The sequence below is a fragment of the Mus caroli genome, unplaced genomic scaffold, assembly GCF_978045245.1.
Source record: "Mus caroli unplaced genomic scaffold, Mus_caroli_1 scaffold_13, whole genome shotgun sequence".
NCBI lineage: Eukaryota > Metazoa > Chordata > Mammalia > Rodentia > Muridae > Mus > Mus caroli.
This window is the reverse complement of record NW_028227268.1, coordinates 67,461,463-67,748,156: the sequence shown is the minus strand read 5'-3', so window position 1 is coordinate 67,748,156 and position 286,694 is coordinate 67,461,463. Positions and strand designations below refer to the sequence as shown.

Sequence of the window (286,694 nt, the reverse complement as noted above, 5' to 3'; positions counted from 1 at the left end):
AAGAGAACGTTCAAAGCAGACCTGGCTTCCATTCAGTGTGACGAGAGCTGAGGCCTGTTCCCATAGCTAGAATTCTGGGCTAGAACGTTACAGTCCCTTACTCAGCCATCATGTTGTTTTCTGGACAATAAATGAAACTGGAGATCACCATTGCTCTGGTTTACTTTCCTTTGCTATGATGAAACACTCACAAGAAACAAGATGGGGGAGGAAAGGGTTTATTTCAGCTTACCCTTGCGGTCACAGTTCATCCTGAGAGAAGCCAGGGGAGGAACTGAAGCAGAAACCACAGAGGAATGCTACCTTTTTACTCACTCAGAGACCCACGCTCAGCCAGATTTCTTTTATAGCCCAGGCCAACCTGCCTAGGGATGATGCCGCCCACAGTGGGCTGGGCCCTATTACATCAATTAATAATCAAGACAATGCCCCACAGACATGCCAACAGGACAACCCGATGTAGGCAATGCTTCACTTGAGATTCCCTCTTTCTGGGTGACTCTAGGCTGTGTCAGGTTGACAATAAAAACCAATCAGGTCAACCGCATTAGACAATGAAAAGCAGATCCAGAAAAGCAACTGTCACATGGTTTCTCTCTCAGGCACAGAATGGTGAGAAGAGAGGGAGGAGGAGGACCAGTGGCAACAAGAGAGCAATGGAGCCCCAACAAATCCTGCATGCTTCCTCTTGTATACAGGATGTGCACATGCAGAAGTATGTGTGTCTGATAGGGAGGCAGGAGAGAACTGTTTGTGGGAGAGGGGAGAGACCATGGCAGTTGGGTGCTTAAGAGCAAAGTACAAAGATCTTCCTCTGTGAAAATGCCACAATGAAACCCCATTGTTTGGGACCTGGGCCAAGGGCGCAGTGGCTAAAACACTTGCTGTGGAAATGTGAGGACCGGAGTTCAGATCCCCAGGATCGATGTACTTATCAGGCATGTGTAGCAATTCACCAGTAAATCCAGACTCCGGAAGTAGAGACAGGATCCCCAGAGCAAGTTAGCTCTTGAGACTGACCATGTTGGCAAGTTCTGGGTGTGACTGAGAGACCTGCTTCAATGATAAGGTGGAAGGCTGATGAATAATGGCTCCAAGCATCAACGTCAGCCTACATGTACATGCACACATGTGCACGAGTGTGTGCATACACACACACACACACATGCAAATACATGTGCATATATACATGCCTACCACACACATATGAAAATGGGGGAATAATGAGGCTTTTGGCTATTTCCAGGCTCTAGGTGAGAATTCATCCAATCATCTGCTGCAACTATGGTCGGTCATGATTTCAGGGACAGGTCACTAGTATAGAATGTCACAAGAGAGTCTCTGAAGTCTCTTCCCCAGGATATCTAAGTCTAATAGACAGAGGGCCCAAGGGTTTCCAGTATGGGGCCCCTGTGATCACCTTGGCAGGAGGCCACACTGGACAGTAATCGATTTGGTTGCCTGTCACCTAGTCCCCAAATCTGATATGATTACACATTAACCAGAGGAGGATGGCAGGATACCCCCACAAGCCCTTTGACTAGTCATGTGCAGAGTGGCAGTCAACTGTCTTTCTTGGGGCCCCCTCTGGTTCAGATGGGGCTCTGGCATGAATAGGTCAGGGAAGGAGGTATGAGGGTAGGGGTAGACTGCAGAACTGTGCTGTCACAGACCTTTCTGGTGGATCTCTAGCTTAAGGTCCTATGCACTGAGAAAATGGGACTCTGTGTGTACCAGAGTGCACTGAACTTTCTCATTCCTAAACTCCTGACCATAGCATCCCTCTTTCTCCAAAGATTATCCTGTTTCTCTGGACACCACTACAATAGCTTATCTAAATCTCAGAAAAGCTTTAATTACCTGCCCAAGGTCAGTGATGTAGATGAAACCGATAGGCAAGCTTTGGTCTGTTCGAGCCCTTGTCCTCCTAACCTCTGGTCTCCACTGCCTGTGTCTTTCTCTGTCCCAGGGTCTTCTGCCGACCTTCCCAGGTGGTCCTTTATGTTGCATGAGCCTTGACTTTGACTCTTGATCACCTTGTCTTGAGCTCCTTGGGGATGGATGAGTGTGTGATAATGCTTTTCAATCCAGGCTACACAATGGTACCCACTGGGAGAGCTCTTAGCACTCCTGATGCCTACGTCTTCCCCCAGCATAACCACAGTTGTGGGGAAGGGGTATAGGCATCTGTGCTTCCTTGTGCCAGGTCCTCCACATACCCTTGCTGGAACTCTGTGTCTCTATGCAAGTGAGGCCAAGGTTGAACTTGAACAAGATCTTTAACAACTGGTTCACATGAGTGTCTAACCCACCATATGCAGCCCAGGATAGTTGTAAATTCAGCCAACACAAAATCAAACACCAGCTTAAAATATTAATAGATAATTTTATAAACTTTTGTGAAACTTGATTCTGTGGTTCTTGGGTGTGAACTTATGTAGATGACACCACTGTGTTGCAATATCAAAAGAAGGAAGCCCTAGCAGGGACTTCTCAAGACAGACCCAGGGAGGAGCCACCCTGTGTTCTCCCACCTCCTTGAGAAAGCTACCCTGTCTCTCATAGACCAGGGAGCTCTCCCTCCCTCCCTACTTCCTTTTTCCCTCCCTCCCTCTCTCCCTCCCTCCCTCCCTCTTTCCCTTTCAGGCTGCCCCTTTGACAGGACACAGCCACATCCCCCATATGAGCAGTGATGGGAATTTCAGTAAATTGATGAGTAGGAAGTAACTATTTTTAAGTTTAACACACTGAACACCTTTGATTCCTTCTAGGCCAGGCCAATGGCTAGCAAAAGTTCATTCAGGGCAATTAAGACACAAGCCAGAGGCAGTATGATTTAGAGCAGTGGTCCTCAACCTCCCCAATGTTGCGGCCCTTTGATACAGTTCCTCGTGTTGTGGTGACCCCCAACCATAACATTATTTTTGTTGTTACTTCGTAACTGTAATTTTGTTAATGTTACAGATTGTAATATAAATCATTGATATCCAGGATATCCGATCGACAACCCCTCGACCCACAGGTTAAGAAACCCTGATTTAGATGTACTTGCCGGTTCACTGTCCAAAATCCTGGCTTCCTTGGGACTGAGGGGTCTCTCCAAATGTGAAACCTTCAGTAAAGGAGACAGCCAAGGACATCCACTCTCTTTGGTCATTCCAGGTGAGACAGCTGCTACCTTTGAAGATGGCTTTATTGGGGACAGTTGTCTAACAGACTGGTCACACTGGGCAAAGAGTTTGATGACCATGAAATTTGGGCTGTGTCTTCTTAGGATGGGCTCCCTCTTGGCCTAATGAGAAGCAAATGGAACTAGGAGACAGGTGCAGTGCAAAGACCCTGTCAGTCTGTGGACCCACAGACAGAACAAGGTCCCAGGGATGACTGTAAAAGGGACCTGATGCCTTTAAGGAGGATGAAGTCACTGGAGACCAGACCACCTGGCCATAGGAGGGCTGCAGGCAAGAGGGAGAAACAGAAGGTAGAAGGCAGGTGGGCTGTGGGGGCCGAGCCTGGGAGTCCAGCTCTCCCTCAGACAGATGGGCCCCAGCAGGAGTGGGAACGGCCAGCCTTGGCATTGTGTGGGGTACCCGGGAATGTAATCAAACACTCAGCAGACCCGCTGGCCATGGGCATCTGGGCACCAGCTCATCCTCACCCCCCCCCAGCCAGCAAGACTGACAGGCTCCTGTCGGGAGAAGCGTCCAGTCTCGAAGCCAGACCTGTGGGCATGAGCTCATTTTCCACCAATCCCATCCTTGGTCCTTCTGCCCCAGGCTGGTGTAGTGGGTGGGGCCCCTACTGCTGAGTGCTGCTGGAGCCGGGCTGTCGGGCTGTTAGCCCTAGCTTTGCTTGGGTCACTCCACCTAGAAGCCTGGGAGCTAGCAAGCCACTCTGAGAGCCTGAAACAGGACCTATGATCTGCTTCCTATTCCTGCACCCCACCTCCTCGCCCTTCCTTATTCTTAGGACTCTGAGGTGATCCTGACTTAAAGCACTGGAGATCCTGGTACCATGAGCAATCTCCTCATGGTCTCCTATTTCTCTCCATCACATAGTATCAACAGCATTGGTGACGTCACTGGTAACTAAGACCTGTTACCATTCCTTAAGAACTAAGCATCAGGGTGTGGGGATGGCTCCGTGGGTGAAGGGCTTTCCACATAAGCATGGAGACCTGAGTCCGGATCTCCAGAGTCTATGTGAAAGCACATGTGGTAACCTTTGATTGAAATAACAGCACTCCTATGGTAGACAGAGACAAAGGAACTCAGAGAAGGCTATGAGCCAACAAAACTGGTGTGCTCAGCAACAATTAACAAAAGACCCTGTCGCAAACAGGGCAAAAGATGAGGACAGACACTGAGACTGTCCTTAGGTCTACACACACACACCATGGCATTCACACAGACACACACACAGACACACACACAGACACACACATAGACACACATAGACACACACACACACCATGGCATTCACACAGACACACACACACACTCAAAGATTTAAAAAATAAAAAGAACTAAGCACCACTATGTTCGATTCACAAGTTGACCCCCAAAGTCCCCAGTGAGGGGAGCCACCGTCACTTTCATTCTGCAGGACTTGAGATTCAGACAGGTAAGGTGGCATTTAGTCTAGGCTCTGCCCCCACAGTTGCCTGGCAACAGCCAGGTGTGCCTGACTTATTATAAAAGAGGCTGCTTGCTCCCCTCCTCTCTTTTTCTCTCTCTCCCCTGCTCTTGCTTCCTTTCCCTCTTCCCTCTCTCTCCCCATTTCCCTTCTCCCCTCTCTCCATGTGCTCATGGCCAGCCTCTATCCCCCCACTTCTCTGTCTCTACTCCCTCCACTCCACTCCCCATGCCCTGAATAGGTGTGGCTGGTCCCTCAGGGGGAAGGGATGCCTGAGCATGGGCCTGCAGAGGTACCCCCTTCCTCCACACCTGACTGCACCTCCACCAGACATATTCCCTCGCTCTTTATTTTTATAAAACACAACAGTAGTAGTTTGCCTAAGGTCAGTGTAGCTTCTAGCAGCAAAGTCAGACCTTAAACTCTTCGTTTAGTTCCAAACTCTTACATTATGCTCCAACCAAATCACATGCAGGACTCACCTGCATACTAATTAAGCAATCATCAATCAATTCATTAATCCACATATCGTGGTACTCGGGATTAAACCCAGGGCCTTACAGATGCTAGGGTGAATCTGCTTACTGAATTGCATCCCCAGACCCCAGAACCTGTATTCTGTGTGTCTGTGCATGTATTTGTGTGTATGAACATGTGCAGGGAAGTGAGCATGCCTACACATGTTTGTGAAGCCCAAGATCAGTGCCAAGTGTCTTCGTAGTCTCTCACTGCACCTAGGGCTTGCTGACTAGGCTAGGCTGTCTGGTCGTTGGGCTCTGGATCTACCTGTCTCTGCCTTCACAGCACTGGGAGGACAGATGTGCACTACCCTGCTCTGTATGTGGTTGCTGGGAGTCCCAACTCAAGTCCCGATGCTTACACAATAAGCACTTTGCAGCCCTACTTAAAGCTGTAGAGCTTTAAGATGGCCCTATCCTTGTGTCTGTCCCACTCTATCAAGCCCCTGTGTCTTCTGATGCACTGCCACACTCATTCTGTGACTATGATGGCCCACTCTTCACAGATTCAGTCTAGCACCCCTTCATGTGCTCATTGTCCGCACCAGGTGTCCACCTGAACCGTAATCCCCCAGCCTCAACAGCTTCGAGGCTCCCAAGGCTACCTGCTTAGCACCACCCCCAATCTCCAGCACCTAGGGGCAGCTGTGGTATTTCTTGCCAATCTGTAGCATAAACTGGTCCCAGAGAGAGTTTGGTTGTGGAAGCTTCACCCCTTGATGAGCTTGTAGAGAGATAACTGAGAGAAAAGTGGACTTTGCTGCTCTGTGGGACAAGGCCCCTCTTCTAGCTGTCAGATGCAGGCATAATTGAAATCCTTACCTTTTATTTTTAAGATTTATTTATTTATTTCATGTATGTGAGTACACTATAGCTGTCTTCAGATGGCCATCAGATCCCATTACAGATGGTTGTGAGCCACCGTGTGGTTGCTGGGAATTGAACTCAGGACCTCTGGAAGAGCAGTCAGTGCTCTTAACCACTGAGCCATCTCTCCAGCCCCTGTGGTCCTTATCTTACAACAGTTGCCATGAAGGTCAAGAGAGGTAAATCTCTAAGCATCACCCCTGAGGCAAAAAACAACAACAACACAAAATCAACAAGACAAAGCAGATGGTCCTTTTCTGAAATCTGTTCCTGTCTGGCGTGTAATCTGCTGATGGCTTCCATAGCTCTTTACACAGTGCTGAGAAACTGCATCAGGTGAGAATTTACAGGTCCGAGATGACTCTGCAGGCTTCATATCTTTTCCTTGTAGGACATGGCCCTTCAGATTAGGAAAGTGAGACGTGCAAAGATTCCCTGGCCTCAGAGCCTCTTTCAATTGCTTGGTCCCTGCTGGTCACACCAAATTCAGCAAGGCAGAGTCGCTGAGTGTTGGCAGTCTGTCCTCTGTCCCCCTGAGGATCTGGGACCACTGCTCAGCATCCTGAGCTCTATTTGCAGGCCAGCCGTAGGCCTGACAGCAGGGAAATTCAGTAGCCCAGAGTGTTCTACCTTCACAGTTTGTAGGGCTCAGCACAGTGTGTATATTTTGGTGGAAAATGTATTAAAATGCACATTCCCAATCCTTATCCCTACCAAGAAGGGCCCCACTTGTGTGTATATGTGAGTGTGCACGTGTGTGAGTGTTTATGTGAATGCATGTGCTTGTGGAGGCCAAAAGTCAACCTCTATTGACACTCTGCAGATGCAGTGAGGGTTTCTCACAGATACCTGCAATTTGGCCAGGCTGGCCGGCCAGTGAGACCCAGGGGTCTGCCTGTCACTGCCTCCCCAGAGATGGGATTACAAGTCCATGCTGTTACACCCACTTTTGTTTCTTTTATTTTTTTCGAGATTATAATAAAATTGTATCATTTTTCCCCTTCCATTTCCTCCCTCCAAATCCATCTATTCTCTCTTTCAAATTCATGGTCTCTTTTTTAAATTAATTTTTGTTACATACATACATACATGCACATACATATACATATACATATACATATACATATACATATACATATACATATACATATACATATACATATACATATACATATACATATACATATACATATATATATACACACTCCTAAATATATAAATGCAACCTGTTCAATCTGTATAATGTTACTTAAATGTATGTCTTTAGGGCTGTCCATTTGGTGTTGGATAACCAACTGGTGTGCTCTTCCCTGGGGAAGACTTTTTCTACCAATCTTAGCATTCCTTGATTGCCCATAGTTCTTTGTCTAGGGCTGAGTCCTGGAAGGCTTTCTCCCACCCACTGGCATGTCTACTGGTATCACCCTTTGTGATGGCTATTCCTGGTTGTCAGCTTGACTGCATCTTTAATGAACTACAATCCAGAAATGGAGGGTACACCTGTGTTCCAGATCTTGAGGCTGGAAGACACAGGCTTCTGACCCGGATCTTGGCATGGGATGACACATGCTTTTAATCCAAATCTTGAGGCATAGTGGCCATGAAAAGTTTAGGACCAGGCAAGATAGTACATACCTTTAGTCCCAGGAGACTGAAGCAAACAGATCTCTGAGTTCAAGGCCAGCCCAGACAGAGCAAGTTATAAATCCAGGCATGGTGGTACACACCTCTAATCTGGACCATACCTTCTGCTGGAGGCCATTATAAGGATAATGGAAGAAGGAAGCATCCCTCTTCTTCGTTAGCTTGTGCTTACTTGCCAGCCTATGTTAGAACCTACTTCAGCTTATATAGAAGACCAGCTGAAACACCTACCACGTGGCACTGAGCAGCTACTAGATTTTTGGACTTGGCATTCACAGATATCCATTGTTGGGTTAGTTGGACTGCAGACTGTAAGCCATTTCAATAAATTTCCTTAATATAGAGAGACATTCCATAAGTACTGTGACTCTAGAGAACCCTGACTAATACATCCTTGTTTCATGTCATGTTCGGGCAGTGATGTTGGTGAGACATTATGGGTGTAGCTTTTGACATTACTAGGAGATATCTCTCACATCAAACTTCTTGACCTTTTTTGGATTTTACAATCTTTCCACTGGGGCAAATGATCCCTGAGCCTTAGGTTGTATTATAGACATATCTGTTGGGACTGGATGCCCAGCTTCGTGATAAAGGTTCTGAGGACCAAATTCAGGTCCTCATTATTACACAGCCCATAGATTCTGCAAGTGTGTGTGTGTGTGTGTGTGTGTGTGTGTGTGTGTGTGTGTGAATGTGTTAATGTGTATGTGGTATGTGTGTGTATGACTGCATATGGTATGTGTATATGTGTGTATGTGACTGCATGTGGTGTATGTGGTATGCGTATGTATGTGACTGTATGTGATATGTGTGTATGTGAGTGTGTGGTATGCATGTATGTGTATGATGTGCATGGTATATGTGTATGTGACTGTATATAGTATGTGTGTGTGTGTGTGTGTATGTGTGGTGTGTGTGTGTATGTATGTGACTGTATGTGGTATGTGTGTATGTGTGGTATGTGTGTATATGAGTGTGTGGTATGTATGTGTGTGTGTGGTATGTGTGGTATGTGTGTATATGTGAGTGTGTGTGTGGTGTGTGTATATGGTGTATGTGGTATGTGTGTGTGTATGGTGTGTGTGTGTGTGGTACATACATGTGTGGACCTGTATGTGCAAAAGTGTACACTAGAGGTTAATATACAATATTATCCTCCGTTGCTCTCCACTTCATCTTGGGTTCTGGGAATCGAACTCAGATCCTCATGTGCACTGCAAGCACTTTGCCCACTGAGCCATCTCCCCAACCCCTGGATTCTGCATTTTTATGTGAATTTCTGAAAGGGTTCAAAGCCAAGTCAGCTGATTCCTCCCATGGTGCTAATGAGGAAGTCGTGGTGAAGAGGGGAACTGGCCTGGCCCAAGGCCACTCAGCTATAGGCCCTGCCCCAGCTGGAAAGCCAAGTAGGGCTCAGGAGGCAAACCACACAGCAGTGGGGAATTCCAGGAAGGGGCACCTGAGAACTACAGAGCAAAGGAACACTAAAGACAGAGTCACCTCCCACATCCCTCCTTTCATCCCACTGCGCTTTGTCTCCACCCACCCCGCCTTCCAGCTCCACTTTCTGAGCTACTTTCCTTCTCTTTTCAGTCTGGGAGAAGGGACACCATCTTAGAGCCAGACCCATCGTTACAGGCCAGTCTCTCACACTGCCATGCTATACAATCCTAGGCAATTTCTTACCCTCTCTGACCCTCAGCTAACTCCGGTAGAATGAGGGATTGGGCTAGGGAGCTTTCTTCAAAGTACAGTTCTTGACTCATCTCCACAGAAGACAGACAGACAGACAGTGGTTCTATGACTTTAATCCCAACACTCAGGAAGCAGAGACGGCGGGTCTCTAAGAGTTCGAGGCGACCCTGGTCTACATAGTAAGTTCTGGGCTAGCTAGGGCTACTTAGTGAGACCTGTCTCGGAAACAACCAGAATGAGTGCTTCACCATCTCCAGGAGGCCTGCTTAGTACATCAGCACTGCTCAGTGTGTAGCCCTTCAGTCTGCAACCGTCATCCCTCATCCAAGTTCAACTGATGGCTGCCTGACAGTCTAGAGACTTGACTCAGCTCTCCTGCAGACTATTTGGGGACCCCTGTCAATGCCTCCTGCCCAGAGGCAGACATAGTTTAAATGACCCTTCCATGGCCCTGCACCCTAAGCTTGCCAACTCCTCAACGGCTCCCAGATACAAGTCCCTCAAATTGCCTGAGGATTTTGAGCTAAGCCCTCAGCTTCCAGCATGCTTCAGCAGGGATCCTTCTGGAACCCGGGGTGAGATACAGGATTCTTGCTGCTCCACCCTCCTGGCTGCTGCCCAGATGGAGGCTTCCCTGTTGTCTACACGGGTGTCCCAGGCTGTGGGGCTGTGGGGCTGTGGGGTTGTAGGGTTGTGCAAACAGAGCTGAGCTGTCACCCTAAGGTGCTCAGAGCAACTGCTCTCAGCCCAGGCCGAAAGCTTTATAAAGGTTTGCTGTCTGCTCAGCCCCAGAGAGTGTGGATGAATGTCATGCAGCGGAGGCATCAAAGCATCCCTAGGTTATGTCAATAGAGAGTGAGGTTGAAAGTTGATGCCTCAAACATTCATCCCTTCCCCAGGAGTTCTCCACGGCTGGAGAGACAGGCTTAGAATGTGTAAGCATTCCACATGGGGAAACCGAGGCTTGACAACATGCTCTCAAACATGTGTGGAGTCCAGGTCACAGTCAGAGGGGTGCTAAGAACAATCATGCAATCAGCTCAGCTAGGCACTCTCCTGCCCCACGCTGCTGCAGGGAACATAGGCAAGCTGGTTATATTGTGGCAGGCCTCTGAACTGCAGTGTAGCACAGTGTCCTTCACCAAATCCCAGCAAGTGCCAACTGTAATCTTGGATTTCACAGCCTCCAGAACTTTAAACCATAGAAAACTCCTTTCCTTATAAGCTCTTCCTTAGTCCTGGATATTTTATTCTTCCAAAAACAGACAAATAAAACACCAGGATATTATGCACAGGGCTTTTCTGAGCAGATGGCTTTAAGGGATAAGGAGACAGGACAGACAGGCAGATCAGAGAGGGACTTTCCAGTTGAAAGGATGCATCTGGGACCGAGTCATTCCCAAAACCCTGTGCTTCACGCTTTGCTCTGAACAAACAGAATAACAATGAGAATTTTGCTGTGACATGTGCTGCAGCAGAAAGAGAGGCTTGGTGTCCCTGCTGTTGTAGACAGAGGCCCAGGGTCCCTCCTGCTCTAGACAGCGATTTGGTGTGTTTGTGGCACTGTCCCTGGAGAGGAGACAGAGGCAGGTGAATCTTGCTCACGTTTGAACCTCAGCACCTGGCAGGGACTGCAGGACTTGAACTGGAGAGGAGAGCCTAAGAGGGATTACGCTTAAGTACACCACTGAACCTAAGTGAGATGCCAACTGGTTCCCCAAAAGCAGGGCAGGCTCCCCAACCCTCATAATTGCTCCATTTAATTCATTATGGGATTATCTCTGAGACTAGGGGAGGAGGCAGGGAGTACCACCTGGGAGTCCTGGCACTTGCACAATCCCCTGAGGCTGAAGGGACACCTCAGGACCCCAAACAGGGCAGAAACAACCCAAGTTTCCAGTCCTGAGCCTGCCTCTGGGTGGCTGTGACTCTGAGCAGCCCCATGCATCTCTCTGTGTGATGGATGACAGAGAACAAGCTGAAATGGTCGAGTGAGGCTGCTGCACAGGGACCTTGTTTCTGCAGAGGGGCTGCCCTGGGAAAGAGCCACCAGCAACAAATGGAGTGGGAGAGCAACTAGGGTTCGGGCTCTCTCTAGCTACAAGGCTGGCCCTCTGACGAGAAGGGAGTGTGTGTGGTGTTAGTGGCAAATGAATCAGAGCCCTCCCACATTGTAGGGATCACACAGGATATCAGAAAGCAGTCCAGAAGACCTTAGTATGCCCCCCACCTCCCTGTTCCCAGACTCTCCACTTCGCCCAGGAAAGCACTTACAGACTTTCCAAAATGTGAGTGGGGCCACCAGTGCTGGCAGCTGATCTCCTTTGCATCTTCTTTATGCAGATCTTCTTTAACCATGGTGCATGGAGAGGACAGATGTGTGCTGGGGATGCAGCACAGGAGGTAGAGTGCTTACCCAGCATGCACAGGGCCCTTGGTTTGATCTCCAGCATCATGTAAACTGGGTGTGGTGGCATATACCTGATATCCCAGCTCGGGGGCGGGGGGGGGGGTGGAGGAAAGAGGATCAGGAGTTCAAGGTTATCTTCAGCTATATATGGAACTGGAGGCCAGCCTGGGCTACATGATGAGCTCCTCCTGTTTCCTGAAAAGAGGGAAGGGGGAAGAGAGTAAAGAACAGATGTTCTTATTAGATCAATGCTGGAAGGCTCTGTAGCACTAGTACTGAGTACCTTTGCTATTCCCAGTTATTCACAGAGAGTGCTCATCAGGGAAGACTCAGCCATGCTCAGCTATTCCTACCATTACTGAGATTTTGTTGTTGTTTGAGACAGGGTCTCACTAGGTAGACCAGGTTGGCCTTGAACTCAAAGAGATTCACCTGCCTCTGCCTCCCCAATGCTAGGATTAAAAGTGTGTGCCACCACATCCACCTCATGATTGAGATTTTAATATTATGAAGAGTTTACTATTAAGAGGTTTGGGGGCAGGACTGGTGGTCCTCGTGACCTTCAAGCCCTGCTAGTTCAGTCTCTGTATCTCTCTCTGTCTCTCTATCTTTCTCTGTCTCTGTTTCTCTCTCCCTTTGTCTCTCTATCTCTGACTCTCTTCCTCTCTCTATCCATCTCTGTCTCTCTCCCTCTCTGTCTCTGTGTATATGTGTGTCCCTGACTGCCTGTGTGTCTCTTTGTGTGTCTCTCTCTGTTTCTCTCTGTGTGTCTGTCTCTCTGTCTCTGTCTCCATCTCTGTGTCTCTTCCTGTCTCTGTGTGCTTGTGTCTCTCTGTCTGTCTGTCTCTCTCTGTCTCTCTTTCTCTCCCTCTCTCTCTCTCTCTCTCTCCATCCCTGTCTCTCTCTTCCTCTCTGTCTCTCTCTGTGTTTGTGTCTCTTTCTCCCCCCCACAACCCCCCTGAGGTAGCATAATCTTTTTTTTTTTTTTTTTGGTTTTTTCAAGACAGGGTTTCTCTGTGTAGCCCTGGCTGTCCTGGCACTCACTTTGTAGACCAGGCTGGCCTTGAACTCAGAAATCCGCCTGCCTCTGCCTCCCAAGTGCTGGGATTAAAGGCATGCGCCACCACTGCCCGGCGAGGTAGCATAATCTTAGTGGGCAGCTTCCCAATACCCCAGCATGTCATTTGCTCATTCATAGGAAATGAGAAACAGGGTGAGCAGGAGAAACGTAAGGTTTGTTCAGTTTAAAAGATTGCCCTTGGACTAGAGATGAAGACCCACCTAGCAACTAAAGGAGTTGTTGCTGGGCAGGTGCTGGCTGTGTCCCAGGCATCCTACAGGAGTTCTCATTTCACCCTGACAACACCCTCCACAGCATGAGCCCAATGTTTTGATTGAGAAAACTGCTGTCTATCAAGATCAGTGAGGTTTTTTAATGTGTGTGTGTGTGTGTGTGTGTGTGTGTGTGTGTGTGTGTGTGTGCCTTCATGTGTGGCATGTGTAAGGCCAATCTTGACTATCATTCCTCAAAGTACTAGTTAACATTTTTTTTGAGACAGTGCCTCACTGATTGGGCTAACTGGCTAGCCAATGAGCTCCAGGGATCTATCTGCCTGTCTTTGCCTCTTCAGTGCTAGGATTTCACACCACCAGACCTGACACCACCACCACTACCACCACCACCACCACCACCATCATCATCATCATCACAATGTAGTTCCAGGACAGCTTGGGCTACGTGGAGAAATCCTGTCTGGAAAAACCAAAAAATTAAAATGTATTGTGAGTGCATAGGGTGAGCGAAGGATTGGGGACCACTTCAGCCAGCCATAGCTGTGATGTGGTAGCCATCAAACTGCTTGTAGGAGTTAGTCATCTTTTTATCACGTGGGTTCTGGGGCAGAACTCAGGTTATCAGGCTTGGCAGCAGGCCTTTATCTGCCAGATCATCTCACCTGGAACTTCTTTTGCAGGTTCTGAACATCAAACCCAGGGCTTCAAGCTTTCAAGGCAAGTGCTATATCATCCGAACCATCTCCCCAGCCCTAAGGTCAATGAATCTGTCCAAGGCACCGCAGCTAAGGCAATATAGAGCCAGGACTCACTGAAGCCCTGGGGTCATCAGAGCCCTACTCTCTTAACTGTGATGCCCCTGAATGTTCAACAGCTTTGTTGGTGTATAATTTATACACTGTAAAGTCTGCCTATTAAAGTGAGTGACTCAGTGGCTTTCTTGTTACTCAGAGCCATGGGACCATTTTAGAACAACTAATTTTAGAACCCTTCCATCAGCATTCATCTCCACTACATAACCTCCATCCCCAACCCCGACCCTAGGTGAGCACTAATCCACTTTCTCTACAGCTTTGCTATTGGAGAAGCACCCTGTCTGCTCTTTGTGCCTAGCTCCTCAATTAGCTTAACAGGGTCCCGCTGATCCTTTTCTATTCGTGTACACAGTTGTGCCAGGGCACTTCCTGAAGAGGACTAGTCTCTCCCACTGAGTCGTCCTGACATCTTGTCAAAATCAGACTGTAAATCTAAGTGTTCACTCCTGGGCTTCTGGTTGCATCCCAGGGACTGTTTGCTCTCTTGATGTCAGCACTGCCCTGTCTAGGTTACCATACCACTGTAGTGAGCTTTGGAATCAGGAGCATGGCCTCGACTTGGTTCTTTTTCTGGGATTACTTTTTCTGGATGTAGTGGCTCATACCTGTGCCCCTGGAACTAGGGCGGTAGAAGCCGGAGGACCAGAAGTTCAAGATTATTATCCTTGACTACATAACAAATGGGAGACTGATAAAGATCACACAAGACTCTCTCTCTCTCTCTCTCTCCCCCCCCCCCCACACACACACACCAACAACAATCAAAAACAAAAACAAAAACAAAGAATAAGAAGAAGCTGGGCATGGTAGCCTTTAATCCCAGTCCTTGGGAGGCAAAGACAAGTGAATCTCTATGAGTTTGAGGCTAGCCTGGTCTCTAAAGAGTTCCAGGCTAGCCAAAACTACAGAGTGAAACCCTGTATCAGATTTAAAAAAAAAAAAAAAAGGAAAAGAAATTGATTTAACTTTCTTGGGGCCCTTTACATTTCCATATGAATTATAAAATTAGCTTGTCAAATGCTGCCAGATCTGCTGGCTTTCCAAGTGCTCTCATAAAATAAGGTGTTAGAGGGTGGTACTGACTCCCTTCTTCCCCCCCCCACCCCTCCTCCCTCCCTTCCTCTGTGTTCTGGTTTGTTTTCTGTTGCTGTGATAAAACACTCTAACCAAAAGCAGTTTAGGGGAGGAAAAGATGCATGCGGCTGTCACTCCCAGATCACAGTCCTCATCAGGGGAGTCAGGGCAGGAACTCAGGCAGGAGCAGAGGAGGGAGGTCGGCTTGCTATTCCATGCCTGACCTCTGACCAGGGAACTCAAGCCAACGATGTGTAGCAGGAACCTCAGAGGATGCTGCTGGCTGGCCTCCCGAATCAGCTAACAATCAAGATAATCCTCCACAGACCTGTCCACAGAGCCATCTGATCTAGACGGTTCCTCAGTTGAGGCTCTCAGGTGAGTTCTAGTTTGTAAAACTTTGATGCTTAAAGCTGACTAGGACAATCCTTCTATACTTTTCTCTCTTCATCCTCCTCTTCTTTCTTCTCTTCCTCTTCCACCCTCTCCCCTCTGCCTTTAAAGGCATTTTATGGGGGGAGGGAAGGGCATCCAATCTCTAAAATTACAAAGGATTTTCATCTATCTGTAAAATTGGAAAGTGTTTTAGAAGTTCCTGGAAAGGAGCCAGATTTCAGGATGAAGCAGTGCGCACAGATTAGAATGGATTGCCAAGGGTGCCCTTGCATCTGAGCTACTGTAGATACACCACATAGCATCTAAACAGCTGAGAGGGGGAGGGTTGTTCAGGATGGATAACCTATTGGTTATACAAAGAGCTTGCCCTGTTTGCATAAAAGATTTAGGAGACTTGAAGTCACCTCCAGTAATGGCAGCCAGGCTCAGGTACCACTTGTACACAGGTACCACTTGTCAAAGCCAGGAAACTGAGGGATTTGGAGTACAGCCCATGTCTAGTGCATGGCTAAAACTAATTTTAATGAACAAATTATTTGGCCTTTAGCATCTCTCAATGCTTACCATGGTCTCTTGAGGTCACCTCATAATTGCTTGTTTAATTGCCCAACACAACACTGTCTGAGAGCCATACATGCGATTTTACACTTGCAGGAGCCATATTTAAAAGATAAGAAAGGTATCTAGCATGGTAATGCATGCCTGTAATCCCAACATTGAGAAAGGAACAGAAGGAAGATAAGAAGTTCAAGGTCAGCCTCAACTACATAGATAGTTTGAGGTCAGCCTGGGCTCTATGAGACCTTGTCTCAAGAAAAAAAAAAAATTAATTTGATGCTGGAGAGATGACTCCGTGGTTAAGGGCACATACCACTCTTTCAGTGGACTAAAGTTCAGTTCCCAACACTCATGTCAGATGCCTCATAACCACTTGTAGCCTCAGCTCCTGGAGACCCAACAGCTCTGACCTCTGCAAGCACCTGCACTCCTATGCACAGAACACTCCTCCCAAAACACAAACATACACACACCACCTAAAAATAAAACTTAAAAAACAATTATCATTTTTAACAAACTTTACTATAAAAATGTTACAAATAAATAAAAACATAAAATACCCCAAATAACCAGATTATACCAGTCTACAACTCAATGAACTTCTAAGCTGTTAGCACACACATTCGGAATAGAAGCTGCGGAGCTTCACGTTGAATTTTACATTTTCAGTGTTCAATATATTTTTATGTTCTTATCTACAATGAAATCCATGACAGAGTTAGAACTAGAAAAGCAATTACTTAGTGAATATCCTTTTTCCTAATCGTGCCCATTGTCTGGATTCAGGGCTAGAAAAGCAACTAATTAGCAAGTATCCTTTTCTCCAACAGTATCTATTGTCTGTACTCTGTGCTAAAAAAGTAACTAATTAGCAAGTATCCTTTTCTCTAACAGTACCCATTGTCTGGAATGGGGGTGGGGGCACTAGAAAAGTAACTAATTAGCAAGTATTCTTTTTCCCACTCTTACCCATTGTCTGCATTCAGTGCTTTCCCCTCCCTCGGTATCCTTTCTCCTTCTGTTTTCTTCATGGTACACTGCACCTAAATTTGGTGGATTTACATTTAGTGGAGTGATGCATTTGTTTACATAGATGCATAGAGTATTGGCTAGATTCCACATACAAGAGAGAACATGCAGTTTATTTTTTCTGAGATCATGTAATCTTGGTGGATATTGTACATTCTAAGCCAAATTTTAACTAATTATTATAATATATTTACATATACATAATTAACTAAAGAAAAAATCAACAAAAAAAGTCAAATCTGGTGGCACAGTCCTTTAATCCCAACACTGATGAGCCATAGGCAGGGAGATCGCTGAAAGTTCAAGGCCAGCCTGGGCTACATAAGGTATTATTGTAGGCTAGCTAGGGTACAAGGTGAGAGAGGGTCTATAAATAAGTAAACAAACAAAAAAAAGCAAAAGTGAAATTATTTTTGCTTGAGAAACCCACTTTTATTATTTTCAAATTATCATTGGTATTTAAATATTCACTGGTGAGACATTTTCCATTTTGTTTCTTCATATCTTGAGAAGCCGGTGTGCCTCAATATCTTTCAAGCATATCTGACGTCTAAAGCTAAATCCCTGTCAGCCCTACTTGATCCATAATTTAGATGTCATAAAATTCCAAAAGGTAGTTTTGCTGCTGCTCATATTAAGCAGACTTAAAAATGAGCCAGTATGCATTTGAAAACGTTAAAATTAAGCGGGCTATGGTTGAATAAACCTTTAATCCCAGCATTCAGGAGGCAGAGGCAGGTAGATCTCTGATCTCAAGGACAGCCTGCCTGTTCTACAGAGTTCTAGGACAGCCTGGGCTTCACAGAGAAATCTTGTCTAGAAAAACCAAACCAGGGGCCTGAGAGATGGCTCAGTGGTTAAGAGCACTGACTGCTCTTCCAAAGGTCCTGAGTTCAAATCCCAGCAACCACATGGTGGCTCACAACCATCAGTACAGCTGCAGTGTACTCATATAAACATAAGAATATTTATCTTAATTAATTTAATAAATCTTAAAAAAAAGAAAAGAAAAAAGAAAAGCAAAAACAAAAACAAACCAAAATAAAACATAAAAATGAGGACTGGGGCATTGCTCAGTTCCTTAGAGTGCTTGCTTAGTATGCCAGAAGCCCTGGGTCCCATGCTTGGCACTGAATAAACCAGGTTATCCCAGCACTAGAACGGGAGGCAAGAAGATCAGAAGTTCAATGTCATCCTGAGCTACATAAGTTGAGGCTATGTGAGACCCTGTCTTTAAAGCATCATCATCAACAACAACAATAATCTAAATTTTAAATTAGCCAGGATCAGGTAAACTTTACATTTTAGTTCTTTGATTGTCCTTGTCACATTTCTAATGCTTGACAGCTGCAAGCACAGAGTGGCCATGGTGTGGGTCATGCCAACACTCTGTCACGCTGTGTCGTGAGGCTAGGGACTATGTTGACTTGTTCATTGCTATGTGCAGGCATGGGTGATACTGAATGTTTATTTCCTAGCAAATGGGGGTGAACTGCTGAACACATCACACCAATAAATAAATGGATAGCTCCTGTCGTCCCAGTTTGGTGACTGGAAAGGCTCAGGTTCCAGATAGTGAGATAAGTAGGCCAAACAACCACAGTGAAGCTGGGCAAGGAGGGGATGCCAAGACAGGTCTGACTCATTCCAAAATCTATTGGCTGCAAGAAATGTATGTGGGTTTAGGAAAGGAGAGCTGAAGCCAGGGCTGCAGAGCCAGGCTCTCCAGGGCATCCACAGTGGCATGCCAGGCCCCCTACGAGCTTCCCCCTGGCCCAGCTCCAGGGTGTGCCAGAAGCCCAGTGGACAGAAGGCTGGTAGGCCAGGTGACTCCATGGACACAGTGATAGCCAGCCACACTAAGCAAAGGGCAAAGCCAGAGATACGGAAATCAGGTTTGGCCCGCAAAGACAGAGCCCTCATTTGTCTTGAAATCTTCAGGGTTGACCTTGTATCTGGTCACAAGCCCTGGGAGCAAGAAGCCAACACGAAATTCTATCTCCAGTCACGAACTGTCAGAGGTGGGGATTGTAGGGAGGGATGGCCTCATCCACAATGCTTGTCCTGTAGATTATGTGAGGCTCAGCAAAGGCCAGATCCCAGAAAGCTACACAGGAGAGGCCACGTGTCAAGTTTTCCTGTTGCTGGTGACACCAAGACTTCCCTTCTCTAAAATGTCACCAAGGAGCCAGCAAGTGGTTCCATGGGTAAAGGGACATGTCACCAACCTGACAACCTGAGTTCGATTCCTGGGATCCTAATGATGAAGGGAAAGAAGCCACTCCCCCAGGTTTTCCTCCCACCACCACATGCACACTGTGAGTTGAGTGCCCTCCCGTAAATAAGTAAATAAATAAATGTAATTTAAATTAAAAAATAAGTAAATAAAATAGTACCAGGTCAGAGTTTTTGAACAACTTTTGATAGTCCTCTGTACCCTTACATGCCTGGGGGATGTGGCCTCGGTGCCCCAGGGACATTGCTTCGCATATTAATTCTCTCGTTGTTGATTGAAAACATGCTCCTAGTTCTTAGAGCTTCAGCTCTAGGGGAACTCCCCGTTGGCCCATTCTTTCTACCTCACGAGCATCAAAGGTAAAAGCAGAAGGGTGTGTGTGTGTGTGTGTGTGTGTGTGAGAGAGAGAGAGAGAGAGAGAGAGAGCTAGAAAGACAGAGAGAGATTACAGAGGAGAGGGGAAAATATTTGCTCCAAGGTGTCCCACAGTGTTCTACATAGTAAGGCTGCAGCTGTGGACTAGAGGTTAGCCTGCACATGGCGGGAACATACATGGGGGGAGGTGTAGGGGGAGCAGGGCAACGATTCGTCCTTCCGGTCCCTACGCATTGAGCTGGGGTTGATGGGATTTCTGACCGTGATAAGTGTATATGGGGCTGTCATGGAAGAGTGCCAGAAGGGTATGAGAGTCCACAGAGCTGAAAGGATGCCGTTTCTGGATGTCAGTGTGATTTTGATAAGTGCAGGAAACAGGGGTTGAGCTTCCAGAGGAAGCGGCATTTGATGGGATGTGTAGTCCGAGGGGCTTTTGATGGGTGGGTGACGCCATGAGCAAAGGCTCAGGGGTAGGAGGAGTGTAGCTGATTGCGAATTCCTCATGGGGTTGCATCTCATGATTGAGGCTGGTCCTGAGTGGGTGCCAGGTGTGTCTGCTCCCGTCTGCCCCAGGGGATTCTGGGTCTTGAGACTCTCCTCTCTCAGACTCACCCTGGCCTGAAGTTTGCTGGTGTGCACAGCACTTTGCTGTCCCACAGGGCGGGGTGGGGTTAGGGATGGCCTCATGTGTCAGCAGAGGGAGTTGGAGCTCATCAAGGGATCTTTTCTGAGGCAACACAGCTAGAAAGTCCCTGAGGTTTGATCCCTCTGACCCCAGAGCTGCCATTTCTATCCAGGATGGCCTAAATCGATGTTCTGTAACACATAGTCTAGGCTCATGCTTTAGACACCGCCACAGTCTGGCCTGGTGTTGGCTTGCCTGAGACTCTTGAATGAGGGCTGATGACAGGCAAGTGCACTCAAATACCACAGGGCACATTTGCTGCCCATGGCTCCAGTCACCTGCTTGGCCTTCCTCTCTTCTACCTTCCGTTCTTTCATCTCTTCTTTCCTGCTTTCCCTCCCCTCTCCTTTACTCTTTTCTCCCCACCCATCCCAGGTACAGTGGCTATACCTAGGGGCTCACAGAACACACACTATCAGTCCAACCTCCACCACCTTTAGGCCTCCTTGGCAAGCATCACGTTGGCCCCTGCAGGCCACCCTCAGATGAAGTACCACTGTGGAAGAAAGGTCCCAGGCATGGCCTGGGAAAGTGACAGAGATAGGGGCACTAAACTAGAAACTGAGATGCAGGAGGCTGAGACTATGACCCAGAAATGAAGGTAACTGGCTTGAATGGCTTGATGCTTGAATGGCAGAGACTCTCCAACTCTAGGGGGAACATAGTGGAGAAGTGGGGTCCAGTAGCTTTAGTGTGTGGGGAGGGGTCTTGGTTATGGACAGCCTGGGGTTGCTCTTGATACTTATAACTCATAGTCCTGATACTTCAGTCCAGACACACAGCCCACACCTGACTCACTTCCTGGTCCTTACCTGAGAGTGACCTCCTGCTCACCACCAGCACCCCCATCCCTACCTCATGCTGTGTCCCGACTTGCGCAAACCACAGGCCTCTGTTCTGGGCTGAGAAAGGTTGAGTAAGTCAGGGATGGCACTCAGGGCCCTGGCGAAACCAGGAAGAGGGAGAGGGGGCACAAAGGGGTGACTTAGGCAGGGGTTGCTCAGGGTGCTTCCTGTCTCCTACTGGAGGGGAGGTTGATTGACAGACCTGACTTTCTCAAGCTCTGCCCTTGCCCCCTCCCCTGTTTTCTCTGACAAAAGCTCATTCGTATGTCTGTCTCCTACTTTTTTCCTTTTTGTCTCTGTCTCTCTGCCTACTCTGTCTCTCTCACTTTAATTTGTTGTTGTTGTTTGAGACAGAGGCTCATGTAGCCCAGGCTAGCCTCAACCTCCCTATGTAGTTGAGGCTGATCTGATTTCTGAGTGCAGTAATTCCATATATGTCACCAAATCCTAGTTATGTAATACTCTGGATGGAACCCGGGCTTGGCAGGCACTCTCTCCATAGAGCCATACCCATAGTCCCATAAGTCCGTCTTTAATGACCATATGACCATTATAAAGCTGTCCTGACTGATAGGAGAGGCCTCAAATCTGCTATAGTTAGAAAGTGTGTCCCCAAGTTCATGTACTAGAATGAAGAGAGCATACACACACTCCCAACTGCTCAAGTTCCAGGCTGGCCTGATGCTGTCTGACTTGTCATTTCACAAGAAATCCCTCACTGGACACCAGTGCCACACTCTCAGATTTCCTTAGCCTGTGAAACCAGAGGAAAAAATAACCTTTTATTCTGTATAAATTGCCTGGCCTTTGGTATTTTGTTATAGCAACAGAAGCTGACCTATAACAAGCTGTCAAAAACATTAAGGCCATCTTCCCTGCACTAAAAAGCCTTTTTTTTTTTCCTTTTGGTGTGTTTTATCTTCCCTCATTGATGGTGTTTGGTGTCTTTTATTTCAGGGACACTTCTGTCTCTTTCATTTATGACAGTGACTGTTGAGTTACTGAGACTGTGTTGTATATGAAATGAACATGTCACTTCTGGCAGGATGGCTTTCTGTGAGTAAAATACACCATGGGGTGTGTTGTGGCCACTAGGAAACAATGGTGTCTGCAGCACACTCAGTGGTGTGGTCTTGACTAAAGGCTGCCTGCGGCTCAGTTTTCCAGCCCCTTCCTTTTGGTGTTATCATACAGTAATGAGCCTTCCCCTAGCAAGGCTTGCTACAGTAAACATAATTAGTGTCTTCTTTGCTATTGTTCCCACCTGAATCTTGGGTCAATGACATCACCACATTCCATATAAGCAAAAAAAGTTCCTCTCTCCAAGAGTAATGGACGCTCCAGACCCCCAGAGGAAGTTTGGGGGTTACTTATTTATTTGATTGATTGCTGGATGGATTTATCTACTTATTTATTTCTTTATATTTGTTTGTTGGTTGGTTGGTTGGTTGGTTGGTTTCTTTGAGACAGGGTCACTCTATGTCACCCTGGCTATCCTAGAACTCACTGTGTAGACCAGGCTGTCCTAGAACCCAGAGATCCACCTGCCTCTGCCCCGAGAGTGCTGGGATTAAAGATGTGCACCACCGTACCTGACACATTTTTTTTCGAACTGTAAATTACAGATCCTCCAGGGCTGGCGAGATGGCTCAGCAGGTAAGAGCACTGACCGTTCTTCCAAAGGTCCTGAGTTCAGGTCCCAGCAACCACATGGGACCAGCTCACAACAATGAGATCTGATGCCCTCTTCTGGTGCATCTGAGGTCAGATACAGTGTACTTATGTATGGTAATAAATAAATCTTTGGGTCAGAGCAAGCAGGGTCTGAGAGAGCAGAGTTGACTGGAGTGAGCGGGGCCAACTAGACTGAGCAGAGGTCCTAAAAATTCAATTCCCAGCAACCACATGAATGCTCACAACCATCAGTACAGCTACAGTGTACTCACATACAGGGAATAAATCTTTAAAAAAAAAAACAAAAGAATCATCCCGCTCCATTTCCTCCAGTAGGTGTTGGGGTCCAGGAGTCCCACAAACCACACAAATGTTGATCTCAGTCTGACAGTGATGGTTTATTGAAAGCACACCCTAAGACTGATCAATCAGGGCTGTAGCTCAGAATTCAGGGGCTGAGGCTACAACCCTGAACATCTCTCAGAGCTGGCTTATAAAGGAAAAAAACCACAATGAGCTCGTGTGCAGGAAGTGCTGCCCTGTGGTCAGCTCTGATTCAAGCTATTTTGGCTAGCTAGACAGAATGGTTCTAACTGACCATTATTCTGATTGGTTCTAAGTGGAACTTACAGTTATTGAAGTTATTAAGATTAACAAACCTCAGAACATACAGAACATAACAGGGTTATTGGTCAGCATGACCCTACTCTGAGTCAAGTTATTTTTCTGCATCAATAACTGGCAGGCATGTTACAGCAACAATATGAAATAGCTGGCAGGCATGGAACAAAATGGCTACGGCTATGCTAGGGAGGTGAGGGGGCTTGGCCTCAATAGTAGGAATTTACTTTTATCAACTACAAGAAACACTCGGCAGACAGCTATGGGAGTCATCAGTGACTCTGTTGTAATGTCTGGACTTAGCCGCTGTAATTCCTTCTGCTTCTGCCACATGATCACAATGTGGCTACTAGAGCTCCAGACATTTCTTCTTACTTTCCAGGCAGGAAGCAGGAGACAGGATGCAGGATGATGCTGGCTGTGTGTATGTTCCCACTTGATTCTCCCTAGGTGTCATAGGGTAGAACCAAGTAACATGGCCCTCACAAGATACAAGATGCCTAAGAAATATAAGGACGAAATGAAGATATCTTGATTGGCATGGCTCGTTATCACATGCCTTTTGGGACTCGCCTGTCTTTTCCTGGTTCCAATCTCCATCTATAGTCCTGTTAGTTGGGCCAGGAGCTAAAACCACTTTGTGATCCAGAGTTGCAGTTTGGGTCTGGACATCCCGCAGAGGCACAAGTGCTAAAGGATTGGTCACAAGTTGAACTGTATGGTGGGGTTGGGAGGGGATGTGCTTTGGAGGAATGATGTAGTAGAGGAAGTTGGGTCACTGGGTATGTGCTCTTGAAAAGGGTATGGTGCCCACCTCTCCCTCTGTCTCTGCTTTATGCCCCCACCTTTTCCACTGTGCAGTTCTCATCCCAGGCTCAGAGACAGTCAGCTAACAAGCCTGAAGCCTCTCAGACTATAAACCAAAACAAAGTTGAGTTTCTTAAAGTTTGTTCATCTGAAGTCAGTTGTTTTTGGTCTTTTGTTTGTTTGGTTTCTCTCTTTCTTTGTTTTTGTTTTTGTTTTTTGTTTGTTTGTTTCAAGACAAGGTTTCTCTGTGTAACAAGCCTGTTTTGGACTCACTTGATAGACCAGGCTGGTCTTGAACTCACAGAGATCCACCTGCCTCTGCTGGGACCAAAGGCATGTACCACTATGCTCGACCGTTGTTTTGTTTTATAATCAGGGTCTTGCTGTGTAACTCTGACTGGCCTAGAACTTGCTATGTAGACCTGGATGTTCTTGAACTCACAGAAATCCACCTGCCTCTGTCTCATGAGTACTGGGATTAAAGGAGTACACCATGCCCTGCCTCTCTCTCTCTCTCTTTTTTTTCTAATTAAAAGTGACATAATCCCAAATCAGAGTAGCTTATACATAAATGAAAACATTGATTAAGTATTAGCTAGAATAAAAAACAATGAAAGAAATGAATATTCCTTGAAAAATCCAAAAGCCATTTGGCTTTAGTCTCAGTGTAGGGCCAGATGGGCAGAACTGCAGGCTGGAGACTGCCTTCTACATACATTGAAGCTAGTTCCCCTGACAATCCCTGGAACTCTGTGTGCACCTTTCCAACAAGCTTGTGTCTGTAGAAAGGAGAACAGGTAGTTTCGCCCACTCGAGGAGCCAAAGTCCCAGGACAGACAGAGATTGGCTGTGATAGGAACCCAGGCCACTTCCAGCCAATCTCAGCAACTCCATAAAATTCAGTGGTCTGGTTGGCTCCAGATCTCATACCTAACTCTGGGACAGAGATGGGGTCAACTGTCCCCCAGCCACTGATTTCCCTTAAAGGCTAGTATAGACAGGACCCTCAGGGAACCTGGCTAAGCCAGAAGGACAGGGATTGGAGGGAGAGCCATGTAAAAGGCTTCGACTTTTCTTGTGTGTGTGTGTGTGTGTGTGTGTGTGTGTGTGTGTAAAACTGTGTGTGTGCATGTGGAGGCTAGAGGACAAAACTGAGTGCTTTGCTCTATTTCTTCCCGTCATTAGTTAGCTAGTTAGTTAGTTAGTTAGTTAGTTAGTTAGTTAGTTAGTTGAGTCAGGGTCTCCTGCTGATCCTGGAGCTCACTGATTCTCTCTGACCCATCAGCAAGCTCCAGGGACTGCCCGTGTCTGTCTCCTTGGTGTGGGGATTACAGATGCATGCCACCAGGTTTCCTTCTCATGCAGGGTCAGAATTCAGGGCATCACACTTGGACAGCAAACACTCCGCCTGCCGAGCTGTCTCCCCAGCACCAAGCTTGGCATTCCTAAGAACCTTTGTTGCCTGCAGACATCTCTGAGATAGGAAAGGCGGGGATTCTGGTCCTGCACTGCAATGGATAATCTGTTACAAAGAGGTGAAGAGTGACCCCATAACCATGCTGCTCACAGGCACCTGAGACTCTGACATCCTGCTCTCCATTTCCTCTACACTGTGCCCAAGTGCACAGACAGCTGGTCCACCCGGAGATGGTCCAGGAGCCACAGACTGATCTAGATTGCAGGATTAGTGATGCTTCATGGCTTCCAAGGTGCTTTATAAAGGAAGCCCCTTTGAGAGCTTTGTATCACACAAGGAAGGAGCCCCCAGAAACAGCTACAGCATTGAGAAGGAAGAGGGGGATGCTACGGGGTGACTGAAGGATGTCAGCTGAGGAAGGGCCAGGCAGAACGAGAGCAACTGTGAGTTCTCCAGCACTTTCTATATGCTCTGCCTGCAACACACCATGGGGAAAAGGCTATTCACATTGCAAACATTCAGAAGGCTTGAGCAACCTGTCCAGGGCCACACAGCTACTAAGGAGAGGAATGGGGCTTGAAGCTGTGCCTGCTTCAAAGGCTGAGCCCTGAGCTGAAGTGATCTCTCTCTCTCTCTATCAGCCAGATCTCTCTGCCGACCACTATCCGAGGCTCCGGGGAACTACTCATCTGGAGTGCCTGGACTTAGCAGACAAAACCCAGGATAAATCCCAGAATGGCAGTTCCACCCAGCCAGCCCCCTTTTCTTGCTTCGCTGGCACCTGGCACCATGCCCCCTTACTCAAGTATTACCTGTTTGTGACAACTTCAACCCAAGAACTGTCCTCAAACCCTGCAGCTCAGCCCAGGGGAGAAGAAAGTCTCGGTTAAACCTCAGTTGTGAAACCTGCATTCAAGTCTGTGCCTGACTTGCTGGGGGAAGCTGGGAAACATTTCCACTTCCGAGCCTCAGTTTCTCCCTTCTGCCCCATAAGTGCCTTGGACTCTGCTCTCCAGACTGGTCTCCAGCTCCTGCAAGTCTATGCTCTCAGGGTCCAGGCTTTCTCCATTGCCTTAGCTTCAGATTTCTGCCAGGGGCAGCGCGAGGGCAAGTTACTACAGTCCTGAATCTATGTGCCAGAGAGGCATGGCTCCCAGCCCAGTGCCAGGCTTGCCTAACTCCAGTAAGCAGAGCAGATCCCAGAGAACAAAGGGAGGAGAGGACTCCAGAAGGAGAGGACCTGGTGACTAGTCCTTCTATGCTCAGTGACTTTAACCCCTTCTGTACTAATCCCAAACAGCAGGGGCCTGAGCAGAAGATGTCTGAACTGCCCTAGCCATTGTAACCCTCCTGAACTACCCTGGCTCCCACAGTGGGCTTCCTCCCACAGGAGCCCCAGGGAGCAGCCTCAGCTGCAGACTCCATTTGTCTTTCCGAGACCCCCTTGCCCCTTTCTCAAAATGTCAGAAACAGAAAGGAAGATTGTCCACTGCAGCATTTGCCTGTTAGGAAGCTCAGGCCAAGATGAGAACATGTTTAGCTCCGTTGAAAAATCCTTGACTAGTACGGTTCCAGGCACACAGGAGAGCAGGCTTGTGGGATGGCAGGAGACAAGGCCCCTTGCTTAGCGCGCTCCTTCCTCTAGTCTGTATTGCCTCTGGGGGCGTTGTAAACACCTTTCCATCCCCAAATTAGAAGCAGGCTGTTGAGGCTTGCCCACAGATTCCTCACTTGAACCTGGAGTGACTCATTTTCTCAGAAGTATGGGATCAAACCCACCGAGGCTACTAAAACTTTACTATGAGGCCCCAGTGCCCCAGGGCTGACTTTCTTATTAGCCATGGATCTGGGAGCAGTTAGTGTCAGGGGCCAGGCTGGGCCAAAGAGTGCAGGAGTCAAGTTCCTTCCCTGAGAAGTTTCTGCTGTGGCACTTCTCCTCTGAGGCGTACTGGGGACCCAAGGAGGCAGGGATATCTCTTTTTTTGAACCAATCTGAATCACAAACCAAACGAAAGAGTGCTCCCAAGCAAAGGAAGCCAGGGTTACTGAATTAAGTCTCTGTGACTCTCAGAAATATCTCTTTTCCTGACATTTCCCAAAGCACACCTGTTTGTGTGTGCATGTGCAAGTGTGTACGTGTATGTGTGTGTGTGCACACTCATGTATATATGCATGTGGTGTGTGTGTGTGTGTGTGTGTGTGTGCCAGAGGTCCACACCAGGTCTCCTCTATTGCTTGGCATGCTATTTTTTGAGATGGGGTCTCCCACTAAATCTAGCTCATCTGTCTGGTTAGGCTGTCCAGATGGCACCCCCAGGGAGCCTCCTGTCTCTGCCTCCCTGGCTGTAGGATTACAGGTGCTTGCCACCATGCCCAGCTTTTTAATATATGTGCTGTGGGGGAATCTGAACTCATTTGCAGCAGGCACTTTGCCCATGCCCTGCTTAACATGGTCAGTGAATTTCAAACACTTGCTTTGCAAAAGCAGCTACCCAGCCCTGTTGTTGGGGAACCTGGGCTCCCGCAACAGGGACAGGTGCAGGGGTGCAGTCATCAGAGGGCCCAGTGATCTGAGGACAGCAGGGGTGAGGTGGGAAGGCTGTCTCCGTCCTGGGTTGGTTACCCGTAGAACTGGTCGGTCCCTCTGGAGCATGTGAACTCACAGATGCCTCTTGACACAGCCCTGGGCCGACCTGCAAGTTCTCTGAGGGAGACAGTAGCTCCATGGATCGTTCTAGATATCTTCTGAGGGCTACTCTGACATTGTTCTTGGCCCAGAGAATATAGGGAAGGAGAAAGTCACTTGTTCCCTTCCGTGAGAAAACAGAAAATGCCCTATCCTGTTTCAGGGGTTGCAGAGATGCCGAAACTGAGCTCTGACAAATGAACCCTTCTTCTTCAGGGGTCATGTCAGGAAGCCAAGCCCACTTCACTGTCCGTCACACGTGTGCCATAGGCTTCCATGCCCTGTCTTCTCACATGAGCTCCTGGGGTCCACCAGCCTAGATCCTCTGGACTTTCCCTCCAAACTGCCCTTCCAGCCCCTCTGCCTGCAAACAGCTGCTGCCTCTCCCTGGGAGATCATCGTCCCTGCTGTCTGCTCTCCAGGGAGACTGCAAAGGGACTTAACTAAGTCAGGGGCCTAAAGCTCTCCCTTTATTCCTGTGGCCCTGCATGAGAACTGCATACTCTCTCCAGAGCTCTGCCCCCAACATCTCCATTATCTGTCCCTGCCTCTTGCAACAGGCTCTCTACCAATGCCTCTTACCGGAGGCTCACACCCCCACACGTATTCCTGGCTCTCTGTCCAAACCTGGCCTTAGCCTGAGTTGCGTCCCCTCTTAAGCAGCTTGTTCTTGTCACTCAGATGTCAGCATCCACTCCCTTCCCCCATCACAGTGCCTTAAGGGTCACTTTGTGGCACTTCTCCATAGTGGAAATTTACAGTGTGCATTTGCCCTGCCCATCTCAGAGCCGGTGCTAGCTTTGAACTCACTAAGGAACAGTGATGACCCTGAATCTCTTAGCCTCCTGCCTCTATTTCCTTCTGAAATTACAGGTGTGAACTGTCATGTCTGGTTTGTGTCTGTGCTGAGGATCGAACCCAGAGTCTTGTGCACACTAGGCAAGAACACCCTTAAACCCCATTTCTCACTCTCTGCATAATACCTGGAACTCTGGACTCAGAGAGGTCTCTAGGTACCTCTGCGGCCTTGTTATGTGATTGTCCACAACACTCCGGTAACATATCCACTTGGAGAGGAGGGTGGAGTTTGGATGAATCTACTCATTTATTTGATAGCTAGCAAAGTAGAGAACTAATGAGGGATTAGAACCTTCTGGAAGTAACATAGTCTGTGCATGACAGAATCAGACACATTGGGAGAGTCAGAGAAACAACCTGTGCCAAGAGAGTCGAAGGCAGCCTCTCCCTAGGAAAGCAGCAGGCAGTAGACAAGAGAGACCAGAACGCAGATGGAAGCAGAAAGGGCCTGAGATGAGCCCGTCAGGCGTATGCTTAAGATTCTATTCCCTTGAACTAGAGCCCAGATTTACTTTGCCCATTTGTGTGGGGTTCTCACAGAGCAGAGATTTGGGGAGTCGCACTGGGCACACATGCTCCCTGCAGGGGGAGGATCCTGAAGTTGAACAAGTCCCACAGAGCACGCCGCCAGGACATGAAAGGTGTTTTCTGCAGCCGAAGCCTGTTCACGCTTTGCCGTCCAGTAGGAACTGCAACCAGAGCCTAAGAGCAGCACAATCCAGCTGCCCCTGCTTCTGACCGGGGGCCAAATTGTTGCACAGTTAGTTACCCGTGCCATGGGCTTTGGACCAATTAAATGAGCAAAGGGGGTGGTTAACAAGGAGTAAACAGTCCGAAGGCCTCTGGTAATTACTCTGGGGCTCTGTGCTAATACACCTAAGCCAGGAGGTGGGGTTGGGGCAAAAACAAACATGGGGTCTTCTGGCCTTTGCTCCCTCCGTGTGGTTGGTCCCACTTGAGTGTCATCTGCTCAGCCCGCCCTGTTCCATACTCTTAGATCACTCTCTGCTGACTTTCTTTCTTTCTTTTTCTTTCTCTCTTTTTCTACTCCCTCTTCTACTCAGTCTTTTAAAGTGGCTTGTTGCTGTTGTTTTGTTTTTTTTGTTTTTTTGTTTTTTTAAAGTACATGTATGCCAGGTTCTAAATGCCAGGATTGTAGCAGGGAAAAGTGCCGCTCCTATGGTACTGACATTCTGAAGTTCAAGAATCAACAGGTAGATCCATAACTCCTCAGTGCATCAGGCTGTGCCGGGGACACTAACCAGGGTCAGGAGAGCAGAGAAAGCGTTTCAGACAAGGTGACGGTTGAGCAGAGATTCTCTGAAGGCTGAAGTACCAGTGTGAACACCTGGGAAACCCCTTGCTAAGCAAAGGACATCAGGAGTAAAGTCCCTGAGGTAGGGAGGAGGGAGGAGGGAGGGAGGGAAGAGGGAGGAGAGAAGAGGGAGTGAGGGAAGAGGGAGGAGGGAGGAGGGAAGAGGAAGAAGGGAAGAGGGAAGAGGGAGGAGGGAGGAGAGAAGAGGGAGTGAGGGAAGACAGGGAGGGAGGAGGGAAGAGGGAGGAGGGAGGAGAGAAGAGGGAGGAGGGATTAGAGCAGTGTAGACCAAGAGGAGAGCCATGCTTTAGGACATGGGGGAAGGGGGAGTTACACGGCCACAGCAGAGAGCAGAGGACACCAAAGGCTTCAGGAGAGACAAGTGCTCTCTGTTTTTCTATGTATTTTACCTCATTTGATCCTTGGAGCAGGTGCTGAAAGGGCAAGAGGTTAGATTTCTTTTTCCACTTGTCAGCTGAGGATCTGAACTTCTAGAATGTCCCATAGTTCAGCCAGGATCACGCAGGAATGCCCCGATTCAGGGGCAGAAATCTGTAGCCTGCAGTCTCCTTTCACGTCAGTTGAGAGGCCTGTTCCCTCTCACACTGTGCCTCTGCCAGTTTCCAGAACAAGATCCACTCTCAGGCAAGTTTCTGGATGAGTGACATAGTTCAAAGCCAAGCCAAGGGCAGTCAAGCTGCCAAGTGGGAGACGGAATGCTCTTGGTGAGCCCTTAAATTGAGTAAATACAGCCCCTGAGGGCTCTAGTCATTTAACTGACTCCGAGTGGCAACTTTGTCAGGACATTAAAAAGAGGCAGGCAGGCATGCGATGAACACCTGTAATCCTAATGCAGGAGAGGCTGAGTCAGGGGGCTTGTGAGTTCCAGGTCACCTGGGCTACAGAGTGAGACCCTGTCTCAAAAACAAATGAAAGTGCAAGCATTTAAACCCAGAAGAGGGAGGCATATCTATGTGAATTTATGGCCAGCCTGGTCTACATGGTAAATTTCAGGCCAGCCAGGGTTATATGATGAGACTCTGCCTTAAAATAAAGCAAAGCAAAGCACTCAGGTACCGCGGGGCACATCCCAGTGCTCAGGATATGGAAGCGGGCGTATCAGATGTTCAAGAGCATCCTCGGCTACATCGTAAGATTAAGGTCAGCTAGATGAGACCTGTCTCAACCAAACATACAAGCAGTCGAAAGGCAGAGTCTTGTACATGTCACATTGTAACTTAAAAGTTTAGGATGGGACTGGTGAGATGGCTCAGTGGTTAAGAGCACTGACTGCTCTTCCCAAGGTCCTGAGTTCAATTCCCAGCAACCACATGGTGGCTCACAACCATCTGTAATGGGATCTGACCCCCTCTTCTGGTGTATCTGAAGACAGCTACAGTGTACTTAGATATAACAATAAATAAATCTTTGGGCCTGAGTGAGCAAAGGTCCTGAGTTCAATTCCCAGCAACCACATAATGGCTTACAACCATCTGTACAGTTACAGTATACTCATACACATAAAATAAATAAAAAATTTTTTAAAAGATTGAAAAATTAGTTTAGGATGAAGTCTTTCTAAAACACATGCATTTGGGATCCCTTCCCAAAGGGCTCCAAACCAAAGAGAACAATCGGCAAGTTCATATGAAAGATGAAATCGGGAATGCCATCAGAAGACCGATTCTCCTATATGCTTCTAGAACATTCTGCAAAACGTTTTATGACATTGTCTCCAGATCTGCCATGCTATGGCACTGGACTCACGCATGCTTGCAGAATTCCTCCTGCTGTGGCTACCTGTCGCCTTCCATATTCAACTCTCATCATTACCCCCAGCAAATAGAAGTCACCAGATGAACTGTCACAAAGTTGGGAGGAATGCTTATGAACTTATATTTCTTGCGAGTGCTCACATGTAGCCCAGGCTGGTCTCTATGTGGTTGAGGATAACCTTAAATTTCTCATTCTTCTGTTTCCATGCTCAAAGACCACGGGCATGAACCAGCATATTCTTTTGGTACCAGCACTGGAGCTAAAGCCAGGGCCTTGGGTCTGCTAGGCAGTGACTCCATCAGGGGCTTCTTCTGTGAAAGGAAATTCTCAATGTCAGTCTCTGGCCTCCACAAGCACAGGTGAACACACAAATACACCACATGCACATGTGCCGCGCACACACACACGCAGAGACAGACTATATAGACCATCTAATATAGATTGGCATCTCAGACATTGTAGTCACTCTCAGAATCACAGATCAAAAGAGCCACACCTTCACTCTCAGGGAGACATAGAAAGAACCCGGAGAAGGATTTAAGATTGAATCCCATGTGTCAATCACAATTACAGATGCGCTGAGTCGTGGGCCATGGTGTGTGACAGAACTTCTCCTGTGACCCATCAGTAAGGCACATAGAAAACCTGTCTTAAAAATCCAAAACAGAAGGGAATGGGGGGCAGGGGTCACAAGATAGTCCAGACATTTAAGGTGCTTGCTGCCAAACCTGATAGCCTGAGTTCAATCTCCAGGACCCACACGGTGGGGAAAAAAAAAAAAAAAAAAGAGTGCCTGAGAATTGTCCTCTGACTACATGTGCATTCCTCTCTGTTGTCTGTTATCTGTCTGCCTATCCATCTATACCTCTATCTCTATCTGTCTCTTTCTCGCCTCTGTGTGTGTGTGTGTGTGTGAGAGAGAGAGAGAGAGAGAGAGAGAGAGAGAGGGAGAGATTGTTAGAGAAAAAATAAAAAGGGAAGAAAAGGAAGACGTGGGGGGGTGGAGAGTGGGCAGTAGAGAACTGAATAGCAAAGGTTAAATCAACACAATCTGTGGAGTTGGGGTGCTTGTCTACCAGAGCCCTGGTTCAGCTTAGCTTTTAAAATTATGACAATGAATCTGAATGCCGGGGAGCTCTAGCAGCCTGGTGACTCTGCAGTGTCACATGATAAACTCCTCCAAGAACCTGAGCCCGCAGTGGTTCAGGAATGGTCGCCATGGTGCATCTTCATCTTGGAAGGCCTACGAGAAAGCTGAAAACTGGAGAAGGTAAATGGAGGCCGAGAGGAAGCAGTAGAGATTGAGGCAGCATGTAGGACCAAGGCCATTGTGCAGAGTGTCTCTGACCAGCCACTGGTGTCAAAGGAAACGAGGTGGGTCTTCCTGACACTGACTGGGGATGTCAGCAGCAGACCTCACTTGACAGAAATGAACCTGCTAGCACAGATATGTGAACACCTGACCCAGAGTCGCCCAGCATTTAGGGCTTCCCCCAATCCAGTTCCCAAGCCAGGTACACTGAAAGTGCCCCTCTGGAACTAACAGACTCACACACCAATTCCACCGAGCAGACCCCTGCAGAGAGAGTGGTGTGGAAAGGCAGTCACCCCTCAGGAACTGCCCTCCTAGGTCAGGAAAAAGGGGGATGGGGAGACGTGATCAGGCCTGCAGCCTCTGCCTGGGGGTTCCCCACGCTGCCCATCCCAGAACAAAGCAGGATAAATGAGAGCAAATTACAAGGGTTCTGCGCATGGAAGAGCTTTGATGGCCTCAGGGCAAGGGCTGGATGGGACTTGGTGCTGCCCAGCTCTCTGTCCTCTTGTGCAACCCATTCACCAGGAACAAGCTGGCACAGGATGAAGCCGAGGGAAGCATCCATCATTGTGTGATCCCCACTGGGGCTCTGGCAGAGATCCCCTCTTCCACATGCTCAGAGATTCCCAGCCATTCCAAGACTTGGGACTTGAAGAATCTTTGAGGCTCCAGCACAGCCCCCTAATCGCTGCCTTCTCTGTCCATCATCCCTGCTCCATTGATCCCTCTCTACAGAGGGTGGACAGATAGAGCAAGAATCACAGCTGGTTCAACACTCAGCCTAGTGCTGGTTTGAGGCAGGGCTGAAGACCTCAATCTTTGTGACAAGTCCTGGGGATAGGAACCATCAAGGCTCTTCTGTCAGTAGCTTAGAGCAGTAGCTAAAGTCAATGGTGGGGCAGCACCTGGCTATGAGAAACCCAGGTGCTCAGTCAAAGCCCAGGTTGCTTTAGGACATGTATAGCTGTGTTTACTGTCCCCAGGACCCTTCCATGTGTGATCCATGAAGTGGCCACAGGCTAGCAGGGATAGGAAGGAGTCCAGAAAGGAGGCACATTTACTGCCACGATGATTGGAGATGGTGGGAGCTGCCTAACTCGGCACTGGTAAAGAGCAGGTTAACAGAGGAGCATAGCTCGGGACTTACAAAATAATTGGGGTCTAAGCTGGCGAATCTCTGTGAGTTCAAGGCCAGCCTGGGCTACTGAGTTCAAGGACAGCTAGGGATACACAGAGAAACCCTGTCTCAAAGGAAAAAAAAAAAAAAAGAGTGGTGTCTAAGTGTCCTAGTGCATGCCTGCAAACCAGCTCATGTGAGGTAGAGGCAGGAGGATCAGGAGTTTAAGATAAGCCTCAGCTACATAAGGCCAGCCTGAGCTAAGAGTGTGCTGTCTCAAAAGGAGAAGAGAAGAAAAAAGGAGAGAAGAAAGGAGGAAAGGAAGCGGGGAGAGAGAAAGGAAGGAAGAGAAAGGGGGAAAGAGAGGGGAGGAAGGAAGAGAGAGGGGACAGGGCTCAGGGTAAAGGTGCTTGCTGCTAACTCTGACCTGAGATCTCTCCCGAGGACTCACAAGGTGGAAAGAGAAAAATGACTCCTGCAGAATGTCTTCTGACCGCCACACGTGAGCTGTGACCCACAAACTTCCCTATAGATAAGCAAACAAATAAACCGATAAATAAATGTTTCTTTAATAAAGGCAGACTTGTGCTCGCTTCGGCAGCACATATACTAAAATTGGAACGATACAGAGAAGATTAGCATGGTCCCTGCTCAAGGATGACACGCAAATTCGTGAAGCGTTCCATATTTAAAAAAAAAAAAAAAGGCAGACTACAGAAAAACCGCTTGCTGCACGCGCATGCGCACAGTGGAGAGCAGGTCGCAGGCAGGAAGGAGGAGAGCCAGCGTTGGACTGAGGTCCCAGCCCATCAGAGCCTTTAATTTCCTCCACATTCCGTTGAGGTTGTAACTTGTATTAAATCCATTTTGTTGACGGAAAAACTAAGCCACAGAAAGGTTAAGTGGCTTTCTCTGAGTCATACGGCTAAGTAACAGCAGAACTGAGTTTGTGTGATTCCAGGGCCCAAGTATCAAACCACTGTTTTATACTGGAGGTGGGGGTAGGGTCTCATGTAGACCAGGCTGAAATCACACAATTACCGACATGAACCATCATGCCTAACCCCACTGTATTACTTTGTAAACATGTTTATATACACGGTTCATTTAATCCTCTCAACTCCTTTTAGTGAAAGAGCTGAGCTTTTTTCCCAAGTGGGGGTGGAAGTAGGACATGTGTGCAGTAAGTGCAGTACCCATGGAGGCCAGAAGGGGGCAGTAGACTCCCTGGATCTAGAGTTACAGGTGATTGTGAGCGTCCTGATGTGGGTGCTGGGAACTAAGTTTGGGTTCTCTGCAAGCTTAGTACTTATCCTTAACCGCTGACTTGACTTTTCTTTTCTCTTTTCTTTTCTTTTCTTTTCTCTTCTCTTCTCTTCTCTTCTCTTCTTTTCTTTTTTCAAAGGAAGCAAGATAATTTATTTGGAGCTAAGTAATGGTAGAGACTAAAGTAAGCCCCAAGATTGACAACAGATCACACAGATGAAGATACTCGGAGACCATTTTTTGTTTCATTGTCTGCTTACTTTGTTTTGTTTTGTTTGTTGTTGTTTTGTTTTTGAGACAGGGTTTCTCTTTGTAGCCCTGGGTGTCCTAGAACTCTCTCTGTAGACCAGGCTGGCCTCGAACTCAGAGAGATACACCTGCCTCTGCCACCCATGATTAAAGGTGTGTACTACCCCCACCTGGTATAGGAACCTTTTTTTTTTTTTTAAAGTACAACCTCACTATGTAGCCTAGGCTAGCCTAGAATTTTAATCTTCCTGTCTCTGCCTCCCATATGCTGGGATTAGGGGGCATGTATAGGTGTCACGAAACTAAACTTAGAAAAAAATTATTTCCCCCCTTTGTGAATAAGGATGGGAGACCCAGAGAAGCTGCTGCTTGTCCAAGGTTACACCACCGAAGCATGGCTGGCCGAGAAGATTCCTGGAAAGAAAGTACAGATGTTGAAATCTGGAGTTTTGATTCCCCACCCCCACCCCCCCCACACACACACACCTCCAAGAGAATCTTCTAAAAACCAGGGATGGAAAACAGCCCCATGGACTTCTTGTCTTCTCATTTATCTGGGTCTTGTCTGTTTGTTTGGAGAGGTTCGTCCATTGGTTTTACTTTTTGTTTTGAGACAGGGGCTTACTTTGTAGCTCAGACTTATCTTGACCTTGTGACCATCCCCCTTCTGAGCCTCCCAAATGCTAGGATTATGGGCGTGGGCCATTGTTCCTCCCAGTTTCAGGCCTCCCCACTTTGCTGCTGGGCTTTCCCAAAGCTGCGTTGGGACTGGTCAGTCAGATGGCAGAGGCTGAATGCCCTGGCAGGGAAGGCTTCCCAGGTCTGTGTCCCATCCAGCAAGACTAACTCTCTTCTACAGCCCCCAAAGTGCACTCGATAGCTCAGAGTTCAAGTCTAGGCTCCTCCAGAGACCAAGAGGCTCAGGCTAGTCCCTGCCTTTCTCACCAACCTTACCTCACATCCCTCCAGAAAGTCACCACCCTGAGGTATACCATGAAATGACAAGCCCAAGGATGCCCAACCCTAAGCTGTGTCCTCAGTTTCCCCAAAAGATTACCCCACGAAGATTGATGTGGATCATCTCTGAGACCCATTCCAAGGCTCACCTAGCTATAGGGAGGTAGGTTGGACAGCAGAGACAGCTCTGGGGAAATGTCTGAGATTAGAGGGCGCTCACATACACCTCTCAAAGCCACAGGGCTTCCAGCTCTCACAACCTCCAACCCATCATGAATCTCTCCCCACTGTGTCCAACCTCAGGTCAGCAGTAAGTTTGCGCACTGAACAGGGCAAAAGGAAAGAGCCTCACAGGGTTTTGTAATAACTTTAAAAAGTAGGCCAAGCATGGTGGCGCACGCCTTTGCTCCCAGCACGTGGGAGGCCTCAGAGGCAGGCATGATCTCTGTGAGTTCAAGGCCAGCCTGGTCTACAGAGCAAGTTCTGGGACAGCCTGAGATACAGAGAAACACTCAACAGGAAGGAAGGAAGGAAGGAAGGAAGGAAGGAAGGAAGGAAGGAAGGAAGGAAGGAAGGAGGGAGGGAGGGAGGGAGGGAGGGAGGGAGGGAGGGAGGGAAGGAGGGAGGGAAGGAAGGAAGGAAGGAAGGAAGGAAGGAAGGAAGGGAGGGAGGGAGGGAGGGAGGGAGGGAGGGAGGGAGGGAGGGAGGGAGGAAGGAAGGAAGGAAGGAAGGAAGGAAGGAAGGAAGGAAGGAAGGAAGGAAGGAAGGAAGGAAGGAAGGAAAGGAGGGAGGGAGGGAGGGAAGACAGACTATAAAATATAAAGCCTGTTTCATGCTAACCCAGTGTCTACCTCGAAAAGACCACTCATGAGACTGGACTTGTCACTCCTCACACATCTCCTAAGACATCTTCAGTGACTACACACTTCCTCATGTGGTAATAAGGGGCCTGGGTATCTTGGGTTTGATTCCTAGCCCTGGACCAAGGGTCAACCATGACTGTCTACTTAACAAGTAAACTGAAAGTGTGAGGAGAGAAAGAAAAGCCGTTCGCCTGCCCCACCACCACCGCTCAGCAACAGGGCGTCAGCCTCCTGATGAACTAACTCATCTCTCTAGAGGAGGATTTGACAAGCCATGGGTTGTGCCAACACTCAGGTTAAAGGCACAAGCTGAGATCCTGGAATTTGAAATAGGACAACACACAGGTAGATTGTTTTCCTGGCTGCACAAGTCAGGCCCTGTGGGTGGCATTGTGGCATCTGGTTCCTGGGCTAGCTCTAGCCGGGCTTCCTATAGGAGTCTGAAGAAGGCATCCTCAAGGAAGACTTTAGGACAGGTCATGTGTTCTTGATTGGCATCCGGAAGCCAGGCACACCTTCCTGAGGAACAGAGCTGAGCTCTGCCTCATCCTGCCCAGCCCAGGGTGTGGGGTGGAAAGCAAGGCCAGGTGGGTTCCCGAAGGCAGAGGAAAATGTTCCCTCTACTTTCAGAGGGAGATATGAAAATCAGTAAGCAACGTCACCGAACACCAATTGTCTGTATCTTTGAATCATCTCTCTTACATCATTAAAAAACCCCAGCATACTATAATACAAACCAATCTTGGTCTGAAACTGAAAATACATAGTCCTTAAATCTGACCCTCTCTCAAGGTGATATTCAGTAAGCCCCTCTGCCTGCCTCCCCGGGGCCTCAGTTTCTGAACCTGTGTAGAAGGCGGGGTTTCCTTCTCTTTCTGAACTTGGCCCCTGTCAAGCGGTGCCATGATGAGGAATCTGAGTGGCAGGTGCCTTTGCTGTTTGTCATTCCTCCATTTTCCACGCTTCGTAGCTTCGTAAAGTTTTTCTAGAACTTTCTTTTTTTTTTTTTTTTTGGTTTTTCGAGACAGGGTTTTTCTGTGTAGCCCTGGCTGTCCTGGAACTCACTCTGTAGACCAGGCTGGCCTCGAACTCAGAAATCTGCCTGCCTCTGCCTCCCGAGTGCTGGGATTAAAGGCGTGCGCCACCACGCCCGGCTTTTCTAGAACTTTCTAAATTGTGGGCGCTAGGTTAGTTAGCCTTGATGGCCATCTTTGCTGTATTCAGAATTGGCACGTCTGAGATGGTATTGCCAGAAAGATCTAACTGAGGAAGGAAGACAGCCATTGAGTGTGAGCGACACCAGCCCATGGGCTGGGGTCCTGGACTGAATCAAATGGGGAAGGTAAGCTACACGCCAGCACTCACCTCTGCCCTTCCCAGCCCTCGTGCTAGGATCCCCATGACTCTCCTGCTGTATGAGTCATACATTCACACTCTGAGCCCAAACTAACCTTTCCTTCCTTAAACTGCTTCTTGTCAGGTATTTTGTGACAACAACCACAAAAACAAAGTAACTAATGCAGGTACCACAGGGGCTTGGCCACCATCTTTACTGATACAGTGTTTCTCCTTGGGAGAAAAGCATTCACCAGGGTCACCATCTTGGCTCCATGGCAGGAAGGAAGCCTCAGGGGGTTCCAATTCTTGTGTGACAGGACAAAGGGACCCTACCCACTAGCTGTCACCCAGTGGGTCACCCTGTAATTCTGTGATTTCATAAGCTTTAGGTGTCTCAAATCAGAGATGGCCAATCTCACAGACTCTCTGGTGTATAGTCACCTCCCTGCAGAGCCAGGGTCCTTTCTATTGCTGTGATAAAACACTTGAGGAGTCTGGGGCTTGTGTGCTTTACAAATGGCAATCATGTCCTTTGCTGAGTGAAACCAAGACAGAAACTCAAGTGGAACAAAGAGCCCGGAGGCAGGAGTTGGAGCAGGGGCCATGGAGGCCTGCTGCCTACTGGCTTGCTCTCCATGGCTTGCTCAGTCTGCTCTCTCGCATTCTCTCTCGCATTCTCTCTCTCTCTCTCTCTCTCTCTCTCTCTCTCTCTCTCTCTCTCTCTCTCTCTCTCTCTCTCTCTCTCTAATTTTCCGAGACAGAGTTTCTCTGTGTAACCTTAGCTGTCCTGGAACTCACTCTGTAGACCAGGCTAGCCTCAAACTTGAGAGAGATCTGGCTGCCTCTGCCTCCTGAGTGCCAGGATTAAAAGGCATGAGCCACCACTACCTGGCTCAGTCTACTTACGTATACCACCCAGGACTACTTGCCCAGGAGTGGCACCAACCACAATGAACTGGGTCCTTCCACTATCGCTCATCAAGAGAATGCCCCCTGAGTGAAACCTTGCCTAAAGGACAATCTAATGTGGGCACTTGTTCGTTGAGGTTCCCTCTTTTCAAGTGAGTAAGACAGTTTCCCCCCCCCCCCAACCCCAGGAAAAGCGCATATCGACATTTGAAGTGTTTTATTCTCTAAGCATATCTCTCTCTCTCTCTCTCTCTCTCTCTCTCTCTCTCTCTCTCTCAACCCTTGATTGAACCCTTGCATTTAAAAAAATCTCTATTAAAATGTTTTTAACCACTTCCAACTCTACTCCACACTGGCTTGACCTGAAATTCATTTCTGTCGAAGCCAAGGATCTGATTGTCTGAGTCAATGTTCCTAAAATACTAAGTGCCGCAGATGACAGTATGGAACTGTGTGTCCCACGCAGTCAGCCCCCAACAGATGCAAAGACTGTCAACGGTTGTTACTGGATGCTCTGCAGTGCATGCTGGGATCTCGGCCCCCGAGAAGACACTTCCGAGGGTTTCCACCACAGGATTCAGAGCCATTCTGGGTCCAGACCAATTCCTCTGCTCCAGCTGAGTGACTGACAGCCAGCTCTGGGGCTGGAGGCTGAGTGCTGGAAGAGATCCCAGGCTAGGCGTGTCAGAACTCAAATGCCTAGAGACTTGATGGCTCCCTGTGAGCTACTGGGACTGCAGCTGCTTGAACCACCCCACCCCCAAGGCTCCCGCCAGGAGTAAAAGCCCAGGCTCACACAGCTTCTCTAGGCTGCATCTGAAGACAGTCCCCTCTATGACACCTCTCCAAGTGGCTCCCCCTGAATACCCCAAAGCTCATTCCTCCTCTAAGGGTTCTAGAGAAGCCCTTCCATGTGTCTAATGACATCTTCCCACCACAGATCCTGATCCGTTCTTTAGGGTGAACACGAGAAAGTCACTCCTCGGAAAGTCACCAGGCATGGTGGGGCAGATGGCTAGAATCCACATCATCATTCATGAGGCAGAGGCAGCAGGATTAGAAGTTTGGCTACATAGCAAGTTTGAGGCCAGTCTAGGCTACGTGAGATCTCATTTCAAAAGCAAAAACTCAAAACAAAGAAAAGCCACCCCCCACCCCCTCCACTATGGTTTAGAACTAAATCTTCCCACTACCCCAAGGCAATGCGCTAAGGCCTGGGTGCCAGCTCCTATGCCTTGGGAAAGTACTTGGGTTTGTCCTGAGGACTCCAAGCTCCACAAGCCCTCAGGGTCCACCCACTTACAGGCTAGTGCATCTTGTAATGGGCTATGGGAAAGTACTGGAGACTTAGAAGGGGGCCTGGTCAATATAGTGGATCCACGGAGCATGCTCTCAGGACTCTCTCTCTCTCTCTCTCTCTCTCTCTCTCTCTCTTTCTCTCTCCCTTTCTCCTTCCTGGCAGACTTCGTCCATCACATGCTTCCACAGTGCTGTTTTCTCTGTCTCTGTCTCTCTCTGTCTCTCTGTCTCTCTGTCTCTCTGTCTCTCTGTCTCTCTGTCTCTCTGTCTCTCTGTCTCTCTGTCTCTCTGTCTCTCTGTCTCTCTCTCTCTCTCTCTCTCTGTCTCTCTCTGTCTCTCTCTCTCTCGTTCTCCCTCTCTCCTTCCTGGCAGTCACATGCTTCCACAGTGATGCTCTCTCTGTCTCTATCTGTCTCTGTCTGTCTCTCTCTCTCTCTGTCTCTCTCTCTCTCTCTCTCTCTCTCTCTCTCTCACACACACACACACACACACACACACACACACACATTTGGTTACAGATGCCACAGACCCAAGTAACTTCAGGATGAAAACTTCAACTCCAATAAACCTTTCCTCCTTTGGCATTTTGTCACAGTGGTGGAAAGATGACGGACATACCCTTGAGATCTTTCATGATCAGGTCTTCTTCCTCCCTTGTATCAGTCATAATAATGGCCACCAGTGGACTGCAGTGACTGAATACAGGCATTCTGCGTGCCAAATTTCATATAATCCTCACAACAGTCCATGACCCAGGGATTGATTCCCTTAAGGAAGGAAGAATGTACTTGGGCCATGGTTTAAGGGGATACTATCTACCATGGTGGGGAAGGTATGGTGGCAGCAGATGCTCATGGCTATGGTAGTGGTCCCTTTCTCACATCTCCATAGATCAAGAAGCAGAGAGAGACTGACCAACAGACTCACAGGGGCTTGGTACAAAGGTGCTGCACAATCGACCCAGTAGAACTCCTGACACCAGAAGCCAGTCTAACAAGTCCAATGACTAAAGCCCACAGACCACAGGTGAGCACGGATGTGAAAGAAGTGTATGGGGAAGCAGGAGGAAAGTGGGGGAGAGCAGGGGAGGGTGTCCTCTAGATCTAAGATGCTGTTGTATGGGGAGTGAGCACACAAGAGAGAAGACATGGGGTGTCGTGGCTCTTCTCTTTCCAGGCTCAATGATCTTGTACACAAGGAAGAACCCAGCAGGTCTTGTGCAGAACAAGTAAAAACTGGGTCTGGAGAGATGGCTCAATGGTTAAGAGCACTGACTGCTCTTCCAGAGGTCCTGAGTTCAATTGCTAGGAATTGATGCACTCTTCTGGTGTATGTCTGAAGACAGCTACAGTGTACTCATATAAACAAAAATAAATAAATAAATAAATAAATAAATAAATAAATAAATAAATAAATAAAACTTTTTTTACAAAGTAAAAACTGCACCTCAAACCAGTGAGATGGCTCAGCAGGTAAAGACATTTGCTGGATAAACCTGCAGACCTGAGTTGGATACCTGGGGCCCACACAGTGGTGGAAGAACCAAACAGATTCAACAGAGCTGTCCTCTGAGTGTATGCACTCCAAGTAAAACACAGGTACACAGACATGCACGCATGAGTGCATGCTTGAATACACGCACATAAAATTTAAGAAAAAAAGAACTGTGGTTCTTAGACCCCGGTTACTGTCTAATTTTAGACATTGGTTGATATGGAGTCACATTGGACAGAGCGAATTTTACTCGGTGTGCTTTGGAATTTGAGTACCCACAGAATGTAAGGAGCCAGGTGTGGGTGGTGTGTGCCTGTAATCCCAGCACTTAGAAACCAAGGCAAGAGGATTTTGAGTTCAAGGGTAACTAAAGTCTCCTTAGAGACAGACAAAATAAATGGGATTTGGGGTGATAGGGATCAAGCCTGGGGCATTGTGGGTACTTGTCAAATACTCTGCCATTTGAGCCCCATCCCAGCCCTAGATTATGACTTTTAAGGGAAAGCATGCAGTCGTGGTCTCCTTTAACCTTCTACAACCCCTACCTTGGATTTCTGCCAATGCAGCTGATCCGGCTGTCCCAGATAAGTCTGGATTGTTTTAGTTAAGTTTTCTACTGCTGTGACCGAGGAAGGGATAAGTCCTTTACCATCACAGTGGGGAAGCAGGGCACCATGACAGGCAGTCATGGTGTCCAGAGCAACAAGCCGAGAGTTCACATTTTAAACCACCAGCAGGAAGCTGAGAGCACAAGCTCCAATTGATGCAAGTCTTTGAGCTCTCAGAGTCTGCCCCAGTGACACACTTCTTCCAACAAGGTACTAGAAAGTACCTGTCCTAAGCTTGGAGAAGCTTCTAGGCTCTAACCAGGGAGACAGGAAGGGAAAATACTGTGCACCCCAGAGGTACCTGCAGCAGGCCAGCTGCCCGGTTCTGCAGGCTTCTCCCCTCCTTCCTTGTGGCTGCAGAGGAAAAGACAAGCCTGAGGGGGGAAGGGGCAGCGCACAAGTGACCTACTAAGTTCCTTGCAGGGGTTGCCAGGCCTGACTCCAGGGAGTAGGGTGTGTGACCAGCTCCAGGCTTACACTTGGATCTCTGAGTCCAGCTGTACTCACCAGTTTCCAGATCATTCCAGCTGGTCACACACTTTAGGTAGCCTGGGGTCACCCACACCCAACTTCGGGAGGACAAGAGGAGTGGGCAGGTGCTCAGCCCGTGTAACCCATCCCTGGCCCGCCTCTGATGCACACTGTGACCACCTCAGGGGTAGGGATCAGGGTGGCCCAGGGCAGTCGGGAGAGTAGCCCTCACCCCACTGCTTCCCAAATGCCATCTGTACCAGTGCCCGGTGCTGCTTTTCCGATACACCCCAGCCACCTGCGGGACTGGTTACAGCCGCACACACAGCTCTTTGTTTGCTGTCTTGTTTGTTTGGTGGTGTGCAAACAGGTCTTGTAGTTGAGGTTAGAGATTAGCCCAAGGCAAAGTGAGATGGGCAGAGGCGGAAAGAGACGGGGAGCAGGCCTGTGCTTCCCTCCCACTCTGCTACCCAAGCAGAGACCCCCAAGATCCCGGTTGCAACACCACCAGCCTTCATTCACCTCCAGGAATTTCCTACCTCTAGAGCTACTTCCATACGAAACCAGTCTCTCCTGCGGTGGGGGTAGGGGTAAGCTTTGGATGACCTTAGTTGGTCTTTGTTTGTTCTCAACAGTCTCAAGGATCCCAGGCTGGCCTTGAACTCACTTTGTAGCAGAGGATGACCTGGAAGTTTTGATCCTCCTGCCTCCACTTCCCAAGTGCTGAGATTCCCAGTGTGCACCACCATGACTGGTTTATGTGGACCTGGAGGGAACGCAGGGTTTCCTGCACACTAGACAGGTGCTTTATCAGCTGAGCTACATTGCCAGCCTGGATCTTGAACTCCTGATCATTCTGTCTCCACCTCCCAGAGCAGAGATGTCAGCCATTTGCTGTAACCCCATCCGGTTAGTCATTGATGAATAAAGGGCAGGTATTTTGAACGTTTCCAGGGTTGTATGGGTGAAGGAACGTCTCTTTCCTCTGAACCTCCTGGAGGTTCTTGCTTCTTGGCCCACACATACCTGTAACTCCAGCTTCTAGGAACTGTGTGTTCCTTTCTTGCCTCTTCATACAGAGATGTGGACCTTCCTATACATGCACGCATGTGAGTTTGTGTGCACGGAGAGACAAACAGGTACAGAGATTAATAATTATCAAAAAAGACATTTAAGGAAATGGAGAAATGTGTCAGTTAAGAGTGTTTGCTAAGCCGGGCGTGGTGGCGCACGCCTTTAATCCCAGCACTCGGGAGGCAGAGGCAGGCGGATTTCTGAGTTCGAGGCCAGCCTGGTCTACAAAGTGAGTGCCAGGACAGCCAGGGCTACACAGAGAAACCCTGTCTCGAAAAACCAAAAAAAAAAAAAAAAAAAAAGAGTGTTTGCTAGCTGGGCGGTGGTGGCGCACGCCTTTAATCCCAGCCCTTGGGAGGCAGAGGCAGGCAGATTTCTGAGTTCGAGGCCAGCCTGGCCTACAGAGTGAGTTCCAGGTGAGCCAGGGCTATACAGAGAAACCCTGTCTTGAAAAAAACAAACAAACAGAGTGTTTGCTGCTCTTCCGGAGAACCTGAGTTCAGCTCTGAACAACCAAGTGGGATGACTCACTATAACTGCCTGTGACTTCATCTCCCGCAATCCAGTGCCTTCTCCTGGCCTCTGCAGGCACCGGGCACTCACATGGTGCACAGACATATGCAGACAAGACACCCATAACACATGAAACAAAAATTTAAAAAAATAAATAAATTAAGCTTAAAAAAAAAACAAAACAAACAAAACCACAGTGAGACGACTCCTGCCGGCTCAGTGTTGTGGTCATGGCAACCACTATGAGCCTGTGGGAGGGGGCCACCACTCCGAGCAAACAGTATCCTCTGGGATTGTATGAAGTGTAGCAGCTCTGATCTCCTCCCCAAACAACACTTGCCTTCCAGCTCTGAGAACTCAGAGTGGAAATTGTCTTGCTCAGCATCTTTGGTGATCTGGCTGGTGGGTCACCTCTGAGCAGCCCCAGGGGATCTCTGGCCCCTTCAGTAACCGCTGAGCCCAGTAAACACTCCCTTCTCCACAGGTCTTTCATCCCAAGAGGCCTAGCCAAATGCAGGCAGACGCTCCCTCACTCTCCTCCCTAAGCCTTTAAGTAGCTCGCAGCCCCATCTTCTCAAGCCCTTTGGAAGGAGCTGGGCAGATTAAACTGACAGAGTCTGCATCCAGGTGCAGAGGAATCCAGGGCCTCTCAGGTTTCTTGGCAGAAGGAGAGAGAGCATGCAGAGACTCCTTCAGAACAAGTGAAACTAATTCCTTCCAGGGGCAGAAAAAGGCAGGCTTTTTTGGCAAAGGACTTGATAAGATGTTATCTCAGACACCACATGGGCACCCCGGGAGGGAGGCCAGGACTTGTTCAGCATGTGGGAAGATGGCTAGGGGCCTTGGAGGAGGGACTGGGGCAGGTTCAGGTGGAGGGCTGTTCTACAGCAGCCTCCTGCCTTTCCACTCTTTCCTTGGGAAGGAGAGGGGCATAAAGGGAAGGAGGAAGGAAAGGAAAAAAAGCCCGTGTGAGCTCCTCCCCCTTTCCAGGACAGATACAAAGACCTCTGGGCACCAGCCAGCCTATCTGAGTCCAAGGTTGCCCAGCTCAGTGGTCTTGTTGCCCAAGTAAAAGCACCAGAATTTGGATTCCCAGAATCCCCACAAATGCCAGGCAGACATGGAGACCCACCTGTCCAAGACACACCACCATCTCCAGAGCAAGCTGGCTAGCAAGACTCTCCGTAGCCTCAAATTGTGGGATTGACTCAAAGACTCTGCCTAGAAGAACAAGCTGGAAGAGAGATCAAGGAGCATCCTTGACGTCACTCTCTCAAGCCTCCACACATACACGGCGTACACGCACAAGTACCCATACGTATGTGAACATGCATGCGTATCACACGCAATACACATGAAGAAAGAAACGAAGAAGAAGCGGCAGAGATGGATGGGTGATTCCTTTCCCCGGGAGGAAGATGGCTTCTCAGACACCTGAAGAGGAAGTAGAAATTGGCATATTTGAAAGACAACTTGGCGTTGTCTGCCGAGGATGGAGCACTTGCCTGCTCTTTGACCAGCAACTCCATTTGCAGGGATCCATCCGGAGGAAAGCCTGCTCTATGTGGAAATGTGTGTGTACGCTGCTCTCTGCAACCTGCTCTACAGCACGGGGCATTTGTGGCAACCAGTAGGGACAGCTTTAAATGTTTGTGTCACACAGTAAAGTCCCCACAAAGAAGGAGACACACAAAAGCCACCACTTAAGAGATGTGACGGGTCACATTTTAAAGCAAATACACCACCCAGGTGTGATGTTTCATAGCTGTGATCTCAGAACTCAGGGGGCTGAAGCAGGGGAATTGCAGCAAGTTTGAGGCCAGCCTGGGTACATAGTAGAGTTCCACGGCAGCCTGGGTTATAGAATAAGACAAACAAAGGGCTGGGTTAGGGCTCAATTGATGGAGTGTTTGTCCAGCATGTAACAACAGTGCCCAAAATAACATAAACCAGGCATGATGGGACACGACAGTAATCCCAGTACTCAGAAGGTGGAGGCAGGAGGATCAGAAGTTCAGGGTCATCAACACAGAGTTCAAGGTCAGCCTGGGCTACAAGACATTCTGTCTTAAAACAGAAGGGTCAGTGTCGGGTGTGGTGGCGCATGCCTTTAATCCCAGCACTTGGGAGGCAGAGGCAGGCAGATTTCTGAGTTTGAGGCCAGCCTGGTCTATAGAGTGAGTTCCAGGACAGCCAGTGCTACACACAGAGAAACCCTGTCTCAAAAAAACAAGAAAGAAAGAAAGAAAGAAAGAAAGAAAGAAAGAAAGAAAGAAAGAAAGAAAGAAAGAAAGAAAGAAAGGAAGGAAGGAAGGAAGGAAGGAAGGAAGGAAGGAAGGAAGGAAGGAAGGAAGGAAGGAAGGAAACCAGAAGGGTCACTGGATAAAGGCACATGCCAGCAAGTCCTGGATTTGATCCCCAGGACATACATGGTACAAGGATAAAACTGACCCCCTCAAGTTTTTCTCTGATCTACACACACACACACACACACACACACACACACACACACACACATACACACACTGAGTGGGTATTTGAAATATCTGCAAGTTTCCCTAACAGTGGCTTCTGTTTGCTTCCTTTCTTGAATATGCTCCATTCTACTGTGTAATATAAATGTACAGTGTAAGTAAGGATGGATGGATAGATAGATAGATGGATTGTTGCTTACATCATTTTATTCTTTTTTTTTTTTTTTTTTTTTTTTTTCGAGACAGGGTTTCTCTGTGTAGTCGTGGCTGTCCTGGAACTCACTCTGTAGCCCAGGCTGGCCTCGAACTCAGAAATCCGCCTGCCTCTGCCTCCCAAGTGCTGGGATTAAAGGCGTGCGCCACCACGCCCGGCCCATTTTATTCTTTTTTAAAGATTTATTTATTTTATGTATATGAGTACACTGTAGTTGTGAGCCTTCGTGTGGTTGTTGGGAATTGAATTTTAGGACCTCTACTCACTCCGACCAACCCCACTCACTCCAGTTGGCCCTGCTCAACCCAAAGATTTATTTATTATTATATATAAGTACACTGTAGCTGTGTTCAGACACACCAGAAGAGGGTGCCAGATCTCATTATGGGTGATTGTGAGCTACCACGTGGTTGCTGGGATTTGAACTCAGGACCTTCAGAAGAGCAGTCAGTGCTCTTACCTGCTGAGCCATCTCGCCAGCCCACGTCATTTTATTCTTATCATGTAATATTAGTACATTACCTAAAATATATACAAGAAATAGTGAATGTCAATTTGTTCACAGCCATCTGCACAGTGTGGGGTTTTCTGTCCAGTAGCTCTCCCTTTGTGAGGTATTTTCAATACTGAAAGAAAATCTGAGGCTGGGAATTGGAGGTGGCTTGGCTGTCATCATGTGATCTTCCTCTTCATGCCTGCATTTGCGTCAGAGGTGAGGCTCCAGGCTTCTCCCATTGCACCTGGGCAAGCTATGGTCTCTTCTGAGGTCGGCAGCCAGGCTCCAGCTCGAGGCCACAGCCTCCTCTTCAGCTATCCTTTAGCTGAGAGCTGGAGGTGTGGCCTGTTCCCCCAGGGTCCAGGGATCTCTGTGATTCTCTCTAGGGGGGATTCTGACAGTGTCATGAAGTGTGGGTAGTAAGCTGTGTCACACCTCTTCTTTCTGAGACTCAGTTTCTTCACCCGTGTAGCAGTGTACTGAGCGATGCCACAGTGCCAATGATTCCCACAAGGTTCTAAAAGGCCACAGTTCATGCTGCTACTCACCCTGAGCTGAGCATCTGCGAAGTCCATTCCTGAGGACAGCCTGCCCCCTTCTGGTTTCTCGTGGTAGTGCTCAGTAAGCTTGGCAATTAAGACTGCCAATAGTGACTGCACTACCCTCTGGGACCTTCTAGGAAGCTGTGGCAGAGTCTGTAGAAACTAGAAGGCCTTCAAAAGACTAGTCAGTCCAGCTCTCTCGGGGTCTCACCGCCTGCATACCTCTATGGCTCTTTGTTTAACTTTTTTCTTTTTTTCCTTTGCTATGCTATAGAATCAAGTCTTTGCACTTGTGAAGCAAGTACCTTTACCCATAGGACTCCATACCCAGCTGCTGCTGTGTGACTTTTCCTGAAAAAACACCTTTCAAAGGTCTATTTACTCAAGCTAGGGAATTAACAATAGACAAAATGGCTCCACCCAAGTCCAGCTTAGTTGGGGTCACATGGGTAACGGAAAAACAACCGCATCCCTAAAGAGCCCATCTTGCCATGAGTGACAGCTCACAACAGCAGCATCCCTGAAGCTGTATGCCTAAGTTGCAGGCAGCTCCTCAAGTGTCTTCTCCAGTAGCTGTTCTTTGCTGCTATAACCTTGAGGAAGGGTCTCTGAGTCTTGTACTTTTCAGTTTCCTGGGCATTATTGTAAGTGTTTCTGCCTGGGTGGGAGGGTATTCTGGGACTCAGAAGCCTAGGAGCCACGCAGCTCTGAGGGGAGAAAGTATTCCAGTGGAAGAGCATCCTGAGACTCGGGGCGGGGGGAGGGGGGAAGGAGGGAGTGTCCAGGAACCATACAGCTGTGAGGGGGACATTGTCCCAAGGGAAGGGCATCCTGAGACATGGGAGCTCAGGAGCCACACGGCTCTGAGGACGCCTCCTCAGCAGAGGCGTTGCAGCTCCCAGAGGATGCTGTCCCCAGCTGAGCTCAGGAACTTCAGCCGCTATTCTTTGCATCTTCTCAGTCACTCCAGGCAATAAATCTCATGAAAGAGACTTATTGACGGGTCCAGTGTGTGGAGGGACAAACCCAGGAACGGCTGCCCTCTGCTCACGGAAATGGGCAGCAAAAATTGGACAAAGAACAGTGCTTTTATAGAATTTCTTAGGGGTGAAGCTTTTCAAGGCAGAGATTTCCAGAGTGAGGATTGGTGGGATTTCAAGTCATGAGCTTGAGGAGTTCAAGGATTGGTGGGTTTTCCTGTTCAGGGATTTGTTGGTTTCCTGTTCAGGGATTAATGGGTTAGCTGTTCAGGGATTGGTGGGTTTCCTGCTCAGGGATTGGTGGCTTTTTTCACCCGCTTTTCCCTGAATCGGGGCCATGGGTTAAGGGTGGAAAGTCCTTCCAGGCTGCATTTGGCTTTTGCTGAGGCACCATCTCTGTGGAGCTGCTGGGGGGGTGGGGATGGGGGGCTGGAGAGGAGGTGCTGCTACTGTAGACAGCTCCTGTGGGACGGATCCTGCACTAGTATTTCACCAAGGCTGTAGGCTGAAGCAGGAAAGGGTAGCCACTGTGGACAGATCCTGTGATGGCTGCAGGCTGAGGAAATGACGCAGTGCCGCCATTTTGACAGTAGTGACCATTTCTGACAGCTCCTACAGGGGCTCACCATGGCCAAGACTCGGGCAGAGAAGGAGGGACCACCACGCTGCTTTAGGGACTATAATTGTAAGTTTCGTTAGGTTCCGAAAAAGAATGTTGGAGGAAGTAGCCACAAGACCCAGCTCTTTTTCAGTATCTTCTCCTATTGCTGTGATAAAATATGCTGATAAAACCAAAGTAAGTAAGAAAAGGTTTCTCTTGGCTCATAGTTACAGTCCATTATGGCAGAGAAGTCAGCAGGGGCCTAAAGGGACTAGTCACATTTTATCCCCAGTCAGGAAGAAGAGAGCAGTGAATGTCTATCCTTTACAGGATCCTAGCCTAGGGAATGGTGCCACCCATTACTGTTGAGTATCTTAGTTTAGGTTAATATTGCTATGACAGAACCATGACCAAAGCAAGTTGGGGAGGAAAGGGTTTTGGTTTACACTTCTACATCACTGTTTATCATTTAAGTTCCTGCTCATCAAAACAGGAACTCAAAGTCAGAGCAGGAACCTAGTGGCAGAAACTGATGCAGAGGTCACAGAATTCGCTGGCTTGCTCCTCGTGGCATGTTCAGCCTGCTTTCTTAAAGAATCTAGGACCACCAGCCCAAGGATAACACTACCCACAGTGAGTGTACTGGGACCTCCCCCATCAATCACTAATTGATAAAGTGCCCTACAGCTGGATCTTATGGAGGTATTTGTTTCATTTGAGGTTCTCTCATTTCAAATGACTCTAGCTTATGTCAAGTTGGCATAAAACTATCCTGGACAGTGAGTCTTCACATCTCTTTAACCTAATCAAGAGAATCCCATGGATGTGCCCAGAGCCCTGTCTCTCAAGTGATTCTAGACCTGAAGTTGACAACTGAGATTGGCCACTGGGTCTCCTATGTAGCCCTGGCTGGATTTGAACTCACAATCCTGCTTCCTGAGTGCTGAGACTTCACTGTGCAGTGCTGTGCCCATCAAAGAGTAATATAGTAAGATAGCATTTTGTTTTGTTTTGATGCTGTTGCTTAGCAATCCCAGGCCCCTTCTCTAAATGAGCACTCTACTATTGGGCTAACCCCCTAGCCCTTCTTGAGTGGCTTCCAAACAAACAAGTGAGCTAAACTTTGTATTCAACTCTCTTTTAAAAGCATTAACCAAATTCCTTGGGCTTAGTTTGCTGTGGATTTTTACCTTGCATTTAAGATGCACTGGGGTTCAGCAACCTTGTAGTCAAAGGACACTTGAACTTCACTTTGTGCTAAGTTTCACCAGGAACCATATGCCCATCCCCCCACTCAAGACTGACAATGACCCTTTTATACCCGTTAGACTTGTCCTTAGCCCCTTGGACTTTTCTGTTGTGGCAGGGGTGAGAAGGGTTCCTCATTGTTGCTATGCATTCAGAATCACCTGGGTTGCAGGGCCAACTCAGATATAAATTCAGTGGCTGAGCTTAGAGTGTTGCTACAATTACCACAAAAACACACAGTTTAGTGTGACCCTCAGGAACCAACAAGCCATTTTTTTAGTAGACATCCTAGCAAATGAGAGGCAGCTGCACTTGTTCTTGTTGGTTTTTAAGTATTTGTTGTTCATTGGAAAATTGAATCAGTAATCTAGTGATCTTACCTGGAGGGTTTTGCTTCTCTGAAATTCATATTCCACATAAGGAAAATGAGGGGGCCAGATTGGACCTCCCTAAGGTTTTAAATAAATTCTAAGTCCCTAGGAACCCGTCTTTCTCTCTAGCACCACCAGGGGGCACTCTCTCCTCGATGCCTCTTGGCCTGGTGACTGGCTGGGTCCCACTGGATCTGTGTGCACAGCTGGAAATCAGGTTGTAAAGGCTAGCTGGATCCAACTATGCCTAGAAACACCTATCCAAGTAGAGAATGGCAGATCACAGAGTCCCTGTATACAAGACTCTGTCTGGTATCCACTGACCATTAAGTAGAAGAGAGGCTTCCCACCCACAGCTGGCTGGATGACACATTTCCAGTCCTGCCCAGGACCCTTTGAGTACACGCCTATTCTTCTGTTTCAATTTGGACATATTGAACACTTATAGTCCTGCAGCAGGAACTACCGCAGACACTGCACATCTGGTACAGACTGAGAAGCCCCTGAGTTCCTTCCCAAAGCACATGTGACCTTGGGGAAGAAATGTGATGGGCAGGAGAAAGGAGACAGGTCAAGACTGTGGAGTGTAGCCAATGGTGGTGGTGGTGGAGACAAAGATGAGGATGATGGTGGTAATTTGTTGGCTTTTTCTGTACCCTGCCCATAGACTGAAAGACAGAAACATTACTGCCAGAATTGTCACAGGTGGGCCATGAGATTGGACTGTTGGCAGAGACTCTATTCGGTTACACTGTGTCTGGAAGGGAGGGAGGAAAGGAAAAAGGAGGGGGGGGCAGAGGGAGGAGTCCTTTTCTGGTTCCTTTGACCCTGGTACCTCCCATCTCAGGTCTGGTTACCTACTCCCTAGGAAATGCTTGATTCATTCGTTCGTTAATGGTGACCCAAAGACCTACACTTCCCGTAAGGGTGGGACAGCCACCATTTTAACTCCAAGATGATTTTAGGAAAGTTCTTTGGTTGGCTCTATGTCTAATTACTTGTAATGTGATCTTCCTTTGAACTGTCAGGGGCAAGGTCTGATTTCTTTGTGTGTAAGAAGCATGGGACACATCCACTCAAGCGAGGCATTGTTTCTCATTGTATCTTTATTGTGGTTATCTTTAAGGTCTAGCTCTAGGGTTGACCTTAAAGTCTGGTGTGTGTGTGTGTGTGTGTGTGTGTGTTCTGTTATTTTTAAAATAGGATTTCATGTAGCCCAGGTGTCTTAGTTAGGGTTTCTATTGTTATGACAAACACCATGACCAAAAAACGAGTTAGAGAGGAAAGGGTTTATGTGGCTTATACTTCCATATCACTGTCCATCATTGACGGAAATCAGGACAGGAACTTAAGCAGGGCCAGAACCTGAAGGCAGGAACTGATGCAGAGGCTATAGAAGGGTGCTGCTTACTGGCTTGCTTTCCCTTGTTTAGCCTTTCTTATAGGACCCAGAACCAACCCAAGGATGAACTACCCACGCAGTGGGCTGTGCCCTCCCCCACCAATCACTAATTAAGAAAACACTTTACAGCTGGACCTTATGAAGGCATCTTCTCAGCTGCGGTTCCTTGTTCGTATGTCAAGTTATCAGAAGACTAGCCAGCACACCAGGCTTTCAACTCATCACCTGTAGACAAGAATAAACCTAAACTTCTGATCTCCTACTTTACCTCCTAGAGACTAAAACTATAGTTTTGTGCCATCATGCCCAGTTTATTTTGATTTTGGATTTAAAGTCAGAGCTTAATACATACTAACTAAGTACTCTATCAACTCAGCCACAGTCATGATCTAGGCTGCAGGAAGCTGGTCTTCTGGCGAGGGTGAGGATACAATTTCCTTTGGATATTAAAGGGCTTTAGTGAAGGGGTTGTTTTATTTGGTTTAGTTTTCAAGACAGGGCCTTGTTATGGAAACATGGATGGCCTAGGATTCACAATGTAACCCAAGCTGCCCTCAAATGTGAGATCTTCCTGCTCCTGCCCCCCAAGTGCTGGGACTACGGGTGTGTCTTAAGTAGTTTGCTTTAAAGCGGCAGTTTTTGACCTGTGAGTTGTGACCCTTTGCGGATCGAGTGACCCCTTTCACAAGGGTCACATATTAGATATCCTGCATATAAGATACTTACATGATGGTTTGTAACAGCAGCAAAATTAGAATTAAGTAGCAACGAAAATAACTTTATGTTTGGGAGTCACCACAACATGCGGAATTGCATTAAAGGGTCACAGCATCAGGAAGACTGAGAACTGTTGCGTGTAGGTTTTTTTGTTTTTGTTTTTTGTTTTTTCTTTTTCTTTTTGCTTTTTTGAGACAGGGTTTCTCTGTATAGCCCTGGCTGTCCTAGAACTCACTCTGTAGATCAGGCTGGCCTCGAACTCAGAAATCCGCCTGCCTCTGCCTCCCAAGTGCTGGGATTAAAGGCATGTGCCACCACTGCCTGGCTTGCGTGTAGTTTTATGCTCTATCTGCCTTTAGCTCCGGGAAGTGACCGTACTACCAGCCCCTACCTGGCTTCCCTTAAATTCTCGGACAAAAGACATACACAAACAGTTTGTTCCTTTTCAACTTGCCTTAGGACACAATTGCTGGGCGTTACTATCTCTCGCCTTTAGTAATATTTTTATCTCCACTCCTCCCACATGCTCTAAACTTCAGTGGCTAGTCCCACCTAGGCCCCGCGAAACATCCCTAACCACCCGCCTGTAGTAGTGGCCACGGGCCCCAGCTCGTCCTGGGACCTCACATGGCTGCTGTCGTCTCTCTCCAAAGCATGACAAAAAAGCCTCCTCCTCTCCTTCCTTGCATCTTCTTTTCCAATTGGGACCTGGAAGTCCCGCCTACCTTCTGCCCAATTGGCCCAGGGCTATCTTTACTGACAGATAGAGAACCAATTGGAGAACAGGACCTTAGCATCAGACCCGCCCCTATAGAGAATCACTGCTTTAAAGAAATTGGAGGACAGAGCCAGGAGGGCAGGGAAGCATCACCTCTGACTACTGATGGTTCTGTTAACTCCGTTGGCAGGTGACTGGCTTTACAGTGGGCTGCAGTGCACCTCAACCCAGACTTGATTTTTAATTCTTCCATGCTGACTTTTCTTGAAAATTCTGAAGACTTGATATAGAAGACATTCACATTTGGAGATGAGAGGCCTGCTAAGTTCCAGCCCCTCCCTGCCCTTCACCGCCTTCAAACTGTAGCCAAGTCATCTAAGCCCCAGAGCTCATTTCTTGAGATCTGAGCTTTGGGGGTCAGTGCTGTGTGTTCCACAGATGATCTGACCCCGGCTGACTAAGGGGCAAGATTGCATCAACCACGAAGGGACCAAGTTCTTGTTCCCCACCTTGACAGAGGGAACAGGTTCACAGTTTCCACACCTGCACCCAGTCTTCGTTTCCTTCGCACACCATTCTGTCTGGAACTGTTCCGTTGCGTGATTCTGCCTCGTTCAAGGGACATCTTGTACCACTGGAGGCACCCAACAAACAGCTGATGAATGCAACACCATAGGGATTTCCTTTTTTTTTCTTTTTAAGATTTTTTTTTTATATGTAAGTACACTGTAACTGCCTTCAGACACACCAGAAGAGGGCATTCAATCTCATTACAGATGGTTGTGAGCCACCATGTGGTTGCTGAGATTTGAACTCAGGACTTCCGGAAGAGCAGACAGTGTTCTTAACCGCTGAGCCCTCTCTCCAGCCCCCTGTAGGAATTTCCTAAACCCTCTGATTGCCCAGATTCCCAGAGACCATCAATATACTGGGCATGCACACATAAGATCAGAACAAAACTTCCCAGATCCTCCCTGCCCTGCCCCTAACATCACACTGGTATGTCTGAGGGGCACAAGTTTCATAAAGTGTTCTGTGGACTTTTAAGGATTAATAATAATAATAATAAAAGTGTTATTATTATTATTATTGTATCAATCACCAAGGAGCCAAGACCTTGCTCCTCCACCTTGCCAGAGGTGGTATTATTATTATTATTATTATTATTGAGGCAGGGTCTCAGTATGCAGTCTTAGCTGGCCTATAACTATATAAACCATGCTGCTCTCAAACTCACAGACTGCTGCTCATGACTGCCTCCCAATTACCAAGGTTAAAGGTGTGCACCACTACACTCAGCTCCCTAGAATTTTGTGTGAAGAAAATGTCTTGATTTGGGGTGAACACAGCTTGATTCTCAGACACTTGAAAGGTGGCTGGAATGATTAAGGAACTAATACACACACACACACACAGAGGATGGGGGTGTGTGTAGTCTTGTGTAGTCCAGGCTGGCCTCCAGCTCACTTGTAGCTAAGGATGACTTTGGACATTTGACTGTCCTGCCTCCACCTCGTTGGGGCTGGGATTTCAAACATTCACCGCCACAGCCAGCTTAGGTTGCGCTGACAATCGAACCTGGGCTTCGTTCATACTGGATAAGCACTTTACCAACTGAGCTACATCTCAGCCCAGGAACTGGCTTCTTCATGTGTTAAATTAGTGCTCACAGGAGCCATAGCTTCCCTGTCTGAGCGTGTGAATATGTGTGTGTGTATAAAAGCACAGTGGAGTGTTTGCTTCTGTGCACAAGTATGGCCATGTTTGTGCACACCTGAAAACGAAGCACCTGAGAGTAAGACACACATACCATCACCGGGACGGGAAGGCCGTTTCTAAGTTGTTACTTTTTATTTTGAAAGACTTGTCAAGCTCTTCACATCGCTGTGAGAGTTTGCATGGTTAATGAGAAGCAGCTTTTTCATGAAATGCTTGGAGGGGAACAATTTCTCAGCCTGTGAGATCTGACCATTCCGTTGGCTTGGAAGTTTCTCTTGATTAGTAGAAGGTTTCAAGTGGCAGGGGGTGGGGAGAGGTGAGGGGGGAACATGCTAGAAACTTTATGACAGCCATCTAGATGTGAAAAAAAATCAAACCAATTCACCAGTCTCACTTTCTCTACGTTACAACCTTTTCTGTCTTCCTCTTGAGTCTCACTTTCCTGAAACAGCCTCCCAGTGCCTAGAGCTCCCGGCAAGAGCCTGAAAGCCCATTAGCAGTTGAGTACGAGAATCGAGAATCCCGAGTGATGTTCTGACCCACCAATGGCTCCTGTGGCTCACCAAAATTAAAACCAACAGCCAAACATGGAAAGAAATGCCCAAAGAGTCGGGGAGACAGCAAGGTCCCGGGCTGCTGGGAGTCTGTCATGTGTGCCACAGCTCTGGATTATTCTGTCTTTCCTTGACCTAGGCTACTAAGACTTGCCACCTGGGTTCTGACTGGTGGGTCCTCAGGTCTCACAGCATCTTTACCCAAATTTTGTACCTGTGTCTGTAACTTCCTTCTGCCTACCTCATCCACCAGGGGAAGACCCCAGGAAGCCCACATCCCCCCAAATGAAATAAGCACAGAGTCTGGGTGAGTGTTAAGAATCAAGTGCAAAATAGAAATGAAAGCTGGAGATATCTTGTGCTTGTGGACGGTGAGCTTATGCAACTCCGTTTCCAACACAGCCAGTGAGACACTGGGTAGTGCAGGGGACCAGGAGGATGTGGATGGGCCATGGCCTCAGAGTTCTGTGGGAAAATGCTGTGACTTGGGTTCTAGTTTCTTTCTTACTTTGTTTGTTTTTTTTTTTAGCACCGTTAATGTATTCAGTTAAATCTGTGTTAGCACCTTATCCCCAGGCGGAACAGCCAACCATCCAAACATTTTAAACAAGGGGGTAATGGGAGGGGGGACACATCAGAGGGAGAGAGTTCAGGACTGCAGCAGGAGGCGTGAACTTAGATCACCAGATCCTTGTTGATGTCCTCTGCAAAGGAAGAAGGGGCGTGGTTAAAATAAGGCTCTACCACTTGGAAACAGGAGGGGGCTGGTCGGGAAGAGAAGGGGGGCAGTGGGAGTGGGAGCAGGAGAGGGAAATGGACCGCGAAGATGATCAAATATATCAGGTACATGAGTGAAGATGTCGTGATGAAATCCATGATTGTGAATCATCAACATATGCTAATACAACAGAGGCTGGGTGTCCATCCTAGGGTCTGTTAGATTCACTTCCATCCCAAAACTCAGGGGTCAGTGACCAGTCAAGGGCACTGGGAAGTGCCTGAATGGGACCTTGATCTCCCTGACTCTGGCCTATTTCCATCTCTTGCGCTGGTTGCCAAGTCACACTTCCTGTTTCCTCTCACCAGGCAGCCAGTTCCCAAAATAATGCTTATATGGAATGAGGAGTAATATTTGAGGTCCAGTTAAAGAGACCTTTAGGGCACAAAGTCAGAGAGAGCAGAGATAAGTTAAATAGGCAAAGGAGACAGACAGGACAGACAAATAGCAGGCAAAGCCACCAGGAGGGCAAGGGACAACATCCCATCCCTCAAGGACACTTCTTCCCATCCTTAAGCCCAAACACTCACGCTCCTTGATGCCAAAGCAGCCGGCCCATTCCTCCAGGGCAATGTACTTGTCGTTGTCTAGGTCACAGGTCTCAAAGAAACGTGTGGTGCAATGTTCCATGGGGATGAGGGGAGCGCGCAGTGGGGCCAGCTCAGTGTGGGACAGGTACCTGGCAGGGAAGAGTAGGGAAGGGTGTGAGCGTGGGAGAACACACAGCCCAGTATGGGAAGACCAGTGGTAGGAGCCCAGGGCTGGGATCCTGGCTTTACCCACAGCTCTGCCATGGTCCTGCAGGAGAGACCCATGACACCACCACACGACCCTACTCTGGGCCTCAGTTTCCTAGCCCATCTGACAGGGGAAGTAAGTGAAGTTGTTCCAGTTCTGAGTCTATAGGCTCCATTGTAAGGGTAACTTGGATGAGTGTTGGGGACATAGAAACAATATATTCGGCACCTCAGTTATGGCACGTCAAAGTCTGTGAGATTGCAATATAGATTGTTGTTCTTTTCTTTTCTTTCTTTCTTTCTTTCTTTTTTTTTTTTTTTTTGGTTTTTCGAGACAGGGTTTCTCTGTGTAGCCCTGACTGTCCTGGAACTCACTCTGTAGACCAGGTTGCCCTCGAACTCAGAAATCCACCTGCCTCTGCCTCCCAAATGCTGGGATTAAAGGCGTGAGCCACCACCGCCTGACTTCTTTTCTCTTTTCTTTTCTTTTCTTTTCTTTTCTTTTCTTTTCTTTTCTTTTCTTTTCTTTTCTTTTCTTTTCTTTTCCTTTCCTTTCCTTTCCTTTCCTTTCCTTTCCTTTCCTTTCCTTTCCTTTCCTTTCCTTTCCTTTCCTTTCCTTTCTTTGTTGTTGTTTTCAAGACAGGGTTTCTCTAAGTAAGCTAGGCTGGCCTCAAACTCAGAGACCTGCCTGCTTCGGCCTCCCAGGTGCTGGGATTAAAGGCATGCACCACCCCCTCCTGACCACACTATAGATTTTTGATGTTCACACACTGATATAACTGCAGGAGCCTAAAACGGGGTCTTAAAAGACCCATCAGTCCTCTAATAGGGCAGGGATATAGCTCATCAGTAGGGCACCTGCCTAGAATCCCCCTTGAGAATCCACCAGTAAAGGGTTGGGGGACATAGTTCAGTGGTAGAGTACTGGACTAGAATCCTCCAGTAAGGCACTGGAATGTGGTGTGGTTCAGTGATAGAGCACTTCCTAGAATTCCCTAGCGAGAGGTTCTATCCCCAGTGCTAAAAATAAGTGAACAACAAAATCTGGTGATGGCTCTGACTTCCGGGAGGGGCTGAACCAGGCCTGGCTGGGTGGTAAGATGGGAAGGGTACACCATGCAATGAGTGACTTCAGGGTCACCCTCCCTCTGTCCTCTGTGTGCTCCTGCTGGCCTCAGACTCTCAGCATGATCTTTTGCTTCTTTTCCTTTTCTCTCCTCAGAATCCCAATTAGTTGTCCCCAGAACACAATTACCCACAAGGGACTTCAGGGGACACTCTGACTCCAATGTTCCTCACAGCCTCCTGCTCACAGGAGGCGTCATACAGAATCTGAGCTGGCCAGGACCTTCATGGTCCTGTGAGAAAACAGACTGGGGCCACTGCAAGGCCACCTCCAGCTCTGACCAAGAGGAGACTGGAGAGTTTTTCCCAGCCATCCATCCCTGGCAAGCCATCTCGAACTTTCTCGAGGCCACTTGGCACATGGGATCCGGATGTCCCCCAGGACTCTCCCTTCCATACCCCAGTGTCACTCAATTGGATCCCAGCCACTGCAAGAGCTTGGGAGAGGAGCAGCTGAGAGCTTCCCAGAGACTAGGAGAGCCAGGCACTGGGAGGGAATTGGGGGTGGGGGTTGGTCAGCACACAACCGGACATAGAGTGATGAGCATCTCAGAGAGAAGCCTTTCTGGCCTAATATCTCTCTCCCAATTATGCCAGGGAGGTGGTCCTGCCTGTCCCCTGAGTAACCACCTGTTTCTAATATTCAAAGCGAAGAGCAGCAACGGCCCCGGGAAGGAGTGAGTGAGTTGCCTCTTTGGGACCTGAACAGGGAGGACCTCTTACTCTCATGGCTGCAAAGGGAAGCCAGAAGTGACAGAGGAGTAGGTACTCAGTGTCAGCTTAGGTACTGCTCTTCAAACTCTCTGAAGTCTTCACAATGCCCAGACCACAGGCCAAGAGCACCCAGGTCAGGAATATGTAATGTGGAAGCCGTTGAAATTTTTAGGAACTTCTGGGGCCAGGTGGGCTCCATGGAACTGAACCTCAGGAAGAATCTGGGACATGGCCGTTGTGGTGGCTGCCCTATTCGGCTGAAGGACCACACGCAAGCATGAACAAGGATGAGCAAGGCCTTGGCTCTGGGTCACATTGGAGGCTGTTCCTGGACTCTTTTTCTCTGCCCACATGGGCCCCCTGCCCCTGCCTTCATAGGCCTGGGAAGAATTCTTTGTACTGCTGCTGACGACTGCTTCCTCTGACATTACATGTCTCAGGGCTTACTTCCTCCCAAGCCTTCATCTTCCCTCAGGATGCTCGAACCATCTGCTCCAGCCCTAACCTGACCGTGGAGTCTTGGGCCGAGAAGCAGCAAAGGTTGCCCCCTCGAATGCCCTACCAGCCCCAGTCCAGGACAGAGCTGAGCCTATGGTCCTGAGGACTCTGACTCTTACCCATCAATAGGGTGCTGATCCAGCTGGCCAAACTGCCAGTGGACAGGGAAGATGTACATATTGTAGTTCTTCTCAAAGTCTCGGGCCAGCAGCTCCACGGGGTGGTCTCCAGCCTCCAGCCGCTTCTCGTTCTCATGGATCTTCTTCACCTGTAGGGGCGGGGTCAGCAGGTGACCAAGGGTCCATCCCCCTCTACCACATAACAAGAGACCAGCCAAGACCAGAGCTCACAGTGAGGCTAGGAGAGAGGTGCTGGTGTTAGCAGCTTATCTACACACAGATGGGGAAACCATAGTACCACCTGCCCCAAGCTCCCACTGCCTATGGAGGCTTTAGAAGAGGTTGAGAACTCAACACTAGGTCTCTGCCTTGAGGCTAAATATGCTCCCTAAAAGAGAAGGCCTGTTGGCTCAGGAGGAGAGGGAATAGGGTAATGCTCTTGATCTGTCTACTACAGACCTCCTCAGAGCCTCCAAAGGTGGCTGGAAGTTTTTGTCCTGGTGTCAAGGGTGAAGGCGCCCTGCAAAGTGGGGCATAGGCCACCTTGGGGCCAGGTTCTAGAGATCAGCCCCAGATCTCCATCAGCAAACTCCAGGGAGATCAATAGCAGGCACAGCAGTCCAAGCTGGGAAGAGGCCACTTACACGCAGCTTCTGCTTCTCAGTGAGGAGGTTGTTGCCCTCATCTCTCTCGTACAAGGTGACCAGGACATTTTTGAGCCAGTCACGCATACGCAGAGGGAATTCGGTCAGTTCGGAATCCAGGCAGGGGGCGATGTCTAGGACACAAGAGGCAAGATTAATCAACCTAGACCTGCCAGAGGGCAGACTCGCTACCTGACTACTCTCTCCTTCTTGTCTTACAGCCCATGAGAACTCTACTGAGCACCCCTGGCCTTGGTGCCTCTCTCTGTCTCTCTGATCCAGACTCTTTCCAGAGTCATAAGTAAAAAAGTCTGCACGGGGAAGCTCAAGACCTTGCTGCTTCCTGGCTTGCACCCAACCTGCTAAGGGGTTCTATCACCCACCCAGATGCTCTCGTGCCTCTCTAGGCGATGGCCAGGATTTGATCCCAGCAGAACTGGAGGCCAACCTCTAGGAGGTGTTAGAAACAACCTGCATCCATAGGTCCAACACAGCAGCAGTGGGGAGAAGGCTTAAACATGCAAACCCCTAAACCGTTTTAGAGACCATAACCCCATCCTTGTCTTTGGAACGTAGCACCCCAGAATGTCACACCTGGAGATCTCTTCCAAGCTCTCCTGTCATTGGTCTTAACAACGGGCAAAAGGAGGCTCTTGCTTACAGCCAGAATATCAGAGCATCAGCTTTGGATGCAGGGGTGGATACCTGGGGGATCAGATGGCTGCTCATCCTTGGCTTTGAGCCCAAGGAAAGCTCTTCTGAGCCCAGTACTACCGTCATCTGGGAGTGGAGATCTTCACACGGAGCTGGACTGGGGAGGTGGGTAGCCCCAGGAGCAGCAAGAGCCACTTGCTAAGAGCTCCTTAGAACATGCCTCACCTCATAACCCAAGACTCCTCACTGACTTCCTCTACCCTGTCTTCTCTAAGGCTCTCTAAATCTCTGCCTCCCCTTGGACATCCCAACCCCAACATTAAGAGCTCAGGGCTAACTCACCACCCTCACTTTCTACAGCTGAAAACCTCAGGCTGGGAAGGGACTCTCCTTTGTTTTAGTTCGGTTCAGTATGCATGCGGATGGGATGCAGGCCCCTGGGCACACCAGGCAATCACTCCACCACTTAGCTATAGCCCCAGCCCATGGGGAAGGATGTTCTTATGTGGAACATGCTACAGATATACAGCTCATGTCTCACAGGCAGTGAGTATGGCTTGGGAGACTCAGATGAGGAGGAGGCCACAGTGTCAGCAGAATTTACAGCTTGGGTCACTAGCAATGGGCCAGTCAGAGCCCCTGGCTTCCCTCTTCAAATTTCCCAGGCTTCTAGAAAAGGGGAAGGAGGAATAAAATGGAATAAGAAGCTAAGGATCTCTGCCAATAGAGGAATAGAGCCTGAAGAAAATGGCAGGTATGCCCCCAGTGTTTAATTTTATTTATCCATTTATTTTGGATATATATATATACATATATATGCATATATATATGTATATATATATGTATATATATATATATGTAGTGTGTGTGTGTGTGTGTGCTCACAGTCATGTGCATGCATGCATACACACATGTGTGGAGGCCAGAGGTCAATCACAGATATCACTCCTCAAGGGTCACCCAACTTATTTTTTGAGACATGCTCTTTTGTTGGCCTGGTGCTCACAGATCAGGCTAGGATAACTTGCCAATGAGCCCCAGGAATGTCCCAGGCTCCACCTCCTTAGCACTGGGGCTACAAGTGTGTGCTACCACACTTAGCCTTTTTACACAAGTACTTTGCCTAGTGAGTCATCTCCTGAGCTCTAGAAATGTCTGTTAGCATTCTGTCTAAGCTCCGCCCCACAGTTACCTGGCAACAGCCAGGTAGGCCGACCCACTATAAAAGGGGTTACTTGCCCCCTCCTCCCTCTCTTTATCTTTTGCTCTTGCTCTTGCCTTCTTGCTCCCTCTCTCTCCCCATTCCCCCCACACACAACGTGCTCATGGCTGGCCTCTACTCCTCTCTCTCTCTCTCTCTCTCTCTCTCTCTCTCTCTCTCTCTCTCTCTCTCTCTCTCTGACTCTACTACCCTCTCAAATCCCCTCCCCATTCCCTGAATAAACTCTATTTTATACTATACTGCCATGTGGTTGGTCCCTCAGGGGAAAGGGATGCCTCAGCATGGGCCCCACTGAGGCACTCCCTTCCCCCACACCTGACTACACATCCATAGAACATATCCATCCCTCCTCTCTTCATCTTTGTATAACCACATCAATGTCCCTATTTGAAAAGCATTCTAATTCAAAATATTAAAAATATTCTGCAGGCCCCGGTCACACACTGTTTTTGTTCTACAGTGCTGAAGTATGAATCATTTGAGTTAGCCTTATGAAGGAGCATCCTCATCAGAAAAAAAAAGAAAGAAAGGAAGATGGTTTGGTTGTTTTGATGCTAGTGGTAGGCTCTTGCAATCTTCTCTGAAATGTGCTTCCATGATGGCTAAGACTTCCCAGGAGAGAAGAAAGCCTGAATTAGTTTTATGAATGGGTTTACTGAGGCTCATGGAAGGGATGGGATTTACCCAGGATCACAGAGCTGGCACTGCAGGGCACAGAACCATCTCCCTGAGAAGGAGGCTGAAAGGCATGAAGACACTCACATTTGCATGGTCCGATGTAGTCCAGGTGGAGCTTGTGGCCCTTCTTGGTGCCCTCCAGGGTGCACTTGGTGGCAAAGAAGTGGCAGGAAGAGTCGAAGGTCTTGTTGTCATTGCTGCATACCTGTGAGTCAAGCACAGGGCACCTCCTTTATTCCCACAGCCTGACCCGGGATCCCTGTCATTGCCATTTCAGATGTGGGGACAAGGGAACACAGTGAGAACAGCCAAGGTCTCACACATATGGTGGATTAGAGATTGGGGCACAAAAGCTCACTCTAGATGCTGCTGTTCCACCATAGGAGGGCCATGGGTGATTTTGGAGCAGAGGTACATCTGAGTCAGGGCTAAGGCACAAAAGATACTTCAAGAACAGTGAGAGACAAGGGAAAAGACACCTGTGCATGGAAAAAAGTACACAGCATGCCAGGAGCCATTATCCTTCTGAAACACACAGTGGGGCAGGTGGGATGGCTCAGACAGTAAGGACACTGAAGCTAGGCATGGTGGCACACACCTTTGATCCCAGCCCTCAAGAGGCAGAGGCAGGTGGATCTCTGTGACTTCAAGGCCATCCTGGTCTACAAAGCAAGTTCTAGGCCAGCCAGGGTAGCACAGAGAAGCCCTGTCTCATAAAACCAAACCAAACCAAACCAAACCAAACCAAACCAAAACAAAACAAAACAAAACAAAACAAAACAAAACAAAACAAAACAAAACAAAAACCAAAAAAACCCAACAACAACAACAAAAAAAAACAAAACAAAAAAAAACCCTGCCTCCAAACTTATGGCATACACACATGTGGACACATACATACATGAATGAAGGAAGGGGAAGAAAGAGAAATAAGGAAGGAAGAGAGGAAGGAGGAAGGAGGAAGGGAGGAAAGGAAGAATGCAGCATAAGTTGGCTCTGGCTTGATGCTGATGACAGTTCCCTAGTTGACAAGGACGCTCACTGATCATGGGCTGCTTACAGAGGATACTGTAGGCAGAGTACCCATGTCCCCCAGTGGGAGTCTAGAAGTACTCCACACTCAGCAGAAGGCAGCTATAGCATCAGTCCCTGGTGAAGACATTTTTGCAGTGCCAAAGCTGAATAGCTTTGTGTGTGCTAGGTAGGTGTTCTATTGATGATCAAAATCCTTATTCCTTTACTATTTTATTTTAGAACACTCTCACTCTATTGGCCAGGCTGACCTTGAACACACTGTGTAGCAGAGCCAAGCCCTGAACTTTCAACTTTCCTCTTACTCCAACCTTTCTGTACCAAGGGTGATAGGTCTGAACCACCAGGGTTTGCCCAAATAAAACTGAAAGGCCAATAAGGTAGCTCAGCAGGTAAAGGTACCATATAGTACCTAACTCCAGAGGGTTCCTCTAAGCAGAAATATCACCGCCCCATATTTGGAGCTGGTATGAAAGACCCCTGTGTAATTCTCCTAGAGGAAGACTCTCCTGGATGTTTCAGCCTCTCCCTGCTTCCCCTGCTATGTGACTATCCAGAATATGGACTTGGGTGAAATGCAGCTGGACCAATTGACTCATTGAGTCCTGCTGGAAAACCTCGGTCATAGAAGAGCAAAACAGAGAGGCTGGGGTTAACTGAGATCAGGAGTACAGGTAGGAGCAGCCTTTGATTGGGGAAGGACCTGACCTGCAAGTGTGGAGTCTTACACATTGCTGCAGGGGAGACTGCAGCATCAAAGAGCAGTGGGATGGGGAAGAAGAGAGAAGAGTTAAAAGTGAAGCTAATATGTAAAGCCCAGTGGCAAGGGTTGTCTTGGGGAGATATTGAAAAATGTGGGCTGGGTAGTAGTGGCATATGTCTTTAATCCCAGCACTTGGGAAGCAGAGGCAGGCAGATCTTTCAGTTCAAAGCCAACCTGGTCTACAGAGACAGAAAAAGGAAGAAAAGAGAAATGCAGAACTAGATTGGAAGAACTAGAAAGAGATTTGTTGCCCTAAGCCAGATGGTGGACAGCACAATGGTTGGCACAGGTGAGTATTCGAAAAATATTTGTTTAAGTGGATAGATAGATGAGTATGTGGATGGATGGGTGGGTGGGTGGATGAATGATGGATGAATGAGTGGGTGGGTAGATGGATGGAAGAGTGGGTGGGTGGGTGAGTAGATGAATGGATGGATGGATGAGTGGGTGGGTGGATGGATGGATGAGTGGATGACTGTGTGGGTGGGTGAGTAGATGAATGGATGGATGGATGAGTGGGGTGAGAAGATGGTTGGTTAAATGGATGGATGAGTGGGTGACTGTGTGGGTGGGTGGATAGATGGGTAGGTAGATGGATGAGTGGGGTGAGAAGATGGTTGGTTAAATGGGTGGGTGGGTGGATAGATGAATGAGTGAACAGATGAATGAGTGGATGGGTAGAGAGGCAGATGGGTGGGTGGATGGATGGGTGAACTGATGGATGGCTAAGTGGTAGATAGATTCATGGGTGGATTTATGGTTGTGTGGGTAGATGAATTCATAGAATGGGTGCATGGCTGGGTGCATGTATATATCCTGAATGTATGGATGGGTGGATGAATGTATGGTAGGTGCACACATGTTGGAGATAGAATGGAGACATTTGAGAAATAACCCTGGGTCCATGTCACATACCTGGCATCCTCTAACAAATGGAATAGCAGCACTATGAGTTCAGGATTCTCTCTCCGTCTTTGGTTGTGAGGGACTAAGACTTGGAGACACTCAGTGCTTTAACTAAAATCTCACAGCTCTCAAGTGATGGAGATGAGGTTGCTAGTCAGTCTTCAAGCAGATCCCAGAGCCCCATGTGGGCCCAATGCTTAGCTAACTACCAAGGTATTGAAGGGCTAGTGAGATGGCTTAACAGGTGAAGGTGCCTGTCACCAAACCAGCTGACCTGAGTTGGAATCCTGGTCTCCTCATGGTGGAAAGAGAGAACCAACCAAGCAAGTCCTCTGATGTCCACATGCATGCATGCCACACACACACTCATACAAAATATATAAAGTGTAAAAAAATATAATAATAGAAGTATGAACTGGAGTGCATTCCTCCTGAGATTATGAGGCACTCAGTGATCATGTTCAACACAGAGCCTGGAACCTGGTGGTACAAGTAAACTCTTTTTAAAATTCTCAATGGCGGCTAGAGGGGTGGGGCCAGGCAGGCTCTTGCCTGTGACTCAGCTCCACTTTCCTGTTGTGACTGGTCCCAGGGAGGGGACCTTCTGAGAATGGAGCTTCTCCCTCATGTCCGGAGATTTCTTAACAGACATTGTGCTTTGCTGGGCCCAGGCCCCAGCTCTTACCTTCTCAAACTCGCCAATGGGAGCAGGGCAGCTGGTGGGGTCCTGGCACACACACATGGGGGTATTGCTCTCGTCCAGCTCACACACCTTGCCATGTTTGCAATGATGGTTCTGGCAGGGGTCTGGGGAACAGAACACAATGTCAGCTCACCAGGCTGGCACGTGCTTCCACACCACACAGATGGGACTTTGGGGCTGGCAGCCTCTAGGTGAACTCCACTCTCAGAACCAGAGTTTCAGGCAACCCTGATCCTCCATGCTGAACCACGGGGTTTAGGGGAGCAGTTTGCTTAGTCTGGGGATTCAGTCAGGAAGGTCGAGACTAGAAACTTCTCAGAGGGTTGGAACCTCTGTCTGGACTCAGAGACCTGGGGTACATACAGATCCCCCAGTGACTGACACAATAACCAACTCCTCAGTTCTCTGTTGAGCAACCGCAGTGCTGGATTTCTGGATTCAATGTATTTTCAAGAGTGACTTAAAAGATAGAGCTATTGGCACGGATTCAACTGAGCTGTGAGATCCAACGGAGTAGAATCAGGTGTCCACAAAGGAACAGGAAGAAGAACCCACAGTAGACAATGGGCCCAGCTCTGACAGGAAACAAAGGCTGGGCATGGAAGAGGAAAGGGATATGACTCAAGACCCCAGGCCCAGCCTCTGCTCCAGCAAACCCTCCCCATTCTCCCCAGACATCCTTAACTGTCCCCTTGAGAGCTCAAGTGGATGCTGGGGATTCGAACTCCGTCTTCATGGTTGTACAGCAAGTGACCTTACCCATTGAGCCATTTCCTTGGGGCCCCCATCTGCACCAATGTCTTGTTAAGAAGCCCTGGTTCAAAGGGTTCAGACCTTGTTTGAATCTCATGGACTTCCAAAGTCCATGGCTTTGGACACAGATGCCTCAGTCTGAGAGCTAAAGCCCTGAGTCACTGTCTCTCTACTTGAGGTATTAGAATTTACGTCAGGCTCTGCTCCCTCGGGCCAAGTGGAAATTAAATGAGCCAGTCAGCTTTCTCAGATGGGCTACGAAGGAGGAGCTTGAACCCAGGCTGAAGCCCTGGGGCAGGAATCTTGGTGACCGGATGTGACCATGACCTCTGTGAGAATCTGACACCAAACTGTGGAGTTTCCTCCGTCCTTCACAACTTGGATGGCCTGGCTATAAATTAGATCTATCCCAGACTTCCCTGGCTTGAGGGTTCCCAGCTGGCCTTCCACAGCTACCAGAGCCTCCACAATGCATGCCCCTGACTAGAAACGTCCTGTAGGCTGTCCTTAGGCCTCCACCCACACAGCTGAGGGCTATCCAGATACGCCAAGTGACATGGAAGAGACTTACTGTCAGCCACCACCTCCTCGACTGTTTCCTCTGCACCATCCTCAAATTCTCCCATTTCCACCTGGACTGGGTTGGCACCCACAGGTACCTGGCATGGGAGAGGAAAAAAAATGAGTTCAGGGATTCTCACCCCACCCCAAACCTGGGAGAGGGTTGCAAGGAAGAAGGGGCCTGCATGATGCTTCAGAAACCCAGAAAAAAATGAGGGGCATCCAGGGCTGGGTCCAGATCGCCCTCAGCTGTGTGGGCAGAGGTGCTGGTTTTGGTGGAATTCTGTATTTATTATTAGTTCATTCAGTGTATCAGTCTATATTAAAGGTCTAGAGCCCCAAAATTCCATTAAAATGAATCAGAGGCTACCAAGATGTTAGGATGAGAAGACATACCAATTCCTCCAGGCCTGACAGGCCCAACTGAGTGGGTCCCTTTGTTTCATGCCAGGGGAGACTGTGGATGATAACAGAAGAAGTATGAATCCTCAGAACCTTGGGGCTCAACTGAAGGTTTGGGGAACAGTGAGAAGTGTCTGTGTATACTCAGGTTAGTATCTGTGTCTTGAATGCACACAAGGAGAGAATGCATGCCCTGGTCCAATGAGGAACCCCACTGCACTTGTCTGGATGGCCCAAAGGAGGAACCAGACAGAAAGGGATCAAGGGTGGGGTCACCACCACCGCCACCACCACACCACATACGTACCCCTGTCTCCTCCACCACGGTTTCCTCCTCCACTATCTCCTCAGCAACTTCAGTCTGCTGCTGGAAAAGAGAGCAAGGTTCAGGGAGTTAGTCAAGGCCAAGGCCACCCTCTTCTCGGGAGTGTCTCTGGCTGGGAACACAAGCCTGGAGGCCTTGATGCCTCCGGCTGGAGCTCACAGTGCTGCTCTATCCTCCTTCCTTCCTTAAAAAAAAAATCTGTTATCACAATGATTTTATTTGTGTATGTGAGTTTTATGTGGGGGATGGAGTGAGCACCCACACCACAAAGAATGTGTGGAAGCTGAAGGAGCTTGTGGAAGCCGGTTCTCTCCTGCGGTGTGGGTCCTCAGATCGTCAGGCTTGGCTGCCAACCCATCTTGCTGGCCCCATCTTTATTTCTCTTTTTAAAAAAACAGTACAGAATGCTTCATGTGTTCATGTGCCTCCTTGCCCTATGGCCGTGCCAGTCTTCTCGGTATCATACCAGTTTCAATCAGTCTACTGCTGAAGCAAGCTTGCGTTTCATTATTTCCTTTCATTTTAACAAGATCTTGCTACAGAGCCCAGGCTGACCTTGAACTTGCCAATTATGTTTTAGCTTCCTAAGAACTGGGATCACAGGCTTGAGCCATCACACTTGACTTTTATAGATCTTCCACCAAACCATCTTGCCTATTCCTCATTTTACTGACAGAAACATTTCTGCTAGTCGAGCCTCAATTCATCCCCAACACAACAGAAGCAGAGTGTGGTGGTTTGAATATGCTTGGCCCATGAAGTGGCACTATTAGGAGGTGTGGCTTTGTTGGAGTAGGTGTGGTCATGTTGGAGGAAGTGTGTCATTGTGGGCATGGGCTTTAAGACCCTTGTACTAGGTGCCTGGAAGCTAGACTTCTCCTAGCAGCCTTCAGATGAAGATGTAGAACTCTCAGCTTCCCCTGCACCATGCCTCCCTGGAAGGCACCATGCTCCCGCCTTAATGATAATGGACTGAATCTCTGAACCTGTCAACCAGCCTCAATGAAACGTTGTCCTTATAAGAGTTGCCTTGGTCATGGTGTCTGTTCACAGCCGTAAAACCCTAACGAAGACACAGATGAACTCCCTTTAATTCACAGATGGAGAAAATGAGACCCAGACAGAATGAATACCCTCTGTGACTTCTAATAGATGCCAAACCTCCCTGCCTCTCACATGTGACCTCATTTTATTGCAATTAGGAAATTCCCTCCTGACATTTCAGGCTCCGGGAAGAGCAGGTCCATTAACAAGACAGTTTCAGGCCCCGGACTGGCTGTAACCCCTTCCAAAGTTAAAGGTAACCTCACCAATCTTCAGCCAAGATCCAAAATCTGCCTGGCTGATGAGTTTGACCGGAAGCTGCCATCTACTGGCTAGTGAAGAGAGCAGGGAATGGCAGTTTGAAATATAGCTAACCAGGAGTGCTGGCACACGTAACCCCTGGTTACATCGGGAGGATGAAGCAGAGGTAGGGGGGAGTTAGAGTACAGAGTATATAGTGAGACCATGGAGGGGGGCGGGAGGCCAGGACCTCACTTGGCGGGGTTGGCTCTCTTTGAATGTTTCCTTTTTGTTTCTTCTTGTTCCACATTCCCAAGATGGAGTAAAGGTGGTTTCTGGTTCATCCCAATGGCAACCCGTCCCTCTCCCTGCCCAGCTCCAGTCTTACTCCAAGATCCTACTGGGGCTGCCCTATGTATCCCTGGTCTCCAACAGCCTCCAACGCCACGATCTCTGTCTGCATCTTTTCTACCCCCAGAATTCAGCCAGAGTCAGTTACTTACCATCTAACGGCTTCCCAGACTCAGACGCCAACCTGTTCCTTTCTTTGGACCTAGGTCCTTCCGCCAGCTTCATTCCCACCAACAGTCTCTCATCCCTGTTGCTGACTCCCTCCCTGAAGAGGACAGGTCCTGCTAATCATGCTGGAACTAGTGTGCAAGCTCGGAGCTTTACAGAGAGCTGCTTCCCTCATTTCAATTCTCCTAACCTTGTTGGCTTAAGAAAAAGACAACTTATTTTTAATTTTTTTTAAGATTTATTATTTTTGTAAGATTTTGTAGCTGTCTTCAGATGCACCAAAAGAGGGTGTCAGATCTCATTATGGATGGTTATGAGCCACCAGGTGGTTGCTGGGATTTGAACTCAGGGCCTTCAAAAGAGCAATCTGTACTCTTAAACCCAGAGCCATCTCTCCAGCCCAAGATTTATTTATTTTATGTATATAAGTGTTTTGCCTGCATGTATGTCTGTATACTATATACATGCCTGGTACTCCTAAGAGGTCAAGAAGAGGGCATCAGATCCCCTGGTTGTAAGCCACCATTTGGTTTCTGGAGATTGAACTTGAGTCTTCTGTAAATGCTCTTAACCACTGCACAGGCTCCTTTTTTAAAGACAGGATCTCATGTAGCCCAGGCTGCCCTCAAACTCACTACCTACCCAAAGATGAACTTAAACTCTGGATATTCCTACCTCTACCTCCCAAATGCTGGGATTGTAGGTTTGTTCCCTAAGGCTGGGTTTATGCGATGCCGGGGCTTGAACCCAGGACTTTGTACACGAGTGCTAATTAAGCACTCTACCCACTGAGCGACATCCCTGCTATCTCCTTGAGCACCCAGAGCAGGTTCAGAAGCTGGAGAAAGAGGGATGAGTTAGAACTCAGACAGCATCTTCGGGTACTTACAGGGGCTGCCAGGGCCCTCCCGGCCAGGCAAAGGAGAAAGAAGATCCAGGCCCTCATGATGCTGGGAACTCTGCAGGGGAAGAGAAGAGAAGATGATGAGTCAGCAAGAGAGGCTTCTTGAGTTAGACTTAGACAGGAATGTTAACCAAGACGTGTGATAACCTCTTGGCAATGAGAAAGACACCACCTTGTTTAGAGCTAAGACGCCCTTTGTACCTCCTTGTCCTACCTCTTCATGCAAAAAGCAGACCTGGCCTGGAGCCTCCAAGGGAAACCCTGCAGCTGCAAGCAACAGCGGATGGAATTCATTTTTCTGCTGCTTGACTCCCCGCCCCATCTCCAGTTTCCTTCTATTGAGGATAAAGGTACAGAGTTTTCTATATATGGTCATGAGATGAGATCTCCAGTCTCAGTCCATCAGTTTCGGCTTTTTAAGTGACTGGACAAAGACAACAGGCTAAGAAGTCAAGTTTGGACTTTTGATGCCTCTTGTTCTAAGACTTTTGTTCCCTATTCCTTAACCTCGCTCCATGCTCCCTATCCCCTCCCCACCCCCACATCTGTGCTTTTCCTTCCCCTCCCCCTTCTCCCTCTTCCTCTCCCTCCTCCCAACTCCCTTTCCTCTTCCCCTCCCCTCTGCACTCCCTCCCCTGCAATGGGAGAAGTCAACAGGAATCCGAAACAATGAGACACACATTAAAGAAAAAGTCTGAGAGTCTGGGGTGCCAGGAAGGAACCTGAGGGATCATGTTTCTGCCACCCTACCCTCAGGGTCAGCATTCTTTGGATCCTCTAAGGAAATCTCCAGAGGTGTCCCTGTGTGGCAGAAGGAATGTCAGCTAAGATCTAGAACGTTCCCCTGATCACTTCCCAGATGTTGGACTCTGAACTCTCACCCTGTAGCCTGGAAGGGACCTTTGGAGCAGACCTCTCCTGAAGACTCAGGGACATGTGGTGGGGACATCTGCTTCCCGGTGCTAGCCAGACAGGCTTCTGTTACCAAATGGATCTAGAAAGTTCTTCCTAGATATGCATCCCTCAAGCTTGTGGTTTATCTTGTCTCTACAGCCACACAGAGCAAGCAGGCTCCCTCTGCCCCTTCAGAGCTTTCAGTCAGGAGCACAATTATGATACCTTCCTTATTGGTTCCCCAAGACTTCTCTCTCAGCGTCTCCAACCCTAGCTCCTCTTTAACTTTTTCAACTGACAAAGAAAGCCTGGTGATGGGAGATACCCTGGCAGCTCAGACAAAGCCACTGAGCTCAGATTCAATGTCCAGGGTTCTTATTCTACCATGATATTGTCTCCATTTCCACGTATGGGTTACATTCATTCTTCTCTCTAAACCTTGGCTCCCCATCTGTCAACAGGGTCAGAGGAGGTAAGTTTGAGATGATTGACGGTGCTCTTTAGAATGCTTTCAACAATGGTTGGAAGTGCAGCTGAAGAGCAGAGCCTATGCTAGCTCTCAGTCCCCAACTCCAAACAAACACAAGAAAAGCGGGTCTTGGCATATCCCCTCCTACAGTACCCACATTTTCCCCTCAGACAATAGTATTTGGAAGAAAGAAAGAAAAAAAAAAAAAGCCAAGATCCCCAAACATCTTTGAGCGAGGGTGCGGCACAGCAATATGGTATTTGGCTAGCATGCATGAGGCCCTGAGCTGACTCTACAGCACCACAGAACTTTTCAGACAAGATCTGAATAGCAAAACAGGCAGAGTTGAGGAAGAGGCCATAACAATGTGTCCTGTGCTAGGCTAAACTGGAAAGAGCCTCATCTCCTATTTCATGGTGTGTCCATGAAGTAAAACTGTAAGAAATCAAAGAAATTGATTTGGAAGTTTGGCATTGCTTCAGGACAGCCCCACCTGGCAGAAGGGCCTAGTTCTCCCTTTCTAGGCAGTTTCTGGAACATTCTTTCCCCTCTCACAGTGGCTCACTTGTTTCCCTTCTTGCTTCTCTATTTGGAAAACACGGGTCTAGCATCCTCTGTGTGTGGCTTTGGGCAGATGGAATGGAAGAGGGGACATCAATGAGGGGCTTGTCTGGGGTTGTTTGAAATGGAAAGATCAAAGCATAGCTGGCAGCAGGAGCCCAAATGTCACCCAGGCCAGGCTTCAACAGCAGAGGAGTCAGAACTCTGGATCGGTAGCCAGGCTAGGATATGTCATGGGCTTCGGGTTTGAGAGCTAGAGAGACGACTCCCAAGGCTGGGTGCTTCATCTGGGCAGAAGGAGGGATCTGGGGTCTGAGAGACTGCCCTGCCCCCCATCATTCTGCCTTCTCATTCTGCCCTGTCCTCAGGACCTACATCCTGGAGTGCTTCCTGGCCTTAAGCCCAGAGGCAGGGTGAGGGTAAGGAGAAAGGCAAGACGTACAAACTCTCAGGGGAGATGATCATTGTCCACATCTTTGCTGCTTCACCAATCCCGGAATCCTTTTCATCTAGATGTTAGGGTGAGCAGAGCCCCTTAACTATTACATTCCCCGCCTGCCCATGAGACACATCTCTGAGGTTCTGTAACATACCTCTGGCCAAAGAGGCCAGAGTCTACCCTTCAGAGCTCGTTGGAGACCCAACAGTCAACCCAGGCACAAGGTCAAGACTCTGTCATCAGTACAAGGCAGCCATGAGCTTCCACACTCACTCAAGCATACTGGGGGAAACATACAAATATCCTCATTGATTTTACAAGCCAGCTTTCCAAGAAGGGCCTGAGGACAGATCTTTCTGCCCCATTGTACAGATGAGAAGACTGGAGCCTGGAAAGGAAGATCCATGCCTCTGACCAGCAAGCAGTCCAGCACACGAGTGACAGGTATCTGCATGGTCTCTCAACTCTGTGTGATGTTTCTCTTGGCAGACACCTGCTCCTACGTAGTCATTAAGAAGGTGCCCACTTGGGCCAACCTGGCCTGAGATGTGGGCAGGAGAAATGCCCTGGGCAGCGGGGGTTGGGGTGGGGGAAGTGGAGGTGTATTGCCTTTGGCTTTGTGACCGCCAACTGCAGACACCCCTGGTGCCCCCTTTCCCTGTTCCGTACATTGAGTCTCTTTCTTCTGCCTTTATTTGTTCTGGAGAGAGCTGAAAACTGAACCTGGGCTGCCAGGAGGACCTGAAGCAGAGGTTACTTGTCTAGCTCTTTGGATGGAAAGGATGGGATGGAAAAGTACAGCCAACCCCTAGCTCACTTCCCTTGAAACCTAAAGGGGCTCCTGGGAGTTCCCTGTGGACATGAAGGCGCCACTGAGTACCTAAACCCAGGGGCAACCTCAGAACTGTAGGCTTTTAGACAGCGTGGCTCAGGACCACAGACTCCTAGGATGACCTAACTCAGATGGAAAGCGTGTGGAGAAATGCAATCTGAGAGAGCTCCCTAAGGGTCTTGGGGGCTAGGCTAGCCTTGAACTTGATCTGTAGCCAAAGATGGTCTCAACCGCCAGATCCTCCTGCCTCCACCTCCCAAATGCTGGGCTTACAGGCCTGAATCCCCATACCCAACTCTCTTTTATTTGGCTGGTTTGGGTGGGGTGAGATGAGGTCTCACTATGTAACCAAAGCTGGTCTCAAATTTGTGATCTTCCAGCCTCTGCTTCCTGAGCGCTAGGCACCACTAGGCCAGACCATAGGGGTTTACTGAGCCTTGAAATGCGGCCAGTGTGAAGGACTTGTTGAGAAAGCCTGCTCCAAAAGAGCAGTGTCCTTCAAAGCCCTCTGCACATCTTGGACTATGTTCTATCAGTAAAATGAAAAACAAACAACAAAAACAAGGATTGAAAGGAGAGCTCAGTTGATAAAGTTCTTGCTAGGCAAGCATGAAGGCCTGAGTTCAAATCCCCAGGACTCATGTAAAACCCAACCGTGGCAGCACAAGCTTGAAACTCCAGCACTGGAGAGAGGCAGAAACAGGAGGGATCTAGGCCCTGCAGATCATCCAATCCTGCACAACCAGCAAGATACAGGTCTGTGAAAGACTGTCTCAAAAACAAGGTGGACAGAGCCTGAGGAGTAACCTTTGAGGCTTCCACAAGCACACAAGCACACACACACACAGAGACAGACAGACAGAGAGAAAGAGAGAGAGACAGAGACAGAGACAGAGAGCAGTATAACCAGAGTGGAAGAATTAGGGCCAGAGAACATAGCATACTCCAATATCATAAACCACCTTGAAATAGCTCTAGGTTCCCCCTAGAACAGCCAGGTACCCTCGGCAAGGAAGCCCCTAAGGTCCCTGACTATTCTGAACTCCTGGGTTTGCTCAGCATATATTGGAATGCCCCATCTCCCCTCTTGCCCCAGATTCTTTGTTTTTATTTTTATTTCTTGTTGGAAGGGACAAAACTACGGGAAACAGAGTGTTACAGATGCTAAAACCTAGAATTGGTTCTGGGCAGCATGGAGGAGGCTCCAGGCTTTGTGGCTGGACACAGCCCTGCTGAAATTCCAGCATCTCCTAAAGTGCCACGTTTCACTTTGTCTAGACTGGGCTGGAGGAGTTCCTGCTGCCTCTGCACCCTCTAGACCACATGACTGGGTCCTGCTGGCAGCCCAGGCTGAGTTTTCAACCCTCTCTAGAACAAATAAAGGCAGAAGGAGGGGACTCAATGTACAGCCATCCCTGTTGCATCAGGAGTAACCACAAATGGAAGGGATAAGAAACATCAAAGTATCCAAGATGTAACATCTGGAAAGGACTAAGGGATTCCAAAGGTAGTGGATTCATAGCACACCTACCTTCCTACACCACTCCTGTGTATGTGGCAGACATTACTAATCAATCATATAATCTTTCCCCTTAAAGTCTGGCGTGACGTCAGAATTTTGAACACCATTTTGACAGCCACTACTAGTAGGCCATGTGATAGTTCTTTACTTTGCCTACACTTTATAGACAAAAAACTCACAGCTTAGAGAAAATAGCTCACTCAAATTCCTTGGGCAAGGTGGTTTCTGTGCCAAAGACTCAGAAATATCTAAACTGATATTTCTGTGATTGCCACTGTCTGTCTCTCTGTCTCTCTCTGTCTCTGTCTCTGTCACACACACACACACACACACACACACACACACACACACACACACACACACACATCCCTCCCACACCACCACTGTGGTGCCACAAGCAGCACAGGATGATCCGGAGAGATCCTTTAACCTGGGACTTTAAATCAGGTTCCTGGAAGGACAAAGCTGCTATCTCTGTTCAAGGATTCCCTACTAGATATCTATGGCTAGGTGAGAGCAGAGCCAATTTGCTGCCAGACACACCCCTAGTCAAGCCAGAGGAGGTTTCTTTAAAAGCGTCTGATAAGTCACCATTTGCTGGCCCTGGCCTTGTTGCAACCCAGCAGTCACAAGCAAGGCTGGGAAGGAGCAGTATCCACACTACAATAGGGCAAAGGTAGCTTCCTCCATCCCCAGGGATGGCTGGAAGCTGGTACCAGCCTCCTCGTCTGTCAGTTTAAGTTGAAGGGTAGCTAAGGAGGGGCCAGTGGAAAGCAACTGAGAAACCACTCATACATAAGCCACGTTAGTTGGGTCTTAGGCCATGTAAGCTGGGATAGAGCAGAAAAGGGAGGGAGGAAGTGTTGTTAACCATGTATTATGGATGATTTAGGACCTACGGAGCAAGGTCAGCTCCAACTGACCAGAACCTGACAAGGTTCCAAAGATCTGGAGGCTCGGTGCAGGCAGCAACCAGCCTGCTGAGTAAGCTCCAGGGAGCTACTTGCCCTTTCTGAGTTGCAACTTTTGTATCTTGGAAATAAAAGGCATTCATGTACCTGTGTCCAGGTGGTGGTGTGGGAGGGATGTGTGTGTGTGTGTGTGTGTGTGTGTGTGTGTGTGTGTGTGTGTGTGTGTGTGAGAGAGAGAGAGAGAGAGAGAGAGAGAGAGAGAGAGAGACAGATAGAGACAGACAGAGGCAGAAACAGAGAGATGGAAAGAAAGGTGTCTTCATTGACCGATAGTATATTTAAAGGTTTGCATCCTTGATGGTTTGTCTGTATAGATGACATATGGCCAGATTTGTCATTTGCTAGTAGGTGAGGATTGGAGTTTTCATACTCACAAGATGTACCTGGGGGAAGGGCATGGTGGCTGGAGAAATGACTCAGCCGTTAAGAGTGCTTACAGCTGCCGGGCGGGGCGTGGTGGCGCACGCCTTTAATCCCAGCACTTGGGAGGCAGAGGGAGGCGGATTTCTGAGTTCGAGGCCAGCCTGGTCTACAAAGTGTCCTGGAACTCACACTACAAAGTGAGTTCCAGGACAGCCAGGGCTATATAGAGAAATCCTGTCTCGAAAAAAAAAAAGAGTGCTTACAGCTTTATCAGAGACCCCTAAATTCAGTTTCCAGGGCAGTTTACAGCCACCTGTATGTAACTCTAGATCTAGAGACTTAGATACCCCCTCCTGACCTCTGAAGGCATCCACATGCATTGTGCTTATATATACATATATTCACATAAATAAAACCTGGTTGTTGTTATTGTTGTTGTTTTGTTTTGTTTTGAAACATGGTTTCTCTGTGTAGCCCTGGCTGTGCTGGAACTTGCTCTGTAGACCAGGCCGGCCTCAAACTCACCGAGATCTGTCCTCCTCTGCTGGGATTAAAAGTGGGTGCCACCACCACCCAGTTCAAATTAAAAAAAAAAAAAAAATTGTTAAAATATTTTTTTAAGATGTACTTAAAGAATCTCGGGCTGGTGAGATGGCTCAGTGGGTAAGAGCACCCGACTGCTCTTCCAAAGGTCCGGAGTTCAAATCCCAGCAACCACATGGTGGCTAACAACCATCCGTAACGAGATCTGGCGCCCTCTTCTGGAGTGTCTGAGGACAGCTACAGTGTACTTACATATAATAAAATAAATAAATCTAAAAAAAAAAAAAAAAAGAATCTCTCTCCCTCTGTGTGGTGTGTGTGTGCGTGTACATGCATGCATGTGTGAGAATATCACTGGAAAAAGAATGTGAGGGTGTGGCCACATCCTGCACTTATTTTTAGCTAGGCTGGTGGTAAAATCTACATATTTAAACTCTGTGCCCCATGTGTTTGCATTTGCCAGTTTATCTTCCTAGACTCATCTGCTGGCCTTCCACAGGCAAACATGCTTTGCCTCATATTCTCTGCTGCTTAAAGCTTATTTTCAACACGGAAAGCTGCCTCTGGAAATAGCAAGCCCAGCTGTGCATTGGGCTGCAGAGCCCACAGCTGGATTGAGGATAGTGCCTCCCGAGCCTTCTTCCTGTTTCCTCTCCTAAAGCAAGAAAGGAGGCTGCTGTTAAACATGCAGGATGCTGCTCCTTCTAAGGAAACCAGTGACTGGGACTGGGTTCATTTAGAGAACATCTAGTTCAAATCATCCCCACCTGACAGATTGGGAAACTGAGGCTAAGACAGGTAGCGTCTTTCCCAATGTCACCATTGAGCTGTAACCCATGCTTTTGACCAATACCCTCCCTCTCTTCCTTCCTTCCTTCCTTCCTTCCTTCCTTCCTTCCTTCCTTCCTTCCTTCCTTCCTTCCTTCCTTCCATGTCTGTGTGTGATGTATATATGGTGTGTGTGTGTGTGTGTGTGGTGTGTGTGTGTGTGTGTGTGTGTGTGTGTGTTGTGTGTAAGCCAGAAGTCAATGTCTTTTTCAGTTGTTCTTTACTTTTTCTTTGTTTTTCTGAGACAAGATCTTTCTCCGAATCCCTCAGTAGTCTGGAATTCACTTATATAGACCAGGCTGGCCTCTACCTCCCAAAGACCAACCTGCCTCTCCCTCCTAAGTGCTGAGATTCAAGGCGAGTGCCACTAAGCCCCACTACCTTATATTTTGAGACTAACCTGAAGCTAATGAGTCAGCCAAGTGAGCTCCACAGACTGGCCTGTTTCTGCCTTGGTAGCATTGGGATTAGAGACAGGCGTCACCACACCTGGCTCCCCAGGTCAGGGGGTAAGGAAAAAACCTGGCGTCCTCAGGCTGAGGCAGCAAGCACTTCCAACCGTCCTGGTTCCACTCTTGATCACCAGTCTTTCTCTAGGGGAGGATGCATTACTCTTGAGAAACTGACAAGAAGAACCCCCAAATTGAAATGAATTTAAGCAATGTATTTTTAAAAATATTCCTGTCACCACTTTTTACTAAGAAGATGTTCTCTGGACCCCAAAAGTTGGAGCAACCAGAAGAAAAAGGACTTTGAACAATCCCCTTTGTGCTAAGAATCGGTCTCTTTAGAGGGGAGTGAGGTTGCAAAGTGCTCCCCCAGGGCATGCTTTAGCCAGTTTCATCCTGCTCCTTCTCAGAGGGACTGCTGCTATTACCCGAAATAGGGAGGAAACCGGAGCTCGGGAAGACAGATTAGTTCAAGGCCAAATGACACTGTCTAAGCACAGATCCAAACCCTCTGTCCTGCAAAGGGCAGTTTTAGCGAGGCTTATCACAGTCCTAGGGGCCCTGGGACGTGGGAAATGGGGACAGGAGTTTGCTGTGGTCCTTGTATCTGGGGCAGGGGTGAGGTGTGGTGGTGGCAGCCGTGGCAGCGGTTTGAGGGGACTGGAACCTAAAGGTCCCTGAGTGTTCCCAGAGTCCCCTCCCAGCCAGCACGCAGAGACCCTGAGGGGGGGGGGTTGCCGTGGCAACTCGCATTCCTCTCGGGGTGAGTCACCAGAGAGAAGAGCCTCTTGGTGGGTGGGGCTTGGAGAAAGTTTCAAAAGCTGACTCCTTCTCTCAGAGCCACCCCACCCCCTCCCCCTCCCTCAGTGCGGCTCTGTCGATGTGGCAGAGTTAACCAGAGTTAACTCTTCCCTCAACCACTTCTTACTGGTTTAATCCTTGGCAAATACAAATATGTTTCTATTTCCGAATTACACCTTACACCATCACACCATTCTGGGGGTCTGCATCTGTTTGGGAATATCTTAAACCTAAAAGCTGTGGACACCCATCATCTCTTAAACAGAAACAGAAACACTCATGCACCCGCACTCACAGACACACACTAATTCCAGAGACTCTTTGAAGTTGCTTATTCATAGACCACTTTATAGGCTCAATTAAGTGACCCTGCTTGGGAAGTCTTAGGGGAATTCGGGTACCCCAAAAGCTATCCCTCTTCCTTAGGACAGGAAGGCTACACTCAGGGGAGATGGCTATGTGAGATCGCCCACAAATTGCCTAAAGCTTGTTATCTCACGTAGGGTACGCATCTCACTCCACTCCCTGCACTAGGAAGGTTCTAGAAACTTAAAAGAGTTGTCAGTGGAGACACTCCCTCCCTGCAGGTGTGCTGTCTGTCCCTGAGGCAGATGCCTGATGCCTGTCTGTCCCCCTTAGGTGAGGCTTATTTCCAGCCATTCTAGGAGTCACAGGAAGTTTACAGAACAGCTTGGAGCAGACAAGCTTTCAACAGGCTGAGTCTTAGATAGATTCAGTAGTAGCATGAAAAGTATCCTGGAGCTATATCACTGTCTCCCTCCTCCCCATCACACCCTCCTCCCTATTGTATCAAATTGTTGGCTTTCTCAATGTCTAGATACAGTAGAAGCAATGTTAGTGCCGGTGATGACCACGTCTCAGAATTAGGCTGGGAACAATGGCAACCCCAGGCTGGGAGAGACAATGGCATTTCAGGCTGACTGAAATGCCACAGGGTGATGGGGTGGGGATGAACAGAGATTCAAGGGACCAGAGCCTTCCCAGAGGAACTGACTAAAGGGAATGTCTTGCCTTGGCTGTTTACAGATCTGTTTATCCTTCTTGCAAAGTCCCATTTGGACAACAGTGCTCTGACCCAGAACTGGATGTCTGTTCTCCCAGAATAGGAAGCCAGACCCAACAGGCTGCCAGCCAGATTTTCTCTGGGTTGGCAGTCATGATGGGCAAATGAGGATCGGATTCTCAGAAAAGGAGGCAGCTGCCACCGAGGGTGACAGAGGACAGACCAGTAGCCTCTGCCACCAGAGAACACAGAGAAAGCGGTCCCTGCAAACCATGGATATTTTCTGCAGCGCTACAGAGACAAGTTCCCCTGTGAGTGAGCAACAGGTTTCCAGCTCACCTCCCCCTGAGACTGGTCATGGGGATGGGGCAGAGAGGAGCTGATGAAGCTTACAGAAGGGCAGGGGCTGACAGGGAGGTGCATACCTCGGCACAGGCAGGCAGGCAGGCAGGCAGGCAGCAGGAGAGTTCTGGCGGTCTGAAGGGCTGCAGGAATGTGGAGGGGTTTAGAGGCGAGCAGCAGGAAGCCTCTTGGAGCTCTGGGCAGGGTCTGTCTCACCCTCCGCCTCCACTCAAAGGCCCTCCTCCTCCTCTGTCTCCTCCTTCCCCTGGCCTGCCTCCCCCTTCTCCCCAGAACCAAAGCTGTCTTTTCTTTCTTCCTTCCTTGCCTTGTGGTAGGCTGTGTGCTACCCAGACACCCTGGCCCCACCTGTCTCATCTGTTCTGGGGCTCCTGCCTAAACAGACATGAGGGTCAGAGCTGGAACAGCTGCTGGAATCACCTAGAACAGGCCAGGCCTTGTTCAGAGTCGAGGCTGCGGACTGAAGAGTCCTAGACATTAACCGAGAGAAGAGAGAGAGAGTCACAGAGGCACGGCTAAGCCCCTTGTCCTACTTTACACACAGCCAGTGAGTGAACTTGCCTGAGCACTCTCTTGGGCTTAGCGATGTACAGCAAGGCAGAGAGTGCACGCTGGCATGGCAGTGGGGGAGCTGTGACAAAGACAAGTACCCAGTTTTCTCAGTGCCAACAAAACAAGCTGCCACTGGTGATACTGGTGGCATCATCCTTGATAACGAGGCGAAGTCCCCTTTAGGTCTAGTGGCACCAACCATAGGTAAGTGAAGGATTAGAACTAAGCTGGGAGACTTGCACTGTCAGTACCTGACAAACTCAGAGAGCAATAATACTGATAGTCAGATCAGAAGCAATAACAAGGTTGGTGGGGAAGCCACAGGCCTTTCATTTAGGTGTTGTTTGGTTTTGGACGAGGTCGCACGCAGCCCGGGTTGACCACTCACTATGTAGCTGAGGATGACCTTGAACTCCTGATCTTCCTACTTCTACTTCCTGGGTGCTAGGATTACATGTGTGTGCTACCTACCATGACTATTTTATTTAGTGCTGGGGATTGACCTGGGGGTGGGGGGGGCGGTAATGATTGTTAAGCAAACATGCTACCAATGAAGCTGCATTTCCAGCCCAGACACACCAGAAGAGGACATCGGACCCCATTATAGATGGTTGTGTGCCACCATGTGGTTGCTGGGAATTGAACTCAGGACCTCTGGAAGAGCAGTCAGTGCTCTTAACTGCTGAGCCATCTCTCCAGTTCCAAGAGGCCATTTTAATAACAGGGGCACAGGCTCACGCAGGGCAAACAGCTTGCCCAGTAACACCTGACCAAAAGTGGTCTGAGAAGGCTGAGTCTACATTTCAGCCCCACTTTTCTTTGGGGTACATGGACACTCCTCATCTGTGCAGCAGCTCTTGACTGAACATTTTGGGCCTGCCTACCTGGGGAGGTACCAGAATAGAAGAGGCAGGAGTTTTGGGTGTGGCTAAAGGGATGTACCTCATGCACAGAACCACTTCCCCCGTGATGCAGACCCCAAGGCTTCTCCCAGAGGGTCAGATCAGCAAAACCTTCCTGAAAGCGTAAATATCGAAGCAGCCATTGAGTTTGGATAACAGGGGACTGGAGAAGGTAAAAGAACAGTCTAGAGATAAGCTTATACACACCAGGATCCCTGCCTTCCGTGCCATGCCCTCATCTACCACACTCCTCCTGACCCACTCTCTCCAGCCAAAGCAGCTTGCTCTCAGTCCATCAGGTACCCCAAAGCCACCCATGCCCCCCAACCCAGTTCTTTGATCCTCACGTTTCCTCTGCCAGACACTTTCCCACGTGATTTTCCTGAGCCTGGACCTTTCTCATCCTTCAGAACTCTATTCTAATGTCACCTCCTTAGATAAGCCCTCCTTGTCCACTCAACATATAAGTCTCCTTGCCTCTCTCACAGGAAGTAGACACCTCAACATCATCTCCCTCCCTCCCATACCGTATAGCACCATCTGCTGCCTTCCCTTGATGGCAGCCCAGGAAAATGGGGGCTTTCATGCATCTGTCCGAAGGTTTTTAGTTAGTTTTGCTTTGTTTTTAATCAGTGAGTGGCCTTCCACTATCCCGCCTGAAGAAAACAGAAGGGACTCTTTTCTTAGGGTTCTAGTCTGGGACAGAGACTCTCAGACCTCCTGAGTACCTGCGCATTTCTCTGCAGAGAAGAATTATAGCTTCCTTCAGGTTCTCTCTCCAAAGGGCCTGTGAAGAATCCTAAGGAGACTTTTGGACCTACATAAGACTCCTGAGTCTTCTCCTTGATCCAACAACTGGGAGCTTTAGGCCACCAAATTTGGGGTTCCAATAGACTCCCTAAACATCTGCTCTGCCCATAGGACCGATGTCTATTTTCACAGGATTGATTACTGCAGCTCTGGGCATTGAGGAGACTTAAATTAACTGAAGCCTCGTGCCTCAAACTAAGCAAAAAGAACTATACCTAGTACAGACTTTGGGTTATACCAAAGTTAGACCAAAGATAGAACAAGTTCACTTGGAGTGCAAGAGTTGGAAACCTGTTTGGGGCTGGGGATGCAGTTTATGGGAATGCTACTGAAGGTTCCTGGGAGGACAAAGATCCAGAATCTCAATGGCCAGCCAGGTGGCTCAGCAGGTGAAGATGCTTGTCACCAAGCCTGAGAAGCTAAGTCCTATCCAGAAGCTCACACAGAGGAAGGGAAGACCCTACAGCTGCTGCAAGCTGTTCTCTCCTCGCCCCCCCCCCAACCCCCGTTTACCCACTGTGGTGTTCTCACCCCACCCCCTGCCACAAACACACAAACAAATAAGAGAAAAAAAAAAAGAGAATGATTGAAGTCCCCAAAGGATTTGAATTTAGAATTAAAGCATGCCAAGGCGCAGAAGTCCTGCAGAAAGACTGACCCTGATCATGACAGGGGACAGAATAGAGGGCTGTGCCTCCTGCCTCACTCGGGGCTTCACAGGGAGGGAAGGAAGAGGCAAAGGAAGCCTGGTTGAGCTCCCTATCTGCCACTGAGTCTCCAATAACACTAGAACACCTCGAAACCCTTTAATCTACAGAGTAAATCTGTGCTCATTCCTAGCCCTGTCTGAGCTACATATTTTTTCATCGGAGAACTGGAAGAAGCAGTTGAATAGCATTTCCTAAACACATGCTTTGGACCAAGCAATGAACCAAGTTGTTTTACATAGATTTTCTGATGACCCTTACAAAATGGGAACTCTGTGTGTGTGTGTGTGTGTGTGTGTGTGTGTGTGTGTGTGTGTGTCTCGAAGAGGTCAGAAAAAGGTGTTAGATTTCCCCTAGTGATGGACTTACCAGTGCTTGTGAGCTTCCCAACATGGGTCCTGGGAATCAAACTTGGGTCCTTTACAAAATCAGCAAGGACTCTTAACTACACAGCCACTTCTCCAAACCTCTGGACCTGTTTCATCTTGCAAAATGACAAGTCATGGCCGCACCCCTCCAGCTCCCTCTGTCTTGCACCAGCTGTGTCCTTCTAGCCCACTCCTTGGGTGTGTCCCTGCATATGGCTTCCAGCTCCCCATGACTATTTTATGCAATGCTGAGGACTGAAACCAGGGCTTCCTACAAGCTACATGAGCATCTTGCCTAGTGAGCTACATCCCCATCCTGCTTCCCTCTGCCTTCTGTGTGCCTCACTCCCCACCTCTACTTCTTTTTTTTATTATTACTTTATTTTATTTTATTGTTTTGTTTTGTTTTTTGTTTTTTGTTTTTGGGTTTTTTTTGGCTGTCCTGGAACTCACTTTGTAGACCAGGCTGGCCTTGAACTCAGAAATCCGCCTGCCTCTGCCTCCCGAGTGCTGGGATTAAAGGCGTGTGCCACCACTGCCCAGCCCCACCTCTACTTCTGCCTCCAGTTCTTTGGCTTTGATTTTCCTGCCTCCATCTTGTAAGGATGCATAGCGACATTACACCACCTCAATTATTTATTTATTTTTGGTCCCACCTCAAAATTCCTAATCTACAAAGTTCAACCCTGCCCTGATCTCACTGAATGGCTATGATATAGAGGCTTCTGAGGCCAACTGGACAATGTGGATCACAAAACCTGGGGCCTTGATATCCTAGCCCAGACTGAGCTGGTGCCAGCTCGGCCTGCTCCAGATACAGGGGGCCGGATCATGTATCACAGCCTTCATGGCTTTGCCCTCTGTGTATTTGGCTCAGAGCCAAGGCTGCTAGGCTCACAAGGCCAGGCACACATCAGACAGACTCAGCCCATTGCTTTGTTACTGCATCTTTCTCCAGTCAGATCTTCCCATTGGCCAGGGGACACAAAGATCTCATTGTCATTCAGTCCTTGGTCCCCTGGGCACATAGGCTACTCATCAGGGCAAGGCCAAGCACATCGGAGGATGAAATTTGACTTCAATTTGACTTCAACCCTTCCTTCCTCTCACCACACTCCCCCGTGCAGCTGGGATCTCTCCCTCAGTGCTATGCAATCCATAAAGGACTTTTATCTTCTGGCCTGGTTGAGTGGTGGATTGATTTGATCTATAGATAGAGAAGCTGGGATTCTCTAGAACTACCTTGGCTGAGGCAGATAGAAGGCAGTGCAAGAGAATGATATCAGGGCTGGCTTTGCAGTCAGAACTCTCAGCTTGAGCCTGGGACGAGTTATTTAATTCTGAATAAGTGGAGGCGTGTTATTTAACCTCCAGCCTCAGTTTCCCCAAATGCAAACTGTACCCCTCGCTTGTTATGAAGTTCTTGTGAATATTAAACACAAGATGCGTTTGGCTCACTGCCAAAATGCCACGAGCACTCCATAAATGTTAATCATCTTCTTTTAGATTCATTTACTTTTTAATTACATTTACATGATAAACTCTTGGAGGCCAAAAGAGGTGCTGGACCCCCTAGGGCTAGAGTCATAAGTGGTGGCAAGACCCCTGACGTGAGCATTGGGAACCAAATCTGGTCCTGCTGTGGATATGGACAAGTACTCTAAAATGCTAGAGATTCATAGGGGCAGAGCTGTAGCTCATTTGGTCAAGTGGTGGCTTAGCAATCACAAGCTCTCCAGCACTGAGTAAAGCTGGGCCTGGTGGTACATGACTGTCACTCCATCATTTGGGAAGATGAAAGACAGAAGTTCAAGATGTGAAGGCTAGGGTTCATGTTAGGACTCTTAGGCACTTGTAGCTTTCTTCCTTCAGAGCCTGTACCCATCCATGTCTTTGGGGTCCATTCTCTGCTCTGGCCTGCACTGTCTTTGCCTTCTGGTGCTCTGGGCCTGAATGGAGAAGCTAGGTGGTAGATTGGTTCTGCCTTTCCCAATCCTGCTCTGTAATAGTCTAGCTGCTGGTCGCAGGCCAAGAACATTCACAGGCAGGCACCAATTTTCTGAACCTCACAGGCCTGGAACTCCTTTCTAAAGGGAAGAGGAGAGCCGGGAAGCCCAGCCCTAAGACGTGGCAGCTTTACAGGGCCCCTGACGTGGCCCACAAACCAAACCTCTTGTCAGTTTTAGTGGCTGTGTGGGAAGCCAGGAATGAGGAGGGCTAGTCAGGCTGGGACGTGGCAACCCAGCCCATGACTCTGCTACCTGGCCCAGAGGCAGCCTGGAGAGTCCATCCATCTCCTGAGGATCTCACATGCCCCAAAGAAGGATCTGCTCTGCTTCCCTAGAGAAGGCAGCCCCAGTGAAAGGTACTGTCTGCTGACAGTGCCCTGCTGTGCTGCACCCCCACTCCCGGTTCTTGGAACCCCCTCACAGGCTCTAAGATTCTTATTAGTGGCTTGCTCAGGGTCTGTAAAGTTCTAGAAATGGGGGGTAGAGGGGGAAGGTTTCCAGGTCTTCAGCCTCTACCCCCTACCCCCACTTCCACCGAGCACCGTTGTGACCTGGTTGACAAATTAAATTTTTTTGCTAAAGATTTCACATCTGAAACTGATCTTATTACTTGAAAATAAAATTTGAGGGGGCTGAAGAGCTGGCTTTGCAGTTAAGAACACTTGCACCTATAGCAGAGGACCCAGTTCTTAGCACCCACATCAGGAGGTTCACAACTACCTGTAACTCTAGCTCCAAGAGACCCAAAGCTCTTCTGGCCTCTGAGGGCACCTGCATGCATGCTTAGTACACACACACACACACACACACACACACCTTACTGTTATAAAAAAAGAAAAAAAAATGAGGCCAAGCATGACAGCCTATGCCTATAATCCCAGCACTTACGAGGATGAGGCAGGAGGATTGCAAGTTTGACAACAGCCTGGTTTATATAATAATTCCAAGCATTTTTTTTTCAGAGTGAGAGTCTGTCCTGACAAAGAAATAAGCAACAAAACCAAGCACATTTTAAGTGTGCTAGTTTATGTTGAGCTTGCCAGCTCTCTCTGTTTATAAAAGTTCTGAGAGACATGAGACCCACGTTCTACAAGTCTGCAATTTAGCTTCTCTGGATGTCTTCAGCACCTTCAGCACAGGCTGAACAGGGTCGAGTAGTCATAAGAAGTGTGCGCTATCAACCCTGAAACCGGGTGTCCTCACCCAGAGACTTGTCCTTTCTCCCTTCCCAAAAGGTTTTCTCTTCAAACAAAACCCACTTGCAGGAGAAAGCTCCCTTGGGGTCAACAATGAGAAACCCGAGTCTCCTTTCATTAAGGGAGCCCAGTCTCCCAACCCCCCCCCCCCCCCCCCGCCACCCCACTCCGCTGCTGCCACCGCCACCCCTTTCATTATCTTCAGAGAGAAGAGACAGCATCAAATCTGGGTATCTGGGGTTTTGCTCTTTTGATTTGGACCCAGAATCTCATGCTGCAGTTCTGACTGGCCTGGAATTTGCCATCTTCCCTGTGCAGCCACCGGCGTTGGAGTACTGGGACCACGGGTAGAACACCAGCCCTACGGCCTGGGGTTAAAAGAGCCCACTGCCTTCTTCTCACTCCAAGACTCATCCCTCCTCCTTTCTGTCCTTCTCAGTCTTTGATTTCTGTTTGCTTTTAACATTTTAATTTATTATTGTTATATTTCTTTAGAGGCAGGGTTCTGTAGCGCTCTTTTGGAGGTACAAGGATAACTAGTGTGAGTTGGTTCTCTTGTTACCACTCAGGTCCCAGGAATCAAACTTGGGTTGCCAGCCTTGGTGGCAAGCACCTTCACCTGCTCGGCCATCTGACTGTTTTCTCAACCTTTAGAAAGAGCACTGGATGAGAAGCTGAGAGACCCGAGCGCCTCACTAGTCAGAATAACATGGGCAGGCCACTTCCAGCCTCTGACCTTAGTTTTCTTATATTGAAGATGAGAGTGTCAGTTTCATTCAGACTTTGTCAACACTAGGAAACGAGGACCAAGGTAATAGCCCCAGCTCTGTCTTTCCTTTGTGTCCCCAGTGGTGGTTGTCACTTTGCTATTTTAATTGTAAATGGGAGTCTACAGCCAATATGGTGTCTGAAAATGATCAAACCCTTTAGAAATACCTTTACCCCTTAGAAGGTACTGTTCTTTTAGATAGGGTTTCACTATGTAGGTAGCCTTGACTGACCTGGAACTTGCTACATAGAAAAGGTTGGCCTAACCAGTACCCCCAGAGCTCGTGCCTCTAGCTGCATATGTAGCAGAAGATGACCTAGTTGGCCATCATTGGGAAGAGAGGCCCCTTGGTCTTGCAAACTTTATATGCCTCAGTACAGGGGAACGCCAGGGCAAAGAAGTGGGAGTGGATGGGTAGGGGAACAGTGGATGGGAGGGTATAGGGGACTTTTGGGATAGCATTTGAAATGTAAATGAAGTAAATACCTAATAAAAAATGGGGGAAAAAAAAAAGAAGAAAAGGTTGGCCTCAGCATCACAGATCTGCCTTCCTCTGCCTCCCAAATTCTGGGGACAAAGGTTTGTGACACCACACTCATCTCAGAAGTGTCTTTCTTTCTTTCTTTCTTTCTTTCTTTCTTTCTTTCTTTCTTTCTTTCTTTCTTTCTTTCTTCCTTCCTTCCTTCCTTCCTTCCTTTCTTTCTTCCTTTCTCTCTCTCTTTCTTTCCTTCTTTCTTTCTTTTCTTTTTTAGATTTATTTATTTATTTATTACACAGTACACTGTAGTTGTTTTCAGACACCCCAGAAGAGGACATCAGATCTCGTTATGGATGGCTGTGAGCCACCATATGGTTGCTGGAATTTGAACTCAGGACCTTCGGAAGAGCAGTCAGTGCTCTTAACCGCTGAGCCATCTCTCCAGCCCCATGTCTTTCTATAAAAGGATTGAAGATTGAACCCAGAGCTTTGAATGTGCTAGCCAAGTGATCTTCCACCAGGATATACTCTCAGCAATCTTTCAGATTTTTAAACTCAGTGTTTGCCTTTCTTCCTTTTATGTCTCTCTCTCTCTCTCTCTCATCCAGAATCCCTCACTCAGTGTTCAGTGGGCGTCTCCACTGGCAGAGCTCTGAGATTCTTTATCTCACGGCCCCAAAACTCTCAGAGATCTGAATCGTCGTCTCTGGAGTGGCCTTTTGCTTGCCACATGGCCTAAGATTCCAGAACAGTGAGTGATCCTGGATGCTGGCCAGATTCTAGCCAGATATCCCATCTGGTCCCAGGCTGTCTCCAGCCCCTCCCCTCCCCTCCCCTCCCCCACTGAGTGCCCGCCTCCCTAACCCCATCCCCAGTTGAGTTATTCTCCTGATTCAGACATTTTTTCAGTGTGAAATCACCTCCGCTCCAGCTAGCTGAAGCCGGGAGCAAGCCGCTGCCCACTGCAGTGGCTCTAAGCCCTCCCTTCCACTGCCACGTCCCCACACCCTCCTCTCCTCCAGGCCCTCAGAATTTCCCTTAGATTTCTTCCAGCTTTGCAGAGAAACCCAGAGAGGCCACAGCAAGCAGGGTGGAGCCCTGTCTATTTCCCCCTGCTCCTGCTACAGACCCTGGGCATAGTCCACCCCTGAGTGAGGCTAACAGTAGAATTTGTTAAATCAAGGCAGAGACAGAGTGAAAGTCCCAGAAAGTGAAGAGAAGAGACAAAGGCAGAGATGCATCGAAGTGGAGAGACAGAAAGAGACCTAACCTACACCATAGACAAAGAAGCTGAACGTGATAGTGGCCAAAGGTCGATCCAGTGACCTCTAAACTGGACTGAAGAATGGTTCCCCGGCTTATCCAGGCACTACCTTTGCTTAGTGGTTATCTTTGCTGGGTTTGTTGTTCACTACTGATTATGGCTCCGATTCTAAAGTTACTTGTTAACCCATTGATTTCCATCCAGTGATACAAAAGGTCACCGGAGATTACAATCTGATTTCTTTGTTTGACACTAACCAGTATCTCAGATGACCTAACAGCATTGGATCATTCACTCACTGCCTGTCTGCACACAGGCTCTCCTAGAAGTCCCTTAGAACCAAATATATTATTTGGTAGTTTCTCCTCCTCCTCCTCCTCCTCTTCCTCCTCCACTTCCTCCTCCCCTCCCCTCCCCTCTTCCTCCCCTTCTCCTCCTCCTCCTTCTTTGTGAAGTAATAATAACAACAACAATAACAACGACAATAGTAACAATAATAATACTTTCTGAGAGAGAATCGGTTGTAGCCTAGGCCAGTCTTCAGTTCTCTCTCCGTTTGTTTGTTTGTTTGTTTTCGAGACAGGGTTTCTCTGTGTATCACTGGCTGTCCTGGAACTCACTCTGTAGACCAGGCTGGCCTCGAACTCAGAGATCCGCCTGCCTCTGCCTCCCAAGTGCTGGGATCAAAGGTGTGCGCCACTACATTCAGCTTTCAGTTCTCTTTGTAGCCCAGGATGATTTTGATTTCCTGATTCTCCTGCCTCCACCTCCCAAGTGCTAGAAGTAAAGGTGTGAATTGCTATGCTCTGCTCTGGCCAGCATCTCTACAGGAGACCATGTCCCCCAAAGCTGAAAAAACAAACAAACAAACAAACAAATAAACAAGCAAAACCCTTCCTACTAAGCTAGTCTTACATCTGTGGTGGTCTGTTGGGGGACCCTACAGTGGCCTACACTTGAAAGCCTGAGGCAGGAGACTGGAAGCTCAACATAAATAAAGGCAGAGGAATTGAGGCCTTGACAACCCTAAGTAGAAAACTTGTGAGAGACACACATACACACACACACACATGCACGCACATGCACACGCACATGCACATGCTCACACCTATGCACAAATGCACATGCACTTATTTTAAAATGTAATAACAACTTAAAAGTAGCAATAAATGAGATTGGAGAGAATAACTCAGTGACACAGTATGAGCTTAGCTGGGAAATTGGTCTCCTGCTTTTCCAGAGCTGAGGATCGAACCCAGGACCTTGCCTTTCCTAGCCAAGCACGCTCCCATTGAGCTAAACCTCCAACCTCAGAGAAGAAGTGTCTTGAGGGCAGGGACAGAGTTGTTACATCTAAGCCTCTGGTGCTCTTTGCCTCTGACCCTGACACCCAGAAGTGCTGCTTATTTATGTAAGAGGCAGGAAGTTAGAGGGGACAGAGAAGAGGCAAAGACAGAGATGGCCATCCAGACACACAACAGGGACAGACCCTCTGACCTTTTGGGACTGATGTTTGAGACCAGGGAGACAGAAAGTCAAAGAGAGTAAGGATGGAGACCCTCCAGAGTAACCCAGGGCTTAGCCAGAGGCAAGCTGTTTCTCTTCAAGAGAGAGAAACTCAGCTTCTCTCTCAGAGGCCCTCAAAGCCCAGTGTAGCCTGGCCCCAGCCCACACACCTCAAAGGCCCATCCGCTTGGTTCTACTGTTACTCTAACTAGGTCTTCACAGACAAGTCGCCCTTCCTCCTCTCAACCCTGCTTTGCTGATGCGTTGTTCTGTTGAGACAGGGTTTCAACAAGTAGCCCATGTACCCTCTAACTTTCAATCCTCCTAATCTTGGAAAAGACTCATGGTAGCCAGCCCCCAACCCCGACATACCATTTCTATTCTCCTACCCTGAGCTATTGTCTTCATAGCACCCATCACAAAGACACAGTTATCTCTTACGTTTATTGACTGTTACGCCCTCTCAGAATCTGGACCATGGTCTGCCTTAGTAACCAGGGTGATCTTACTTGGCTGGGATTGTTCTCTAATCGCGAATTTATGTTATGGGGCTGGGCCTGGCGGCTGTTCTGGTTTGATTTTCTGTTGCTGTGATAGAACACTGGCCAAATGCAACCTGGGAGAAAAGGACTTATTTCATCCTATTCTTCCAAGTAATAATCGGTCATGGAGGGATGGCAAGGCAAAAACCTAGAGGCAGGACCCAAAACAGAGACCATGGAGGATCCTGCTTACCGACTTGCTCCTTGTGGCTTGCTTAGCCTGTCTTCTTATACAGGTGTGACAGACACTACGGACAGAGAGCGAGGCCCTCCCACATCGATCATTAATCAAGAAAACGCCCCCGCAGGCCAATCACCAATGGAGGTGATTCCTCAACTGATGTCCTTTTTTCCCAGGTGACTGAAATCCAGTCCTTGGCGGGGTCGGGGAGGGCAGCGGTGAAGCGTGGGGGTGGTATCTCTAGTTCCAGGCCAGCTTGAGCCACGTGGCAGGTTCCTGGAGAGCGTGAGAACAGAAAGACATTTTTATTGTATTTCTTTTGTCATATAAGATTTGTGCCAGACGGTGGTGGCACATGCCTTTAATCCCAGCACTTGGGAGGCAGAGACAGACAGATTTCTGAGTTCAAGGTCAGCCTGGTCTACAAAGTGAGTTTCAGGACAGCCAGGACTACACAGAGAAACCCTGTCTCGAAAAACAAACAAACAAACAAACAGAAAACAAAACAAAACAAAAAATTGTATAGGTAGCAAGATCTGAAAGTTTAAGAGATATTATCACAATTGTTTTTTTTTTAAAGATTTATTTATTATTATATCTAAATACATTGTAGCTGTCTTCAGATGCACCAGAAGAGGGCGTCAGATCTCACCACGGATGGTTGTGAGCCACCATGTGGTTGCTGGGGTTTGAACTCATGACCTTCGGAAGAGCAGTCGGGTGCTCTTACCCACTGAGCCATCTCACCAGCCCATCACAATTGTTTTTAATATTAATTTTTATTTCGGTGTATGAGTGGTTAGCCTAACTAACATATGTAAGTGCATCACATGTGTACAGGGCTTGAAGTGGCCAGAAGCGGGCAAATGACTCCCCTAAAACTATAATTACAGAGAGTTGTTAGTTGCCATGCGGAGGCTGGGAATCAAACACAGGTCCTCTGGAAGAGAAGCTGGCGCTCTTAATGTCTGAGGCAGCTCTCCAGCCCCTTAGGGTAATATTCTGGTTTCTTTGTTTTGTTTTGTTTTATTTTGTTTTGTTTTGTTTTTAATGTGTGTGTGTGTGTGTGTGTGTGTGTACTGTCACTCTCTTCAGACACACCAAAAGAGGGCATCAGATTCCATTACAGATGGTTGTGAGCCACCATGTGGTTGCTGAGAATTGAACTCAGGACCTCTGGAATAGTAGTCAGTGTTCTTAACCACTGAGCCATCTCTCCAGTCCCGGTAATCTTCTTTTAAAACAAAAACAAAACAAACAACAACAACAACAACAACAATCCCTGATGGGATTGAAAAGATGGCTCAGCAGTTAAGAGCACCTGCTGCTCTTGCAAAGGACTGGGGGTTGGTTTCTCAGCTCCTACATGGAAGCTCCTAACTGTCTGTTGCTCCAGTTCCAGGAGATCTGATGCTCTCTTCTGACCTCAAAAGGCATTGTATGCATATGGTGTGCATATGTGCAGGCCTAACGCTCCCACGAATAGAACAAAAATAAATAAACATTTTACATTTTTTAAAAAGAATATTTATTACCGGGTCTGGAGAGATTACAGCTCATTACAACCATCCGTAATGAGATCTTTCTCCCTTTCCTGGGGTGTCTGAAGACAGCTACAGATACACCAGAAGAGGGAGTCAGATCTTGTTACAGATGGTTGTGAGCCACCATGTGGTTGCTGGGATTTGAACTCTGGACCTTCGGAAGAGCAGTCAGGTGCTCTTACCCACTGAGCCATCTCACCAGCCCAATAAATAATTTTTTTAAAAAAAGAGAATATTACCCTAAAATATACTAAGAATTTGACCTGGTTTTTAATTTGCCCTTGAAAAGGGACTCATCTTTTTTTCTTCTTAAGGATGGACCAAGTATTTATACTGGCTGGAGCTAGGGGTTTGTGTTTTCAGTAGAAGATATTCAATCAACTTCTGTGTTTGGCTCTGCCTCTCTTCTCTCTGCTTCTCCCTAATGTTATGACCCTTCCTGGGCCTCATGTATTCAACGATGACTTTGAACCCCCGATCTTCCTGCCTCCAGCTCCCAAGTGCTAGGAGAACACTCAACTAAATCTTGACTTTCTGGCTCTGTAACAAGAAGATGAGCTTTGTGTGTGGAGGGAAGATTTACCCCATGGATGAAGAGGAACCCCAGACTAGGAAATGGAAAGAGGAAGACAGTTGTAAGAAGAGACACAGAGGAGGTTTGGTCAGCCAGAAAGCTTCATCTGGTTCCTGACAGAACTAAGGCTGTGTCTGGGGCGGCTGTCTGAGTGACAAAAATAGTTTCACTGGCTGCACAGCCAAGCTGTGCCAGGGAGGTGGTCCTACATCATAACGGCTCTGGTTGGCGCTGCCTCTTCCCAGGCATGTGAAGAATGGCATTCTTTTGGGGCTCAGCCTATCCAGCCTTCCTCTTTCCTGGAGAGGACCAGGGAGGTGTTAGGGGAGTACACGAGCTCTGAATGTCAGTCTTGATTCTGCACCAGTTTCTTGCAACACAAAAGTTCAATAATAGGACTCTGGTAGGGTTATAATGAATTACAGGAGCTACTAAATTTTGCTAGAAAAAGTTATGTATAGCATTGCATGCAGGCCTATAATTCTAGCACTCAGGAGGCTGAGGCAGGTGAATTATAAATTTAAGACCTGTCTGGACTATTCAGTGAGAATTTGTCTTTAAAGGGCCAGAGAGATGTTCAGTAGGCATAGGTGCTTGCAGCTAAGTCAAAGACCCAAGTTCAAGTCCTAGGATCCACATTCCATGTGAGAGAAGAAGATAAGTGTTTCTTGGAAGTTATCCTCTGACCTACATGTGTATGCTATAACATGAATGCACCCCCATAAATGAAAGCTTTAAAAAAACCACAAAAGTTTTGGGGTTTTCTTGGTTTTTGGTTTTTATTTTATTTATTTATTTTTGTTTGGTTTGGTTTGGTTTGAGACAGGGTTTCTCTGTATAGCCCTGGCTATCCTGGAACTCACTTTGTAGACCAGGCTGGCTTCAAACTTAGAAATCTGCCTGCCTCTGCCTCCCAAGTGCTGGGATTAAAGGGCTGTGCCACCAGCCAGGCTCACAAAAGTATTTTTATGAAAAAGATATATAGCATGTTGCCATTAGAGAAAGGTAGCTAAGGTCCGGTGGTCTAGTATCTTTTAGAGTTCTTGCAAATGTATAATTGTTTCAAAACGAAACAGTCTCAACAAAAGCTTTTAAAAGTGAACAATAAGAAGGGGAGGAGAGAATCCGCCAGTTTCTGAAGTGTTTCCTGGGAGCTGGAACCAGGAGCAGAGTTGAGAGATGCAGTGGTGGGAAAGGAGATCAGCTTCTGTGAATTATTAATTAGATCTCTTTTAATGCTTCCAGGACATTGATTTAATATCCGTGAGGAGATTGCAGGTGCTATCACACTGGAACCGAGATTAGAGGACAGCTTGCTGTTATAAGCCACCATATGGGTGCTGAGTACTGAACTCAAGTTCTTAGGAAGAACTGTAAGTGCTTGGAACCACTGAGCCATCACTCCAGCCCCTAATGAAATGCTTTAGAAAGGAAAAATAGAATTCTTCAGACACACTTCTCCTTCCTTCCTCTGAGGCAGCCTCCACCTCTGGCTGGATAACAGACACTACCTTATTACTGTGAAATAACTCTCTCTTAAGAACATTTTGCTTGGCCTGGGGCGATGGCTCAGTGGGTAAAGAGCTTGCCACTTAAACATGAGGACCTGAGCCTAGATCCCCAGCGCCAATGTAAAAAGCCAGGCAGTGCTCAGCTGTTATCCCAGCTGTGGGTAGGTGAAGACAAGAAGACCCCTGGGGTTTGATGACCAGCCTGTCTAGCTGGATAAAGAAGCGCTAGGATCAGAGAGACAATCTGTTCCAAAAAATAAGGTAGAGCTGGGCATGGTGGTGTTTGCTTTTAATCCCATCAGGGGTGGATGAATCTTTGTGAGTTCAAGTCCAGCCTGGTCTACATAGTTCCACATCATCCAAGACTACATAGTGAGATTCTATTTCAAAAAAATAAAAATAAAAAAGACTGAGAGAGGAGCTGGCAAGAGTAGGGGCTGAGGGCGTGAGGCCCAGGCACCCAGGGTAAATGACTTTTGGTCCTGGCCCTGACTTGCTTTCCCAACAGCTTTGGCCTCCCAACTCCTCCTTGTACACTCCACTGCTGTCACTGCAGACACTCCACTCACTACCTTGTATTCTGCAGAGTCTCCAGGCCTGTGGCTACAGCACCCACCTGAATGTCAATAAACAGCCGCTGAAGTACCAAAAAAAAAAAAAAAAAAAAAAAAAAAGACTGAGAGAGATTAAGGGAGACACTTCATCTAATATTGACTTTTGGCCTGTACATGCACTTGCACATAAATGCACATATATATGGTACACACAAGAATAAGAAACAGCCCTTTGGCCAAAGGCCACTTTTATATGCTTTATGTGAGATGCTGTTGAAGTCTTTGACCATAACTTCCCCGGGTTGTAAAGGTGACAACGAATTAAATCCCCAGGTTGTAAATGTGACAAAGAACCAAAATAATCTGACTCCCCCATTTCACAGACCAAGAACATGCAGCTCACGGGAAGACCAGGCTTTATTCTGCTCGCTGCCCTCCCTGTCTCTTCTCACTGTGCAGCTCAATCTGGCCATCTTGCTACAGCCTCCTGAGTGCTGGGCTTATGGGCATGCACTGCCTTCCCCAGAAAACAATGTGTGCATGTGCTCGTCTGTGTTGCTAGGAGTCAAACCCAGTTTCTCATATATGCTAGGCAAATGCTTTACAAATAACCTATACTCCTGGCCAGGCCTTAAAAAAAAAAAAAAAAACCTGACAAATTAAATGTACACACGCTCTATAAATAGGTGTATAAATGTCTACAGACGAATGTGTTCTGAAGACCAATCAACAGTCAGAGGCAAGTGGCCTGGGCATTCCTCGGAGACCTCAGGGTTTGGTTTTCCAGTGTTCCTCAAGAGAAGGAATGGAGATAGCCTGTGACTCCATGAAAACCTTGTAAACCCAGCCTCCAACACAGGACACTGTGACCTCAGCCACCACCAGTGTGCCTTTTTTCACACTGATCTTAGAGGAAAAAGGCTGTTTGTCATGTTCCTTCCCAGGTAGCACTGCATCAACCAGTCAGACACAGTAACTGCAGTGGAGGGGTGGGGGTGCGAGGACTGAGGGATAAGGAGAACATTTCAGACCCTACAAACCCAGCATGGTATTGGGGGGGAGCGGGGATACCTCCTCCCATGTCATGTACACCAAGCCTGTCACACATGGGCCCGCAGAGATCACTCTGGTAAGGGGTTCTACTGCACAGGCGAGGTGGGAGAGCTTGGGCTCTCATGACACAGTTGCTACACCGCTGGCCTTGTCTCAGTTCAGGAGAGTGCTTCACGGTCTTGTTGGAGATGGGGTGGGTGTGTTTGTGCAGGAGGCAGCAGCCTTCAGACCTCTTGATGGCCGTATTCCACAGGCTCTATGTTAGGCCAGGGTAACAGGCCAGTTACTGTGAGTTCTGTAAAGGATCCAAGGACTAAAAATTGGGCAAGTGGAGCCCACTGTTTTGTTTTGTTTTTTTTAATTCTCAAATACATATTGAAGTTTGTATAAGTGGCTTATTGAAGATTCTAAGAATTCTACCAGTAAATATTTTTGTTTGATATTTCCCTCCCTCCCTCCCTCCCTCCCTCCCTCCCTCCCTCCCTCCCTCCCTCCCTTCCTTCTTTTCTTATGTGTGAGTGAATGTGTGTGTGTGTTGCAGTTGTTGTTTTAAGACTGGGTCTCATGCAGCTCAGGCTAGGCTTCTGGCCTTGACCTTGCTTTTGCTCTTGTGTTTCTGCCCTCCGGGCTGCCCTGCATGCTACCCTGTGTCCTAGGATTGCAGGTATGAGCCACCACACTTGGTGAAGTTGGCTGTTAGATGTGTTTGGTTGTTAGGTTTGAGTTAGGAGTGACTGGGGCCTCTTTCTCTTCTGACCCTCACAGCTGCTCGCAGGCACCCCACTGTGGCTGTGCAGTTACAAAGGAAGATAACCCTGGCTATTCGGTCAAAGGCTACAGGTGACAAGTCCCATCCATCCTGTTGGACAGACATTAATAAAGGGCTCAATCTCTAGTATCTCTTGATGCCCAGGAGTTGGAAACAGCCTGACTGCAAGGCACTTCTAATCACCTGCATGACATGAGACTCTGGTGGGCTTGAACTTGCTTCCAAATCTCAGCCATATTGCCTATGGTTTTAATAACTCTCCCAATATTGTTTGATCTCAGTCTGCCTCAGTTTCCCTTTGAGTTTCCATTTAGAAGCCTTATGAAGGGGACTGGAGAGATAGCTCAGTGGTTAAGAGCACTGCTTACTCTTTTTTTTTTTTTCGAGACAGGGTTTCTCTGTGTAGCCCTGGCTGTTCTGGAACTCACTCTGTAGACCAGGCTGGCTTTGAATTCAGAAATCCGCCTGCCTCTGCCTCCCAAGTGCTGCTTACTCTTTTAAAGGACCCTGGTTTGATTCCTAGCATCCTCACGGCAACTCACAACCGTCTGCAACTCCAGTTTCAGGGGACCTGATGCCTTTTCCTATGCTCTGTAGGCACTGCATGCACATGCCGCACAGACATACATGCAGGCAAAACACCCATACACATAAAATTAAAAAAGAGAAAGAAAGGGAAGAAGAAAAAAATGAAAGCAAGCAAGCAAGCTGATAAGGAGTTCCCACAATTCTAGACCTTTTGGAAGGGTTGGGGCAGAGGATCTTATGTGGCCCAATCTGGCCTTGAAATCACTATAGAGTTAAGGATAAGTTTGAACTTCTGATCCTCCTGCCTTTGCCTCCCGAGTGCTGAGGTTATAGGGATGGGCCACCCTGTGAAGTGTCACAGTTTGGCCTGATTTGACAGGTCTGACATTTCTCAAACTTCTTTTCTTCTTTTTGAGACTGAGGCCTTGTGTCATACCAACGTCACTGGGCACAGAACACATGGCTAGTGTTCCTGCCACTCCTGAAGTAGGAAAGGATGTATCCATACAGGCACAGCACATAAACGGCTGGAAAATCACCTTCCTGGCCCAGGATGCCCATCTGTCTGGAAAAGTACTGAACTATCCCAAACTCTGTAAGAATCCATGCCTTAGAGCCTCAGAAGCAACTGTGGAGCTGACTGAGGCCTGCCCTGTCTAGGCTGGATTCCCAGGGAAGAGCTGGCTGGGTCCCATTGCCTGGCATCAGTGGACTTGGTGTACCAAGAGGCCAAGCCAGCTAGCAGCCACCCAGTGTGTGTCTGGACTTGTTTTTCCTGCCTTTTTCTGTTCCTTTTAGAGCTGGGCTGAATGGACCCAGTCTCTCTGTCCTGCCCCAGCCAAGACTGGACCCCTCCACGTCTGGCCAGCTCCTCTCCCGCTTGCCTTGATAAACAACGGCCTCCCTGCTGGGAACCACAGCAGGAGGCTGTCTTCTCCCTCCTCCACCCCAGGTTGCTGCCCTCTCCCCTGCCTGGGCTACCTTCCCAGGTCCTTGGCTGGGAACCCACGTTAACTCATCCCTGGTCCACCTGAAGGAAAGGAGACTCCCCGAAGTTTTGTTTTTAGCAGGAAAACCTTGTTTTCAAAACAAATTATTACCCAGAGTTTGCCAGTTTACAGAACAGATAAATACGGATGTTTATGGCAGACTTGGTAATTATGGCCAAATATTGAAGAGAAGGTAAATTTCCATCTGTAGGGACCAGTTTAAATAAAGCCATGGTGAAGTTACAGGGCTGAATACTGTCCAGGCACCTAAAAACCCAAGTCATATCCCAACAATAACAGCAAATGCTCTGGGGGGAAAATCTCCATTTTCTATGGACAATGTTCACTTCACAGTTCCATTTTTGAGCAAAGACCGGGATGACTGCTCGTTCTGTTCCACCCAACCTCCTTTTACTTAAACTCCTCGAGTGTTTATATTTAAATGTGGCGACCAAAGATCTTGTTTTATTCCAAACTCTTGGGCTCTTGGGATATAAAGGCTTGGGACGTTAAATGTTAAACCTGGGAAAATTCCAGGCACAGAGACAAGTGCCACCTTTAACAGAAATCAGAACTTCATGTTTTAATTTAACTTAATTTTGTTCCTTTGCGGCAGGGCCTCACTCTGTATTCCAAGAAGGCCTAGAACTCACTAGGTAGACTAGGCTGGCCTTAAACTCACAGAGACCCTCCAGCTTCTGCTTCCGAGTGCTAGGATTAAAGACAAGTTCCAACATACCTGGCCTGACACTTTGCTTAGGAGAGAATAGGTCAAAGACTGCTAATTTCGGCCCATATTAATAAAACAGTGTAGTCACCAGGCAGTGGTGGCATACGCCATTAATCCCAGCACTCGGGTGGCAGAGGCAGGTGGATTTCTGAGTTCGAGGCCAGCCTGGTCCAGAGAATCCCTGACTCAAAAAAAAAAAAAAAAAAAAAAAAACGAAAAAAAAAAAAAAAGAAAAAGAAAAAGAAAAAAGACAGTGTAGTCACAAGTATGTGTGATCCAGTTGCATGTTTGGGGGCAGGGGAGTATTTGTTTTTAAAGTTTATTTTTAATTTTAATTGTCTGTATGTGTGTAGGTATGTGCATGTAAAATTCCGGGGAGCCTTAGCTTACTGGGGACCCCCTGAGTGAACCACGTGGAGCCGGAATTAATGCAAAAAGCAAGAGGAATTTATTGTTTCAGGGCACTTGGGTCGTCCCAGACCCAAGGGAGAGGTGGAGACCCCCAGTTATTATGTGGTTTCCAGGGGCAGAATAGAGGATCAGCAGCTAGGCACAATGATCAGTGGAACAGTGCACCCTTTAAACTGATTGGTCTTTAGGGAATGAGGTGACAAGGACGTCCCTTGTCTCAACTTGGGCAACAGTCTGTCCTTCAGAATGTGTCCCCACCCACAGGTCGGTCCTGCCCTGTGGTCTGAGAAATGTTAATTATCCTCTCCCTTCTGGGGGGCGTTTCATGACCTTCCCAAGGTTCCTGAGCTGACCTTTCATGCACGTTTGGATGCCTGAGGTGACAAGAGGTGTCAAATCCTTTGGAGCTGGGGTTACAGGCCATTACAGGCCTCCCACATCAGGGACGCTGGGAACCGAACACAGATTCTCTACAAGCAGCTTTCTATTCACAGCTACTGAGCCATCTCTCCAGCTCTATGTTCATTTATTTTGAGTTGGGGGTCTCCCTACATAGCCCAGGCTGGCCTCGAACTCTTGATTCCCTGCTTCGACTTCCTGAGTGCTGGGATTAAGGTGTGCCCCACCGTGGTCAGCATCCCACTTGTTTTTTTTGAGACCTGGTCTCTCATTGACACCGACTGAAGCTCCCTGACTGTGATAGACCGGCTGACTGGTGGTAAGACAAATCATAATTCAATGCCATCCAGCCGTTCAAACAGCCATGAGAGAACAAATCTGAACTCTTCAAACAATGTGCTTCAAGTAAGGTGTAGGGACTCCCCGCCCCCACCCTGGGGGAGGGGAACTCATGGACAGGTGACTGAGGATGGAAGAGAAAATCTAACCTTTAATCCCAGCACATACACGGGAGGCAGAGGCAAATGGATCTCTGTGAGTTCGAGGTTAGCCTGGTCTACAGAGCAAGTTCCAGGATGGCCAGAGATACATAGAGAAAACCTGTCTTTGGGGGTAGGGGGGGAAGCAATAAATAAAATAAAATAAAATAAAATAAAATAAAATAAAATAGAAAACCAATCACTTTACAGGGAAAGGTACCAGTGCAGTCAATCTTAATGCCCTTAGGTAATATGGCCAGTGCCAAGTCATGACACAGGCCCCTCTGCGACAATACAGTGAAGAAACAAAGAGGGTGTTTGACCTTCCCCAGCCCCAGTATAACCCAGGGAGAATGTTAGTCAACCATGTTTGTAGACAGTTTATAAAATACTTGGCCAGTGTTCTTCGAAAGTGGGAAATAAACTGACAAGTGAGCTGCTTTTGTCATGAGCACCTCTGACCCTAGACTAGGATGGTGAGGGCAGGAGGGTTTGGAGTTCAAATCCAACCTGAGCTGCATAAGGAGATACTGCTTCAGGGCAAGAGGAAAAAACTGGAAATATGAGGAGTGAGAGTAGGGGTGTGGCTCAGCTGGAAGAGTGCTTGCCCAGAGTGCCTGAAGCCCTGGGTTTCACCTCCAGTCCCGTATATACTGGATATGATAATGCATGTCTGAAACACTGGAGGCAGGAGGATCGGAAATTCCAGGCTAGCCTGAGCTACATAAGATCCTGTGTCAAACACCCCGATTGGAGCTAGGAGAGCAAGAAGGCAGATGGAGGAAGCTACAGGGTTCAGTTCAGCCATGCCCAGGTCCAGGAGGCCCGAGGTGTCTGGAGTCACAGGGGGTTTGACCTGCAGCAGATGACGAGGCTGAGGTGGCACTGGGAAGGTCTCAGTCCGACCGAGGGATATGGCACTCTGAGGGTTCCAGGCCGCTCATCTCTTTGTCCTTAGGTAATATGCCTCTCCTTCCTGCCATCCTTGGACATCTCTGGCTTTCTGGCCCTCTAATTACTGGGCATGCACAGGGACCACAGCTTCTGTTTAGGCAAAACGGAAGCCATGTGGTCGCAAGCAGCTGCCTCTAGGAGGACTATTTCAAAATGAACCTGGACTGAGGGTAGAGGAGGAGCCAGGCACAGAGTGGGGTGTCAGTGATCTTGCACAGTGGAAAGATGGGGGGATGTGGTCTCAAGTGTGAGGCCCAGAAGCTGGTTCTGGTTGAATGCCTACCAGGCTGAAGACTGTGGGGTTATCTGCTTCCCCTGGAGCCCCAGTGCCAGGCTGAGGCTAGACATCGAACCCCCACCATGGCCCTCGATTCCACCCAGCTACATCAGGACCTTATAAGCTGGGGTCGGATCAGTGTAGCCCAGTCCCCCTTGGGCTCTCCCACCTTTCCTCAGCTTCCCTTATCAAAAAGGCACCCAGAAGGCTGAGCACGGTGGTACACAGTGTAATTCCAGCATTCAGAGGAGGATCAGAAGTTCAAGGTGATCGTCAATTACAAAGTGAATTCGAGGTCAGCCTGGAATACTTGAGATCCTGTCACACACACACACACAAGCAAACAAAGGCACCAGGAAAAGATAGTGCTGAGAGGCCCCTGGTCACTCAAGATGATTTGATTGGATAGTCTGATCCCCAATATCCATGGGGGACAGAAGCTGGAGAGGGTGGGAGAGAGGAGAAAGAACAGGCTCTCCTTCTGGCACTACTACAGGGAAGAGCTAAGCGAATGTCCCATGTGTCACAACTTACCAGCCCTGGGCATGAGGAAGGCTGAAGGTCAGGGTGGGCTTCACACAGGAAACTCCCTGAGCGGTATCCAGAGCGGGGTGAGTACCCCAAGCCTAGCTTCTCAGGGGCATCACACCAGCCAAGGCTGGGGGACCACTCAACAGAAGCAAGGATGCACGACCACCTCCGCTGTCCCCATTTCTGACACCCTGCCTGCTTTACTCAAAGCAGGAAGTACAGGGCTGGATGTGGCTCCTTGGTGAAGACCTTACTGATATGTGAGGGACAAGGGACGGTTAATGGTGACTGAGGGTGGGACGAGCGCTCTTTTCAGTGGTGTAGCCACTGCTAAGGCACCCACACTCCTGTAAACAACCCTTACCTGTGCCACTGCAAGCAACCTTAATGAACTCATATAGACACACTCCCACACATACACACACACTCATGCACTCACAGTCACACTTTTGCACACACACACACACACTGATGGTAAAGTTTAAAGTAGCAGATTTAAGAAACTTGACTCGTTTATATAAACGAAGTGGACACAGGGCCACCAAAAACACAGAATTCTAAAACTAGCCCTGACGGACACTCCCAAGAAATAACAGACTGGGGCTGTGTAAGAGATGGTACTAATTAAAGGAGATGCCATAAAGAGGGCAGTGGCCCAAGCAACGGACCCCTCCCACGAGGCACGAGCACAACCCTCCAGGCTCCACTCTTCCCTTCTCACAGTCTCTCTCTTAGCCACCTTCAGTTTTCCAACTGAAAGACAACATTCTCCTTTGTAGAACTGGCATCGTGAAGAATTGTGGGTAATCATCACTGTCACAGGAGCTACCACGATAACCATCTGTAGTGGGATCCAATGCCTTCTTCTGCAGAGGCTGATGACAATGGACTCACATATATAAAATAAATAAATAAATAAATAAATATTGTTTTTAAAAGGCCATCAGTCGGGACTGGAGTGATGGTTCCATGGGTAAGAGCGCTTGCTATGCAAGCATGAGGACCCAAGTTTTGATCCCAGTGCCCACATAAAGAGCCAGGTGTAAGCCTGGCAGTGGTGGCTCACGCCTTTAATCCCAGCACTTGGGAGGCAGAGGCAGGCGGATTTCTGAGTTCGAGGTCAGCCTGGTCTACAGAGTGAGTTCCAGGACAGCCAGGGCTACACAGAGAGACCCTGTCTCAAAAAACAAAAACCAAACCAAAACAAAAAGCCAGGTGTGACTGTATGCATCTGTAACCTTAGTGTTTTGGGAGGTGCAGACAGAGTAGTGCAGGCTTGCTGGAAGTAGCCTTACTTGAGGATCCCTGAGAGACTCTGTCTCAAGGGAATAAAGCACAGGGTGAAAGCAGGACACCTGCTGTTCTCTTCTGGCCTCAGGTACTCACAGTTGAACATAGAGGCAACATATGTGCACACATACACAAACAAGGCTGGGGAAGTGGTTCTGTGACGGAGCGCTTGCTTGTTTAGCATGTTCAAGGCCCTGGTGTGGTGGTTAAGACCAACAACACAAACAAGTAAAGCTGCCGTTGTTGGGTTGTGGGTGCACCAGATTGGAAAAGTCTGTTCTACATGAGCCTCCCTATGCCCTTGGGGAAACTTTGTAGAAGCATGGAGCATTTGAAAATCTAGAAACTGGGCTGGGGTTAGATTAGCATGCACAAAGTTCTAGGTTTGATCCCCACCATTGCATAAACCAAGCATGGTGGTGCATGTTTGCAGTACTAGCACTCGGGAGGTGAAGGTAGAAGGTCTGGAAATTCAAGGCCTTCTCGACTACTCAGTAGTCCAAAAATGAAATAAACAGGGGCTGGAGAAACGGCTCGCTAGTTAGGAGATCACACTGTTCTTTCAAAGGATTTGAGTTCAATTTCCAGTACCTACATCAGGTGGCTCACAACTGTAACTCCACCTTCAAGGGATTCAATGCCACTAGTTTCCAATGCAACATATCAGTAGATAGACAGACAGACAGATTGGCTTCCAAGGACACCTGCACTCATAGCAATATCCACAGACAGACATACAGACACAGACAACACACTTAAAAACACATGTTTTTTTGTGGAGAGCAGGTTTCAAGATAGGATTTCTCTGTGTATCCCTGGCTGTCCTGGAACTCACTCTATAGACTAGGCTGGCCTTGAATTTAGCGATCTGCCTGCCTCTGCCTCCTGAGTGCTGGGATTAAAGGTGTCAGCCATCATTACCTGGCTATAATACAAATCTTAAATAGCAGCAACTGAGGATATTTGAGACCATCTGCATTGCAACACCCTGTCAAGAAAAAAGAAAGTCCAAACCAAATCAAAGACTTGGGCTGGGGGGTGAGGGCTCACTGGGACTCAGTGGCTAGACACTCTAGCAGGAGTCGCCAAGCTCCAAGATCAGTAAGATACCTTGTCTTAAATGAAGAGGAGCAAGAGACTTGAAGACAGCAGACATAAGCTTGGGATGGCTTCTCTTTGGAGGTAAGCTGATCCAGGCTGCCTACTCCATTAGAACTGCCCAAGGCTTGAGTTTGTGGTGTCTTTAGGGCTAGGGACTTCTCAGGGGACAAACAGCTGCCTCTTCTACTATAGTTGGTTGGGATCATTGCATTCAGCTGAGGCCCTTAGAATTCCTTCAGAAGGACCAAATCCAAAGAACACTGCCATCTAGTGGTCAAAAAACACCTACCAGGAGACTTAGGAAGAAGCCCTGTGCTCCTAAGGGACCACAAAGGCGTTAATTGGCTCTAGACTCGTTTTGTTGGCAGTTGATTGACTGAGGGATCTTATGCAGCTCAAGTTAGCCTCAAAGTCTCTACGCAGCTGAGGATCTCTCTTGTTTTCACTGCGTCGTAGGTGTGTTTTCCCACGTTACACCAGCACTTCTCCTCAGAGTGAAAGGATGTTTTGGTTCCCAGGTTCCTTGAAGGATCTGTGATGGTCCAGATGAACAAAATCCACTCGGAGAGATGAGCTGCCTAGTCCCAGGTCATGGCTGGCCAAGGGCAGAGCTGATCTCGTCCTAGGCCCAGCAGAGTTGAGTGCCCGGCAAATGCCTAAGGGTCCACATTCAGTTCCCTTCACCCACCTTTACCACTGTCTGTAACTCTAGTTCCAAGAGGTCTAATGTCCTCCTCTGGTCTCCTCAGGTACCCAGACAAACATGGCATACACATGCAGATACACATACTTACTCATGGTGGCACATGCCACTAACCCAAGCACTTGGGAGGCAAGCGCTTCTGCGGAGTTCCAGGAACTACATAGGGATGCCCTGCCTCACAGAAACAGAGAACAATGGACGCTTTATAATCTTCCTATGCACAGCAGACAGTTGCATGGCTTTCTCCTGGCTTGGGAAAATGCAATTCTGGTTTTCAGTGTAAATGGGCAAAACACTCCACATCATTTATGAGGTGGCTCTAGTTTCCTCTTTCCAGTTCCCTGACCCCAGCCTAGGTCAAGAGGCAATGACTGTCTGGACCATCAGTTTCCCCCATGATCCAGTCAAGATGGTCTGACGCCTGAAATCTGCCCCAAAGCATCTCAGACACCAAGTGTGTCCAGCATGGCCTTGGGGTCCAACTGGGCCATCTCTAGGGTTCCTAGCTTGGCAGCAACATAATGCCTCACACATTGTTTTTTTGTTTGTTTGTTTTTTTGGAAAGCTACACAGACTTTTAAAAAGTGATGACACACACCTTTAACTCCAAAACACAGGAGCAGAGGCAGGAAGATCTGAGTTTGAGGTCAGCCTGGTTTTCAGAGCCAATCCCAGGACAGCCAGGGCTGCAGAAAGAAACTCTGTCTTTACAAAACAAGACAAAACAAACAAACAAAAAGCTACAGACTAAACACTGCCTTGCTTTGCCAAGCGGCTCTGTAAAGGCAGTGGTGATCTTTGAGGGGAGGACTTACCCTAGGTCCTCTATCTGTGATCCATGACATATGGAAACGTTAGTGAGTAGTGGATGCTGGGGGTATCTTTATTTTCTCTCTCAGTCTTTAAACCCTGAGAGGCTAAGTAAGCCAGCTGGGAGTTGCTGGAACCCAAACCTTACTGGAGTAGCCTGTCTTCACGGTGGCTTCTTATTTTTCTAACTATTTCAAAATCTCATCTCTTACATTCAACTCACTTGGTGGCTTTTCAAATACAGAGTCTACATAGTGAGAAGAGAGAAAATCACTGATCTGGCCCAATGATTCCCATTACAGAGAGGGCCGAGAGGGCAGTGGGCTGCTCAAGATCACACAGCAGAGAAGTGGCGTGTGACCTTGAGTAGGAGGTCCTAGTAGCACAGGCAAGCACAGCAGCAGCTTGAGGATGTGCAAGCAGTACCGAGAACACACACCAGACACTTCATCAACAAACGCAGCTTGACTTTATTACATGGAAGCTTGCAGGGAGCCAGCGGGGAAGGCCTGTCTGGGCAGGAACTCCATGGCTGGGCTGGACTGGACTGAGCAGTTGGTGTTCCAGATCTGCCGGGGAGACCAGATCAACAGCCTAGGAGAAAGAGAAAATAAGACAGATCAATGGCGCCACCTACTGTGAGTGGGAAACATTGCACTTCAGTCTGTTCTACAGCCTCTCTGTAACTGCCCATGGTAACTGGTATCTGCAAAGGTGAAACTTTGTATGGTTAGAGTCTGTTTTTTTTTTTTTTTTTTTTTTGGTTTTTCGAGACAGGGTTTCTCTGTGTAGCCTTGGCTGTCCTGGCACTCACTTTGTAGACCAGGCTGGCCTCGAACTCAGAAATCCGCCTGCCTCTGCCTCCCGAGTGCTGGGATTAAAGGCGTGTTACAAAGTAACCAGATGTGGAACTTTGGGTTTGGGTGAGAGGCAGGAACCGACTCTTTCCACACCGAGCTTAAACATGTTAGACACCTCCCAGACTAAAAAGTCTGAAAACTGGGCTTGGCCGACTTCTGTACTACCAACACTGGAGTTAGAAGCAGGAGGATCAGGAGTTCAAGGCCAGCTTGAGCTACATGAAATCGTTAATAATAACTTAAAAAAAAAAAAAGCCAGGTGGTGGTGGTGCCCCAGTACTCCTGAGGCAGAGGGGGTGGGGGTGGGGAATCTCTGTGAGTTTCAGGTCTACATACAGAGTGAGCTCTAGGACTAGCAGGCTGGCATTATCAGAGGAAGTAGTGCTGACGGACATGAGGTTTTTTTTCTCAGATAATGAAAATGTTCTGAAGTAGGTACCGATGTGGTTGTGTTCCACCAGGAACGCATACAATGCTTATGAATGGCAACCCATGAACACAGAAAACTACATCATGTCAACTACATTTTCACCTTGATAACGAAAGCCACGAGGAACAAGCTCGAAGGGTCTTGCCATAAGCAGGCGCCACTTTAGTTACAGAGGCTGTTCGTCCTTCCTCCCAGTCCTTCTCCAGAGACCATGCTTATCAAACACAACCCTTTTCTCAAAGTTAAACAAACCCTTTTTGTTTTTTCTTTCTTTTTTCTTTTTGGTTTGTTTGTTTGTTTGAGACAGGGCTTCTCTGTGTAGCCCTGGCTGTCCTGGGACTAACAATGTAGACCAGGCTGGCCTCGAACTCAGAGATCCACCTACCTCTCAGCTGAGATTAAAGGAGGTGTATGCCACCACCACACAGCTAAATAAAAATTTTTGGGGGTTGATGAGATGGCTCAGCGGGTAAGAGCACTGACTGCTCTTCCAAAGATTCTGAGTTCAAATCCCAGCAACCACGCGGTGGATTACAACCGCCCATAATGAGATCTGACACCTTCTTCTGGTGCATCTGAAGACAGCTACAGTGTACTTATGTATAATAATAAATAAATCTAAAAAAAAATCATTAGAATGGTGTTGGTATGCATATCATCGTCTTTGTGTGAAGGTCGGCGGACAGGTTTATTCTCGCCTTTCACCTTTAGGTGGGTTCTGGAGATCAAATGCAGGTCTCCAGGCTTGCACCCAAGGTGCCTTTACCCACTGAGCCATTTTCCTGCACCTCAAATACCTTACCTGGACGATTACCCGGGACTCACAGCTGTGATCACAGCATTTGAAGGGTTAGGGCAGAAGGATTGTTGCCTCTTCCAGATGGCCTGGGTTATACAGGGAGGCTCTACTTCAAAATGATTTTTAAAAAATAAAGAAAACCTTTACAACGAGGTCCAAAACCCAATAAGATTGTTTAGAAGAGATGGAGGCCTTGTTAAATTTACTTTTTGAGTCAGGGTCTCTCTATCTAACCTGGGTTAGCCTTGGCTTCCTGGTTCTCCTCTCCTGCCTTAGCCTCCTGTGAACTGGATCATCTTTACTTTTTAATTTGCTGGAATGTCCCATAGACACAGAACACATGGCTTAGGTTCCAAATGCTCACATTAAGGAGGATGCTCTACACAAAGGGGAGCCTCCCACCCCCAGTTGACTACAGCTGGCCTCTGCCAGGGGCCCTCATGGGTCACTTATGATAGAGTCAGCACTATTGAAACTATCATTTACACATTCACACAGACTGCCTGGCTCCTTCCCTCCTCTGCCACCCACCTTCGTGGGGCTCTGGTCAGGTCACTCACATTCACCAGGCCTCATGTTTCTCAGTTCCAAAGAGAGCACAAACCACCAAAGTGACTGCAGTAATTCATGGGTCAGACACACTGCAGAGAAAGCAAGGGTGCTGGACACAATGAGGACTGCTGGGTGGGCAGGCGACTGTCCTGCTTCCTGACGAAAGGGCACTGGCACTGGTCCACTTCCTGCCTCCCCGGGACCGGTAACGTGGAAGGAAGACAGCTTAGATGGGTCACTGACTCTGCACCAGGCTGGGCTCCAAGTGGAAGGAAAGGCAGGGTGAGCAAGAGCTCATGAAGAGGAGTGACAGAGGCTTGGGACACAGTGTGGGACACTACTGTGAAGGGACAGCCACTTCACCAAAGTAAGAGGCTCACCATTTCAGAAGAGTCACATACTCTAAACTGAAACCACGCTGACCAAGCAAGGTGCCCCTCAAATCCCATGGGAGCCTGGGAACATAACACGGCACTCTGTCTGCTCACAGGAGGCCCTCAAGACCCCCAAACTTCTCGCTTGTACTGGACAATGAGGACGTGCTTGTGACCTTTCCAGAGAGGGGCAGTGGGCTGAACATATCAGGGCACCCCCCTACCTCTCTCAAGAAGCCCAAGTTCAGTCTGAGCACCTCAAATCCAGGAACCCCAGTTGCAGTGTGCTCCAAAACTAGGCAGTGCCAGCTGGATGGTGAGAAGGTTTGGGTTTTTCTATTATGGATGCCCTCTGGGTGAATTTAGGCAAAGATTCCAAACCCCAAAGAAATTGCAATCTGAACTGCTTCTGGGCTCAAGCCTTTCAGATGAGGGACCCCAGGAGAAGCAACAGGCTTGTGCAACAATGGCTGGGACCTCACCCACCTGCCTCTTCAGTTTATATCCGGAAGGACTCGCCCAGGTCCTGGCTACTTGGGGCCAAGGTAGGAAACGGCCTTTCCTGTTTTGTTGAGGGTTGCCAGCAGGGTGTCTGAGCTGTGCTCAGAGTCGATGCAGACCTTCTTGTTGGGCAGGTCAATGTTGAACTCCACTCCTGTGGGGAAGAAGCAAACTGGGATGTGGGAGGGGGAAGCAGGACCCTTCCACTCACTGGAACAAAGAGGTTGGCCTCCTTAATATTTCTGTCACACCCAGCTTTTCTCCTGGAGTCAGGGAGCGGCGAGTTCTTTCTGTTTTAGGTACTGTGAGCGCGGCAGGCTCTGCTGCAGGCTCTTCTCTATGTGTAAGGAGTTTGGGTGATGGGGCTTGAATCCAAGGCCTCAAGTACCAGGTGCACACTCCACTCTAAACTCTTCCCTCAGCCCCGCGAGTGAGTCTCTTCTCTCCCTCTTCGCTCCCCCCAATCCTACTATCACTACCACCTCACTTTCCCACACCCACACTCACCTCCCACTTTAGCAACACAGAGCTCTCCTTCCTTCCCTTTCTTTAGAGTCTTATTTAAAAGATTTTTAAAATTATGTTTATGATTGGGCCAGTGTGTGGATATGTTCACATGAGTAGAGGTGCCCTGCAGGCCAGAGGTGTAGGGTCTGGAGTTGTAAGTGGTTGGACAGATGTGGTGCTAGGTCCTCTCCAAGAGAAGTGCGTACTCTTAACCATTAAGGCGTCTTCTCAGCCCGGAATTCACTTATTTTTTGTATGTGTTTTTCTTGCATGTATATCTGTGTACCACATGTGTGCAATGCCCATGGAGGTCAGAAGAGAGCATTGGTTTCCTTGGTTGTGAACCATCATATGGTGCTGAGAACTGGATCCAGACTTTTGCAAGAGCAGCTAGTGCTCTTATCTCTCCAACCCCTTTCTTTAAAAATCTTATTAATTTTAATAAGAACACGGGTGTGTGTTAAGTGTGAGTCTGTGTTAGCAAGTGTGAGTGAACAAGTATGTGAAAAGAATCTGTATACGAGCGTGTATGTGTGTCAGTGTGAGTGTGTGGGAGAATGAATATGTGTGAGTCAGGGAGTGTATGACTGTGTCAGTGAGCATAAGTGATCATGCATGCGAGGGAGGTAAATGAGTGAGGTACATGTGTTGGGGGTGTGCATGTGTGTGAGTGTGTGTGCATGTGTATGAGAGCGTGTGTGATAGTCAAAGACAACTTAGAGTCAGATATCTCCTTCTATGTGGGTCCTAGAATTAAACTCAAGTTTGGCAGCAAGCACCCTTTCTCACTGAGTACCTAATGCTTGTGTGCTCTGTCTGTCTGTCTCTGTGTCTCTCAACGTAGTACTGGGTCTCACATGTGTATTCTACTACTGAAGTCCTGGGGCTCCCCAGCCTTTGTGTGTGTGTGTGTGTGTGTGTGTGTGTGTGTGTGTGTGTGTGTGTGTGCTACTGCTACCTAGAGCATCAAACACATCCAGCAAGCACTCTGTCACTGGGCTTCATCCCCAGGTCTCTTGACACTTTTTATTTGAGGAGGTCTCACTAAGTCACCCAGAGTAGCTTTGAATTTCTCAAACTCGCCAGGAGTGGTGGCACAAGCCTTTAATCCCAGCACTTGGGAGGCAGAAGCAGGCGGATTTCTGAGTTTGAGGCCAACCTGGTCTACAGAGTGAGTTCCAGGACAGCCAGGGCTACACAGAGAAACCCTGTCTCAAAAACAAAACAAAACAAAAAAAAAAAACAAAAAAAAAGTCTCAAACTCACTCTATAGTCCAGGAAGGCCTGAGCTTGTGACTTTCCTGTCTCAACTTCCCGATTTAGTGTGATGACAGGCCTGGTTTGTTTGTTTTAGTCTTTGTTTTTGATTTTTGTTTTTCATGACAGGGTTTCTCTATGTTGCCTGTCTTGGAACTCACTCTAGACCAGGCTGGCTGGCCTTGAACTCACAGAGATCCACCTGCCTCTGCCTCTAGAATGCTGGGATTAAAGGCATATGCCAACATGCCTAACTGTCCCTTGCTCTTCAACAGCTCTCCATTCTTTCCAGGTGTCCCCACATCTGCTCACTGACTCCATCCTTCTGGGGACAGAGGATCAGGTCTGCCTGCCATTCTATAGCCAGTGCGCTAAAGCCCACCTGGCCATACCTGTGCAAAGCTACCACATTGTATATTGGAATAGAACTGTGGGGCACCAGCCTGGAACATGTGGGATGTTTACAGCCACCGCCAAACTGCCTTTCTTGTCCAACTCCTACACACACCAAGAAACGAAAACCCACAATGCCTTCCTCTAAAATGGCGTGTCAAAGAAAAGGCCTGGGTAGCTATGGTCAGGACTATTACAGGCCTTGGCTTCCTCGGCTGTCACAAAGGGGCTGCGGTTAGCCTCAGTGCTCTTTCCTGCCTAAGTCAGCCCTTAGTCCGACTACCCAGGCCCTAAGCAACTTAAAAATCCTTCGACCAACCATCTTCAACAATAGGGGCATAAGGGAGGATCTTAGTTAAGGTTTCTATTGCTGTGATAAAAAACACCATGGCCCAAAACAACCTGGGGAGGAAAGGCTTTATTTTGCTTAAACTTCCACATCACAATCCATCATGAAGGAAGGGTAGGTGAGGGTTGGACCTCCCTGGAGGCAGGAGCTGATACAGAGGCCACGAAGCAATGCTGTTTACTGGCTTGCTCCTCGTGGCTTACTCACCCTGCTTTCTTACAGCACCCAGAGCCATAAGGACAGGGTGCCACCACCCACAGCGAGCTGGGCCCTCCCACATCAATCATCAATGAAGAAAATCCACCACAGACTTGCCCACAGGCCAGTCTAATCCACACATAGGGAAAAGTTACAGTTTCCAACTTCCAAGAGGGTACTGGGAATTGAACCCAGGGTGGCTGGAAGTGCAGTCAGTGCTCCTAACCACTGAGCCATTTCTTCAGCATCCCCCATTTCAGTTCTGAAATGTCTCAGGCACATGCTGACATTCTCAGATCTTATCTAGGGAGGGCCAAACCCTGGGGAGGGAAGCCTATAGCTTTGTGGGAAGTGAGCAGCCAGGTTCTCTCCAGTGTCTCTGATTCTTATGAACAGTGCAGCTGGGCATGATGGTTCATGGCTATAATCCCAGAACTCAGGCAGTTGAGGCAGGAGGACTGGTGAAAGTTTGAAGTCTATCCTGAGCTACCCATGGTAAGATCCAGGCTAGCCAGAACTACAATGGGGAAACCCTACAGGGCTCAGAAACAAGTTCCTGACTCACTCTCACTGTGGGACTTGGGCAAGGCACTTCCCCTTGGGCATTGGCGTCATCTGTCCCGATCCACCTTGGAAAGTCCCACTCTGTATACTGACAATGTGGGAGCTGTTTCACCTCTCAGTGGTACTGCTCCCCTAGGTTTGGCTTATTTATAAGTTGTAGAAGTAGGGTCTCACTCTGTAGCTCCGGCTGGCCTCAAATCCATGGCAATGCCTTGTTTGTCTCTGCCTCCCAGGAGCTAGGATTACAGCTGTGAGCGGCCACGCCGAGCTTTGCTTTGCTTTTATAAACTTATGATTTGATTTTCTTGCAGTATTATGGGCTGGATCTAGAATGTCATATATGCCATGCAAGCACTCTCTTAAGGAGCTGCATCTCTAGCTTCTTCCGCCATTTTTATTTTGAGACAAGGTCTTCCTAAATTGCTCAGGCCAGCCTTGAACTTTTGATCCTTCTGGGTTTACAGGCATGTACCACCAGGCCTGGTTGTCTTCACTCTGCGTTGTATGTTGTCACACTGGAGATCACCAGCATACACCTAGCACCTCTAGGCTCCAGAGCTAGACAGTGTGGCCAAACACCAGCTCTGTCCTGCAGGCTCTGGGAATCCAGCAGAGTCACTGAACTCTAAACACTTCCTGTCTTCATAAAAGAAAGAGTCCCTGGCATTCAAGCAGAGGCTGATGATGGAGTCCATGACCACCAGCTATACATTGAGACCCTGAAGAAAAGGGTGCGGGAGGGGAGCGGTGAAAGAATCAACAAAACAGAGTTGTATATGGTGGCATGGTGGTACATGTTTGTAATCCCAGCATATGGAAGGCAGAGGCAGGAGGATTACCATAAATTTAGGACCAGTCTATGTGGTACGTTCTAGGACAACTAGAGCTCTGTCTCAAAAACAAGACTAAGCTGGGGGGGGGGGGGGGGGCGGGTGTTGCAGTCCAAAGGCATCCATGCCTGTGTAAGCCAGTGCACACAAGCACACACATTTCTGTTTCACTGTTAGTCCTGGCTGAGCTGCAGCAAAGCAGATCCTTCCAGGCCTCAAGCATCTGAACATGACTCCTGTGTGACAGGCTCCCCATCCCGTCTCCAGCGGACAGCCACTCACCTCCCAGCTTGTTGAGGACTCTGGAGACGGCTTCAGCACATCCCTCACAGGTCATGTCCACGGAGAACTCGTGCTTCTGCAAGAAAGAGAGATTCTGAGCTAGGCCCTTGAAGAACCCATACACTGTTGAAGGGGCTAGTCAGGAGTTGATAGGGAGCCAGAGAGAGTGGACAAATCTCACTGGAAGTGTCTGTGAGTCCAACCTAGTCAACAGGTAAGTGGGGAGGGGGACGCAGTGCTTCCATGTATCACAGGCAGTCCCAACAGAGACGATCTCCATGATGTCTTTTGCAAAGTCTGGCACATGATGAACAGGATCACCTGCAGGGCTGTGTGGGAAGCTCTTTTCCAGTTCTCCCTCGAGGTTACTGCTTTGTGAGCTGTGGACTTTGCCTCAGAACCAGGGTACCTAGCCATTAGTGACAGGCTCCATTCTTATCAGATCTGGGACCTGATTTTTTACTAGAACATTATTTTCAACATTGGAGTCACCAGGGACTCTCCACAGGCTGCTCAGCAGCCTGGACAGGGACATAGATTATGTCAGCATGCAGGTGACTCATATATGTGGCCACCACTGCTCTGATTCAAGCACCTCGTGCTCAAAGGCAGCACCTGAGTTCCAAGAAGGGGAGGGACTTCCTGGGCTCCCTGCACTGCAGGGGATGGGAAGGGACCCCAAGGTTCCTGAGGTTCTCCAACCTCTGAGCTATTACAAGTCAAAGCAGGCAAGTGCCTATGAGACTGGGCTTCAATTCAGTGCTGCACCCAAAATGCTGAGAACAGCATGAGGCACAGAGGAGGCACTAAACCCATTAGAGCGAGTCAATGGTCATTATCACTGCGAGACAATTTCTGGGTCTTTGGCTGTTTTCAGAGAGGGACTGTGCCGATCCTCCCTTCCTTCACAATCTGGAAATGAGAGCATCTGGGTCCAATACTCACAAATTGTATCCCCTCAGAGCTTAACTCATAGGGTACCAGTCCCTCCCCGGGGCTGAAGAATGGGACAAACACAGAATCTGACATGTGGCAGCCAGCCACCACCATGACCTCTACTTTCCCTGCTTCCTGATGTTTATGCCCTCGAGAGTTCATTCCATAACATTTCAGGATAAGCCTGTGTGTATTCAACATAAGGCTAAACCATCACTGCTATGTGACTAAGCTGGTCACAAGGCTGGCTTCTGCCCCTGCTCCCTTCTGGGGAGCCTCCTAATGCTGCAACCCTTTAATATATATAGTTCCTCATGTTGTAGTGACACCCAACCAAAATTATTTTGTTGCTACTTCATAACTGTAATTTTGCTACTGTTATGAATCTTAATGTAAATACATGATACAAAGGATGATATACAACCACCAAAGTGGGTGCGACCCACAGGTTGAGAACTGCTGCTCTAGAGGAAGCCAGTTGCTATGTGAAAGGACACTTTTGTATGCATCCAGAGGTCTACCTGGTGAGAAACAGAGTCTCCAAGGTCAAAGCCAAGGACTGCACCAGCCTGGGCAAGCCTCTGGCCTGCACTGTTGTTCTGTTAAGTCCTAAGCCAAGCCTACTACTCACTCTGCTCAGCCATTCCCAGGTCCTGACTCTAGGTTTGAGGATAAGTATTGAAGGGCAATAGATGGTTAATGTGTTAATAAAATTAGATTATGAGACTAAGCGCTACTAGGTGAAAGTTATTGGATTTTGATAATTACTCTTTCCCATTTCTCCCTTCATTTTGAAAAACAAGGTTTTTCAAAGTTGTCCACCCTGGGACTGTAATTCAGTGGTACATTGCTTGCCTGGCATGTATAAAGCCCTGGGTTCACTTCCCATACTGAGACAGTACATTGTTTTGCTTTAAATAGTTTCCGTGCTACTTTGTAATCTACGTGCCCCTTTATTTTAACTCTTTGAATAAGAAGCCAAGAGCTTAGAAACAGCCAGCCCAAGATCCCAACCACCAGTAATATAACTGCAGTAACAAAATAACAAACAACAAACAAACAAACAAACAAAAATAACAAGAACAAAACAATGGCTCCCCACCCCCCACCCCCCGCCCCGCCATGCTTGTTTTGTTGCTGTTGTTGCTGCTACTTTGAGAACAGGGTCTTATTATGTAGCCCAGACTAGCCTGGAACTTACGATGCTGTCCATACTGGGCCTCAAACTCTACCTTCCCGCCTCAGAAACCCAAACACTGCATAAATAGGTACCCAACAACACATCCCAGTCCAACGCCCACCTTCCCCATGAAGCTCATCAAAATATCTCTAGGACAGGCTGAGTGAGCCTCATCTGAGTGCTTGGGAGCAGAAATGTCCCTGATGAGGTAATATTCACATACACTTAATGAGCTGTCTTGGGGATAGAACGAGTCTAAACATGAATCATATTTATGTACACAGACGAAAGGTAATTTCGTGCAATGTTGTGAATGAACCATGTTTGGTCACCTTGTGGCATCAGGCCCCTGGCTAGTCTGAAACTCCATTTATGGTCACAGACACACAGAGATCTGCATGCCTCTGCCATTTCAGTACTAGGATTACTTTAGTACTTTAATCCAAGCATGTGGGAGGCAAAGGCAGGATTAAAGTCATGTATCACTATATCCAGCATATATTTTTTTAAATTATGTCTATGTGTATATGTGTGTGTGCCTTCATGAGTTTATGCATACCAGGTATGTGCAGGACTTCACAGAACTCAAAGGAGGATATAGCATCCCCTGGAACTGGAGTTAAAGCTAGCTATAAGCTGCTATGTGATGGTAGGAATATAGACATGGGCCCTCTGTAGTTCCTTTGTGAAGATTAGGAATCAGCAGTTAAGAACTCATACTGTCCTTCCAAAGGACCCAAGTTTGGATCCCCATTGGGGGAGAGAGGCTTTCTTTGTCCCCATTAGCAGGCTCACAACAGCCTGTAACTATAACTCCAGGGGGATCTGATGCCTTTTTACGAACCCCACAGGCACCCACGCTCATACCCACATACCCACACATAGACACAGGTATATGCATATAATTAAAAAAATTAAAAAGCTGGGGGTGTGGGCACATGTCTTTAATCCATGCATGCTGGAGGCAGTGGCAGGCAGATCTCCAAGTTTGAGGCCAGTCTGGTCTACAGAATGAGTTCCAGGATACACAGGAAAACCCTGTCTAAGAAGCAAAGCAAAAAATAAAAACAGGGCTAGACTGATTGGCTCAGTAGTTAAGACTGCTTGTACTCTTCCAGAGACCTGAGTTTCCTGAACCATGTTGGATGTTACAGTTACCACTGTAATTCCCACTCTCAGGGAATCTGAAGCCCTCTCACTTCTGGTCTCTGTCCACAAATGGCATGCGCACACACACACAAATAAAATTAAAGCTAAAAGATAGTACATAGCAAGTAAATTACATTTATTCACTTATTTGCATGTGGAAGTGTGTGCCAGGGATGTCAGGGGCCATGAACCTTACCAGCTGACCCATCCTGCAACCCTCATGTCCCCCTTTCTGCAGTAGTTTTCTAGCTTGAAAAGAGAAGCATTCATTTCCTTCTGCTCAGGATTCACTAAGGTGATGAGGTCATGGGTACGAAGGCCCTAGGGGGAGAGAGGCTTTCTTTGCTCCAGGCAAATCTTAGCACAGCTCCCACAAGCTACTCTCACAAGAAGCTCTGAAATGGAGTTTCAGAGGATAATTTTTGCTGCTCAAGGAGCTAAAGTCAACAGTTATCTGAGCTCCAAACTGAGGACCACAGCAGGAAAGGACTTCTTTCACAGCACAGAGGTCAGAGGCCAGGGGTCCGCTCCGGGAGGCCGATGTTCCAGCTCAGAGCTCCCTACCTCTGCCTACACATTGTGCAACTAAACATGATGACACAAAATTGGCTTAAGGGACAGGGTGATCCAGTCTTCACAAGGGTATCCCCTAAACTGCTCCACCTTCCAGGGCCACTAGACCTCAGGATCCTTTCTTTAGGTCTTGGGTTTGAGGCTCAGAGCACATACATTGTATACACAGGCCCTGGATTCAATACCTAGCACCACAAAACAAAACCTTAAGCCAGGTGTGGCAGCTCACTTCTGCAATCCCAACCCTGAGAAGCTAAGGCAGAAGGATTGCTATGAGTTTAAGAGTCATCCTGGGCTACGTATTCCCTTATAGCCAACCTGGGCTATGGTGCTGTTTGGTAACGATAACAAACAAAATGAATCCTCTTAAGTATAATATATATTAATGTTATACTACATATTGTTGTATTACTATATTATATATATTAATTACTTCAGAAAGCCAGTAAGTGGTATGATTCTTTTATAGACACTAGAACTGGAAGAGTGAGAATGGAGGGGGAGGAGGAAGGGGGAGGAGAAAGAGGAAGAGGAGGACACTATTCCTCTAGAGGACACTGAGTCTTTGAACACTGGTGTCTAGAGTCCTGTTTACTAATATCTGCATATCTCTGGTGTGCCCGACTCTCTCACACCTTGTTACACTGTCTCCTTTAATCGCTACAATGATTCAAAGAGCCAGGAAACTCATAGTCTGCCTTGTGAGAGATCAGAAGGCTGAAGCTCCCGGGTTAAGTACTGACCCGGGGAGACACAGCTCATGAGTAGGAAGGCCTAGGCTGGCGAGAGGACACAAGACTTGAACGTTTAACCAGTGAGACCCGTGTTAAATTGGAGTGGAAGCCTGCCTACCTAGTTCTACCCGACTCGACCTACCTCAACATAAGAGTCACTACTCCTTGGGGACAGATGGGTCACTAGCTGTGCTAAATATGATGATATAACTCCAGTTAATACCAACCTCAGTCCTGAAAGGTCTGTTTTCAGTCCCGATTTTACAGATGAGGAGACAAAGGCTCAGAGAGGCAGAACAACTTGCCTGAGGCTGCCCAGCTGGCAAGCCAAGGGCAAACTTTCAGGTTTCTGGGTCAAGCTTTGGTCTGCAAACCATCTTGGGTAAAACTTACTTCCCTGGCTAGATTGGAGGTAGCACTCGACCAATACCTCCCTGCACTTAGCAATTTGTCTTGATAAGGCGCCTGTTCATCTCCCATTAAATTCTGTGTCCCCAGAGGCAGACACAGAACAGAGAGGCCCTCAAGCTATTTTTTTTCTTCACTGCTGCCCTCTGAAGAGCAGCCGGGCAGCCTCCACTCTGGAATCCTAAGGTCACCAAGGAGTCTGTCACATGGACTAGCTTGACTGGCAGGATGGACTTTACCAAGGTTTTTTTTTTTTTTTTTTGGTCTGTGCTTTGTGCAGACAGGATCTGAAGACAATGGGCAGGAACCACAAGAATGACACCTGAGAGGTTTAAGGATTTGTACCAGGAAGAAGCCTCAGGTTCATTCCCAGAAGATAAGCTGCTAAAACACAGAATACTCCTGGGAGACCTCTGGGTTGAGAGGCACTGGGAGGAAAATGCTCTCCACTCCACAACTCTAGACCAGCATCTCCGGAACTCAGTTGCGATTAGAGCTTGCCCCCAAACAAGTACAACTGGTTTTGCCGAGCACTTCCCAGGTGGTCTGGCTTCATCTTGGATCCTTACCTAGCTAGCTAGCTCCCAACAATAAATGCTTTCCAGCAAGCACTGGGGTTTTTCTTCTCTTCTTGTGTAATGTGTCAAGGCCTCATGTAAGGCCTTCATTTTAACTTAAGCAATGAGACTAGAAGCCGCCATGCAAAGGAGTGGGGTGACTTCAAAGGCAAGATAAGCGCTGCTCTCGGCTCCTCAAACTCTGCTCTGAGCTTTGGGAACTCCTGGTTGGGGAAGAAAGTACCCTGTCGGCCCAGTGCTGAAGTGGAAGCAGGCCAGTGTGGGCAGGAGAGATGAACAGAGACGTGCTTCTCTGGAAACCCTGCCGGAGTATGCACGTGGAAAGGCCAGGTACCCGCATCCCTATATGGGTTCTCTGTCCTACCTCCCTGCCTCAGTTTCCCCATCATGCAGAAAAGGATGGGGCTGCCTCTCGAAGACTCTCTAGGGCGATCCGGAGGCCTGTGTTCTGCACTACACTGCTCTCTGCAGCTTTCCGGAGGGTCCCGAAGCTGGAGGACCGTGCGGAAGGTAAACTGAGAAACGACTGCAGCTCTGGCCACGGCCTGCGCCCTGACAGCAGCGTCGGGCTCGGAAACAGTGCATCCCGGCCGGAGACAGAAGTTCCCGCGAGTCGAACGACCACTTACCGGCATGACTGACGCGGCACACACGGGCAGTGGCAGCGGCGACGACGACTGGAACGCCTCTCCCGGACACCAAAGCGGCGCTTCCGGAGAGCGCTCCTGAAAGCCCCGCCCTCAGGCCAACCCATCCTTCGGCCAGGCCCCGCCCTAGGGCTGGGCTCCACTTATGCCCCGCCTCTTCCGGGGCTAGCTTCGTCAAGGCCCGGCCCTTTGAGGAAGGATCTGCTAAGTTTCCTGTCCCTTCCGGTCCAGTTAGAGCTAGGCCCTTGGGCTGGCCTCCACTTGGTTACCGTGCCTTTCCGATATGAATATTTCACTAGGCCCCGCCTCTCTTTTGGGTTAGGTCACGCCCCTCCGGACGCGGAAAGGCCAGGCTTTTTTGAGGTCAAGCTAAGGCTAACTTGTGGAGGCCAGACCTGCGCTTTCTGCTGGGTTGTTTCTGAAACAGGGCTAGGGAATGCAAGGCCAAGGCTCTGGGAATAAAAGATCTGGCATCTCCCTAAAGGGACTCTCTTGCTTACCACTCAACTCAGTCCCTAAACTACAGTGGCCTGACCTAGGGCGCCAGGCCTGTTGACCCGGATACTAACGTGGCTGAGGCAGACGATTTCTGGGTTCAAGGCTTACTGCGGCTGCAAAGTTCAAGGGCATCCTGGACTTCTTGAGACCCTTTCCTGAAAAAACATATTAAAAACAAAATCCAAATTTAAGGCACATAGTAGATAAATTCACAACTGTAATCCCAGTGCTTGAAAAGTTGAGGCAGAGCTGGGCCAGGTGGTGGTCATGCCTTCAATCCTGGCCCTCTGGAGGCAGAGGCAGGTGGATCTCTTAAGTTGAAAGCCAGCCTGGTCTACAGAGCAAGTTCCAGGGCTATGCAAAAAACAAACAAACAAATCAAAACAAAACAAAAACCCATGAGACTGCGTCCTTCCCACCCAATTATGGCAGCCCCAGTAAACCGAGTTACTGCATGGGTAACTGACACTCATGAAGAAGAATGGCTTCCTCAAGAGTGCCAGAAGGACCAACGGACTGGATCTATCTCCTCTACCAGTCATTTGTGTCCTTGAGCTGGAGGCTGAGAGGAGATCCCTAAGCTAAGTAGGCAATCTGTCATTTTGTGTGTCAGGATGTGTTCAGTCTGAAACCATGCTATAATTTGAACATAAAAGTTATAAGAAGTTGGCTAACAGGGGAAAGCCTAAGAATCTAAGACTAGCTGGATGGGGTAAGGGTGGCACACATGTGTCTATAAACAAGCATTCCCCCGACACTCTGGAGGCTGAGGCAGGGGATTCATGAATTGGAGGCCAGTCTGAGCCTCATGAGAACCTGTCTTAAATAAAATAAACTAAAATAAAATAAATGTAAGAACATAATAGGCTGGGCGATGGTGGCGCACGCCTTAATCCCAGCACTTGGGAGGCAGAGGCAAGCGGATTTCTGAGTTCGAGGCCAGCCTGGTCTACAGAGTGAGTTCCAGGACAGCCAGGGCTACACAGAGAAACCCTGTCTCGACACACCCCCCCAAAACAAACAAACAAACAAAAAACCAAACCAACCAACCAACCAACCAACCAACCAAACAACAACATCAACAAGAATTGGAAGCAGGGGGATTGCTGAAAGTTCAAAGCCAGTCTGCACTACAAAACACCATGTCCCAAGCACTAATAACCTTCACCCTGATACAAAAGTGTGATGGATGTAAGAAGATTCAACTGTCCAGAAGGTTAAGACATAAGTGTCTGAGAAACAGGTCCCCCTGCAGAACGTGCCAGGGTTCTGGCTGGGAGGCTTCTGGGAAAGCATCTGTATCCCTCTCAAAGGGAACTGATACCACTCTCTGCCTCCTTTCTCCAACTCCACATAACTTCTAGAGAACAAGGACTTCCCGTCTAGCTGTCCATGACAGAAATGTCCCAGAGGCTGATGCAAGAGCCACGGAGCCAGTGCTGAGCACTGATGGCCCCAGACTTATTCTGGGGGAAGGGAAGCCATCTTTATTTCATCTTTATTTCATCTCCTGCAGTCAACTTTCTTTCCTTGCCCCTGAGAGGCCTCACTGAGAGTCCTCGCCTGATGATGTACAGCTTGCTTCTGGCCTTAATGCACTTAGTGTTGCAATGTCACCACACACAGTTCCCTAAAATTCAAAATAGAACAAATTGGTATGTGAGGAATTGTCTGTCATTTAAAGTTTTGATAGATTGATTTAGCTCTCAGAAAAGGAAAAAGTTATTCCATCTATCTATCTATCTATCCATCCATCCATCCATCCATCCATCTATCTATCTATCTATCCATCTATCTTCGACATAGGATTTCTTTTGTATAACTCTGGCTGTTCTGGAATTCAGTCTTTAGACTAGTCTGCCCTGGGACTCAGAGATCTGCCTGCCTCTGCCTCCTGGGTGATGGGATTAAAGGCGTGAGCCACCACTGCCACCCGTGTAAGGTTTTAATTTTAAATTTAAAAAATATTTTTCCAGGTTCATAATTTCTTGTACAAATTGAGTTTTACATGGTGGATTCACATCAGCTCCTTCAGGTATGGGACTTAACAGATGAGGTCAGACATTTCCAAATCCATTTCTCTTGCTTTCACAGCTGGAGTTGTTTTAGGCCTTAACTTGAAGTATAAGACCAACAAAGCAATGCCTCCATATATGGCCGGGACACAATTTATTCTACCTGTGAGGGTGAGAGAGTTGAAATACTTTTAATACCGGTGAACTGGAACTGGCTATCACTTTCTGGACCAGCCATGACACCCAAATCACAAACTCTACAGCTGATGTCCTTTGACAAACCCAGCAACCAGTTCGGTGTGACCAGAAGACAAATCTTCCCTGCCCGAGAATGACAGGGCACAGTGACTCTTAAAAAATAATTTTTAAAAAATTGTAGGGGCTGGAGAGATGGCTCAGTGGTTAAGAGCACTGGCTGTTCTTCCAGAGGTCCTGAGTTCAAAACTGGTTCACAACCATCTGTAATGGGATCCAATGTCCTCTTCTGGTGTGTCTGAAGACAGCTACAGTGTATTCATATAAATAAAATAAATAAACTTTTTAAAAAAGCCATAAAAAATTGTAAATATTATTGTGTGTGTTACACATTGGTTAGCCATGGTGGTGTGTGCCTGGAGGTCAGAGGACAGCTTGTATGAGTGGCTTCTCTCGTGTGATGGGTGCCTGGGATCAAACCTTTAGACTGTGGAAAGAGCTCTTGTTGTCCTGGTTTATTTTACTATTTTTTTTGTTCTTTTTCTTTTCTTTCACTTAGTCAGTTAATTAATTTTTGAGACAAGATCTTGCTATGTAGCTCAAGATGGGCTCAAACTCCTAACCCCAGGCCTAAAGTGAAGATACACACCTTTAATCTCATCATTGAGGAGGCAGAGGTCTCCAATGAATTCAACACCAGCATGTCCAAGCCCGTCAAGGCTACATGGTAAGATCTTGTCCCAAAACAACAAAAAGATTTATAGTATGGGCCCAGGTGACGGCAACAATCTGAGATTCATCCTCAGGCCCCGAATGGTAGGATGAGAGAACAGGTGCTGTCTTGTTGTCCTCTGACCTCTGCAGGCAGGTCATGATGTGAGCGCATTCACGAGCGGAACACGGCGGTCCGCGCCCATTATCCTAACAGTTGGAAGGTGAAGACGGGAGGGTCAGTGATGTGTTTGAATGGCGGGTCGAGATTAGGCCAAGATAGTTCCACGTGGAAGAGGTTTTATTGGGAGGGAGACAAGATGGCAGCAGAAAGAGAAGAGGGGAGGAGGGGGAAGAGAAACGGGGGGGGGGGGGGGAGGCGGTGTTCTCCTTATTTATATGGAAAATGACATAAAGGTAGGTAAACCAAGTGGATTCTGGGAATATGCTGCAGGTCACGCTGTCGCCTATGTGATTTCATAGGTTTGGGAGGTCCTGATGCCAACAGTCAGAAGTTAATGGCCAGACTGTTTGACCCTGACTCAAACAAAACAGCAAAAAAATTAAACAGAAAAAAAAAAATCAGCTGGGCATGGTGGCGCACGCCTTTAATCCCAGCACTTGGGAGGCAGAGGCAGGCGGATTTCTGAGTTCGAGGCCAGCCTGGTCTACAGAGTGAGTTCCATGACAGCCAGGGCTACACAGAGAAATCCTGTCTTGAACCCCCCCCCCCCAAAAAAAAAAATCACAGTGGTAAAGGGTACAGAATGGAATCTAAACCTGTCTTCTCCACTGGGACAAAGTACATCCTGCTCTCGGTAATCATTAACTGTTTCTTGTGACTCAAATTCTTCCTCGACAGTGCAAAGACACAGACATAGGCCTGGACAGCCCTGGCTCTTCAGTGTTTCCATGGGAGCTTCTGCCATGCTGACCTGTCTCATGCCTGGCATAGTGTATCTGTTCTGCCTGCTTCTTTGCTCGAGGTCTTTTGGACAGCTCTTGTAGACTCATCTGATGGATGATTTGGTGGCTGCCCTGCTGCCCCTTGGAAGTGGAGATTGTGTTATTGTGTCTGTTAGTGTTATTATGTCTGACGACTATGTAGCTGGATGCTAGGGTGGAATTCCTTTCTTTCTTTCTTTCTTTCTTTCTTTCTTTCTTTCTTTCTTTCCTTCCTTCTTTTTTTTCTTCTTTCTTTCAAAGATTTATTTATGCCGGGCGTGGTGGCGCACGCCTTTAATCCCAGCACTCGGGAGGCAGAGGCAGGCGGATTTCTGAGTTCGAGGCCAGCCTGGTCTACAAAGTGAGTTCCAGGACAGCCCGGGCTATACAGAGAAACCCTGTCTCAAAAAACCAAAAAAAAAAAAAAAAAAAAGATTTATTTATTATTATATGTAAGTACACTGTAGCTGTCTTCAGCTTTCCAGATGGGTGTGGGGCCTCATCCCTTTAATTCCAGCATTCTGGAGGCAGAGGCAGGAGGATCTCAGAGTTAGAGGACATCTGGTTTGCACAGTGAAGTTCCAGGATAGTCAGGGCTGTCTTTAAAACCAAACAAACAAGCTGGGTGTAGTGGCGCACACCTTTAATCCCAGCACTTGGGAGGCAGAGGCAGGCGGATTTCTGAGTTTGAGGCCAGCCTCGTCTATGAAGTGAGTTCTAGGACAGCCAGGGCTATACAAAGAAACCCTGTCTCAAAACAAACAAACAAACAAACAAACAAAAAACAAACAAACAACAAAGCCTCCACAGCTCCAAATTAAAGCCCACATTCCTTGGTTGGGCTAGCAATTCTACCAAGCGTTCCTAGAAGGAGGTTCCCACTGGAGGCTCACTGCCGGCTGGCTGCCTGTTGATAGGCGCTCTGACCCAGGGCTGGAGCACTGCACTTTTCTCTTGGTTCCTGGCTTCCGGATTCCAGGTTCTGCCTGGCTGCCTTTTCCTTCCAGCCTGGGCTGGGCAAGCGGGACTGACCCTTTCCCTTTGCACGTGGGAACTGTCCACATGTTCCTTTTGGAAACTCGCTGTAACACTTTAACGCCTGTATTTTCGGTATTTAGGAGGTTGGGGCAGGAGGATGGCGAGTTCGAGATCAGCTTAGGATATGATAAATCCAGGTCAGCAGAGGCTACAAGGGGAGACCTTGCCTGCCTCGAAAAGCCCTGAAACAAAACAAATTAATGCGAGTTTAGCTTGCTTTCAGGATTTCATGTCACTCAGAATGGCTTTGGACTTGTTATGTAGCTCAGGATGGCCTGAATTCTCCCCGCCTCCAGGGAACAGACTAGTCTAGTTTGTGTTTAGCATTTGGATCACAGCTCTTAATATAAAGTGCTCATGGTGGCCAGAAGACTCACAAAACCCCCGAGTTGGGGTCAGCAGCAGACTGAGGTACTACTACTTGGACCCTGGAGCCTTTATGGGGGAACCTTAGGCCTGTCTGCCTAGGAGTGGGGTAAAGTTCCCATTTCAATTTGAAAAGCATGTGACAATGGCTGGTGGTGACGCATCCTGTAACGCTCGCCAGCCAGAGGGTGATCAAAGAAGGGATGTTGTCTCTGCAATCACAAGATGGAAAACCTGAAAACGCCCACGAGCCACCCGGGCACGGCAGCTAGGAAGCCACCCGGGGACAAGCGCATTCCCAAACGCCAGCGAGGCTGCCTCGCGGTATGCTCTGGGGTCCCCTGACCAAGCCAGTTTCGCTGTCCTCGGTCGCCACTGCATTCGTGCTGAGTAATGCTAAGAGTCAGCAGCTCCTGCTCTTCCGAAATGCATGCAAAAAAAGTTTTGATGCGAAGAGAAAAAAAAAAACAAACCAAAAAAACAAAACCCGGGAATCTGTTACTTAGATCCCGGGTACCAAAGTTGCCTGGGAAGGCGGGAGACCCATGCTCGAGGACAGGATTCGACCTAAGAGGAAGAGAAAGGAAAGGGAACGGAAGACGCAGCTAGCCCATCCTCTTAACCGCTCCAGAGGGCACGGCGGCCCTGGGGCAGCCTTTGGAGAGAGCCATCCCTCCCTGTCAATCAGCTCCATTCGGTGTTGCCATTGGCTGGGGGCTTCCTTGCTCCCCTCCCGCGCCTACCTCCTAGTTGCATGGGGTTTACTTCCCCAAAGTACACGGGCCCCACCTTGTGGATCAACCGCTCCTGCCTGGACAGTGGGTTTCCGCCCAGAAAAAGAAATGTAAGCCAATGAGAACGCCTGCATGCAACTATTGGCTTGTCTGAGTGTCGCTCTCAGTGCATCCCGCCCTCATTTCTATAGACCATACGAGTATTGGCGCGGCTTCGTGTCCATCTGGGCTCTAGCTCCTTCAGTTATAGGCAGATGCGGCAGCCACTCAGGAGCCCGGCCTCTGGACAAAGACGCTGTCCAATCATAGCCAAGGGGCACGGTGGCGAGGCGGCCATTGGTCCCTGCATGCGACCGGGAGCAGCAGGTTCGGCTGAGCGCGGCTATATAGCGGGCGGCGGGCACGCGTGCCGCGGCATCGCGCGAGGGACGCCGCCACCTCCTCCCACGTAGCAGCCCCGTCCTCCCGCTCAGCCGCGCAGGTACTTGGGCCCGCGGGTGGGGCTGATCGGATGCGGGCCAGGCATGAGCCGAGCTGCGGCCGCGAGCGGGGCGCCCCGGGAGACCGCGCGGCGCGTCCCCACCCCCACCAACGGCCGGCGCGGCCTCCTGCCTGCGCTTTAGGGCCCGCGCGTGGTCCACCGCACCAACGGCGGGCGTCACGCGTCTGGCCGGCCCTGCGTGCTCCACGCGCATTCTCTGGCGCGCGCCGGCTCTCCCGGATGATATAGCTGGGCCTGGACCCTAAGGAAGCCTTCGGATATGGGGATGGGGGTTGGGGGAGCCCAAGCTGAGAGCGTGATCGCGCCTCCCAGGGTTGCAGAACGGAGGCGCGCGACCCCGGGATCAAGGGCTCAGTGGTGCAGAGACAGCCACGCCAAGACGTGATCTCTCCAAACCCCCCACTGTTTCCCCCTGCACTATGCCAAGAGTTCCCTTTTTTCCCGCCCTTCCCGGTCACCTGGGTGCAATCAGGTAGGTCCAGTCAACTGGAGAACGAGGTGGAACCAAGGCCCTCTGTAGGGAAAGGACAGGCATCTGTGCAGGCTACGTGGCTGTGGGACAACATCGGCCACTGAGCTCTTGAACCTGAGGTGCAAACCCCAGCATGAGAAGTCCCGTGGTGGAATCTGCGAGCCAGTGGGGGACTCCAGAGAAGAGAGATTAGCAGTGGGGTTTTGAATGACAAAGGAAGACTTAGCTTTCTTCCGCACTTATGTAGATAGATAGATGCGCCTCCAAGTTAGCTTCTGGGAAAAATAGAGAAAAATTCAGTCAGTGTAATGTAATTGAGTGTGCCTCTCAGCAGGTCCGAAACGCACCTCGAGGTAACGGGAAATTCCCGCCAGCAGGAAGTCAAACTCTGACATTAGATCTTGACTCTTCTAGATCCCCTTTTAACTTCGAATGTTTTAGTTGTGAATCAGAACAAACTTAGATTAAAAAACCTTTGAGAAGGTCGTAAGTCCAAGGAAACGAAGTGTTTTAAATTCTTACAAGAGTTGAAGTTAAAGTTTGAAATTGGATAGGACCGGCCCGGGCTTCAGTGCAGAGGTGGAGCACTTGGCATGGGATACAGGAAGCCCCGGGTTCAGTCACCAGAGCCACAAAAATAAGTCACATCTGAAATTGCTGGGGAGAGGATGGTGTCCAGTATCCAGTTATTGTGCACTGGGTCACAGTCACCGATTGGGTTTGCTGGCAAGCACAGCCATTAGGTTGTCTCCTGCCGAACCATCTATGATCAACTGCCTTTTTTTTTTTTTTTTTTTTAATTCTTACTGTGGAGCCCTTCCTGGCCTGGAATTCAGGAGGATCTCAGAATCTTCTCCGTGCCAAGAGTTAAGGTGCATCCACTAAGCCCAAACGAGTAATTTATTTTAGTACTTACTTGGTTTGACTTCTACGGGTTGCAAAGCTATTTTCAAGGATCTGTGGTCAGACTGTCTTTCTATGCTGAGGATTGCCTTTAACCCCTGGCTAGAAAGCACTTTAAATGGCAGGTGTTTCCCACCGTATACTACAAAAGAAGTTTCAGGACTAGCTCTTGAGGGGCACATGCCTTGCAAAAAGTTAAAGACCAAGGACGTTTAACAAAGTGGCAACGAAGAACCAAAGACTGTGGGGATGCATGCTGAATTTAACTGCCTTGCTTCTGAATATAACATTGTTTCCTTGGAACGGGTTCCACTTAACCTGCAGGGAGGGGGGAGGGGTAGGCGAATGTTAGTAATGCATCACCTTTTAAAATAAGGCAGACACCTGCTTTTTAACTTGGGAAGTTTGAGTCCAGGTAGTTTTACCGAGGTCAGATATATCAAGGGGAAATGATGGAATTGAAGGGAATGGTTATTAATCTTATCCCCACACATTCTAAAGACTCTTGGCCTCAGGCAGGTGCTTAGTAGGATAGGAATAGATAGGAAACTGACTCCTTAGCTCAGTGTCAGAAAGCAGTGAATTGAAGCAGTGACTGACTGCCTTGGCTCCTCCCTTCCAAGCAGGTCAGAGGTTACTGCTGGTGGAGGTGTCTTTTGAGCTAAGGTTCTAACAGGTACTACACTGAGCAGTTTGTTTGTTTGTTTGTTTGTTTGTTTTTTCGAGACAGGGTTTCTCTGTATAGCCCTGGCTGTCCTGGAACTCACTTTGTAGACCAGGCTGGCCTCGAACTCAGAAATCTGCCTGCCTCTGCCTCCCAAGTGCTGGGATCACAGGCGTGGGCCAACACATCTGGCTAGTTTCTTTTGTTTTAATTCACGTTCTGGTTTTTAGTTATCAGCTGTCAGTATAGTGCCTGAGCATTAGATTTTTAGAAATGTGTGTTCTTGAACCTGCTTGAAAGCAGATTGGATTTTTTTTTTTAAAAATTGTCATCTTTTATATACTAGATTTTCCTGTGTTTTTTTAAAAAAGATTTTATTACTATATCTAAGTTCACTGTAGCTGTCTTCAGACACCCCAGAAGAGGGCATCAGATCTCATGGATGGTTGTGAGCTACCATGTGGTTGCTGGGATTTGAACTCAGGACCTTCAGAAGAGCAGTCAGTGCTCTTAACCACTGAGCCATCTCTCTAGCCCTTCCCTGTATTTCTGTTGTTGTTTTGTTTGTTTTGGTTTTTGGAGACAGGGTTTCTCTGGTTGTCCTGGAACTCACTCTGTAGACCAGGCTGGCCTCGAACTCAGAAATCCGCCTGCCTCTGCCTCCCAAGTGCTGGGACTAAAGGCGTGCGCCACCACTGCCCGGCTAGCATATGGTTTTTTAATGAATTAGTTCAAGATAACAGGTTTAATAGAAAACTGAGAATTTGTAACCCAAACCAAGTTTAAGTTCTAGTGCTGAAGTAGAGTTTATATTACATTGCTGACCTAGAGAGGGGTAATTGTCAAGTAGGCAGATCAAGCTAGGTGTGGCGGTGCACTTTAACTCCAGGACTCCAAGGCAGAGGCAGGGAGAGCTCTTGAGTTCCAGGCACCAGCCTTGTCTTTATAGTGAGTTCCAGGCCAGCCATACCTACACAGTAAGACCCTGTCTTGAGAGAAGAGATAATGTCCCCTTTCCCCTGTAGTTGTCACGGTTAGTGGGGGAACCTTTGCCCAAGCTTGGGAGAACCTTCGTCCAACCTCAGGAGTTAAATTTAGAGTCAGCAGCTGTCACCCCACTTGGAGCTGGTGACTACTGGCTGTTAGCTAGAAATACTCACTATTCTCTCTTTAGCTAGAAATATTTACTATTTTCTACTTGTTTTTATTTTTTATTTATTTTTATTTTTTTAAAATGTGCAACTTTATTTGGGAAAGCCGAGCTGCTAGCCAGGTGAATACTTCCAATGCATGGTTTGCATTACCGAGTGGGAAGAAAGCTGCAGCCTAGGAAGGCTTTGCAATGCTGTTCTTTAGCAGGTACTGCATTTTAGGTGTAAAAGGCAACAAGCAATGTGTTTCTCTGGTCACTAAGTCCTTATTTGCTGTGGCAGACTGAAACCAGGACCCCATATGGACTCTTACTGAACCACAACCCCAGGTACTTCTGGTGTTTGAAAAATGGTTTCAGAGTTATCTTGGGCTACGGGGTTCAGGCCAGCCTGGATTACGTGAGACTCCATCTTAAAAAGTAAATGCTGGCTTGTCCCCCTGTGCATTGTGGGATCTGAGGAGTTGGAATTCTTACTCAGAATTGAGTGTAAGATGCCTTTTCCTTTGTCAGTTTTTCTTTTTGTGGTGCTTGGAATCAAACCAGACCCAGAACCAGGACCCTGTGCATGCTGGGCTAGTGTTCTGCCCTTGAGTTACAGCCTACATTTAGGGGTGTTGCTGTCCAGCACAGGCTACCTGGGCTCCTGGGGCTGGGGTTAAGGACTGGGCTACCACACATGGGTTAAGTAGTTTCCCGCTAACTTTGGAATGGCAGGGCTACTCAGGGAGAAAAACACCCAAATTATCCAGCTTACTGATACTTCCTGGAAAAGTTAGTATCTGATAGAGTTCTAGATTTATAAAAGAATTGTAATAGGTCTGCCTACCTCATCCTATGCAGTCAATGTGTACTTATAACAAATTGGTAAACTCTGTTGACATAGGCTTTATTTTGGTTTCCTCAGGTGCTTCTGCAATGTACTTTCTCTGTTTCAGGATCCACTCCAAAGTCTTCTTGTCTCCTTAGTGTCCTCTCATCTGTGAGTTTCTGTTCTCTGTCCTTAGCGACCTTGGCACTTAGGACGGTATTCAGGTTTGTCTTAGGGCTGGATTGGGTTAGTGGTTCTGTGGGAGGACTGCAGAGGGCTGTACCACAATCTCCTATGGCATCCATGGCGCTGTATCGTACCTTTATGGTGTGGGGAGAGTGAAGTGGCTATGTTTCCCTATCCACTCTGTTTAGGTCCTGCTCATACCCAAGGGAAGGGAGAGGTGGGACTATTTCCTTTAGGAGAGAGAATCTTGAGTTTGTAGGCATGTATATTAAAGTTGCTAACATTTATGGGGTTTTGTTAGAAACTCTCACTATGTAGATCAGGCTATTCTTGCACTCCGAGATCTGCTTGCCTCTGCCTCCTTAGTTCTCTATTAAAGACAAAGGCTTATGTAACTACACCCAGCTAGGTTATTGATTTATTTATCCATCTATTTTGATGTAGGGTCTTCTATAACCTAATCTGGCTTCTAATGTTTGATTTCTTCTGTCTGTGTCTCCCACGTTTTGAAGCCATGAATTTTTTTTTAAAGATTTTATTTATTTATATGAATACACTGTAGCTGTCTTCAGACACCAGAAGAGGACATCGGATTCCATTACAGATGGTTGTGAACCACCATGTGGTTGCTGGGAATGGAACTAAGGACCTCTAGAAGTTAGTGCTCTTAAAAGCTTAGCCATCTCTCCAGCCCCTCATGATTTTTTTTTTTTTTAGTAGTCTGATTTCCCTAAAGCTTTCCTACTTAATTTTACAATTTATTTATATTATTATTTACATTATTTATATTTATTTTGTCTACTACTTTATTTTTGTTGTTTTGAGACAGGATTTTTCTGTCTCCCAGGCTAGCCTTGAACTTGATCTGCCTCAACCTCCTGAAATGCTGGGATTCCAGTAGACCCAGCTCCCCTTGATAATTCAGTGATTTGATTTTATCAGTGGGACCTTATGGTATTTGATTCTTTGAGTTGTGCCTAGTATTAACTAAGTTTTGGTGATTTGTATGTTAATGTTTTGTTGGTATAATCACTGTGCCCCCTCCTTTTCTCTTTGTGGTACTGGGCAGTAAATCTAGGGCCTTGGACATGATAGGCCAGCACTGAGCGCCCTGTGTTCCCAGGCCTCTTGATTTGAGCCGCTTGCCTTGGCTGGTCTTGAACTCTGGAGCTGAGACAGGCTTTGAACATGTAGTCTCCCAAGTAACTGGGCTCATGTTCCCTGAGGCCTGGCTGTTTCTCTGTTATTACTTAAGTATTTTCTTACTTGCGTTAAATAATGGGGTGTTTTGCCTAGCCCAACTTAAAGTTAGCCTTTCACCAGAGAGAATTTTGGAGGGATTATGGCAGGTAGTGAGTCCAAAGGATTTAGATGATTTAGGTGACAGGTTGTCCCATCTAGTCCTGGGCTACACTTGCTTCTGAAGAGATTGACAACAAAGTTAGAAACAACACAGTTGCTCTGGTTCTGGAAAGTCACCGTTTCAGTTTGAGTCTTGATTTCAAATATTGAAATACAATGTATACCTTCAAACATAGGTAACTCCTTTATATTCTCATTGTTAAGATGTTTAGTTTTGTTTTTTCTTACTCTTGATACATTTGTAAAATAGTCAAAATGACACTAAGTGGAGAATAATATATTGCATTGCTTTTTTTTTTTTTTTTTAAGTTTTTCGAGACAGGGTTTCTCTGTATAGTCCTGGCTGTCCTGGAACTCACTTTGTAGACCAGGCTGGCCTCGAACTCAGAAATCCGCCTGCCTCTGCCTCCCGAGTGCTGGGATTAAAGGCGTGCGCCACCACGCCCGGCATTGCATTGCTTTTTAAAAAGCAGACTCCAGCAAGTTCATTTCCTATGTCCATGTGCACGGGTGCTTGTGTGTGTACAAGCACGCATAGTAAATAAATATTAAAAGATGATCAACCTGGCATGGTGGTGTACACCTTTATTCCTAGCAGTCAGGAGTCAGGCAGGTAGATATTTCAGTTCCACACCAGCCTGCTCTATATGGTAAATTGAAGCCAGGTCTACAGGGAGAGACCTTACCTTTAAGAAAGCCAGGGTTGGGGGTGTGTAAAGACTAATTTTCCCATGTAGATTTCCGCTCCATTCTGTCTTTCCGGGAAACCATTTTAATGTCTTTTCAGGTGATTTTATTAGTGTAGGGGGAAATTTAAAGATGGCTTTATCAGGATCTAATGGGATAGTACATACATTTAAAGGGGTGGTCTGATGTTTATGTAGTTATCAGCACAATCAAGATAGTAAACTGTTTATCCCTGCAAAAATACTCCCAGTACCCCTGTGTGTTCCCTCCTAGGTAAGGAAACTGAGCCAGCAGGTTCCAGTTTAACCTGGACAATTTAATGAGCTCCTGCCTAGAGAAAAAGCCTGTCTAACATTCACTGAGTTCCAACCAAGCACTGGGGAAAAAAGAATCCTTGGCTAACTTAACTGCCATGTATGTAGTTTCTTTGGAAGGTTGGCTTCTGTTTGCTGATTTGGTTTGGCCTATTTCAAGAATAAGGGATAGGTGAACTTGTGCATGTTCACAGAGGCCACCAGGCTCATTAGAACCCTTGATGCTGGAGTTAAAGGCAGTTGTGATCTATCCTGTGCTGGTGCTGGGATCTGAGTGAGCACTAAGTGTTCTTGATCACAGAGCCATCTCCCAACCTGCCCCTTGAGTTTGCTGTCTGGGTATGTGTATTAAACTGTATTACTGTTTCTTAAAGAATGAGGTATGCTTACTTGTGTTTGTACTGTTCTTTGGAATTAGTCATAAGTATGTGGGTGTGTTTATTGTAGTATGGAGAATTGAACCCAGGGCCTTGTTCATGCTGGTTAGACACTCTGCCACTGAGCCACAAGCCTAGTTCAAACACTGTCGTGATAAGTTAGTTCCATGGATCCCTTTGGGTATTTTCATAGCTAACCTGTTAAAAGAGCTCATTTGCATTTGTGGTTATTAAGACCAACTATCTATCTGGCTTTACTTTGCAGGTATTGAAAATGGCGTTGAGACATTAAAACAGTTGACCTGTTTTATTAAAATTGCTTTTTAGATCTCTTTCTGGGTGGTTTCAAATTCATTCTGCAACTCAGGGTGGCCTTGAACTCACGATCCTGCTGGGGCTCACTCAGAACTGGGATTACAATTGTGAACGTCTTCGCCTGGATTTCTGTGCTGACTTCCTGATTATTATACAGAGTATGACTGTTAGACTGGTAAACCGGGCCTTAGTCCCGTTAATGTGGTGCAGTAAGTGTTGGTTTTTCAGTTTTGGGAGTGATGCTTTTAAGGTTTTTATTTTGTTTTATTTTTATTTATTATTTTATTTTATTTTTCTTTAGTGTCCTGTGGTATAAGCAAGAGCTCAGCCAGTTCCTTGTTGATGTTGCCAATCTTATATTTTACATAGAAGGCAGCAGTTAAAGTCTCTTTTTGTCTTATGCTATGGTGAGTTCTTTGTAGATGGGCCCAGGAGAGAATTATTCTTTCCAGACTCTGTCCTCATAGTCCAGCACCCACCCTTGCTTGCTACTTACTGATTGCCTGAGAAGAGATAGTTTAAAAAAAAGATTTATTTATATATTTTATGTATATGAGTACACTGTTTCTGTCTTCAGACACCCCAGAAGAGGGCATCAATTCCCACTACAGATGGTTGTGAGCCACCATGTGGTTGCTGGGAGTTGAACTCAGGACCTCTGAAAGGGTAGCCAGTGTGTCTTAACCACTGAGCCATCTCCAGCCCCCAAGAAGAGATAGTTTTAAATGTTTTGTTTGTTGTCTGTCTGGTACTTCCTGGGAATTGCTAGTTCTGCTTTGATTATGTGCCCTGCTTTGCATTCTAGGCAAGTGCTCTATTCCCAAACTGGGTTGTTTCTTTAGTAGTTTTTGGTCTTTGGTGCTGGGAACTGAACCCACCTATGGCCTTGTTCGTGCCAAACATGTTTGTTCCTCAGCACTGTACACTGTGGATAGTAACTTCTTATATCCTATTGTTCAAACTTTAGAATTGCCACTTAGAGTGAGCCATTGACATGCTAGCTTTTGATTTTGTTGGAAAGAGTAAGCAGAGCTATTGAGACTTTGGCAGTGGGATGGCTGGCTTTCATTGGTCCTGCTCCCCGTGTGTCAGCACTGGAGTGGACAGGGGTGGCTGTCTGGACGTAGGGGGAGGACCCTTAATCAGCTCTGTCTATTTCATCAAAGACGCTATGAGATCTAGCAACCTGAGGTCAGGTGAGAAGTTTTGATGTACAGGCTTGTAAGCCTGTACAAGCCAGTCAGTCCAGCCAGTAGGAAGTAGGTAGGTGTGTGCATGTGTTAGTTAATATGTTGCTGCTTTTTCTGTTGTGGCTCTGAGGCTGACTCCAGATCTTGCAGGTGAGCCCTCTACTTCTGACTCCCACCCCTGCAGTCCTGTATGTTTATGATTTGAGTTTCTTTTTTGAAAATGGATTTTTTTTAGCTGGGCGTGGTGGCACACGCCTTTAATCACAGCACTTGGGAGGCAGAGGCAGGTGGATTTCTGAGTTCAAGGCTAACCTGGTCTACAGAGTGAGTTCCAGGACAGCCAGGGATATACAGAGAAACCCTGCCTCAAAAAACAAAAAAAGGAAAGAAAATGGATTTTTTTTTTTGTTTGTTTGGTTTTTTCGAGACAGGGTTTCTCTGTGTATCTCTGGCTGTCCTGGAACTCATTCTGTAGACCAGGCTGGCCTCGAACTCAGAAATCCGCCTACCTCTGCCTCCCAAATACTGGGATTAAAGGCTTGCGCCACCACCGCCCGGCAAATGGATTTTTTTCATGCAGTATATTTTGATTCCATCTTTCCGTCCCCTACCTCCTCCCAGCTCTTCTTCACTTTCCCACCTGTCCAGATCCTCAACCCTTCTTTTTCTTTGATTAGAATACAAGCAGGCAGCCGGGCGTGGTGGCGCACGCCTTTAATCCCAGCACTCGGGAGGCAGAGGCAGGCGGATTTCTGAGTTCGAGGCCAGCCTGGTCTACAAAGTGAGTGCCAGGACAGCCAGGGCTACACAGAGAAACCCTGTCTCGAAAAACCAAAAAAAAAAAAAAAAGAATACAAGCAGGCATTAGTAGTAGTAAAGTAGAATAAGGCAAAATAAAAACAAACTGGAAAAGAAACAGCCAAAGAAAAAGCATGGGAAACACAGACACAGAAAGCTCAAATTCAAAATTGGAGACCATCATATATAACCAGAGGATCTGTGGAAGGTTTAAAAAAAAAAGGCCCAGGCAAGCACTGTGAAACAAAAAACCCTCCAAAAATACCATTGAGTTAATTTTGTGCTAGCCATCGACTGCTGGGCATAGTGTGTTTAAGTGAGGCTCTATTAGCGAAAACTTATTTTTCCTTTGTGAGTGGTTATCAGTTACTGAGAGAGCTTCTTGGTTAGGGTGGGGGCTTGTGTCCTCTCTTAACACTGGGACTCTTTCTGGCCCTGTGTATGCTGCCACAGTCTCTGGCTCTTTGTTGTGTCAGCTTTGTTGTGTCTAGAAGCCCTGTTTCCTTGGTGTCTCCTGTCTCCACTGGCTCGTATAATCTTTCTGCTGCCTCCTCTGTTGGGTTCCCTTAGCCCAGAGGCAGGGATTTGATGGAGTCATGCCATTTAGGACTGAATGTGCCAAGGTCTCTCACTCTGTACATTGTCCAGTTATGGGACTGTATTTGGCCCCATCTACTGCAGGAAGAAGCTTCGATAATGGCCGAGTACAGCCATTGATGTATGAGTACAGCAGAAGGCCATTAGGAGTCATTTTTTCACTATGTTCCTTTAGCAGATTGGTAGTATTTGGTTTTCCTCTCGGTCAATGGCTTATCTAGTCTCAGGTATTCTATCCTATGGGCCTTAATTCCAGTGACCGAGTTTATTGAAGGACTGGAGGCCTGCAGATTGCTTAATATAAATGTAAAGTTAGGGGTTGGCAAAATGGCTTAATGGTTCAGAATATTTGCTGTTATTGTGGAAGTTTGATTCCCAGCACCCATATCAGGTGATTCACAACCATCTGTAACTCCAGCTCCAGGGGATTTTGGTCTCCTAAGGTGTGTGTGCTAAGGTGTATGTGTGTATATGCTCTCGTGCGCGCGCACACACACACGCACACACACACACAAATTGTAAACATTGGAATGCTACACTTTGTTAAGTGAAAATGGCTTACTTAACCTTTCACTTTTTTTTAGGTTAAGTTTTCTTTCATTTCTGATTTCTCTTAAACCATAATGATTTAAGGGAAGGATTTATGTTCTACCCAAGAGGTCACCCTCCTGGGAAAAGTGTAAGAAATAGGAGTGAGCTATTGAACTTGCAGTGTCTTATAGGACAGGGTGCGAGCCCTTCCAGGGTGTGGGAGACTTGCTGTTTCCAGTTGAAGCCATCTGGCTGGCCTGCTTCCTGGTAGCTTTCTCACAAAGCTGTTAGTTACACTGGGAATGGGGCAGGATGGTGTGTGTCTACATTTGCAGCTTTCTTTCTTTCTTTCTTTCTTTCTTTCTTTCTTTCTTTCTTTCTTTCTTTCTTTCTTTCTTTCTTTCTTTCTTTCTTGTTGTTGTTGTTGTTGTTTTTTCGAGACAGGGTTTCTCTGTAGCCCTGGCTGTCCTGGAACTCACTCTGTAGACCAGGCTGGCCTCGAACTCAGAAATCCGCCTGCCTCTGCCTCCCAAGTGCTGGGATTAAAGGCACCCGGCTGCAGCTATTTCTATAAAGCTTTTTGGAGAGGACACAGTGTAATCAGAAGCTCTGGCTGAGTAAGGAAGGAGCCTTGGGGCCTCCAGCTCCAGGGGGGTTTGGTCTCCTAAATGGAACATCTCCATTTTCACAGGTTTGCATTGTTTCCATTTGTTACCATGAGCAGGTTTGTTTCTGGGAAGAATCTGAATTGTTTGGGGGTTTTTAATTGGTTTAGGTTGGACAGAATTGAGTGCTGATAACCTATTGATCCAGTAATTGAGGCCAAATCTGGAGGAAAAGGAATTCTGAGCCAGACTGGGTTACATAGGATCAATCTGCTTCAAAGAATTGAGAGTTGACTAGCTTGAGAGCAATGTAAAAACATTTTCAAGGGTTGCTGTGTTAGCCATGGTTCAGAGAAGAAGATGAATTAGTTGGACAGTAATTTAAAATGTAGATTACCTTAAACTCAGCAATCCTCCTGTCTCAGCTTAAGAGCTGAGATGACAAGCACAAGCCAGGATGTTTAAGAATTCCTGACGTTCAAGTTATTGTGGGTTTGGGGGTGGGTGTTTTTTGCCTTACTTGCTTGTAGGGTACAGACCATTGGAGTAAGTCAGGGCGGGAACTCAGGGGGCACTAGCTAGGTGCTTGCTCACAGAGGTTTGGAGTGAGGTGTCAGCGTATTCTTTCTTGTAATACAAGGTTTGCCGGTGTCTTTGAAGGAGAGGAGAGTCATGGCTGAGGTTGCAGGCTGCCCTAGGTCTACCTCAGTAACTTCATCGGTGCTCTGAATTCACAGACTGCAGACTTTCTAAGGAGGCGTGGAGAGTTTTCCAGTTGCTACCTTAAATCTAAAGACTGGAGTCAGATTCTGAGCTCAGTTACTGTAGACAGCCAGGCAAATGTGCAGTCTATGGTAGTCCGCCTTCATGATTTTTGTTGACTTGGGCTCAGAGTTTCTATTGCTGGTGGCGTCACAGCCCAGTCTTTGTGAAGGCAGACCACTCTCCTGGTGCCTCCTGGAGCTGCTCCATAGGCAGGGCATTTTTGGTCACGTCATCTGCCAAGTTCATGTTGGAGAACCACACAATTGAATTAATAAAAACAAAATAACAGGACTGGAGAGATGTTCAGTGGTTAAGAGCACCTGGTGGTATTCTTGCTGAAGACCAGTTCCTGTCACCCACATGGTGACTTATAAGTATTTGTAACTCTGTAAGTACCGTGTACATGTGGTTCACATACATTAAAAAAATATTTTAAATAAATTTGTGACCTTTTTTCTTGGGTCTCATTCAGACTGGATGATACCCTGATTGGATTCTATACCTGATCTCACAACTGTAGTTGGAAAGTGAACAACCCTTGGGATTTAGGTCTTAGTGAAATGAAGTAAGTGGGTCAGACATTCAAGAGTAGTGCAAGAAATGGACCATGCTACAACTCAGCCCTATGGAGGCTGAGGCAGGGCATTGGGAGTTCTAGGCTAGCTTGGCCCATATTGTGAGACTGTCTCAAACACACACACACACACAAGCACAGCAGCCATGTGTAGTGTAAGCACAGTAGGCTGAGCAATGATGATTCTATTATGGGGATCACCCAAGCCAAGAAGTTTGAAGGTGGGTGGAGCCAACACACCAAGATCCTAGGTCAAAAAAGACAAAAGGAGAAAATAAGCGACATGAGCCAGGCGAGGGTACAGACTACTATTAGGTTCATGTCATTCGCCCTGCTGAAAAACCTTGATGTCCCATTTGACTACCACATTTTCTGCTGATAATAGATTTTTGTGGCTATGCTTATGGGATAGATTAAAGTTGCCATGATCTGAAGAGAGAGGGCTTTGCAGTGTCCTCCCTCTATATGAAATGGCTGGACAGTAAACCACCTCTCATTATAACTGACACATGTGGTAAACCCAAAGTTTGAGTAATGAACTTGAAAGGATTTCCCCTTCCCATATGTAGTCCTGGCTGTCCTGAAACTCACTCTGTAGACCAGGCTGGCCTTGTACTCAAAGAGATCACCTGCTTCTGCCTCCTGAGTGCTAGAATTAAAGGCGTGCACCTATGGCTCACAACCATCTGTAAGGAGATCTGCCGCCCTCTTCTGGAGTGTCTGAAGACAGCTACAGTGTACTTACATATAATAAATAAATAAATCTTAAAAAAAAAAAAGCATGTACCACTATGCACCACTGCCACTGCCTCCCTCCCATATTTTAAACAGGGAAGCAATGTGTTTTATCTATGAAAACCCAATGTTAACAGAGATGTACTTGGGAAAAGTTGTCTGATACTCATGTCTTCCCAAATTAGTGGGTTAAATGATTTCTTCTTAATATGTAGTAAATGCTGTGCTGCTGTTAAGTATATAGATCAGAACTGGAATTGGGTTGGAGAGAAGGCTTGTATTAAGAGTGCTATCTGCTTTTCCTCAGAACTTGGATTTGATTTCCATCACCCACAGGGTAGGTAGCTCACAACTATTCATAACTCTAGTTCTGAGGCCTCCAAGGGCACCAGGCACTCATGTAGTACATGGACATACATGCAGACAAAGCACATACATTATACTATAAAACAAAACAACAAAAGCTGTAATAAAACTGATCTCCTTTTATACTGTAAGTAGAATGTATTCACTTTCCTTTGCGTGCATGGTTGGGTAATTTTATCTCTTAAATAAGATGGACTGTCTGTTGTGTGGCTTTCTTGGGGAGATGTAAGCAAATGTCTGCCGTGGTGAGTCACTGAGCTTGTTGGTAGCTCCATCGGCAGCCTGGGTGATGACTTACAAAGGCTGCATGGATCTCTACAGGCTGAACAGTCCCTTCTGCAGCAGTCCTCACTGATGGAAGGACAGCCTTGGGGAGGTGGCGGCCTTGTGGGTCCTGTATGCTTTGGGAAGTCCCTGAGTGAGAACTGTGACTTGAATTTCTTACTGAGCTCTGTAGTATTAAGGAAGTTTCTAGGGACTGCAGAACTGCCACTGCTGTGAATGCTACACCTGATCTCGGAACTGTAGTTGAGGAAATGAACAGGGAGGAGGTTGCTGCAGGCACCGTGTCATGTCAGAGGATGTTGAGGATTCACAGGTATCCTTGTAAAACAGAAGTTTACACATTTCCATTGTATTTTAAGCTGCTAAGATTTAGTAAAAAAAAAATCTTGTTAACGCTATAGATTTGATTTTGATAGTCCTTTATTTATCTTACAATAAATCAATGAAAGAATTTTTTATTTCTGGGGTTAAATTATTTTAAATTTTGGCTTTGTCTTCTTTTGAGGTAGGACCTTATTATATAGGCTTGGCTAGCCTGGAGGTAGAACTGTAGACTAGGCTAGTCTTAAAGACCTGCTTGCCTCTGGATTCTGAGAAACCGGTATTGAAGGTATGCATCACTATATCCAGTTAAACTTCTCTTCTATGTGTGTTTGTGGAACATGTGCTTGCTCAGTGCCTAAAGAGGATGCTGGAGTTATAGAAGATTGCTGGGAACTGAATCCACATCTTCTAGAAGAGCAGCCAGTGCTGTTAACCGCTCAACCTTCTCTCCAGTCCCTGTAGCTCTTCATACCCCCCTCCCCTCTACCCTCTCAGGGCCCAAATGCCACAGATTCTATGTATATCCCTGGCTGTCTTAGAACTCACTCTTGTAGACCAGTCTGGCTTGGATCTCAGAAATCTGCCTGTCTTTCTCCCAAGTGCTGGGGTTAAAGGCCTGTACCACTCACTACCCCATGGCCTCATTTGGTTATTTTATTTTATTTCATTTTATTGTGGTTCAGGTAGACTAGAGAGTATGGTAACTGGTACATGGGCATGGACTGTACCAGCTGAGTTGTTATTGTCTTTGAGTCTAGGATGGGAAAACGAGAGGTCTCAGAGTAGTGGAAGCACTGCATGGCTGAGTGCTGCCTGCCTTCAGTCTCAATACAGGGGATCTCTTGAGGTCAGGGCTAGCCTGATCTACAAAGCAAGTTCCAGGACAGCCAGAGCTGTACATAGAAACTGTCTCTTGAGGAACAGAACAAAAAAAGGACTGGAAGGCCTTTAAGCGAGCTGCTTAGGAACTTAATAACTGTGGGCTGGCAAATATGTGCTGGTGGGGTTTTATCTCTAGATTAAGAAAACCGAATATTTGGAAAAGTGAGTTTTTACACTTTTTTTCCTCATGTATTCATCTGATTACAATACATTGGGATGTAAAAACTGGGCTGAGTTTGTTTTTATAATGCTTATTCCTTTTCAAACTTTAAACTGGGTGTGATAAACATTTAGGAGGCTGAAGTAGGTAAATCCCGTGCCATCCTGGTCTGTACAGTGAGTTCCAGGGTAGCTGTCATGGTGCATCCGAGATTCCTAGGAATACTGATGCTGTGTTGAGTTGGCTTAGCACAGTGAGTCAGTCCTTTTCAAGCTCTTGTGATTGGTTAACTGACTTGTATTGTTTTACAGGTTGAATCCACCAAAGCGATGGTTATGGAGAAGCCTAGTCCCCTGCTGGTCGGGCGGGAGTTTGTGCGACAGTACTACACCCTGCTGAACCAGGCCCCGGACATGCTGCACAGGTGTGCTCTCAAGTGCCCAGGAGGGGTGTTGTGGGATAGCTCTTCAAATAAGCACTGTTAAGTAGAGGTTTAGAAACAGCATAAGATCTCACCATGTTTTGCAGCCCTGGCCTAGCCTGGGATTGAGAGACCTGCCCGCCTCTGCCTCCTGAGTTCTGGGTTAAAGGTGTCCACCATGCCCAGTTCAGACAGATTTACTTTATAGAGCTGTGTTAGTTTGCTAGTGCGGTAGCTCGAATCTGGCATTTTTACACTGTTACACTATATAAAACTGTCTGGACTTAGGATAATTTTTCACACAAGTCGTATTTGCACTATAGTTTCTCTACTTGAGTCAGGCTGAAATTTCTTTTTAAGTTTGTCATTTCTAGAACAGTCTGTTTCTCTTGACAATCCTTTGGTGAAACATTTCAGAAGCTGCTCTCCTCTTGCTGATGCTCAGAGGATTTAAATCTTGATTCATTCACTTTGGAGCCACAGAAGCAGTCTGCACGTTTTTAACCTCTTCCTTTTCCCTTTTCTTGCTGGGTTTTGTGTCAGTTTTCTTTCCCGTCTTGAAAGTTAGCTAAGGTTGTGGTGTAAGGTGGAAGGCCCTGCACACAGGCCTGTCTCGCTGATGTTGTTACAGCCTGAGACTTCTGCCATTTCCATGTCCATCAAGGGTGCGGTGTAGAGGGGCCTGGAGGAGAGAGCAGAGGCTGCTGAAGTGAGTTCCTTTAATAGCTTGAAAATTATAAGGTGCTGTGTGCACTGATGCACACCTTTAATTCCTCAGGAGCCAGAAGTAGGTGGATCTCTGTGAGTTCCAGGCCAGCCTGGTCTACAGAATGAGTTCCAGGACAACCAGGACTACACAGAAAACCTGTCTTGAAAAAAAAGAAAAGTAGCAAGTTAGTGTGCTTTGGGGGTAAGGTAGATGGAAGCAGGATACAGCATGGGCTCCTTTAAGGGTTTATGGAGTTGTCCTTAGATGTCTTCAGTGGTCTTTGGTTGGCATTTTGCTGTACATCTCTCTGATGTTCTTTTAATGAAAATGGTGATTGAGTGCATAGATGAGAGAGGGCTTAAGGGATAAAAGTTCATACCACCCGTGCACAGGACAACTGCCCACTGCCTTCTCAGGTGGGAAGGCACCGACTCTCCAGGTCCGTGACAGGGCAGCTGTCCTCAGTGGAAACAGGAACTTGACTTTGATTTTAAGTGCCTGACTTTGCTGACAAACTCCAAGGCCCTTCCCAACATGATCATCCTACCTACCCTGAAACTTGGAAGTCGGGACTTGAAAACCACACACATGCCTCATGCCTCATTGACTGAGACTGTTCCCACTCGGGCGTGTGCAATGGACTTGTCGTGCACAAACATAAACAGTCCCCGCTGTGAGTCTGCCAGTGAGGTGGATAGGTACCAAGCCTGAACACTAAGTACCTGCACTTCCGGTCCTTGAAGATGAGAAGTAAATTGCCTTCTCTTGTACAGATTTTATGGAAAGAACTCTTCCTATGCCCACGGGGGCCTGGATTCCAACGGGAAGCCAGCAGATGCAGTCTACGGGCAGAAGGTGGGTGCTGTGGACCAGTATCAGCAAAGAAGGCAGCTCCCTGCCTACTGGGAAGCTGGTACCTAGGGGTGGGTTTCTGTTTCTTTGGTTTGCTGAACTCTCTGTGTTGTCATGTTACTTTCATTCTGTGTTAGATTGCTGGCTTCAGCAGAAGAGTGCCATGCTTAAACTTAAAAGGTGTGTATTCAAGGCACTTATTTTATTTTTTTATTTTATTTTATTGGTTTTTCAAGACAGGGTTTCTCTGTGTAGCCCTGGCTGTCCTGGAACTCACTTTGTAGACCAGGCTGGCCTCGAACTCAGAAATCGTCCTGCCTCTGCCTCCCAGTGCTGGGATTAAAGGTGTGTGCCCGGCTAATTATTTTATTTTTTGAGACATTCATGTTTTTTGCTGTTCTGGAACTTGCTATGTATGTCTGGATATTTCCCTGACTCAAGTTTCTCAAGTGCTTAGATTACATATAAAAGTGGCAGGACAGTTGTTTTTAAGGCGCTAAGCTGTGATCACTAGAACTACAGCACACAGCCACCGACAGCTGGGCTATATTATAACAGTAATACATGTATTCTCTATATGCTGTGTTGGACGTTTTTTATTTTTTAAAATTTGTTTACAGATGTATTTATGTGTGTGAGTGTTTTGCTAGCATCCATGTCTGCACCATGTGTGTGCTGAGTCCCTGAGGAGGCCAGAATAGAGCTTTGGATACTCAGGAACTGGAGTTAGAGGGTGAGCGGCCATGTGGATGCTGGGAACTGAGCTTAGGTCCTCTCCAGCTCTGAAGTGTTCACATATATTGGTTTGTGGGTGAGTGTGACTGTGAGTGGTATGCTTGTGGAGGTCAGAGGATACCTTGTCAGGAGTTCTTTGCTTCCACTGTATAGGCCCCAGAGATACATTCTGGATTATCAGGCCCTATAGCAAGTGCCCTTACCTGCTAAGCCACCTGGGATTTATTTTTTTAAACTAGATTTTTGTGTTACTTTATTGTCTCATTGCTGAGACAAATACCTGACAGAAGCAACTTACGAAGGAAGCAGGGTAGTCAGACTCACAGTCCACGTGAGAAAGGTGCGGTAGTAGGGACACAAGGTGAATGCTGGTGCTCAGGTCCCCTTTTGTACAGCACAGGGGTCTCGCCTGTGCAATGCTGCTGTCCCAGGGGAGTGTTTGTCAGCGTCTTGTCACGCTGAGTGGAGATGAGCTGGTGTGAGCATAGCGGGTCTCTGCCCTTCAGTGTACTTGTTGTATAGCTCTTCAGATTGTTTTGAGACTGCTCAATGACTGTGTGAAGGAGCAGGAGGAGGCAGGGTTAAGTATCAAGTACACATCTGTGAGAAAACAGGGCGGAGCTTGGAGGATCTGCCAGTCTGTTCTTGGTGCTGGCAACTGCTGTTTTAGTTTCTGAACTGGTGAGTTCCCGAGGGATTGACTCTTGCCTCCATTCCTCAGGAAATCCACAGGAAAGTGATGTCACAAAACTTCACCAACTGCCACACCAAGATCCGCCACGTGGATGCTCACGCAACTCTGAATGACGGGGTGGTGGTCCAAGTGATGGGGCTACTGTCCAACAACAACCAGGCTCTGCGGAGGTTCATGCAGACCTTTGTCCTTGCTCCTGAGGTATGTTGCACGATGGCTGTTGGCTCTGTAGTGATGGAGTACATAAAGACTAAAAGCTGTGTGGAGTCCAGATTCCTGGCAGCTCAGGGTTATAGGTATGGCTGCAGGGTAAGCGCTGCTTTGTCCTCTTGTCCTAAAGCTGTGGTGTCCTCACTGTAATCTTTAGGAAGATTACTGTTGGGAGGGGTCTTCCCTCTAGACTGTTGAAATGCAGGAGACTTTGTCCCTTCGGCTGGCATCACCTAAGGACAAGGGATCTGTTTCCTAATCACCCTGTTGTTACCACATTTAGAAAACTGTGCTCAGTATATATAGCTCATGCAGTAACCATGTCTGAATTTCACAAAGTAGCTGGCCTTGTCTTGCATAGTTTGTTTTTCTTGATCTGGGTTTCTGTATGTAGTTCTCTGTTGTGTTTGTCTGGTCGTGTGTCTTGTTCCCTGTCATTGTAGTCCCTCCCTCCTCTGGTTTGCTTGGCATCGGCAGTTCTGAAGATCAGTCCTGTGTTATTGTCCACGCGTCATATACCTTCCTCACTCATCCTTAGTGACCATGGTACTAGAAGTGTCTCTGGTTCCCCTAGGTGATATGTTCAGGTCTTGCCATTGTAAAGTCACATAGTTGTTGTATCTGGTTTATAAATTGTGACTAATCTTGGGATCCTGTATAAACGTGCTGCTCTTTATCAGTTTTGCATACTGTAATTCTTTTTCATTTGAGGTTCTTGGCTGAATGGTGACAGATGGGAATGTCTGATACTATCCACCACTCTTGTGTTCATTTATTGGCATTATCTTATAAGGATCCCCTTATCCTACCATTTCTAGTATATTTAATGAGTTATGATTCATTAATAATTGTTTAACATATCCTCATTTACTGGGTCTAGTTAGTGGGAACCCTTCATGCTGGCTGTTTTGGTGTGGGCATGGCATGCATGGTTTATGTCCTTGTGTTGACCCTGGCCCTGCTCAAGCCCCATTAGCTGATTGTTCCATTCATGATGCTTCTCTGTAGTTGGGTTTCTGAAGGTACCACAGGTGGATGATGAGGAGCGGCATCTGCTGTGCCTTCTTCAGAGAGAAGGTCAAGGAAGCTGCTGTATAGATATGGAATCAGCTCATACGGGCTTCATCTGAAAAATCCTATTTAGGATAGTATTTTGTCCTTTTTTTTTTTTTTTTCTTTTCTCCAGAGCTGAGGACTGAACCCAGTGCCTTGAGCTTGCTAGGCAAGTGCTCTACCACTGAGCTAAATCCCCAAGCCCTAAGGATAGTAAAATACCCCTGTCTTTAAAACAAACAAACAAACAAACAAAACCAACCAACAAACAAACAAAAAACCATTTGGATGTTTCTGTTTTGACATAGAATTGCATTATGTAGCTCAGATTGTCCTGGACATCACAGTGATGTCCTGTGTCAGTCAGCTTCATTAGTGCTGGAATTGCAAATATTCTAGCCTCACCATTGAGGGCGTAGGCAGGATTTAGAGTAAGATTCCAGCTTTAAAAAATATATGTATATGTATATTTTTGTTTTATGTGTATGGGTGTTTTGTCTGCATGCATGTAGTGCCCTCCGAGTCTACAAGAGGGCAGTGGATTCCTTGGAACTGGAGGTACAGATGGTAGTGAGTCGCTATGTGGGTGTTGGAATTGAGCCTGTCCCCGGCAAAAACAGCCAGTGCTCTTAAACCACTAGGCCATCTTTCCAGCCCGGTAATTCCACCTTTTGAGAAGCTGAGTTAGGAAGTTTGCAAGCTTTAGGCTAGCCCACAGTAAACCAAGAGATATCTTGAAGAAGGAGGAGGAAGAAGAATGAAGGAGAAGAAAGACTTGATGACAAGATGGAGGAGGAGGAGAAGACAACTTGATGACGTCTTCATATGTAGAGGATTTTATAGCCTATATTGTTAATTACAGACTCAGTTTCCTTCTGTCTTTCAAGGGAAACATTTATCTCCCTTAAGAAAATGTATTATTGTGTAATCCACCTCAGTACACAGAGCACTATGGTATGTTTTGATATTTCACTTTTTTTTTTTTGTTTGTTTGTTTGTTTGTTTTTGAGACAGGGTTTCTCTGTCTGGCTGTCCTGGAACTCACTTTGTAGATCAGGCTGGCCTCGAACTCAGAAATCTGCCTGCCTCTGCCTCCTAAGTGCTGGGATTAAAGGCATGCGCCACCACACCCAGCTCAATATTTCACTTTTTATGGTTGAGGGAACAGCTTTAGAAATTATGAACAGCCACTAAATAAGATGGTTGGACTTTGGTTCATGTGTGTCTAAATTCACAAGAGAAATCTTTGAGTTATATCATCATGAGGATTTGGATTAATATTCTTACATAAGAGTTATGACATTTTAAATACTACTGCTGTTGAAACTACTGTGCCTCTAAATGGTTGAAATGTTCTGTCTTTGGCATCAAAAACTTTTCCTTCCTTCTCTTCCCTTTTCTCACTCTCTTTTTCTTTCTGTGGGTGACTGTCTGGTGGTAAGGATGGATATTTTAACAATGTCTACGAGGTTCTTTACAACTGTGTACAATCAGGATTTCAAACAGTTGGTGATATCACAGATGATATTGGCTGTCATGAATGCTCTTGGCACTTAGCAGTCTGATCTTCTCAGTGGTTAGTAGAAGCCAACTCCTGCTGTGAAACAGAAATGTTTCTAGACTTTGCCGGATGTCTGCTGGGGGCAAAATCTCTCATAGCTGAGAACCACTGGTATAGTGATTTTTTTTTTTTTTTTTTAAAGATTTATTTATTTATTATATGTAAGTACACTGTAGCTGTCTTCAGACACTCCAGAAGAGGGCGCCAGATCTCGTTGTGGATGGTTGTGAGCCACCATGTGGTTGCTGGGATTTGAACTCTGGACCTTTGGAAGAGCAGTCGGGTGCTCTTACCCACTGAGCCATCTCACCAGCCCCTGATTTTTGTTTTTTAAAGGAAGAAAGGGTTTGCTTTGGTTCACATTTTGTTTTGTTTTGTTTTGTTTTGTTTTGTTTTGTTTTTGTTTTTGAGGGTACAGTCCTTTATGGCAGACAGTGGGAAATGAGGAGGCTGGCTACATTGCATCAGAAGCTGGAAACAGATGAATGCTCACAGCTCAGTTTTTTATAAGTCTTAATAACTGAAAATTTGTTGCTGACATTGCAGGGCTCTGTTGCCAACAAATTCTATGTTCATAATGACATCTTCAGATACCAAGACGAGGTCTTCGGTGGCTTTGTCACAGAGCCTCAAGAGGGTAAGTGTGAATCTGTTGTCATGGTTACTTGTGTGGCATCAGGCTGACTTAAGAGGTTTCTTGTTACACTGTATTTTATGTATTACCAGTGTGAGGGGTCTACAGGGATTTTATTGCTGGGAAGAGACACCATGACCAAGGCAAGTCTTACAAAGGCAAACATTTATGGGGGACTGGCTTAGTTTCAGAAGTTCATTCCATTCTCATCATGGCAGAAAGTGTGCAGTATGTAGACAGTCATGATGCTGAAGAGCCCAGAGTTCAGCATCTAGCATCAGAAGGCATCCTGGAAGAGGCTGATTCTACACTGGGTAGAGAGCTTGAGCATCGGAGACCTCAGAGCCTGTCTATACAGTGACATTGTTTCTTCAGCAAGGTCATGTCTATTTCAATTAGGCCACACTTTCTAATAGTGCCACTCACTCCCTATGGCTAAGCATTGAAACTGTGGAGGCTACACTTCTTCAAACCACCACACCTAGTTAATGTGAATGGTTAGTTACTCTTGGGTCAGAAGCAAGCCAGTTAGCATGGCTCAGTGCAGAATACCATGCAGAAGGCCTGATAGACCTGTGTTGCACTGAGTGGTGGTGAAAGTATGCCATCTTTTTAGGGAGCCCCGGTCTTGTAGAATGGGCAGTAGAAGTACCTGCCTTTGGCTCTGCAGGGAATGCTGTTCTAAAGCTTTTTGCTGTTGAAAGTGTAGAAGGTGCCTAGAAGAAAGGGCAGACCAGGGTGCAGCATCAGACCTGAGGGGGAATATAGTCTCTGTGTGTCCTGAGCTCTAAATATATAGATCTGTTAGGTTCAGTCCTTCTTCTGTAGGCTGGCTTCACCCTCCCTGCACCCATTGTTTGTCTCTGGGGTATAGACCCAGGGGAGACCATCCTACCATCCTGATGAGAACCATGTGACCACAGCATGGTAGCAAGGACTGATTCTCATTGTTCTCTAGCCTCAGTTTACTTGGGGGCATGTGTGCCTTCCAGGTGGACCTTTGTAATAAACGGGGGTTCTGCACTCTTCACTCCTTCTGTATACTTGGTTTATTCAGCCAAGGCAAAAGTAAAGCTGCTGAACCCAGGGCAGAATGACCTCCCATCCCCACCTTGGATTCAGAGCAATTCTGAAGCCTGTGGCAGGCATTTCAGTTTCTCTGTTGCTGTGATAAATAAATAAACTTTGGAAAGAATTTTTTTTTTTCTCACAGTTTTAGGGGGAATAAAGTATCTTGGGGAGGCATGATGACTGGAAAGATTTAAAGAGCCTTTTTTTTTTTTAAGATTCAGTGTTCTTAATTAAAATGCTTAAATTTTTCCCTTAAAGCCTGCCATGGCTTTACCAGATTGCCGTGCTTTCAAGTTTGTGACTATAAAATAATTGTAGTTATTTTACATCTCTTCCTTTTTTAGAATCCGAGGAAGAGGTAGAAGAACCTGAAGAAAGACAGCAGACACCAGAGGTGGTGCCTGATGATTCTGGAACTTTCTATGATCAGACTGTCAGGTAAGGAAACTTCTCTTCACTTGCCCAGGCTTGCAATAAGAACGTGGATTAGTTGGAGACAGACGTGTCTTCTAGGGGTTAATTTCAGGAGGTGAGCAGAGTCTGGATGTCGGATCAGTGGAGAGAGATTGGCAAGTATGTGCCAGCTCATGGGTTTGACCCTCAGCATTGTGTAAGTCATATGTGGAGACATGCCTGTAATTCCAGTGTTCCAGAGGCTGAGGCAAGGGGATTGCTGTGAGTTTGAACATTGCCTGCATGGGCTCAGCAACAAAACTATGGTAATTTTTTGGGAAAATATTTTAATTGTGTTATTTCTTAATAACTAGCAATATGCAACTTTTACTTATTTTATAGGAGATACTATGGAAACTGTTGAATGTGTATGGTTTAGGTTGCTAATTGTTTTGAAGACAGGTGCTCACCATGTAGCTGAGGCTAAGCCTAGAACATTGAGTGTTCAAGATGCTGGGATTATAGGCACGCACACATATATCAGAAGAGTTCATTTAACTAGAGTAATAAAATGTCGAAGCCATACGCTGAGTAATAATGAATTTCATAGCCCAGCCCTGCAGCTCAGAGGAACCTGAGTTAGGTTCCTGGAACCCCGTGTTAGAAAGAGAGAATTGACCTTCAGGATCTTTTCTCACCGCCTCGTGTGTGCTGTGAATTTAAGACTGTCCTGAGGGCTGGAGAGACTGCTCAGCTGTGATAAGGGCACTGGCTGCTTTTGCAGAAGACTTGAGTTTAGTTCCCACCACTCACATGGTAGCTTAGTCCTTGCTTTAACTCGAGTTGCAGGAATCATGTTTTTAGTGCACCTGTATACACTTAAAAACATGTATACACTTAAGAACATGTAGACATATAAAAATACTATTTTTAAGAGGACAGTTTTGGCCTACACTACAAAACCCTTATTTAAAATTTTCTCATGACCTCAAATAATGAGTGTGATGTTGTCTTAGTTTTTTATGTTCCTGATAGGCCACTGTGCCATGATTGTTCCATATGTCAGTGCTCAGTGTTCAATGCTCCCGGTCAAGTGTTTATCAAGGTGTGGTCACACCTGTTCATGCTAGGCTGAGAGTGAAGATGTGTTTTACCGAACTTACTGAGGTCAGGTATCAGGAGGGAGCGCAAGGCCAGGGACAGCGTTCCTTGGCAGCTGGTATTCGGGAATATAACCACTGTTCTTGCTCATAACTGATGTCTTCTCTCCCAGTTAGCAATCCTGGTGCATGGATTTTGTTAAAGATTGATTTATCTATGTGTTATATGTATGTGGGTGTTCTGTGTGCATGTGCTTCTGCACATCAGAAAAGGGCTTGGATCACATGGGCAGTTAGGGCCTCAGAAAGAAAGATCTTAGCCACTAAGCCACTTCTCCAGTCCCCTGGTGTATTTCTATGGGGCCTGTTTTGTGTGGTTAAAGCCACAGATGATAACATTTACTATATTTTGAGACTGGCTTGCCTTACTTGGCTTGCTGGGCCTGTGCTAGGCCTCAGAGAGTTTGATCTTTCGCTAGCCCATTCAGTACAAGGGTTTGGTGATACATATATTAATAAGCTAATTAACATTAACTGAAAACCACTTGATTCTGTTTGGGTCATTATATTTATCAGAATGTAGCTATCAAGCTCTTGTCCTGAGACTCTCTGGAGTCATTAGATGGCTCAGAGTGTCTGGGTGAGTCCCAGAGACAGGTCAGATTTTCCATTCCATGACAGCAATGACTTGGAGGAGCATTTAGAGGAGCCTGTAGTGGAGCCAGAACCGGAGCCAGAGCCAGAGCCGGAGCCGGAACCTGTGTCTGACATTCAAGAGGACAAGCCTGAGGCTGCATTGGAAGAAGCTGCTCCCGACGATGTGCAGAAGAGCACTTCCCCGGCCCCGGCTGACGTGGCCCCGGCACAGGAGGACTTGAGGGTATGGGTTGTGGCTTAGCACTGTATTGCTGTCTTATTACCTGTTTGTTGTTGCTATGCTAAAGGTCAGCTCCAGGTTGTGGGTGGGAGTGTATGTGTCAGGCATGCCCCAGGCTGGCCTCAAACTCCAGACACAGCTGAGGCTGATTCTCTGGCTCCTATTTCCTATTTGTTGGGATTATAGTTCTGTGTTGCCTTGCCTGATTCATAAGGCACTCAGGACTAAGCCCTGGAGTTTGTGCAAAAAAGCTGTTGCTAATTGAGCCACATATTTACTCTCTGCTAGTTTATTTATTTGAGACATGGTTTCTCTGTGTAGCTTTGGCTGTTCTGGAACTTGCTCTGTAGGCCAGCCTGGCCTCGAACTCAGAAATCCACCTACCTCTGCCTTTCAAGTGCTGGGCTTAAAGGCAGCCCCCCCCCCCCCCCCGCTAGTTTATTTTTAATTTTTTTCTTCTTTATAATTACTTAGTTGACTTTTAAGATGCTCTAACTATTTAGCCCAGGCTGGCTTATCTTAGTCCCCTAAGTACTTGGATTATGGGGGTGTGATGATAGGCAGGGCTGCTTCTAAGGCAGTTTGTGAGGTGGCAGATGCTTGTAGACTCCTGCCTGTGAGTGATGTAGAGATGATGCGGAGCAGAAGTTAATGGCTCTGTGTGGCTCTGACATGCATGTCCTGTTCTTCTCTAGACGTTTTCTTGGGCATCTGTGACGAGTAAGAACCTTCCTCCCAGTGGGGCTGTTCCAGTGACGGGGACACCACCTCATGTGGTCAAAGTGCCAGCGTCACAGGTAAGGGTCTGAATCTAGGACTTTGGGCAGATTTAACTACGCTGTGGACGTGAGGGAGCCTGGTCCACAGGGGGCGGATGGGAGGTGTTTCCCTGGGCTGTGTTGGTTCATTGAGGACTGCAGTGTGGTGAACTGCACAGTAGTTAGAGTAGCACCTGACAGGAAGCAGGGTCTTTTTGATGTGAGTGTGTGCATGCAGGTAGAAGCCAGAGGCCAACTTCTGACATTTTTCCTTGGGAGCTGTGTACTTTGGTTTTGGTTTGTTTTTTGTTTTTTTTTTTTTTTTTTTTTTTTGAGACAAGGTCTCTGTTGACCTGGAGCTCTCAGATTAGGGGAGGTTGGCTGGCCTGTAAAACTTGGCGCTGCCTAGTAGTCTCACGTCCTTGGAGCCAGAATTTCTGTTTTTCTAGGTTCACAGTTTTGTTTAAGAAAATTGACAAGATGTGGGAGAGACAGCTCGGCTGTTAGAAGGAGCATTTACTGCCCTTGCAGAGGACTGGGTTCAATTTCCCAGTGTCATATGATGGCTTATGACTGTCTGAAACTCCAGTCCTAGGGACCCCATGTCCTCTTCTGCCTTCAGACGATGCATGAGTTTGAGTGAACAGAGACTCATGGGTCACATACTTTTTAAACATTTACTCTTTGATTGTATGGTTATGAATATTTGCCTGCAAGTTTGTTTGCATCGTGTCTCTCTGCTATCCTTGGAGGCCAGAATAGGGCACTGCAGTTATAGTTGTAAGAAACGAGGTGGGTTCTGGGACTTGAACTTGGATCCTCAGGAAGACCTTACCAGTGCTCCTACCCTACACACATTTATTTTAAGTTATATATGTATATTAAGTTATGAATATATAAGATATGTATATAGATATATACACAGATAAACATATATATGCATATACACACACATATATATGTATATATATATATGTATTTTTTTTTTAAGTTAAAGTGTGCAGGGAGCATGGTTGGATTAATGGCTCAATGGTTAAGATCTTTCCTGTTCTAGTCATTTTTTATAATGGTCATTACCAAGGCTTTTAGAATGCAGTTTCTCATTTGCTGTGGACATGACCATAAAAAGAAATTTCCATGAGGTTCTTCATATGCTGTTGGGAACCTGTTGGGAACATGGTGATGGGTGGATGGCTGGCTGACTGATGGACATTTGAGAAAGGTAACCTGGATGGACAGCAAAGGAATCAAATCCCTCAAATAATTTATTTGATTTAATTTTTAAAAATAAATAATTATATACAGTAAAAAGAAAAAAAAAGATCTTTCCTGTTCTTGAAAGAGGATCTGGGTTTAATTGTCAGCACCGACATGGTGGCTTACAACCATCTATAACTCTAGTTCCAGCGGATCCAATGCCGCCTTCTGGCTTCCTCTGTCAAAACATACAGATGCATGCAAGCAAAACACTTGGACAGACATGTTGGAAAAAAAGGGAAACGAAAAGCCAATGACAGAGCTGGGGAGGTGGCTCAGGGCATCAAAGGCACCTGAACTGGACACGAGGGACCCATTTGTGTGTGTGTGTGTGTGTGTGTGTGTGTGTGTGTGGTATTCCCCCCCCCCCCCCCCCAACACACACACACATCGAAATGTAAAAAGAAAAGATCAGATAAACTGCTTTGGCTTCTCACAAAGGTTGTTCTGTAACCCCTTTTAGCCCCGTCCAGAATCTAAACCTGACTCTCAGATCCCACCACAAAGGCCTCAGAGAGATCAGAGAGTTCGAGAGCAGCGAATCAATATCCCTCCTCAGAGAGGACCCCGACCAAGTAAGAGCTCTGGTGACTTCTAGCTTGGGGTGGTTTTGATATAAGAACTTTGAGATAAGACAAGACCTGGCTGGGGCAATGGAACAACTTGGTTTTGGGCAGAGGGAAACTTGTTTGTGAAGAGTCCCTGAGAGTCTGTTTTGTCTCTTCAGTCCGTGAGGCTGGTGAACCAGGAGATGTGGAACCTCGAAGGATGGTGAGGCACCCTGACAGTCACCAACTCTTCATTGGGAACCTGCCACATGAGGTTGACAAGTCGGAACTGAAGGATTTTTTCCAAAGTAGGTGCTGCTTCTCAGTGTGGCCATGAGTTCTTAGGCAGTGCCACCTAGTGGAGGTACAGGTGTAGTGTCAGGTCTTAGTGGTCTGTTTAGTCCTGGGCACAGTGAGTTTGGGCTGAGTGTTCACTCAGTCATAACTTGTACTTCCCTTGATTGTGACATCAAGTGGAAAATTCCACCTTGACCTCAGTGTCATGAGTTGTACGCATGCTATATTGTTTTATAAAATTCCTTTACAGTGGTATACAAGGAACACGTGAGACACAATGCCTTGTCCACTTGGATCATTTTATTTTGAAGCTCTGATATTCAAAAACCCCACAGCTTTAAGAATTTATGATCTCAGTTTTAAGTATTCATCTAAGGAGCTTATTATTGAATTTTGCATTTTAATGTGACATTTTAGCAATCAACTGCATTTAAGTTCCTAGTTCATCTCTGTCTGATCTGAACTGCATGTGGGTAAGCCGGCTGTCTGCAGAGAAGTTATGAGTGGTTTGCTCTTGCAGATTTTGGCAATGTGGTGGAGCTGCGCATCAACAGTGGTGGGAAGTTACCCAATTTCGGTTTTGTTGTGTTTGATGATTCTGAACCTGTTCAGAAGGTTCTTAATAATAGGGTAAGCAAATTTTCATTGTGTGTGTGTGTGTTATGTGTGTGTGCGTGTGCCAGGTGTGTGTGCGTGTGCCAGGTGTGTGCAGTGCCTTAGGGATGAGAAGAGTGGGATACATGCCCTGGACATGGAGTTACCTATTGTGATAACTCCCAAGGCTTCTGGCTGTTCAGGCCCACCTCCCAGAAGTTGTGAAGTTGTGCTTGCTGGAGACGATGGCTCAGGTGCCTCTGCCCTCTTTCCATCTCACTGTGCTGCACTCCCTCAGTCTGTGTGTGTGTGTGTGTGTGTGTGTGTGTGTGTGTGTGTGAGGAGGGGGGAGGCTGGGGTTTCAGCACTGGCTTGCTGAGTGTTGCTGTGTGTAGTGAGTGTACTCACTAGTATAGTTGAGTGTCATTTTTCAGCTAGGAGGCCATGCCTTCCTTTCTCACCCCTAAATTACAGGACTCTATGAATTTTGTTTAAGTCAGTTTCGTGGTGTTTTTACTTGAGGTACCAGTATTTTGCCTAAGTATGTGAGAAGGTTTTATTCTCAACGCTGTGGAGGCATCTGTATCATGGTGTTTCCTGGAGTTTGCTTTGGTTATTAGTCCAGTGATACTCATGCTTCAGGGCTGTTTACATCGGCACTTTCCTGCTTCTTGCATGGTTCACCACATCTGCATGCACCAGTCACACAGATGTTTTCTGAGCTCAGTACTTTGTGCGAACTAGTTGGTAGAAAGCTGCTTGCTCAGTAGGGTGACTTTGCTCACTTTTGATAGTCACGGTCAGGGCTGATCTGAGTGTCTGCTTTCCTTGGTCCTCACACAGCCCATCATGTTCCGAGGCGCGGTCCGCCTGAATGTGGAAGAGAAGAAGACGCGAGCTGCCAGAGAAGGCGACCGCAGGGATAACCGCCTTCGGGGACCTGGAGGCCCCCGTGGTGGGCCGAGTGGTGGGATGAGAGGCCCTCCCCGTGGAGGCATGGTGCAGAAACCAGGCTTTGGCGTGGGCAGGGGGATTACAACTCCAAGGCAGTGAATTGCTTGGCTCAGATCTCCACACAGCACACAGCCCCGGCTCCTGCAGAATGGTGAATTCCTTCAACCAGCGTTTGGTGTCTCGGAATAGTCTATTATAAACTGCTTGAGTTTGTACAATTTTCATTTCGCTTGTGTTCATGGTGTGTGCTCCCAACCCCCTTTCCTCCCCTGACCCCTTAGTCCTTCATTCCCAGTTTTCCGGAATGATACTTTAGGAGGAATAGCTTGTAAAGAAGAGGAAAGACCGACCTTCCTGCTCACGCTGCGCATACAGACTGGACTTTCACGGCCATTCCCCAGAGGAGCGTGTCTCGGCTTCGCTGACAGCGAATGCTTCACTTGTTGGGAGACACAGGATTTGATAAACATTTTGGAAGCAGGAAAAATCAAGTCACGACTCCTTTCTGGTGTGGAAAAATTGCCTTTTGGCAGGCAACTGGCGCTGGGTCCCTGCTGGTGTGGCTAACTGAATAAAAGGTGGTTGCAGACCTTGGTTCTTTTGACATGTGATTACCAAACAACTCTAAGCCTCCATTTTTACCATTGGATTTTAAATTGTGAAATGTAGCCTGTCAATGTCTAGAACACAGCTAAGGACTTTTGTTGACCTGTTAGAAATTTTTTTTTTGAGGTAGAGTTTTTCATGTTTTATTTGTATTTGTAAAAAAAAGAAAAAGAAAAAAAAAGAAAAAAGAAAAAAGGACAAAAAATTCCCACAAGAAAACAAACCCCCAAATCTGATAACAAAAACCAAGCAAAACTGTGCCTTCTATTTATCTTTGATTCCGGTCGGTCCTGGCAATTGTTTAAAGAAAAGTAATAAAGATTCTAGATTTGTTTTCAGATTCAGAGTATGTGGGGGAACTGTAGAATTTTTTTGATCACGTGTATGTGTCGTGTTAACATTGTTCTGCCTTATCCTAAAATCACGCCCCAGACTGGGATGCTGTTGAGGAAGGTGCTTCTGTGAGGCCGGTGACCTCAGTGGCTCTGTGCGCCACGCTCTGCTCTGCTGTCTGTCAGGGTTCCTGCTGGGCCAGAAGAGAAATTTGGTTGAATATTGGACTTGGCTAACGTGCTCTAGGGTCTGCATTTTTTTCTTTAAATCATAGCCATATGGTAAATTTTCTATTTTGTTACGGTTCTCTTTTACTGATGGACAACGCAGTGGGTGTTTCTTGGAAAAGGCCAATTTTTATTAAAATATTTCTGGAAGAAAACTTCATCTGGCAATGTAGACTGCTAAAACTCACTTCCCAGTGTTGTGTGTTGAGTGCTGTGTGTGACATGGGTGAAGGTTTTGTCCACACAAGCCTCTGTGGACAAATCACTATTAGTCTGTAGACAACCAGAGTGTCTGTGTGTGTGTGTCTGTGTGTCTTCATACATGGGTGTACCACAGCATGCTTGTGGAAGTCAGGACAATTTGGGAGCCAGGCCTTATATTCCACTGTTTGAAACGGGCCCATAAGCCACAAGCTTCTATGGGCTCCTGTTTTTGCCTCTCATCTTGCTGTAAGGGCACAGGGATTTCAGGCATGTGCCGCCATGTCTGGCTTTCCTGTGGCTTCTGGCCATTAGTCAGGTCTTCATACTTGCCCGTAGTGCTTTAGCCTCAGCCATCTCCCTAGCTCTCTGACTTTAGAACTGTCACAAGCATGTTATATAGTTTTGTTGTTAGAAAGGGTAGTTGGGATGAAAACGGTGTGAGGTTGTCAGGTTTGGTCTCAGTACCTTACAGATCTGAATATTGGCAGCATCTGCTTATGAACGGAGGTAGCCAAGTCACATGACTGCTTTGCGGTCCGTTTAAACCACTTGTTTCAGGCATCGATAATGCAGACAGACGTGTGCAGTATGTACTTCTGTAGTAAAGCTTATGGTGACAAGAGAGACAACTGAGCCAGGCTTGGTGGCTCATGACAATAATCCCAGCACTCAGGAGGCAAAAGCTTGTGTGTGGTTCTGTGGGCTAACCTGGTCTGTGAAGCAAGTTCCAGTCCCACCAAGGTTGCATAGTGTGATTGTCAAAACCTCACATTACTTCTGAGAAAAGTCCAAGTGGTGCCCAATGGCAAAGGCCTGTATAGTCTCAGATGCTAGAGGCCTCAGTCACAGGAAGAACTTTCAAGTTCTAGGCTAGTCTGGCCCATAAAATATTCTCTGAAAGTCTCAGTAACTCGGGTAGGTCTAAAAATGGTTTTCACAACTGACTACTAAGTTGTGCATTTAGAAAGGAAGCTCTTCTTAGGAGTATTAACCTGATGAGGTGATTAATACTTGCAGTGCAAGGTGAGGGGGTGTCATGGGAGCATGGCAACGACCCACATTCTCTAGAGACCAAGGGTAACAATGATCTGAGAAATAGATAGGAAAGGCCCATTCTCTTCTACCTCAAATAAATGTGTAGCAGTACAGCTCTGTGTGTGTGTGTGTGTGCATGCGCGGGTGTGCATGTATAGGGATGTAGCAGTATTGCTTGTGACTGGTTAGGGAATTGCTTCAGCCCTGCTTCCCAGCAGCGAGCAGCACTGGGGTGGGAGTGTGCTTTGGAAGGGCACAGGCCTGAATTGGCAGCACATTTTGCACTGCTGGAAATCTGGATGTCAGTGACACCATGTGAAACCTAAACCCCAGAGCTTAAGAGGCGCTCGTGGTCGCACAAGAAAGCACAGGCTTTTTCAGAAGTGCCTGGCCCTCAACCTTCTCATGTCAAATTAAGATTTGATTTGTAGGGAAGACTCAGTAGATGGTTGTTAATGAGCTTAAGACCTAGGACCTGTGATGGGTATTTTAGCCAAGTGAGTCTTCGTGTTTTATGTGTACGTGTTTGGGTGAATGTTGGCCATGTGTGTAGGTGCCTGAGGATGCCTGTGGCCCCTTGGAGCTGGAATTACAGGTGAGTGAGCCCTCCTACATAGGTGCTGGGAATCGAACTTATGTCCTGGAAGAGCAGCAAGATACCCTTAGTCTCTGTTGTCAGACCCGTTGGAAGTAAGTAAATCCTAACCAAAACTTTGCTTTGCTTTCACTGGGAGGTGGCATTCCTGGCAGCTCAGCTGCTGCGTTGGAGCAGTGGGGATTGGAGAGTTGAAATAAGGGCCTGTGGCGCATGCTTAATCCTGGTGCTCAGGACACCAAGGTGAGAGGCCTGTGAATCCAAAACCAGCCTCAATTGCAAAGCCTGGCTCAAGAACAATACAGCAAAACAAGTGAACCCACTTAGGTTTTATGTCTGCCTTGAATGATGGCCCAGTAATAAGGGGAAGAGATGGTGAGAAGCAGTTGAGCAATCAGGGCTTCCAGGAGCAGGCAGGGCCTCGGGCAGTACCTACAGTATTGAGCCAGGAGCCCATTTCCTGTCCAGTGCCTAGGGTGGAATTGCCACCCAGAAGACCCAGGTGGCATTCAGAACATAGCAGCACTCCTGCTTAGTGAGCTTATTTGCCCTCTACAGAGCTCCCCCCCCCAACTCCCCCCCAGGGGATGCATTTACTGATGAGCTATGGGGAAGGGAACAGGTGGTTCTGTATGTGTGCAGGAGCTGTCCACCATGTTTTTTTTTGCTTGATTTTGATTTTTGATTTGTTTTTTTTTTTTTGAGACGTCTCACTGTGTATTCCTAACTGTTCTGGAACTTGCTACGTAGCTTACGTAGCTCTTTTTAACTCACAGAGATTTGCCTTCCTCTGCCTGCCAAATGCTGGTATTTAAGGTGTGTGCCACCACACCAGGCTCTACCTTTTTTTTTTTTTTTTTTTTTTTTTTTTTTTTTTTTTTTAAATAAGGCTTCTCACCTGTTACTCTGATTACGCTGTGATTAAGTCAGTGAGCTCCAGAAACCCACCCATCTGCCTCCGTGTTACACCATGTGTGTCCTACAGACTGAATTCGGGTCCTCCCTTTACAGAACAGTTTCTCCAGAGACAAGGTTTCTGCGTGTCCTGGAACTTGCTCTGTAGACAAGGCTGGCCTCACTCTCAGAGGCCCACCTGTCTCTGCCTGGTGGGATTAAAGGCATGCACCAACACCGCTTGGCTGCTAATGTGATGTTTTAATACCTAAAACTGCCACTTTCTCTGAGGTCCTTTGGCATTCTGTATTCTGTACGTTGGTGTTTTTGCCCCAGGGGCAGTGTTTTGGGTGGAAACATGCCCTGTTGCCAGGCTATGTATGTGCCATGTATGTATTAAGAACTCACTGTTCCTTTTCATTTGACTCACACTTGTGGAATGACCAGTCCCCATGATACTCCCGGGTGTTCTGAGACCATAGCTTCACGTGCCTTCTCCTTGCACATGTGCCTGTGTGCCCCACCTCTCTCTCATGCTGGGTTTTGTCAAGACCTGTTCCTGTTGAGCACTGTAAGTGAACAGATTCACCCCTTTCATTTTGTTTGTCCGTTTGTAGCTCTGTCCTATTCCTGTCATAAGCAGGGTCTTCCTAGAGGACTCTGCCTCTCTCATGGTTCAGCCTGGAGTTGGAATTACCACCGGGTTAGGTTGTGACTTCTTAAGGAACTGAGAAATGACAGTTTGAAGTCCCCATGATGGTTGAGTCAGTGACTGGGGATAGCCGTCCATCGTGTGACGTTTCAGTACAGGAAGTTCTTGGGAGGTTGGGGGTTGAGAGGTGGGGCATGTGTGAGGAGGAAGACCCTGGTCTAAGACTCTTCTTCCTGCTTGTCCCTAGTCCATTTTAGGCATTATCCTCACAGAACAACTGATTTCTCACAAGCTCAATATTCAAGCTTCACCATGCTAGAAGAGAGTGGTCTGTTTCCTCCCTCCCTGCATCCAGGGTTCAGTTAAATCCCATCATACTACCTCAACAGATTTCCCCCTTCACTCCTCCCACCTCCAGGATCTTGCTGGTCTTTGCTTCATCTTTAGATTAATATTTTGGAAACAACTCTGGCCTTGTATCTCCCACACTGTTTTCTCTCACCAGTCCCATAGACTGTAAGCCCCCTGTGGCAGGTTCTATGAATGAGTCAGTCGCCTGTGTTAACCTACAATGGTACCTACCAATAAATATTCATGGCTGAACAAATGAATTCTCTTTTTTCCATGTGAAGTTCTTCAAGTGAAGTGCTTCTCACGTTGCACATAGATTTTTCTCGGGGGGTACCTGAAAGATTTCAGAAGTTCTCACGAGATTGGCGACGTCTAACAATTAGGAGTTAACCACAGAAAATTTCAGAAAAACTTTAATTTTTTCCATTAGAATTGGCATGGATATGTGTCTATGGATGGCTCAATAAATATATTTCTATATACAGCACAGAAATTTTACATTCCATCTTCAAACTGCAGAAATAGATTTTTTTTTACAAGCCAAAACCAAAACAAAGCAAAAATAACAAAACAAACCCTGTCATAACTTTAATGACTTCATGCAAAAAAAAGAAGGGGCCAGAGGGAATTGCTTCTTCAAGGTTGAATGTCCAATGAGAGGTAAAAATATTACTTTAAGGAAGCGGTTGCTTAGCACGCTGCTTACGGTGGGAGCCAGACAGATCCTTAACTGCAGCTTTAAGGCCATACCTAGTTTATACATATATACAAAGAAGTTTCCATAGAAAACACACACTCACATTCTCTTCTGGGAAAGGATGAGGAACTTCCGTGAGAGTTATTTGGACCCAAATTTCCAGGTCAATTAGTTAGAGCTGCTCTCCTGCCCCCTCGCTACTCTTCAGTCTGCTTTGTCTATGTGGCTTGTGGAAACCTCTCCCATCATGGGTGATCATGCCCTTTACAGCTCAGCCTGCAGTGCCTAGCCTAGCACAGCTCTTGTATGCTTTGGACTTAGTGTAGGTAGGTATTTTACCTCTAATGGACCCCACACCCACACTGGCCCTGTGATCGGAAGGATGGCATGATGCCTTTCTGTTCTAGGGTTGCAATGTCTGGGGAGTCAGCGTTGACTCTTGTAAAGGGCTGACTTTTCTTCCTTGAGTATTGTGACACATTTCAGTTGGAACCTAGCTTTTTGGGGGAGGGAAAAAGGAAATGTAAAGTTACCCAAAGATTCATCTGGAGTTTATTCTGTCTAAAATCCCAAGCCAGGGAACTTTTAAGACAGGTTAGCTCTGTGCAAATACCTAGATGGATGAACTAGTGACAGACAACAAAGGGCATATGTCCTTTGGAGGTGACTCCCAGGTCCACACTAGCCTATCTCAAGTTAGTGAATGCAACTGTAGTCCAGATGAGGAGCGGGAACTGACCAAGTCTGAGATGAACAAGGCAAACCCAGCATTGCTCTTGACCAACCAGGCATATTGAAAGCCAGTCTGATCTGGTTTGGAAGCCCCATGTCTTGTTTGAAGAGTCACTTCATTTTTATTAATGCTATCCTCTTTGAATAGCACAGTCAAGTACTTGCATGGACCCCAACAGGGCTATAATGACGTTTATCCTGACAACCACAAGAGGGCCTCAAAGTATTTTGTTTTGACCACTTGGTTTTTGAGACAGGATCCCACTATTCAGCTCAGGCTAGTCTGGAATTTACTATGTAGCTTGGGCTTAGATCTTTCTGCCTCAGCCTCCATGTGCTGGGGTCACAGGCATGCACCACACAACTGGCTATCCTGGTCACTTTGGGATTCACTCTGTCTATTCCAAGCCTATGGCAACTGAAGACAAATATTCTGTCCAGTTATTCAAATTTTCTTTGAGGGCACTGAGGTCTCTGCTGTGCCAATCTTTTATAAGCAGAACTCTGTTTACTTAGAAGAGGACATGACCCTTACCCCTTTGTTGTTGTGAGTATGCGTGTCAGCATGTACTAGGCATTTTATGTGGGTTCAGTAGGAGAAGAAAGCAATGAGCCACCTCGGGTCCAGCTCATTTGTCTCATTTTAACTTATTAGTGGTGATATTATTATCATAGCTCCAGCATTGAATGATGAAATCATGAGGACATGAGATTGGATGGGTCTGAAATGCTGTGCAATTTATCTCATCCAACACTCCCCCTTCATCGATGCTCTTCTGGCTAAACTGGCGTGCTGAGGGCACGGTGTCTTTTAACATGAGGTAGAGATGCATCTAACATGGAGAACATTAACGTGTCTAGCAGCTTTTGTGAGGCCCTCCTTCCCTGATGCATTTTCAAGCTAAGACTTGGTTGGGAACAATCTTTTATGAAGGGAGATACTATGAACCACTCTGCCAAAATACTGCTCCTCTAAATTTGTCACAGGAAGGAAGGCAAGTTCCAGAGGGGCGGGGGGTGGGGTGGGGTGGAATCTGCCTTTGGCGTGCACATGTGCACCTGTGTGATGTGGCAGCATCTGGCTCCTGTCTGTGTCTTTTCCTCCATGTTATTTTTTTCTTCTTCTGATTTTGTGGCTGGAATAAATTGTCTCTAGGTTGGGAAGTGGTTTTGCTAAGAATGAAGAAAACATCCTAGACTTTTTTTTCCTCCAGGTCTGCCTTTCAGTTAGATCAACAACAAGGTGATGTCTGGAAACAAATTTGGCTATAGAAACACCTTCATTATACTGCTAGGGATATGGTTCGGTGGTAGCCTTGCATGCCAAGGGTCACAGTTTTAATCTCCAGCATCACAGGGGGAAAACAGAAAGAAGCCCAGGTCTTCACTGTATGCATCATACACTCCATCCGCTAACTGCTCCAGGAAGAGCTTTCCCAGTCATGGTTCATGTCCTGCCCTTTGCAGAATCACAACTTTCAGGGCTCAGTCAGTAAGTGCTTGCTGCAGAAGCCTGGGATTCCCAGACCTGTGTAAAAGCTGGCTACAGCTACCTCTCACCTCTATGCACACACATGCACACACATACATACATCACACACACTTACATCTCACACACCACAACACATGTAAAGAAGCCCGAATCCCATGCTCTTAAGCTCTCGGCACTTCATGGGATGAATCGATGCCCTTTAAGATGTGAGTTGCCAAGCTTTATAGGCGTCTAAGATGAAGGAAAAGTGGGTTCTCCCATGAGAAGTACAGAAGATGCTGAGCAGACTGGGGACATTGGAAGTCAGAGAGGAGATGGAAGCGTCTTACTCTCTTCTGCCAAACTTCTAGTGAGACCTGATCTGCGGCGTGTCCTATAAGTGGTTCCGGTAACCACAGACCACCTCTCCTAACCTGTCTTCCACATGTTATCCTTCACCTGTGAGAACAAGCAACGCTTACAGGAGCCCCTTCACTTTATCTCCAGATCTCAGCTCTTGCTCAGTCTGCCTGATACTGCCCTGTCCAGTCTATCAGAATGTCACTTGTGCCTTATGTGACTGCTCAGCTTGGGTTTCCGACACACCACAGCTTACTTCTTTCCCTCACTGTGGCATCCTCCATCTCCCATGCTAGGAACCACTTCAGAGCTTCAGTCACTGTCTCCTACGTTGTTTTATTTGGATGCTCAGCTTTCATAGTATACCACTTCCAGGCTTAGCATAGCACATGCAGGGGAGGTTAAAAGAGAGTCATAGGGAAATTGGGAATACTTTCTGCTTATAATGTCATATGTAGCTATAATTTAGTCTTGGCTGTGGCGTACGATAATATTAGAGAATTCTCTGGCCCACTAAGGCCAAGTTGCTTTGGCCAGACCGAAACGTTCAAAGGCAAGTATGTATTTTTCCTTTGGAGGCCCACTGAGCCAGGCTTGGTCTTCACTAGAATGAAACTGCCCTTCCTACACAGAAGGGGTAGTCTGGGGGCTCTCAGGACAGAAGCTAACATGTTCCTATGTCTATGGTTTGTGGGCCTGTTTTGTCAACACCCTGGCTTTGGGGTGCAGCTGAAGGGCCACAGCTGAGGCTGCATCTGTTTAGTTTTGGGGGTTTTTGCTTTGTGGTAAGGGGGAGCAGACTGTCTAGATGCCTTCTTTTGTAATCCCTTTCCCTCTTCCTTTTCTAAATCTGGGGTGAAGAGTTACTGGACATCCCTTCTTTACTGGACCATTGGTCAGTATTTCAATCCCAGTCAGCTCTTATCGGAAGACTTTTTCTTCCCCTCTCAAACACCTGCTTGGGACAAGAAGCGGAGTAGCTGGGAATAAACCATTTAACTGCTTAACCGGTGGTTGAGACCATCAGATAGTAAACGGTTGACAAGAACCTAGTCTTCAGCATTTGAGCTCAGTGCTGTGCCCAGACCCCCCTGAGTTGTCCCTGAGATGCTCTCAGCACCATTGCTGCCTAGTGTCACTGCATCTCCGCCTGAATTATTCACAGCCGCACCACGTCTCACCCTGCTCAATTTCAAATTCAGCCCTTAGAGAAGACGATGCTTATCTCTGACTCTGGCGCCTTTCGTTGTTCTTCCTCCTGAGTGGCTGTAAAAGGAAGTCTAGACGTTGAAAAGCCTCAGGAAAGGTAGTTTCGTCCTAACCCTTCACTCCAGTCAAAGGTTTCTGCCACAAGGATTCCCCCGATCTTCAGGATCACAAGTAAGGAATCCTCTACATCTGTAGCCTCTAAACGCCGCAATTCCGAGATTCTTACTAGACCTCCAACACACTTCTCGTTGCCTCCAGACTTCAGAAGCCCCACGGTGACCTCTTCTCAGCCCCCGTCCCCTTTGTATCAAGCTGTATTAGTAGATTATTAACCTGAAGATGGGTTAGTGGATGTATATTGCTTAGGACTAAACGTTGTATATTCAGAGTCAAGAAAGGGTGAACATCAGCTTTGGATCAAGATCTTTGTTCTCTTGAAAAAGATGGAGCTCACCAGCATTTGAGAGGTAGCCTGGATGTTGAACATTCGCATACTGGGGTGTACTTAGACAAAAAGATCTGCGCTTTTGAATTGCAGGTAACAGATTCATTTTAGCGCATTATCTCATCTATATTCTGCTTTCAATAGCAAAAACATTATTTTATTTCCTCAAATTTATGCTCATCAACAATTTGAGAAATTAGGGTTCCTGCAAGGTCACAGAAGGTGAAATAATTTGCTGAATGTTAAAAAAAAAAAAAACACCACACACACACACACCCCTGAGGCTAGAGTGCTCAGTGGTTAAGAGCACTGGCTGCTCTTCCAGAGAACTCAGGTTCAATTCCCAGCAACCACCTGGTGACTCACAACTGTCTGCAACTCCAGTTCCAAAGGATCAGACACCCTCACACAGACATGCATACGGGCAAAACACCAATGCACATGAAATAAAAATAAATAAATTATTAAAAAAAAACCTCCATATACATGGAAGAGGTAAATGGACAGCAGCCAGTCTCAAACCTCAGTTCCCCGTTTTCCATGGGACCAGGCCTGGATACTCTCTGCACTATTTTTGGCTCCCATGACTTTTCATTGTATGCTTTGGGCTCTTCATGTTCAGTGCATGTTAAAGGAACTCTGGCTTTGGTGTTCCACTGCTTAGGAAAAGTATGGATGGATTTAGAGAGCTTCCCTAGGGTGGAGGGTGGGACCCCTTCTCTTTCTCTGCCCTGTAAGTACCCAGCCTCCTACACTAGACTCCCCCTTCACAGGCTTTTCTCCTTACTCAAAGCCTACCCTGTTGTCAGTCATGCATCCTGTTGTCTGTCTTTCTTTTCACTAACCCTGCACCAGGCAAGCACTCTTCCAATCGAGGTCCCCATCCCCCACCCCCTTTGGGGATTTTGACCTACTTAAGGGTGTTCTCTCTGTCACTGGGATGCCAGAGTTCGGCAAACCAAACTCTTGCCTGGATGGATGTTTTTCTTGTACAGACAAGAGTTCTCATAGTTGAGCCATTAAAGCAAGGGACACACATTCCTCTCTTGTCATAGACTCTTGTTACTGATTTCATAGAAGAGGAGGAAAATAAGAAGGCGCTTGCTTCAAACTTCTAAAGTAGGAAAACAGAATCCATATTCTATTTAAAGCATGTGCTTCTTGATTGCTTGGGTGGACGCATTTTGGTCTGGTTGATTCAATGGGTAGAAATGGGTTCACCCACTCACAGACTTATCGGCCGCTTATCAATCCCGAGAAAGCCAAGCATCACCTGCCTGGGCGGAGTTAATGGTGGGGAGTGGGTAGAAAGGCTGAAGATGTTTCTGAAATAGTTATCGATAGCTTCCAGTGTGGTGTTCATTGCTCTGGCCTGCGTTTACATCCTGGCTGGGAAATGTCTGTGACTCTCAGAGCCCTGAAGAGGATACATCCTGCTTGTCAGCTTCTCCAGAGGATGCAGTTACTATGAGGGTTGTGATTACCCACTTTGGGTTCAGCATGCCGCAACTAAGTAAGTAATCTAATTTGCACAGGGGACAATTATCAGTGGCAGTATCGTCTTAACTGGAATGCCATCCGGCCCTGTGATCTAACATCATGGTGCCTCGCAAGACACCACTTCTTTTTCTGATGCTTGTCAAGATGCACATGTTGGAGGAAATGAACCAACTCTCGTGTTTACTTGTCTCCCAGGAATGAAAAAACACTGTGGGAAATATTGGTGCACATCGGAAGGGGTTACTTCACTATTTATTGATAGTTTAAAAAAGGAAATAGTTGGACTGAAGTGATTAACTTTTCTCTCTCTCTCCTACACACACACACACACACACACACACAGAAATATACACACACAGATACACACACACACAGATATATACACACATAGATACACACACACAGATACACACACAGATACACACACACACAGATACGCACACAGATATACATACACACAGATACACACACACATAGACACACACACACAGACACACAGACACACACACACACACACACACACACACACACACACACACTCCACTGGAGCCTTTGCCAAGAAGGGATTTGCAGGTGCTAGGAAATTCCAGCAGAGGGCAGAATGGAGCCCTTTCTCTCTGAAACCAGTGGGATCCTGCGAGCCCACAGGGTGAGAAGCAGTTGGTGTGCCCACCTGGCTCCTGGGACAGCTTCAGCTTTGGACTTAGGTTGACATCATCCACTCTGTGCCCCTTTCCAAGTCTCAGAGTATGCATGAGCACCAGTTTGTACTGGGGAGGGGCTCAAAAACCAGTAAGCCATTCTCGTTACAGATGTATGACATATTTCCACACACTGAACTTCCCATCTTACATCTGTAATCCCAAGTCACAGATTCGCTTGTGCTCATCCTAAAGGGGAAACCAAGAAAGCCTTTCCCTGTTCATTGGGGTCCCCTGGAACCTTTGGCCTAAATTATATTGTTCAAATTCCTTCCTTCCTCTTCTCTCCCTCTCTCTCTCCCTCCCTCCCTTCCTCTCTCCCTCCTTACTCCTCCAACCATCTTCTCTTTCTCCTCTCTTTTGGGGTCTTTATTAAAAGTGGTACAAGAGGAAAAGCAAATTTGCAGTTTCTCTAAGGAAGAGAAGCAGCAGGAACTGTGTGGGTCAGTGCACCTGTGCATAAATCTACATGCTTGCACGGAGCCCTGAGAAATCGATGGGATGGTAAACTTCCAGTTGTGCAAAGTTCCTCAGTGTAAGCATAGATTCATAGCAGGTAGAGCCAGGGAGAGATCAGATACAGTCCCAGTCTCTCCACGGTGCTGCCAGAGAGACCAAAGCATGGACATTCACCCAATACCATTCTGTGTGTTAACTCCAGGCTTGATTTAGGGTCTCTCTCTGTGTATGGTCTGAAGGACTTCAGTGATATTTCTCAAAGATTTGAATCCATTGCTTGCTGCTTTTGTCACCGTTGGCCAGGCAGCTCACAATGGGCCATTCCAAAATGGTGACATGGGGGCCTAGGAGCCCAGCTGAGATTGGGCAAATGTTGCATCGATTTCATCTGTCTCAGGGTGATTCCAGATGCTTTCCACGGAGGCCACTTTGGAAGGTGCTGGATGGTTTAGTGTGAGCGAGAGACATGACTCAGCACAGACTCTGACGGCTCCAGGTGCCTCCTGTGGTTGCCCATTCACCTAGACTTGACTCAGTCTAAGGACAGTAAGGAGAGGTCTTCATTGATTACTTTCTATTACAAATATTTATTATCTAAATAAAGTGCCACTGGAAAGGACTGATTGTGGCCTCTCCTAAGATACACAGAGCTGAAGTGACAAGATTCCTGCTCTTGTGCTGAGGAAGACGCTCACAGCTGCACACATTGGCGTCTTCATCCTGAACCCTGGCTTTCCAAGGCCATCTTCACTGTTCCTGCTTTGAATATCTCTGTAGCAGGAAAAGACCACCTCAGACAAGAGTTACCCTCTCACAGGACTCTCCCTGCCCATGATTTCCCATAAACAAAGGTCCTGCGCCCCTCGCCCAGAGGCAGAACATGCATCATCTTTTTGGTTTGTACAGTCCAAGAGAAGGGAAGGCACGGGTCAGCTGACCTGTGGAACACCAGCAGTTCACTCTCATCCCATTGGCTTCATAGTGCATTTTCTTTACACAGGTCCCTTGGACTTTGTCTTGGTTTTCTCTTTTAGACCCATCTAGGCATTAGTTTTGATGCCATCGGGAAGGGAGGAAAACTCCCCAGGCAAAGTGCATGTGGGCGGGGATGAGGGGGCAGGTAGGCATCATTTCTTCATTCCACTCTTCCATCCTGCCCCTGTGCTCCCTAGCTCGAAAGATACAAAGGAAACTCCAGACTGATTGTCACTGACCAATCCCCATCCTACCTATAACTCTTGACTCAAAGCCAAGACTCAAGTAAAGTGCTAGGACAGAAGTGGTACTCCAGTGTACTAGCCACGGCACGCAGGGCGGCAACGGCAATGCCTTGCTCCAGGTTCTGTGTGTATCCAGACCTGTCATCAGGACCCCGTCTCCCAACTCAGCTCAGCCCTGTTGCTTTCCCCTGGAATGCACCTGGCTAGTCTGGGACCATTCTGGCACTCCAAAGTTAGAAGGAAAGAGAAATATTTCTCTAACTTTCCTACACGTTAAAGCTGTGCAAAGCATCTTAAAAAATAAAGACTTATAAAAATATAATGGGGTCATTCCCCAAAACTTCCCATGTTATGATATATGAAATGTCAAAATATAATGAGTGGACTTTCTAAATATCACCATCTCTTTCCACACGTGCCGTCACTTTCACCCTTTCACGTCTTCAAGCTTGACTCCCGCCTGGCAATTGGGACAGGTTTCAGCTCTGCTCACCTTTCCCATGACACAGTTCTTTACAGTCCCAAAGAGACTCTCCAAAAAAATAGACATTTGGAAAAAAATTCATGGGTTCACACTCAGTCTCTCCCCATATAATTTCTTGAGATTATTACTTTTTTTTTTTAAATAAAAAAGATTGCATATTGGTAATACAACGAGAAGACCACAATGGCCGTAGGGCTGGCACTGAGCTGGGCCAGTGCTGAAGCGCAGAAGCAAGAGGAGCAAGCTTGGTGCCCATTGGGGTTTTCTGGATTCTCCATCCGCGGTCTTCTGCAATGATCTTCTTCTTTAGTGACTTCCTCCTGGCGGTCCACCATTATCCATCTCCGTGACCCGTGTCTGTGTCACGTGACCCTCTCAAAGCAGAGGCGGAATGGCTTTTTTTCTTTTCTTTTCTTTTTTTTTTTTGGCATGTGTGTGTGTCCGGTTTAAAGATAGACATGGCATTTGTAAGGGCGTGATGGGGGCACATACCACAGCAAGCTTAGTTGTGTCCATTTCTACTCTGGGAAATATTGTCCATCACGTTGGGGACTTTAAAAGTTTAAGCAGCTACTAGGCTGATTTAAGAGACGTATCTTTTGTTCTTGTGGGTTTTGCATTAATGTTAAGCATGGTTAAATGTTATATATTACACTGCTTTCCTGTTCTGGGGCAGGCAGCACTGACCTCCAAACAGGACCCCACCCCCCTCTCAACCCAATGGACTTGAATTTTGAAAGCTGTGATTTCCCAATCCCCTCCCTGATCCCCACCCCACCCCTCATGGTCCCTAGTTGCTGTATTCAAAAAGGCCCTCCCACCTCATGCCCTTGGAGGCTAGATGGATATTGCAATACCCTGGAAGTATCCACCCCTGTGGTTTCTATTGCACTTGGTGGAGGGGGATGGGTGTGTGCTCTTCCCCTCTCCCTCCTCCCCCGGCTCCCAGCCTCTGTGCTCCTCCCACCACCCTCTCTCCCAGCCCCCCACCCCGCCCCAGAGCCTTCACTTGTTGTGGACGTCCTCTCTCCGGACAATCTTGTAGATGATCCAGTAGAACATGTTGAAGATGAGGAAGGCCATGGGGAAACCGATGCGAGATATCTTGTCGATCTTCTTGGCTCTCTGGATGAAGAGTTTCCGCATCTCCTCCGGGGACTTGGATGGCGCAGGAGGCGGGTTAGTGGTGTTGTTGTTGTTGGCACCCTTGACAGAGATGCCATCCTTGGCCTGCAGACAGGCTGGGCCCATCCCATAGGCGGAGAAGTTGAAGCGGCCTTCTCCACCCTCATCATCCTGAAACAGATTTAGCATGGGGCTCTACTTAAAATAAGACAAGGGCTGGGCACCCTCCCTGCAAGGCACTCCCCTGGGGGGGCCAGGACAAGCCATCTGATCCTCCCTTGCCTCTTGTGTCCCTAGTCGGTGGAGGCAGTCTGGCTGGCTGGGGAGTTCGGCCTTATAGAGGGGTGCCACTCACATGCTGAAACAGATGCAAGCCAGGGGATGGGGATGGTTACAGAGTCTGAGGCATGAGCTCTGTGCCAGGTTGTGGGTCTTTGTCATTTACTGACTTGTGATGTCAGACAGGTAAGTTCCTTCTTCATGCCTGACAGTTATTTTAAGGTTTCTTTCCAAGGCTTTTTGAGCCTTGGAAGTTTCATTGAGTAGGTGACTCGAGAATGGCCTGGGTTTTGGTTAGAGTTTCAGAGGATGATTTAGAGACATCCCCTGCTTTGCCTCTGTTGAATCCTTCCCATCTTCCCCACCCCTTGATGGCCTGGGAAGGGACAGAGAGCTTCTGGCTTTCCCATGCTACAAGTCAGGGAAGCCTCGGCTTCTTCCTGCCTCTCGTTCCCACACCATCACCTCCAACAGTCTTCCAGTTCTCATAGGCTCGTTAAAGGCTCTTTGTCCTTTGGCTCCAACTTACCTTTCCTGCCCCAGCCCACTTCCCATGTGATCTGCATCTCTGCCAGCTTTGCTGGACTCCTCCTTTGTAAAACGCTTGAACCCCAATTCTAGTGGTTTTTCCCTCTCCCAGTCAGCTCCAGCTTGCCCTTCACCTGCCATTCCATGATGGGACTGAAGGGCCAGTGTGTTTGTTTTGTTTTGTTTTGCGTGTATGTGTGTGTTCATACTGTGCACGTATGCACATGTGGGTGCATGTATATACATTTAGAGGTCAGAGGTTGATGCTAAGTATCTTCCTGGATCCTCATTTTTATTTCTTGAGACAAGGTCTCTCAGTTGAACCCAGAGCTCAGCTGTTTAACTAGTTTGACTGGCCAGCTTGCTCCAGGTATCTCCGGTATCTGCCTCCCTTGAGTTGAGATCACAGGCAGGTTATGGCACATATGAGGTTGCTAGGATTCTGATCCTAACACTTAAACCATGAGCACTTTAGTGGCCAAGTGTATGAGCGGATACCTTAATATTCCCACCATCTGGCTAAGCTGGACGTCTTGGTCTTTCTGCCTCAGTATCCCAAATGCTGGGATTATGGCTGTGTGCGACCATGCCTGGCTCTAATCAGAACTTCCTAGTAGCTGCCACTGACTTCAGGACACTTACATTCTTCCACTGCATAAGAAGGCCTCAGATTTCCTGGAGTGTGTCCACCTGTTCCCTCTTACTTCTTGCCTTTCTCGGTGTGACACTATTCTTCAGTCACCCTGACACATTTCCTTAGGTTTGAGGATGTTGGGCTTTTTTCTTCTTTGGTTCATTTCAAGTTATCCTTTCTGCTTTACCTCTGCTTCCAAACCCGAGCCCCAGCCTCCCACTTAGCTGCCCTCCTTGAGTTCCCAAAGACAGGGTAGCTGCCGTGTGGAGTGCCCTCTGAGTGCCCCAGAGGAAGAGCTCTGATCCCACTGGGGTCTAATTCCTTTGCTGACTGCTACCTCTCCTATTAGAGCAACAATTCTCAGCCTGTGGATCGAGACCCGCCTCTGAGGGTTGTTGAATGACGCTTTCTCGGGAGTTGCCTAAGACTGTCAGAAGACACAGATGTTTATATTACAATTCATAATTGTAGCAAAAGTACAGTTATGAAGGAGCAACAAAAAATTTACATTTAGGGGGCACCACAACATGAGGAACTGTATTAAAGGGCCTCAGCATAGGAAGGATGAGGACTACTGTGTTTGAGAGGAAGCTCTGTGAGAGCAGCCATGGCTCAGCCTGACATTCCAGTGTTTGGAAGTAGAAGCAAGAGGGTCAAGAGTCCCAGATAGCTTAGCTGCCAGATGGAGGCCAGTTTGAAGCATAGGAAGCCCTATTTCTCAAACCCAGCAAGAAACCCACTCACAACCCCCTAAACGCAACAAATACTGAACATACAAGCAGAGTTTTGGGTGCAGAAGCACAAAACCTTGTAAAATTGTTTCTCCAATAAGTGAAATCTTCACCAGTCCCAGCCTCCTTCATTTTTTTCTTAGATTTATTTTTTTTTTCTCTGTGCAGGGATGTTTTCTTTGCATGCATGTTTGTGCTCTAAGTGCATGCAGTGCCTTCAGAGGCCAGAAAAGAGGGTCAGGTATCCTGAACCTGGAGTTACAGACAGCTGTGGTCTACCATTGTGGGTGCTGAGAGTCAAACCTGCGCTCTCTGCAAGATTAGTTTTCTACAAGTCTTGGGTCCTCTACAAGTGCTCCTAATGTCTGAGCCAGCTCTCCAGTCCACCCAAGTCTCTTTTAAAGTTTTCTTCTTTTCATCCTGTTGGTTTGCATCCTGCATTAGGCACAGGGCCAATGGGCAGGACATTTATGATCGATGACTGCATCTGGTCCAGCATTCATGGTGGAAGTAAGAGAATGCGGGTCATATGGCTGGTGGGCAGAGTAGGCATCGTCTGTGGCCAGGAAGGTGATGGAGGCTTTAGACCAGGGCCAAGCAGAGGAATGGGGGAGCCAAGACTTTCCAGGCCCCAGGACTAAGAGGGGCCTTGAGACTTTATGACAGCTAAGCATACACTTGCCCTTGCTGTTAGGAGGTAGAGAATGGGAGTAGTTGTTTTCTTTTTTGTATGGCCTTTATCGCCACACAGCATGACACAGCATCCATGCTGACTGCATGATAATGGTGTGACACAGAAGTGTCAATGGTCTCTATACATCTGCAACTCTAACACAGAACTAAAGTGCGGAAAACTGCGAGCAACACTGAATGCTCCAAGGAGAAGCCAGCCTGGAGAGATGGCTTCTTCAGAAGCTAAAAGCATTGGCTGTCCTTGCAGAGGACCTGGGTTTGGTTCCCAGCACCTACATAGTGGCCCACAAGTGTCCCTAACTTCAGTTCTAGAGGATTTGGAGCCCCTTTTTGGTCTCCGTGGGCACCAGGCATACACACACACATAGGAAGAATACTCGTAGACATATAATAAAAAGAATAAACTTTAAAAACATTTTAAAAAAAGAATAAAGTAGGTTTAGGCTCCTGAGATGGCTCCGTGGGTAAAGGTGCCTGCTGCTAAGTCTAAAAACGTGAGTTCAATCTCCACGACCCACACAATGGAAGGAAAGGATAGATTCTTGCAAGTTGTCCTCTGATCTCTGTATTTGTGCACATGCAGACAGGGCCCTCCTTAGAGAACGTGTGCACGTATGCATGGACACTCACACACACATGCACATACATATGTACACACACACAATGTTCAAGGCCAGCCTGGGGTACATGAGACTGTCTCAAAAAATTAAATAAGCCGGGCAGAGGTGGTGCATGCCTTTAATCCCAGGACTTGGGAGGCAGAGGTAGGCAGATTTCTGAGTTCGAGGCCAGGCTGGTTTACAGAGTGAGTTCCAGGACATCCAGGGCTATACAGAGAAACCCTGTCTCAGAAAAAAAAAATCAAATAAATAAAAGGAATGAATACTTCAATAAGTGGGTAGTATCTCGTGTATATAATTATCCATCTATAGACAAACAGTAATACCACCACAACACCACATTAGCTTTCCTAGACATTTTTGGAGAATTATGCTCTCCTTCCTTATCTGGTACACACTGGCAGGGAAGAAGGTTTGGTGCCATCTAGCTGGACAGCGACTCCTTGTATTCTGGGGAAAGGAAACCCCTAAGCAATGATTGGAAAAGGCCTGCTATTCCTATTGAAACCAGAAGGTGGCAGGATGTGCACGCTCATCTGTTGGAAGATGCTTGGGGATGGGGCAGGAAATTGGGACGTAGGCTGTGGAACCCACCCGAGGGATCTGGAGCTCCTGCTGAGTCTGGGCCCCACAGATGCTTCCTAATGATCCCTCTAATGAGGCGGGCCAGGACTTGGAGGTCTGGATGTCTTCTGCCCAGCAAATGAGGCAATATTTGAAAACATGGCAAAACAGTGGGAGTTGAGGAGCCTGACCCAGATGACTGGCCGAATGAAATCCAGGCCAGAGCTAGCTCCTCACCACTAAACACAGGGGCTCCTAAGCCTGTTTGGACTTTTTACTCTCCTTACTTCTGGAAAGTCTTGGCTCCCCCATTCCTCTTCTTGGCCCTGGTCTAAAGCCTCCATCACTTTCCTGGCCACAGGCAATGCCTACTTTGCCCACCAGCCCTCATCATATGACCCGCATTCTCTTACTTCCACCATGAATGCTGGACCAGATGCAGTCATCGATCATAAATGTCCTGATCATTAGGCCCTGTGCCTAATGCAGGATGCAAACCAACAGAATGAAAAGAAGAAAACTTTAAAAGAGGCTTGGGTGGACTGGAGGTTTCTGCAACCCGGATCTGCAGGTCTCCAGTGTAAGTCACACCTAGATGCCAAGGGGAGGTCTTCCACACTTAGTATGGGTCCAGTCAAACTATCCTTGTTTTCTGCAGAGCCTTTGTGAATGAGGTCATATTAATTAGGCTGTGCACAGGGGAGTGATGAAGTGAACTGGGACTGTGGTGATCTGGAGTGTGTGTGCTCTGCCTAAGGGCAGTCCCATTGCACAGATACACATGGGAATGGCTACTCTGCTTGGTTGGAGGCAGCAAGGGCTTCAGGTGAAGCCTCAAGTTCATGGCTCAAGGTGGCTTTCTATACATTTTTCTTTCCTAAGGATATTTATTTTACGAGTATGTGTTAAAGGCCATATGTATGTACGCGTCTCTGAGGTCAGAAGAAGGCATTGAATCTCAAACTGGAGTTACCAGTGGGTGTGACATGCTAACCCTCAGAATCGAACCCTGTCCTCTGCAAGAACAGCTTGTGTTCTTAACCCTTCCCTTCCCTTCCCTTCCCTTCCCTTCCCTTCCCTTCCCTTCCCTTCCCTTCCCTTCCCTTCCCTTCCCTTCCCTTCCCTTCCCTTCCCTTCCCTTCCCTTCCCTTCCCTTCCCTTCCCTTCCCTTCCCTTCCCTTCCCTTCCCTTCCCTTCCCTTCCCTTCCCTTCCCTTCCCTTCCCTTCCCTTCCCTTCCCTTCCCTTCCCTTCCCTTCTTCCCTTCTTCCCTTCTTCTTCCCTTCCTTCCTTCCTTCCTTCCTTCCTCCTTCCCTCCCTTCCTCCTTCCCTCCCTCCCTCCCTCCCTCCCTCCCTCCCTCCCTCCCTCCCTCCCTCCCTCCCTCCCTCCCTCCCTCCCTTCCTTCCTTCCTTCCTTCCTTCCTTCCTTCCTTCCTTCCTTCCTTCCTTCCTTCCTTCCTTCCTTCCATAGCCAAGGCTAGCTTGGAAATTTCTTTCCACCCCTAGCCCCCAAAACAATAATTTTTTATTACATATTTTCCTCAATTACATTTCCAATGCTATCCCAAAAGTCCCCCACACACTCCCCCCCCACTTCCCTACTCACCCATTCCCATTTTTTTTTGGCCCAGGCGTTCCCCTGTACTGGGGCATATAAAGTTTGCGTGTCCAATGGGTCTCTCTTTCCAGTGATGGCCGACTAGGCCATCTTTTGATACATATGCAGTTAGAGTCAAGAGCTCCGGGGTACTGGTTAGTTCATAATGTTGCACCTACAGGGTTGCAGGTCTCTTTAGCTCCTTGGATACTTTCTCTAGCTCCTCCATTGGGGGCCCTGTGATCCATCCAATAGCTGACTGTGAGCCAAAACAATAATTTTATAGGTTTACAGAGCTGGATGAGGGGTTACTCACAGGAGCATGGGGGACTTAAAAGCAGCCACACTGGAAAGTCTTCACCCAGTTTGGGTGATGGCTTCCCTATAGCTGCCTAGAGGGTCTTCCCTAGCTTTTTGTTGTTGTTTTTTGTTTGTTTGTTTTTTCGAGACAGGGTTTCTCTGTGTAGTCCTGGCTGTCCTGGAACTCACTCTAGACCAGGCTGGCCTTGAACTCAGAAATCTGCCTGCCTCTGCCTCCCAAGTGCTGGGATTAAAGGAGTGCGCCACCACCGCCCAGCTCCTTTCCTAGCTTTTAAACTTGAACTTTTGATCCTCCTGCCTCAGGTGTCAGAAGGTGGGATTACAATGGAAATCATTGTACTTATTTTATTCTAGATTATTGGTTTTTGGCTTTTTTTTTTCTTTTAAAGAAAAGGTCTTATGTAGCTTAAACTTCCCTTGAACTTGATATAGTAGAGGCTGACCTCGAACTTCTGATTCTCCAACCTGTACCTCCAAGTGTGATTATAGATGTGTGCTTATGTCTGGATTTATGCAGCGTGAATGCTAAGTTGGCATTCCACCAACAGAACTACTTCCCCAGGCCTGTTTTTTTTGTTTTGTTTTGTTTTGGGAGACCAGGTTTCTCTTGGCTGTCCAGAAACTCACTCTCTAGACCAGGCTGGTCTTGAACTAGAAATTTGCTTGCCTCTGCCTCCCAAGAGCAGAGATTAAAGGCGTGGGCCACCACTGCCCCGCTGTTTTTTCTTCTTGAGACATGATCTTGTGCTGTAGCCCAGGCTGACCTTGAACTCTTCACCCTTCTGCTTCTGCTTACCACCCTCAGTCACTGGGATTGCAAGCATGTACAATGCCTACAGATGATTACACCTTTGAAGGAGGGTCTTGATGTCTAAAGGACAGTAGGAAGGGCTAAACCTTCTAAGAGGTCCTGTCTAGCCTGCTAAACCTGTGCCAGTGCAGACATAGAAGGACCTTGCAGTCTGGAGTCCCCAAGGGCATCTCCTTGTCTCAGAAGATTGGCCTGTAGATTGTCAATAGTTAACTGAATCGTGTTGCCAGTGTTTAAATAACATACTAATGGGGGCCTGTGTGTGTATGCAATGGGTACCTGTGTGTGTGTGCATGTGTGTGTGTGTTATCCTTGACACTGGTGTGGCAGGGACAAAATTGAAAGCTTCCTTGGAATCTCTGTCTCTGTCTTCGGCACAGTATCCCACCAAGCCAGTCTTTTTGGTAGGTGATGAAGAGACTGAGCCCAGAGCTGGACCGCGTTTGCTGAAAACAAGCAGCAGACCTGCCCCAGCCTGCTGTGTCTAGGAGATGAAGCCGATTATCATCATAGGCATTTGTTTCTTGGTGTCACATGACAATTCTTAAGGTACTGCTGCTGTGGTTATCCAGAGGATCCTAGTAACCCAGCTAGGTCATTATACACAAGGTAAAAGCGAAGCTTTTCAGGATTCTATCCTGTTCTCAGCTCTGCTACCCATGGGGACAGTCCAGTGAAACACAGGTCACCGATTGCTTAGAGCACTTCCGCTTCTGCCCCACCACCTGCCCCTCCCCAGGCCACGCCCCAAAGGCCTACCTTGTGATGTCGCCTCTTCCTCCTAAATCGAAGCAGTTCCTTGTGTTGTCGAGACACAAAGTTGACGGCGGCATATTCCAGCAGGGCCGAGAACACGAAGAGCAGGCAAACAGCCATCCAAATGTCAATAGCTTTCACGTAGGACACCTTCAGGGAGAAAGCACAGAGGTGAGAGAAGAGGAAGATTTCCTGAAATGTTGTTGCCTGGAAGATTCCAGAAATGAGCAGTTTGTAAGTTTTAGGCTGCACACTGTTCTGAACACTGTGGTGGATTCTAATAATCCTGCTAATACCATAAACCATCCTTCCCCGAAGCAGATACTGTGCACACTACCCTCTACCAATCACTTCGCCATGTTAATTATCAGATGGACTGTGGCCAAAGCTCAGTTTACTTAATAATGGCCCCAAAGTACAAAACCAGTGATGTTGGTAACTTGGATATGACAAGAAAAGCTACAAAAGGCTTCTTTTAAGCCAAATTGTGAAGTCCTCAATTCAATACAGAAAGAAAAAGAAATTCTTTGCTGACATTGCTAAGATCTACAACTTATTTATTTATTTATTACTTATTTAATGTATATGAGTGCTCTCTTAGCATGTACACCTGCATGCCAGAAGAGAGCATCAGATCCCATTACAGATGGTTGTGAGCCACCATGTGATTGCTGGGAATTGAACTCAGGACCTCTGGAAGAGCAGCTAGTGCTCTTAACCACTGAGCCATCTCTATAGCCCCAATAACAAATTTTTATTTAAAGAAAAATTTGTTTTTTTATATTACATATATGAGTATTTTGCCCATATGTATGTGTATTACATGCATGCAATTCCTGAAGCATCCAGGAGAGGGGGCAAGATCCTGTGGAACTGGAGTTAGAGATAGTTATGTGCTACCATGTGGGTGTTGGGAATGAAAGCTGGGTCCTATAGAAAAGTAACCAGTGCTCTTAGCCACTGAGCTATCTCTCTAGTCTAAGAATAAAAATTTTTAAATGATTTACATTTAAATTATATGTCTTTGTGTGTATTTGTTTGTGAGTAGTATCTGCAGAGGCCAGATGAGTTCATCAGATCTTCTGGAGCTGGAGTTACCCAGAGTGGTGCTGGGAACTGAACTTGGGTCCTTTGCAAGAGCTGCAAGCACTCTTAGCCCTGAGCAATCTGTCCAGTCCCACAGCAGAACACATGTTCTACAAAACTATGGTATATATAGGAAAAGTATATGACATATAGGGTTTGGTACCATTCGTCATTTTATTCAACTGCCAGAGTTAGAGTGGAGGGTCCCTAGAACTTGATCCCGGAGGATAAGAGGACATTGTTGTATTGAGTGTGAATGGGGCATGTCCCGCTCTTCAGTAACTTTCCCCACTGCCCACTGCTCTCCCTGGGATATTTGGATGGAAGGAGCAGAGGAGGACAGAGGAAGCACACTGGCAGAGTATCAGGGAGAAGATGTGATGGTTACAGGAGAAACGGGGAGAGAGGGAGGCCACATCTCCATCGTCTTCAGTGTGTGAAGCAGAGCATCGTATTGAAGTCTGAGAGGATGCTGGACAGAGTATTAGTGTGAAAGAAGGCTCTTAGCAAACAGTTCTGTCAGGGCCCTTGCAAGCTGTCCCTTCACAAAACCAGTGAGTGCACTGGCAGAAATTGCTACAGTCCATTATCTGGAGCCCTGTTGATTAACTGCCAAAGGCTTGTAGCAGTCCTGTGAGAATTTATTCAAGACATGCAGTGGATGGCTGAGAGATGACTCAGGTGACTCAGTGGGAAAGGGCACTTGCCAGCAAGCCTGATGACCTGAGATCAAACCCCAGGACCCATGTGATGGAAGGAGAGAACCAATTTCCCTAAGTGGGTCTCTGACCTAATATATGCCCCATTGCTTACATGACACAGACACACAGACGCATAGTGAGTGTGCATGTGTGCACTCACAGAATTCTTTTCTTTCTTAAAAAGGATCTTGCTATGTAGACTAGGTTGGCCTGGAGCTCAGAGATCCTGCATCTATCTCTCCAGTGCTGCTGGGGTTAAAGTCATGTGGAGCCACACCCATTGAAAGCTGCTGGTGTGTTTTAATTATCACTTTTCTACTTTCCCAACCCTGAAGACCCAGTAATCCACTTCACGTTTCTGTGGCATCTGTGTCCTGAACATTCTGGAATTTCAATCTGGAATAATAATACAACATATCCTGACGGTCTTCTCCCACGTGCAGTATTTTTGAGGCACATCTTACCGTTGTGTGCAACAGCAGCAGATTATTTGCATTTAAAGATTTATTTTATATTTATGTGTATATATGTGCATGTGTTTGTGTGTGTAGATGTACATGTGTGCATGGCCTGTGGAGACCAGAAGTTCCCTCTACAGCTGAAGTCACAGATGGCTGTGCACTGCCCTGCAATGGGTGCTGGGAACCCAATGTCCATCCTTAGCAAGAGAAGGAAGTGCTCTTAAGCAGTGAGCTGTCTCCCTAGCTCCAGCAGTCTATTTTTATGGCTTAATAATATTCCATTGTATGGAGACATAGCACTGTGACTGTCTGTTGGATAGCGAGTATCAATCATTTTTGCCTTTTGGTGGAACAGAATGATGCTGTGAACCACTGTGTAGTGTGGCTGTGTGTATGGGTTTGCCCCTGGGGGGGTTGGTACTTTAATTTTCTCTGCTCCTACCCTAACCCTCCAGACCACAGTAGCCTTGACAATCAACAGCCAGAAAAACAATAATAGCCAGCCATCAGGCATCCATTGGAGAGGGCAGAGGAGTCGGAGCCGATTCGAGCCGGTTCCCAGGGCCCTGCCCTCTTCCTTTGCCCTCTCTAGCTGTTCAATTAGTGCTCCTTCCTACCACAAGCTGCCTTTATTTGACCTGATTTGGTGAGGGTCCAGTGGGAACTCTTTTCATTTGTATCTTTAAAATCTGGGGGACATTTGTCGAAAGCAATTAGTGGGATCGCTATCAGAGGCACTGAGGCAAAATAACAGGTTAATCAAAAAACTCAAGAGGGCACTGGGCACAGAGCTTAGGAGTGGGACACTCGCCTGGCAAGCTCAAGGGCCTGGGTTCTAGCCTTCCAAAGGTTAAGTGAAAAGTTCAGAAAAGTGTGCCGTGTCCTGAAATGTCACGGCAGGCTAATCTGTGAGTGCCCAGGGGCAACCCAGGACGCCCTGATCCACCCATGCTAAGCCAGCTCCCAGCAGGAGGTAAAGACCTGTCTGGCTGATACTGAAGACACACATATCACATATCCTAACAGGTGCTCTCATCTCAGAGATGGGGGACACTTACAGGGTCTGCACAGTCCATAAAATATCTCTGTCCGGTTTTCACATGGTTGCCAGGCTCAGTGAGCCCAGACCTTAGCGCCTGACATAACAGAAATCCAGGGTTCACAGACCCAGTTCAGACAAAGTACCAACAATAATCACAAGTCCTCAGGGGGTGGAGTCTGAGTTCCAAATGTCGCCCTCTTGTCTTATGTATGTAAATGCACAATTTATAAGGAGTACAAAACAAACAAGTAAACAAACAAACAAAAAACAAAAAAACCCAAACCAAAAAGTTCCAAAACAAAACCTAACACTTCCACCAGAAAACTATGACCCAGTTACAGTAAAAAAGAAAGAAAGAAAGAAAGAAAGAAAGAAGGAAGGAAGGAAAGGAAAGGAAGAAAGAAAGATGAGTTAATGAGTTGGCACCCAAGGAAACAAGATATCAGACTTACTAGAGAATTAATTATTTTATTTTTAGTTGCCCATATGCATTATGCCTGTGTATGAGTACGTGCACAAGAATCCAGAGGCATTGGCATAGGAGGGCTGGCCTCATAGGAGGTGTGTTGTGGGAGTTGGGGATTGAACTTACGTCCTCTGCAAGAGCAGTGAGTGCTTTTAATCCTTAAGTCATCCCTCTAGCCCATTATTTTATTTTATCTTTTAAAAATTAGGATATCATGTAGCTGGCATTGAGCTTGGTGTGTAGCTGAGGTTGACCTTGAACTCCTGCTGCTCCTGTCTGTCTCTGTCTCCTAAGGGCATGCATGCCACTACCAAGCTGGGCAAATAAAGATGTTAAATTAATTATCTTAAATATACTCAAGCCACTGAAAGAAAGAAACTGTGTCTAGGCAGTTTCTATATGGTGGCACCCACCTGTAGACCCAGAACTAAGGAGGCTGTGGGTGGAGGAGAACAAGGCATTCAAGGCCAGCCTGAGCTACAGAGCCAACTCTGTCTCAAACAAAAGAAAACAACAAGGAGAAACTAAAGGAAAGTTTGAGAATAGTCTCTCACCAAGCAGAACACATTAATAAAAAGGTGGAAATGATAAGGGAACCAAATGCAAACTCTGAAGTTGAAAGTAAATAGTTGAGATGAGAATTTCATTGTCAACAGTGAATGCGAGGGGGTAGAAGACAGAACTGGTGAGTGAGGGGAAGGATCAGCAGCCTAGAGATCATGAGTCAGGGCAGAGGGAGGAGAAGTGGAGTGGCAGACACTCATGAGAAACCACCAAAGCTAACACAAGATGACCACACCCTCAGAAGAGGCAAAACCAGTCAGAATATTTGACTGCCCACTTATCCTGAGCCTATCATCTATTTATTAATCACCTATTATCTATTAATCTATCAATAACCTATCACCACTCTATATAATTGTTCTATAATTTCTTCCAGATGTCTACTTTTCTTATAATCTCTCTCTCTCTCTCTATCTATCTATCACCTATTTATCATCTATAATCTATCCACTTATCTGATCTACTTATCACATATCATCTATCTACTTATCTAATCTATCACCTATTTATTATCTATAATCTATCTACTTATCTGATCTATCTATCTATCTCTCTATCTACTTATCTGATCTATCCATCTACTTATCTGATCTATCTATAATCTATCTACTTATCTGATCTATCTATCTATCTCTCTATCTACTTATCTGATCTATCCATCTACTTATCTGATCTATCTATCTATCTATCTATCTATCTATCTATCTATCCACCCACCATCTTTCTATCTGTTCTAATTTCTTTTTTGTTGCTTGGACAAATGTTCCTACCAAATGCAACTAGGGAAGGAAAAGATTTATTTGGCTGACACTCCCAGGCCACATTTCATTATTGAAGGAAATCAGGGGGAGGGACTCAGGTTCTTGAAGCAGAGACCATAGAAGAATGCTGTGTTGCTAGCTTGCTCTCTGCTCATTTGTGCTGAGCTTCCTTCCTTCCTTCCTTCCTTCCTTCCTTCCTTCCTTCCTTCCTTCCTTCCTTCCTTCCTTCCTTCCTTCCTTCCTCTCTCTTTCTTTCTCTCTTTCTCTTTCTCTCTTTCTCTTTCTCTCTTTTTCTTTTTCTCTCTTTCTCTCTCTCTTTCTTTCTTTCTTTCTTTCTCTCTCTCTCTCTCTCTCTTTCTTTCTTTCTTTCTTTCTTCTCTTTCTCTCTTTCTTCTCTTTCTTTCTTCTCTTTCTTTCTCTCTTTCTCTCTCTCTCTCTCTTTCTTTCTTTCTTTCTTCTCTTTCTTTCTTTCTTTCTTTCTTTCTTTCTTTCTTTCTTTCTTCTCTTTCTTTCTTCTCTTTCTTTCTCTCTTTCTCTCTCTCTCTCTCTCTCTTTCTTTCTTTCTTTCTTTCTTTCTTTCTTTCTTCTCTTTCTTTCTTCTCTTTCTTTCTTTCTCTCTTCAAGACAGATTTACTCTGTGTATCCCTTGCTGTCCTGGAACTCACTCTGTAGACCAGGCTGACCTTGAACTCAGAAATCCGCCTGCCTCTGCCTCCCGAGTGCTGGGATTAAAGGCGTGTGATACCACTGCCTGGCTTTTTTTTTTTTTTTTTTCCTGAGCTAGCTTTCTTATATAGCCCAGGACAAACCACAGAGGGATGGTGCTGTCCACAGTGGGCTGGGCCCTCTTACATCAATAAACAATGAAGACAATCCCTCCTAGACATACTCACAGGCCAATCTGATCTGTGCAACCCTTCAATTGAGAGTCCCTTAGGTGACTCTAGGTTGTATCAAGTTGACAGTTAGTGCTGGCTAGGAGTGTGTGTGTGTGTGTGTGTGTGTGTGTGTGTACATGTATGTATGATCTAGTCTGTCTTGTCTACATATATCATCTAACTATGCTATGTGTCTACTTATGTATCTATGTATCTATTTATCTTTGCATATAGATAAACAAAACAAACATGGCAAAGTACTAACAATTGAAGAATGTAGGTGACGATCTTGGAGTATGTGTTAGATGCTGTTCCAATGTCCTTGTATTAGAACGGAGGTAATGTGTGGCCCTGACTGGAAGCAGCACATGAATAAAGTTTTCTTGCTATTTTACAAACTGCTTGCAGCTTCTCTCCTCTTCCAATTCTTTGAAAAAGATGCCAAGACCCTAGAAACTGTGGTCCAGATAGCAACTTCCTGAAACAACACCACAGGCAGTATGTATATGTATGGTGAGACACACTGTATGCTCCCCATGTCTCAGCTAGAGATGAGAGGTGATGGAGTCTTCTCCATTCTGGGGTACAGTATTCCCCAGTGGTGCCACTCACCTTGGGTAGGGAGGCTCGGGAGCCAGAGCTCTGTGTGGTCATGGTGAGCACTGTGGTGATGCCCAGTCCCACACGAGCTGGTGCAGCATCCATGTTGATCCAGAAGGAGATCCAGGACAGGATGACGATGAGCAGGCTGGGGATGTACATCTGGATCAGGTAGTAGCCCATCTGCCGTTCCAGGTGGAATCGGGCCTCGATGCAGGTGAATTTACCTGCAAGGAATGACAACAGAGTCATGGGACGTGGCTAGGGAGTAGCAGGGATGTTAGTGTCAGCTTGGCTGGAGTCTTCGTCCAGCCCCACACTCTCTGTGTTCACAGGCAAGCGACCGAATTGTTCTGTGCTCCAGTTTCTTCCTTTAGGGCGAAGAGGTTAACGCAGTTGGTCGTCCACATCCATGGGTTCTACGTCCGTGGTTTCATCCAAAGTGCAAGTAGAATCGTTCAGAAGAAGTTCGTCTCCCCTGAACATGGACAGACTCTTCCTGCCATCACATCCCAGACGACAGGTGAACATCTGTCTCCACAGCATTTACATCAAGTTAGACATTGTCAGTTATCCTGAGATAACATATTCAGAAGGATGTGCACGGGCCACATACAAACACTGCTCCACACTATCAAGGGAACTTAAACATCTTTGGATTTAGGTATCTGAGGAGGTTCTGGAGGGAACCTCTTGAAAAATATTAAAGGAAGACAGAAATAAAAAAAATACATACTTAATATGGTTACTCCTAAAAATTACATTTACTTATTCATTTGTGGTGTGTGTGTGTGTTTGTGTGTGTGTGTGTGTGTGTGTATGCACAAGTGGGCATGTGTATACAATGGCCTTTGTGTGGAGGCCAGAGAACAACTTGTGAGAGTGAGTTTATCCTTCCACTATTTGGGTCCTGAAGATGAACCTGTGGTTGTCAGGATTGGTGGCAAGTATTTTTACCCTCTTGCCAGCCCTCATATAGTGAGTCTAATGGTTTTTGTTGGGTGAAGTGAGATGATGTTTACAAAGAGCTACGACCACCACCATCACCATCATTCACTAGTGTCATCATAATCACCATAACTACCCTTGTTAACATTACATCACCATTATCATTTAACAACACTATCAACATCATCATCATTTTAATTATCTTCAGCTCATTATCACTCCACCACCGCCACCATCACCATAATCACCACAATCACCACCGCCACCATCACCATCATCCTATTTGTTTGCTAAGAGACCGTCTAAGTGGAGTTTCCAGACTCTTCTGCTCTGGTGTCCCCAGATGTGACTTGATTCTGTTACTTCTTGGAAACCTTTTGTTTGATGACTTTTTTGAGATGTCCATATCCACACTCTAGATGTATCTTTCTTCCTAAATATTTCTCTTTCTCTTAACTCCTGGGTCTAAAAATGACTGAATCAACCCCAGCTCTGCATAAGAATCTGTGATGGCTAGTCTGATGCCAACTTGACACACAAACTAGAGTTATCCGAAAGGAGGAATTCTATAAGATCTGGCTTTCATTTTCCTCCCTCCCTCCCTCCCTCCCTCCCTCCCTCCCTCCCTCCCTCCCTCCCTCCCTCCCTCCCTCCCTCCCCTTCTTTCCTCCCTTTTGGCTTTTCTTTTTTTTAAAAGATTTTATTTATTTATTTATTTATTTATTTATTTATTTATTTATTAATTATATGTAAGTACACTGTTGCTGTCTTCAGACACTCCAGAAGAGGGAGTCAGATTTCGTTACGGATGGTCGTGAGCCACCAGGTAGTTGCTGGGATTTGAACTACAGACCTTCAGAAGAGCAGTCGGGTGCTCTTACCCACTGAGCCATCTCACCAGCCCCCCTTTTGGTTTTTCAAGATAGGGTTTCTCAGTGTAAACAGCCCTGGCTGCTGTGGACTCTCTTTGTAGATCAGGCTGGCCTCAAATTTACAGAGACCTGCCTGCCTCTGCCTCCTGAGGTGCTGGGATTAAAGGCGTGCACCACCACTGCCCAGCTTAAAGCATTTTCTTAATAAGTGATTGATGGGAGAAGGCCCAGCCCACTGTGGGCGGAACCATTCCTGAGTTGGTCCTGGGTTCTACAAGAAAGCAGCTGAGCAAGCCATGGAGCACAAGTCAGCGAGCAGTACCCTTCCATGGCCCCTGCATCAGCTCCTGCGTCCAGGTTCCTGCCTGTCTGAGTTCCCATCCTGACTTCCTTTGAGGATTAACAGTGATGTGGAAGTGTAAGACAAACAAACTCTTCACCAACCTGCTTTTTGCTCATGGTGTTTTGTTCCGGCAATAGAAAAGCTGACCAAGACAGATTCCCTTTTGTTTGTTCCTTCTTTTCTTATATGACGCATTTCCTATTCTCTACAGCAAAGTCCAAGCTGTCTACACTGTCCTGTCCAGTTTACCTCTGACCTGTCTTTCTAGCATCTTCTCTCCTTCCTTACCCTAATGGTTATTCCCTGCTGCCCTGTTTTGTCTGGAGCTTGCCTTGCCCTCACCCTCCTGAGCTTCCAGCTTGCTTTCCTTTGAGCTTGTCTTTACTGGGAGGTCCCTCTTCCTTCCCAGGAAATGCTTTTCTTCTTGTTGGGCAGTTTCTTCACAAACTGACAAAAGGTCCCTTTTCTTCCTGTGTTCTCAGTTCTACTCATGGGATCGCCTGAGCCTTTAAGCCACAGAGCAGCAGGTGAGTGACCGCCAGTCTCTCTTCTCTTCTCTTCTCTTCTCTTCTCTTCTCTTCTCTTCTCTTCTCTTCTCTTCTCTTCTCTTCTCTTCTCTTCTCTTCTCTTCTCTTCTCTTCTCTTCTCTTCTCTTCTCTTCTCTTCTCTTCTCTTCTCTTCTCTTCTCCTCTCCTCTCCTCTCCTCTCCTCTCCTCTCCTCTCCTCTCCTCTCCTCTCCTCTCCTCTCCTCTCCTCTCCTCTCCTCTCCTCTCCTCTCCTCTCCTCTCCTCTCCTCTCCTCTCCTCTCCTCTCCTCTCCTCTCCTCTCCTCTCCTCTCCTCTCCTCTCCTCTCCTCTCCTCCACCTGGTGCACCACCACCACCTGCCTTCTTTCTCTTGTGCTGGAATGGGAAGCTTATCTCTTTGCACCCATGTATCACCAGAGCTAGGACATGCTTGTCCGAGGGAAGGTAAAGGTCCTGTCTACTGAAGTAAGTGACTAGGAGATTTTCTGGGGCCCTATGCGGTCAGGGCCCTGTTCATCTTTGTCCTCTGTCCCCACAGGGCCTTACTCGGGGCTGTAAATGTGAAGGGTGGAGGAGGCAGTGAGCAGGAAGGTCCCCTGCACATCAGACCCTTTCCTCCTCTTGGCGGCTGTCAGTAATGCTGCTGCAGGCACAGGGCAACAGATGTGTCTCTGAAATCTTTGCTTCATTTTCCAGACGGATATATAGAAGTGGATTGCGGCCTCTGAACGTAGTTTTCAATGGACGAATGGAGAAAATAACAGAGTATTAGTCTTCAGAATAAGAAAATTGGGCAGAGGAGACAGCTTCGTGGGTAAAGGACTTGCTCGGGAGAGCAGCTGTAACCCCAGTGCTGACGGGGACGGGGAAGATGGATACCTGGAGCTTTGTGGCCAGCCAGACCACCCCAATTGTGAGTTCCAGTTTTACAAATAAAGTGGGGCAGTGATAGAGGGAGGTACCTGGCATCTACTCCTGGCCTCTCTCTGTGTGCAAGCATGATAACATACTTCTCCTGGCCCCTCTTCTCCACTTCCTCTTTCCTGGGCCTGCCATCACCCTATAGCAGCCCTGTGTCGCCTCTGCTCAGCCTGGGTCAGACACGGCTTCTTACCAGTATGCCAGCCAGCAGGCCAGCCGGCTTGGCCCCTCCCCACTGTGCACACATGAGCTGCCTTCCCATCTGAGATGGGGTATATATAGTTTTCCCTGGTCTAACTCCGGCTCCTTTCCTGAATTCAGCCTCTCCCAGCAAAGGCTAGACTAGGCACAGATGACAGAGCTGACCAATCATTTGTGGCTCCTACTTCTCCACCCACCATTTCTTTTTTCTTTTATTGAATATTTTCTTTACTTACATTTCAAATGTTATCTCCTTTCCAGGTCTTCCCTCCAGAAACCTCCCTATCCCATCCCTCCTCCTCCGCCTCTATGAGAGTGCTCCTTCACCCACCCACCCACTCCCGCCTTCCAGCCCTGGCATTCTCCTACACTGGGGCATTGAACTCCTCAGGCCCAAGGGCCTCTCCTCTCACTGATGTCCAGCAAGGCCATCCTCTGCCACATATGAGGCTGGAGGCATGGGTCCCTTCATGTGTACTATTTGGTTGGTGGTCCAGTTTCTGGGAGCTCTGGGGGTCTGGCCAGTTGACACTGTTGCTCTCCCCATGGGGCTGCAAACCCCCTCAGCTTCTTCAGTCCCTTCTCCAACTTCTTTATCAGGGACCCTGTGCTTAGTCCAATGGTTGACTGTGAGCATCCACCTCTGTATTTGTCAGGCTCTGGCAGAGCCTTTCAGGAGACAGCCATTTCAGGCTCCCATCAGCAAGCACTTCCCGGCATCTGCAATAGCGTCCGGGTTTGGAGACTGTATATGGGATGGATCCCCAGGTGGGGCATTCTCTGGATGGCCTTTCCTTTAGTCTCAGCTTCACACTTTGTCTCCATATTTCCTCCTGTAAGTATTTTACTCCCAAATGGACTGATTTCTAATGGTTATTAATTACTAATCAGAACCACGCCCACCCAGCCCCCTCTTGCTTGACTCCGAGGCAAGTACTTTACGTCTTCACTATCAGAAACACAAGCTTCTATGTGGCAGAGCCTACCCTCCATCTGCCAGTTCCTCTACTTGCCTCAGCAGTAGGACCCCTACCCAGAGTAAAGACAGTATTTACTAGCTTCCCTTGTAATTAGGTGTGGTCTAAGCTTCAGTTAACATCCCCAGGACTTAGAAAGAACATCTCAGTGGCACGTCTCTGTTGTTCCAAACCTGTTCCATAACCACCATGGTAATTACACACAGACCCATGACATTCTGTGGCTGGATAACCCAGGAGACCTGGGGGCATTATGGCCGCTTGCACCCACCTGTGTTGTAGTGCTTGGTGCAGTATCTCAGGTCTTTCTCTTCCTTCAGGATAAACTGAGGCAGGGTCAGTCCGTCTGCCACCTGCACAGCTCCTTGCTCCTGCCACTCAAAGATGAGGTCATTCATGGTATATCCAACTGGGAGAGACCAGAAGAGGGGCTCAGTCAGTGAGAACTCAGCGTTACACTTAGGATTGGAGGCTGGGCGGAGCCCCAGATCATGGTGGAAGTTAGGGGACCCTGTTGTCTTTTCTTCTTCACCTCCACAAGAGGTGAAACTTGTTTAAATCAATTCCCCAGCCCTCCCACCTAGGTTTGTCCTGGGGTTCTGCCCCTCACCCCATGGCAAAGAATGATTGACACCAAAGCTTCCCTTTTTTGCTCCCTACAGATTTTCCTCTAGAGAGTGAGTCTGTCACACATGCTCTTAATGAGAAGAGCAGGTGGCTCAATCAAGACAATCAGAGTTTTTACCCCAGGACCAACTCTCTTTTATTTTTGGGGACATGGTCTCAGGTAATCCAGGCTAGCCTAAACTCACTATGTAGTTCAGACTCTCTTGAAACTGAAACCCTTCTGTCTCAGCCTCCTGTAGTGTACACCACCTAGCTCTTTCCTGGTTTGTGTGTGTGTGATATAATGTGAATATGTATTCACGCGGTTAAGCGAACATGTGTGTGGAGACCAGAAGCTGAGAGCTGATGTCAGTGCTCCTCAGTTGTTCCCCACCTTATTTATTTTAGAAAAGATTTTATTGTATTTTTAAAGTGTGTGTGTGTGTGTGTGTGTGTGTGTGTATGTGTATGCCTGTGCATGCCACAACCACGTAGATGGCTTCAAGGACCAGAGGTATTAGATTTCCCTGGAGCTGGATCTTCAGGAGGTTGTTGCTGGAAACACAGGACCTCTGGAAGAGCAGCTAGTGCTTGTAACTGCTGAGCCATCTCTCCAGGGCCCGCTTTATGTTTTTGAGACAAGGTATCTCACTGAATATGGAGCTAGTTGATTCTGTTAGCTTGGGTGGTGAGTGCCTTCCATCTCTATACCCCTAGCCGTGCCTGACTTTGACATGGTGTGGGGGGGACCCAAACTCAGCGTGGCAGGCATTTTACTGGCAGAGCCTTCTCCCCCTGACCCTGTTTCCTGCTTTCAATAATACGCTCCACTAGTTCCCCTTTGCTGGAGTGATCTGTGCAGTCAGTTGTCTACCTCTCCTGTTGAAGTGAACACCCTCAGTGATTTCCCTCAGCCATCTCTCTTCATTCCTGGCAGGCACATTCACAAGGGACTTGGCACAGTGCCTCCTCCTGGGAGAATGCAGCTGGTGACAAAGCCTGGCCCCAGAGAGACGGGGGTGGGGGTGGGAGGGAGTTATGCTTCTAATGTATTTTCTCAATGCAAGCCCCTCACTTGGCACGTTGAGTTATAAAAATACTCTCCTGGGGTCTATCGATTAGGGGATTTCTGCCTGGCAATGGATAAAGGAAGCCTGGCTCCTTAAAAAAAAAAAAAAACGATTTGGACTCACAGCTTTCGAGTTGCATGATACACGTCTGTACATCCATCGGGAAATTCTTCAGGTCCATGGGGCAGGCCAGCGTCAGGGTGATTCTGGGAAGAGAAGGGATGGGACTGATGCTGGGACTACATTCAGGGAGTCTGTGCCTCCATACTTGTGCTGGTTGAAATTATTGTTCCAGGGTGGGGACCAGCGACCAGGTACCGGTGCTTATTTCCAAACTCCTGGGGTGGGAAGAGGAGGCTTGTCGATGCAAAAGGGGTGGCCCAAAGTCACCAGTCGGAGGGACTTCTGGGTTTTTTTGGGAGCCATCTTGACTGCTACAGACCCGTTTTTAGCAGGTTGCTAGGGCTCCAGGTTCTGTCCCCACGCCCCTCCCTCAGGTTTTCCACAGAGTCCTCAGCCTCAAGAACTCCCAGGCTTCTGCAGTATGCACATGGCTCTTGGCTGCTTCCATTCATACACCAGGCCTGTCAGAAGTGAGTTCAGAACTGTCCCCCCACCCCACCTCTGGCTGTTTCCACGCAACTTACTAGAGACTATGAGTTCAGGTAGGGACAGGGAGAAAGTAGTGGGGCAGTTATTTATTTTGGGGGTGTTCAGCCTTATAAAGGCTGCAGCCCCAGAGCCAGAGGGAGCCCTTCTGTGACATCCCAGGCTGGTAGCCCAGGCTGTGAAAACAACCTTGAAAGTCTTTGCTCACATCAGAGCTCTGGCAGGAGAGGGGAGTGGAGGGCTCTTAGACAATCAGGCTCTCTCTCCAACAGGTTAGGGACACATATGTAGAAAAGGATGGGCTGGGTCTGTGCTAAAGTCACACGGAACTAGCTTTTGCATGCTGGGTCCTTTGGCTCTGGGGTTGGCTGATGTGCTATCCTTCCCTGCTGTCCCGAGGCCAGTCCCCCTCTCTTCCTTGAGGTACTCAGATGGGGATGTCTCCATAGAACATAGCTACTGCCACCTCAGCTGCACACCTGGTCCCTTGGGAGCTTCCCTTTCCAGCTCATACCTCCAGTGTGTGTACTCCACTCTAAGGACAGGACAGAAGCAGGAGGGGGATGGGAGGAGGAGGGACGAGAGCGGGGGAGTGAAGGGGAAACCAGCTGGCCCATTTCTGAAGATAAAAGCTCTGAAGTGGGGCAGCTGTCAGGATGGGTTAATTTCCAGATGCTGAGTGTCCTTGGGACCATCACTTTCTGCTGACCTGTCCTTCTGTCAGCTTACCCTGGGACTTGGTTTTCTGGGAGACATGAAACTGTCCTGGCAGCAGTGAATTCCAGGCAGAGGTGACCCTCCCTCCAGCAGCCCACCAGGACCTTGGTGGCTGACTCCGTGTCCTTCTTCCTCTAGATGTGGCTGGTAGGATGGACCCAATCAGCAGAGCTTCTGCTGCCCCTCAGAGGTGAGGGTCCCACGTCCCTTCTATACAGTGGTGACGGTCCCTCGTCCCTTCCCGACAGCCTGTAGAGGCCTGAGCCCAGTTGTCTCTGAAGGTCAGGATCAGCCCAGCCTTCTCACTTTCTGCCCTGACCCATCTTGGATATTTAAGGCTCCTATCTGGATGGGAGATAAGACTTCTCCCTCAATGAGGAGCTGAAGGTGAGAGAGATGGCCATTTAGCATTCTGAAGTTCTTTAAAATCAGAACACAGCCATTCATTATCATGTATTGATGTGCAGATGGAAAGTGGTGGCCGGTGGCCATTCTGATGTTCCAGAAGTCGGGGGACCCCAAACTGGAAAGCTGTGGCTCTTTTGATGCTCCAGCGGGCAGGGTACCCCATCGGTACCCCATCGGTACCTGCTCTCTGACAGGAACTGTGGACAGTTGGCCAAGTTTCCTCCATTTTCACATCCCCACTTCTCTGATGTACACAACGGGGATCATCAAACTTAGTTCATGAGTTATATAATAATATATTAGATGAAAAGTGTTCTGTACCATCTGTTTTCCAAGCTGCCAGAGTTGAGTGTGAGCCCATGTCTCTACTTCCATTATCCATTGTCCCTGTGACCCGGGCAAGGAGATTGGGGACTAAGTGTGTGGGTGTCAGGGAGTGGAAGTCACAGGACACTCTGAAAGCTTAGCAGTTAACCAAGATACAACCAGGAGTGGGGGAGGTCTTGAGTCTCAAGGCTTAGTGCCGGGTAAGTGGGATTCAAAGCAGGGAGGTGGCAGCCCTGGCTTAGCCTTGTGGGCTGTGCTCAAATTTGCCACCAAAGCTGCAGTGTTTTGTCAAACTTTCTTCCTCAACATTTACTACTGATGGTGGCTGAGAAGTCTATTTTGTCTTTGTTGAGATATAGTGAGACTTAAACTCCACTCTCTCTCACAAGCCTTTCCTACTCTCCCTCCTTGCTTTTGATGAAACCTGTTCCTAGGATTCCCTGGCCTTGTCGTTGGCTCTGGAACTCACCTGATGCTGTAGAGGACATTGCCATTCCGGGAGATTCTCAGCAGTTTGTTGTCCGTGGTGATTTCATGGAAGTGGGCTCCCTTCTCATTGGCAAAGAACAAGTCAGGCTTCCAGATGGAATCCAGCATAGATGGGTCAAGGTCCAGAGAGTCATCAGGGTATTCATTGTAGGCCAGACGGGGGTCGTTCCACTGCTGCCTCAGGAAGATGTTGACCCTATAGTCCTGCAGCCCAAGACAGCAGTGGGGGTGGGGTTAGGCTCTAGGTACCAACTCTCAGAGGACCCTATACTTAATGGCTCATGGGTCCTGAAGCTCATCCTGGAAGATACTGAGTGTGGCTGCATGTCTGGGTACCAGGGACCAGTATCACCCCTCCCCATCCTCAGTTAAGTATATGCAAATCTGAACTTTAGAAGAAATGTTTTATTTTGAAGGGATTTTAACTGGGCAGGCATGGTGGCTCAAGCCTGTAATTCCAGCATCAGCCGTTGAGGCAGCAGCACCACCATGAATTTGAGGCCAGCCTGGGTTACACAGCACATACTGGGTGAGGACTGCAGAGCACGACCCTGTCCTAAAACAACAAAGAAACAAACAAAACCAAACCAAAAACAAATTAAAAAGAAATTTCAAAGTCTAATGTGAAAGATCTGTTTTTCTTTTTTTTTCTTTAAAATTTAAAAACTTTCTTTCTTTCTTTCTTTCTTTCTTTCTTTCTTTCTTTCTTTCTTTCTTTCTTTCTTTCTTTCTTTCTTTCTTCCTTCCTTCCTTCCTTCCTTCCTTCCTTCCTTCCTTCCTTCCTTCCTTCCTTCCTTCCTTCCTTCCTTTCTTTCTTTCTTTCTTTCTTTCTTTCTTTCTTTCTTTCTTTCTTTCTTTCTTTCGTCTTTCTGTGTGCAGCACATTTGTGGCGGTCAGAGGACAACTTGTGGAAGTTAATCATCCCCTTTCACCATGTGGGCCCTGGGGGCCATCTCTCTGGCCCACTGTTTTTATCTGTTTGTTATTATTTGGTTTAATTTACTTGCTACTTTTAGGTGAGGGGATTTTTATTTTATTTGTTTGAACATTTGTATGCACATACATATATGTGTACCACATGTATGCCTGGTATTGACACGGAGGTCTTTCAGTATCTGAGAAGGCCAGAAGAAGGAACACCGTTTTACCCCTCTCAACTTCCACTTTTTTTTTTTTTTTTTTTTAAAGACTGTATTTCTCTGTGTAGCTCTGGCTGGCCTGAGACTCATTATGTAGACCAGGCAGGCCTTGAACTCACAGATATCTACCTGCCTTAGCTTACTCCTCCACATTGTAAATAAAAACATGAAAAGAGAATTTCAAGGTCATTCATAGCTATGTAGTTTGAGGTCATGCTGGGATGTAGGCAACTTCTGCAGGGGCAGGGCAGGTCCTGCTGAAACCCTGTTCAAACTGCTCTTGCTGATCATAGAATCTGAGAGGCCATTTTATTTCCGTTCACACCTGGGAAAGTTGTCAGGAAACTGGGTAGATGTGTCTAAGGAAGATTCCATAAGAAGAAGTCTTTTAGGGGCTTGAGAGGCACAGTGGTTAAGAAAGAGCACTCCCTGCCCTTCCAGAGGACCCAGGTTCAATTCCTTTTTTTTTTTTTTTTATATATTTTTTTATTACGTATTTTCCTCAATTACATTTCCAATGCTATCCCAAAAGTCCCCCATACTCCCCTCCCCCAATTCCCTACCCACACATTCCCATTCTTTTGGCCCTGGCATTCCCCTGTATTGGGGCATATAAAGTTTGCAAGTCCAATGGGCCTCTCTTTCCAGTGATGGCCGACTAGGCCATCTTTCGATACATATGCAGCTAGAGACAAGAGCTCCGGGGTACTGGTTAGTTCATCATGTTGTTCCAACTATAGGGTTGCAGATCCCTTTAGCTCCTTGGGTACTTTCTCTAGCTCCTCCATTGGGGGCCCTGTGATCCATCCAATAGATGACTGTGAGCATCCATTTCTGTGTTTGCTAGGCCCCGGCATAGTCTCACAAGAGACAGCTATATCTGGGTCCTTTCAGCAAAATCTTGCTAGTGTATGCAATGGTGTCAGCGTTTGGAAGCTGATTATGGGATGGATCTCTGGATATGGCAGTCTCTAGATGGTCCATCCTTTCATCACAGCTCCAAACTTTGTCTCTGTAACTCCTTCCATGGGTGTTTTGTTCCCAATTCTAAGAAGGGGCATAGTGTCCACACTTTGGTCTTCATTCTTCCTGAGTTTCATGCGTCTAGCAAATTGTATCTTATATCTTGGGTATCCTAAGTTTTGGGCTAATATCCACTTATCAGTGAATACATATTGTGTGAGTTCCTTTGTGATTGTGTTACCTCACTCAAGATGATGCCCTCAGGTCCATCCATTTGGCTATGAATTTCATAAATTCATTCTTTTTAATAGGTGAGTAGTACAGGTTCAATTCCTATTACCCGCTTGGCAGCACACAACCACCTGTAACTCCAGGTTCAGGACAATATGACACCCATTTCTGGCGTCTACCAGCTGTTCCTTCTTCTGGCCTGCTCAGATACGGAAAGACCTCCATGTCAATACTAGGCATACATGTGGTACACATATATGTGTTCCGCCAACACACACATATAAAAACAAAGTAAGACTTAAGAAAAGTGTTGTGGGCTGGTGAGATGGCTCAGTGGGTAAGAGCACCCGATTGCTCTTCCAAAGGTCCGGAGTTCAAATCCCAGCAACCACATGGTGGCTCACAACCATGTGAGATCTGACTCCCTCTTCTGGAGTGTCTGAATACAACTACAGTATACTTACATATAATAAATAAATAAATCTTTAAAAAAAAAAGAAAGAAAAGTGTTGTGATGTTGCTGGAGTGATGTTGCTGGAGAGATACCGTAAACCTGTAGCCCATGAATGCAGCCGCACTGTAGACAGAATTTATAGTTTCTGTTTCCCAAGGCCAAGGGCAGAGCATCAGGGTTGGGGTCCCCAAAGGGCATTACTGTCCCAAAGATTAATGACCCCAAGTCTGACTTTTGATGCTAACCTTTAAGAAGTAACACACACACACACACACACACACACACACACACACACACACACACATATACACACACCCATGCATATAGCCATACCCACACATATGTGTGGGAAAACTGCTAATTACGATCAAAGTCACCACACCCAGATAACCTTTGAGCTCCAGGCAAAACGAGAGACTCCCTTGTTAGCAGGTTTTCTCCTACTCCCACCCCCAACCTAAGGAATGTCACCCAGCATCAACTAGTTTATGGGACCAATTTCCTTTCTCCTGACAAAACTTGTTCCTGAAATGCTTCCCCATGCTAATGAGGTATGCCAGCTATCTTAAGCCCCCAGCCAAAGGCCTATGCCCATCCTGGATGTCCTACCCTCAGCCCCCCAAAACTTTATAAGTCTTCATTCACCCTAAGTAAAGATGATCTGCCTTCTGACATTCACGGTAGGTACTCACATATCCTCGTGGGCTGTATCAGCCAATGGTGCACGAGGATGGGGAGACTCACACCCATGAACCCACTCCACATGCGCCCCTTCCCCGCAAACATCCCTGCACACACTCTAAGAGATCACTCTTTCCCTGAGGGTGCCATAAAGGAGGCCGCACTGTATTTTCTCTTGGGGTGCTACTTCTGAGCCCTCATTAGTCTCCATCAGTCCCTGGCAAGAATGAATGAAACCAAATCATCTTCTCGTGGCCACTCCACCCCTGTCCGCGGCCTCCCAGGTGCTTCATTCTGGTGGAAATATCGATAGCTTTGTAAAACGTTCCAAAGCATTTTATAGGATTTTCCTATAATTTAATTGCAGCCCGTCCCTCAAGCCCCATAGAAGGTGACATTTAGTCTCATAATCTCAGGCCTTATGAGTCCCATGATGGAGGCTAGGCCTGGATATTGTTGTTTAAATTTTTTTTAACAATAATTTTTTTTTTTTTTTAGTTGTGGAGCTGAACATATGGCTCAGCAGATCAGAGCACTGACCATTCTTCCAGAGGACTCCGGTTTGATTCTGAGCACGTACCTGGAAGCTCATAACTATCATTAACAAATTTGGCATAGTGTTAATGATGGCTGTGAGCTTTCATCTAACACTCTCTTATAGCCTCCATAGGCCTACATGCAAGGACCTACATGAGGTGAAACACCTATATGTATCAAATAAAAATTAAAAATGTAAAATTAACATTTGTCTCCCCCCACTGTGTGTGTGTGTGTGTGTGTGTGTGTGTTTGTGCGTATCTGTGAAGCATATGAGTGAAGCAGAGGTAAGTTCTTTTGTTTCACTATGTAGGACTCTGGTCTCGAACTTGGGTTGTCAGGTTTGGTAGCAAGTGCCTTTAAGAGCTATCTCACCGATCCTGGATGTTGGGTTTTGTTTGTCTTGCATTGGTGGTGGCGTCTCTGAAGTTGGCCCCTCCTCTCCTTCTCCTTTGGAGCTTACTCAGAGAGTGTGTTAGAGAACGGTCTGGGAAAGTCATCTGGAAGTGAACAGGCTATGAATGGTTGGGCAGAAAAAGCCACCAGTCCCCAGATCCCAGCCATACTTTAGATGTTCCTGCTAGTGACATGTCAAGACTGTTCATGTAGCTTCGAGGAAGAAAAGGAAGTGACATTTCTTAAAACGTTTTCCATACTGTCACACACATTTACTTCTCACAAATGCTCTGAAAGTAAACACCCAGATTCCCACACCCTTGGGGAGAACTAGGCTTGAAAAGGCTGAGGCATGTGTCCAAAAACAAGGCTCATGGGTTGGGAAATATGGAGCTGGGATGGCATTGACCAACCCTCTGGTGAACACTTGACTTGGATGAAGGAAGTCTGTTCTTGCTTTGGATGCTCTATCCTTGTTGCCTGGCAAAAATCTGTGAACTCAGCTTAAGTCCTGCCCTCTTTAGGAGCTGGATGCAGTAGGTATCCCTAGCTTCCTTGCTGAACTTCCAGAAGGATGGAATCCTGAGAGACACTGATCTGAGTGCTTCCTCTCTGAGAGTGGCTCCTCCCTCCCCCAAGCATGATTGGCAGCAATTGGAAAGAATAATGGTGAGCTTGTGCTTTTCCTACATCATCTCTGCCACCTCTAGTGCTCCTCACCTACTTTCATGTCTTATTGTTTTCTTACTGCAGTGAGAAAGATGCATCGTTTGAAAGAAGGAAACAGGCCCCAGAGGATCTCATTATAAAAGGACTAATGAGACTCAGAGCAAGAGACTGGGACAGCATATTGTAGGGTTCTTGATGCCTGACATCTTTTCTGGTTGGTGGCCCCCAGCTCCTGACAGCTTCTCTGGCTGTTGGGAGACTTTTCCCCATGACCATTGACTCCTCTTGGACTCCTGGGGCTGGTAAAGAGTTGTGGGAACTGCAGCTTAGAAGGGATTGGAGATGACTGGTGCAGTGGGCTGAGAGGCAAGTGCTATTTTGGTTTCTTAACCTTACAGTTTGCTAGCTTGGTGTCTGACACATGTGGAGTGCCTGTGCAAATTCAGGGGGTCAGAGAGGCAACAGTGGAATTCTCTAGCCCAGGACTTATGATCCTACTTTCTCAAAGGCAGCTCAAATCCCCAAAGTGGGGGCATTCAGAGGTGTGGTCCAACTGACTTTAGTATCAACTCAACCATCTTGCAAGACTTGAGATTCTTGGACATCCAGTTGCTTTGTTTATAGGACCAAGGAAAGACATTAATGCACCCATATATCCACCATCCATCTGTCATCAATTCATTCATCATGCATCCATTCATTCATTCATCATCATCTATCTATTCATCATCCATTCATCATCTATCCATCTATCCATTCATCCATCCATTCATCATTAATCTATCCATTTATCCATCCATCATCTATCCACCCATTCATCATCCATCATCTATCCATCCATTTACCCATCCATCCACCCATCCATCCATTCATCATCCATTCATCCATCCATCCATCCACCCACCCACCCACCCATCCATTTACCCATCCATCCATCCATCCATCCATCCATCCATCCATCCATCCACCCACCCATCTATCCACCATCTATCCATCAATCATCCATCCATCCATCCATCCATCCATCCATCATTAATCTATCCATTCACCATCCATCCATCCATCTGTCCATCCATCCATCCATCCAACCACCCCCCCATCCATCCATCCATCCATCCATCCATCCATCCATCCATCCATCCTCTATGTGTCATTTATAGTTGGATTTCCCCCTCTTTCCTTCCTTATGGTGCCTAATTTAACATTCTAACATCTAATAAGCTCCTCTAAATTCAGAATAGTGGTGAAATAGGAAGCTCAAAATATTTGAACAGGAAAGACCTCAGAGGTTGTGAGGGTGTGTTATAGGAAAGGAGATGTGGAAGGCAAGAGGGCAGCTTGCTGTTGTCAGAAGCAAGAGACACAGGAGTAAGGAATGGATGGAAGAAGCAAACTTGGGTTCCTATTTTTTTATGTGTAGCCCAGGCTGTCCTCAAATCTCTATCCTTCTGCCCCAGCCTCTTGAACATTGGATTATAAGTGTATGACACTGTATTTGGAGCCATGCACCTTTAAAAAGCACACAATGCTTTATTACTTTTTGACTATTTATGTGTTTATATGTGTGTGCACATGTCATGGCATGGGTGTTGAAGTTAGATAACAACTTTCAGGAGTTGGTTCTTTTCGTCTATGATGCAGGTTCTGGGGCTCTAACTCAGTTTGTGAGGCTTTGAGGCATTTGCCTTTACCACCAGAGCCATCTTGCAAGCCCCTGGTGCACATTTTGAAGTCTTAAGCTTTCAGCTCACAAGGAGTTTTCCTTTGCTAAACTCAAACTGACTCTTAACATTGATTGGGCTGAGTTGGATACAGGCAGGCAAGTGGGCAGAAGCAGAAGCTGAAGAGGAAGAGGTTTTGGTTTCTGCCTTCGGAGACTCAGGTTATCCAGCACACAAGGCAAACGTGGTTACAGATATCCACTATTGGAGGTGTAGAATATAAGGGGTCTTAGGATGTGCAAGCAAACTGTTATCAGATGCAGCCCTCAAATCACAGATGAGAAGGTGGTAGCTGAGACCTTTTGTCTTTCCTCCTGAAGCTAGCATCTCAGAGCAGCCCTCGTGCTGAGATAAGGACACTAGCTGCTTAGCTGGGAAAGAAGCCAACAGTATGTGAGGACAGAGGTGACATGTGAACTTTTAGAGCAGCTGTGAGGGATGGGGCCACAGCTAAAGGGTGTTTAAGATTAGAATGAGGAGAGACAGGGGTAAAAGGAATCTCATTGAAAAACCCCAGCACAGACAGAGCTGTGTAGGCAGGCGCAATATGTTTACTCAACTTAGCATAACAACAGCTTCTCCTTATTGAGGACCTACTGTGAGCCAGGCATTGGGTTGTGTCTAAGGTTTTTTTTTTTTTTTTTTAATTCTGAAAATAATTATGTGGCATAAGTATTTTTCAACCTGATGATTTAAAAAAAGTATGTGTATGCATTGGTGTATGTGTTTATGGGTGCACTTGTGTGGTCGTTTGAATGACAAATGTCCCCCACAGGCTTAAGTGTTGAACACCTGGCCCCCCAGCTGGTGATGCGCTCAGGGGAGATTATGAAACCTTTAGGGAATAGGGCCTTGCTGGAGGAAGTGCAGCGCTGGGCTATGAGGCTACCACTCAGCTTCCTGCCCTTGCCACCCTGACTTCCCCACTGTGATGGACTCCATATCTCTAGAACTGTGAGCCAAGACAAAGTTTTCTCCCCTAAGCTGCTTCTTGTCAGGTTATTTTATCATAGCGACAGAAAAGAAACAAGTACTTTGTGTGTATGCAAGTGTGACTGTCTGTGGAAGCCAGTCATTCACGGTTTGTTTGCTCTCTCTGGGTCTCCTTCTCCCTCTTCCCCTCTCTCCTTCTCCTCCTTCCCCCCTCCTTTCTCCCTCTCTCTTTGTCTCTCCTTCTCCCTCTTCCTCTCTCTCCCTTTCTGTTTCTCTCTCTCTCCTTCTTCCTCTCCCCCATTGCCCCCTTCTCTCTCTCTCTCTCTCTCTCTCTCTCTCTCTCTCTCTCTCTCTCTCTCTCTCTTTTTCTCTCTCCTCTCTGTTCCTCTGCTTCTCTTTCAATCTCTGGGACGGGGTTTCTCATTGGTCTGGAACCGGGCTTATGGACTAGGCTGGCTTATCAGTGAGTCCTAGGGGTTCACCTGTCTCTGCTTTTAAAATGTGTATTCTGGGAACCATACTCAGGTCCATGTTTGTAAGACAAGCATTTTGTGGACTGAGCCATCTCCTCGTTCTGATTTAAAAGACAAAGAATGCTTACAGAGATAAGTATGCTCAAATCAGAGGGTTGATAAAGAAGGGTTGAGGGGGGTGGAAGTGGCTGGAGTTTGAACCTGATTTGTCTGATGATTAGATAAGAAAAAAATTTAAGGCATATGAAGTAGGACTCCAATTGTCCCAGTTTGCAGTTGATATGATTCTATATGTGAAAACCCCAGACTTCAACAAAGGCTATTGGAAGTGATAAATGAACTCAGTCAAGTACTAGGATATTTGCTGAGAAAACAAAGAAACCCAGTACAACTACAAAATTAATAATAATAATAATAATAATAATAATAATGATAAACCAAAACCTAAAAAACCAAAGTCCTAGAAGCTGGAAGCTGGGCAGTAACTCAGCAGATTGCTTGCCCAGCATACACCAAGCTCTGGACTCCCATTTTCAGCACCATATAAACCTGGTGTGGGGGAGCACACCAGTATCTTCAACACTAAGGAACATGGGCAGGAGGATCAGAAGTTCAAGGTTGGGGTTGGAGAGATGTCTCAGCAGTTCAGAGCACTGGCTGCCAGTGTAGAGGACTCCCAGAACCTGCATGGTGAGATGCAACTGTCTGTAACTCCAGTTATAGGGGATCTGATGCTCTCTCTGACCTCCTAGGACCACTGCATGCATGTGGTACATAGACACACCTGTACCTAGACACATTCCTACACATAAAATAAGTAAATTATATAAAAAAAACCCCAAAGAATTTCAAGGTCATTTTGGCTACATATGGAGTTTGAGGATAGTCTAGGCTACATGAGACTCTGTCTCATATACAGCTCCTGCCCCCATTCCAGTTCTAGGAATAAACTTCACACAGGATGTGAAAGACCTCTTCAATGAAAATAACAGATCTTAAAAAGAAAAGATGATACTGAAAGGCAGAAGGAGCTTCCGTGTTCACAGATCGAAAGAACCATTGTTAAAAGACTACCGCCACTGGAAGCATTCACCGATGCGATGTAACCTTTACAGGAACAACAGAGACATGCTTCACAGAACTAAAAAGAAATAATCCTAAAATTTACAGGGAAGCACAAAGGCCCAAACAATCTTGAGTGGAAAGGACAGAGCTGGAGAGTAATGGAACCTGGTTTCAAGACATCCTGCTGAGCAGTAGTTAAAGATGCTAGGACACCAGTACAAGAGCAGATGCTCAGATCCACGAGGTGGGATACAGCCCGGGGAAATAAATCCAGTATCTTCAGCCTACTGCTTCTTAGTAAAGGTGCCAACAACAGATACTGGAGAAAAGACCAATAGTGAAGGGAAAACCTGGACATCCAGATATAGAAGATGGAAATCTCACTGCCTAGCTTTTATTCTGTTCAGAAAACTATCTCAAAATAGATTAAAAGACCTTAATGCAAATCCTAAGACTTTAAACTACTAGAAGAAAAGGTTGGGGAAATACATTCAGATGGTGGCATAGGCTGTGGTTTTCTGGTCAACTCCAAAAGCACAGGAAACAAAAGGAAGAACCAACAAGCCTAAATTAAAAGACTTCTACACAGTAAAGTAAACTGTCCATAGAATAAAGAAACACACTGTCTGGGAAGTGCTCTTAACCACCAAGGAGCATATCTAGCTCCTGGAGATCTTTAAAAATCATCATCAGAACTCACAACAGCAGGAGCAGGAGCTTCACTGACTGTGGCCTGCCTTTGGGACCCTTTCCTCCTACTGGGCTGCCTCATCCAGCCTCAGTAGGAGAGGATGGACTTAGTGTTACTGCATCTTGATATGCATGCCAAGGCTGTTTGATGTCCATGGGAGGTCTCCCTCTTTCTGAAGAGAAACAGAGGAAGAGTGGATTGGGGAGGGACTGGACATGGGAGTGGGGAGGACTGGGAAGAGAAGAGGAGGGGAAACTGCAGCCAGGATATAAAGTAAATTAATTAATTAATAAAATTGCCATCATTTGCACACATGTGTTTCTGCTAGAAAGAGCTGTGGTGACTTCAGACTCAACTACATATTTCATACACATGGTCCAGGAATGCTAAACAGATTTCCCAGGATGCAAAGCAACTCCATGCCTGAGATGAGTCTTATATGATGTGATGTTAGTGTTGTCAACTGGACAGAATCTAGAATCATTTGAGAGATGAGCCCCCTGGATGTGCCTATGGGCATCTTGATTGTGTTGAACTAGTATTGCCCACCATGGGTGGTACCATCCTCTGGGGAGGGAATCCTGGACTGTATAAGCGGAGAAAAGGAGCTGAACACCAGCCTGCCTTCACTACCCTCTGCTTCTTCCTCTTTTAAAAATGATTTATTTTTAATTATGTGTATGTGCCTGTGTATCTGTGTATGCACCACATATGTGCAGTGCCCACAGAGGCCAGGAGAGGGCACCAGATCCCTTGGAACTGGAGTTAAGGTTGTGAGCTGTGGTATGGTGCTGAGAACTGATCCTAGGTCTTCGGTAAGATCAGTTAATTTCTCTTAACCACAGAGCCATCTCTGCAGCCCCCTTTCTGCTTCTTGACTGTGGTTATGCTGTGACTAGCTGCATTACGCTCTTATTGCCTTGATTTCCTCACCATAGTAGACTGCCCTTTTGAGTCATGAGACAGACTAGACCCTGGCTCCTTTAAGTCGTTTCTGTCAGAGTATTTAGTTACTGTTTCATGCAACAAGGAAATAGCGGCTGTCACAAACACAGTGAAGCTCTAGTTACTGCCACAAAAGAAAAGGAATTCAAAATAATGACCTTGGGGAAATATAGTCCTGTAAGTGGGAACATAGGTCATGTGACCAACTCAGGAAAATAATTCAGTATCGGGGAGATGGTTATGAGAGAGCCAGCAAAGAGAAGGTGTGATCATAGGAAAAAGAACTCGGCACAGAACTGAGAAAAAGAGAAAGAAGGAACTGCAGGACTTATGAGAAATAAACAGAAATTTGCACCATGGGCATTCCGGATGGAGGAAAAGCACAAGAAGGCTGTTCAGTGTAACACCAGCTGAAGCTTTCCAGATCTTGGGAGAGGTGTGAACTTCTAGATCCATGAAGCTCAAAAGCTTCAAAAGCTCATGAAGGAGCCTGGGAGTGGCTCAGCAGTTAAGAATACAGGCTGCTCTTCCAGAGGTCCTGAGTTCAGTTCTCAACAACCACATGGTGGCTCACAACCACCTGTAATAGGATCTGATGCCCTCTTCTGGCATGCAGCTATACATGCAGATAGAGTACTCATAGACATCAAAATAAGTAAATCAATGTACCAGAGACCTGGGAGGTGAGAGACACTCAGGACTCGAAGGGAGGGACCTTAGATGAAATGTCCAACAGTGGGGAGAGGGAACTTGTAGAGTCCACCTCCCGTAGAAAAACAGGGCATCAAGTGGAGGAATAGGGTTGCCATCCCACAGTCACAAACTCTGACCCAGAGTGCCCCCGTCTAAAAGGACTGCAGGGACAAACATGGAGAAGAGACTGAGGGAAAAGAGGTACAGTGACCGGCAGGCACATCTTGGGATCCATCTCAAGGGGAGGCTCCAAGGCCTGACACTCTTACTGATGCTATGGTGTGCTAACTGACAGGAGTCTGGCACGGCAGCCTTCTAAGAGGCCCAACAAGCAGTTGAAAGAGCCAGATGCAGATACTTATACCCAGCCAATAGACAGAAGCTGGGGACCCCTGTAGTTGAATTAGGGAAAGACTGGAAGAAGCTGAGGAGGAGAGCGACCCCATAGGAAGACCAGCAGTCAGTCTCAACTAACCTGGACTCCAGAGATCTCAGACCCTGAGCCACTAACCAGGCAGCACACACCAGCTGACATGACGCTCCCAACACATATACAGCAGAGAACTGCCTGGTCTGGCCTCAGTGAGAGAAGATGCCCCTAACCCTGGAGAATCTTGAGGCCCCAGGGAGCGGGGAAGATCTGGTGGGGTGGGGGTGGGGGTAGGGGTGGGGATATTCTCTTGGAGATGGGGGAGGGGGAATGGGGTAGACTGGGAGGGGGGATAATGACTGGACTGTAAAAAAGGATTAAAGAATAAAAAAAGTACCCAGATATAGCTGTCTCTTGTGAGACTATGCCGGGGCCTAGCAAACATAGAAGTGGATGCTCACAGTCAACTAGTGGATGGATCACAGGGCTCCCAATGGAGGAGCTAGAGAAAGTACCCAAGGAGCTAAAGGGATCTGCAACCCTATAGGTGGAACAACATTATGAACTAACCAGTACCCCGGAGCTCTTGATTCTAGCTGCATATGTATCAAAAGATGGCCTAGTCGGCCATCACTGGAAAGAGAGGCCCATTGGACACACAAACTTTATATGCCCCAGTACAGGGGAATGCCAGGGCCAAAAAAAATGGGAATGGGTGGGTAGGGAAGTGGGGGGGGAGGGGATGGGGGACTTTTGGGATAGCATTGGAAATGTAATTGAGGAAAATACGTAATAAAAAATATTAAAAATTAAAAAAAAAGAATAAAAAAGTTTCTAAATAAGGGGCTGGAGGTATGGCTCTGAAGTTAAGAGTATATACTGCTCTCACAGAGGACCGGAGTTCAGTTCCCAGCCCCCGCGTCGGGTGGCTCACTACTGAGTGTAACTCAAGTCCCGGGGGATCCAATGCCTCTTGTCTCTGAAGATATTTATGCTCATGTGCACAGATCCACACAAACAGGCACACATGCATGTAACTAAAATAATAAAAGTACAAGTATGTGTTGGGGGTGGAGAGATGACTAAGAGGTTAAGAGCACTGGCTTATATTGTGGGACCTCCCAACCATAAAATTATTTTCATTGCTCCTTCATAACTACAATATTGCTAATGTTATAAATAAAAGTGTTTTTCATTTACTATCTGTGTTTCCCGATGGTCTTAGGCAACCCCTGTGATCGTTGGTCATTCAATTCCCAAAGGGGTCATGACCTCCAGGTTGAGAACCACTGCTCTATGAGAATCAGGCAATCACATGGTACACAGATGTACATGCAGGCAAAAGCACCATGCACAGAAGATAAAGTGAAAAAAAATGTTTTTAAAATCTCCAAATATGAGTTGGCTCCAAGAGTAAAGCTACTTTCACCCATGCCTGATGACCTAAGTCTGATTCCAGGACCACACAGTGGAAGGAAAAGACTGACTTCTGCAAGTTGTTCTCTGATCATCACAGAAATGCTATGATGCTCCGCCCCTCCCACAAACAATCAAACAAATAGGCAATGAAATCAGAGTCTCCAAATAGACACAACCCTAAAAGGCCCCTGGTGGGTTACTATGGAAAGACTGTCAACATGTCAGATGGAACCAGATGTGGCTTCACACACGTTTAATCCCAGCACTTGGGAGGCAGAGGTAGGTGGGTCTCTGTGAGTGTGAGGCCAACCTGGTCTACATATATTACAGTTCTATTGCCTACCTGGGGACTCTCTGTCTCAAAAAAAGTCAGACAAAGGATTCCATAAACAGTAAAAGAGAAGCATCAAGTGTCATAGAAGGAAATCCCCATTAGACTAAATGTACAGTTCTTTGCAGCTTGGGAGTGAATGGGGTCATACGTTTAGCGTAGAAAGGAAAGCCACTCTCTGAAAGTCAGACTAATAAGTGAGATGAGCATGAATAGCCTTGGTGAGACCCAGACTCAGCCATAGTCATCTGTGACTATGAGACAGGGTCTCATGTAGCCTAGGCTGGTCTCAAACTCACTAGGTAGCTGAGAATGACCTTGAACTATTGATCGTTCTGCCTCTACCTCCAGAGTGCTGGTCTTATATTCGTGAGCTGCTGTGTCTGATTTTATGTGGCACAGGGGATTGAATTCAAGACTTCATGCACACCAGACAAGCACTCTATCAACCGAGTTATACCCTAAGCCCCTTAGGCATGTGTTTTAATTTAATAAGTAGAACCCAGATGTATTGTAGTGCATCTCATTTACAGGATGATTTTGTAGACAAGTTGGAATAATTTCGTAGTACAAGAAAAACAAGGTCACGGGGCAGGATTTGACAGTAATGTAGCATCATTTGAGGAGCAGGGTCTCCATGTCCTGATGGGCATTGACTGATCTATGTTCACAGATATGTACACGCTCATGTGTGTGCATGCATGTACATCTACACATGTATGCTCATGCATGAGGAGGCCTGAGATTGGCATCTGGTGTCTTCCTTGGTTTTTCTCCGCCTGTCTTAGTTAGGGTTTTACTATTGTGAACAGACACCATGACCAAAGCAAGTCTTATAAAGGACAACATTTAATTGGGGCTGGTTTACAGATTCAGAGATTCAGTCCATTATCATCAAGGTGAGAGCATGGCAGCATCCAGGAAGGCATGGTGTAGGAGGAGCTGAGAGTTCTACATCTTCATCATAAGGCTGCTATGGGACAACTGGCCTCCAGGCATCTAGGACAAGGGTCTTAAAGCCCATGCCCACAAGGCCACACCTCCCAATAGTGCCAGTCTCTGGGCCAAGCATATGCAAATCATCATGCCACCTTATTTTTTATTTTTGAGGCAGAGTTTCTTACTAGGGCCCAGAGGTTCCCAACTAGCTGGTTGAGTCCTAGGAATCCTCCCATCCTTTACACAGCACTGAGACTATAGATGAGACCTGCCCGTTTTTTTATGTAGGTCCTGGGGACTGGAACTCAAAATCACCATGCTTACACAGCAAGTATCTTACCTACTGTCTTTAGTTTTTAAGTGTATTTAATTTTTTTCATGTGTATGTGTGTGTGTGCTTTGCATGAGTTCATGTGTGTCACATGTGTGCCTGGTGTCCAGAGAGGCCAGAAAAGAGCATAGAATCTCCTGAAACTGAAGTTGTAGGCTGTTGTGAGCTGCCATGTGAGTGTTGGGAATTTAACCTGGGTCTTCTAGAAGATTGGTCAGTGCTTTTAACCACAGAACCATCTCTTCTTGTCACAGGAAAAGAGCTACTGGGTGGTCAGGGTAGTTGTATTTTAGATACCCTTTTAACCTGGTTGACATTTCTAAGATGGTTCATTTCTTTTTATTCTGGTTTTGTGATTGCCAAAAAGTAATGGTTGCTTGAACATCCTAGTGCATGGGCAGTGGCAAGAAAGTTCCTTTGTGAGCGCGTGAGCAAGCCCCATTGCCTTTGTGAGCATACGAGCAAGCTCCCTTGTAAACTGGAATCACTTGCCAGTCTGGTCTCTCCACTTCAGTCTATTTTAGATTATATGGTTGAGTGGAGTCTCCTTGAATTCGGTTTGATGGAGAGCTATATGCTCTGGGCTGTCACAAACTCCTGGCTATGGCTTTCTCTTCAGTCATTGACTGAGAGCAAGCCACGAGAAAATGCTTCTAAGACTGCCCATAGATTCTTTTTCTGCCTGTTGCAGAATCTAATGGCCTCTGCCTTCTCTTCGTCATTGGTGGAGTGTTGAATGCCTCTGTAAATGCAAAGGATGCACCATGCTTAGAAAATATTGAAAAGATGTCGATTATTTCCATGTGAGTTCCCATGAACTCAATGCCATCCTAGTTAGATCTGGAAAGGATTTTTTTTTTTCTGAGACAGGGTTTCTCTGTGTAGTGCTGGCTGTCCTGGAACTCACTCTGTAGATCAGGCTGGCCTCGAACTCAGAAATCTGCCTGTCTCTGCCTCCCAAGTGCTGGGATTAAAGGCGTGCGCCACCACTGCCAGGCCTGGAAAGGATTTTTATATGCTTAAAAATGTTGATTTGAAGTTCACTGGGAGGAAAGATAGACTCCATGAAAGCATGATATATGAGAGTTGAATGATATAACAAGATCCAATAATTTATATGACCAACATGAAGCAATATTGTTGTTATAGTTTTATATATTGTTATATAGCTATAACTACATATAACTATATAACATAATATGTACAATAGATATAGTTGCTAACATAATTGTTATATCTATCTATCTATCTATCTATCTATCTATCTATCTATCTATCTATCTATCTATCTCATTGAGCTTGGGTACTGGAGCCCATCATGATGATGACCCCCACACAATGGGCCTTGGGAACTGTAGGAGAGAAAGTGCTGTGGTATGAGGCCTTCATCAGTGATATACTGCAGCGAGATTTGAGGAAGGTGCTGGACCATTGAGACAAGGTATATGATCAGCTGTTCTATACCATCAGGTGAGAAATGTCACTGAACCATTCTAGGGAACTAATCACTCAGAGTTACATGTGTGGGTGGATTTGGAATGGAACTTTTTGTTGAGGTAGTGGTCCCGGATGTTTCACATATCTATGTGTCTCTGGGATATTCCTGGAGTTGACACTGGCTAAAGGTCTCAAGTTCATTGGATGAGAGAGTTCTCTCCTCACAGAGCTTAGGATCAGCCTCACGAAGGACTCCATGAATTTCAAGGCCCAGATCTGCACGGTGCTAGGAGGACATAGAGAACTACAAGGCCGGCAGAACTTCCCAGAGCCATCTCCCCACTCATTGCTCTCTCCCATCCTACAATATTAAAGAACCTGAATGCTTAGAAACAAAATAGCCTTTTTCTCCCCTGTAATTGTCACTGATTGCCCAAGTGTCCCAGACACAAAGTTACTGGAAGACCCATCCTGTCTGTAGAATCTCTGAAACACCCTCGAGATCTCACATCCGACTTGTGGTTTCCTCCTGAATTTATGCTTTGCTCTCTTTTGTCACACCTTGTGAACCTTGAACCCCTCCTCACACTTCAATTCCTTTTCCTAGATATTTGTTTCTGGGTCGTTTCTATTACCATAAAGAATGAACTAATTAAAAAAATACAGTGCATATAGAAGCGAAAATGGCTGGTAGGGTCAAGAAAACTTCGCAAGAGAATAACAGAGGAGTTTGCCAGACATGACTATGGGGTTTCACAGTGATGTAAGGTGTGGTATTTGTGTAGAGACAAGACAGAAGAAGGAGATGGACAGACTTGAGGTTAGGAATTATGTAGGTAGAGTTCAATTTATGAGAAAGACAGTACTTCAAGCTAGTGGAAAAAGCCTGTGCCGGGCATGGTGATACACATACTTTTAACCCCACCATTGGGATAGGCAGAGGCAGGAGGATCTCTGCTAGTTCAAAGCCAGGCTGGTCTACATAGCATGTTCTAGGCCAGTCATGGTTGCATAGTGAGACCCTGTGTCAAAGACAAAACCAAAACCAAACAGTGGCTACTTTAAGAATGGTGTTAAGGGGCCCAGTCACCAGAGCCAGCCCTACCTGCAGTTTCCTGAACTAAGTGCTTCTGCCCACCCAGAGCAACTGATTCTAAGGCCTGCCTCTAGCAATGGCCTTCGCAAATCTGCGCAAAGTACTCATCAGTGACAGCCTGGACCCCTGCTGCCGGAAGATCCTGCAAGGTGGAGGTCTGCAGGTGGTGGAGAAGCAGAACTTGAGCAAGGAGGAGCTGATAGCTGAACTCCAGGACTGTGAAGGCCTCATTGTCCGTTCAGCTACTAAGGTCACTGCTGATGTCATCAATGCAGCAGAGAAGCTCCAGGTGGTGGGCAGTGCTGGCACAGGCGTGGACAATGTGGATCTGGGGGCTGCCACGAGGAAGGGCATCCTAGTCATGAACACCCCCAACGGGAACAGCCTCAGTGCTGTGGAGCTTGCCTGAGGGATGATCATGTGCCGGGCCACGCAGATTCCCAGGGGATGGCTTCGATAAAAGATGGCAAATGGGACCGGAAGAAGTTCATGGGGACAGAACTGAACGGGAAGACACTGGGAATTCTTGGCCTTGGCAGAATAGGAAGAGAAGTGGCCACCCAAATGCAGTCCTTTGGAATGAAGACTGTAGGCTATGACCCCATCATCTCTCCTGAAGTCTCGGCCTCCTTTGGTGTTCAGCAGCTGACGCTGGAGGAGATCTGGCCTCTCTGTGACTTCATAACTGTCCATACCCCACTCCTGCCCTCCACCACAGGCTTGCTGAATGACAGCACCTTTGCTCAGTGCAAGAAAGGCGTGCGAGTGGTGAACTGTGCTCGAGGAGGCATTGTGGATGAAGGTGCCCTGCTGCGTGCCCTGCAGTCTGGTCAGTGTGCTGGGGCTGCACTGGATATGTTTACAGAAGAGCCACCACAGGACCGGGCCTTAGTGGACCACGAGAATGTCATCAGCTGTCCCCACCTGGGTGCCAGCACCAAGGAAGCCCAGAGCCGCTGTGGGGAGGAAATCGCAGTCCAGTTTGTGGACATGGTGAAGGGGAAATCTCTAACAGGCGTCGTGAACGCCCAGGCCCTCATCAGTGCCTTCTCTCCACACACCAAGCCTTGGATTGGTCTGGCAGAAGCATTGGGCACGCTGATGCAAGCCTGGGCTGGCTCTCCTAAAGGGACCATCCAGGTGGTTACACAAGGAACATCTCTGAAGAATGCTGGGACCTGCCTGAGCCCTGCAGACATTGTTGGCCTTCTGAGAGAAGCATCTAAGCAGGCAGACGTGAACTTGGTGAACGCTAAGCTACTGGTGAAAGAGGCTGGCCTCAGTGTCACCACCTCCCACAGCCCTGGGGTTCCAGGGGAGCAGGGAAGCGGGGAATGCCTCCTGACTGTGGCCCTGGCAGGTGCCCCCTACCAAGCTGTGGGCTTGGTCCAGGGCACCACACCAATGCTGCAGATGCTCAACGGAGCTGTCTTCAGACCAGAGGTGCCACTACGCAGGGGCCAACCCCTGCTCATATTCCGGGCTCAGCCCTCCAACCCTGCGATGCTGCCCACTATGATCGGCCTCCTGGCAGAGGCGGGTGTACAGCTGCTGTCCTACCAAATCTCCATGATGTCTGACGGAGAGCCCTGGCACGTCATGGGCCTGTCCTCCCTGCTGCCCAGTCTGGAAACATGGAAGCAGCATGTATTGGAGGCTTTCCAGTTCTGCTTCTGACCCTGGGGCTCAGCACTCTCAGCCCCACAGGCTCTTCTGAAGAAACCTGCTCACTGTGACCTATATATGGAGAGGGGATCGCAGAACCAGGGCATCTGCCTGAACTAATACCTAGTAAAGAATTCTTAACTCCAAAAAAAAAAAAAAAAAAAAAAAAAAAGAATGGTGTTAGGGGAAAAAACGGTGTTGGAACAAGTTGTGGTGGCCTATGCTTGTAATCCTGACACTTTGAAGATGGAGGCAGGGGGATCAGGAACTTAAGGCCATCTTAGTTATATAAGGAGTTAGAGGGCAGCCTAAGATACAGGAGACCCTGTCTCAAAAAACACAGAACAAATCAAACACCAAAGGTGCTGAAGTACTTGCTACTTGAAAGAAAGAGTTAAGTAACCAGGAAATAAACACTTCACAGAAAAATAGACAAAGTAGATTAGAAAGTTACAGATGAAAGAAAGAAAGAAAAAATCTAAGGCTCTGCAAGTAAGAACATCCAATGCTGCATGAGCATGAGGATCTACTTTCCAGCCCCCAACACATGCATGAGAACTGAGGTGTGACCATGGATGCCTGTAATCCCAGCCCAGTTGCAGATGAGAGCAGGAGAGTCCCTGGGGTTTACTGGCCAGCCTTGTTGGAAAATGGCCAACTCTAGGTTCAATGAGAGAACTTGTCTCAAAAGAATAAGAAGAGTGATAGATTGAGGGCATCCCATATCATTCTCTGATCTCTGGGTATGTATGCATGAACATACTTGCACACACACATGCACACACACATGAACACACACACACACACACACACACACACAGACAGACAGACACACAGAGAGAGACAAAGAGAGAGACAGAGACAGAGACAGAGAAAGACAGATACAGAGAGAGACACACACAGAGAGAAACCTGTATATTATTCAAAATGCTCAATCAATATACACAATGAGGCTTACATTTGCCAAGAACTGAGAGTGCAAATTAAAAGTGACAATGAAGTACTATTTTGAAAATCCTATTTGGTGATGATAAAATGCTTGATAACATCCTGGGTGAACGATGAAGAGAAATGATCCCCACTGCAGGTAAGCAGGTGATGGAGGCTTCATTAGAAGGGGGCTGGACAACACTTTCTCTCAGAATATTTTCAGTAAGTGCACCCAGAGCTGCAGAAATAGCTCAGTGGAGGAGGTGCTTGCTGCATCAGTACAAGGACTGAAGTTTAATCCCCTAGCGCTCACATAGGATGCCGGGTGTGGTGGTATGCACCTATAATCTAAGCGCTAGGGTTTGGAGACGATGATTCCTGGGGCTTGCTGGCCAGCCAGTTTAGCAGCATTGGTGAACTGCAGGATCAGTGAAAGATTCTGTCTCAAAAGAATAAGGCAGGGGCTGAGAAGATGGCGCATTGGGTAAATCCTTTGCTGCCTAAGTCTAATGACTTGTGTTCGATTCCTGGGGCCCATATAAAGGTGGAAGAAGAGAATATACTCTTAAACAATGTCCTCTGACTTTTCCCATGTGCAATGTGGCACATATGTGCAGGCACACACATTCATTAAACGAATGAACAAACAAACAAACAAATATAATAAGGTTTTTAAAAGTGTGGAGGAGACACCAGGTCCCCCTCTCCTCTCTTATCTTCCCCTTTCCTTCTCCTCCCCTCTGTTCTATCTTCTCTTCTTCCTTTCTCTCCCTTTTTGTGTTTTTCTCTTTCATTTCCTGCCCCTTCACTTTTCGGAGAGAAGAAGCTCTGTCTCACTAGAAACTAACCCTGATGGAACCTTGCCCTTGGATTATAGTCTCCAGAATTGTGACAAATTCTGTCACAATTGACAAATTATGTCAATCACTAATGTTTGGGCAGGCCACTCTATGACATTTTGCTGAGGAATACAGCAATGTGCAGCCTTGCAATACATCACACCTTTCCTGACTATATGTGTTGATATGGGAACAGAGTGCTGAGATGATATCTGAGGACCAGAGCCCCAGAGAGCCTTCTGGCCCACAGCAGACCCTGGATGAGGAAGAAATGAACCTTTGTTGAATGAAGACATACATGTTGGATTCCTCACCCTGGGAAAGTCTAGCCTAAGAGAAGTCAAATGGAGCCAGAGCCCTAGAGCTCAATATCACAATTAGCACCTACAGGATTGTGAGTGGGGAGGTAAGAACACAAGGATAAAGCCAGGATGGCAAACAGAAACAAGCAGAAAGGTATCTCTCTTTGTCCCCACTTTTAGAGACAGGTGCTCTGAGGGAACCACATTCAGAGGTGTTTCATTGTGGCAGAGTATCTTAGTTTCTTTTCTGAACTGTGCTAAAACAATCTGACTTAGGGGAAGAAAGGGTTTATTTCAGCTTAGACTTCCAGGTCACAGCCCATCATTGAGGGAAGTCATGACAGGAACCCTAGGCAGGAACTTGAACAGAATGCCATGGAAAATGCTGCTTGCTTACTTGCTCATAAGCTCATGATCAGCTAACTTTATTGTACAGACTAGGATTGCCTCGGGTTGATGCTGCCCATAGTGGACTGGGCCCTCTTACATCAATCTAGACAGTCCCCTTCCCATAGACATGGCCAAAGACCAACCTGATATAGGCAATTTCTTCATCAAAGCTCTTTTCTCAGAAGACTCTCAGCTATGTCAAGTTGACGAAGCTAACTGAGATCAAAACACATGTACACATCTCTCCATGTACACATATGAGCTCAGTGCACATATGTTCACAGCCTCACGACACATGGACACTTCTCTTTGATGTTACATGTCTATTTTCAAAATGGTATCGGCATACACACATGCATGTGTGTTCATCTACATGGCCCCACAATCCCACAGTGTATGTATATGTACACAAATACAGCACAGGAACATAGTTGCTACACTACACAATGCAACCTCAGATGCACATGCATACCGGAAAGCTTTCTACTGCATTCTAGATCTAGGTAAGTTGCCACCTCACAGCTGTAATTTTGCTACTGTTATGAATCATAATGTAAATGCCTGATATACAGGGTATCTGATATGTGACCCCCCCTCCCCCCCAAGGGGTTGTGACCCACAGGTTGAGAACTACTGGTCTAGATATTTCTCTTGCAGACAGAGAGTTGCTGTAGAAAGGATCCTTCCCCATTTGCTCTTTTTATTTTCCCCTGCTTTTCCTGCTGCCTTCTGAGACAGCTCTGGGAAGGTTAGATGAGAGCTAAGGTGGTCCTTATCCTCCTCTTGGTGGGATGAGTAGAGACCACTGGGGTCTTTCTTCCCCTCCATGCTCTTGGGTCTGTTATTCTGTGTGAAGGAAAGGGAAATGGTGGGAGGAAGGGAGGGAGCGAGGGAAGAAGGGAAGGCTAGACTGGGCTCTCCAGTTGCTTCTAGGAATGAACTGTTCTCCTGCTGTTCTGGGAACCAATGGTACCTGGAAGGTTCGACACGGTGACTTTATCTACACCACTATAACCCCTTGGTGCTCAGGCAATTCTCTGTGAGGCTGGAGAGGTAGAGCCTTGCGGATCTGTGGTCAACAGCAATCCTTGAAACTGTATCTTTTATTTGCCTGATGTGGTTGCCATCTTGGAGGCTTACTGCCTCAGTCTGCTAACCCAGGTCTAGTCCTGGAAGCTTCTAGCCTTTGTACAGTCTTATCTAGGCCTAGAATCTTTCAGCATATTAAACTCGCTGCTGAATAAACTCACCCTTTCTAGCTCTTTTTGAACTCTGGCTGGCTATTCATCTAAGCTGTTCTGGCTCAAACCCCTCTCCACACTGACTGATTCAATCTGACTTATCTTGGCTTCTCCTGAATTGCTCTGCTTGGTTTCATACTTCGGAAATCTGTTCTGATCTTCTGGCTCCTTCTTGTTCTCTGGCTCATTCTGTCCTTGCCTGTGTCTAGTGTTTCTCTCTCTGTAACTTGCCTCTGTACAACTATCCCAGTAAAACTGCTTCCTCTCCCTCTCCCTCTCCCTCTCCCTCTCCCTCTCCCTCTCCCTCTCCCTCTCCCTCTCCCTCTCCCTCTCCCTCTCCCTCTCCCTCTCCCTCTCCCTCTCCCTCTCCCTCTCCCTCTCCCTCTCCCTCTCCCTCTCCCTCTCCCTCTCCCTCTCCCTCTCCCTCTCCCTCTCCCTCTCCCTCTCCCTCTCCCTCTCCCTCTCCCTCTCCCTCTCCCTCTCCCTCTCCCTCTCCCTCTCCCTCCCCCTCTCCCTCCCCCTCCCCCTCTCCCTCCCCCTCTCCCTCTCTCTCCCCCTCTCCTCTTATAACTTTCCTTTCCTCTCTCTTCTCATGAGATTGGTATATCCTTTTTTTTTGTTTGTTTTTGTTTTTGTTTTTCGAGACAGGGTTTTTCTATATGGCTATCCTGGAACTCACTTTGTGGACCAGGCTGGCCTTGAACTCAGAAATCCGCCTGCCTCTGCCTCCCGAGTGCTGGGATTAAAGGCGTACGCCACCACGCCCGGCTGAGATTGGTATATCCTATTCTGTTAAATCTTTCTCTGATCTGTCACTTTGTCTGCCACTCAATTAGACACCAACTTCAAACTTCATTGTTTGGGATTAAAGGTGTGTACTAAAGAGTCTGTATTCCAGCCAGAGGGATTAACGGTGTGTGCTAAAGCTGAGCCACACCACAACTAGAAACAGGCTTTTCCAGTAAACAACACAATCTCAGGGCTCACAGTGTGATCAAATATCCTGCAACAAATCCTCTTTCTGGTAGGCAACATTCCATTCCCCATCAGTTAGAAAGCTCCCTCTCAGCTTGAATGCCAGTCACGAAAGTAGACAAGCAAATTTGGATGATCTCAAGTGTACAGGAGAACATGAGCTTTTAGGCGAGGGAGATCTGAGTTCAAATGCTAACGAGGCTACTTACTAGCTGTGTGTCTTTAGGTAACTAGCCTGAGGTTTGTAGTCCTCAGTTTCTGCACTTCTTACTTGGGGTGATCTTGCCTTCAGGGTTGCTGGGAGTCTAACTGAGATAACAGAAGCAGAATGCTCTACTCACGGCTTGGCGCACAGCAGCATCTCAAGGCTTCTCATGAACAAGCCGCTACTCTTGCTCTTAACACGAGCTCAGGCTAGCTTTACAAATGCACCTGAGAGGCTGGGGAGCAGATATGCATGGGGAAGTTTGTTTGCTATGATCTAAGGCAGCAGTTCTCAACCTGTGCGTTGAGACCCCTTTGAGGGGTTGAACTACCCTTTCATGGGTAGTAGCAAAATTATGGTTATAAAGTAGTAACAAATAATTTTATGGTTGGGGGGGTCATCACAACACTAGAAACTGTATTAAAGGGTTGCAGCATTGAGAGAACCACTGCTCTTAGGGAAGAGGACATTCTGCCTGTGCACAGAAACCCACCTGGGTTTTTGGAGCACTGTTTTGTTCTGTGCAGCCTTCCATAAAAGTGTCTCCGAACTCAGAGATATCCCCCAGCCTCTGTTTCCCAGGTGCTGGGACTTAAAGGCATGCACCACCGTGGCAGCCAATTTCTACAAGTCTTTCTCTAGGTCTGAGATTTTAGATTTCTTTCTGAGTCATATGCAAAGTAAATTAAGCAAATATAGATAATTGGGAAGATCATGACAAAAATATCATAGTATTCTGAAGTGTGTAGACTGGAAGGGGGGCCGCCTCTCCCCTGCTTGATAGGCAGGGCCTGAGTCCTGTGGGTCATCCCAAGGGAAGCGCATAGACCTGTTCTTTGTTCTGCTCTCAACACTAACATTTCCGTGGGCTCCTCCTGTGGGCTGTCCCCAGAGTCATCATCTCCTGTTTTTCCACTTAGAGTTTGGGGTGCTATGGTTGGGTTTCCACTTTTCATTCATCCATTTGTGTATGTATGTATGTATGTATGTATGTATGTATGGTATGTAATGTATGTATGTATATATATATATATATATATATATATATATATATATTTGAGTGTGTGTGTTTATGTCCTTTCTTACAGAGTTGGCTCATTTCCATAAGCAGGTGCTCCAGGCCTAGTATGTTTAATTAATTAATTAAAATTAATCAATTAATTAAAATAAATAATTGTTTGACATGCACATATATAGGCAGTGGGTTTACCTCAGGTGTTGTTCTTCAGGAGCTATCTACCTTTTTTTTTTTTTTTTTTTTTTTTAATACCCCAGGGTTCACTGACTAGGGTCTGTTAGCTGTCAGTATGCTTCATGGACCTGCCTGTCTCCACTCCCTCTGTACTGAGATTATAAGTGTGTGCTAACATGCCCCACTTTGAAAATGAGTTTTGGAGTCTGATTTCTGGCCCTCATGCTGCATGGCAAACACTTTTACCAACCGAGCCAGATCCTCCTCTGCTCAGTAGTCTGTTACACATACACCCACACCTTCTTGACCCTGTCAAGACGTATTTATTTGCAAAAGAACATATTTTTGTCTCTTTGCCCTATGAAGAGCTCAGTGATATTACAAATCTACAATGGGAAGGACAGATCCAGTGTTTGTAAATGTTGAGGACCAAGCAACATCTGGACTGGATAAACAGTGCATCTCCTTTGGCTTATTTATTTAACAGAATGATTTTCCACAGCTGTGTTGCCGTGTTGGCTGTTGTGGTGGACCATTTCAGTAAACAAGACAGGACATCAGCTGGTCATAAATGTCCGGTATGGTCTGGGGAGGTACAAGCAAACAGACTGGTACATCCCTAAGTGTGACCGTGGGAACTGTACCAGAGTAGAGAACTCAGATGCCAATGAGGGGCTCCTGGAGGTGCTCAGCTGTGCTTGAACTTGCTATGTAGTCAAGGATGACCTTGAACTTCTGATCCTCCTGCCTCCATCTCCTGAGTGCTGGGTTTAGAGGCATGAACTAGCACACAGTTTATGTGATAGTGGGGATCAAATTCAGGGCATCCTGCATGTTGGGTAAACAATGTACCAATTTTATCATCTCCCCAGCCCCACAGACGAAGTTTTCTGCTCACACAGACAGTCATGGTGTAATTGTAGAAAACAGAGACAGGATTTCCTACTGTCATTTCTGGTTGTGCATATTTCAAATTGGTATCTGTGAGCTGCATTCTGTTGGAATGTTTGATTTTGCAAATTGCTGTTTAGACTGCTGACTTGAGTTTTATAAAAAAAAAATTGAGTGTGTTTTGGTTTGGGATTAGGGCGGAATTTCCAACAGTTTCTATAAAGGTCTCAAACACACATCTGCAATCTTTGACTATATTGATGTGATGCATATTGATGGTTTTTGGCATTGATGATTCTGAATCAAAATATTGACCAACGCTGGCAAATGCTGACAATGCTCTGTGTCCTACAGTGTCGAGTATCTGGTCAGGATTAAATTCTTGGGGCTGGGGAAGAGTCCTTTGCAAGCATGAGAACATGAATCAGAATCCCCAATATCTACATAAAGACTGAGCATGAAAGGTTGTGTGGCTGTGTACACCTTGGATCCCAGCACTCAAGGGCAGAAGCAGGCAGATCTCTGTGAGTTCAAGGCCAGTGTGGCCTGGACTATATAGGAAGGTCCGGCATAAGAAGCTCCAGGCCAGCTGGAGATGCACAGTAAGACCCCCCCCCCCCACTCTCTTTTAAAGCTGAGCAAGGCTATAAGCATTTGGATCCCTAGCATTGATGGGCGGAGACATAAAGATGAGAGGAGCCTCCCTAAATGGCAAGATAGAGACTCTATCTCAAGGCAGAGAAAACAGAGAAATGAGAGAAATAGAGGAAGATATCCAATATTCTCCTCTGGTCTCATGATGGTACCCACTCACACAGGCACACACACACACAGTCACACACATGCACAGGCACAAGGCACCCCCCCCCAGGCACACAGGCACCCTCCTTCCACAGGCACACACACAGGCACACAGGCACATACACACACAGGCACACAGGCACACAGGCACACACACACACCCCACACAAACCTTACAATTTACTTATTTAAAAGCAAGCTAAACATTTTCATTGCTTTAGTATAAACACTTGGTTTTGTCTTTAATAAATGGCAAAACTAGATACTTATTACAGAATTGTCTTAAGATAAATACCTTTATGATTATAGGTAAATATTTAATATGTGTACTTATATACTTATAGACTTGGAATATGTAGAAGTTTATTGTGCACAGAGTCTCGGGGTAGAGAAAATGTAAGAAGCTTTGTCAGGGAAGATGAGAGGTAGATGGCCATGAGCTGGGGACATGAGGTGGCAATGCATGTTTTGGGAAAGGGACTGAGTAAATCTCAGTATACTCACAAGCCAACTCCAAGCTGTTCTATTTCAAATTATTTTTATTATTTATTATATTTTTTAGTTTTTCCTCACAAGCTAGATAACTCTCCCCAAAAGAGAACAACTGATTTATGGTTTGTCTTGAGTAGCTGAGAAACATTTTAAAACTGTCATTTTATACATTTGGAATTCCTAATGTCCTATCTACTCCTTGAGGAAATGTGGAAGACAGCGATGCTGGCAGAATAAGATACAAAGTTACCCATTAAGTCTGTGGGTCAGAGACTATCACTATGGACACTTAGCAATCTTTGTCTTGGGTCTTCCACCCCAGAATACATTAAACAGAGAGTAAATAACATGGCGGACCCAGTCCATCACTTCAGCATCTACAACCAGTGCTTCCCCCACTTTGTGAGTCAATTTGAAAGTCATCAGTAGCTTTTCACTTTTTTTTTTTTTTGATTTATTTTTGAGACAGGATCTTACTATGTAGCTCCGTGTGGTGGTTTGAAAGAAAATGGCCTCCAAAGGCTCATAGGGAGTGGCACTATTAGGAGGCATGGCATCGTTGGAGGAAGTGTGTCACTGGGGGCGGGCTTTGAAGTTTCAGATTCTCAAGTGGGTCCAGTGTAGCATTCTCTTTCTGCTGCCTGCTGATCTGGATGTAGAACTCTCAGCTCCTTCTCCATCACCATGTCTGCCTGGATGCTGCCATGCTTCCTGCCATGATGAGCCTCTGAAACTGCAGTCAGCCCCAATGAAATATTTTCCTTTATAAGAGTTGCTATGGTCATGATGTCTCTTCACAGCCGTAGAAAGAGTAAGTAAGACATGTAGACTGGGTTTTAAGTCATTATCCTCCTGACTCAGCTTCCGGAGAATTACAACCTGCTGTCTTTACAGGTGTGCATCCTCACAGCTGTCATTACAGATGTGCACCCCACAGCTGTCATTACAGGTGTGCATCCCCACAGCTAGGCACATTTCCTTTTTTTTTTTTTTCCGAGACAGGGTTTCTCTGTGTAGCCCTGACTGTTCTGGAACTAATTCTGTAGACCAGGCTGGCCTCGAACTCAGAAATTCGCCTGCCTCTGCCTCCCAAGTGCTGGGATTAAAGGCGTGTGCCACCACGCCCGGCGGCACATTTCCGTTTACTCCAAATGCTTAGCCTGTCGCTGGATGTGTGCATGTGTGTATTCAGTTGGACATATGTGTGTGTGTGTGTGTGTGTGTGAGAGAGCACGCTTTGGGTGTGTGTTCACATGGATATGTGTGGATGTGTGTGTGTGTGTGTGTGTGAGAGAGAGCACGCTTTGGGTGTGTGTTCACATGGATATGTGTGGATGTGTGTGTGTGTGTGTGTGTGTGTGTGTGAGCGAGCACGCTTTGGGTGTGTGTTCACATGGATATGTGTGGATGTGTGTGTGTGTGTGTGTGAGAGAGAGAGCACGCTTTGGGTGTGTGTTCACATGGATATGTGTGGATGTGTGTGTGTGTGTGTGAGAGAGAGCACGCTTTGGGTGTGTGTTCACATGGATATGTGTGGATGTGTGTGTGTGTGTGTGTGTGTGTGTGTGTGAGCGAGCACGCTTTGGGTGTGTGTTCACATGGATATGTGTGGATGTGTGTGTGTGTGTGTGTGTGTGTGTGTGTGAGCACGCTTTGGGTGTGTGTTCACATGGATATGTGTGGATGTGTGTGTGTGTGTGTGTGTGTGTGTGTGAGCGAGCACGCTTTGGGTGTGTGTTCACATGGATATGTGTGGATGTGTGTGGATGTGTGTGTGTGTGTGTGTGTGTGTGAGCGAGCACGCTTTGGGTGTGTGTTCACATGGATATGTGTGGATGTGTGTGTGTGTGTGTGTGTGTGTGTGAGCGAGCACGCTTTGGGTGTGTGTTCACATGGATATGTGTGGATGTGTGTGTGTGTGTGTGTGTGTGTGTGTGTGTGTGAGCGAGCAAGCACGCTTTGGGTGTGTGTTCACACGGATATGTGTGGATGTGTGTGTGTGTGTGTGTGTGTGAGAGAGCACGCTTTGGGTGTGTGTTCACATGGATATGTGTGGATGTGTGTGGATGTGTGTGTGTGTGTGTGTGTGTGTGTGTGAGCGAGCACGCTTTGGGTGTGTGTTCACATGGATATGTGTGGATGTGTGTGTGTGTGTGTGTGTGTGAGCGAGCACGCTTTGGGTGTGTGTTCACATGGATATGTGTGGATGTGTGTGTGTGTGTGTGTGTGTGTGTGTGAGCGAGCACGCTTTGGGTGTGTGTTCACATGGATATGTGTGGATGTGTGTGTGTGTGAGAGAGCACGCTTTGGGTGTGTGTTCACATGGATATGTGTGGATGTGTGTGTGTGTGTGTGTGTGTGAGAGAGCACGCTTTGGGTGTGTGTTCACATGGATATGTGTAGATGTGTGTGTGTGTGTGAGAGAGCACGCTTTGGGTGTGTGTTCACATGGATATGTGTGGATGTGTGTGTGTGTGTGTGTGGAGGGCCCGGGGGTCAACCCTGGTGTTGTTCCTTAGGAGCCATCTACTTTATTATTTTTTAAAATACGTATTTTTATTTTATGTGCATTGTTGTTTTGCTTGTATGTATGTCTGTGTGGTCAGATCTTGGGAGTTACAAACAGCTGTGAACTGCCACGTGGTTGCTGGGAATTGAACTCCGGTCCTCTAGAAGAGGTTCAGTGTTTTTAAGCACTGAGCCCTCTCTCCATCCCCATCTACCTTGTTCTTGAGACAAAGTCTCTCACAGGAAACTGTGGCTCCTGTTAGACTAGTGTGGCTGGCAAAGCCAGTCCCAGGGATCTGCAGATCTGCATGTCTCCATCTCACCCTTGTCAGTCCTGGCATTAGAGGCTTGTGCCACCATAACATCTTTTTTTTTTCTTTTTCTTTCAAACTTGGATTCTGGGATTAAACACAGGTCTCCAGGCTTAAGTGTGGACCTAACCGACCAATCCACCCACCTCCTCAGCCTTATTGTTTAATTTTCAAAACTTTTTGTGACTTTGTTGTTTTTGTTTTGAGACAAGATCTGGATGGCCTAGAACTATGTAGACCAGGCTGGCCTCAAACTCACAGAAATCCTCCTGCCTCTTCCTTCTGAGGCTGGGATTAAAGTCACGTGCCACCACATACAGCCCCTATTGTAGCATCTTCATACACACAGATATAATGGACTTTAATCACACTTTGTCCTATTACAGTCTATAATTTTATCTCGTAATTCTGAAGGTTTGTCTTGTGCTTACCTTGTTAGCAGCTAAACCCTCTTTAGATGTTAAACCTTTATCCAAAATATTGACTTGGACAGAAACTGAAATACCTGATTCTGTGCCTTCTTGGGGGATACCCGGTGTAGAAGAGAAATATTCCCAGGGCAGAGACACCTGCTGTGGAAACAGCAGTTGCTGTAACATACTCACCATGGTTGTCTCAGCAATGGAACCGAAGCTGTTGATGAAGATGTTGCAACTTACGTTCACAGGAGGACCTGCCGTTAAGAGAGAGTTTCCACTGAGTCTCAGGCTGCAAAAAACATAACTTCAAGGATAGACCTCCCCAGAGGGAGACGGAGCCCCCTGCTTGTTGTCTGTCCCACCCTTAAGTGGCTGGGGTTCCCAGCTTGCATTTAGCATCTCTGCCAGACTAGACTCCCCAGCTCCCAGGTAAGGAGCAGGTATACCGCACAGGAGGCTGAGCCAAGCTGTACCTTCATTAACACAGGGTGATTCATCATTCTGCCATCTGGCTGAAATCCCTTCCCCAAGCCCCACCGGTGCCTTCTAATTTGTGTCTGAGATATATTTATGGCTACAACATTTGGAGGCCATCTCGGGAATTGCAAGGAACAGCAAGTTCTTTGCCTTGAACTTATGAACTGAGAATGAAGGGGTGATGATGGGAATTACCAGGTGTGGGATCTGGAGGGGGAGCCCGACGGACAGTCTGCAAGCCTTTGTTAAATACTTTGTGGACAAGTGTTTTTTTTTTTTTTAACAGTCCTGATATATCCAGGAAAGAAGGGAAGAAGTACTGCCTTGGCACTTTCTTTCTGAGGGGCACTCTGCCTGCCTGAAGCTGTGACCCTTCATTTCACACTGTGAATGGCAGCAGTTACCATGGCAGCTGCTTCAGTGAGACCTTGACTGGTATGATCTCACCATATCCTCCCACAGCTCTGTGAGAAAGCTGGTTGTCACTCGAGTTGTGCAGAGTAGGAAACTGAGGGCCAGAGATACCGAATTATTTGTCTATGGCTCCACTGCTAGAGAATGGTGGGGCCAGGCTTCCGGTTCTGACCTGTCTGACTCTTAATGGCTATACCATAGGAAACAGGCTGAGAGGGAGGAGGAAGCAGGATTATGCAGTCAGGGGAAGAATCCAGAATTATTGTGTGTTTGCGTATGAGTTCACGAATGTGTGTGTATGTGTGTGTGTGTGTGTATTCACATATGCTTTGTTGTTATTCCTTAGGTACCAACCACCTTCCTTTTTGAGACAGGGTTCCTCACTCTATCAGTTACTTTTCTGTTGCTTTGATAAAACACCATGATCAAAAGCAACTCTTGTATGAAAGAGCTTATTTAGGCTTATGATTCCAGGTGGGTAAGAGTTCATCACGGCAGAAGGATATGACGTCAAATGGTAAACATGGAGACAGGAGCAGGAAGCCAAGAGATCACATCTTTAACCTCAAGCATGAAGGAAAGAGAAGAGGAGAGAGAGAGAGAGAGAGAGAGAGAGAGAGAGAGAGAGAGAGAGAGAGAGAGAGAGAGAGAGAGAGAGAGAGAGAGAGAGAACTAGAAGTAGGGACGGGCTATATACTCTCAAAGACAACCCCCAGTGCATACTTCCTCCAGGAAGGCTAGACCTCCTACAAATCCCAAACAGTAACACCAAGTATGCTAAAGCCTATGTATGGGGGGCATTTCTACTCAAACTACTACAGTAGGCTTGATTAGCTGTCCAGAAAGTTCCAAGATCATTTGTCTCCACCTCCTAGCACTAGAGTTATATGAATAGTTTTACCTCGGTGCTGGGGATTGAACTCAGGTCCTTATGCTTGCAAGGCGAAGTACTTTACAAACTGAGTTATCTGCCCAGCTTTCTCCACCCCCTTTATGAAACCTCTAATACCATGGAGCCCAGGCTGATATAGCAGTTCTCTGCCTCAACCTTCTGATGGCTGGGATTTCCAGGAGTATACCATCATGCCTGGCAGAATTTAGAAAATTAAACACGGGGTTTCCATGTAAGCCAGTGTGACACAGATGGAGAGGAGGGCAGGGTCATGAGCAAGAAGGGCCAAAGGAGCAGAACTCAGCTGAGAAAAGGTCTGAAGATGAAGACAGGAAGACCTTGGAGGGGAGCTGACCTTGATCTGACCTTGAAGGTGCATAGGACTTGCATTAGTTATAGACCTTTACTTAAAGGGTTTTAAATCTGTAACTGCCTTCAGGGTCCATCTCTTGTTGATCCTAGGAATTGCTAAGACAGGAAGAGTGTGGTTGTCCCCACTTCTCAAGGGAGCACAGTTTGTTTTAGTCATTCATCTGGGCTCAGAAGGCAGTGCGGCCAGGAGCAGAACCAATGCTTTCTGATTGTGGAAAGAAGAGAGTGGATAACTTTATGTGCTCCGGTGCCCAATCCATCATGTTCATCCTCAGAAAGTAGTCCACAGCGTGCATGTAAGCTTAGCTAAGATGTCCTTTCTCTTAGAAGGCTTGATGGATAGGAGGAATTCAGGTTTACCCTCAAGGCAGTGAGTGTCAGCCTCTGAGGTACATGTTCAACTTCAGCCTCAACTGCTGATGAGGCTCAGATTTCCTGAAATCTGATTCCCCCCAGCAGTTTGGAGGGAAGGCTGGACATTATATCTTCCTCTTCCTCTCCCTCCTCCTCCTCTTTCTCATTTTTTTGGAATCAAATTTATTCAAGGCTGGTCTAGAGGAATATTAAGAAAATCTCAACTGTCCACCTTCAAGGGCTCAGGGAGGGCCAAGAGCTTTTATGGACACATGGTGTTACAATAAGACAGTGGGTGGGAAATTCCAGGGAAGGGTGAGGTGTTTCTCATTAAAGGGCCTCATCCCTACTCCTCTGATTTTCCTCCTCCTCCTTTTCCTTGCTACCTACTGCTGAGGATCAAACTCATGACCTAGCTTATGCTATGCAAGGACTCCACCACTGAGCTGCCACCCCCATCCCTTCTTGAAAGTGAGTCTGCCTCTGGCCTCCTGGGACATCTGCATTTCCTTCTCAAATGAACCAATTCATAAGAAGAGGAAAGGGGAGTGGTCTTCCAGAGAATGTTATGAGTGACAACAGGGCACTGGGAGGATAAGGGAAGCGTGATAAAGTAAAGAGACTGTCAGGGGACAGCCTGAGTGGAGTCAGAAACAGGTGAGGGAAGCCAGGCAGTCTGTCTTAGCTCTAACAGTTTGCAATCCTTTCTGGAAAGCTAGCTTATAGCTTAGCTAAGGGCTAGCGAAGCTGGGTCCTTGCTTTCCTGACTTGTGTGTGGCTGAAGCCATCCGAAAAATTTCGGTCTCAGCACACGAGGTGTGGTGGCTCACACTTGTAATCTTAATACCCAAGAAGCTGACACAGGGAGGCTAGAAGTCTGAGGTCAGCATGGGCTTGAGGGTGAGACTCCTGTCTCACAAAACAACAAAACAAAAACAACAATAACAAAAACAACAACAACAAAATCCAACTAAAACAAAACCAAGACAGAACAAAAATTGCAGAGCCCTTGGCTCAGCCCTAAGCCATGACTCTCAGCACAAAGTCTGTTGTTTAACAGGCCACATGGGAGATCCAAATTCATAGCTAGATTTGGAGGTTGCTGGGAAGGCTCACAGCCTCTTTCAGATTCTAGTGTGCTCATCATTGGATAACTGTGCATATTGTGTGTCTATGCTGGGTAAGAATTACTGCTTTGTTAGGGTCACCTAAGCAGAGGCTTATCTCCCTCATTCGTTCAGCCCCAGAACCACGGTTTTCTTTTTATTTCACTTCCTATTGTTTAGATGCCCCAAAGAGACACTCATGCCTTGAGGTAATGTGCAGAGGGCTTCGTGCAGTTGACACTGTGATTCCCATAGAAACAAGATACTGATGAACGAGCATGAGGGGGCTCCAGACAAAAAGACCCCATGGGGAGGTGTGGTTCATGGATATAAATCCGAAATTAAATTATCTTGAGAAAATTACAACCCGGTTGCCGTTGGCAGCCGGATAATGTATATATTTCATTAAATATTAAAGTTTAATTTTGCTATTGTGTATGTTTGCATTGGGCTCTGCCCCTGAACCTGGAAGCTGCTGCAACACACAAAGGCTTGGCCAAGGCAAAGCTTCAGAGCTGCGAGGGGCTGGTCCTTCCCCTTGTGTTTGCCTTTGGATGCTGAGACAGAGGCTCTGTCCCAGGAAGAGATCTCTTGGGAGACTACAGGCTGGATAAGCAGTTTTAGTTCTGCTTACTTCTATATTAGAGTGTGAACTGTGTGTTCTATGGACCAAGGTGCTTGTAGTTGCTGGCCACCTCAGCCTTCAGGATGGCTAGAACCACGTTGCTCCTCTTGTATAGGCAAGCTGTTGAGAGAATAAATGTTGAGGTTCCAAACTGTGTGTGTGTGTGTGTGTGAGTGTAGGGAGTCTGAACCCCATGGTCATTTTAGGAATGCTGGGCTTTGGGGAATCTTATTTGAGTCTGAAGAGGGAAAAGGAGCGGAGGCTGGGTACCGCAGGGTTACCTTTCTGCTTTAAGCTTATGGGAGGGAGCAGAGTCCTTTTCCTAGTTCCTGTGTGGGAGCCAAACCTGAGATGCTCATAGCTTCTATCCAGGGATAGATAGGTGGAAGGGGGAGCCAGTGTGGAGTCGGAAGTCTAAAGGATGGCCTAGTCCTGTAGATTTGTGACTCAGGTGTTCTAAGATTTTCAGAGGGGCATGGAAGTGTATGCTGTAATCTCAGGAGGCTGAGGCAGGAGGATCTTGAGTTTGAGGTCAGCCTGGGGTATATATACAAGCTTACTGAGGGCTGTCTGTGTGTGAAGTGTGGTGGCATATAGAAAGAATAGCCCTTGAACCTTGAAGGTAACTGTTTGGAGCATCTATATAGTATGGGGCTAATAAAAAGAAAAACCCAGATCTTGGGCTAAAAATGAAGGCTGGAAATAAGTCTCTGTTTAGGTGACCCTACCACTTGACAAAACAAATCCCCGAGAAACCAGACAGTGATAGGGTGGAGTTCTGAGAGAGTCCACCAGAGGGCGTGGTGGACTGAATTCCTAAAAGATTCCAGCTGAGGGCGATTGGTGCAGCCTATGGGTAAAGTCCAAAACCTCCTAGGCCAGAATGGATGTGGCTTAGCTAGTGGTGGTCATAGAGGCACTATTTAGTGTCTGTTTCAGAGATTTCACATCAAACCTCAGACTTAAGTCCTGTCTTGGAGGACCTGACTACCCTTTGAGACAGGGTGTCTCAAGGAACCCAGACCTCAACCACTAGGTACTGGCTGGCCAGAGATCTTTCTCTGCCTTTGTCTACCTTTCCAGTGTTAGTGTTACAGGTACGTGGCTATGCCTGGCTTTTGTAGAGGTCTGATCTGCAGGTAGGTTTAACTCATGGAACCATCTCCCTAGCCCCCAAATCTTCTATGTTTTCTTATCTTCATCCCATCCCACCCTTGCATCTTATTTGCCTGGCCCACTTCTAGGCGTTTGAGATTCTAACTTGGGGAAGTGCTCCATCCAACTGTATTACAAAGTGTCCTGTCCTTGGGAGAACCAAGGCATGCTGGCTAGTCTTATGTCAACTTGACACAAGCTAGAGACATTTGGTAACCTCAACTGAGAAAATGTCTCCATCAGATGGGCCTGTGGTGTGTATCTAATCAGTCATTGGTGTAGGAGGGCCCAGCCCACTGTGGGTGATGCCACCCCTTGGAAAGTAGTCTTTGGTGTATAAGAAAGCAGTCTGAGCAAGCCAGTAAGTAGTATCGACCGGAGGCCTCTGTATTAGTGTCTGCCTCCAGGTTCCTTCCTAGAGTTCCTGCCCAATTTCCCTCAGTGATGGACTATGATTTGGAAGCAGAAACCAAACCAAATCTCTTTTTCCCCAAGTAGATTTTGGTTATGGTGTTTATCACAGCATCAGAAACCCAAGAAACAAGGCTGTGCTAATGATGATGGAATGGCATTTCGAGGATGTCTTAGTCAGGATTTCTATTTCTGCACAAACATCACGACCAAGAAGCAAGTTGGGGAGGAAAGGGTTCATTCAGCTTACACTTCCACACTGCTGTTCATTGCCAAAGGAATTTGGGACTGGAACTCAAGCAGGTCAGGAAGCAGGAGCTAATTGATGCAGAGGCCATGGAGGGATGTTTACTTACTGGCTTGCTTCCCCTGGCTTGCTCAGTTTGCTTTCTTATAGAACCCATGACTACTGGCCCAGGATGGCACCACCCACAATGGGCCCTCCCATCCTTGGTCACTAATTGAGAAAATGCCTTACAGCTGGATCTCATGGAGGCATTTCCTCCAAGGAGGCTCCTTTCCGTGTTAACTCCAGCTTGTGTCAAGTTGACACACCAACCCAACCAGGACAGAGGCCAATGAAGGAGCCAGTGGGGAAAGAAGGCTGGGAAGTGAGTCTGAGTATAACCCTCACCCTCAGGCAGCCCGCAGATCTCTTTCTGTCTGCAGAGACTTGTGGACAGGGCAGTCAGAGAAGAGAGTGTGGGGGATGGAGTGGTGGGCGTGGGTTAAGGGAATATGAGCAGATATCAGATAACTGTTGTCATATTCATCTTTGCTGTTGGACTTGAGCCACAGGGGTGACAAGGAGAAAAACCTGGGGCCAAGAATTGATCCTATGGCTATTGGTTCCTGGAATAAGATTTTTACCGGGTGCTATATGGAAGATCTGGGTGTACAGGGTCCCAAGAGGTCCTTAAAGCCATGCCTATGGTCTACGAGTCACTTAAGAGACAACCTTCAAAGTTATCAGAGAACACAGAACCCTTATCTCCTCTTGTTCCGGTACTAAGGTCCCAATGGGACCGTGAAAGCCGAGAAGTTGATCCAGCTGCCTGGACCAGCATGTGTAATTTGGCAGCGATGGACCCTGAACATGTTTTGTTTGAATTTACATGACTCCGGAATCAGGAGTTTCTTGCAGGGCTCAGTTTTGGGTTTTCTTGGGCTCTATGACCACAGGGAGCTCACATTCCATAGGGTGTCTGTAGGGTTGGTTGTTGGTCCACAGGCTGGGGGTAAGGGGAAAGATCTCTAATCACAGAAGCCGGTGGGTCTTCTTATCCATTGTGTCTACCTGGTGATATCTGACCTCTGACTGGGAAGACCCATCCTGGACGTGGGCTGCCATCCCGGACTGTACAAAGAGGAGAAAGGGAGATGAGCCCTAGAGACTGTCTACTTCCTCATTCAGTCTTACTGCTAGGTCTTCACCACCGGATGGACTGTACCTCCTCCGACTGTGGGCCAAAGCAGCCCTTCCTTCCTCTAGCTGCTTTTGTCAGAGCAAGGAGAAGAGAACTCAGTGCTCTTCCTAGCATCAGTAGTCATGCGAAATGGTGAGTCCCATTTACAAGAGGAACTTGTAGAATTATCTGTTAGTTCATGGGAGTCTCCTGCAGGTGGGTTTGAGTAGGAGGCCCCTTTCAGAACAAACAGAAGTGGTGGCTCCTTGGGTCAAGGCCAAGGTGGACCTGTTCCTCATAGGCGTCTCCTTCTCAGGATTCCTTGTGGAATCGTAAAACCCTGAGAGTCGCTAGACATAGCAACATAGACCTTAGTTCACTCACGGACACCAGGAAACCAGAAGTACTATTGTGTTGTATTCTCTGAGGCTCTGGACTTGTTGGGAAAAGATGTTGCATCGACTAGTAATGTCTGCCTTGGGTGGCGCGGGATGTGTGGGGTTCACAGCACTCTGTATCGTGGGAGAGTGTTTCCTGTGAATCTGAAAGGAAAGTTTTCCTACCTTTAAAGTTGGGCCTGATCCTGGCGTCATACCCAGAAGTCCTCCCCATGAGCTTATCCAGGAAGTCCGAGGGTGACATAGGCTTGGGTGCGGAGCGGGCGGCTTCAGCCTCTTTGGAAGCAGCAAGGCTAAGAAGAGAGAGAGAAGCACACGGTTTGTGGTGGCTCTTCTTCATGCTCTGATCAGACCGCAGCCTTATTCAGCCATGTAAGACATGGCGTACTCTGAGCTTGAGCTGAGTCTTTAAGGAGGAAGGCATGGGCCACACTGTTTATCCAGCCCCAGTGGAAGCCGGCCTGGGGCATGGCAGATAGCCAGTGTCTGACTGAGACTGAGAAGTCTCCAACTCCTCACAGTGTCTGCTATCATGAGTCATCACAGTGGCTGCGGAGTCTCCTTGGGAGAGGAGGCTGAGAGGCTGGGTCTCCCTGAGGAGAACACTGGAGGGTCGGTCTGGCTGACTCAGTAGTGCTTTGGGTACCTGCTTTCTCACAGGGATGTAGGCTATTAAAGGATCTTAGAGATAACACAGCCATTTCCTTTAACGTTCTCTTCAGAATCAGCTATTGTAAAAATAAGTAAACAGATAAAAGTTTCCAAAGTAAAATGCGTCTGGAAGTACAAATCCACCCACTCCCCTATCTTTAGCAGGCCTACACACTTATACACATGGGTGTCTATATTAACAAAATAAACATTTTAGAAATCCACCATTAGAGAGCTGGAGAGGTGGCTCAGAGGTTAAGAGTGCTGGCCGTTCTTCCAGAGGCCCTGAGTTCAATTCTCAACAACCACATGGTGGCTCATAACCATCTCTATAATGAGATCTGGTGCCCTCTTCTGGTGTGTAGGCATACATGCAGGCAGAATAATGTATACATGTTAGATAAACAAACCTTAAAAAAGTAATCTACTATCATAAACTGGAAGAGCTACACACTTGTAACCTCAGCACCCCAGAGGCTGAGGCAAAAGGGTGGCCATAAATTTGAAGCTATCTTGTGGCCCATAGCAACACCTACCCCCTACCCTCAGCCCTCCCCCAAAAGAAAACCAAACAAAGAAAAGACTGAGATGACTTTTTAAAGACGTCCATATCCACATTTGTGGGTATGTTGTTCTTTCTGAGTACTTTTCTTAACCTCGTGCTTAAAGTATATACCAAGGTGTCTTTAATAAATCACATTTTGCTGCTAAAGAAAAAAGGGTGTGTGTGTGTGTGTGTGAATTGACAGAGCTGAGGCCAAGAAGAGGTTTCAACCCAGGTTCCAGATTTAATCAGTGCCAGGTAGGTACCTGGTACCCCTTAGTACCGGGAGTTGGGAGGCTGGAAACCAAGTGTCTGGTGATGTCTCGAGGTCTCTCTTCCCTAATGAGGTAGGTTAGTGATGTCTAAGCCAGGTCCCCAGGCTGCCCAGATTTCAATAGAGCCACAGTGGAAGCTTAAGTCAGGGTCGAAGAATGATGATCACTTGGGTTGCTTTGGGTCCCTAAGAGGTCTGAGTCCTACTTTTCCACTGAGCAGATGGAGGGATCCATGTGGTCCCCTGGGAGAGGCTTGTGGGTCTTCAAACATGGAGGAACCACAGAGGTAGAGTGTGAGTGTGTGTGTGTGTGTATGCATGTGTGCCTGCAAATGTGTGTGTGTTAAGAGTGTATGTGTGTGATAGTCATATGTGTGCATATGTGTGATGGTGTGTGATAGTCTTGAGCTTGTGCTCGTGCATGCACGTGAGTGTGTGAGTATATGAGAGTGTATGTGTGTGTGTGTGTGTGTGTGAACCTGCACACTCATGGTAATCAGATGACAACGTGAAGGAATATTTTTTTCTTGTTCACCATGTGGGCCCTGGGGCTAGAACTCTGGCCATCAGACTTGTAGGCAACTGCCTTTACCCACTGAGCAATCCTGTCAGTCCCAACTATTTATTTTTGAAGCTCGTTATATCTGGTTATATCCAAGAGCAGGGATCACATGATTTTCTTTATTTATTCCTTGTTTGTTCTCTAATCCCCCAGGTGTCTACCCTGATGTCTCAAACTTAATTGGTGCTCAGTGATTTCATGACTGAATGATGATCGAAACACCCATTAATTAATCAAATATTCCTACTAATAGGAAATGTTTGTAAATATTGGTACATGGGTTAACAATTTAAAAATAATTAGACTATTATACACAGTATAAAAACACAGACATAGTCTGGTGTTTCTTAGGAGATTTGCAAGGTTTGCTGGGATTTTCCCAAGCATCCTTGCTCAGGCTCTGGGCATGCCCTATTCAGGTCTCCAAGGACTGTGGTGAGCGGGTGAGGTACAGGCATACTTTTGTTATTGTTTGTGTGTGGCTAGGGGTGCAACTCAAGTCCCAGGATGGGATCTATTTCTGCATGTACTGATGTGAGGGTCATGTATGCCAGTGGAGGCTTTGTCACAGCTGTGAGCAGAGATTAGAGTGTGGGTGTGGAACAAGTAATGCCACAGAGCTTGGTGTGTGCAAACATGGGGTTACCTGTATCTGGGACAGGTTAGTCACTTTTAGTCATAGGGGGAACAGTGTGCACAGGGGATGAATGAATGCCAACAGTGGTTGATGCATGTATTACAGTTTCGTTTCTCTGTGCATTGTAACATATAACGTGGTAATGGTTCCCGTTAGTTCTGCTTTCTTTGTCCCAGTAGTGAGGCTAGCAAGTAGCAAGAGGGAAAGCCACGGAGGAACACTGCCTAGTGGCTTGCTCTCCATGGCTTGCTTTCTTATACACTCCTGGGCCACATGCCTAGGGTGGCGCTGTCCATCATGGGCTGGACTCTCCCCCATCAATCATTAATCAAGAAAATGCCTTATAGGCTTGCCTGCAGACCAATCCGAGGGAGGCAATGCCTCATTTGAGATTCTCTCTTATTGGGTGATTCTAAGTTGTGTCAAGGATAGGGACCATACCAGCTGGTACAGTGACACCTAAACACAAAGGGGTGAGCTTTGTTTAGTGGCGCCTGTGCTGCTTGCCAGTGTCCACAGTCAGAGGATGTCCTCACCAACAGGGGAGATGCTGTGGCTGTATTGGAAACATTACAGATTCACACAGACTTAGTGATGACTGTCTCTGAGATGGTGAGTGCAGCTGAGAGAGCTGATTCAATCATGGTCCAGGTTGGGGATGGCGGTACACCTGTACAATCTCAGGGCTTGAGAGGGTGAGGCATGGGAGGGTGGGCAGTTGTTATGAGTCCAATTTAATAGTGAGATACTGCCTGGATAAAAACCAGAGTGGGATCTAACATCCTCTACGGGGCTCTGTGGACAAACAGAACATGCACACACTTACAAATAAAATAAATCTTAAAAAAAAGTAAACCTCCCCTCAAAACAAGGTGCAAACAACCCAGCAAACCCTACAGTCAACATTATTGTGTGTGTTCAACCACAACCCCCAAATCTCCAAGGTTTCCTAACATTTTCCCCAGAGACAAAGGCCCCATCTTGATGCCAACACGGCCATTTCCCTGTGCCTGATAATCCTCATCCATTTCTGCCTCTGTTTGTGCAGTGCAATTTGCACAGGATTACTTTAAGCCTCTCCACCGTGTTCAGTGGATCTGGGCTCTGGGTATCTGTGGACAGTAAACATGCAGCATTTGGAGTCATTGCCTCTGGGGACTTTAAGTACTTACTTAGAGTCCGTGACCTACTGGACACAGGGGCTGAATGAGTCTGAAAATGAGGCAACTGACCACATACAAGTACTAAGATTTATTTTATGAGAGAGAGAGGTGGGGGAGAGAGAGAGAGAGAGAGAGAGAGAGAGAGAGAGAGAGAGAGAGAGAGAGAGAGAGAGAGAGAGAGAGAGAGTGTTTGTGCATGTGTGAGTGCAGATGTCCATGGGATCCAGAAGAGGGCATTGCATCCCAGAGAGCTGGGGTTACAGGCATTTGTGAGCTGTCTGACGTGGATGCTTGGAACTGATCCAGGGTCCTCTTCAAGAGCAGGAAGAGTTCTTAACTGCTCAGCCATCTCTCTAGCCCCCAGATAAATTTGAGGAATACTAATTGATAGAAGATTTTTGGCAGTATATCTATCTATCTATCTATCTATCTATCTATCTATCTATCTATCTATCTGTATATATGTAAAACAAAACATGGGGAATCTGTTTTCTTCTGCTCAGGGGATGTGTCTAACAACCAGGGCCTTAAGGAACCTCAGTTGTGACTTCCAACATGGCAAATACCACGTGTATCTGTTTGGTTCAGGTTTTTTGTTTTTTTTTTTCCGACTTGATATAACCTAGAGTCACCTGAGAAACAGGAATTTCTTTCTTTCTTTCTTTCTTTCTTTCTTTCTTTCTTTCTTTCTTTCTTTCTTTCTTTCTTTTTTTTTTATATTTTCTTTATTTACATTTCAAATGCTATCCTGAAAGTGCCCTATAGCCTTTCCCTGCCCTGCTCCCCTACCCACCCACTCCCACCCCTTGGCCCTGGCGTTCCCCTGTACTGGGGCATATAAAGTTTGCAATACCAAGGGGCCTCTCTTCCCAATGATGGCCAACTAGGCCATCTTCTACTACATATGAAGCTAGAGACACGAGCTCTGGGGTACTGGTTAGTTCATATTGTTGTTCCACCTATAGGGTTGCAGATCCCTTTAGCTCCTTGGGTGCTTTCTCTAGCTTCTCCATTGGGGGCCCTGTGTTCCATCAGGGTCCCTTCAGCAAAATCTTGCTGGCATATGCAATAGTGTCTGGGTTTGGTGGCTGATTATGGGATGTATCCCCGGGTGGTATAGTCTTTGGATAGTCCATCCTTTCGTCTTAGCTCCAAACTTTGTCTCTGTAACTCCTTTCATGGGTATTTTGTTCCCTATTCTAAGGAGGAATGATGTATCCATACGTCGGTCTTCCTCCTTCTAGATTTTCTTGTGTTTTGCAAATTGTATCTTGGGTATTCTAAGTTTCTGGTCTAATATCCACTTATCAGTGAGTGCATATCTAATGACTTCTTTTGTGATTGGGTTACCTCACTAAGGATGATATCCTCCAGATACATCCATTTGTCCAAGAATTTCATAAATTTATTGTTTTTAATAGCTGAGTAGTACTCCATTGTGTAAATGTACCACATTTTCTGTATCCATTCCTCTGTTGAGGGACATCTGGGTTCTTTCCAGCTTCTGGCTATTATAAATAAGGCTGCTATGAACATAGTGGAGCATGTGTTCTTATTACCAGTTCAAACATCTTCTGGGTATATGCCCAGGAAAGGTATTGCTGGATCTTCTGGTAGTACTATGTCCAATTTTCTGAGGAACTGCCAGAGTGACTTCCAGAGTGTTTGTACAAACTTGCAATTCCACCAGCAATGGAGGAATATTCCTCTTTCTCCACATCCTCGCCAGCATCTGCTGTCACCTGAATTTTTGATCTTAGCCATTCTGACTGGTGTGAGGTGGAATCTCAGGGTCGTTTTGATTTGCATTTCCCTGATGATTAAGGATGTTGAGCATTTTTTCAGGTGCTTCTCAGCCATTCGGTATTCCTCAGTTGAGAATTCTTTGTTTAGCTCTGTACACCATTTTTTAATGGGGTTATTTGAATTTCTGGAGTCCAGCTTCTTGAGCTCTTTGTATATATTGGATATTAGTCCCCTATCAGATTTAGGATTGGTAAAAATCCTTTCCCAATCTGTTGGTGGCCTTTTTGTCTTATTGACAGTGTCTTTTGCCTTACAGAAGCTTTGCAATTTTGTGAGGTCCCATTTGCCAATTCTTTATCTTACAGCACAAGCCATTGCTGTTCTGGAGAAACAGGAATTTCGATTGAGGAATTTCCACCCTCATATTGGTAGGTGAGTCTGTGGGGGAGTTTTCTTTACTAATGATTGATATGGGAGAGCCCAGCCTACTGTGGGTAGTGCTACCCTTGGGCAGGTGATTCTGGGTTGTATGAGAAAGCAAACAGAGAAAGCCAGGGGGAGCAAGACAGTAAGCAGTGTTCCTCTATGGCCTCCGCTTCAAGTCTTACCTTCAGGTTTCAGCTGGAATTCCTACCCTGGCTTCCTTTGCTGACATACTGTAATCTGGAAGCCAAATAAGTAATTTGTTTTCTCTTTATTTTGATGATAGTTGTTTTATCACAGCAGCAGAGAAAAAACTAGGACCCCATGGAAAGGCTTGGGAAAAGCGTTCAACTGCAAGGCAGGACAATGGAAGGACACGGGGACATGGGACCTTGGGTGAGTTTCTTTTCCTCCTGATTTTCGGGTCCCTATGATGTGGAATGAGGCTTGGCATAATTTGAGAGGAGTCTGAAGCCTGGAAACATTGTCTTGTAAGTTTTTAGTGTCATGCAACTGGTCCTGGGTGGGAGCTGGTCCCACCTCCTTTGGGAGATGTACACATACTTGTCTTGGTTCTTTCCCATCTAGTATCAAGACGTCTGCCCAGTGCCAACTCATTCCTCAACACTTTTGTGGGGTGAAGAAGAAAGGCCAGATTGACATCTAGAGTCTCATTCTCCAGGGAATAAGGAGTATGAATCTGAATTTTGAATAAGCTAGGGCTGGCTAGGACATGGCAACTTCCACTTCACTATATGTAGCATGGTGCTACCAAGAACCACTCTGGATTAGCAGAGGGGGGATCCTCACAGTGCTCCATGCAGAGGAAGTCTAGAGGTAAGGGCAGGAAAAGTGATCAGGATTTAGGGTAGTGGAGGAGAGAAATCAAGAGGATCCAGGTAACTGTGAGAAGGATTCTGGGAACTGGAGGAGGAAGAAGCAGGAAGTGTGCAAGGATAAGGAGAGCCCGAGGGCAGAAGTGTTTGAGGGTGATTAATGGCTGCAGTCAAGGGACTGGTGCATGTAGAGGCTGGGCACTCAATTCAGTTGTGGGAGTGGGGGCAGGCAAGAGGGATTGTGTGTAGAACATTTGAGCTCAGTCATCTAGGCTGGTGTGGGTTTCCGTAAGACACTGGAGGAAGAGTGTTGGGTGGAAGGAACAGCTTATCTAGTTTAGAGGTGTGAGAACTTGGCAAGCAGAGAGAATTTGAGAGAGAGAGAGAGAGAGAGAGAGAGAGAGAGAGAGAGAGAGAGAGAGAGAGAGAGAGAGTGTGTGTTTGTAAGAGATGAGGGTGGAATACCACATAGGTTGAAGTTGCAAGGATGGAACACATAGGCTATGCCCTTATGGTGGGTCTAAAGTTAAGGGCAAAGTGCTTTCTATGTAAGGGTGAGGATCTGAGTTCGAATCTCTAGAATTCATGAAAATTAGGACATACAGCCAGGCACTGTGGTATATACCTTTGATCCCAGCACTTGGGAAACAGACAGGCGGATCTCAGTTACAAGCCAGCCTAGTCTACCTTCTGGTTTATTAATATATATCTACTGTATGCATCAGGTGTGTGCTTGTGGGATTTGCAAATAAAAATGTCACTGCTAACCAGAATAATTTCCCACATGAATGTCTCTTTTAGTGCCTGGCACAAAGCAATGACCGATTGCGCTCTCTCTCTCTCTCTCTCTCTCTCTCTCTCTCTCTCTCTCTCTCTCTCTCTCTCATTCTTTGTGTCTGTGCAACTACATGTGCACATGTGTCCATGTTTATATGGACAGAAGCCTACCATATACATGTTCTTGTTCTTTTGAACTCTTGTTCTTTAGAACTCACTAATGAGGCCATGATGACTGGCCAGCAAGACCCAGGGGCCTTCCCATCCCCACTTGCCCAGTTCTGGGATTACAGTTGTATATTGCCACTCTCAGCTTCTTAATGTGGCTTCTGGGGATTGAACTCAGGTCCTCAGGCTTGCAATGCAAACACTTTACCCACTGAATCAACTCTTCAGCTTGTCCCCTGGCTATTGATTGTTCAGGAGACAGAATTGGTAAGACTCTGCATGTTTTAGGAGAGGAAGTTTCCATCTGGCTTAGATGGTACCATCAGATCCTGTGGTAGGCTGGAAGAGGAAGGCAATATTTGGTTGATTAGAGACATTGTCTGAGTTTTTTAGTCATTTAAGCTTCTGTGAACTTTTAGAAAGACCCAACAGACATCTGCCACTTCCCAAGTCGTGCTTTTGAATGAAGGGTATGGCAGATGGTGGGGAGGTGCTATCTTCTGAGCTTCTGGGAAGAGGTGGCTCAGCCAGGCTGGTGTTCTTAGCTTGATGGATTGAACTGATTTCTGTCCCTAGGTTTGGTTCAGCAGGTTTGTCATAGCAAGGGTATGGCTGGTCATCCCCAGCTTCTCCTGAGTTGCATCATCAGGTCAACATCTGGCTTTCCCCAGCCAGCTGTGTGGTTCTGATTTTATTTGATTGCAGTAAGGGGCTTAAGTCAGTGGGAGAGAGCCTGACATTTTATTACTCTCACTTTGCGATCTGCTAAGCAGTCTCAGAGAGCAGACTGCCACAGCCACCTGCTCTAAGTTTACTCTCCCCAGGGTCTTAGGGAACAAGATGCCTTTGTCTCATCCTGCTTCCATGACTGCATGTGGGAAAGAAGCACACGTATTTCAATGTGATTCTCCTCTGCTAGCGAGATAAAAGTATGTGTTCAGGGAGCTGCAAAGAATCTTGGATTTCTTCTACTTCTGTGCCTGTTCCTTGCAATATCTTATTCTCCAGAGATTGTTATGTTCCTTGTTGTCAACTCTAAGCTGATGTTCTCAATAGCCTTCCCCAGCCTGGTATGCACCAACTCTCTCTAAATGTCCCCATAGAGCAAGGTCAGCCACAGAATGAGTCCAGTGAGAGGGCAAGCAAAGTTTAAGGAGTCTCTCTCTCTCTCTCTCTCTCTCTCTCTCTCTCTCTCTCTCTCTCTCTCTCTCTCTCTCTCTCTCTCTTTCTCTCTCTCTTTCTCTGAGACAGAGTGAGATCTTGTCTCAAACCAACCAACTAACCATCCAACCAACCAACCAACCAACCAACCAACCAACCAACCAACCAACCAGACGACCCACTGGCCCCCTAAATTCTGGCCTGATATCTTCAGTAAGGCCCTTAGGAAGATTCTTTGTGTGTGTGTGTTTGTGTGCTTGTGTATGTGTGTGCACATATAGAGGTTGGAGGTCAATGTTTGGGTGTCTTCAGTTGTTTTCCACCTTAGTTTTGAGACATGGTTTCATCACTTTGGCTAGACTGGCTGGATTCTCCTGTCTCTGCCTCCCTGTCATTGGGATGACAAGTTTGTGCCATAGCACCTGGGTGTTTCTTGTGGTTGCTCGGAGTCAAATTTAGATTCTCATGCTTATGTGGCAAGTACATTGTCATCCACGTCATCTCTGCAGCCCAAATTCTTAGTCTTCTCTGGGAAAATCCAGAGCAAGGGAGTAGAAGGCATTCCTTTTTATTTCTGGAATATTCGTGAACATTCTGTGGACAGGACAGCTTGCCATGGTCAAACTCCATGTCTGTGGATAGGTCCCATATTTTTGAGACCTTATGTCAACAATAATAATAATAATGATAAATTCTACATCAACTACTTCTCTTGGCTCTGACCTTCCTTGTGTATCTGACAGGACAGGGGTGGGGTGGGGTATGGTTTGGGCTGGGGTGGGTGTTAAGTGGTCCTGGATGAGACAGGGACCTCTTCAGAGGCCAGTGGACAGGCCAGGGTTGTTGCTGTGGCTGAGTCCAAGCTCTTAGCAGGCCTGGTATCATCAGCATGCACGCCACGAGTCAGACTCAGCCGGGAGAGCGGACGGCTCTTATTACCTTCAATGCGGCTTTCTGTTTAATCAGATAAATCTCACCGGAGAGATGTGTGTGTGTGCAGAGAATAGAGCTCAGGGCCTCTGAATGGAAAGTTTAGGGGAAAGAGATTGAACAGACGAGAAGAGGTTGGTCATTTGAGGTCACAGGTGGAGAAATATAAACACAGAGGACAAATAAGACCGAAATGGAGATGTGTGTCAGAGAGCTTGTGATGATGGTGGTTCCTGTTCACCAGGCACTTTGCATATATTAGCATATTCAGTTCTCTTAATGACCCCATAAAGATGACATCATCACCCCATTTCCCCGATGCAGAAGCTGACGCATTCCCTTTCAGACGTTTAGCCCAAAATTATGCATCTAGTAAAACAGCAAGCGTAGGAGCCCACCAGTCTCTTCTGCCCACATGCTTCTGCCACAGCTCTTCTGCTACTGTCCCTACTTCCAATGTCACGTTGTCACAATGTCAGCAGCTGCTCTGTTCCAGTTACTGTTTCTGTGACTTTTTGGGACCGTAGGTGAGACCCTGGGGCACTCCGGATCGAAACGCATGGTTTCAGAACAACTCGGACATCATTCTTGACCCATGACTGCCTCAGATCCCTACAGCATTCCCACAACAGCATCACCAGGCAAAGAGGCTTGCCCAGGGTCCTAGATAGCAGGGCTGTAATGCCACTGAAGGGTCCATGGATCTGGCATAGGGTGTCTGTTTGAGAACTTGATCATTCTCAAAAGGTAGTAAATTATGAAATAATCTCTACCAAAACCTGTCTCAAGTACATCAGCAGTGGTCGGAGGGAGGAAGGCGGGACTTGAATCCCCAGCACTTGGGATATAGAGACAAGAGGACTGTGAGTTCGAGGGCAGCAGGAGCTACAGAGTGAGAGCCTGTGGAAATGCTCAGGACTGGGCCTGGGGTCCAGCAGTAGAGTGCCTACCTGGCACACATAAAAAACAATCAAGCCAGCTTCTCCCATGCCTTTCCTTGTACCTCTTCCCAGTCCACTCATTGTTAAAGCAGGGTCTGCCTTTACCAGTGTCAGCTGTTTGAACGACAAAAGGTCCCAGTGTTGTTGTTGTTGTTTTTTTTCTTTTTCTTTTTCTTTTTTTTAAACCAATGTTGTGAAGCAAATGCTAATTTCTGAGATTAGTCAAGGGTTTTCTTTATTAGGCACTTCAAGTTAATAACCATCGCATTTGAGATAGTGTTAAGTTCATTAGTTCATTTATTTACTTACTGAAAATAATTATAGAGTGCTTATTACATGTCTGAATAGTCCGTGTTGAAGCAGAGTTTAAAAACAACTATACCCGCCAGTCCTTGCTGGATGGCTATAGAGTACCAGATGTGAAGTTAACTGTATTATGGCTGGAGAGATGGCTCAGGGTGTAGAAGTACCTGTCGCTCTTGTGTAAGAACCTGAGTTCGAATTCCCAGAACCCATGTTAAGCTAGGCATGGCTGTGCTCATCTGTAATATGAGTATCCCTATGGCAAGATGGGAGATGGAGACAGGAGATGCTCAGGAAGCTTGCGGGACAGTTGGACTGGTCCATGCCATAGCAAATCAGGAGATTGTCTCGAACAAGGCAGAAGACAAAGACCAAGAGCTGAATTTGTCCTCTGACCTTCAAACCTGCAACCTGGCAAGTGTGTGCCTGCTGCTCTCACACACAAGAACAAGCTCACAAATGAACATACATACATCACACACACGTACACACACACACACACACACACACACACACACACACACACACACATACACACGTACACACGCACACACACTAGCATTGTATGTGGTATTCCCTCTCTTTAACAGTTAAGGATGAGAAAGCTGGAGGTCCTTGAGTTTCAGTGTTCCCCTCAGGTCCTCCCTCTTACTTCTTGTATTGGTGACCAACTTGTGACAGTTAATACATCCCAGGAACTCTCAAACTAGTAGTTGGAAATCTATCTGTAACAAATGAGACCTGGAAGACGTGTCACAAGCCTTCCAAGCCTTGGGGAACCCTGTGGAAGTGTGATCGGAAAGAATGGAAGGGTGGGAGGAGGGGCTGAGCTGTGCAGAAGGCTGAATTCTGGGCCTGTCCTGGCTGTGGCACTTGTGAGCTCACAGAAACTTGGATTTCTTGCACAAGTTTCATGCTAGAGAACAGCTTCATTATTTGTATTAGTCCCTGTTCTGGGGCTGTGATAAAACACCCTGAAGAGAAGTAATTTAAACAAGAAAATATATATATATAATATTCCAGAGGGTTAGATAAAGTCCATGGAGATGGGGAAGAGGGTTAACAGGCAAGGCTGGTCCCACTGTTACCCACTCTCCAGAAGCAGAGAGAAAACAGGAAGTGTGACCTGGCTATAAACTCCCAAAGCTCACCCAGGGCTGCCTTGGTGTGAGAACCTGAGTTCAAATTCCTAGAACTTGTGCACACACACAGACACACACACAGACATATACACACACACAGACACACACACACAGACACACGCTTGTTGAAGACAATGTAGGACACTATACAAATTAAAGCTAGTTTTGGAGCACAGCATACGTTCTCTCTCCTGCTGTTTCTCTCTCTCATTCTCCAGAATGGTGGATATTTTGTTGTAGCAGTACAGGGCGACTAAGACAGTGTAGATCATGATTTGTGTGTGTGTGCATGTGTACTGATGCATGTGTGGAAGCCAGAGGACAATCTTGGATGTTGGCCCTAGGTGATGTCTACATTTTTATTTTTTATTTTGTTATTTTTTAAAAGATTTATTTATTTTATGTATGTGAGTGTACTATTGATCTCTTTAGATACACTGAAACAGGGCATCGGATCCCTCCCATTACAGATGGCTGTGAGCCACCATGTGGTTGCTGGGGATTGAACTCAGGACCCCTGGAAGAGCAGTCAGTGCTCTTAACCACTGAGCCATCTCTCCAGCCCTACATTTTTGTTTTTTGAAATAATGTCTCTCTGGCCCTGGAGCTCATTGGTTAGAGTAGCCCAGCTGGCTCATGAGCTCCGGGCATTGGCCTGTCCCCATCTCTGCCATCCCAGTGCTGGAGTCATGAGCTCATGTGACCTTGTTCATTCAGGAAGTGAACTCTGGTCCTCCTGCATGCATGACAAGCACTTTATGGAGCGGTGCCCCGAGTCTAGGAATATATTTCTCGTGAAGTAACATATAGCAAATACTTTTCACTTAGAAGGTCACATGTTCATCACATGACAAGCACTGGCCTCTTTTCAGGTTATAGAAACAGCTGCAATATCAGGCGCTTGGGCATGTCTAAGACTCTGATAATCTCATGCTTTAGAAAGATCATTTCTTCCCTCTCCCTAGACTTCCAGCATACCTCCCCAGGTTTCTCTCTCTACTGAAATCTGCTCTACTGAGAAACCAGAAAAAAATAAAGAACTTGCATAAAATAAAAAGAATGACTTTTGGGCAGAGGTTAAGCACTGGACTCTTGCTCTGCTGTGGGGTAGCTGGGTGGCTGATCACGCTAAGGTTTTGTTCCTTCTACACGTGTGAAATGGAGATACAGTACTTTCTTTTAACTGGTGTGGAGGTGGGTTTTACAGAACTTTTTCAATTCATATTATCAGTATCAGAGTGCTCCTGTGTCATCAGTGTTAAGCAGCCTTCGACCCCAACAGGGTTTGCTGATCTGGGTTCTGTGATGGTGAAATGTGGAGGGCCTTCTAGAAATTTCTGGAATCTTCTATGTGCTCTACCCTGGAATCTCCCAGGGCAATCCATCCTCCCATCTAGAAGTACCATGCATCCCTCAGGGGATTATTCTGCTGTGCCCTTAGTAATTTCTCTGCCGAGTAGTACATTATTAGTCTTGCGTTAGCATTTTGATAAAAAGGTTGGGGATCTGATGGTGAGAGGGCAGTCATAGCTCCTGCATCATTCAGTGTGGGATGCTGTTCAGATGCAGTTCAGTGGCAAAAAATGCCCAGCCATTAGATGACTGCTGGCCTTCAGCTCAGTGCTGTGCAGTGCTTTAAAAGCACAGCGTTTTCCTCCAATGATGGAGGCAGTGGACACATGTTGGAGAAGTCCTATGAGAATGCAATAAAGATGGAACCCACCTGGATACCATCCCTCGGACCCTGCCATCAGGAATTTTTTGGGTGGCATAATGGTAAATTTCTTCTAGTTTTTCTCTCCTCTCTATAGATAGTTTTGTTTCTGTTCCCCCCCACCCCACCCCATGGGAGATTCTGAATGAGCATCCTCCCACCCCCATTACCGAATCTTTAGAATCATGCCTAATGATTCTAGAGTGTGCTTAAATGACAGCATGTGTCTGTTTCTCTCTTTCTCTTTATTCTCTGGTCCTTCTGTGGATTGGCACAGACAATGGCTGCCAGGGCCACACCATTTTGGAAAACGCTTCCATTTTGGATAAGCCTCGGCCAATTCCAGTAGCTATAGTAATTATTTAGTTTCATACTAAGGGAAGTTGCCTCTCTAGATTCTTCCCTCCTTCGGCCTGTGGAACCCCAGTAATGGTAATCCAGGAAGAATGTCTGTCAGTCATCTGACATTCTTTAACTGTCTACTCATTGGGTAACTACACAATGGCTGACTGGGGCTAAATAAGGAAGAGTTCAATCGACTTTCCACCTGTTCCTCTAAAGTGTCTATACAGAAAGAGGCCTTCCCTGTCATGTGGACCTGGATGTACCTCAGAGCCACCACCATGCTTCTACTGTCTGGCTATCTACAGCATTAGTGACTTTTGATGAATCTGTTACCCAAATAGCCACCTGCCTCAGGATCTCCCTTGAACAGCAAACCAAAAATCTTTTGGCAGTATTTTCGAGTTCATTACAAGTCATGCTGAAAGTCCGACTGAGGCAAATCTCTGCTCCTATTGTAGAAACAAAGCTGGTGAGTCCACAGCTGGGCACGACTCTGAAGTAGACGTCTGTAATAGTGAGGTGGGGCCCCCACCCCATCTGAACTTCAGCACCATCATGAGCAGAACATTAGATTTTTTTTCTAATTTTCCATAGTGCAGTTGGATAAGAAGGGAGATGACGCCTCCATCTTGTCTTCTCAGGCACTTGCTCCTATTGCCCAGGTAACCACAGTCACTGGTGCGTGCTCACGGGAATGGGGTGGCCTTTAGGGCAGATGGTCCGGATGCCCACATGGTGTGGTTCATTGTGTCCCTTTCTCTACTGTATCACTCTGGTCTCGTTTTCCAGCATTTTTCATCCTGATAGTCCTCGTGTCCTTGAATACTTAAGACACAGGAGAACCATACACAGAACCCAACACAGATCCTGCCTTTTATCATGCAGTGACCTTGGGCAAGTCCCTCGAGTCTCACAGGACCATTTATTAGCAGGAAAATAATGATGCTAGCAGAGTGCCCTCCAGAGTTGTTAGGGTTAAATAAGAAAGTATGTCTTCAGTGCCAACTGTACTGCTGGTCACAGAGAGCTTGGTCTATCTGATAGCCATCACCATGAGTTCAGACTCTTGCAGAAGGTGTAGGTGGCCTTCATTGCAATTTGATTCCAGCCTAGATTAAGACTCTTCACTCTGAGAACCCCAGGAGAATCTAAGGCCTGTAAGAGGAAGGGAGGGCAGGGACTGCTGGATGTGGGCTGCACTTCAAATCTTGGCTAATTTATTGTGTTCGGTTGTAGGCCCTGCATTTTAAGAGGGATATTAGCATCTGGAAGAGATCCAGAAAGGAACAACTGGGCTGGTAAACAAACTTGAAATTGACCTATGAGGAATAATTAAGGACTCTGGATGTTTGGCTGAAAGAAGACTTGGGCAAAAGGGACCAGTGTGCTGGACCGTTGTGGGGAAGCAGGGACCTGACTTAATGAAACAATGGTCTGGAAGCCTTTTTCTATTTTTCCAGGCACTGAGTTAAGCCGTCTGCAAATATTAGCTATTTTTCTTCTGCAAGATGCTCTGTGAGGTGTGTGTTTGTATTCCTGTTGTAGAGAGGAGGTGACTAAGCTGCAAGAGGCAGAAGTGATGTGTCAGGAAAGCTACATGGCCTGTAGGTGGCAGGGTAGGAGCAAGACCAGATAGGTAGGTAGGTGTGTGTGTGTGCGTGCGTACACACACACACACGTGTGCTTCCATGTGTGTATTTCTTTATATGTGTGTGTTTGTGTGTGGGTAGGGTATACATGGCGGGGAGAGGTCAACCTTAGTGATCATTCCTCAGGCACTATCTACCTTAATCCTTCGAGACAGGGTCTCATTGGCTTGGGGTTCTCCTAGTAGGTTAAACTAGCAGGCCAGTGAGCCTCCGAGATCCGTTTCTCTCAGCATCTTCAGTGCTGGGATTACAAGTGGGTGCCATCAAAGTGGGTGCCATCATAGCAGGAGTTTTATGTGGGTTGTCTGGATCCTACCCTAAGCCCTTGTGCTTATACAACAGGCACACTACTGACTGAGCGATCTCCCCAGCCCCAAGAGCGTTCTGCTTCTGTAGTTTTGTAGGCTTGTTCCAAGCAACCAGGCAAAGCGAGTGGGACTCTCTTACTGTGGCTGCTGCGTGCACCCGAGGATGGGATAGTCTCACCATCAGAGCTTTCCTGTAATGGAAGAGGCTGCCTGCGGCTGGGTGAGTTTCTGGCCAGTGTTCAAGTAGGAGCTGGAATTTTACTTGGCCCTGCCTGTGATTTACAGAGGACAGCCAGAGATGGAGGGTGCAGGGACCAGGCCTCTACTACACACTTGTGTATTTTTCTAATGCATTGGTTGAATATTACTCTTTGAGGGGCTTAGTGCTTAAGAGTGCTTACTGCTCTGCCAGAGAACCTAAGTTCAATTTTCAGCACCCACACAGTGTCTTCTTTGTTTTCTTTTCCAAGACACGGTTTCTCTGTGTAACCCTGGCTATCCTGGAACTCACTCTGTAGACCAGGCTGGTCTTAAACTCAGAGATCTGCCTGCCTCTGCCTCCTAAGTGCTGGGACTAAAAGCATGTGCCACCACTGCTCAGCCCCCACATGGTGTTTTACCAACCTGTAATTCCAGTCCCAGAATATCACACACCTCTGACCGCCCCAGCAACTAGCACTCATGAGCTCATACTCTCTCCCCTAAATGTCCACGATTAAGAATGAAGAAAATCTTTTAAAAATATAAATGAACAAATAGTTTTTGAGGCTGAGTCACAGATAGCCCATCAGATACACTATGTAGCTGGGGATGACCTTGAACTCCTGTTCTTGTAGTCCCTATTTTCCCAGTGTAGGGAGTACAGGTGAGTACTTGGTCTATGTGGTGCTGGGGACCCAACCCAGGGTCCTCTGCATTCTGGATAAGTACTCTACCAACTGAGCTACATCTTCAGCCTTCTTTTGTGTGTGTGTTTTTTACAGTGATTTTTTTTTTTTTAAAGAAAATAAAATTTTATTTGATGCATAGGAGTGGTTTGCTTGCCTGGATGTCTGTGCACCATGTGCATGCCTGATGCCCAGGTAAGCCAGAAGAGGGCGCTAGATCCCTTGGAACTGGAGTAACAGAGAACTGCTATGAGGGTGAAGGAAACTGAACTTGAGTTCCAAATCTTGTGGTGCTAGAGCAAAAAGGAAACCCGGAGTTTGTTGTGGCAGACTTGGGGTTCAGAGGAAGCCTGTCCCAAATTACCTCCTTCCTTTCTCACTAGACAAGTCTGTGATTTGGGCAGAGCCCCTCACTTTTCCTCCTTGGGGTCTTTCTTTCATTCTACCTCATCGAATAGTCAAAACAGCATATTCAGATGGGGGGGGGTGACTTTCTCATATAAAACTTTGAACTTGAATAAGATCTCAGCTTTAGGCTCTTCATCCAAAAAATGGGGTGGTAGTGGGTCCTCCCTCATGGGGTTGCTATTAAATCAAATAGTTGTATACCTGTGTGTATACCTGTGGAGTAATTATCTTCTTAGGGTTCTAGGAACTGAACCTAGGGCTTTGCACTTGCTGAATCGACGCTCAACCATGGGGATACACCCATGTCTCATTACATGGGACATTCAAAAACTTCCCGACATATGGCAGGCTGTATGCCGCACATGTTCCTTGCTAATGCTACTAATCATAGAAGTCTTCCTTAGGGGAATTCTTGTCCATAAGGCAAAGCTGTCATTCTAAAGTAAAATTCTTGATGATGTAAACAAGGTTGTCCTGTGCCTTTGCTATTCATCGGCACAGCACCAGCAGAAATCTTGTTAGATGCCGGGGAAAGTTGTCATGGGAATGAGGCATGGAGTCCTTGGCTCTAGTCTGGTTTGGACACTAATCTGGAGAAGGGCCTTTTCCTGTGGCCTCAGTCCTCCCTCGGAATGGGAAGCACTAGGTAGGAGAAGTCTTCCCATCTTTAGCTTACTTCTTGTTCCACCTCCCATTGCCCCTCACTTTGAAGGTTAAATGAAACAGCCTTTCATATTAGGTAAGACTCCAGGTACCTCGTTAAGAATGTGTCTTGGCCAGCACTTTGTTATCAGATACCAAGCAAGCCTGGTGTTGAGGAGATGACTCATTTGGTAATGTGCTTGTCACACAAACGTGAGGACCTGAGCTGGAGTCCAGAACCTACAGATATCATGTGCTTTCATTACATTCTAGCATGTGATTGCCATTATAACCTGGGGGAAACAGAGACAGGAGGATCCCTGGGGCTCTCTAGCAGGCCAGCCTAACCTAATTGGTGAGTCCAAGGCTGATGAGAAAGCCTATTCCAGAGGCTCATAGACTATGATGAACTACAACTAGGGTTGTCCTCTGGACTCCATATGTATGCACAGACATGTGTACACCCAAACCCCAGCTCATATGTGCATACATACACCAACACACAAAATAAATAAATTAAAAACCCAAGTCTATGGCTTAACATCTTCCAATGACTTTGTATTTCCAGCATCATGACTTTAACGAGGAAAGCAGTTTTTAGTTGCTTGGAAAATCTCTGCAAACACACCAAAGGGTCTCAGCCTTCAGGCTCATTTACTCCAGGGTGAAATGCAGTCAGCGCAAACTGTCACTGTTTTGGATCTGCCTTTTCCATATCTGACTCACGCCTGCACCACACCCTCCCCCCCAAGCTTGTACTCTCTGACATTCTCTTCCTTCAAAAATATTTTATTTTAGTTGGATGTGGTGGCGCAGGCTTTTAACCCCACTCAGCACTCAGGAGGCAGAGTCAGGCACATCTCTGTGAGTTCAAGGCCAGCCTGATCTACAAAGCAAGCTCCAGGACAGCCAGGCCTATACACAGAGAAATCCTGACTTGAAAAAAATTTCACATTTAATAAACAGTTTGAATTACAGTGAAACACCCAAGCATTGTAGAACTATTTAACCCCAGGAATAAGAGTCTCCCACAGTCTCATTCTCAAGAGATGGTGATAATAAACAAATTTGGTTCTATATCTCCATACTTTACCCCCTCACATGAGCACACTTAGCCATACCAAAAAGTGAAAAGTGGGTTTTTTTTCCCAATTATACTTCTATGATGCTTGAGTTTTCCCAACCCATTCAATCTCATCATTTACCTTGGATATTAGACAGATTTTTATTACATTTATGTAAGTATGTATGCATGTATTATGTCTGTATGTGTGTCTGTATGTGTGTGATCATGTATGGAGGTCAGAGGATAACTTGTGGGGTCAGTTTTCTCTTTCTACCATGTGGGTTTTGGGGATCAAACTCAGGTCAGGCTTGGTAAAAAGGATCTTTACCCATAAAGCCATCTCATTTGCCCCTATCTTAGACATTTTGACTTTCTGGGATCACCTTGAGCTTCTTTTTGGTCATGTGACATTGGCCTCCTGTCTGTCTTTTAGTCTCCTCATCTGTAGGGAAATATAGCTTTCTCCTATCTTTCCATCTCTACGTCTCCCCGTATTATGGGTTCAGAGATAAGGGGAGAGTGGGTGAAAGAGTAGGCACCTTGGGGCAAATCTTTGTGAGCTCTGGCCCAGTCTCCTGTTTCACTGGTTTTGTAATGCTAACAGACTCAGATATTATTATATGTGTGTTATATATTTGTTCTTGTGTGTGCCGGTATATGTGTGTGTGCAGGTATCTGTGTATGTGTACAGGTATGTGTGTGTGTGTGTATACAGGTGTGTACGTACGTAGTTGTGTGTGCAGGTGTGTGTGTTCATTTCCACATTAGTTTTTGAGACAGGGTCTTTCACTAAATTCAGAGGTCACCAAATTGGTCTGATTGGCTGGTCCAAACGCTCTGGGTATCCTCTTGTCTGCCTCTTCAGGATCTACACTGTACCCAGCTTTCTGTGCCTATTCTGGGAGTCAAAATCAGGTCCTCATGTCTGTGCAGCAAACACATCACTGACTGAGCCACAGACTCATTTCCTCAGTTGTTCATTTAGCTTGGTATTTAAGTTCCTCTAGAAGGAAGTGTTCTGAGGCCAGAACTCTACTGTTTGTCCATGTGTCTCTCCTTATAACTTAGGACAATAGCCTGCTTCTAGTGGGGAATTTTTTTTTTTCAGAGTGAAGAAGTGACCCACTTTCAGCTGAATAGAAGGCCACTGGGAGGGGACAGGCAGTTGTGAGCAGGCTGAAGCTGGGTGACGGAGCCTAGAACTGTCTACTCTTGTCCTTGGGCTCAGAGAAATTCTTTCTCTTCTATTAACCTCTCTTTCTTTGCGTTCATTGCTCCCTGTGAATTAGTCATTTCCCATTGCTCAGTTTAACTATCCTGAGCTTCATGAAACTGTCTCCATCTTTCTACTGTCTCCCCGCCTCCAGCCAGTTGGACTCCTCTATGCTCTGCCCACCCTTGGCACCCAGCCCTCTTTAAATGGCCATTGTGCTGGCCCTCTTGCTTTGCACGATATCCAGGTACCATAGGCAGTACCCATACTCTGCTGGCTAACTGTCGTTCAACATAAATGGTGATCTGTCAGATAGCGATTATTAGTTTCATGCCACAGAGGAGGACAATGGTGCCTTTGGAATCCTTCAAACAATCTTGCTCCACATTTAACGCATGGCATTACCAGGATCTCCTGCTACCAGCTGAAATGAAGCCTTATGCCAGAGCAGCTGGAAGGGCTATTATCTTAATGTAGTCTCAGCTCATCTTAGATGTGGAAAACCCAAGACTCAGTTACAGAAGAGGGCTCAGGAGATGGCTCAGTAGGTAGAGTGCTTGCCTCATGAGCATCAAGACCTGAGCTTCATTCCCAGAATCTACGTTAAGAAAAAGCCAGGTGTGGTGGCCTGTGCTTATATAATCCTAGCACTGAGGAGATGGAGACAGGAGGGTCCCTGTGACTCATTGGCTAGCCAGTGAGTCACAGGGTGAACTACTTGGTGAGTTCCTAGCCAGGGAGAGATCCTATCTCAAAAGAAGAAGATGGTTGCTATCTGTATCTCCAACATGCATGCACAGTAGAGCTTGCTAGTGGAGGAAGACCTGGCTAGCTCTGACCTCCAGGTGATCCAACATGAGAGGGTGTGGGACATCTCATCTTTTACTTAGCTTCAGTCCTATCTTCCAGGAGGTGTAGCTTTTTAGATGTTGACGTTAATAACAAACTCTTCAAGCCCCTCTTTCCAGACAACATTATGCCCCTTTTCATGTGGAGACATTTTCTTTTCTAGTAGCTGTTTTAGGTCGCAGAGAGGAAGCTACTTCCAATGAAGTCCATGCCTTCTTTACAAATGAAACCATTTCTGATGACATCACATTCCTTCAGGAGAGTATGGCCTTAGAGAATACTACCTTAGAAAGCTTGTTTTGTTCTTTGGAAGTGGTTTTTCTGCAAGTCTGAGGACACGATGGGAAGCAACGTTATCTTATCTACAATGACTCAGATATTTGGGGAGGCCCAGAGCTCAGACAAGCCCTGGAAGGCTGTGAGACAAAGCCTGAAGGACTTCCTACAGCTGTGTCAGGGCCAGGATGGAGCCACCACTTTTAACTCATCCTCTCTCCATGACTCATTTGTTGGAGCAGAAAGGGGTCATGGTGAGATACAGCAGAACTTTAGGGTTGGTTGGGTGGAATCCTCCAGGACCTGGACTTCTGTCACCCAATGACAGGAGGCAGTGAATAGACATATAGGGGAAGAGTAGCAAACGTGTGTATGATGTACCCGAAGCCACAGGGATGGCACAGCTCATGAGGGACAAGAAGGGCCAGTTGAAACTCTGGGAGGCATCAAGGAAGACAGCTTGGTTCTCGAGGGGTTTTTATTCCAGTGATGAAGCTAGAAAGGCTTGATATGCCTGGAAGCCACATTGCCGAAACCAAGGGCGAGGGGTGATGCTTACATTTTCAAGGACTTAAAACATATTTTTATCTTTTGACTTTCATTATTTTTGATTAAGTGTATGTGTCACTGTGTGTTGTGTTAGGGTGCCTACAGAGGACAAAGTGTCAGATTCCCTTGGAACTGGAGTTATAGTTATATAGGGTTTCCTTAGGAAACACTTGATGAGGGTGTTAGGACTTGAACTCAGGTCCTTTGGAAGAGTGGTGTGTGCCCTTCTTTGTGTTTTTTGTTTGCTTTGTTTTGTTTTTCAAGACAGGGTTTCTCTGTGTAGTCCTGGCTAACCTGGACAACTCACTATATACCAGGCTGGCCTTGAACTCAATGAGATCCACCCACCTTTGCCTTCTTCTAGTGCAGGGATTAAAGGCATGTGACACCAGTTCCAGGCTTGAGTGTGCTCTTCTTAATGGCTAAGCCATTTCTCCAGCCAGGTTTTCAGGGATGTTTGAAAGGTGATTTCAGGCTCAGTTGGTGGTAGGGATGGTATCTACTCAGAGAATGCCCATGAAGGAAGGGAAGCTAGAGTTGGATCTTGAGGTATGGGTAGGATTTCAGGTGTGGAGAGAGAGTTACTGCACGTTGAGGGTTTATATTCTTCTACATAAAAGAATGATAAGTGTTTAAAATGGACTTCAGTCACTATTCCTAGCTATAAGATCGTTTTTTGAAATAGACTCATGTATCTCAGTCTGGCCTGGAACTTATCATGTAGCCCAGGATGACTTTGAACTCTTGGCCTTTGTGCCTCCAATTCCTGAGTGCTGGGATGACAAGCTTGACATGAGGTAGACCAACTGAGCTACATCCACAGCCCTTCAAAGACAGGAAGCTTGAGATACAGAAAGGCTGAGAAGCAGCCGAGATCCCTCGACAAGGAAAGCAGGATCCGAGCAGCATCCCAACTTGGAGCTGTTTCGAGTGCCTCTGAAGGTGGTGCCCTTTCCAGTTTTATGGAGGGATCAGGTGTTACCTTGGGTCCAGAGCAGGGATTCATGGACAACTTTGGCTTGGGTTGTTGGTTTGCGTGATGTAAAGGACATAGGGACAGAGGTGGGAGCTCCATGGCACACGCTGGAAGGTAAGTGTCAGATAAAGACCTGGTGAGCTCAAGGGAAAGTCAGTACAGCTACTGGAACCATGATGGTCTTGCATGCTACAGACTGAAGGTTTAAGACTAACTCCATTACTGTATGATGCAAACTGTATCACCATAGCAGAAAAAGGGTTTCTGAAGGCAGATCCCTTGTAATCTAGTTGAGGACTATCTGGTCCAGATTGGGTGGCCCTAGGAAGACTCTTGAAGCTCATCTGCACATTTGGATGAGTAACAGGTTTGGATTAACAGCATAGCTCTGAGGAACCCACAGGTTTACCCATATTCGGCACTGAGAATAAAGCCAGGCACAAATGTACTAACATTGTGGTGACTGTTGTGGTATAAAAACAATCTGAAAGGAGGGATATCCAACTGTTCCATGATTCATCCTAGGGAATAAGATTCCTGTGTAGTTTGGTCCTCAACATTCTTTCTTAGGTTGCTTAATGCAAACAAATTATAATGTTTACAACAGGAAAAGATAAAGGAACACAGCAGCAGGTCTGCTTCAAAAGTTGATTGGCAGAGACTTGGTGTGTATTGATTATTTTCCTTCCACGTCTGGCCTGCTAGAGGCACATGGGGGATGTCTCTGTGTCGCTCGGAGAAATGTTAAGAACAGGTGGTAGAGCAAGAGTGGCTCAGGAGGGCTACCTTCATCCTTGCGCACCCCCTGTGTATTGTTACAGCCACCTATGGCACCTGGTCACCCAGTCTCCTGGTCTAGAGAGGTTTTGAAGAGACTGTTGGCTCTGTTTTCTGGCAGCCAAATGTGGAGGCATAGGGTGAGGTGGACAGCCCCTGAGGCAGGGTTTCCTCTTCAAACTCTCACCCATAAAGAAGTTAAAGGTACACTAAGGATACTTGATCCTCCATGATGGAGTTATACAGTGTGGCTGCACAGGTTGTTGGTCTTCAAACAGGGGACCAATAGTTTCTTACTATTCTTTTCTAGGCTAGAGTGCTTTGCTGTCCTGCTTGGGCTCTCGATCAAGAACCTGCTCCCATCATCTAGATAGCTCTTCCACGCAGATGACTTGGGGACAGAGAGGAAAAAGTGCAGTGGGAGAAAGAACCCATACTCTCAGAAAAACTGTAGTCTTAGCCTTGCTGGTGGGGCTGGAGGGTAGCCAGTGTCCCTCCTGTGGAAGGGATGAAGGTTGGAAACTCACTTTCGTGTGTAGGGCAAGGACACTATTACTATTTATACACGCCGACAAGGGATTGGCTCTTGGTTCTTTTGAGAGACAGAACGTGTCTCATCCATCTTCCTCATCTGCTTCAATGTCTCCTGACTCCACCCTGGTGAGTGTGGGATCAAAGGTAGTGTCCCTCCCTTCCCTGTCTCTCCTCCCCTTTCCTTCCCTCCTCCCCCTCTCCTTTCCTTCCCTCCCCTTCCCTTATTCTTTCCCCTCCCTTCCCCCTCTCTTCTCTACTCCTGTTGTCTCTCTTCCTTTCCTCCTTCTCTCCATCCTCTCTCCTTCCCTCACTTACCTCCCCTTTCTTTTCCCTACCTTCTTCTTTCTTTCTCTTTCTTTCTTTCTTTCTTTCTTTCTTTCTTTCTTTCTTTCTTTCTTTCTTTCTTTCTTTCTTTCTTTCTTTCTCTCTCTCTCTCTCTCTCTCTCCTTCCTTCCTTCCTTCCTTCCTTCCTTCCTTCCTTCCTTTCTTTCTTTCTTTCTTTCTTTCTTTCTTTCTTTCTTTCTTTCTTTCTTTCTTTCTTTCTTTCCTTCTTTCTCTTTTTGTTTGTTTCTTTCTCTCTGAAATAAGGTACCATGTAAACCCGCCTGGCTTCCAGCTTTCTCTGTAGCTAAGGATGACTTGAACTCCTGGTTCTCCTGATTCTACTTCCCAAGTACTTGGAGTTACAGGTGTATATCATTACCATGCTTTATTGGGTGCAAGAGATAAAGCCCAGGGTGTTATGTGTGAGGCAAGTACTCTACCAAATGAGTCACATCACCAGCCCTCCGAGTGCATTCTAGAATACTAGCTGTCACTTAGGAGAGCTACATAATCATTTTTACGCCTCAGTTTTGTCACCTCTAAAATGGGGGGTTGTGTTAAATAGTACCTGCATCTTAGGATTCCTGAGAGAATTGTGAGACAAGGTGCAGTGGGGCTGGAGGGTAATCAGTGTCCCTTCTGTGGAAGGGATGAAGGTTGGAAACATAATGTCAGTACCATACCCAGCCTTCAATAAGGACTCATACATACTAGTTGTTATTGTTAACTTGCTGTTGCTATTCAGACTGAGATGGGACATCATGAAAAAGGACAGAGAGAAGGCTGAGGAAGGATTTTCACATGGCAGTGTCAACCATGTGAGTAAAATGTGTGTTTTACTCACATGTGAGTAAATGTGAGGAGTCTCCCTTTTCTCAATTTCTTTTTTTCCCCAGGAAAATGCCATGTGTGTTTGCAAAGACACATAATTTAGGACTGGCTTTGGTGGAAAAAACCCCAGTAAATGCATAGCAATATGGAGGAACCCCCAGTGCTGAGATTACAGGCACAGGTCATAGCACCTGGCTTTACCCTGTGATAATCAGGCAGGTTTCTTGAATCACCCAAAGGCTAAACATGTTTTCCCTCTAAGCCTCAGTTCTCTCAGCTCTGCTGTGGGGTAGGTACCACTGACCTGGAATTGTTTTACTTTTTAATGGGATTGGGAGATTGGGCAGCTTATGCTTCAAACTGAGGTGCTACTGAAAGAGCAAGGTGGCTTGCCGCAGTCCTCTGGAGCTAGGGAGGGTTTTGCTGCAAGGAACACATAGCAACAAACACACACAGAACAAAGCAGTCACTCTCATGGGTATGAGATAGCAACAGACTCCCTGCAAAGGTGGGTAAATTAAAGGGATGTAGAAGAAAGGGCATGATCCTGGAGTCAGAGCAATGGTGGGATGGGGCAGAGCTTTCCACACCTCTGGGAGTCCCAAACAAGCCTCTAATGAATGCTGGATCAGGTGCCTAGGAAGATGGGTGAGTGTCCTGATTCCCCCAAGTCCCTTCTGACATCAGATTCACTCCTCCCTCAGTCCACAGATGCTCATTGCAGTATCCTAAGTCCTCTGGGGTCGGGATGCCATTCTCATCCATTGGCTGCCTCTCTCTCTCTCTCTCTCTCTCTCTCTCTCTCTCTCTCTCTCTCTCTCTCTCTCCATGCTCTTACTGCATGGCTGTGGAGTGTGACTGAGAGCTGCAGGTGCACAAAGACACAGGAACTGCATGGCCATCTCAGGGTAGGGCTGGATGCCCTGGAGAGGAGCTCTGCCTTGAGTTGTGCTTATGTTTAAGAGAAGGAGACAGAACAGCAAGAAATGAAGGGAGACTATGTAGTATCATCAGGGCATAAAGGGTATCATCAGGGCATAAAGGTTTTGCACACAACACACGGGGAATAAACTTAGGGAAGGATGTGTGACTGATGGGTTAGGAAGTCCTGCCCCCCTGCAAGCAAGTTGTTTATCTTTTCTTTTGTATCTGCAACGTGAAAGAGTTTCTTCCCGTGTGGCCTCAGTCAGGATGACTCAGGGCCTCGCTACCCTTACCTTCTCTCTGTGTTAGCCACTGGGTCATAAGAGGGCTGGCAGAAAGACTGACTCTCAGGCCCCCCCCCCCCCCAATGACATCTCCAGCCAGGCTCTTGGCACCTGATGTGCACCAGAAGTTTGAAAAGCTTCAACTTAAAGGGTTCTGTGAACAATTCAGTCTCTGGTTCAGTCATTGGAGATTCTGACTCCGTAGTCTGGTGGGGAATCTGTATTTTACTTTTAAAATGTTGCTACTTTGTGACACTAGGGACTCAATTCAACATTTTATCCACTGAGCCACTTCCCACCCCCAAATATTTAAATTTTAAAACTACCTTTATGTTTGATTGACATGTGCAAAGCTATCCATATAGGTACACAACCTGAAGTGTTTGGAGATCTGAGTGCACTTGTGACATTATCAATACCCCAAGTCTCTCCATCACTGCCAGCATTAGCTATTGTCTCTTCACGCATTATTTTTTTAGTAACAAGAATTCTTTATGTAAGCTCAAACCTCTCAATTTCTTGGGATTTGTCTTTTTTAACAAACCTTTCTCAACTAGTCTTGAGAGGTCAGTTTTGAGATCCGCTCAGAGTTCATGCTGTTTCAGACTCCTTAACGTGGAGGGACAGTGTGACCCTCTGCAATGAATGTGTGGGAGCTCTGCGGATGCAGCTCACGAGGATGGGTTTCCTTCACACCCGAGGCAAGAAGGAGAGAGAACCACTGCCCACTTCACGGCTGGGATTCACAGTTGTCAACAGCACCCGTTAAGTCGGTAAACTCATTTAGGAACAGATCCTACAGAACAGGCCGGATTCAAAGGCTAAGAGTGGTAATCTAATTGTGCTGAATTAGCTTCAGACAATATCAACTTCAGAAAACCACAAAGGGATCTTTAGACACCATTTCAAAAGCTTTGGTGCCGCAGGCACCCCTCTTAAGTACTCACATTCCAGAGCCTGGACTGTGTGGCTAAGCCCCCCTCCTACCCACCAGCCCCAGCCATGGTTCCCTTCTAACTGTTTTCTCAAAGAAGTTGCCAGCACCCTGTGGTGTCTTTGGTTGTGTGTTAGGCTTAACAGGGAAAGGGTTTGTGGGGGACAGCTGGAGTTCAGGGCAGAGAGGCTGTAAGTGCCAGGAACAATAATGGTGCCTGTGGCTTTATTTGTGGATTGGTAAATTTTCTGCTATGTTCTTCTGGTGCATTCTGAAGCCTGTTTTCTTCCTTAAATGCAGGTTTTTTTTAATATAACCTAAGGTGGCTTCCTTTTAATAATCCTTTGCTACATTGTGCGTGTAGGTTCATTGCTCAATTTAGTTATTATCTGATCTATTTTGAAGAATGAGAAAAATACCAAGTATGTGCTCTTGGCCTGATTTAGAGCCCCAAAATCTCAGGAGGCAAGTTAGGAGTCAGGACAAGAGGAGGCCTAAGCATTGTCAGGGTTGTCTCTGACCTGCATTTTATTTATTCTTTTGCAAGAAATCACTCACAAATTTATAATCTATAGAAGTGTGAATTTCTATATCCCCCTGGCAGGTAGACTCCAGTCCCCTTTCCCTGCCTCCATAACTATTGTGGTAGCTCCTGCATCATTCAGCAGAGATTCCAGAAAGTTCTTAATTACCTCAAGCCAGAATTTCTGTGTGCATTAAAAAAAAATCTATGCTCTTGCAGCTGCATTGGCTAAATCAAATCTAATGTTTCCCAATATGGAGGCCATGGGTACATCAGAGATACATGCAATCTTAGGGAAGACTTGGAGCCTATATAAAATGTTTCAGAGACTATAGCCAGTTTTGAATTTACCTCTGCCCAAACCGTATGGGCTGACTAGGAAACACCAGGGGTCCTTAGTAGTGTGTCATCTTAGATCAACTCAGTGAGAGGCATTGCTTGTGCTGTGATAGTCAGTTTCTGACAGCTGTGTATTCCCTTGGCTATGACAATGGGCAAATAAGTCAAGGATGAGTTCAGTAAACAACTAAAAATTAGGCTTTACGTGGTCGGGGGGGGGCGGATAAATGTTAAACAGTCACTGAAAGAAAGAAGAGAATCTGACTTTCTCAAATCATTTTTCAGATACGGCAGTGGTGGGACATCCTATCACTCTCAACATTTCTTGGCCTAGGAAGGTATGACATTTATAGTCTTTGTCATTCACCACGTCTACCTTAGGGGAATGGTTCATAGAGGAAAGTAGCTGGCTGAGGTCCTCAGTTCTTTCTGAGTTTTGAGACTGGGAGTAGCTGGCAACAGCCATTATTATTATTATTATTATTATTATTATTATTATTATTATTATTTTGGTGATAGCTGGGATATGCTGCAATGACTTTAACCCTAACTGTATTATTATGGGGAAAGATTGGAAGAAGGTCATTGCAAACAGGAACATCTAAAAGTTTCTGAGGGTGTAATTGGTGGCATCCTTTCATTTTACAGGTGAGCAAAGTGAGACTCAGTAGGGTCACAGAGTCTTCTCAAGGTCACGCGGAAACAGTTACATTCCTGATCCCAAATCTGCTGTGGCTGAGGCTGCACTATCTAAAGCATACTTAAAACCCTACAGAAGAACCTTCAAGCCCAGCTTACAGGAGACAGTACCATCCATCTTAGAAATCATATTGGCTTCTGCCAGCTGATGAAGGAAATAACGTTAATGGTACCACATCAGTGTGGTGCTGTCACAGACTCCGTACACAGAGCACTTGGAGGCAAGCACTGTAGACCATCTGCGGTAGGAGAAAAGGTCCCTCTCTGCAGGGATGGTATGTGTCCCTGCAGAGTAGCTGGTTTTTGAATGGGACACACAATCACATGATTAGTTAATACCTGGTGAAGGGTTGAAGGCAGGGTAGCCACTGGGGCCAGTTCATTCAGAACCTTTGTGAAAATGGAGTCCCGTCTTTGATAATGGGTTACTCAAAGGCTGAAGGGAACTTACAAGGGTTAGGTTTAGCCATCTGAGTTGAAAATAGAGCCTTCTTACGACTGTGTCGCAGGATGAGAGCAGAGTTGACTCTGGAAGTCAGAACCCATGGACCGTAGCTGTTCCACTCTCTCCCTTGCCCCATTTAGCTGCAGTCTTTCATAAGACCATTCCTAAGATAAATTTCCCACATGTCCCTGGTCGGTCCGTCCCAATTTCTCAAATTTGCCGATGTTATGTGCAGACTTATAATTCCATGTATTGGCCTTGTTCAAACTGCCGGTTGGGAATGAACATATGACATTTCTTTCCCATCTTCCCTAAGCTCCAGAGGGCAGGTGGACTGATTGACAGTTTGGCTGTCCCTGATGCAGACTTGCCTTAAAGGCTTATTATCTTAGGAAAAAGTCCTTGGGCCATTTCAGAAACTTCTAGATGCGTTCTGCCGTCCCCAAAATACAGTGGGAAGGATCGGGGAGAACATAGATGTTACCAGGGAGAAAGATCAAGGTGGTTGTCTGCCCTTCTTGATAAGCTTGGGAACCTTTCCAAGAGGGCATATCTCAGGAAAATAGTCATCTATCTTTCCATAGTGATAGAGACATTAAACAATGTATTTACCATGCTTTTTCTCATCCTAGAATTGACGTCCTTATTTTGAGGTTTTGATCAGTTTTCTTAGCAAGTGACTGACACACAGGGTCTCAGTACAAGGCATCATCTATCGGGATGGGAAATGGAAGTGGTACTTAAGGAAAATGTGGTGATCTTCTGGGAGAATCACCCATGATTTGGTTCACGCCTTCCTGTATTTACCCCTTGCTGAAGCTCAAACTAGATCCTTTTCTATTTCAGTGGGACATGCTGGGTATTCTGCCAGGGGTTGTTACCTCAAGCAATCTCGACTTTTTCATTATTATGATTAGTGCATCAGGGCAGCTGATTAAAAATGTATTTATTTCTATTGTCATTCAAAACTTGGAAAAATCCTGTCCCTTCACACTGTACCCTGGGGTAGTTTGCAATGTCCGGAGACATTTTTGATTGTTGTGATCAGGGAGAAAAAATGCTACCGGCAGCAGACAGACTGCTACAACGCACAGGGCAGACGTCATGGCAAAGAATTACAAAGATCAAAATGCTGAAAGTGCAGGAGCTGAGAAACATTGTTTTAGATCATGTCTGTCTGAGTTATTGAGAAGGCAAGGGACTGTTGGGGTTATACTAGTCTCATCCTTGCTATAAGCCTCTGTCAGGGCTCCGGGAATCAAAGCCATGCTCCCTTTGGTTTAAAGGTGGGTTGGAAAGGGAATGTGTTTGAGTATTAAGTAATTAATCAAAAATTGAATATTAGTTTTAGCCCCTGTAGATATAAGGCCCTGACCTCTGAGTGACACGAGATTTATGTTATTGGATCACAGGGTGTTACATACTAAATTTAAAATGTTAGGCTATTTAACCTGAATGCAGGAACTTCAGCCAAATTGCTTCCATGTATTTGTGCGGACACGGCTAATGAACACTGCATTGATGCTGTTTCCTAGGACCCCAGCTGTCTTTCCAAGGCCTCCATTCACTTCCTGCATTGGTAGCACGTGAGGCTCCCCCACCACTCACTTCAGCTGTTTTTGTTTGTTTTGCTGTTGATGTTGCTGCTTTGCTGGTTGCTCACAGATGCAATGCAGCACCTTAGGTAGCCCCCTGGTGGCCCCCACGTTTTTTTTTTTTTTTTTTTTTTTTTGAAATCTCAAACAGGTGAGCGACAAGCCTCACTTGATCTAAGAAGGGCCTGAGCCCTGGGAATATACACACTGGCTCACTCTAAGTCTAAGCCTGTCCCTTGGTGAGAAGGAGTAGTTATTTTCATGTAACCTGCAAGGAAGCTGCTGGCCTCTGTTTACCCTCAATGCTAAGGCTCTTTGTATGTCTCACCTAAAATGTAAAAGATGAAAGGATTAGAGACGCAAGTGCCATTTGAACAAGGACATCTTCCATGGTTAACTCCCTTGTGACCCTCTTGGCTTCATCTCTCCGGGAAACTGCAAAGGGTCTGAACGTTAACTCCTGAAGTGGAGTAGCCAGTTCTCTGGCTTCGATAGTGCTGCCGCCGTCGCCACAGCAGCAGCAGCAGCATGATCCAGATCTCTCTAGTTATGCCTCTCATTTCTTCATAAGCACAGCGAGTTCTCCATCATGCCCATTGCTGCTCATAGGTGCCTTCACCCATATAGGGGAAGGGAGACTCAGCTGGGCCACCATCAGTTCACTTGCAGAATTAAGACAGCGGAGCCTCACCCTTATCTGAGCGATTACAATGCAGACCTTTTAGACCGATTCTCCTTTTTTTGTGAAAGCTCATGTCTGGGAGAAGAAAATCAAGGATTGCATCAAGAAAAAAAGGAATGGGGGGTGCGTAGAGGACAAGACTCTTCTAGTCCTCCCACCTCATCCATCTCACGAAGTAGGTAAATCTCACAAGGCCTTGGGATGTTGGACTTAAAAAAATATTTGGCTATTTACAGTCTAAGCTGTGGTTGGGACAGTGAGATGCTAAAAATTATTTTAAGAGGGCATTAAAAGCTTTAGCAGTGGGTAACCCTGGGAAGATGAACCTTCATCATCTCTAGAGGGAAAAAAACGCAAAGAGAGGCTCAGTTTCAGAAACTGTCACTTGGGAGAGAAGGCCTCATTCACACCACCAACCAATGGATCAGTCAAACCAGCAACTCTTTGCAGTGCAATAAAATCACGCTTACATTCTGTTTTACAATCAGAGAAGATCTTATTTGGTGGTCGTTTAGCTTTTAGAACAAGTGGAGTGGGTTTTTTTTCCAAATGCCTATTAACTCACCACAGTGGTAAAACATGAGAAGCAGACGCGCTAGAATGAGGAAGATTAACGATCTCTGCAGAGCTGGGAAGAATATTTCTCAATTCATATAGATGGAATTTATCATCATCTCCTCTGAAGACGGCATGATTTGCCCACTTACGAAAGGCCTATCTGTTTCAATACTTCCTAAAGATGTAATTTTTCACTTTTCACTTGGACTAACACAAGAATGCCAAGCCTGTAAGCAGAGAATTAGGAGTCAGTGGGTGGGCGTGGGGAGCCTAGTTATGGCAGCAGGGATAGGCATCCATTCATAAAGAAGAACTGCCCTTTGGAGTAGCGGAGGGTCTGTTGTAACAGAGTTTGGAAAGAAGCGTGTATCAGGGAGGATGGAGTCAAAGTTATAAAAGGAAAATATTTTCTAGCATCTATTATTAAATAGGCCTGATCTGCACTTAAGTTAGGGCTTTGTAAGCTGCGGTCATAACTGCGTTATTTCCCAGCTCCAAACTACAGAAACCCCTGACCCCGAAGCAAAACAACAAAAAGAGAGACAGAATGCTGTTTTGTGCCCAGCCAGTCCAACTGCAACCTTCCGCGTCACCGCTAGTTGTCACTTCGCTCCCAGACGGGAGACCCGGGGTTTCCAGCACTGCGGTTTGAGAGAATGCGGTCCCAATTAAACTAAAAAACTCGTAAAGCTTCCCCTTAAGTCCTCAGTCGAGTGAAGGGTAACGAGCAGAGGGGCTAGGGGGCTAGGGCCCCAATTTTGCGGGGAGTGCAGTAAGCAGACAGACTGCAAAGAACAGGCAAACCTCTGCCGGAGCAGCCAGGAGCAGCCACTGTCTGGGACCTACACGCACCAGCCAGACACCCTGCGGGTGGGGGGTGGGGGAAGGAGAGGGATGGAAGGGCCTTCAGCACACAGCACCCCCTCCCCAATTGATGAAGCCGCGGCAGAGTCAGCCTCCCTACTCCTCCTGAACCCCTATTGCACCATAAGGATAGTGGTCAGTATAGAAAATCGCGTACCTGAAGAATACAATGGTCTCCCAAAGGTAGAATCGCAGAGTATTGAAGCTGTACATCTTCCAGATTCTTGAGCTGTAAAGTCCACGAGTTATGGGGGTGCAAAAATGTTTTCGATGGGCACTTACGAAGCCAGAGAACGCCACTAGGGATAATAATCCAGATGTTTAAGGGGGCAGGGACTAGAGGGACGAGGTGTCAGAGCCGGGGGAGAATTGCAGCCAGGCAGCTAAGGTACCGCGGACAGCGGCAGTCGTGCAGGTTCAGCACCACGGAGAGCGTCCGGCCCGGCTGCGGGCGGGAAGAGCGCGGCTGAAGCTCAACTCGCTGGAGGCTCCCTGCGGCGCTGGGAGGCACGTTTGGGGGTGGGTATATTTTCTTCTTTTCTTTCTTTCTTTACTCTTCTTCTTCTCCCTTTTTTTTTTTTTACCCTTGTTTTCCTGTCGAGATGGCCAGCTCCATGAAAGGAAGAAATCCGTGGGGATCAGAGCCCTGGCCTCAGACCCTTAGACCCGGCTGACATCTTCTTTCTGGCCCTGGGCTGGCCCGAGGGGTTTTAGGGGTTGGGGGGGGGGTGGAGCAGGTGACGGTGCTGGCTTCAGTTAGATGTCGGAGAGTGTGCCAGGCTGGCGCATCGCGACCGAGTCCCGGAATCTCGTTCCCCTGCCTCCGTTCCTGTCTGCTGCCGCCTTGCAGTCCGCGTTCTCTGGTCCCCGCCGAATAAGTTGGGATCGCTGCAGGAAAGGTGTCCCATTGCTTGGAGCTGCAGGAGCAAGAGAGCCCACCACAACTTTCAGGGGCTGCTGGGGTCCATGGCTTCCCAGCAGGGCTCAAGAACCCAAGCTTTCACAGGCATCTCCAATTTCTAAGCTCGCCCATCTTCTTCTGGCCAGACTCCCTCAGATCTTCAGACTTTCTTACTGCATTAATTTAACAAACTGGCGGCGTAGAGGATGGTGGGGGCGAGGACCGACAGGAGGGGGTGGAGAGGGGAAAATGGGGGGAAAAACTCCTTAGAAGCTTCAAACCCTCCCACTCGGGGTGTTCATTGGCCCGCAGCTGCGAAAACCATATCTTCTCTCCAGGTTCGGCCAATTGCACGTTAGGCTCTGGCTTGAGTTTAACCCTTGGAGTGCTGGCAGAGACCAGCCTCATGCACTTCCCAGGCCTCAGGGTCTTTTCAGGTCTTCTGTCGCTCCAGAGAGATCATGGGATTTATCTTTTAAGTCTTTCAAAATCCTTACCATGATTTTTTTTTTTAAATATAGCTGTATGTAAGTAAACACCATGAGCCTCAGTCCAGATGTGCTCAGGCAGACTCAGTTTATCATTTTTTCATTAATTTGTTTATTCATTTTACATCCCAATTGCAGCCCCCTCTTCCTCCTCTCCTCCAAGTCCCACTCTCACACCCCCTCCTCAGAGAAGGGAATGCCCCTTGTGGGTACCAGCCGGCCCTGACCTATCAAGTCACAGCAGGACTAAGAGCATCCTCTCCTACTGAGGCCAGACAAGGCAGCTCAGTTAGGGGAAGGCAGGGAATGGAGTCAGAGACAGTTCCTGCTGCTCCAATTGTTCAGGGATCCACATGGAACCAAGCTGCACATCTGCTACATGTGTTGAGGGCCTAGGACCAGCCCATGCATGCTCTTTGGTTGGTGGTTCAGTCTTTTGAGCTTCCACAGGCTCAGGTTAGTTGACTCTCTAGGTTTTCTTGTGGTGTCCTTGACTCCTCTGGCTCCCTCAAAATTTCCTTATAGTCTTCCACAGGACTCCCCAAGCTCTGTCTAATGTTTGACTGTGGAGAGCTGCTGCACCTGTTTCCATTTTAAAAGGGTCAATGGAACAAGGTCCCTCAATTTTGTTAAAGTATTGAAGGTATAATATTTGAGCCCAGAAGACTTAAAAAAAAAAGGTCTGGTGGATAGAGTAAGTCTCTTTCCAGGATTACTGTGGTTGGGAAATTCAGGATTTTTTTTTTTTTAAGTTTCTAGGGTTAAGGGGTAGCTGACCTGCCTGACTCTTTTGAAAGAGATAGAAGATACACTCTTCCATCTGAACAGAGGACATTTGATTCACATCACACAGGCTGGAAAAACTGAGCTCCAAATTAATGGAGGAACCAAGGAGTGCATGCGTGCATCTTGTTCCTACGGCACTCCTTCCCTAATTCTTCTTCACCTGCCTTTTTCTCTACCTTATCTGACTTTCAGAAATGTGATATACATTTCACAGTTGAGCCCATCTGGAGAGGTAGAGTTAATCAGATTTTCTCCCAGCTAGGGGACTTTAGTGGATTAATAGCCTCTGCAGGATTTTCTGGCCCGCTGGAACTCACTGGGGATTCTGGGGACTCTCTGTTCCAATGCTGCCCAGGGAAGACAGTCCTTCTATTTACCCAGCATATTCAGGAATTCCTTACTTGGGGCAATGGTTCTCTGTTCTCTGCAAGTTCAGGTCTTTTCCCAAGCAAAGCTTCCTTTCCCAGCTCAGGATGAGACTAGCAGAACTTCACTCTCTTGTACTGCAGAAGCAGGTGCCAGAAAGGACTCTTTCATGGCTTTTCTACACCAGGGAGCTCCCCCCACCCCCTCTCTCCCTCTCTCTCTGTCTCATTATGTTGTCTTGTCTGGCATAGAACTTAGTGTTGGAACTATATATGTAGACCAACCTGGCCCTAAACTCACAGAGATCTACCCGATTCTGTCCTCTGAATGCTGGGACCCAAACCATACACTACCATGCCTAGTTTAATGAGTGTGCATACTCCCATGTGTATAATTTGTTTTTGATTTGTCTCCTACATTTATTCTAAGTGAACTTGGAAGAGTTTATTTGTATTTATATATTTCTGTTTGCAATTGGTTTCTGTCCAACATATATTTATGTCATTCATATATGCGTGTTTATGTCACATATATGTATCAATAGGTGTCAATGTGTGTGGTGCCCCAGAGACATTAAAACAAGTAAGAAGTCAGCAACTGTATTCTTGCTTCATCTGGCTAGGAAACACTTGCATAGTTGGATATGAATACAATGTCTAGCATTTTCTGTTACTCTTTCCATGATGGAAGTATGTGTGTGTGTGTGTGTGTGTGTGTGTGTGTGTGTGTGTCTATGCGTGTGTTGCTGATGGTGAGTGTGAATATTTTCCACCTTGTGGGCTATGCAAGAGAAGAGAGTGACTATGGCACAAAAGAGAGACAGTTGTGTTCTGCTTGCTATGAGGCAACACTCTCATTCAGTCCACCCACGAATTGACTAAGTCCCAGGCATGGGATAAATGGTCTGTCTGAACTCCTGGGGTATTCAGCTGCTTCTGAGACAAGCGAGAAAAGCCAGGTAACTAAGGGGCTGCGTAGCTTATTACCTTTTCCCAAAGAACCAACTCTTTGGTTGATTTTATGTACTATTATTTTTTATACTCAATTTCATTAATTTCTTCCCAAACATCAACTGCTGTGATGAGATGGAAATAATAATTTCAGTGTAGCTGAGGAAACAATCGGCAGAGGTAACAGACAATCTATAGAACAGTAGAAAATCTTTACCATCTACACTCCAGACAAGAGGCTACTATCCAGAATTTACAAAGAATTGCAGAAAATAAATCCCAAGGAAATAAAACTACCAAACAACAGATAAATGAGTAATTGACTAGGCAGTCTTCAAAAAAAACCAAAAAAACAAAAACAAAACAAGACAAAAACCAACCCCCTTCCTCCCCAGCCCCCCCGCAAATAGTCAATAATGGTTTTTAAAGTATTGAGTAGCCCTAACTATCAGGGGAAGGGAAATTAAAACCAGTTGGTAGACTCACCCCAGTCAGAATGGCTATTATCAACAAACCTGACAAGAAATGTTGGGAAGTAGAGAAAAGAAACCTTATTCATGCTTGTGAATTCTGGGGGCTATTGTGGAATTATTTAATTAATACAGCTATTGTGGAAATTATTTTACAGATTTCTCAAAAATTAAAAATAGAACTATCACATGACTCACCTATTTCACTCTTGGACATATACCCAGATAATTTTATACTCTGTCATAAAGACATCTGTGCCCTGTGTTTATTGATTGTTTATTTACTATAGCAAAGAATTGGAATCAACCTAGCTACCAAACAACAAATGAATGGATAATGAAAATTATATATATAAATATATTTATATATTATATATTTATAACATATCAAATGTGTATATAAAATGTATATGTATAAAATGTATATTTTGAAAGTTGTTTACTGACTTTCATGTGGGAGCTATACTTTGTATGTACCCACACACATGCACCTCTCCCACACAAAATAAAAGAAAAAATTGTAATACAATTTAAAAAAAAGAAGAGGGCTGGCAAAATGGCTCAGTGGATAAGAGCACTGACTGCTCTTCCAAAGGTCCTGAGTTCAAATCCCAGCAACCACATAGTGGCTCACAACCACCCATAATGAGATCTGACACCCTCTTCTGGTGTGTCTGAAGTCAGCAACGGTGAACTTATGTATAATAATAAATAAATCTTTGGGCCAGAGCTAGCAGGGACTGAGCGAGCAGGGCCAACAGGAGCGAGCAGAGGTCCTAAAAATTCAATTCCCAACAACCACATGAAGACTCACAACCATCTGTACAGCTACAGTGTACTCACATCCATAAAATAAATAAATAAATCTTTAAAAAAAAAAGAAGAAAGGTAAGGGGTACAGAGGGACATGTACTCAGAATGTACAATACTAAGCAAAGTTACACACTTTCAGGAAAAAAAAATCTGTTCCTTATCATATGCAGAATTTAGCCAATAATATATGTGCATATGTAAATAAATATCTGTGTGGGTGCAGTAGAACATGTGGGAGAGAGAGTAAGAATGGTCTAATGTAAGGGGATGAAGAATAACCTGATGAATGTAGGTAATGGGCATGAGTTATGAAAGAGAATATAAAGTTAATTGTTTATTTAGCGCTGTGTTATGGAGAGTTTTGTTTTGTTTTTGGTGGTAGATCAGTGCCTAATCAAAAATAAAGCTTCCGAGTTTCCATTTCAAGTGCTAATTCTAACTAGACATAAGTTCATAAAGTTTATAGATTTTGGTTTGTAATATTTTTATTTATTTTCATTTTTAAAAATAATAAAGTTTATAAAACTAAACACAGTGAAAGACTAATGAGAAAAGTACCTGATAGTTGTAACTTTACACTTTAAAACAGATTTATTTTTATTTTCAGTTATATGTCTGTGTGTGGCTATGTGCACTTGAATGCACATGCTTATGGACATTAGAAGAGGATATCAGATTCCCCAGATCTGGAGTTGTAGACCGTTGTGAGCCACCCACCTACTGTAGAAGATGGGAACTGAACTTAGGTCCTCTGGAAGAACAGCAAGTGCTCTTAACTGCTGAGCCAGCTCCCCAGCTCCAGCTTCACATGTTTTAACTGTACACCCAAATATTTCTCATTTGTCAAGATCTTTCTGTTCTTTTGTAGTTCGCTCATGAAGACAAACAACCAAGGGTTTGGTCATGGATTTATGTCTTTATTTTAACTCTGGATAAATAACTAAACTTTTTTAGGCTGATGCCAAAGGAGGGTTGTAAGATTCACTTCCCACACCTCAGGGAATTGCACAGAAGTAATGGTCATTACTTTTACCTTCCTGCAACTCACTCTGCTGTGAAGCCAAAGTCTGCATAGGATGGAGTGTGTTGACTTCAGTGAGTGGTCCATTTCTGCCCACAGCTATACTGCAGAACGTACTCATAGTCGTAATTGTAAGACTTAACTTGCCTCTTAACAGACACCAGGAGCCAGATTAGAAACTTACTAAGTATGGCTAAATTTTGACACACAGTGATATTTAATTTGTCATGAGAAATGATTGATTAACATGTTCTAGACAGGAAGTAACTCAAGGCTTTAAGGACAGAACAGGGAGGGAGCAGAGATCTCTGTTCTAGCATAGTGCATCTTCTGGTGGTGGGTTGAGCAGTCAGAAGAAAGCTGGGCTAGTGAGATGGATCAGCAGGTTTTTGCCAATAGACCTGATAATCTAAGTTCAATCCCCAGACCAATGCGGGGGAGAGAAAGAGAGAGAGGGGAAAAGGAAGAAGGGAGAGGGGAGAGGGGAGAGAGCTGAATTCTGAAAGCTGTCATTTGACCACCCCAGAGTTGTTCACTGGCTGTTGGGAGCTATTAAGACAACTCTTGATCTCTAAATTGGGCCTCTCCCCCCGAGAAGAAAAGGGGGTCAAAAGCGGGCCACCAACACACCGATTCCAAGAATGTTCCAGCCCTAAGCCATCGCTGACGTCCTGACCACACCCTGATACCACCAAGTTCCTGCTTCCCCGTGTAGCTGCCAAAAGAATTTCTATTGCCCCCCCCTCCCATAAGTACTTCTCCTTTTGCTTGTATTGCCCTACCCCTCCCACTGATAAGTATCTGTACTTCCCCTTTTGCTTGTGCATTTAAGCCTTGGGCCTTTCTCAAAATATTGGGGCCTTGATACATTCCAGAACGGTTTCCGTGTCGTTATTCGTACAAGGCCCTCGTCCCTCTCTACCCCCCATTTGGTTCTTAGGAGGAGGTCCCCTCGAGACCCTCGAATAACTGGACCTGCTGGACGGGTCAACTGGCCACCAAGTATGAGCTATATACCACATGTGTACTTCCTCAAATGCACCTCTCCCAGCACAAAATAAAAGAATAACAATGTAATACAATTTTAAAAGAAAAAGTTAAGGGGTACATAGTGACATGGAGATATGTCTTTATATGGGTGCCAGATCAGGGGATGCTCTGAAAGAAACAGCTGTTGAAAGGAATGGGGATTGAGACAAAGAGTTTCCTAGGCAAGGACGAAAATCTTCAGGAAGACCGAGGGAGAAGGGATATATTGGAGAGTACAAGCCCTTGGTATAGTATGCTTGAAGGGAAGAGAGGTAGAGAGGCAGAAAGGCCTTGGAGCTGGACTAATTTCAGTCCCTGGGGCTTAGTATTACCTCCAAGGTACCATAAGGACTTTGGGTTTTATTTAAGTGCACTAGGGAGCCACTGGAGGGATTTCTGACTACTGTGATGTGTGTGTACAAGTTCGTTTTTTTGTGTATTTGTGTGATTTGTGCCTGTTTGCGTCAACTGAAGCGGGAGGAACTCATCAGGAGCTGCTGAAAATATTCTTGGTGACTAGTCTTTTGTTCAAGGGTTTATGTACAGAGGGAAAAATTAATCCAGAGAGATTTATCAACTTGCCCTTAGACCAGTAGCAGTTGTCAGAAGAACACGGGGATCTTATTTATAGCTGAAAAGTCTTTCCACTGCTTTTTGTCCCAACCAAGGGGAAGAACATGGTGATAGAGTATTGGGGCTGGCTTGCAGCTCTCATGTCCGGGTTCGAGCCTGGAAGGCATCTTGGAACTGGAAGCAAAGAGGGAGCCTAGGTGGGTTGAGAAATAATGGAACCGAGACAACTAGTCTGCTCAAGGTTCAAATATTTAATGGCGGACAGACACGCTTTATAAAGGAGGGGGGAAAGTCCATTCCCACCAACTCATCCTTGGAGCCTGGAACCAGCTGCAGGTGATGACCGTGCAGGATAGGGTGTAGTCTCCGAAATAACTACGGGGGTGGGGTGGGGGTGGGGTGGGGCTCTCAGCAGGTAGCAGTATCTTGAAGAGGAACAGCGACATTGGCTGAACAATAGAGTGATCTAGGGAGGAAGGCTCCACCCTAGACAATATCCTTAGTGGCAGCAAGGTCAAGTTCTGGCTCAGCCTGCTTCAGGCTTGTGGGAGGCTACAATAGAGAATCAAGGCAATCTAGAAGGGAAGGGACTTTATCTGGATTATTAATTATATACAGATAAATACCATATATTTAGAAAGTGCACTTAATATCTTTACCGTAGCAAGTAGCTTAGTTATGCCTGGTTTACCTTAAGCATGTGCAGAACTCAGACATTTGACTACAGTTGGGATGAAGCATCAAGCACAATGCTCATTTGATTATAGTCTGTCTACACACACACACACACACACACACACACACACACACACACACACCCACCATAGGAGGTGCTCAGTAAATCCTTCTTAAGGAGTGAGTGAATAAATAAAAGAAAAACAGTTTCCAGCTGACAAGGGCTTGAAGATAAGGAAGGGTGAGATTTACCATCACGAGACACCTGGTATTAATGGGGTGGGAGGGTGGGGGGAGGCTGACTATTTCCACACTACTCTGACAGACATCAGTTATGTTCTGATAATAATTTAAAAAATGAGACAAAAAAGGCCCAGAAAGTTGGTCCTGAGGTTAAGGTACTGCTCTTACGGAGGACCTGAGTTCAGTTCTAAGCACCCATGTTCAATGGCTCATAACCACCTATAACTCTGGTTCCAGAGGATCTGATGCCCTCTTTGTCCTTTGAGGGTACCTCCATGAACCAGGGCACTTAAAGACAAGCCAGCACACGCATATATGCATTTATATACACATTAAAAAAACAGGCATGGTGGCAGATGACTTTAATCGCAACACTTAGAAAGTAGAGGTAGGTGGGTCTCTATGAGTTTGAGGCCAACCTGGTCTACACAGTGAGTTCCATGCTAGCCAGGGCTACAAAGTGAGATTATGACTCAAAATAAATAAATAAATAAAAGTAGGGACCCTAGGATGCCTTGGATCAGTGACACCAGACCTCTTTGTAGGGAGGAGCAGACACAATTCTAAAGACCTTTCTGCCCAGCGTACTGATTAGCTTCTCATGGCCCAGAAGAGCAGAGTGACTGACTTGCCTAGATCTCAGAACTTGAGCCTACAGGGATGTATCTGAATCCTGCACTCCCAGGCCTAGAGGGAAGGAAGAGAAGGGAGGCTCCGCAGGAGGAAATGAATGTGTGCTATCAATGCCGATCAGATTCGGCTTCCTGCCCCAGTAGCTTGACATCCACATGAGACCCTGCATTATCTTCTGAGCCCTCATTTCCATGCTTCCTTTCAGCCACCTCTCCCCTTTCTTCTCAGCCTGGCTTTAACTCTTATTTCATCTTTATTCAGTCAGTTCTTCTTGCTTAGCTTCTTATCTCTTAGAGCTTCCACAAGGACTTTGCATATTATGGAGTCTTGGCAGAGGATACAATATTTTTTTCCGAGTCTGTTCTTTTACTTGAGTTCATTCATTTATTTTAAAAAAACCATGTATATACTGAGCTTCAGCTGTGTGTGTATTGAGGTTTGTTCCCTGTTCAACTAGTGTTTACTGAGGGTTTTTTGGCTCGTGCCAGGAACTGTGTGAAATAGTACCAGAAGAGCTCTGCTTTTCTCAAGTGTTCATCCACTTGAAAACAGGAGGGGTCAAAAAGAAACACTTGCAGTTCATATTTTAACATGACTTGAAGGCCAAGCGTGGTAACACTTGACCATAATTCCAGCAACTGTGGACATTGACACAGGAGGACGGTGAGTTCAAGACTAGCCTGGGCTACTGTATTAGTTCTTTGTCTTGTCACTCTGTCTAAGTACCTGAAAAGAAGCAACTTAAGAGAGGAAGGGGTTCTTCTGATATATAGTTTGTGAAGGGATATGGTCCCTCACGGAGGGAAGGGGTGACCACAGACTGCTCCAGGGCAGCAGGGCTGTGAAGTTGCTTGCTCACATCTCAGTGGGGCAGGAAGCAGAGAAAGCCGGGTGCTGGTACTGGGTAGGCACTCTCTTCGTCTTTTCATTCCTAACCATGGATGATGTTGCCTACATCCAGGCTAGGTCCTTTCTCCTTAACTAATCTTTAGAAATGCACCCACAGGGCTGGAGAGATGGCTCAGTGGTTAAAAGCACTGACTGCTCTTCCGAAGGTCCTGAGTTCAAATCCCAGAAACCACATGGTGGCTCGCAATCATCTGTAATGAGATCTGATGTCCTCTTCTGGTGCATCTGAAGACAGCTACAGTGTACTTAGATATAATAATAAATAAACCTAAAAAAAAAAAAAGAAATGCACCCACAGACACACCCAAAGTGCAGTTCATTAATGTCATTGGCATTTCTTGGTGTGTGTGTGTGTGTTTGAGCATTGAGGTAGGGTGATAGGGTCTCATTAAGTAGGTCTGCATGACCTGGAACTTGCTATGCAGACCAGGTTGATCTTGGACTCATAGAGATTGCTTTTCTGTACCTTCCAATTGCTAGGTACACAGGTTAGGTACACAGGTGTAAGATGGAGGTATGAGATGCAGGTATAAGATGTAGGCATGAGATGCAGATGTGAGCAGCAAATGCTCTTACTACTGGGCAGACTTTCCATTCCCAAATATCTTGTTTTTTATGGTACTGGGGTTTAGAACTTGGTGTTTGACGCAAGGCTACACTGAACTACATTCTGGCCTTTCTGTTCTTTATTAGCATCTGTGTAAGGTTAGCATTACAGATTGGAGAGATGCCTTAGTGGTTAAGAGAACTGCTGCTCTCTTAACCACTAAGAGACGTTTTCCAGAGGACCCGAGTTCAGTTCCTAGCAGCCATGTCTGGCAGCTCATAATCAAACATAATTCCAGCTCTAGGGGATACAACGCCCTTTGTTGGCCTTTCAGACACCCTCTTGCATGTGGCACACACTCACACACATATAATAAAGATTGGTGACATTTCTTCTTCAAGTGTTCACAAGTGTCCACTGGTGAAATTCTTAGGATGTTTCTCTGTGGAAGTTTTCACTTTCAGGCTAATTTCTTTCTTTTTTTCTTTTTTGTTACAAGATAATTGATCCCTCTGATTTTGTTGTTTCTAATAATTGTCTTAAAAAGCTGTGTATTTCTAGGTATCCATTCATTTCATTTAAATGCTTAAATTTATTTACATAATGTTTGACAATCCTCTGATTTTGTAGTGTGTAGACTTGTGAAACCTTTCTTATTTGTCATGCTGGCACCGGGTGCTCTTGCTTTTTCTAGATAGTTCTAGGAGAGCAGCCATTTTATTAGTCACTTCAAACAATAAACTTTAATTCTTCCTGGGTCATAAATTTGTTTTCTGTTACATTTTGGGGGCTCTCACCTTGTTCATTTTTGTGAGGGTTCAATTTGTTTATCTTCTAGATTCTTAAGATGAATAGTTGCATATTTGACACTCAGGCTTTTTTATTTTCTATTTAATTATTGAATATTCAAGACTTTGAATTTCCCCTGGACTTTGTATCCTCAGAGTTATGGGAAGTTATATTTCAAAAATTGTTGAGACACTGAGTCTTCTAGAGCTTACTGATTGGCAAGGCTGGCCAGCCAATGAAATTCAAGGACCCAGCACTGGGGTTATAGACCTGACACTCAGCTTTGATGTGGATTCTGGGGACCTGAACTCAGGTCCTCATGCTCAGAGGCAGTCATTTCACCAATTGTATTATTTCCTCAGCACCTTGTTAGTTAATGTTATTAGTTGATGACTATAGTATGCTCATATTCAGTCCTATAGTCCTTTCTTTTCTCTTCTATTAGTTATTTGGTTCAAGATATTTGCTAGTTTATGTGGTACCTTATTCTTTGAGCTTCAGAGAGTATCTGTCTTATCTATTTATCTATCTATCTATCTATCTATCTATCTATCTATCTATCTATCTATCTATCTATCTATCTATCTATCTATCCATCCATCCATCCATCCATCCATCCATCCATCTATCTATCTATCTATCTATCTATCTATCTATCTATCTATCTATCATCTATCTATCTATCTATCTATCTATCTATTATCTATCTATCCTTTCTTTTTTGGGGGTGATCACAGCATCACCCATTTGACTTTTCAAAACCTTATTTCTTTGTTAATTTTTTCTTTTTGAGAACAGAATGTAACCAAATATGCCCTCATACTTTGATCCTCTTGCTTCTAGCTCCTAAGTTGCTGGGATGACAGGTGTGCACCATCCACCTGGTTTATGTGCTTCAATGGATCTTCCTGTATGTGGACAAGCACCTCACCAAGCCAGTCACATATCCAATCCTCTTCAGAGTTTTTTTCCCCCCTTAGGTATCCAGCTTTATCATTTGTTGGCCTTTTGGGCTAAGCTCAAGTGTATGCTGTCTGAAGATATCACACCATTGTTTCCTGGCTTACACCCTAACTTGAAAAAAATTTCAGTAAGTTTTATCTGCTCTTTGGAAGTCATTAATCTTTAGTTTTCCTGGTTGTTTTTTTTAAAGGTTCTTCTGTTTTTGACCTATAGTCAATTTTACGTGAGGTAGCCAGGTTGGGTGTGCATTACAAGCGCCTTACTTGAGACTTGCCCAGCTTTGGGGACATGGGTCTTGGTGTATTTCCTCAATGGCTCTTTTTCACCTCCTTTCCTTCACTTTGGCCTCTCTGTCTGGGACTCTAGGGAAAGTGTGTTAGACCCTGTTACCCTCTGCTCAGTTGCATGTTCTGTTTTCTCTTTCTGTCTTTCTATATCAGTCAGAACCATTGCTCATTCTTTTCAGTACCACGTTCTGTGTTTAATCTGAATTACAGATCTGTTGAGTTAATTTCTGTTGTTCTAGCTTTCAGCTCTAGCATAGTCACTTGGTCCTTCCTTCCTTCCTTCCTTCCTTCTTTTCTTCTCTCCTTCCTTTCAAGTTCATGTGGCTCACAATTCCAGGTAACAGTCCATCATGGTGGGAAAGCCACATCAACAGGAGCTTGAGAGACACGGTCATGTTAAATCCACAGTCAAGAGCAGAGGACAGTACATGCATGCATGCATACTAGTTTTCATCTTGCCCCTTTATTTTACACAGCTCAGGATCCTCTGCTCAGGGAGAGGTCTTACTCACAGTTAAGATGGGTCTTTCCCTAGATTTTTTAACTTATGATGGTCCTACACAGACATTCTCAGAGGCTGACCTTAATGTAGACAATATCTCATTGGGGATCCTTTCTCCATTGGATCTAGGTTGTGAAATGGACAAATCATCTGTGCATTAAATTGTGGCTGTAGGAGATCATAAACACACCAAGCATTAAATGGATGAATGAAACCTCACAAGATTTGCTTCCTATGTTGCCTGAGCTGTGCTTCATGGCTCTGATCAAAAGGACCCCATAGCACAGAGCCCTGCTGTCTCCTGTTTACAGAGGAACAGTGTTGAAGGTGCAGAGAGACCAGTTTCCTACAGTTATAGCAGGCAAGTGGTGGATCTGAAGGTTCAACTCTACATTCAACCTCTAATGTCAGGTTTGTGAATTATTTGTAATAATCAATTAGGTTTTCTCTCTGACATTTTTGTGGGGCCTTTTTTCCTTCAATGCAAAGATAGCTTCATATAAAATGTATTGATTTGTGACTCAGGAGTACTAAATCAGGAAGGCTGTGAATTTAATGCTAGCCTAGGCTACATGCTAAGACCTGCTCAGAAGAATGGTTACTTGGTTAGCAAAATGTAGCCTTCTGCATATCCTTAATTATAGTCTGGCTGGAAGAGATCTGAGGAAAAGATAACTGTCCTTTCTGCTTACTCAGAATAAATGTCACTCTTCTGGGACACCCACTGGGATTCTTCCTGAGTGACACCTCTTCCTCACCCACTGTCACTCTACCTGGTCTGTGTGGTGTAACGGTCACAGTGCTCAAGGCTATGACTGAATACCTGACAAGGAGCCACTTAAGGGAGGGAGGAATGGTTTGGATCAGAGTTTGAGGGCGTGGTCCATCATAACAGAAACCGCCTGCAGGCAGAGGCCACAGATGTGGTGACAAGCTTGGCTCACACATGGAGGGATCAGGGAGCAGAGAAAGTGGGGACTGTGTTACTCGTTCAGGTTTCCCTCTTCTTTTCAATTCTTGGACTCTAGTCTGTGGGACAATGCCATCTTTATCCTGGGTGGGTGTCTCTCTCCTGAGTTAAGCCTTTCTGGAAATGCGCGCGCGCGCGCGCGCACACACACACACACACACACACACACACACACACACGGTGTACCTCACTAATACCCTAGGTTTTTTTTTTTAATCAAGTCAAATTTATAATACAAATTAACTATCCATATAGGGTTAGTCAGAGATTCCAGGATAGGAGGACCCAAGGCTGTCAATCAATACACTTCAGCTTTTAACAGGTACTTAGTCAGGAATAAACTCATGATGCCAATCTATTCACTACCTTAATTGGAAAGAGACACATTCTAAAATGTTTCTCTTTTTCTTAACTATCTCTGTTTTTTTTGACAATAGGCTGGCTTCAGCTCATGGGTGCTGAGACTATAGGCAAGTATCACCTCACCCAGCTCCTTTGTAATTAATTCTTAGAACATATACACAGGAGAACCCAACACACCCTGCTCTACTACTCCAAAATAATAATAAAAAACCAGAAGCCAATACCAATGAAGTGAAAACTGAGAGCAGGAGAGGGTCATATTCCTCACTGTACTCTTTGAATGCCTGCTTCTAGCCAGTCTCAAAGCATCATCTCCCCGGGGCCTTTTTGGTTAAATGGACCAGCTAATTTATCTTGTGCTCAAGCCAACTTTAGTTGGATTTTTCTTTCTGTTACATTGTAAAGAGTCCTGATTCATAATGCTCCATAAAGGCTGGTTGGGGATTGATTGACTGTGGGTGTAGATTTTTGCCTGACCTAGGAGTATAAAGCCCGACTCGACTGTTTTGAATGAACTTGAGGAAGACATTCCCTGCTACAACTTCTCCACTGTGCTTTTCTGTCTCTGGGGTCTCAGTGGAGAGAAAGAGCCCAGACGAAGGGTTGCTGATGCTTGGATGTCAACTTAGCAGAAGTGAGGCTCACTGGGAGACATCCTTCAATACAAGCTGAAAGGTGAAGGTGGGGTCTTCTGGGGAAACTCAGAAAGGTGTCACTGATGGTATGAAAGCAGATTATTGAGTTACCTGAGACTTTAGAAAAGATGTCAGAGCTGGCTCAAGTCTCTCAGGACAGAACAGGCATCCAGGCTCCCTCCCTACTCACAAACAACATGGGTAGCTGTGTTTTGCTGCTTTTGGAATCAAGGTCTGTACTTGGGAGGTAAGCCCCCACTCATTTGCTATGCATAAGGCAGTAGAGGCCAAGTATGTGTGTGGGATTTTGAGGTCAAATTTGGGCTTTCCTGCTTGCTAATAGGTGACCTTGGCAGTTACTTACCACCTCTGAACTTTTTATTGTCCCATGTATAAAATGGTGGTGACAGTAACAGCTACCTCATTAAAGCTATGGAGTTTAAAACACTTAGCACAGCCACGGAAAAAGCATGTGAATATTGTCAGTATCTCCACCTCACCTTTTCATATTTGGAAGTCCTTGGTCTGTGTGGTGGCTACTTTTATGTCAATTTGATACACTAGAGTCGTCAGAGAGGGTGAGCTTCAGTTGAGAAAACAACTCTGTACAATCAGGCTACAGGTCAGCCTGTAGAACATTTTTTTAATTAGTGATTGATGGGAAGAGGGCCCAGTTCGTTGTGGGTTTATGCCATCCCTGGGCTGGTGGTCCTGGGTTCTGTAAGAAATCAGGCTGAGCAAGTCATGAGGAGCAAGCTAGTAAGCAACACCTCTCCATGGCTTCTGCATCAGCTCCTGCCTCTGGGTCTCTATCCTGCTTGAGTTCCTGTCCTGACTTCCTTTGATGATGAATTGTGGTATGGAAATGTAAACTGAATAAACCCTTCCCTCCCCATGTTTCTTTGGTCATGGTGTTTTACCACAGCATATGTAAGGGGTGGTTCTGATGTCTTGATAAAAAATCTACATATGAACACTAAAGGTCCTATTCCCCAATTGGTTCTTGATCAATCAATAAAGTTGCTAATGGCCAGGGAGCTGGGTGGAATATGTGGGACTTCCAGTTTTTTCACAGGAAGGGAAAGAGAAAAGATTTGCTTTTCAGAGGGAGAAAAAGCCACCAGTCATGTGAGATCCCAGGTGGAGTGACCAT

At 46.7% G+C, this 286,694-nt stretch overlaps 4 protein-coding genes, 1 long non-coding RNA gene, 2 other non-coding genes and 4 pseudogenes across 8 annotated transcripts; 7 read left to right on the top strand and 4 right to left on the bottom strand.

Annotated features, from left to right (window-relative positions):
* The first annotated feature begins 35,249 nt into the window (after positions 1-35,249).
* Positions 35,250-35,356, top strand: LOC115032583 (U6 spliceosomal RNA). Its single transcript, XR_003838228.1, has one exon. It is a non-coding gene; the product is annotated as a U6 spliceosomal RNA (small nuclear RNA).
* A 21,940-nt stretch (positions 35,357-57,296) lies between these two features.
* Sparc (secreted protein acidic and cysteine rich) lies at positions 57,297-83,296 on the bottom strand. Of its 2 annotated transcripts, none has more exons than XM_021176171.3 (10): positions 83,184-83,296; positions 73,048-73,117; positions 70,338-70,394; positions 69,639-69,726; positions 68,297-68,418; positions 64,995-65,115; positions 62,357-62,490; positions 61,713-61,861; positions 59,050-59,198; positions 57,297-58,445 (listed from the first exon to the last, which is right to left on the bottom strand). In XM_021176171.3, the coding sequence occupies exons 2-10, from the start codon at positions 73,102-73,104 to the stop codon at positions 58,417-58,419; spliced, it is 906 nt and encodes a 301-aa protein (XP_021031830.1). In that variant the 5' UTR covers positions 73,105-73,117; positions 83,184-83,296; the 3' UTR covers positions 57,297-58,416. The 2 variants fall into 2 exon arrangements, with proteins under 2 accessions (XP_021031830.1, XP_021031829.1); XM_021176170.3 differs by having other exon boundaries at positions 70,338-70,397; positions 83,184-83,295.
* Positions 83,297-110,059: 26,763 nt separating this feature from the next.
* On the bottom strand, positions 110,060-123,820 carry Atox1 (antioxidant 1 copper chaperone). Its single transcript, XM_021177763.3, has 4 exons — positions 123,693-123,820; positions 117,506-117,581; positions 113,111-113,279; positions 110,060-110,203 (listed from the first exon to the last, which is right to left on the bottom strand). Exons 1-3 carry the CDS (start codon positions 123,696-123,698, stop codon positions 113,155-113,157), a joined length of 207 nt encoding a protein of 68 aa, XP_021033422.1. The 5' UTR covers positions 123,699-123,820; the 3' UTR covers positions 110,060-110,203; positions 113,111-113,154.
* A 2,432-nt stretch (positions 123,821-126,252) lies between these two features.
* On the bottom strand, positions 126,253-126,461 carry LOC110304151 (ATP synthase F(0) complex subunit k, mitochondrial pseudogene; annotated as a pseudogene).
* Positions 126,462-130,577: 4,116 nt separating this feature from the next.
* G3bp1 (G3BP stress granule assembly factor 1) lies at positions 130,578-161,440 on the top strand. Its single transcript, XM_021177947.2, has 12 exons — positions 130,578-130,693; positions 146,079-146,191; positions 147,671-147,752; positions 149,206-149,379; positions 152,549-152,639; positions 154,052-154,145; positions 155,882-156,080; positions 156,773-156,874; positions 158,556-158,667; positions 158,820-158,948; positions 159,458-159,567; positions 160,375-161,440. The coding sequence occupies exons 2-12, from the start codon at positions 146,097-146,099 to the stop codon at positions 160,582-160,584; spliced, it is 1,398 nt and encodes a 465-aa protein (XP_021033606.1). The 5' UTR covers positions 130,578-130,693; positions 146,079-146,096; the 3' UTR covers positions 160,585-161,440.
* LOC115032673 (small nucleolar RNA SNORA29) lies at positions 143,364-143,503 on the top strand. The gene has a single exon (XR_003838302.1). It is a non-coding gene; the product is annotated as a small nucleolar RNA SNORA29 (small nucleolar RNA).
* LOC115032666 (small nucleolar RNA SNORA32) lies at positions 157,903-158,015 on the top strand (annotated as a pseudogene).
* A 14,225-nt stretch (positions 161,441-175,665) lies between the features above and the next one.
* Glra1 (glycine receptor alpha 1) lies at positions 175,666-271,333 on the bottom strand. The gene is made up of 9 exons (XM_021176382.3): positions 270,786-271,333; positions 237,341-237,468; positions 229,752-229,819; positions 198,871-199,094; positions 196,464-196,546; positions 194,936-195,073; positions 189,889-190,103; positions 183,321-183,467; positions 175,666-175,980 (listed from the first exon to the last, which is right to left on the bottom strand). The coding sequence occupies exons 1-9, from the start codon at positions 270,839-270,841 to the stop codon at positions 175,666-175,668; spliced, it is 1,374 nt and encodes a 457-aa protein (XP_021032041.1). The 5' UTR covers positions 270,842-271,333.
* Positions 192,256-202,931, top strand: LOC147001518 (uncharacterized). Its single transcript, XR_015044869.1, has 3 exons — positions 192,256-192,566; positions 193,262-193,478; positions 202,857-202,931. It is a non-coding gene; the product is annotated as an uncharacterized LOC147001518 (long non-coding RNA).
* On the top strand, positions 215,190-215,681 carry LOC147001517 (protein UXT pseudogene; annotated as a pseudogene).
* Positions 216,481-218,177, top strand: LOC147001516 (D-3-phosphoglycerate dehydrogenase pseudogene; annotated as a pseudogene).
* Positions 271,334-286,694: the final 15,361 nt, after the last annotated feature.

Excerpts from the sequence above, each read along its gene's own strand:
- Sparc (XM_021176170.3), bottom strand. The coding sequence starts at position 73,104 with ATGAGGGCCTGGATCTTCTTTCTCCTTTGCCTGGCCGGGAGGGCCCTG. Across the intron at positions 68,419-69,638 it reads CGAGGAGGTGGTGGCTGACA|ACCCCTGCCAGAACCATCAT; the intron begins GTAAGTCTCTTC and ends TCTGTTCCCCAG. Across the intron at positions 62,491-64,994 it reads CTACATCGGACCATGCAAAT|ACATCGCCCCCTGCCTGGAT; the intron begins GTGAGTGTCTTC and ends CTTGTGTCCTAG.
- Atox1 (XM_021177763.3), bottom strand. Across the intron at positions 113,280-117,505 it reads AGTCCTCAACAAGCTGGGAG|GAGTGGAGTTCAACATTGAC; the intron begins GTGAGTGGCTGT and ends TCTTCCCCACAG.
- G3bp1 (XM_021177947.2), top strand. The coding sequence starts at position 146,097 with ATGGTTATGGAGAAGCCTAGTCCCCTGCTGGTCGGGCGGGAGTTTGTG. Across the intron at positions 149,380-152,548 it reads CCTTTGTCCTTGCTCCTGAG|GGCTCTGTTGCCAACAAATT; the intron begins GTATGTTGCACG and ends CTGACATTGCAG. Across the intron at positions 156,081-156,772 it reads CGGCACAGGAGGACTTGAGG|ACGTTTTCTTGGGCATCTGT; the intron begins GTATGGGTTGTG and ends GTTCTTCTCTAG.
- Glra1 (XM_021176382.3), bottom strand. The coding sequence starts at position 270,841 with ATGTACAGCTTCAATACTCTGCGATTCTACCTTTGGGAGACCATTGTA. Across the intron at positions 237,469-270,785 it reads GAGACCATTGTATTCTTCAG|CCTTGCTGCTTCCAAAGAGG; the intron begins GTACGCGATTTT and ends CTCTCTTCTTAG. Across the intron at positions 196,547-198,870 it reads AATGTCCTCTACAGCATCAG|AATCACCCTGACGCTGGCCT; the intron begins GTGAGTTCCAGA and ends TTCTCTTCCCAG.